The 287,439-nt window shown below is 39.3% G+C and overlaps 9 protein-coding genes across 18 annotated transcripts; 6 read left to right on the forward strand and 3 right to left on the reverse strand.

Annotated features, from left to right (window-relative positions):
• Nucleotides 1-957: 957 nt before the first annotated feature.
• Nucleotides 958-3,610, reverse strand: cga (glycoprotein hormones, alpha polypeptide). Its single transcript, XM_042500588.1, has 4 exons — nucleotides 3,508-3,610; nucleotides 3,303-3,414; nucleotides 2,920-3,104; nucleotides 958-1,901 (listed from the first exon to the last, which is right to left on the reverse strand). Exons 1-4 carry the CDS (start codon nucleotides 3,511-3,513, stop codon nucleotides 1,827-1,829), a joined length of 378 nt encoding a protein of 125 aa, XP_042356522.1. The 5' UTR covers nucleotides 3,514-3,610; the 3' UTR covers nucleotides 958-1,826.
• A 6,987-nt stretch (nucleotides 3,611-10,597) lies between these two features.
• LOC121953428 (heterogeneous nuclear ribonucleoprotein Q) lies at nucleotides 10,598-19,671 on the forward strand. 3 transcript variants are annotated; one of them, XM_042500521.1, is made up of 12 exons: nucleotides 10,598-10,735; nucleotides 12,507-12,666; nucleotides 13,635-13,753; nucleotides 14,049-14,156; nucleotides 14,710-14,823; nucleotides 15,127-15,303; nucleotides 15,425-15,560; nucleotides 16,103-16,308; nucleotides 16,449-16,598; nucleotides 16,713-16,834; nucleotides 16,941-17,266; nucleotides 18,115-19,671. In XM_042500521.1, exons 2-12 carry the CDS (start codon nucleotides 12,519-12,521, stop codon nucleotides 18,138-18,140), a joined length of 1,632 nt encoding a protein of 543 aa, XP_042356455.1. In that variant the 5' UTR covers nucleotides 10,598-10,735; nucleotides 12,507-12,518; the 3' UTR covers nucleotides 18,141-19,671. The 3 variants fall into 3 exon arrangements, with proteins under 3 accessions (XP_042356455.1, XP_042356454.1, XP_042356456.1); XM_042500520.1 differs by having other exon boundaries at nucleotides 10,599-10,735; nucleotides 18,112-19,671; XM_042500522.1 differs by lacking the exon at nucleotides 12,507-12,666 and having other exon boundaries at nucleotides 10,601-10,735; nucleotides 18,112-19,671.
• A 1,283-nt stretch (nucleotides 19,672-20,954) lies between these two features.
• On the forward strand, nucleotides 20,955-39,448 carry LOC121953427 (sorting nexin-14-like). Of its 6 annotated transcripts, none has more exons than XM_042500514.1 (32): nucleotides 20,955-21,049; nucleotides 21,244-21,587; nucleotides 21,738-21,921; nucleotides 22,024-22,144; nucleotides 22,438-22,511; nucleotides 23,009-23,087; nucleotides 23,186-23,229; nucleotides 23,985-24,072; nucleotides 24,161-24,245; nucleotides 24,338-24,494; nucleotides 24,700-24,775; nucleotides 24,929-24,973; nucleotides 25,121-25,201; nucleotides 25,446-25,560; nucleotides 26,753-26,908; nucleotides 27,012-27,136; nucleotides 27,841-27,899; nucleotides 28,771-28,797; nucleotides 29,871-30,017; nucleotides 30,700-30,832; nucleotides 32,101-32,287; nucleotides 33,387-33,470; nucleotides 33,749-33,849; nucleotides 35,664-35,775; nucleotides 35,959-35,999; nucleotides 36,193-36,312; nucleotides 37,204-37,327; nucleotides 37,695-37,859; nucleotides 37,969-38,064; nucleotides 38,205-38,296; nucleotides 38,722-38,778; nucleotides 39,117-39,448. In XM_042500514.1, the coding sequence occupies exons 3-32, from the start codon at nucleotides 21,785-21,787 to the stop codon at nucleotides 39,153-39,155; spliced, it is 2,967 nt and encodes a 988-aa protein (XP_042356448.1). In that variant the 5' UTR covers nucleotides 20,955-21,049; nucleotides 21,244-21,587; nucleotides 21,738-21,784; the 3' UTR covers nucleotides 39,156-39,448. The 6 variants fall into 6 exon arrangements, with proteins under 6 accessions (XP_042356448.1, XP_042356451.1, XP_042356447.1 ...); XM_042500513.1 differs by having other exon boundaries at nucleotides 20,956-21,049; nucleotides 39,114-39,448; XM_042500516.1 differs by lacking the exon at nucleotides 29,871-30,017 and having other exon boundaries at nucleotides 20,956-21,049; nucleotides 39,114-39,448.
• Nucleotides 39,449-40,277: 829 nt separating this feature from the next.
• LOC121954123 (snake venom 5'-nucleotidase-like) lies at nucleotides 40,278-48,918 on the reverse strand. 2 transcript variants are annotated; one of them, XM_042501460.1, is made up of 9 exons: nucleotides 48,471-48,918; nucleotides 47,663-47,885; nucleotides 46,953-47,141; nucleotides 46,520-46,717; nucleotides 44,248-44,402; nucleotides 44,040-44,148; nucleotides 43,790-43,939; nucleotides 42,579-42,779; nucleotides 40,278-41,265 (listed from the first exon to the last, which is right to left on the reverse strand). In XM_042501460.1, the coding sequence occupies exons 1-9, from the start codon at nucleotides 48,816-48,818 to the stop codon at nucleotides 41,108-41,110; spliced, it is 1,731 nt and encodes a 576-aa protein (XP_042357394.1). In that variant the 5' UTR covers nucleotides 48,819-48,918; the 3' UTR covers nucleotides 40,278-41,107. The 2 variants fall into 2 exon arrangements, with proteins under 2 accessions (XP_042357394.1, XP_042357393.1); XM_042501459.1 differs by having other exon boundaries at nucleotides 48,540-48,916.
• A 15,529-nt stretch (nucleotides 48,919-64,447) lies between these two features.
• On the forward strand, nucleotides 64,448-65,586 carry htr1b (5-hydroxytryptamine (serotonin) receptor 1B). The gene has a single exon (XM_042501137.1). The coding sequence runs from the start codon at nucleotides 64,453-64,455 to the stop codon at nucleotides 65,584-65,586; it is 1,134 nt and encodes a 377-aa protein (XP_042357071.1). The 5' UTR covers nucleotides 64,448-64,452.
• A 23,301-nt stretch (nucleotides 65,587-88,887) lies between these two features.
• Nucleotides 88,888-116,502, forward strand: impg1b (interphotoreceptor matrix proteoglycan 1b). Its single transcript, XM_042501136.1, has 18 exons — nucleotides 88,888-88,954; nucleotides 94,210-94,425; nucleotides 95,462-95,628; nucleotides 95,719-95,747; nucleotides 96,824-96,858; nucleotides 96,972-97,018; nucleotides 97,149-97,298; nucleotides 98,865-98,923; nucleotides 99,252-99,445; nucleotides 99,543-99,974; nucleotides 102,585-103,258; nucleotides 103,706-103,795; nucleotides 111,476-111,695; nucleotides 112,140-112,350; nucleotides 113,516-113,701; nucleotides 113,837-114,020; nucleotides 114,469-114,552; nucleotides 116,419-116,502. Exons 1-18 carry the CDS (start codon nucleotides 88,888-88,890, stop codon nucleotides 116,500-116,502), a joined length of 3,129 nt encoding a protein of 1,042 aa, XP_042357070.1.
• Nucleotides 116,503-117,878: 1,376 nt separating this feature from the next.
• On the reverse strand, nucleotides 117,879-171,760 carry myo6b (myosin VIb). Its single transcript, XM_042500686.1, has 33 exons — nucleotides 171,662-171,760; nucleotides 166,932-167,079; nucleotides 163,875-163,944; nucleotides 163,672-163,745; nucleotides 162,411-162,540; nucleotides 161,469-161,574; nucleotides 161,025-161,080; nucleotides 160,817-160,914; nucleotides 160,542-160,706; nucleotides 159,155-159,235; nucleotides 156,933-157,113; nucleotides 156,013-156,157; nucleotides 154,363-154,520; nucleotides 152,997-153,088; nucleotides 152,506-152,578; nucleotides 149,110-149,237; nucleotides 148,058-148,153; nucleotides 146,945-147,115; nucleotides 144,828-144,866; nucleotides 144,648-144,741; nucleotides 143,339-143,469; nucleotides 143,181-143,258; nucleotides 142,932-143,061; nucleotides 140,310-140,400; nucleotides 138,239-138,389; nucleotides 136,035-136,243; nucleotides 135,841-135,919; nucleotides 128,020-128,180; nucleotides 127,807-127,857; nucleotides 124,342-124,445; nucleotides 122,421-122,555; nucleotides 121,066-121,284; nucleotides 117,879-120,464 (listed from the first exon to the last, which is right to left on the reverse strand). The coding sequence occupies exons 2-33, from the start codon at nucleotides 167,046-167,048 to the stop codon at nucleotides 120,265-120,267; spliced, it is 3,813 nt and encodes a 1,270-aa protein (XP_042356620.1). The 5' UTR covers nucleotides 167,049-167,079; nucleotides 171,662-171,760; the 3' UTR covers nucleotides 117,879-120,264.
• Nucleotides 171,761-174,199: 2,439 nt separating this feature from the next.
• colec11 (collectin sub-family member 11) lies at nucleotides 174,200-177,488 on the forward strand. Of its 2 annotated transcripts, none has more exons than XM_042501299.1 (7): nucleotides 174,200-174,300; nucleotides 174,761-174,922; nucleotides 175,016-175,087; nucleotides 175,523-175,594; nucleotides 175,691-175,744; nucleotides 176,366-176,461; nucleotides 176,616-177,488. In XM_042501299.1, the coding sequence occupies exons 2-7, from the start codon at nucleotides 174,790-174,792 to the stop codon at nucleotides 177,023-177,025; spliced, it is 837 nt and encodes a 278-aa protein (XP_042357233.1). In that variant the 5' UTR covers nucleotides 174,200-174,300; nucleotides 174,761-174,789; the 3' UTR covers nucleotides 177,026-177,488. The 2 variants fall into 2 exon arrangements, with proteins under 2 accessions (XP_042357233.1, XP_042357234.1); XM_042501300.1 differs by having other exon boundaries at nucleotides 176,634-177,488.
• A 3,095-nt stretch (nucleotides 177,489-180,583) lies between these two features.
• LOC121954020 (doublecortin domain-containing protein 2) lies at nucleotides 180,584-200,438 on the forward strand. Its single transcript, XM_042501325.1, is given in 13 exon segments — nucleotides 180,584-181,036; nucleotides 181,038-181,078; nucleotides 182,697-182,745; nucleotides 183,090-183,166; nucleotides 183,314-183,445; nucleotides 184,074-184,229; nucleotides 184,347-184,395; nucleotides 187,988-188,117; nucleotides 191,314-191,414; nucleotides 193,000-193,128; nucleotides 196,030-196,099; nucleotides 198,144-198,198; nucleotides 200,316-200,438. Coding segments are annotated over 12 exon segments (1,197 nt in total). The 5' UTR covers nucleotides 180,584-180,790; the 3' UTR covers nucleotides 198,161-198,198; nucleotides 200,316-200,438.
• The last annotated feature ends 87,001 nt before the right edge of the window (nucleotides 200,439-287,439 follow it).

Here is a 287,439-nt window from a genome sequence, read left to right on the forward strand (position 1 = left end):
TTGATTTGAATTCTGTTTTGAAGCTCTTTTGGAGTTTTTCATCATGAGCTTCACAAAATCTTAGAGGTTTAAAAAAAACAGAATTTTCCCTTTTTGGAACATTCTTTATCTGTCAAACTTTCATGACCTGACCTGTAAAAGACAAAAAAATTACCACAATGAGATGCAAAGGAGCTGCAAGTGATACAAAATAACAACAAAAATGGCACAAAGAGACTTAAAAGACACAGCAAAGCAACAACAAAACAACCAAATAAGGAACAAAATTACACCAGAGACAAATTAAACTTTGAAGTGACGCATGATGACCAAAAAGACACACAATTCAACAGAGATGCAAAATTATCCCAATGACACTCAAAACAACTACAGAAAGATACTAAACGACCAAAACGACACAAAATTATCTCAAAAATACAAAAAACAACCACAAAGAGACAAAAAATGACCACAAAATCACATGAAATGACTACAAGGAGAATCAAAACCACCGCAAAGTCTGTGTGCTTTTACTCCCATATGCATTTTGCAATTGTCTCATAGTCTTTCCATGCTTCCGAGTAGTCCGAAAGCAAACCAGGGTCAGCTCCAACAACATCCCTGATTAAATGACTTGGTTTAGGACACTTGAGCAGTACTCGTGTTCACTAACGGGTCAGTCAGCCGAAAGACTCTTGGTCAATTACATGGCATGCTACTTTTTAAGTGTCATAAAGCATTATGATTATGTAAAAAATGTATGATGATCAAATAAAACAAAAGAAAGAGTGATGCTGCAACATTACTGATTATTGTATAATACCATGACTTCTTGAAGTTATATTTTGTGCTCAAAATATTGTCAAATTCAGTTCAACAAATAAACTGATGGGTTTGCCCTACTTTTACTTACATAACGGTTTACATTTTTTGAATTCTTGATTTGAATTCAGTTTTGAAGCTCCTCTGGAGTTTTTCATCATGAGCTTCACAAAATCTTAGAGGTTTAAAAAAACTGAATTTTCCCTTTTTGGAACATTCTCTGTTGTTGGCTTCAATTTCAATTCTGTCGTTTATTGGCTTCTTACTTGACATGTATTTTAGCTGCCAGTTTGGGCTGAAGAGTCAGATATGTCATGGCACAAACCATTTACCTCGAAACATGATATCAACTTCAAAGCCTTTCACTTTCAGACAGTAAATCATGCAACTACTCCTTATATTACATAATATATAAAACACATTAATATAGGAGCCTGAACAGCCGTGGCTCAGGAGATGGAGTGGGTCGTCCCCTAGTCGGAAGATCAGCGGTTCAATCCACAGCTCCTGTAGTCTATGTGTAAGTACCCTTGGGCAGGATACTGATTGCAAAATTGCTCCTGTTGGCCCATTGATGTGTGATTGCGAGTGAATGTTTAGGTGAGCAGGTGGCACCTTGTATGGTAGCTAAAGCCAAGTGTGAATGTGTATATGAATGTGGCTGTGAAGACTAAAAAGGCGCTATGCAATTGCATTTGCCATTTACCATATTTATCCAAAGCAACTAAGCAATTTGAAACACACCCAATAATTGCCCTCAACACACACCATAATCCCATGCATTTCACTGTAAGACACATTCATGAGAATGCAACATCTGGGTTATACATTTTAATTGCTTTTCATTCTACAGTGACTCATATACTTCATCTATCTAGTTGTGGGTTAATTACACAGACACAAAACTGCTACAAAAATATTATCTGGCGACATAAATTTTAAAACAGAAATGAGCTCGTGCAAATTAAAAGATGCAAATTTTTTTGCCAAGCCGAGTGCTGCAGAATGGTCTCCAGTTCCCATCTTCATATCTTATGAAAATAGCAGGTGCTGCAATGGCAGTCTGTGTGGTTTCTCACTCTTATGCCGGCCACCTCTGTCTGAAAGAGGCACAGTTGAGAAGGAAGACATTAAAAAGTCACATCAATTTAGAGCAAATATATGTAATCATATGTTTTTTAGATGTGTTCAAAACACCTTTTGGGGCATTGTGAGAAATGTTTAAAAAACAGTGACCTCGTTGAAGCTCAAACATTCATTTTAATGAAACCAACTGAGACCTTTGAGGCGAAATGTCTCTTAGCTGCAAACAGCAAAAGATTGCTGAAACATGGCAAGAAACCCTAAGAACACAGTTTAGTAGTATTCTAGTGTTAGTAGTAGCAGTATTTTTTTCAGTCATCATATATAATACAATAAACACAAACTGTATAGTCAATATAAACAAAAACAACACTGTGTATGATGCAGTGACTGAATAGGCTTTGGTAGAAGCAAAAATGCTTATATATACCTCCATACTCATCAATTTAAGCTACTCTTCAAAATGAAAGAAAAACAACAATTTTTTTTAAATTCACACTTGTATTCTTTAAAACTTGCTTTATAAACCATTCTTTTGAAAACCAAAAGTGAATTACACATTTACAATGCATTGTAGTGTGTCTGCTATGTTATACAATATAATCCTCAGAATTGCAGTGGTTTAGTGTAAGGTGGAATAAAATTGAATTAACTGAAGGCAAATTTGACAGATTTCAACCAGGTGTGAATCACTTGATGTAAAATCAGCAAAATATCTATTTAAGTACAGGTACTTCAAAATTGTACTTTACTAAATTGATTTAGTTTATTTCCACTACTGCTGATTTAACATGCCCAAATCCCCTGACCCTTAAACTAATCTTAATGTAAAATCAAATGTAAAATATACAAATCTTTTAAACTGAAAACACACCTTTTCAAGTTGGCATATTCAATCTGATTTTACGGAGACACACACATTATTATTATTATTATTATTCGTCCAGTCTACCGGTGCATTATTAATATTAATATTTCTATTTATTATTTTTTTAATGAAAGTTAGCCTAACAGGTCTATTGATTGAACCTGTACCTCATAGCTGTGCTTTGCGACACAGCATGTTGCCTCAGAGGTGATGTTCTTTGGGATCGTCATCGTCTTCATGGCCTTGAGAGGTGTTGGGTACGCTCTGGAGAAGCAGCAGCCCATGCACTGGTAGACCGGACGATCCCTCGAGAAAACAGTGTTCTTTCTCAGCGTGCACTCCTCGCAGCCCACTGCCGAAAGACAACACTATTGATCATGCACAGCTTGTGATATAGTGCCAGAGACATTTGGAATCTGAGATTAAAAGCACAGTGTAAAATCTTTGTGAATGGGGATAAATACAAGCAGATGGTGCCAAATTACTGAAGTAAATCTTTTGTTTGTGTACTAGATTTGAGAGGAGAGTACTTAGTGTGCAAAAATCTTACTGTTTGATATGTCGATGTTGGGGTAAGAATCAGCTATGTAAATAAAAAAAGACAACAGAAGAAAAGACAGTCCAGCTGATTTCACTGAGCCCATCGTGGTTGCAGCTGTTACCTATAGAGACAAAAGAATATGGTCAGTCAAGAATCTGTTGAATCAAAGCATAAATGAGTTAGAGAGTAATACCACATTAAGAGACAGTTGGACCTTCATTGTGCCTCTGTGTAGGACAGCTTTTTACTGAGGACTTCTGTTCCTTCATGTCATTTTATACCTGTGTCCCTCACTCTGTGGCCTCTTTATCAATGATCTCACTGACTCATGGTCCACGTTGCTACCTTTGTCTTAATCCCTTTAAAGGGAAAATGATTGGAATAAATCCTGGAGAGGAAAAACACATTTAGGGTTTAATCCCTGGGTTTTTGTTACTTGGTAACAGGGGGTTGTTATTATTCATCATGTCCATTAAAGGGAGGGTCATTATTAGTTTGGGTTCATCTTGGTCATTTTGATTTACTGCAGAAAGACCATTTGTAGGCTGTAAGTGGCCTTAAAGTGTTATGTTTTGATTATGGGGAGTCTAAAAGTGTGATAATGAAATATCACTTTTAAAGCAACCTCCACTAGATTCAAGAGAATATTTGGGCATAAGGGAAACATATGAGAGGAAAAAGATTGTTAAATTTAGCATTACAGAAATAAATACGAAATATAGTATTGCATTGTGAGAATTAAGGCAAAAAGGTGAGGATAAAATTGATTTGTTGAGAATGAAATCAAATGGTTGAGAATTAAGTCAAACTGTTGAGAATAAAGTTGACATTTTGAGATTAAGTCAAACTTTTGTAAATAGATCAAACCACTAGCATTATGGATATGGTTGCCTCTACAAAATACCCTCCAAGCTGGCCAACGCCATAATTAGATGGTGATTTGGTGAAGTCAGTTTCTGACTTCGGGTAGCCAAAATGTAACTTCAGGACAATGTCTCTTGTTAACATCAATATGATGCTGAATACTGGCGACAGATGGGGTTGATATTTTGTTGGTTTTAAGTGGTGTTTTTAAGTAACCAAAATGCAACATCTTCTAAATGTCTCGAGCCAGTGTCATCTTGATGTTGAATAACAACATTTAGTCGAGAGGTATGGAGATCAAAACCCAACATTTGCAAAACATCATGATGTTAATTCATGTCCATGTTAACACAATGACAGGACTGTCAACTCTGTCTTTACTCCGACCAAAATATAATGTCTGACTGATGTGAGAGTCCAACATCTCTCTGACGTCATATTGATATCTGGTGTCAGCTGTGTTGTAGATGAATTGGTAAAACTGTACAGAATCACTTTTAATAGCAGTGAAATGATTAGTCTTTTGCTGAATACAGATTGTGGTAATAATGTTAAGACTTGAGAGATTGTGCTGAAAATTTAGTCTGTTTAGAGGGAGAAACAACACAAACTTGAAAGACGTGGCCACACTCGTGCAAACTGCAGTAGTTGGTAATGGACGCAAGGTCATGGTTACACCCAGTGGTGTTGTAGTGGCTGATGAAGTAGGTGTACTACTAGGCAGATGGTTAGGTTACTGAGGAGAAAGTGGGTATACTGCCACATATTCCACTGGCTTTTTGGCTGAGGTGGTTTTACTGTTAACGGACAGAAAAAAGGGGGAAGATGTAGCCCCAACACCTGCGTATACCCTCCACTGCACCACTGGTTACACCTGCATAGAATATTTAGAAGATATGTTGAATTACAAGACTCAATTTGATGGACTAGAGAAGTTGAGTTTACTCTCCATAGTTTGAATTCCGTCTTGAAATGATAAATAAAAAATAATTCTCGTCACTCTTTTCTTTATGCCTTCCTGGCCCTCTTAGATAGCCTAATCAATGTGTTGCAGGCTTCTTGAAAATGTTTTTGGATCCTTTTATCTCCCCAGCGTTCCAAAGAATAGCGTCACAAATTTCCTTAACTCTTTATATTTTTTTAACCTTTTACCATGTAGACATAAGATGTTTTCCTTGGCTGTGTATTCCCTCGAAAATCAAAACAAAAACAAGTTTTTTTTTGGCGTTAAATCTAAGTCTAAAATTGGTGTGAAATTTCCACTGACTTCCCCAATTGTGAAGGTTCTAGTCTTCCTAATTATTCTGACTATTGATAAATCATTTTTTAAATCTTTTAAGTAAAAGAAATGTAAAACCCTCTGTGGTCCCAGCTTCTCAAATATAACCTTTCACGGATTATCTATATAATGTAAATTCAATATAATATTTTTATAGGCCAATCAAATAATTGTAAAACATAATATGCACCGTAATAATAATAATAAAGTTATTAGTAATTAGTTAACTATTTTTATGTTACACAAGTAGGAACTTAAGCATATTGATGCCCTGTATGAGACTATATTGTTTTTTTAAGTCTATACTGGAATGCTGCCATACTGTATGTCTTGGCTTTAAAGATAACAATTTTCATTCAAAACTTCCTGTCAATAAACATTGCCGCAAATGTTTTGGATGTATTCTTTTCACTTGGAATTTTAAAGTAGCTATAGCCTTTATTGAGGCAAAACTCATTTTAGTGCCAGGGCATCTTCAGAACCAATTGATGGATGGAAGAAGGTACAAATAAATAAAGCGATATCTGATCGTATCCATGTGTCCACCTCCGACATCTGAAATGTCAAGGATGAATATGAATTTATTTTGTTTTTCATTTGTCCTTTTACTTAAGCACCCATGCCCTGTGTCCTTGGTTGTGATGGCAATAAATCCCTGGCCTTCGGCTCATATTTCAATAAGTGTGGAAGACGAGACAGTAATCCCCAGTAATGTTTAAAGGCTGTTTTTGACTTCTATCACAACATTTGTAACACGTAAACCCTAAAATAAGTGGCATTATATGTCAGTTCTGCTGATAATATTGGCGTTTATATTGTGTGTTGTTGCTTTGACTGTATGACCCATGCAATACTCTGCTGTGTATTTGTGTTCTCTCATTGACCTGCTTCAAGGCCACCTGATTTATGAAACAAAGAGATGTACAGAGTTTCTTATGTTCTGCAGGTAACTCAGAACTACTCAACGCAGAGTGAAGTGTGTCACCTACACAGTCATGCTTGGTGAAACACTAGTCAGATATATTTGGGCTCCAGTGTCGACACCGCCACTGCTGCTATAGAGGAGAGAGCACAGAGAGGTTAGCAGGTCATGTCAGCCAGGCTCGGTTCGAAGCCAAGGTGACAAGTCGGTGACACCACGCAACAAATGAATCAGCTGAGATCATCAGTTTTCTCAGCCATGAAGTGAATGAAAATATTTAGTGTAGCAGTTCAAAGATCGATGATTGAAAGTGAGGATGAAGCCCATCAAGTCTGAGCAGTTTTATGCAGGGTCCAGTGGTGGTCCCAAGACATTTTTCACAGGGGTGGCCAGTGGGACTGACCCTGGGAGCAGTCAAAACAATAAGTCAAGATGCAGAGGCCTCACATAAAGCTAACCCCCAAATGTAGGTATTTATTCACAATTATTTACAGTGCAAGACACAGCATAAAAAGTCAGCAGCAGCCCAAAACAGGGGTGCAGGAGTGACCTATTTTACCTACAATATTCACACACAGTGAAACATAACTGGGGTGCGGATAGCAAACCCATCAATAAAGCCTCTGGAGGTGAAGGCCATGATGTCAGGCCGCTCTGATGGAGCCTGCAGACATCTGGGCTGAGACTTCCTCTTTAATGTGCCAGTCATTTCGGCTAATCTCTATAAACACATATCTACATATTAATTTATATCAAAATACATAATAATTTTTAAAAAACAACTAAAATAAAGCTAGCTTGTTGCCAGACTATAGCCAATGGGTTCTGAGATTGCATTTCGGTTAAAGATTCTGCCTCTTCACACAAACTGTTTTACTATGCAGTACAAATACGATTTTGGTCAATCCTATTCATACTACAAACAGACTACACTGGAAATAAGAACACTTCCGGTATCATAATCTTGTCCTGTTGCCTACAGCTTCTTCATGTTGTTTACAAAGACTAGTATCAAGCCCTTTGTGTCACCACTACCTGGCTCATTCCCAAAACTAAGAACTAAAATATTCATTAAATGAAAGTGTTTAACCACCTGACATCTCACAGCTGGCTGATTTTGGTTTGTTTAACATACATTTGGTATAATAAACTAACTAGATCATTGGTTCCCAACTGGTGGGTTGTGGTCCAAAAGTGGGTTGTGGGTCCATTCTGAATGGACCACAAAGGATTTGTGGACATGTTAAATTTATTTTGAAGTACAGTGAATTTCAAGCACAGAGCTTTTATTTTGAAGTACAGTTTCTGTTTACTCTTGCAGTCTGTTTTTTTTCTTTTCCTTTTTGCACTAAGCTGACGTGTTTGTGAAATAAAACTGAATATGTGGTTATTTATCTAATGTGTGGACATTGAATGAATGACTCCATGGCTGGACCAGTTGGGAACCACTAAACTGGGTGATTCTTTTATCTTTATCATTTATCTTATTTGCTGTACTGATAAAAACATTATTGTGAAATATTTCATATTTCCCCTAAAAGCAAAGCATCACTTTGATGGGATATAACTATAACACTGTGTAAGTAATTTCACACATACAGGCACTTATTATAAATGAATATAAAAAACTGAAAGGGATGAGGTTTGCTTAATTGTTCATGACAGATGCTTTAACCTAAATTAAATCCTGGATCTCTTTTTTACCTAATAATCTTTGTGATACCTCTATGAACATGATGTTGAACTGGAATTTAATTTGACTATTATGGAAAAACAAAAGGTTTATATACAGTTCTGGCAGTTTGGGATCACAAATTCTGCAGACAAAATTTTGGCTAATACCTAAAAACTTACAGATGACCTCTACAGTCTTGGCACTCACTGCCTATTATAAAGCTGAATGCAAAACTTTCTAAACCAACTGTTTTGTAGAAGATCTGTCTGAGTCATATTAAAGGTTTGTTCTCTGAGGAGCCTTCACAGACACGAGCAATAAACTTATTGTAGTCCCATAAATTCAAAACAGACATTATTATGAACTCCACCTGTAGAATTTTCCAGGGCTGCAACAGTCTGGGGATGATTAGACGAGGAAGACAAAGCTTATTAGCAAAGCTTTTACTAAGCTAGAAGTATTTGTTTACAAAATTTTAGTTTTGATAATATTTACCTTCATTTTTTTTGTACTCAGTCCTTGTATTACACTTTCCCATTGTTTGTTTTTGTCTTGTGCCATTCAGTATGTTTGTGTTTGTTACATTTCTTTGTGAAACATTATTAGCAATTGGGAAAATGCACCAGGAAATCATCCTGCTGCTCTATTCCTTAACAGCTGTGTAAGTTATTCCTCAAAATCTTCCATCCATCATCATCCAGCTGTTAATGCTCTATACCTGTGGGGATTGTTGGAGTCAGTTACCTGCTAAAGTTTTATTATTCCTACCATGAGCCAAACATTAAGCCCATCATTCACTCTGGCTGTGATGAAAAAAGCAGAAAGCCCAATACCAAATTCATATCCTGCATTATGTCACTGCAATATCTGTATTTTGGAGTATTGCCAAGGGTTACCACTGACACAAGTAGTTTTCAATTTTGGCTGTTCGAATATGTGAACCTAGAAATTGTCATTAAAAAAACACCAACATGTTTTGGTGTAGTTTTTTGACTTGCAATTTTGCATTTGACTCTCAGTGAGCTGTTAAGAACAAATTCATTTTAATTTGGCTTCATTTAACCAAGAGAAAAAGCAAGGCCGTGGCCATGGCGTTCACACTATACACTCTACTTTACTGTACAAATATGCAGTAAATAAAAGCAACTGACCTGCTGTCTACATAAATTACACATGTAGTGCAACATACTCTGACTTCACAAAAATAACGTGACAGAGACATTAAAGTTTGTTGAATGAACCTGTGAGCACCATTGTTGGTCACTGAGTTAATGTGTGGCATATTAACTGATGGTCATTTAGCTGTGACAGTTAAGATTTATGATTATTGATTGATTAGTTGTCCCCTAAAAACATTTGTCTCCACAACATACAATTACTGACACTTTTTTAGCAAAATAATATATATTTTTTTTCTTTATCAATATATTGGATGGGACATTTTTAGCATACCTGAATACTAGGCATACACATACATAAGAGACAGCTATATATTATTATGTTATTATTGTGAAACATCATATACAGATATAGTTCTACTTTTTTAATTGTCTGCATTTATTTTATTCAGCTGTTTACTGTGAGCACAGATGTAAATAAACTCAAACTCATATATTGTCCCCCCAAGATATTTACTACCTTCAGAAAATACTAATTGAGTTAAAAAAACAAACAAGATAACAACAAATAATCTGATAAAATAAACCGGATTTTGTGGAACAGACATAGACACAGGTAACACGTTTTTAAATCCAGTTTGTAATGAATATATGATGTTGCAGAGAATCTTTTACAAAATCTGTAAAAACTGTTATGCAGTTTTGCATGACATAAAAGAACTTTTCAGTAGTGCAAAACCTTGCACCTCATGTTGCTGTATCGAACAAATAATTCTTTTAATATATTATATTATATTATATTATATTATATTATATTATATTAATTTTCCATACACACACTCTGACCTGTTCTTTTGTTCATGTAACAGTGTTAAATCAATGTGAAGAGTGACACCGTGTGGTGACAAATGGGACCCACAATACTACTTAAAGTCAAGCTGATTCCAGTCAAACACTGCTGATATACTGCGAAGTATACAGAACAAGTGATGTTCTGTTAATAAGGCTCCAGATACAGTATCTAGTTTTAGATTGAAATATATATGAACTGGCATGAATGAAAAAAAATATATAATACTGACCATCTTTAGAGTTAATGTTAGTATTGGTGGTGGTAGATTACGAGTACATTATTAATACTAAGCTAATTTATTTCATTGTTATGCTTCCTTGTTTTGTTTCATTATTTTTTACTTTATATTTGAGTTCAGTTTTGGCTTTTTCGCTCATTGATTAGTTTCTGTGTCTAAACGTTCAACAGTTTTATTAGCCAGCGCTTGTTTCCGACACATAAACTGTGCTTTTGTTGTGAAATTACTCATCGATAGTAATTATGATGGATGCTTTGAATGACCTGCTGCTCCTCTGTAAAATGCATACAAGGCAAGCCCGTGCAGCGCTGTCCAAGAAACCCCATCGACGAGACAAAACTCGAGGCGTGAACGTGGCAGCCATTTTACATCATCAAGAGTGAATGACTGAAGCCGGATCAGTGCCGGGAGTTTTACACTTTTTCTGTCTTTTAAATATCACATTTATCTTCCTAAATAATCAACACCATACACGTTGGTGATCCAGCGGCAGGTAGGGCGAATGCTACTGTTTGGTCACGTGATTGTTGCTTTATTGCTTGCTGAAAAGTCTGAATCGTGCGGTGCTGTTTCAAACAATGTGGAAACTGGTGGTGGTTGGGAACGAGTTCTCCAGACCGGCTTTTTGAAAATGGACTCTTCCTATATGGCGGCACGTTGACAAACCACGCATCTAGCGAGCTAAACGTTTAGCCTCCAAGGCCTCGTTGAATGTGATAGGTTTTAAAAGGCGATTCTTTGTCAAATGGTTAAGTCTTTACCGACAGATGACGTTGTAACAATGGCCTCACTGAAATTCCGTCCGAATTAGCATGCTAGCTCAAGCTAGCCTATTTTGACAGATCATGGAATTGACATGCTCATTGTCATCGTATGCTAACAGCAGCTAGCTGGTAAAAGAAAGCTATTTTAGCGAGAACTCGTGATCCTCCCTTACTATTGTACAAAATACCATGCCCTTTGCTTACTATAAATCCAAGTGCAGACGCTTTCATAGAAAATGCATATTAGCGCGTCTTGTTATTGTCCCAATGAAGGTCCCAAGTTGCTTGCTGTAACATTAGCTGAGCAAACTAGCCCGCTAGCTAGCTAGCCTCAACGTGTGCGAGTCTCCCCGCTTAAATCTAACGTTCACATTAACATCGGCAAAAAATAATTTATTGACCAAGATTTCCAAACGTTACACAATGAAAACTCAAAATTGATTTGCACGATCTCTACACAGTTACTTTCAAAGAAATGTTTTTAACCACAGAAAGCACGTGCTTACCGATATAATGGCATTAATTAACAGACACTCAAAGATATCGGTCGCGTGATATATTTAAGCCACTTGTAGCTTAAAGGCAACGTTAGGTAAGTTAAGGTTAGGCCAGAACAGGAGATTGCTGTCCACGTTTTGCTCAGTCCAGTTGCCGGATACAGTAATGTGATCAGAGAGCAGTTTGCACAAGTTCATGCCTCAGTGTCTGTCTACAAAAACTAATGTGAAGTATTATTTTGGGTGGTCATTAACGTGACGATTTGGAGTATTTTCCTTAGTGTCACAATGTGTTGCTAAAGTGTCAAGAATCAAAATGCAATAGGGTGCACACTTGTTCATTGGTCAGCTACCGGAAACAGAGGCTCACTCTCTGATGGAACACGTGTATCGGCTATCTAGCCTGTGCTGAAGTCAGCAGTGAGAAGGTAAGTTAACATGTAATTTAGAGACCAGAGCGGACAAGGCGTCTACAACAGCAGCCACCAAGAGGGCTGTGATACAGCCGTTAGCAAGTGAACTTGGCACTGATTGCAAAAAACTTTTCAACCCAGAATGGAAAATACTGCCACATGGACACCAACCCTGTAGGTTTTATAAGATTTCACTCAATCTGTTTCTATGGGGAATTAGCTATGTGCATTATCTGTCTTGCGTGCAATGTTCAAACGTCTGTCAACTGCCTATGCACAGGTTTCTGAGCATCTACCTCATGCAAGCTGAAAGCTGCAAGTGTTATGTCAGGATAGTGAAAAGTCTCCAGACTGTGCCGGGGCCACACAACAAAGATAACTTGTTTTGCTCACAGCCACACCCACTGTTTATTGATAATTTGTTCTCATTAATACAAAAGTCACTCTTTATCCAAGATTGTAAATGGTCAAACCATAAAAAAAAAAAAAAAAAAAAAAAATCTGACAAGTCTGAGACTTTGCACTCTTCTGAACACAACCCAAGTCTTGCCCTTGACCCAGGATTAATTTGGCTCATTGCATTTACACAGATTTCTGGAGACATGGCCACAGAACATATTAATGGAAATGGTCCAGAAGAACCAATGGACACCTCTGCTGCAGTTACCCATTCTGAGCACTTCCAGACTTTATTAGAAGCTGGTTTACCACAGAAAGTTGCTGAAAAACTAGATGAAATTTACATAGCAGGTAAGGCACAATGACTATACTTGCATATTCAAATATGCAATTTTTTTATGTTTATCAATATTCTTGCATGTACTGTCATTTTATCACCTTTTTGAATGGGGGAATTGGGATCATGAAGCAACTTTTTGTGGTTTCCTACCAAAATGGGTACTGCAGTGCTACAAAATATAAAATTACACATTACCAATGTGAAAATGTGTAAATGATTGCAGCATTTGCATTCCCAACATGGTTGCATGATCACTGGTGTCAGGGCGAATGAATTATCCTCTCCCTGGGAGTCTCTTGGTGAGCCTGTCCAGTCTTTCCCATTCATTTCCATAAAGTTTATTCTCATAAAATTATTGCAAATAGATGAACTGATCTTAAGTATGATATTAGTCCCCAGTTTAGATATCTGTTGCTTTGGTCAGATCTCTACCCGTTTGTATTGGCTGAGCTGCAGTGACAAAATTTGGGGGTCATTTTAGGACTTGTTTGGTAGGTCAGATCTTAAAAAGTACTGGTCTGGCCTTTCAGCCAGATGGGGCCGAGACAGAAACAATGGCAGCAGCTGTCTGGTGTGTGGCTGCCTGGGACAGGTGACGGCCCCTCCATAGAGGAGAATGCAGACCGGCTCATTAGAAGCTCCCAGCCACAGTATAGAGGGGCACTGGCATATCGAGTTGCACTGTCACATCTGTTGTGATTAGTTCTGCAAAAACTCAGTGGTTGGAGAGTAAAGTGCAGCCTGACCACTCAATACAGCTCCATTAGATTAGGCTGGTCCCGCTCCTCCCTCCTAATTGTAGTACTCATTATATACCCATAACACAACGTAAAATATATTTGTCATGCAAAATGACTGGTATGCAAATGTCTCAGTTGTACCTAAATGTTTGCGCTTGAATGATGAGTTAGAGATGAGAACTATCTCTTTTTTTTGTTAGGAGCTCATTGTTTCTCTGTCTTGTCACCTCCTGCTCCAGGTTTGGTGTCACACAGTGACTTAGATGACCGAGCGATTGAGGCTTTGAAAGAATTCAACGAGGAAGGTGCTCTGCAAGTCCTTTTGCAATTTAAGGACAGCGACCTCTCACATGTTCAGGTATGGTTATGGCACTGTCAGTGTATTATCTAGATAACTTGAGCCTTTCTCATACCTTAATACAAAGTGGACAATTGTCTACTGTGACGTGTGATGTGAAATGGCATGATGTAGTTGTATTGTAGTTGCACAATAGCCCTTAGCTGTCCTTGATTTTATCTGCAAGACAGAGTTTTTTGCTGTCTTGTGTAATAGTTTAGGCATTTAGTGTGTAACCAAGAATTAGAAGTTGCCCTAATGATGATTTACATAATTATTGTCTGATAGTACTAAATTGTTGTCCTTTTTCTTTCAGAACAAAAGTGCCTTTCTTTGTGGCGTGATGAAGACGTACAGACAGAGAGAGAAACAAGGGACCAAAGTGTCAGACACCAATAAAGGACCAGATGAAGCCAAAATCAAAGTGAGAACTAATCTTACATCCAGAAAGTTGTATCGGATTTCATGCTTGGGACAAAATGTGTGAATGCTCATGCAATTCTTTTTGAGTGTGAAAATATTTTATTTCTATATCCAGGATGCTGTTTTAAAGTTAGACCCATTCAAACAAGATTTTTTTGTTCTTTTTTTACACGGTGTTATTGTGCTTTCCTACAAGTTAACTTTTTGAAATGGTATGTATCCCTTTTTAAACAGACATTCTGCAGTACTGCCGTAAAGAAGATATGCCATTATGCCAGCTTTGCCTTTTTTTTTTTTTTTTTTTTTACACTGAACTTTTCACTGTCAGAATCAGAATCAAAAATACTCAATTGATCCCCAGGAAGGAATTGATTTGTTGCTGATATAAAAGATAGAGAGTAGTTGAAATAAGAGTATTAAAATCAGTAATAAATTAAATTATACATTAGAAATCTGAGTATTATGTTTCAAATTCACACCAGTTTGCAAAATATGTATAAAAAAGGGCTTGATACTGTCAATTAAACAGTATATTTTCTGCTATGTTTTCGTAGGCTTTGCTGGAGAGGACTGGCTACACACTTGATGTGACAACAGGCCAGAGGAAGTATGGAGGTCCGCCGCCAGAGTCTGCTCACTCAGGGGCACAGCCCACCATCGGTACAGAGGTACAGAACACGTCACCTTTAAGTTGTACCATTTGTTAAGCATAAAGATGCAAGAATGTTGCACTTTTATTTACTCACTCCAAGTTGTTTGTTCTTGGCCAAGTGCATCAGGTTTCAAACGGTGTCCAAATGATGACATTTTTTTGTCTGCTGTAGTAACCATGGTTACACTGATAGTTTACCGCTAAGAGCTGATTGGATACCTCTTTCCTAAATGCCACCTATCACTTGTTTTCTATCTTAGTTGTCAAGTTAAAGAATTGCTCTCATGCACCATATTTTGCTGTCCTCTCAACCTGCCAGATATTTGTAGGCAAAATCCCCAGAGACCTCTTTGAGGATGAGCTTGTTCCGCTGTTTGAGAAAGCCGGCCCCATCTGGGACCTGCGTCTGATGATGGATCCTCTCAGTGGCCTGAACAGAGGCTACGCCTTTGTCACTTTCTGCACTAAAGAAGCTGCACAGCAGGCTGTCAAATTGGTACGTTTACAGCAAATATGACCAGACAGAGAGAGGGTTTCGCTGCAAGAATTAAGTCAACAAGAAAGCAAAGGGGGTTTCTCTTCATCTTTTACTTACAATCTCCAACATCCTTCTGCAGTGCAACAACAATGAAATTCGACCGGGTAAACACATCGGTGTGTGCATCTCTGTGGCCAATAATAGACTGTTTGTTGGCTCCATCCCCAAGAGTAAAACAAAAGAGCAGATTGTTGAAGAATTTGCAAAAGTCACAGGTGAGTCAGCAACATTCTTTTCTCCTTTCTTTTTTTTAATAATCATCAGTGTAGTATTTATTCAGCAGCTTCATTCTTACATTTTAATATTTGCTTTTTGGACAGTTTTATTGAGATGGGCTCTGCCCGTAAGATGTGTAAAGAAATAATCAGTGTGTGAAGCTTTGACAGTCTGTCTGTGTCCAAATGATGACTACATTACTATGCTGGAGTGACTCACGTTACCATGATGGCTTACCGCTAAGATCTGATTGGGCACTAAATGTAGCTAATATCCTTTTTTGGCATAAGACATTTTCTCCACTCGATAAGAGTAAGAGAAAAAAGTTTGTTATAACAGTATCATCAATAAAAAGACAATTTTCCTAATTTGTTTTGAAATCAAGCTTTTAAATGATAGAAATGTATTTTATTTCTAAAGGCAGATTTGATGTCACGAGTTTGTTGGTATGTCATGGATTTAACAGTGACCTCTTGAATACATCTAGTTAACCCCCTGCTGTCTTCTCTCCCCCTCTCTCTCCCGTGTCCTGTCTCTACAGAGGGTCTAAATGATGTCATATTGTACCACCAGCCAGACGACAAGAAGAAGAACCGGGGCTTTTGCTTCCTGGAGTATGAAGACCACAAGACGGCAGCTCAAGCCCGCCGCCGGCTGATGAGCGGCAAGGTGAAGGTGTGGGGGAACGTCGTCACTGTGGAGTGGGCTGATCCCATTGAGGACCCGGACCCAGAGGTCATGGCCAAGGTAAGGCACAGGGCCAGAGGTCATTGGTAGCATACTGTCAAGTGGATGTGTCACCAAAATTAATTTTCTTTCTGCCTGTCCTCTGCTGTTGTATTTTTTTCTGCAAAAAAAAAAGCTGAATCTCATGTTTCCATCACTAGGTCAAGGTGCTGTTTGTGAGGAACTTGGCGAGCACTGTCACAGAAGAGATACTTGAAAAGGCCTTCAGTCAGTTTGGCAAGCTGGAGCGGGTGAAAAAATTGAAAGACTATGCCTTCATCCACTTCGAGGAAAGAGATGGTGCTGTGAAGGTATGGACAAAAAGCAATCTTTGTCACTGGACTGACAAACAAGACATTTATCAACTTATGGTTTGTTGTCTTTCAAGTAAAAACATAATTTTATTTTCTTGATCAATTTTGCAGGCTTTGGCTGATCTCAACGGCAAAGACCTCGAGGGAGAGCACATTGAAATCGTCTTTGCCAAACCCCCTGACCAGAAGAGGAAAGAGCGCAAAGCACAGAGACAAGCCGCTAAAACACAGATGTAAGAAGTAACAGTGCAGCTCAAACATGTGACCTTTTAATCATGCAGTTAACACATTTTGATATAAATAAGGATGTTTTTGCTGAGTCTGTGTATCATCTTTCAGGTATGATGAATACTATTATTACGGGCCTCCCCACATGCCACCACCGACAAGAGGCAGAGGCCGGGGCGGCCGAGGAGGTTATTCGTACCCTCCTGACTATTACGGCTATGAAGACTATTACGATTACTATGGATACGACTACCACAACTACCGGGGCGGCTACGATGACCCATACTACGGTTATGATGACTTCCAAGGGTCCGGGCGAGTACGAGGAGCGAGGGGAGGAGTCCGCGGCGGTGCTAGTCAGACCAGGGGCCGCGGTGGTGTCACACCAAGGGGCCGAGTGGGCTTCTCCCAGCGAGGGGGCCCTGGAACAAGCAGAGGTAAGTTTTAGGTTAGATTAGCATTCATCGTCTCCTTTTAGGAGAAATTTGTCTTGGGACATTCGAGAAAACACAGGCGACACGGCTGCACACGTGTACAGTCAGACTACATGTAACATTCAGTATCACCCAAAGAGTATTGCACAGTGCTCCAGACCCAAGTGTTGCACAGAAGACTTGCATAAAGTAATTGCAGAAAAGTCCTATACAAAAATAGCAAGTGCACTACATTAAATCATTACACGGATGCCCTACACCAAAATTTACTTTTCTTTGTGATACTGTCAGTTTCATAGTTGTTAAAATCGCAGTGCTTTCATTTGTTCCATGTAATTACTGCAAAAGAACTTGTTGCATGGCTCAATTTATTTTGAGTCGGTGCTTTTTAAAACGTGAATATCACAGGAAATACAGCTAGTGAGCTCAGTCTTTTAGTCATATTTTCTGTCTGTGAATCAGTTATTGAAATACTCATTTCAGAAAAAAGGACTTGGGTGGAAGGGGCATACAGATAAATAAATGAACACAGCTGTAGAGAGGGAAAACTGAGTGAAGGTATTGATGATCTTGAAATGATGTTGATTATGATAAAGCTGCACTTTAACTTAAGTCAGACCTGCTTTTTGGCCTCCTGACTAATCCTTGACAGGTGTCAACTTTCAGAGCCGCAAGTCAGTTTGTTTTGCCAGCAGACAAAGGGCACTTACAACATACTTTATTTATTAGAAGGCAGTCTTTTCGGGAAAAAAACGTCATCTTTCTAAATTTTGTGCCATGTTTTTAATCTGTCAGTGAAGGAGAATGTGTTCGAAATACTAATGTTATCTTTCCTGTCGTTGGTCCAGCAGGGAAACGCGGCCGAGGGCGGTCCTGACCTGTCACAGTGGATACTGACTTGATGTGTGGGGTTACACCGTAAGCTGCAATGGATGTTGAAACAAAAAAAAGAGCACGACAAAAAGGTCCAATGATATTCCAGCCTTACAGAAGAAGCACCCCCCCTCCCCCTACCTACCCATGTTTTTTTATTTTTATTTGTTTCTGAAACTGCCACCTTAAAAAAAAAAAAGAAAGGAAAAAAAAAGACGATTGAGGATGACGATTCTAAATACTCGCAACAGCCTCTTTGCCCCGAGCCCCTTGTTACAGCCCTGAATGACAGGGATCTATGTATTGCCCTTACAATCTCCCCCTTCCCTGTCCCTGAACATGCCATTTTTAAATAATTATTGAAGAAATTGCACTTTTTAAGTTCTTGGGTTTGAAGTGGCTCAAAGGAGCTTGATGCTATTGTATATTTTTGTGCTAATCGCAATTTTTATTGTCGGAATATCCATGTTCTTAATCGTTTGATCTGGATGTTTGACAGAGAACATTTGCAGGTTTTTAGGGTGTACCCACCTGGCATGGATAAGTCAGGCATTCCAGGAAAGTGGTTCTTTTCAGAACTTGTCTTTAAAGGGTTGGTTGACTACCTCAGTACAGAGGACTAAACTACCCGGCCTGTACTGTAAATAGGGAAACTATATTGATGAAAGCAGGGCTTGTTTTCATACAAAATATGCACAAGAGCTGCAGCGCAAAAACAATGTACTTAATGTAATATAGTCTTTTTAGCTGCAGCTCTGACACTGCAAACAGTCAAACTGGGCATGCAAAACAATCTCATATGATGAGTCTGAACAAGCCCTGCTTTTATCCTATTTTGAACTGAATTAGCCGCCTTGCTTCTTCAGAGTATGTAGTTACTGGTTGTATAGTTTTTCGGATAAAATGTTACTTTTGTAAAGGCTTCAACATCAGAGGCATCCAATTGCCTTTGACTAAAAAAAAAAAAAAGAATAAAAACAAAAATAAAGCCCTGCAGTGTCCCTTTTGTGCCACTGAATTATTCCAGTGGGTTTGTTTTTATATTGATACAATACATTTTCAAACATCAGAATCATGTAAAACAACCTAATTCAATCCTTCATCATGTAAGATCATGTTAATCATGAATGATCCCTTCCCAGTTCCCAAGACAGCAACTATGAAAAAGATTTTTTGAGTTAATCTTGACAGATGACTGAATTGCCATATTGCCCAGCCAGTGAGCATGTGTGCCTAATGTTAGCTGCTATGATTTGGTGAGGGATCATAGTCACATAGTGGTAGAAGGGATACTGCAGTGAAGGATTTCTATTTCCGGGTATAGCAAAAAGGAAACTGCTCTTCAATCCCAGTTTTCTATACAGTTAACTCCCTCAATAAAATCATAACAACCACCTTTTGAAAAAAAGATGTTAGCAGTTTTAAACTATTGTTGGTGGCCAACAACGTTTTTTGCATTCCTGCAAATAAATTGTTTTATACTGTAAAATGGAGGTGAGTGTAACTTATTTTTGTAATAAAGTTTTTGATTTCTATCTGTGTCTTAGTCTTTGGATAAAATCTTTATGCGGTGCAAATGCTCTGCTGTTAATTGGCTGGTGTTTGATTTAGTTTGACAACAGATCGGTCTCTGAAACTTGTCTTTGTATTTATCAGTGGTTTGAATTTCCCTTTGTGTGATGATAATATTATAGTCATCAGTTAAAATAATGCACTTTGACTATTATAACAGATGAAGTCAGATGAAATAAAACCATCACTGAGAAATTTAGAGAACAAAATATAAAGGGTAATGATCGGGCATAGGATCAGTATATTGAACAATGTTGAAGACTTCAGAGCTGACATTTCTAGATCAAAGCAGAGAAAACACTAGTGCAACTTTTATATCATTTAATGGTTCAGCTCTATTAGAAGTTTTCCAGGCAAAGGTGTAGCTTTAGTTTCAACATTGTGGGGGACACATAAAATGGTTTTTTTGGGGTCCTCTGCCAGGTAATTTTGTTCATATCAACAATTTATGCAACAATTTGAGCATTTTCTGCATTAATAAATGATTAACTTGTCTACAGTTTTGCTAAAATAAATGCTCTCCGCTATTTTCATATTTTTATTGGGAGAGATATTTGCACGATCAAACTAAGGGGGGTGTGCATATAAAACAGTCTTACCCCAGCCACCTGCTACCCTGACAAATAAACCACATTCATTTAAATAGCCTTAAATTTAGCTGATTTATACCCATGAACACTATTCTTTCTCCAGTTAAATTGTTGTATGTTTTTCAGTGTTGGAATATAACAAAGTAAATTTACTCAAGCACTGCAACTAAGTACACCTTTCAGCTACTTGAATATTTCCTTTTATATTATATATTTTTCTTTTTCCGCTACATTTAAGAGGGGGATATTGTACTTTTAACTTCATGACATTTATCTGACAGCTTTAGTTACATATTAAGATATTTGCATAAAAACATGAGACAAAATTGTCAAATACGTTTTGTTATAAATTACCGCAGTTTATGCAGCTACATCTGAAATGAATTGTTAATTACAAAGTCAACTGAGAAAACGTGTTGCCAACTATTTCGATAGTCTTTCCTTTTATTTTTTTTTTATTTTTTAAAAATATTTTTTGTTTGTTTTTAAATAAATATAATTACTATTATTTATTTTTAAATAATTTACAAATAATTACTTAATTAATTGTCGCTAAAATTGTTTATCTGGACAATTTTAACTGCACGAGCGCACTAGCAACACTGGTAACCATAGCAACAGCGCTGCTGCAGCTGCTACAGCGGAACTAATCAGCTAAGAGTTAGCAAACGCTAGCTAATTGGCGGTTAACCACGACTGTGTACACGTGGAATTCAGCTTTTTGTAGTTTTTTTGAGGGTGAGTTGTCATGGTAAGTTATTAATCATTCCGTTATATTAACGCTGACCCACTTATTTAAGAAAATGTTTCATAAAAATCAACATAATAGAGGTACACCACTCCCACCTCGACCTCGCCTCTAAAATTGGGACACCTCGTTGTATATCTGTGTATTTATTTAGGTAATATGTAGCTTTTATACTTGTTTTTGTCTGAAAACTACAGTGGCCAGTGTACTAGGAGCAGCTGCTGTGAGCGCAGCGGAGGTGACATCACGGCGCTGACAACACAGGCAGCACCAACCCGCTGCTCCTCAATGGCCAGAAATGACAGCCCGAGCACCGCAGCCATTAGCCAAACAGCATCGGAGTTTAAGGACAGCCTATACACAGATCATGCTGTGTAATTACCTCTAATCCTGCTGTGGTTTACAGCTGTGCACGACTGTCTCGCCTTTCCTACGCTGATCCCATAAACAGACAACCTGCGCAATTATTCTGCAAATTCATGATGGTGTCGCAGATGGACTACACTGAAAAATGGCCCTTAACATCCACCGTACACTTGCAGTAAGTGCTTGAGTCATAAATTAAATCACAACAACGTGCTTGATATGTAAAGAAACAGCATAAATTACACAATTTTAAGCGAAGCTGTTATTTGTCGCCGCTGCACGCCCTTGTTTATTCTTTGACTGTCGCTCCTCCTTTATTTTACAGTAATATTCAATAGCCTGCATGTAAACAAGTTCCCTAAAGCGACCAAGATGGGATGCATCAGGGTTTGTCTGCAGAAAATAAGACGCACAGTTAAGTTAGGGCGCTTCAGAGAGCTGGGCCGGCAGTATCCAGTATTCTGCTTTCTGCTGCTGGTCCTGCTGCTGTCCACTGTGCTTTTAAACAGGTAAGTACTACATCAGTGCCACTCCATATATGACATCGATTCTGTTTTTATGCTAGGATATTTTACTCAGTTAATGGCCATATATTTCTTCTATTCTGACAGATACATTCACATTATGATGGTGTTTTGGTCGTTCCTGGCTGGAGTTGTCACGTTTTACTGCTCTTTGGGGCCTGAATCTCTGCTGCCTAATGTCCTAGTCTCCATCAAACCAAAAACCAAGGTACCTCAGACAGACAGATTTACTGAATAGAGATGTCTGATGATGACAGAAGACCATTTCACAGTATTGTGACACTGTGCTTTGGTCATACCAATTATTGTTGTGTCCTTTGATGCTTTTTCCATTAAAAAAAACCAAAGTTTATTAATTTTAAAATGGCTGCATGGATTGATATTTAATTGACTAGACAGAAAATCCCTTATGATAAAGGAATATAATGAAGGCACCTCTGCAGCTGCTGTGAATGATGGGTAGAAGTTGTTTATCCACCATATGTTAACTTTCTCTTGCAGTCATACCAACAGGAGCTGTTTCCACTGGGACACAGCTGTGCAGTTTGTGGAAAAATCAAATGCAAAAGGCACAGGTGAGAAACCTGGTTACGCTGTGGTGTAGTGGTTGCTGAGGACATGAATGTAGTGTATTGTGTCATGACCTTATCATATAATATGTGTTTACAGTAGTTATGCTGATAAGGTAAACTAGACACAAGAGGGCACTCCATAGACGTAGATATTTCCATGACTGTGTATTACCATGCTACTGCATATTCTGGGTTTATTTAGCTAGTCAAAGACAGGTTAAAAATCAAACTAAGTGATGCATTTGGCAGCACACAATAAGTTAAACTGGAGAAAAGAGTCATCTGGATTAACTGAAGAGAAACTATATTTAATACTGCCTTAATCTTAGTGTTCTGGGTTTGTCAGTATGCATTCAATGTGCTCAGTGATTCACTGTTGTGTATCAAGTTATCGAAGATGTTACACTGCCCTCTAGTGGCCAGAAAGGATTCTTATGGTATTTTCTCTGTGATATGATGTGTATATATAATCTTTTTTTTATATTATTATTAAATGATAGACCGACTTTATTACTGGAAAACTATCAACCATGGCTTGATCTGAAAGTTCCCTCTAAGGTGGATGCTTCCCTCTCAGAGGTAAAATGTGCATGGATTAAATATACTGTATTTTAAACGTTATATAGATAGACCAAATGATCTCATAGCCCAGTTCTGTTTTATTTATTTTTGTCTAGATTCTGGAGCTGGTCCTGGAAAATTTTGTGTATCCCTGGTATAGGTAAGCCATTTTCTGTAATTTTTTTTTTGCGTTTTATAATACAGCTCTGATTACAAAAATGTTTGGGACACCGTGTGAAACCTAAATCCAATACAAAGACAAGATATCTAATGTTCAAACTGAAAAACTTTATTTTCTTTTTTGTAAATCTACACTCATTCTAAATTTGATGCCTTTAAAACACACATTAAAAAAAATTAGGGTCAGTGGGAATGCATCACCATTTTTTAAAAATGCTCAATAAGTGTTTGGGAACTGAGGACACTAATAACTGAAGTTTTGAAAGTGAAATTTCTTTCTCAAGATTAACAAGCAACCCCCCCAAATCGTCAAGATTTTAAGAACCTCTGTGTGAAAGAATCTTATTTTAACACTGTGAGTGTTAGCTAAATATTAAATAAATTTAGCACATTCAGTACTTTTTTCCTATGTCATTCCACGTCATTGCACATAATTTTTATGTTTGAAATGTTACGATGTCTTCATCAGTGAAGTTTTGTTGAATTAATCCAATGTCTGGTCTAAACGTCATGTGAAAAACTATATCGGGAATGAGTTTATTTAAAAAATGTTGATGTTTTGAATGCCCATTTTCCCCCATTGTATCTTGAAACGTATTTGCAAATTGCTTCATTCAGTTTGTATGTACATTTTACATGATGTCTCACCTCTTTTGGAATTGAGGTTGTACAAAGTGAGGTCATATAATATGTTATATGTGGTAAGAGATGTGACTGTATGGTGTTTCTTTTCAGAGACATCACGGACGATGAGGCGTTTGTTGATGAGCTGAGAGTGACTTTGCGCTTCTTTGCAGCTGTGTTGGTCCGCCGAACCCAGAAGGTAATAAATAAGTAAATAACTGTATGGAAATGTTGGCATGCTGATTGACTGAACATGAATTAGTTTTAATCAAATTTTTTCCCCTCAGGTGGACGTGGCATCCCTCATCACTCAAAAGCTTCTGAAAGTTTCCATGAAGCACATTGAAATAATAAGCAAAGCAAGACAGAAAGGTATTGCTGATATGCATCACCCACTGTGCATCGTCTTTTCTTTGTGCGCACTATATAAAGCAAACAGCAAACACTTTTTCTCTAATCTGTAGTAAAGAATGCAGAGTTTCTTCAACAAGCTGCCCTGGATGAATACGGTCCTGACCTCCATGTAGCCCTTCGCAGTCGCAGAGATGAGCTCCTTTATCTCAGGAAGCTGACTGAGATGCTCTTCCCCTACATCCTTCCACCCAAGGCTATGGACTGCAGGTAACTCAGCGCTGTGGCAATAACGGCAGTGCCTCTATATATTCGACAAAGTGCAGCATCATATCACAGATCATCACAGAATCACTTTATTGTCCCCCAAGGAGAAAGTCTGACAGCACTGACACCATACAAAAGTAGATAAGGATCTTTCTTCACTCACTCTTATTTCTTATTTCCTGCTGCCTTATCTCGTCACTCCTCTCAGATCTCTTACTCTCCTGATAAGAGAAGTCTTGGCTGGTTCTGTCTTCCTTCCTTCAATGGACTACTTGGCTGATCCTGTGAGTGTAGACACATTAAGGGGCAATTTTCTGAATCCAAAACACTTGTCACAAAAGCTGCTACAGTTTGTCAGATGTGTCTCTTTAAGAACATCTTACAGTGTTCGACATGAGTTTTATGAACTTGTGTGGTTCTGTTTTCTTTTATTTCAGGACACAGTCAATCATTTACTATTAATATTCATCGACAACTCCCCTGTAAGTATATGCTGAACTTTGATCATATGTGCTTGTGCATAGGCAGTTCCATTTGCATTCTGTGTATTTAAGAATAAAGCTGCAGAGTGCATATTATTTATGGGCGATTAAGATAAACATGTTTTCCATCTGCTTTTGCCCTTCCAGCCCGAAGAAGCCACAGAGCCCACTTCAAATTTGGTTCCTTTCCTGCAAAAGTACTCAGATGTTCGCAACAAAAAACCCTCTGTGAGTGTTTCCTTAAATAAAAACGAGTACCACCTTCCCAACAAGCCACCAGATGCTGTATGTAATAATATCTAGTGTATGCTTTTATCACAATATGCAGAGTCAGTGTGTTTTAGCTCAGGGTATTAAGTGTCACCGCGCTTAACAAGAAGTTGGAAGAACCTAATTTTGAACTGTTAAATGCATGCTACCTTTGTTAACTATGATTTCTGTTCGTTCTTTCACTTCTGTTCTCTCTCCGCAGGTGCTGAAGCTGGAGTTGAAGGAAATCAGAGAACAGCAAGACCTTCTCTTCCGTTTCATGAACTTCCTGAAGCAAGAAGGAGCCGTCCATGTTCTCCAGTTCTGCCTTGCGGTCGGTAAGCATGTCCCAAACCTTTCAGGTGGTTTCAAAAGATACTCCTCCTTGCATAGAGTAACCTAGCTAGCCTATCAGACAGTCAAGCCACCACCACTGGTACAGAAATAACTTGAAATTCAGGTTTTAAATTCTAAATTTTAGACTCTAAATAAGGTATATGATTTGGGTACTGTAAATATTCTGTTTCTCCTTTTTGGTTTAATAACTTGCGATTTGTAGTAATTGTAATGTCAACAATCAACTGTATAGCAAAGAACTTTAAAGAGACAGCTGGGACTTTCTGGGGTGGTGTTTTACGAGGTACTTGTGCACAGTCAGTGTATTACCTACAGTAGATGGCGGTCGGTATGCTTAGAGTTTGGAGAAGCAGGCAGGAGTATTGCAATGGAAGCTAATGTACTAATGTAGATGAAGGCAGCAGGAAAATGTATTTTAGATCACTGCATTTTTACTATTTTTACCATTACTTTACTATTTTTTACCATTTACGGACATAATACGGAGCGGCTGGACTACCTCTGCCATGACCACTTAGTTTGTTTGTGTCATTGTGCGACCTTGGAGAATCCAAAATCCCTTTAAGACACCAAAGTTACCCAAAGAACACAAACAAACTAACCAATCCAGGCAGCAGTTGACCAGCAACTCCCCTGTTCCTCGAGGTAAAATCACTGTTTTTGTCAAAGGAGTCTGGTGGCTTTGAAGAGAGAATAGACTGATGTAATGGCTTTAGTTCCCCTTCGGAAATCACCGTCTGACGGCAAGGCAAAGCAGTGAAAATATTCTAAATACAGCTTATGCTTAAACTGATGCTATTTTCTTCACTTGGCTAAAATACGATTTGATGCTGCCCTCCTCCACAGCAGTACATTGTTAAGCCTCCGTGGTGGTACTCCTGTCTGTCTCTCCATACTGGGGCTGTGTTGACTACCATCAAATGTAGGTTATACACTGACTACAGATAAACATCTCATACAACCCCACGTCAAAAATCTCATCTCTCCCTTTAATAGAGGTAACTCTACTCTAGCCCTTCTGCCACCTTATGGCCACACAGAGTCTGTCTGAAAGCATCAGCAAAACTCCCTAAAGACTGTCCCTAATCTTGACGCTCTTGGATGCCACAGTGATGCATTCTTAAACGTCCTTACACAATGAGGCTGAGCTGTCTGACTCTTTTAACTTCTCAGAGGAATTCAACGACAAGATACTGTGCCCAGAGCTGTCTGACACAGAAAAGATGATGCTGCATGAGGAGGTAAAGAAGATCTATGAGACGTACTGTTTGGACGAGAGCGTCGACAAGATCCGCTTCGACCCCTTTATAGTGGAAGAAATACGAAACAGTATGTCAATCACTGGAATTGCAGTTTCTCACAGAAGGGCTTATTGGTCAAGTTTGTACCAGTTTAATTTTAAAATGTGTGTATTTTTTGTTAAATGTCCCAGTTGCAGAGGGTCCGTATGCAGAGGTGGTGAAACTGCAGACCATGAGGTGTTTGTTTGAAGCCTATGAGCACGTCCTGTCCTTGCTGGAGAATGTTTTCACCCCCATGTTCTGTCACAGTGATGAGGTTAGCGTCTACACAACAAAATAAATCACTCAACTCACTGTCACCCAACTTGACAACACATGCCTAAGGCCCAACACAATTAATGAATTCCCTCCTTCATAGCTGTATTGCATCTGTCTGTCACCCTCTGATCTCTAAATATGGTTGTTTAAGCCCAGATTGAATGTTAATATCTTCTACCATTTGAATTCTGTTTGTGTCGGATTAAACAAAACTATATCTGCCAAATGCTAGAATTAGAGTTGATTTGGAATCCACTGACTCTCTTGCACTACCCTCTTCCGATCTCTCGGCCACCAACCACTATCGGCCGTGTCATCAATACCAGACGCGCAACTGGCCAATGAGCCGTCACTGGAATTATGCCAAGCTGCCAAGCCGAATTTCACCCCTCAGAGGCTGTTTCATTGAATACAGCTGGGCGGACCAGAGCTCAGCCATTGTCCACAGCAGGCCACTGCCCTGCATGAATAGTGTGTCTGGAAAAATAAAATTATTATTTGATGTTTTTGGCCACTCCTGTTCCTGCTCCAAAATAAATAGTGTAGTCATGATTTTTATCAAGGCACAAAGAGATCACTCGATACATACAGCAGCACATTTCTTAAATGTTGCCTGTATACTGTCACAGAATTTGCATATACCATGTTTGATTGAGGTGAAATTTACAAACCTTCATTTGCTCTTTTCATGTTGTTTTCCAGTACTTTCGCCAGCTTCTCAGAGGGGCAGAGTCCCCTGCCAGGAACTCCAGGATGAGCAGGTAGGTTGCCCTTAACCTTTTTTTGTGTTTATGTATAAGCTTGACAATAATGATGACAGGTAAATGGATTAATCCGTTAGTATTTGACAAAATGGAAAAGTCGCTTAAAACACAGTGCCGAATTTATTTTTTAGGCAAAAAATTGACCAAAACTCGTTAAATGCATCTGAATTTCAGTGATAATTTATCAAACTTTTTTTAATCTTAACAACTTTCTGTATCCCAGTAGCCACTGCACCATGAAGGCAGGGTATACTATGTGCCAACTGCATCAAATATGAATGTGAATTCATTTTAAGTTTTGTCTTTTGATCAGAAATGCTTTGGTTTATGAACCAGGACGGCCCCTCAGATCCTCTGATTCTTCTCTTTGAGCTGTTCCACAAAGCAGAACAAAAACATTTGGCAATGCTGCTCTCAGCCATTACGCCCCAAGCCACTGTAACAGCCTGCCAGAGGATCTGAGAGGAGCTGAAAATATTGACATTTTTAGTAAAAACCCATCTTTTTAGTCAAGCGTTTATGTGGTGCTTTTTAATTTTTGTGGTTTTATTATTTATTCTATTGCTATCAGTATGATTTATCCTACTTTTTTGCTGTTTCTAACATTCTATATTTTTTCTTCAATTGCTTGAGAAACATCCTGAAGTGCATTTGATTTGGTTAAAAGGTGCTATATAAGTAAAGTTTGATTTATGATGCAGCCTAAAATAAGCTACAAATCAGCAATAAAAATAGTTTTTTACTTTGCAGTATAATAAATCTTTAAGTGACCTGAGCTCAGGGATCCATTTTCATGTTTCTATCATGGGGTGTGGTGTGTATGTGGCCACGGGGCCCTGCCACTAACTCCTTGTGCATATTGTTCCAGAAATAGCCTCAGTTTGGATGACATTCGGTGAGTATAAGGCATTAATGTGCTGATCAAAACAGTGGCTGGCTGAGCAGTGCTGCTGCACGCAAGATACAAATGACACTTCATTTTTGCCTGACTGGTCTACAGTGAAACATGTGCTGCCTTTTTAACAAATTCACTGCGGTCTGGGCCCACTGCAATCAGGGCTTCAGTTCAATGAGCACTAGACGATAATACGATAATGATATATAATTTTATTGGTAATCTAATTTCACCCATAAATAAGTGTTTTATTTGGCGTCTGTGCTGTTAAATGCAAAAGAGAGAAGATTGAGAAAAGTGACCATAATCAGCTAATCATGTTAATCATAGCATGAGTCATCATAATCATATGTTAATCAACCCAATCAAAAATTATGCTGCTGAACACATGCAATATAAAATCTAAGATGCGGAAGTTGTAGGCTTTATTTGTAGGGATTTGCTTGCTAAAGTTTTCAAACATAGGTTTGCTCACTTCCAAAATGATATAATTAATAGCCCAGTTACCAGAATAAAATGTTGGCATTGTGCAATTCTGTAAACCACGGATATGTTACATTTTTAGGTTTCAGATTACATATATATGAGCTAAGTTCCTCAACACGAGAATAAAAGGATGGTGGATGGCGTGGCGTCCATGGTTTGCAGAAACATTCAGTAACAACATTCATTCTGGCTACTGGGTTGAAACTAAATATTAGGGGAACTTCAAAAGGGATGCTGGTTGATTTTATGTTTCAGTCTTGTTATGAAGGCAGTTTATTAAGCAGCATGAATTATGCCACTTAGAGGAGATAGATGAGATAGCAGATAATGGCTCTCAGTGGCACTCCATTTGTCAACGCTGACCAACTACGAGCCTCAACTCCCTCCATGTCTGCAGTTCAGTAACCCCCCTTCCACTCTGCCCGTCTGTCTGCCTGTTACTCCATATTATGTATTGCCACCACCGTGCTGTGTCTGTGACTGTATGTCCACTCTGATTCTGTAACCACAACACTGCCTGCCCCGGTATGATCCACGGCCCTGTCCCTCCTCTTGCCCGCGGGGACGTGACCCTGTTCTGCTTATAGTTCCTGGGACTGGAGCCCCGAGTCCCCATCCTCACTGTTCACCGCCTCTGGCAGCTCTTCACCTGCATCTTTTAACTCCCTCCATGCCCAGTCCACGTTCACAACTTTCCCATACGGCTCTCTATCCCACCGCCACTCATCACCCAAGTAAGTCAGGGTCCATCTGTGTGTCACAGGTCGCTCAGTGTGATGTCATGCTGTCCACTTTCCCCTACGTGACCCCAGTCCCAGCCAGACGCCTGCATGGTGGGACCGATGCATGGGATCCTGTTTTTATTTGTCATGTGTCTTTCCTCTAACTGTGTTGTGTTGTTTAGGCTGAAGACTCGTCTGTTGTTTTTGCAGTGACTTTTCAATGTTCAGTTACTCGTGTATTGGGTATATCACCATGTGTCATATGGTGAGTTTTATTTCACTTAATCTAACAGGTACTCAAACAGAGCACCTGAGATGCGGTTTGCCCTTTCTGGTTGACTTGTAACTGATCAAACTATATTTTTGCGATTATTAAAATCTGTTGACATCTGTTCATGAAATCACTGCTGTGTGTTGTGCTTGCTTTTGGCCCCGCAGCGCTTTAGCAACAAACCAGGCATTTCATTGTGAGATGGCTGTGAAGCGACATTTTGGCTTTGGATTTGGCTACCTTAGCTTTTTTTCTCCCCATTGTACAGTCACGATACCGATGCAGTACGCTGCTCTTTGCTCCCCCCTCCTGTCCTCTGCGGTTCCTTCCCTGTCACTTCTCTCAAGCTGCATGCGCTTTGCTGAAGCCATGCGCATCTCCTCCAGTGTGCATTCTTTAATAACCTCCCTGTTTGGCCTGCAGGAACACGTCAAAGAGGGGCGAGTCCTTTGGGATCAGCCGCATTGGCAGTAAGATCAAAGGTGTGTTCAAGAGCACAACCATGGAGGGAGCCATGCTGCCATCCTACGGGCTGGTGGAGGGAGAGGACGATATGGTGAGGCTGAGCTAAAAATATCACAAATACTAATTTTTAGATGATTTAAAGTGTTTGTTATAATGCAAATAGGATGATAGTGCTCTTTGTTTGACAAGTATTTTATTTCTCAATTTTTTAGCTTTACCAAACGTAAACAAAACCAGCAGGTTCATACAAACAGCAAACATATAAAGGAAAACAAGTAATAAACAAACCAAGGGCAATAGTTTTCCTTAGAGCTATGATACTCAATATATGCGTGCAGTCTTAATCTTGCCCTCGAAAACATGGTTTACCGTTCCAATTTCTAATTCATAATGACAATAAATTGATTCACAATGGGATTTTTTTGTACTTTGAATGTAAATAAGGTGCCACATGGCATTAAAAAAAATCAACAATAGAGCTTCATAGAAACATAAAAATAGTTCATAAAAAAAGTGCCAGAGGAGGACCCTAAACAGAGGTCCAGCCTAAGCCCAGAATGTCCTAAAATCCTTGAAATGCGCTAGTTTTCACTTGACCTGTGTGAGGCTGCTGCAACTGGATTTTCCTCTTGGCAAAGAGTATTGAGAGCAGCCAATGTTGAGGGCAAAAAATATTTTTCAATTGGCCCCTGTCCTGTCATTTTTCAAAAGGGGCCCTACAGTGTCCCTACTGTAGAGTCTAGATTTAAACACAAATCAAACTGTGGTGGGTGTGTTCCTTAGTCTTACTGACGTCTTAGACTCATGTTAATATTAAATTAAAACTTCAAAATAACAGTTACGAAAAGTAAAAAAAAGTCAAATTCAAACTGAAGCACTCTTTTGCATTATCATTGTAGTTGCCACTTGGTGGCACTAGCAAGCAAAGAAAGGAAAACCAAACTGTTCACCAAATGTGCTTCCCATGTGTTAACTCAAGAGTTTTCCGTTTTGATAATATCACAGGATTTGGTCTTACATCAATGCTGTCTGGATTGAAGATGTTTGCATGATTATGGAAAGTGGTTCTGCTGTTCTGAAGAACTGCTCTCTGACTATGTGTAGCCCCCCCCCCCAAAAAAAACAGGTTTTGCTCTATTTTAGGAATGCTCTGGCGTTTCTGTTTAAAATTGATCGGGACTATTTTATAAATATTGTCTCAAGGAAAATCAGCCATATGTTCAGATATAATGACCTCTGTTTCTTTAATTTCTCCTACTTCCTTGTATTCAGTGTAAAGGCATATACTTTGTTTGACAATGACTTTTTTTTGGAAGACGGATGCTTAACCTTAACGTCTCTCACTTCCCTCCATTCAAGGTGGAGGAAGCCATGATGGTGCTGGAGGATGACTCCCCCATGGAGGCAGCCTCCACCCCCAGCACCCCCCGAAACCTCTCAGCCTGGAACATCACCATCCCCTACATTGATTTCTATGACGATGATGTGAAGAGGGAGAGGATTCCTGTGTTTTGTATTGATGTAGAGCGCAACGACCGGAAAGCAGGTGAGGCTTTGCAGCCTGGTCTTTCTGTTTTACTTAGTGTCACCTGAGAGGACTCACTCTGCTCTGCTGCAAGATGTCTTAGGGTGAGCTGTGGCATCCTCTTCTGTAGGACACAGTTTTGCATTCAGAGTAAGAATGTGTGATAATACAGTAAACTGGTTTTTAACATAAATGTCTAAAGCAAATATTCATGTATTACTAAGATACAAAAGTGATTTACTGGGTTTTAAAGGCCAAGTTGGGAGGGGGGGGCAGGGGGGTAGAGAGTTCATCCCATATAGGGTGAGTCCTTTGCAGCGGCCTGGGTTCATTTTAAGCCTGCAGCCCTTTGCTGCATGTCAAACCCTCCACACATGCACACACACAAATGAATAAAAAATCAGTTGAAAAAAACTTTCTTGATGATTTTATATAACTCTGAATATCATATATATGCTACCTTTTATTTTTGTATTATTATTATTATTATTATTTTTATTTTAAGGAGGAGTACAAACAGCAGTAAAAGTTGCTTGTTGTTGCTTATTAGAGAGCTTTAGAGGTTCTGGAAGCTAGGGTTTTTTGTTTTGTTTTGTTTTTTTGGACAGTGCCAGGCTAACTTTTTCCCTCTATTTCCTGTCTGTATGATAACCTACGCCACCACTCTGCCAGCTAGAACTTCATATTTAATGTACAGACATAAGAGTGGTATCAATCCTGTCTTCAGTCACCAAGATATCAAATGGACATGCTTTCCAAAATATCTAACTATTCTCTTAATGGAAAATGTAGGGATATAACAGACAAGAGCAATTCATTGCCAATATATGAATTCAGATTAATTCTTCATTTGCTTTGGCAGTCTGTACACAATGAAACATTTAAAATAAAAAACACTCAGAAATGGGTATCAGCAAAGAACATCACAACAACACAACAACAAGAAGTAGATCTGCCCCACGTGACATTCAGGTGCTAAATACAGTCAATTTTTGCTCAAACAAATCGACAAAAATCAACATATAACTGTGAAATATGAGTAACAACAGCATTTACCTCTCACTGCTTGTCTGACTTATTAATCTTACTGCATGTTTTCCCTGTTTGTGTTTGTGTGCAGTGGGACATGAGACTGAGCACTGGTCTGTGTACAGAAGATATCTGGAGTTCTACGTCCTTGAATCAAAGCTCACTGAGTTTCATGGTAAGGTTTCTATTTGCGTCACATGCCCTGTGCACGGTCCTTTTTTCATTCATTGTCATATGGAAAGAATTTCCCACCAAAATGGTCTCACGGATTCCAGAGGTTTACAGAACGTTACTTTCAAGTGACCCTTAATTTCAGGGACCATGTCATAAGTTTAATGGCCCTGTTGCATAATTTCCGAAGTTGTGTTGGAAACTGTACAACTGTTAGTTTCCTGTTCATCGAAAATAAGTGATGTTCTTATAATTATTTTATTTTTATGTATATTTTTGTAGGCTCATTTCCAGATGCACAGTTGCCTTCAAAGAGAATCATCGGTCCCAAGAACTACGAGTTTCTCACATCGAAGCGGGAGGAGTTCCAGGAATACCTTCAGGTAAATATCTGAGAACATGTGACACTTAAGTGTTTGCCACAGAATTTTTTTAGATGTGCATACTCAAAACAAATTGTTGGATTTGGCGATTAGCCAGAATTTCACAACAAACCTCTGATTATGTGCAGAGAGATGCAGAGAGATACGACTGAAATCTCTGTTTGATGAAGGTATAATTGTCAAGTAAATACATGAGTCATATCTGTACATGTGCCACTTTCCCCCTAAATACTGGTCAATTTATATGTGAAAAAAGGCCCAAGTCTTCTGTATATATAAATAGAAAGTTGCACCATAAGTCAAGTATTTTGATCAGAATGAAATTTTGCTGTTACAGTACTTGGTGTCTGAAATGACACTGAAACAGTAGAGGTTAAATGTGGATTCACCTCTGTAATTTTTCCTATTTTCACTTTTTACACAGTGCACATACACACACACACATACTCACATGCACAGACACACACAGACACAGAGACACACACACACACACACACACACACACACACAGTGCTCCAGACAGATCTTTTCACTCAATGCATCTGGCTGTAACAGGCTGCACTTGAACGATCTTAGTTTGGGAGCTTTTGTTCCATCAGCACACCAGATCAAGTTTCGGACAATAACCTTTTTAAAATGATCATGATTACATTGTGAAGAACAAATGTCAGGACAGATTAAATCACTGTATGGAGAAAAATGATCTGTCTTATTTATTTATTGATTTGGCTGTCATGATAGCTTTTGAAAAAAACAGTGTAGACTTGATTGTAAGGTGTCCTGTGATAAAAAAAAATTGTGCTGCCAAAGTAATTATACATCATCCTGAGGGGACATGAATGTCTGTACAAAATTTTATGTCAATTCATCCAGTAGTTGTTGAAACTGACTGATCCACATTGCTGTCGCCAGAGCCATGCTGCTAGCACGGCTAAAAAGCAGTCAAACAATCAACTCTGATGGATTACCGATCCCAGATGAGACTCTGCATGTTGATTTTTACAACCTGATAATATCAATGGGCAGAAAATGTTACTTTAAAGGAGGGAAATGAATTTAAAAGTCACAATTTTTGCGGAAAATGATCAGCACTGTTGATAAGCTACAAAACAGACAAAACCACATGTATGGTCTACAGTTGGTTTCTTTACAAAATGAGTAAAACATCTGTAATTCAGTGAATCAACATGGCAACCTGAGTAACATACTGTAGCTGCTTTTACTCAGTGTTGCTCCTAATGTCTAATCTATTTACAAGACACAGCACTAATTCAAGGCCACCACTTCTTCCATGGGAAGAACACAAATTACAACAGAGTATATTTACCTTTTTAAAATTTGTTTAATTTTTTAAATTATAATGCCTTACAGTAGTTACTTTGTAGAAAGGAAGAACCCCATAATCCCAACATAAAAAAAAAGAAAAATGAATAAAATAACATAATAAATTTCATTTAGACATTTCTTAAATTGAAAATGATTATTTAAATAAAAAATAAGTGATGTAAAAATAATAATAACCATGATGATGATAATGATAATGATCATCAATTTGCTTAAGACATTTAATCAATTTAAAAAATAAAAAATTGAATAAGAAAACAAACAAAAATTTTATAATAATAATAAAATTCTAATTGAAATAATACAATGATATAACAAAATGAAATCATACGAAAAACAATAAAAGTGAAATTTAAAAAGAAATAACAGTAAAGAGAAAAAAAGTGTTTTTTATTATTGTTTCTTTACAGTTTTTTCTCTAACTTTTATTTTTTATATGCAGAGTATAATTACGTGTGTTTTCTTTACAGAGACTCCTGCAGCATCCAGAGCTGAGCAACAGTCAGCTCCTCGCTGACTTCCTGTCCCCTCATAGTATGGAGTCCCAGTTCCTGGACAAGATGTTACCTGACGTGAACCTGGGTACAGTATGACTGTGACAAGACCAGCGAGATGGATTATGTTTGAAAAGCAGAGCATGCCAAACACAGTGTGAAAATGTTTGAACAGCCTGACCTTGGCTTGCAGTGAAAAGATTTTTGTGTTTCAGAGGCAAAAATGTGACAGACCCATAAATCACTGAGATAAAGTATTTATGTTTCACAGGGAAAATCATTAAGTCTGTTCCCAGCAAACTGATAAAAGAGGTAAGACATGCAGTCTTAGTGATGTCTGTGTGTGTGTGTCTGTGTGTGTGTCACATCACAGCAAATTTAAGTTTGTGTATTTCTTAAGTCCTTACCAGTCCTTCAAACAATTTTATATGACAAATAAATCTTTGAGAGAAATCATACTGTCATTGTGACTTATGCACATTGTGTCCTGTGCTTTTTCTGTCAGAAAGGGCAACATTTGGAGCCTTTCATCCAGTCGTTCTTCAACTCTTGTGAATCTCCCAAACCCAAACCCAGCCGCCCTGAGCTCACTATCCTGAGTCCCACCTCAGAAAATGATAAAAAGGTTGGGGATTTAAATTTTACATCTTCCAAAGTTCATGCCTTCTCTTTCTCTGTTTCAGAAAACCAACAAGTGTTAAGAGTACAGTTAGAGTCCTCCTTGATGCTCAAATTTCTTTTAATAGTTGCTCACGCTGAAGAGTTGCCAGAAGCAGCTTTCTGATCCAAAAACCCAACAACCAACCGAGCTTTACACTTTAATGTTTCAGTGTGGTCTCCAGAGCAAAGTGATGATTTGCATCTGCAGAGAGATGTTGTCATAATAAGATCAGTTTGCACTTGTTGTGAAATGTATTAAAATTGTCCAGCTGTCTCTTGAAATAAAAGACTGGACCTTAAAAAAGTAAAGAGAGACATTTCTACGTCTCAGCCAGTTGTTGCTTGAGACATCTTGCACTTGGTATTCTGTCCTATTTATACATTGTGGGGGAAAATCATGTCAATGCATACAGTTTCTAGGTCAACCAATTTTGACCTATCTATTTAAAATAGTTCACAAAAAGTGTTATCTGCTCTGACATGCAGTGATATTTTTACCTATTCTGGCCCCAAAAAATGATTTGAGCATTTAATGTGAAAATTTGCCAAAGGCTGAATAGGTGAGATCATAAAATGTTTCATAAGTCCTAACCTGTTTGAACACAATTTAGCCCACTTTTGGCTGATTTAATAAAATGTCCACCTAACTAAAGCTTTGGAACAAATGTGTCATTGCCTCCAAATGTAGAAATGAATGCAATTAACCTCCTGTCATACACTTTTAGATTGAAGAAAATTGCATATTTACTCGAGCAGAGTTCTGTCGGTCACTCAGATTAGAAAAGGCTGTTGAAACAGAATAGTGGTGTTATGATTTGAAATAGGCTTCAGTCTGATGTAAGTCCCTCTCTTCTAGCTTTTCAACGACCTCTTCAAAAACAACGCCAACCGATCAGAGATGATGGAGAAGAGACACAATCAGAATTACTTCATGGAGATGATCAATGTTGAAGGGCTGTATGACTACTTAATGTATGTGGGTAAGTCAGTTCTTTTGGAGTTTGTTTATTGTGATTTGTTCATCACAACCTATTATTTTTCATATTCATTATAATTTGTTGGCCATTGAAGTTGTGTATTTGGATTATTAAAGTGAGGAAAAGCTGTTTTTATGGCTGTAGGTCAGGAGATAGTGGTAACAGCTCTGATGGTTTGATTCTCTTATTTTAAATGTCCTTGGGCAAAAAAACAAAAAGCGTCATCCATTCTAAACCATCAGTTAAAATGTATCATTATTATTTGTTGTTATTATGGTGGCTGCATACTTCTGGAGTCGGTAGAGTCGCATTTGAAGTTACAGCAAATTATCATGCGTGCAAAAGATAAAAGGGACTTCATGGTTGTCAGGCCGAGTTGTTTTCCACATCCCCGACTGGCTGCACCACCTGCTGATGGGTGGCAGAATCCTGTTCAAGAACACACTGGAAGCCTACACAGATTACTACCTTCAGTGCAAACTGAATCAGGTGGTCCAGGAGCACCGGCTAGTCTCGCTCATCACCCTGCTCCGAGGTAAATATGGGGGAAAAATTAAGACTGCATTTCTCAGAATGATTAACTATTCCTTTAAACATGCTAATTTAACAAGATTAATTGATTTAAATATTATTTTCCTTTCCAGATACAGTTTTCTGTGAGAGCAGTGCGCCCCGCTCAGCTCAAGACAAGCAGAAGAGGGCGAAGAAGACATTTGAGGAGATGATGACATACATTCCAGGTATTGCATTCAGTTCTTCCAGGCAGTGTTTGTATTTTCTACATCATATCACTGCTGACATTTCCACTTAAGAAGACAAATGCAATGCAGATGTCACAGCAAGTGGATTCACAAGAAAATCATAAGCTGCTCATCTTTAGAATTTCTGGGGAAATGTATCGGAGAAGAGGCGAAGTATGAGGGCGTGCGACTCCTCTTCGATGGACTGCAACAGCCAGTTCTCAACAAACAGGTCCACACACGCACACACACAATGAGCATATTGGTTCTTAACTACTGTTGTACTGTTGCTTGTTAAGACACAAGCAATTGTGTCCCGGGTGATTTAAAGCTTTGTGACACTAACCACAAACCACAATATACTTTGCTCGCAAAGTCAAATTTTCAGCATTTGCGTATTGTTCCCTCTTCCAAGGAGGTTATGTTTTCTGTTTGGTTTGTTTGTCTGCAAGATTATGGAGATTACTGGCACAATTTTCAGAGTTTGGAAATATATCAAAACATAAAGTATGTAGTGGTTGCGCTTGCTGGACTTTTGCCTTTGCTTAAGTCTGCACTCTTCGAGTACCCTCCTAGTTTTAATGTGTTTGCTGTTTGCGTATCAAGATCACTGGTGTTCATCCTTTTCCTCCTCACTCCTCTTTTGCCCTTCCTCAGTTGACATATGTGCTGCTGGACATCGCCATTCAAGAGCTTTTCCCTGAGCTAAACAAGGTAAACAGATTCCTGGTTTCTAAAGAAATATAAAGTCTCAACATATATCAACATATATAAAACAACGTATAAAGTCTCAACATATATTTTTGGGCACTGAGCCATAACATAAAGAATCTGATATATAATATAATAATTATGTATTATATGACAGTATGGTGATGAAGTATTACAGATCACTAAAAGGAGATGCATTACTATCATATAATAGCATGAAGTTTACATTTTGTATGTAACTATGAGAGATACTTTAAGTACTGCACATATATAATTAGACACATCTGTCAACAAAGAATGTCTGTTAAAGTGCTGACACTGTGTTTTTGTTTCCTCAGCAGGCACAGAAGGAGACCTCTGTGATGGCTCCATGGATGTAAAATGAACACTTAAATGAAAGTGAGCTGACATGCTTTCCAGATACGAAACACCTGCAGGGGTGGTTTGATTAAATAAAACCTAAATGAAAATCACATCACATTTCTGATCTAGAAACATGCCACAGCAAGAAAAACCACAAGGCTCCTCCTGCTGTATGTCATGTTCTTTTCAAAACAAGTTATGTAAATGAATGATATAACTGTGATCCTTGTATAGTTTGCTTTAACTATAAAAGCCAACATTGTGCATCTGTTCAAGAGCTGCAGTTGATTCTATTAAAAGTTTTGAATTATTTGCTTCACACAGTGACATTGTTTGCAGGCTGTGGTGTTACTGCTGTAAAAGTATCACCTCGCATTAACACCTCTAGCTTGAATTGTGGTCACTATGGGATCAGTTTTACAGAATCAAAACAGGAAAACTAATTTTTAACTAAAGCAATAGTACAGTCAGAATGTTTGTTTTAATTTTTACTGATTTTAATTTTTGAAAAGAAGCAAGATCATATAAAGCAGGTCATCTATATATTAAGCCTCCGATGGCAAACTGATGGTGTTACATTTCTGGATAAGGTGGGGCACTGATGAGTGATATATATTTGGCAGATTGTGAACGTCTAAATCACACTTCTTTTGCGATTTAGAGCAGTCAGTTTTTATCCTTATTTTAAAATTGGAAGCTGAAAACGTCTCCCTTCCTCCAAGCAGCTGTTTGATGTGTAGCTACACATTTGCAAGACAGAAATTACTCATGTATAAGTAAATAAACTTCCCTTCAGGTTTAGTAACTTGAGAATGTTTTATTAACTAAAAAAGTACTGCAGGACAATTAAACATATAACAGAGGGAGAATTATATAAGTTGTTATGAATTGTTGTTTGAAATAATAAAAAACACAACTTAATACATAATTAAAACAATTATTTAAAAACAACTATTCGTCAACTATGATTTAATGAGTTTTTATTCTTTTAATATATATATATATATATATATATATATATAAAGAATGATACCTGACAAAGTGCCCCCTAATTTCCATTTCATTATATCAAGCCTATAAAACTGCTTTAAAAAGATGATAGGAGAAAACAAATGATACAATCAGATGAGATGACAAAAAACAGAAGAACTGCAGTGTTCATTTATTCTATCAGCTCTGGATAAATATGTCAAATAGTGCATACAGGGGGAGGCTCAAAAAGTAAGTGCCATGGGAACAAAGGTTACAGATCATATTTTTTTTCTGTAGCAATACATTTGTTTTTGTAACTTCAACTCAACTCAAATATCGATAATAATTTATAAAAATTAGATTCAATAAGCAGTCACACTGCTTCTTTTTTTCTGCATAAGTGGCATCAAATGAAATTAACCTGAGTTTCAGATGGAAGGCATCTACACGACTGCAACAGAGCAAAACAACACCTTCAGGTATATTCAGGTGTATAAATACTCTTTTTTTTACATGTCTATTAAATAACAAAAAAACAAAGACATAGCTGCCAGGCAGCTTTCTCTCTGTTCATTATGTCACTGCCTTGCAGTCTTTGGGCTCTTTTATATTATACAGTAAAGCACTGTCTTGGTTTTTAGATATTCATAACATCTCAGTTCCTTTAGATTGACAATAAAAAATAGATTCAATGCACTTTTAAGTCTACCAAAACAATCATATCTAATACATTTTTACCATTTTCATATTTAAATTGTTCATTTTGCACATGTAAAAGATGTTGAAATATTGTTAAAAATTGATACTGTTCTTTAAACTGTTTAAAACACTGACTGACTGACTGACTACCTTGACACTGAACCTGCAATCCTGTTGTCAGCTAGTTATCCCTGAAGGCAGCGGGTTGGAAAGGCAGTTAACTAAGTCCCAGAGGAGTTCACAAGCAGCCAAATGTGCCCCTCAGTCTATCACTGTTTCACAGAGTGTACAAAGCCAATCAGAGGGTCAGGGACACACATAAACCCAGCAGCAATAAGCCAAGGTTGTGCGCTGTTAAGACCGCCAAGTTCCTGAACGTGATCCGTCCTTCCACTGCAGGGTACACACGCTTCATGTCCGAGATGTATTTGGAAAAAACAGAAATGTCCATGTCACCTGCAAGAGGCGGGAAATTGACAGCTTGATTAGCATTTGGTTAGTATTTTGTTTAATTTTCCTCATAAAATGTATGTCCTTGCTGCGCCATGCTTGTAAAACCACCTGTTCTTGATTTTTACAGTGCTGTAAGATCTGCGAGAGTCAGCTGCAAAGCAGTGTTAAAAAATATGCATCTGCTTTGGATAGAATGTAAGTTCACCAAGAGGGAACTTTGAAATGCTTTCCAAAGACATGTCAGCACTGATCGGTAAATGTTACCATGCAGTGTCTTCCTTATAGGACAGCTGCAGTCATTATGTCCATACGTGTCAGCTGAGTTATTGCAGTGGGGCATTTAAATGTGTAGATGGATGAGGAAAAGCCAATGCAAAAACTATTAGAATTAATTATTGCACAGAAAGAAAATATACACAAGATCGAGACTAATGCTGCATCTAGAATCCCATATTAACATGCTATTTAGTGCGCTAAAACAGTATGTGAGAATTCTTAGTAAGTCCGCAACCTTAACCCTGCTACTCCAAGGAAATACTTAAGTATGCAAACTCTGGACAACATTCATAACATGCAGCGACCAAGGCAGCTCTGTAACCTCAATAACACCTCAATACCTGTATAATAAAGTAAGCCAATATATACTGTACATACTGTTCAGATCAGTCATGTTACTTGCTATGCTATGTTGTTCTCTTCATTAATGTCTAACTCCAACATGAGTTACAGCTTCTAGATTTAAGACCTTCTCACATCAGCAGACGTGCTGAATATCATCTGTTAGTGCAGAATAAAACTCATGCACTTCAGCACCAATTTATTAATAAAAATTTGCATTCCTGTAGCATCCTAAAACTGTTGAGACTTTTCCATCAGGACCAAAGTAGTGGGCCAACTGATCGGCCAACAAATTGCAAACCCCCGTCGTAATCCACATAGTCATGCTTGGAGTGGAAATTGCTCGGGTGAAACATAGTTCAAGCTTAGGACTCCTCCCAAAGCAACATCCTGCCTTTCATAAATTTTCTGTACTAAGTGCTTCCTTTCTTTTCTCTCTTTCCTCTGTTTGCTGATGTTAATCTGATTTTGAAACCGACTTTTCAAGTGTTTTTCACAGGTATCTGAATGAAACATGAGATGCCAAGTTTGAAAAATCCAAGCCCGAGAGGCAGCTTATTGCAGTAAAACAGTGAAAGACCAGAGGTGAAACAGGCCTGTCAGGTCTCATTCACACACTGCTAGAATCAGTTTTTCAAACGAAACTAACTCTGATCCACATCAACCAGATTAATTTTAAAATAAATGCTCATCCCCACCTGTGTTATGCTTAAGTATCTCCTCTTTGATCATGGTAAAGCCATCACCTCCGTCCACCATGTACGAAGGCATGACCACAGTGTACTTCTTCTTCAGGTCTAATGGTTCATACTTAGGCACACGGCACTCAGTGCAGAGCATGGATATGGACACTACACGCTGGTTTGCTGGTTTGGAGAGGTCGTATTGAACCCGAATGCCTAAAAGTGTCAGAGAAGAAATGACAAAAACATTATGCTTATGTAAAGAAATACTTCAACCCCCAAATGATCATTTGTCTATCAATTTTTAACCCTGTGTCACATTGAATTTATGAAGCAAACATTGTTTTTCTCGCTTGCCTTTATGGTGAACAAAGACTCCAACAATGCAGAAAATTCTTGCTGAATTGAAGTCATAGGGCTCTGCATTTAATGACAGCAAAGCTAAGTCAAAATATTCATCTACAAACTCTTGTAGCATGCTCAGTGCTTCCCAAACAGACAGTCCTTTCCCGCAGGGAACCGAACTAAACTTATCAATCTCATCTTCAAGGTCAGACTCCATTGAAAAAACAGTAACTTAACCTCACTGTCTATCACTGCCCCAATTGGTAGATTTTGTTATTGTGTGACTTTGGTGTTCTAAAGGGTAAGTTCGGATTCATCATAGTCACATTACAAGACAAAAAGACTACAGATCGAGGCTTGGTCGACTAGCAGCTCCAACGTGGCTCACCTATTCAGCAAGGTAAAATGACTGTTTATGTCGATGGAGTCTGGCTTTGAAGAAAGCAGAGATGAGTTGCACTTTACTTTCAGTTCCTTGCCAGAAGGAGCCGTCTGTTTGTGAGGAAATGACCCTACGATTGTGAACATCTTTATATATTGATCACAACACAGGGTGAGTAATTGACACACAAATAATCATTTGGGGCTTAAGTATACCTTTAAGTAGGTACTGCCCCCCTGTAAACACCAGTAACAAGTAAAACACTTCAAGGAATAGTGTGAAATTTTGAGAAATGTATTTTCTTGTTAGAGACAAAGACACAAGGGTGGTGTTGATCTTCTCATCCATCTTTTGGCCGGAAAACAAATATGCATATTTACCAGATGTCCGTGTACATTTAATATGAAACCTGAGCACAGAGTGTAACAGTTAATATAATTGTAGGAGACTCTGGATGAAACGGATGTTAGTGGAGGTGTACAGTGGCCCGAAAACCGACCTGAGACTTGAAGAAATTCTCCAGACATGTCTCCATATCTGTGTATTGAGTATTCAAATGCCTTTAATACTGTTGATCCCTTAATCTGGACCAAGTCAAAGGTTCCTCCAAATGGTAAGACATTGAGGACCTCCTCCATAGTTATGGAACCTAAAAGTCAGAGCAAATACTTGTACATTAGAAAATGAAACTACAGCTGCAGCCAGCGCAAAGTGGCTTTTGTAATGAAGCATTTCTGTATAGAAACTACCATTTTTGTAGCGCTCGTCTATAGCTGCGCGTATGGCCCCACTGTTCAGCATACATATGCCCACATGATTCCATTTCAGCTCGCTTGAATACTTTATATTGTGATAAATCTGGAAAAGCAAAAAGTTTTCTTTTTTTTTATTAAACAGCTTTAATAAACTAAACAACCGAAAAACTAAGGCTGTTTGAAAAATAATAAGAATGATTACCATGGCATCACAGATCAGGTTTCCAAGGTTACACTCCCGATATCGACATTCTTCAAACGTCCCATTGAGGTAGACTAATGTCTGTCCGATATAATGCGAGGAGTACTGAGCCAAGTTTTTCTGCCACTCCTCAATGTCAGCAAGGACCTCTTGGTCTGTTACAAAACAAGTAAAGCTTGTATAAAGATAGGATTTATGAGAACATGAGACAGGATTATTTTATTAAACTCTTGGGAAAAGAACATAGATTAATTATGCATTCATACATGACCAGACGTAATCTAGATCCATTCAGATGAATAATCTACAAGTAGTAGTCCAAGTTTTTGGTTTAACAGCTGTCTAAACATCACAGCCATTACCTAAATTATTCCAAGATGTTCACTAATTATTGATTTACGTGCACACAGACTGACATGGTGAATCAAGTCAGGTCCTTTTAAATTCTCAAATCTCATTTAGTTCGATTAATTGTTTCAACCTTTTCGTCAAGATACCACGAGATTTCATTGATACCAGTTCCATTATCGATTCTGCTTACCGGTCCAGTTCTTTGTTGATTCGCCAACTGATTTCTGATGAATTTTCTGTGTAAAAAAATAGTTGGCCGACACAGGTTTTCAGCATAAATGCATCTGTTTTATTATCTCTGAGTCTAAATATAACGTTAAAACAGAGATCCTCAAGAATGCAGGTGCTGCTCGGTTGGGAAGCAGTGGCACTCACACGTTGAGTGTCATGGCATTCCTGGAGGTTTAGCTGATGTTGCATAGAGAGATGTTCAGCATACTGCTTGTGTTGCCACCCTTACTTGAAATTATTATTTTCCAAACATTACAAGCAGCACTGTTGTCATCTTTCTTTGTAAAATTAAGCCACAAAACATTTCTTACTCTCAAGTGTCCAGCAGTGTAGACTCATGAGTTTGACGTCATTGTTTTACCATAACTGTCAGAAAAATATGCCGGCTTCATAAAAGATTAGTTTAGAGGCATACAATTCCAAGGGATTAGAAACTGCGAATTGGTTGTCAACTGGAATCGGTTCTCGATTCACATCCCTAGTGATACTCTATCTTGAAATTTCAGCAGATGTGCCGCATGTCTGTCTGCCAAAGTTCTTACTTTGTTTATCATATCTTGTTTTGGTTTCATTTCCTGTTTTATTTTGTTGCTCATCTCTCCTCTCGTTTCAGATCCTCACTTCCTTTCTCTGATTGTCTGCCCCGCCCTGATGTGTTTCACCTGTACCGAATTATCCCCTCCTACCTTGTGTATGTAGTGTGTGTGCTCCCTGTGTCAGTTCGTCTCAGTCCCTCGTGTCTGTTATTCCAGGATTCCCTATTTTGTAAGTTTTCCTGATTATTCAGATCCTGCTTGTTTTTCCTTTACCTTTGTGCCTAGCCCTCGTTGGATTGTTTGCCTGTCTGATTGCGTACTAAAGTATTTTGAAAGAAAAGATTTTTATCTTCAGTAATACTTTTGAGTTCTTTGCTCTGTGAACCAGGCTTGTCACTGCAGCGTGTTTCAGAAGCTAATAAAAACACACACCTTGTCTACTTTTGACAGAGCCGTGGTGCATTGCACAGAGTTTTGACTGCTTACAGTCACTGCATGTAAAATCTAGATACAATATAATTATAAGGATGATTGTTCTTTAATGATTTAACAACCAAAACCTCCCAAAAATGGAAGAAACAATCTTGTCGCAGCTGGGCCCAGTAGAAATGTCCCTCCCAGCTCTTTTGCGGTCAAGACAGATGTGAAGATAACTAAAATATGGACTTATTCATCTCCAATTGGATCAACAGTATGCAAACACATCAGATAGATCAACATATCATATATGGAGTTGATCTGAAGATGATCCAGTTCAAAATGAAACCAAACTTTTCTATTGATGTCAGTTTTCATGCCATGACAAAGGTCAGAATGTGGCCTGTAACAGATGGTAAGACCTGTTGTTTTGGCTGATTTCTGGGTAACTTGTGGCTCCTATCGACCGATTAAGAAGAGTGAGGAGTCAGCAGTTGACGACGGTATAAAACAGTAAATGAAATAGATTTTTCAACTATTGTGAATCAACCATGAGAGGTCCTTGAGAATACAGTCATTCATGTGCACACAAAATATGAGGCTGATTGGTCCAGTAGTTTGTGAGATTAGCTGCAGACAGATGGATACACACATGCACATGCACGCACTCATGCACACAACATCAAAAGTCAAACATGGGCCCTTTGTAATTTCTGATTTGTGTTACTGCAGTCTACCTTGAGGTATGCTGCTGTCCATCAGGATGGGGTTTCCAACAGCTTTCTTCACATTTCCAGCCTCGTCAAAGGTAACTTTCAAGTATCCAAGGTACTTCCCAAAGGCAAAGGCCTGGACCACTGGCACGTCTCTCCCATCGTCAGACCTCACCATGAATGGGTAAGGACCGGCAGGTACTTCAGTGGATGGGGGGTTTCCTGTTCAGAAAGTTTGCAGTACACCGTTTCTCACATCCTGTTAGGTAAACCCACACTTCTTGCTCTTTCACTTTTCACCTGATTTGTTTCATCTATGAAGCACAGTTTAAATATCTGAGCACAGTGGAAATGATAAAAAAAAACAAATGATTTAAAAAAAAGTTTAAAGATACACGATAATTTATCTTTTATGCACTTTAATAGAGCTGAATGTAATAAAATAGGATTAAAATACCAGTGTAGAGGAATGTGTTTGTATGTCCTCCAATAACAACATCAACTCCTCTCACACGCTTGGCAATTTCTTTATCCATGTCAAAGCCAGAGTGACCCAGGGCGATGATCTTATTATAACCGATGGTTTGCAGCTTATTGACCTCAATCTGAAGTGCCTCCACCTCATCCTCAAACGTTAGGTGTGGGCCTACCACAAAGGGGGAAGACAAGAACAGAGACCGAAAGTAAATGAAACATCTGTGGTGCATAGAAAACAGTGGAGACACAGTGTTTATCACACTGTAAAAAGCTCATTGGGTGACTGGTCTGAGTTGCATCCACGTAGTAGACTCACAAAACTTTAACTCACTCTACACATGAACTGCTGCTGCATGCAACATTAATGTTTACTTAAAGGGAGTCTTGTGGGTTTGGTGCTGGTGATTTCAGGGCTGTTTCTGGTTAGACTAAAAGGATCTTACTCTTCAGCAAAAAGGCCTGTCTCTGTAGGGATCCTTTCCGTAATGTTGTCAGACACTTATATTAAGAATCTGAGCCTGTTGCAGCCTGCTTTTCAACGTCAGCCCTCTCTCTCTGTATGGGACCCGTGTAAAAAAATCCAATGACTCCATGAGTCACTTGCCAGAAAAACATTGGAAAATAGGTTCCAGGTTGGAAAATACTTCAGTTACCCTTTAACCACTTTAATCAAACAGGTTATGCTTTTACCTGGCTGGGATAAGAAGGGGGTCTCCACAGTGGTGTAGCCGACCACAGCAACTTTCTCTGAGCCAACGTCTAAGATTTTGTAGGGCGTGTAGCTGACACCGAAAGTTGCAGCCAGAGTCTTGTCAGTCTTTATGTTGGCACTCACCACAGGGCAACTTAAGTTTTGGAGGAAAGGGGACATAAGACCCTCCACTCCATTGTCAAACTCATGGTTTCCAAAAGCCTAAAATACAAAAGAACACAGATTTTTATCAACCATGTGATGCCTGAGCAAATTGGTTTGATTTTTCTCAAAAACATGGTAGGAGGGCGATATGAGTAACAGGTTACAAGAAAATAAGCATTAAAAAAAACAGCAAACAAGAAAATTACCTCAAGAAAGTACTGAAAAAAAAATTAAATTCATAGTTTTTCTTTGACATAATTTTGAAGTGATTCATAAATATAGTTTTCTGGACATTTTTTCCTCATTTTGGATCATACCTTATGATCCCATCCAGCTAATATTCAGATACATTTCTTGTCAAGCTGGTCATTATGTTTTTCCGGTGTTTTTGAAAGAAATCAAACCAATTTTCTCAAGTTTCAGAGGTTTAAATGCTAGTGAAAGGCGTCTGACTGCAGAATGAGAAAGTGATGTTAATCTAAGAGTTAAAGGGTTGACATAAAATCTCAGTTGAGTTTATCTAATCACAAATGAACTCTACACTTCTGCTGTTAAAGCAAACTGTATTTGGGAAATGCAAAATAAGTGTTACGAAAACAAACAAACAAAAAAACAACAACAAACATTTGAAAGAGTATTAACCATAACGTCATAGCCGAGTTTGTTCATAAAGTGTGCAGCTTCTGCTCCTTTGTAGTAATTAAACCAGACCGTTCCCTGAAACTGGTCTCCAGCATCCAGAAGCAGCACGTTGTTCTCCTTTTTGCGGATCTCCGACACTTTAGTGAACCTCCTGGCGACCCCAGCGAAGCAAGGACCCGTGTCTGGACACTTCCCCGAGTCCTCGCTGGTCTCCTCGATCCGTGCATGGTTGTCGTTGGTGTGAAGCAGCGTTACCTCGAAATCCGACGCTGCGCCCGAGCAGTCTGATAAAAGCAGAAAGAGGCAGAGGGAGGTCAGGAGAGCGCGCGGAGATGTCCAGACACTCATCGTGTGGCTGTGCGTAAAAGCGCGACAGTGACACGGAATGTAATGTAGTTTAAGAAAAAGGCGTGGGCATTTCCAGTGAAGTAGAGTGTGTTTCGATAAAGCGGAGGAGATACCCACAAAAAAAGTGGTTACAAAGAGTTACAACTGTTATGACGTAACAAATGAGCTTTTAAATAGTAAATAATATAGGCTTTCTAGATTTACGAATGCTTTATAGAAAATCTATTAATGATTACAAACATTTTATTTTTTTAGAAAGATACCAGCCTCAACTTCATGTTGACCCCCCACCCAGGAGAAAAAAAAAAGTTTTTGCACTGTCCGTCTGTGACTTATATCTTATCTATAAATACAAGGACGTACATTGTCAGATTTGGTGCACTTTGGATACACAACATGTACAATATTAATAAACTTTGATTTAAAAAAGCAGACAGCAGTCTGTGACTCTGTGAAGCAGCGAGATTTCAGCCTTGAGTAGATCAGGAAAGGGGGACAGGAAAAAGTTACACGTACCAAACAAAAACACCTCAAGCATCAGATATGTAACTTTCGGAATAAAAGCTTTGTTCCTGCATGGGAGGGTAGCCTCAGATGTGACGTTTGGATGAGCACTTCTGGAGAAAGCTGGAAACTAATCATTGGCACTCACTTTTGCCTGCAGGTGGTAAGAGAAGAGAGGGATGGACAGGCCCTAACAGACACAAGCTACATGACTCTTTGTTACATACTGAAGAGATACATTTACTGCTACAGACATGTTTAGGATCGGTTTTCAGATGTCAATTCTCTTCTTACACACTAGACCTTTAATGTGTATCTTGCATTTCACTGCTGTAGATGTTTTCAGTTGTGTTAAATTTAACCCCTTTATATACTTTTGGGTATTTTTCTCTACAGCGATGCATCATAATCTGTAAAATCATTAAGTTTGAAGTGATAATGTCCAGTGAAAACAATGCATCTCTAAAAGTCGACTTTTTATTGTGTCAGAAAAGCAGCACTGTCTTCAGCTTTGTGACGATGCATTTTCAAGTACGTCAGACTTGAGGTACTTGAAAATGCATCGTCACAGCATTTGAGCAAGCTCTGTGGGCGGCAGATCCCATCCCAAAGTTAACGATCACTAACGAGAAAAATAAGCTTTTGACTTGTATTGGCTTAGTATCTAATACGTTTTCAGTGATAAAAAGCACTCTCTAAGTAGACTAACCAGCCTTCTCAGTGTCAGTTTAAGATTTTTATACATCTGCATAAGATACCTTGAGATGGGATGGGAATATTGGAAAGAAATATGGTAGTCATTATAAATCACAGTTAGAAGGTTATTTATTTTAGAAAAAAATATACATAGATACTGTAATGATACGCATGATAGTAATAGGTCACACACACAATATATTAACTTTTTAAAACTCCAGAATCTGAATTTCTATGTGTGTTGTCTTTTCCGAGGCAACTCTACCTCTGTTGTAGAGTTTCTTCTTTTCCATGAATACAGAGAAGTCAGCTCTCATTTTTACAAAGCAAATGGAGCTGCACTGATCTGTCTGTTCTTTTGAATACGTGAACCTCACCCTGCAGCACCACTTAGTGGAGAGACTGAAACTTAAACACTAAAAGGTAATCAAAGCTTGTTCAAAGAGGAACACTGTGGCTCCCAAATATTATTTCCTTATTAATTTAACACCTATAAAGATATATAGCTTAATTTAATCAAACCACTTATTCAGTAAGAACTGAAATATCCTCATCAGTACTGGGTGGGACTGCTGGGCACAGACATGAAGCGGGGCCGCCACCTCTCCCATATAGGAGCAAAGGGCCTGAGACTGGCCTTTGCAGACTCTTTTTATTTGTGACAGCCTTAAGAAAATAAACAAAGAAAATAAAAAACAATTTCTCAAGCAAGAACGAGAATATAAATAACAATAATAATTTCTGTCACGTTTACATTTCCCTTAAACTGCTATACAAGTGCAAACCATTTGGGCCGTGAGCATCTATCCACAGAAGTGTCTGGTAAATGAGATGCTGCTGAAAATGTCTTATGTATGAGAGACAGAGTGAAAAACAAAAAGAGAAAGTTCTCAGTGATCAGGGGGAGAAATCAACATCAACCAAACTTGACACAACAATATGAAAGAACCCAGTGAGCCATGAAAATGGAAAACATCTTCAAACTAGAAACACCCAAGCATGATTGAAAGTGGCGTGCATCATTGCACAAAGGTTTGTGCCTTAATCTCATTGGCCTTTGCAGGAATGCTGAGTTTCTCTCATGTTACCATCCTACACTGTTCACTTAGAAGCAGCAGATCAGGAAGAACAGCTACTACCAGGTTTATGCATGAAGTTTTACAGCAGCAGAGATCTTGTAAATGACGTAACCACGTTTAAGTTCATGCATATATGATTTAAGGATGCACATTAAATCGTGTGTTCTTGAGAATGAGAAAACATGCTGAATGTGTTTGCAGCCATCAGTGACTGGAATACACTGATGACAATCACTTGCAACAATCAACAGTCAAAAATGTACATATGAGAAATATGTACATACATATCTCATACATATTTGTTTTGACTGGGATATCAGATACAGAGACAGACAGACAGACAGACAGACAGACAGACAGATAGATAGATAGATAGATAGGGAATTTGTCTTTGGCTTTGCTCCGACACAGCAAAAATACGTACAAACATATAAAAAATATAAAATAAAAAATGCACACATGTACTAAATACAAGATAGAGTAGTGCAAACAAGCAGATGGGGTAATAAATTATATAAGAAGACCACATATTACAAAATAGTAATTATTTTAATTTTTCTAGTTTTCTTTTGTAGTTATTATTTCCTCTGTTATTTTGTTACTCGTCGGTGTCACTCAATTCAGATAACTCACTTCCTGTTCTCATGTGTTTCTCGCCTGTGTGATTATCCCTGATTGGTTTCACCTGCCCCTCACCACCCTGCCTCCCCTGTGTATTTAGTCTGTGTGCTCTCTTTTGTGTGTGACAGTTGGTCTTCACTGATTTCTTGGGAGCGTTTCAACAGTTTTTCTTGTGTATTCCTACTTTTACTCGACCTGTCTCGTGTATTTTGACTTAGTTTTGTGCCCATTTTTGGAAACATTCGCCTCTGTTTTCTGGACTGACTCCTGTGTACCAAACTCTGATTCCTTTAAAGACTTTCACTTTTTATTGTGTTTTTTGAGTCGCGCATTTGAGTTCCTCCTTTATTGTTGCTTACCAGTACTAATAACTTAACAATATTAGTAACTTTCACTTTTAAATATAGTTAAGTTAAATTGCATAAAATGGAAGTATTCAAGCTAAAAGGCCTTTGCAACAGGTTGCTGCATGCTGGCTGGCCTCAATCATGGTAGACATTTTTTTTCACAGTAGGAAAAGCACAGCTGTGAATAATGAAATTAATGATGCCTGAATTCCATTTAGCAGTTTGATTTTAGGTTCCTGGTATCGTGCATGCTTAATCACTGTCACTAGAACACTTCAATAGAGCAGAGCCATCATTCATTTTTATTAAAACGCCTGCGCCTGTCCTGCTACGAAAAGTCAAATGTCTGCAGTGAGAAAAGCCTTTTAAAGTACTTCAAATTTATACTTAAATGAGCTGTATGCGACATTCACAGCATATCTAAGATTCAGAATCTGGAGCAGGATTGTCTGCACACAGTTCTCAAACTTTCGGGCCCTGTGAGAACTCATTTTTTAGCTTTGAAAAATATTTTCAGCGTTCAGCGAAGGAGTATCCAACTGGATTATAAAAAGGACTTGACCAAGAAATACAAGGATGAGTTGAAGGACCATGTGTTGAGGAGATTCAATTTTACGGGAAAATTACGTCTCCTGCTTTGTTAACATCAACAAGGAGTGGAGCAGCACTGACTGTAGGGTGAGTCTAATGTTTTCATGCTTATCTCTCTGCTGTCCATTGCTGTATATTATAGTGGTGTTTCTCTGTGTTGTGTGTATCTGGTTGCCCATGGTCAGCTGGTTGGGCCTGTATGGGGCCTAAGCAAAGCTGCTATTGTGGTGTTTTTTGGTGTGCATTTTATGTGGCTTTATGAAATGGTTTTGGCCGTGCTGCTGTTTAGTTGTGCATCGTTATGCAGTGCTACTGGTCATGCTGTTAAGTTGTTGTTTATTTGGGTGTATTTCTGTCCCTTTACACTACTGGTCCTGCTGTTGTGTTGATTTGTGCATATTTGCAGATGGTATGCATCATCATTCAGTGTTGTTGACTGTTGGCCATGCTCAGCTGTTATTTACTGATATTTGCTACATGCGTTGTGTTTTATGTTGTGCCCCCCCTCTCCATCTAAACCACATGAAAATTTCTCACCATGTTACTCATTTAGTCTTTTGCCTTTGTGTGTTTTAAGAAAAGGCACTAATTTGCTATAGGTTCAAAGGTTAACTTGTGAAAGACGTCTCAAAGCAGCACAACAGCAAAGTGATGTCACTCCAAGTTGCAAAGGGTTAAGTAGCCTATAGTAAATGTTATGTAGTTACTTCACACCACTAAGTGCAGGTCAGTTAGATCAAACAGCACACTGAATCCCCTTTGCAGTCTTTTATGTGCGTACATGCAGGAATCTCCACATTTCTAAGCGCAGTTTTGCTTGTGCCACCAGCAGCTCACTAAGTGTGTAGCTTTGATGTGTAATAGCTCGCACTGTTGGGCGTATATAACAGTCTATGAAACTGCCAAAGGTTACATCTGTGTGCAGTTTGACACAGGACTTGACACAATCAGACAGATGGCATCGTACTTGTGAGCTAAAACTAAAGTGTAAACATACCCTCACACACACACACACACACACACACACACACACACACACACACACACACACACACACACACACACACACACACACCAACACACAGAGTAATATTGGGTTTCGCCAGCCTTGGAGGAACGTTCAATCCCCCTGTCCCCCTCTTTCCCCTTTTTATTGCTCCTCTGGGGGCTAAAAGCACTTTATTGCACAAAAAATAGAATCTTTTCTGTGGAATAAACTTTGAGCAAATGCAGGTGTAATAAATTGGGTAAACCTTCTTATATCCTTGATAGAAGTCTTCATGGGTAGTGAGGTGTGAAGTGTTTACCCAGTAAATCATCTGTTCTTGCACTCTCCTGCCTGCCATCCTTTAAATGAGGCAGCAGCTGCAACCACAACCCTGCGTTTCTAACATTTACATGTACGTTACATACATTACAATATATAATCTTTCTCCAGGGTTATCCACGGCCCTGGCTTTCGCATGTTGCTGACAGGGTGATGAATTTCACTGATACTTGTTCTTGACTTCCGCCTCAAGCCTGTCCTGCTAACCTCTCCTTTTCACGCTCCATAAGCCGTCACCCACACCAGCACTGATGTGTGCTATTAGCACTTGTCTGCTCACTCCGGGTTACGCTGGTCGCCTCCTCGCTATCACCCTCTGTCTCTGTCTGCACACAAACATCACGTAAACAAACACACACACAATCTGACAGTTTATACCTCCAGGAGGCAGCAAATCAATCTCATGCCCACAGAATCAAGTCCTCATATGTCAGACCAGCATGTCAATTACTGTGTTCAGAATCTATACCGCCGGGTAATCTTTCTTTAATTGTTGAAATGAGGCCATCTGTGATACCGTAGCTGCATGCGGTGAATGTTTAGAGAGAGAATGATTTGCATTATGCAACAAAACCTCAGTGACTGACATAATGGTATCACTGCAGCTTCATTGCCAGAGCTTAATAAATCAATTCTACGCTTCCTTTTCTCCTCCTTAAAGTGTGGTTCCAGCTCTTAAAAATGCTGATAAAACTCAGAACTTTTTTTTTCTTCATATTTACAATTTCTATTTTTAAATAGACAATGAAAGAACATGACAACAACATAATCCACAACAGAGTTATAAAAAAATATAACAACAAAGATATCGGTAACATGCACATTAAGACAAAAAAAAAAAAAAAAAAAAAACAGGGCCTCACTCTGCTCTAAAAATAAAAAAAACAAACAGATAAAATAATCTAAACAAAGAATAAGAGGTAAATGAAATAATTACAGCACAAAATAAAATAATAAATAAATAATTAAAAATAATAAAATGATATACCGAGTAGTAAAACAGACTAAAATGTAAAAATAATATAGTCAATAGATAAAGTTCAGTTAAAGCCAAACTCCTCATATAGGATTGCTTGCAAGACCGAGTCAATTGGTAAAAGTGAATTCCTGAATATAAAACTTTTGGGGTCAAGCATGTATTGTGTTTCTAATATTTCAAGTTTAGTCATTTGTATCCTTTTATCTAACGTTTTCTTTCTTTTTTTTTGTTTTTTTTTTTGCAGTGGCGTGATTTATCATCCACCCTCTGCATGTGGCTGTAAAAGCTTCCGATAAGACTGACTGCAGGCTGTTATGATAAAACTCATAACTGCTTGCAGTCAGTTTCCCATCTGACCGCGCACTCTCCAAATGGACTTGGCCACTTACCATCAGGCCAAAATGAAACTGACCGCAGTAAAACAGGCCTGTTATCAATCCGTCAGTCATCACCACCACTTAGCTCATTTCCTGTCACATGTTTTCCCCCAAGGAGTTAAATTCTGTCCTATATAGTGCATTTAAGGCTACACTTTCTCCCCTCTCATTCCTGGTAGCTGTGTGCTGAAATGCTCCATGGGCAAGCAGCCCTTTACTTAAATGAACCACACAATATTCACAGCGAGGGTCTTCCAAAAAAATTTGGGGCACACGCCCTCCAAAAAAGTGGCACAGTGCCCTACATGGTGGCACCAGCTCCTTGTTATGATCATCAGATTTGGAAAGTTAGAACCAAAAAGCCTCCAGTTGTAAATAGAAGCCCACATCTCTCTCGATGCGTTATTAGCAGGGGGCCTTCAAGGGCTGATTGGCGGAGCTGAAGGCGCCATATGCCATCAGACGAGGCTGCGGCACACTGCAACTCAACATGCGTCCTATATTCGATTCTGACATTGTACTCAGCCTTCAGATTATACACAGTGGTGGAGGAAGCTGTCAGATCTTGTACTGAAGTAATAGATGCTCCATAATGGGTAAAAGGCCTGAATTAAAATTTCACTCAAGTAGCACAGAAGCAAAATGTATTCAAGTAAAGAATTTGAACCTTTTTGGCTTAATCTGAGGCAGCTTAAGTTCATTGTTATCTTACAGTGACGCACTATTGTATGAGGAAGTTTAGTCTAAATTACTTGAGAAATGTTGCACTTTTATTAATTAATTGATTGATGAAGCCTTCAGGTGCACGTCAGTTTGTTATGTGACAAACGTGAAACTGATTCTGTATATACAGACTTAATGCTTTTTAAAATGCAGACTTTCTATAGCTACACAGCTGTACATACAAGATACATCCAGGGCCTAAACATGGCTGACACAGCTGCTCAGCTCGGTCGTTTCTCCCATTTCTCATCTTGTAAACACTTGGATAAGAAGGAGTCGTTCCCTACAGCGCTAGTTTGGGTGGGTGGAGAGGGAGGGTTGAATCCCATAACAACAAGGGATCTGCCCTGATTTGGGTTTGTCCTATTTGGTCTCAGTCTCTACAGCTGTCAGTTAACGATAGAAATAGATGACCACAATAACTAAAAGGTCACCCCCAAAGATGTGTTAAAAGTGCTCTAAATTGAACTTCAGTCGAAGAAAGTGTGACAGTGTATAGGTGTAAAAAGTGTCTGAAGTGTTTCTAGAAATACAGTCTGCTTTTAAAGGGATCGTTCAGATTTTTTTAAAGTGGGGTTGTAAGAGGTACTCACCCATTGCCAGTGTATAACACACAGTAGATGTTGATCTGCGTGCCCTGAGTTTGGAGAAACAGGCAGGAGTACTGCCACAGAAGCTAGGCTACGTACTGCAGTGGATGGGGGCAGCAGTAAAATGTATTTAAGCAACCTAAAAAAAATTCATATGCTGTATTTTGAATAATTTCACTGCTTCATGTTGCCATCAGACAGTCTTTTCTGACATGAAACTTAACTGAAAGTGAAACTTATCTAACCTCTCAGAGACATGGGGGAAAAGGCAATGAGCAACTTTGCAAAAATGTCCCCAAAATTGCAAGAAATTAGTAAAAGGTAACAAGAAATGTCCTTTAAAAAAAGAGGAGAATTTAAAGACAGAATAGGGAAAAACGCCTGGGAAAACTGATTTTCTATTATATGTTACAGAAAAAAGGGTGCACATTTTTTCCCTCAATTTTCAGGACTTTTTTCAAGTAATTCTCTTATTTGTTTTTATCTTTCTTTTTCTTTTCTTTTCTTTTCTTTTCTTTTCTTTTCTTTTCTTTTCTCTTTTGCTTATTTTCTGGAAATTTTCTTGTAACTTCTTAAATGTCTTGCAAAACATTGATCCATATCTTTTTAAGCTTCTCATTTTCCTACTATGTTTTGAAAGAAATCAAATCAATTTGCCCAAACTCTAAGGGGTTAAGATAAAAACAATGTAGCGATATTTAAGTTATAATTAAATTCAAATCAACAAAAGGATGATTTATAAAACAAGTAAAAAATATCTATCCATTAGACTGACTTACTACTCCTACCTATCTATTTTTTCATATTTATTTCAAGTTACTATGACTTTACTGCAAGATTTTGTTGCAAAACATACATTTATTTTTTTCAGTACACTATCTGGTGCACCCTTGTTTGTTTTATTATTTGTAACACGTCACATTGTAAAGAAAAAAAACCCACATCATCCTGTGCTTGTATGTGGTATAATGTATCGACTTTAAGGCTCACTGGATGCCTGATTACCCAACTAAAAATAGGACTTTCAGGGCCAGTGTGAGATTGGATGTTTCCAGCTACTGTGCTGTGCTGCAATGTGTTCAGAGATGAGGGGAGATAACAGAAGCAGAGTCACAGAAATTGCCCCGTGCTGCTGCTGCTGTGCTGCCACTGAACTGGGTCACTCACACTGAAGCCTTTTCACACAGAAAACTCAAACTCGGAAAACAAAACAAAGTGTCACATTAGGATGACAGCAGAGAGCATGTGTTTCTGTGTAAACACTGGTAATGGTGACTGTGCGGTGCCCAGTTCTCGTGCATTAGCGGTGCCATACAGTCGTGGTCAGTCGAGGGGTGAAATCATGAACTCGCAGAAGGGTCTGTTTCACTGAGTACTGCCTCCTGACACTGTCTGCTGAGCTCGGATACAGAGGAATGACAGTTGTTTGTCACTGCCTGCAGGGGAATTTAAGTGCACAGCAACAGTCACAGAAAACACTGAGGACACAGAGTGACTTTACCAACGTATATGTTGACTTCAATAAAAAGTAAACAAATTGTTATGCCCAACGGGAGCAGAATGTACAGTATAATCAAGTTTTACAACAAAGTTATGACAGTTTTCTGCGACAGATGCAGCGTCCCCAGAGAGGATTCATTAAAACCAGAAGCAATTATCTGGGATCGGAAAAAAAAGCACATTGCCAATGTGATTTTCAAAGGTGTCAAAGGTATTTATGTGCACCTTATGGATTGTTTTAATCATTAAAAGAGATATATGAGCACACTCAGATAAGTATTACCAACCAGACATCTCTTGCTCATGAAGTTGTGAAAGGCTTTTTAAAGCTTGGAAATGTCTTTCCATTTGCATGGGAGCTAGTATTAACTGCTTATAAAGTACTTATAAAGTTATCTGCAGAGACTGCAAACCACATGAATGCAGTGATACAGACATTAGTTAAAGACATGCATCCGACAACTTTTTATAGATCTTGCAGGTCTGTTCGCCATTCCCGGCCGTAATTATTCGTTAAAACTCTGGTGATGTCAGATGAATGTTTTGTTAATTTGCACCTCAGCGAAAAACCTTCATGCTACATCAAACTCTAAATGACGCTCAGCTGTTTGATACACATGCTCTTGCCAGTTTTTTTAATGGGTTTGTCTGAAGGCAGTGAGTGTGGAAGGCTTTAAAACATGCAGGAGCCCCACTCAATTGCCAGAAAAAAAATGTTCAAATTAAGCACTTCTGCAAATCACAGATACCTTACAATTGTATGTTCTCTTGTAGTGGATATGTTGAAACTCGGGTGTTGATAGGTTTAGGCATAAATAAACACTTTATTATGGATAGGAAAAGATCGTATTTTGGCTCAGAACACTCATGTTAGGTGGCTCAAACAGCAGCGTGTAATACTGCGGTGTGTTGGTTAAAACCACCTAGGTGTGGTGCCACAGGGCCGAGATGTGCTGCTAAAAACATCCATGTTTGGTGCCATTATCACTTGCGGAAAAGCTGCACATGGTTGTCAAAAGACAACCAGTGCTGTTGTTTGTTGGTTTTGAGCAGCTTGACAGGCGTCCACTGTAACCTCCACCTCCTGATATACAGTCAGCTTAAAACCGCGTAATACGTCACTTTAGAAATATGCAAATGTGACATATTCCTGGTTTGCAGAAATTCAGACATTTTTGACAAGGCTGCCTGGCCAATTAACCAAAAATCAAAAACTAAATAATGTATTTGTTTTAGAGCATTTATTTTTGGTGTCCAGCCAAAGTTTCCTCGGGGTGCGGTGGTGACCTACAACTCGTGATCTCATTATTCGGCTCCGGCCCTGCTAGCAAGGACAAGGAAATGACTGGAATTAATTGCTGGGTTCTTTGGGTGGGGGTAAGAGATCACAAGCTCGTCAGTCTCTATAATATCTTTTATAATTTGCCATCATCATAACAACATAGCAGTCAGAAGTTAGTTTTTAAAGTAGAGGCGAATAACAGTCATCTTGTGGTACTGACTTTGAAGACACACACACACACACACACACACACACACACACAAAGGGTTTTTGTATGATTATCAGTGTGCTGCACATGTGGTGCACTTAAGGTCAAGTGGAAGACCTGAAGAGCATGACCTACTGACCCTAAACCTTTTGTATGTTCCACATGACTGCACAAGACCTATACAACTGTGGCATATGACTGGTCACGATAAATAGATAGTATGCAAGTCATTTAAGATCCAGAATTAGCTATTATGATCGACAATGAAGGTTTTTTTTATTGAGCTCCATCAGGCATTACATTCTGAGTAAAGGTGAGGAGGAAAAAGCAGGAGCTGTCTGTTGTCCTTATTTAGCAGTTGCTGTTTGCCTTATGACCCTCTGGGACCTGGATCGACTACAGTTTCTGTCACATGCTATTTAACTCTTTAAAACCTGAAGTTGATTTGATTTCTTTCGAAAACATGAGGAAAAAAAGCCGTGACCAACTTGACAAACAAATTGCACAAAACTGGTGAAAAGTGACGAGAAAATGACTTATTAAAATAGTTTTAAAAAAGAGGGGAGGATTATCAGAAAATTATCCAGAAAATAAAGGGAAATGTCCCAGAAAACTATATTTATAATAATCGTGATTTTAAAATCATGTTACAGAGAAAAATACAATGAAAACTCAACCTTTTTTGTGCATATTTTCAGTAATTTTATTTACCTTTTTTGTGTGCTAACTTTTGAGCCATGTCTAATTAGGCTGCTCATTGCTCATTGCTCATTTTTTTTAAAGAAATTAAACCAGATTACTTGAAGGGTTAAACTTGATGCTGCTGAAAAGTCACTAACTATCAGGAATTTGCATAAAAACTGTGGTAGTTCAAACACTCAATTATCACTATTACTATTATTGTGGGGTAACGTGCTTTCAAAGGACGATTAATATTTGGACTGAGATTGTGAAGATGCAGCAAATGAGTCTACTTTTGTTTCCTTGTATATTGTTTAGATAAATAAATAAACTCATGGTCATATCCTGTTTTTTTCTCAGACCTCCTGTTCTATTTTAACTAAAGAAATCCTAACTGTAGAGTGTACTGGCAGACTACTCGAGATGGACAAGCCATAATATCAGCAGCTCTCACTTGTAACTGGCTAACTAGCTTGTTATCATGGACAAAAAGGGTGCTCTTTTTTGGCACTTATTTTAAATTTAGGACATGGTGTATGCCGCCCTACCTTTGGATTCCTAACATGAGAAATTCCTAAGTTAAGACGGTACTGTGATAGCTAAATTCTTATGCCAAGGTTGGATTTTTTTTCCCTAAATGCTGTTAATGCTGTTTCTGTAATATCAAAAATCCTATACATCATCCTAAACTGAGATAACATAGGATTCAAGGATTTGGAAGTTTCTGAAATGAGGCCCCTGAAGTATATCTTAACCCTTTAAAACCTGAGCAAATTGGCTTGATTTCCTTCAAAACATGGGAAGCAGGCAAAGACAGAAGAAATGGCTGCCAAATTAGCAAGAAATTAGTCAGAAGTACAAGAAAATTAGTTAAAAATAAAAAGGTATCACAATTTTAAATATGTAATATGTATATGTATTTTTTATTTCCTCTTAACATTTTTTCCCAGACAAAAAAAATTTAAATAAATATTTTGTAATTCTACTAATTTTTTGCGACATTTTCTATCAAGTTGCTCATTGTTTTTTTTCTGTGTTTTTGAAAGAAATTACACCAATTTGCCATGGGGTAAATGGTTTAAATACTTGTGGAAGGTGTCTGGAAGCAGCACAAGGAAAGTGGTGTTTAAGAACATGTCGTCTTTTAATGACACTCTCGTTCTATTAAATCATGATCACTCATATCCTCTTTATGCATAAAACTGTGATTGATTTTTTTAAAACTGAAATAGTAAACTTTAAGTTGTGGTTTTACAACTGAAAAGTCAAGGCCCTGCAAAAAGTAAAAAGTAAAAAGTGTGTGACTAATGTTTTTTTTTTCTAAAATGTTGCCTAAAAACTTCTCGAGCTCCATGTTCCAGCTGTTAACAGTGTGATTCTGAGGAGTGTTGGGCGCAGTGTAAGTGACAAGTCAATTTCAATTAAAAGTTTCTGATGAGGAAATGAATAAAAGCAAAATGGGAGACATGATTGCTGCAGCCGCTTTAGATGAAAAAAGAATATATTTCAGCAGATTCATTACTCCGACTCATTTCAGTGCCTCGGTTTAGAAAATGGACATTGTCCTGGTGTGATTGTGTGTATATGTGTGTGTCTGTGTGATTTTTCTTTTTCAAAGCAGAGTCTGATAGCATTTTTTATATATTTCCTGACAAGACTAGAAATTCATTTCACAAAAATCATCAGGCTATGGAATAGATTATTGGCCCACTGCTGCCTCGGTGACGGCGGTGAGTGAGCTTGAACACTGAATGAGAGTGAGAGGTTCACAGCTTCATGTGTAGCTGGCAGTGGCCCAATGGCAATATCCATGACAGCCATTTTCACACATCAGAAGTGCCAAAAATGGCAGGATTCAATATGTGTGAACTCCTCATACTGAAACCTCTATCCATGAAATTCCAAAAAAGGCACCCATTATATAACATTTTAAGAATAATGCTATGATGTTAAATGTAATGCATGAACTGGTGGCGCCACTTTCTAATAATGCACTCATTATAGAGGGTCTGGAAGTTGTAACTAATGGCTTTCTTAATCATTTACAAAAGCTTTATCATGTTCTGTGTCCAGACTTAAATTTATGGAAAACTGAAGCATAGAACCAGCTGTGTGAGCTTCAATAAAAATAGGGCAACACTTTAAGTCGTCCTATTTAGCATTCATAATTTATACACTATAATGTAGCTGAAAGCAGATTTAAATGATGGATTGTGAAGGCTGTTGTATAAATGGGTAACAAGTGATAACAGTAACAGTATCAAATACGTCATCATAGGAGCTATTTTAACTTTTGAAAAATACCACACATTTATATACACTAAAAAAAGTTTTAATTGCTGCCTACAATTACACTATAGTGTGTTATAAATAATTTATTAAATTATTTAGAGCTTATACATGCAAGATTGGGGGACTTTAAGTGTTCTTAAAAAGGAATCCAGCACTGTAAATGCAGAAGTTGTGTTTATTATTCTAAAATAATGCCATATTGTCAATCATAAAGAAGATAGAAATGTTTGATGCTTTATTAATGACTTACCAGCCCAGTCTTCAGGAGGAAATTTTGGATTTTGAATTGTATATGTCTGCAAACCACAGACTCGTAAAATGTCAGTGTGTCGTTGGATGTGGAGGGTACGGTGGATGAAGTGTCACCTTAGTTAAATAGACAACCAGCTTTGTTGTTGTGGCAGGCCTCTTCCACAACAACAAAACTGGTTGTCTATTTAACGAGACATCACTGCATTTCCAGCACCTTTTTAGTCATCAAATGTGGGTGTTTTTTGTTGTCCTTTTGCTGTGTTTTTATCAGGATAGTATCACAAATAGTTTTTTATCAAGCCATTGCAATGTTTTCTGCAGGGATAGTGCCTAAAAAAAACATTTGTTTTATACTGAGCCATCACTTGGTTTCATGCCAATGTAGAGCCACAAAAGGCAATGTGTTTTTACTTGAGCCATTGCTGTGTTTTCTGTCAGTATAGTGCCACAATGAGCTGTTGGTTTCTTTCCGAGCTATTGCTGTGTTTTCTGCTGGCACACTGCCACAAAAAGGGATTATTTTTTACTGAGCCATCACTGCTGTTCCTGCTACAATTGTACCCCGAAAGCTGGCAATTTAAGCCAAAACATGATCTTTTCCTAATCATCACCAATTAGTTTGGTTATTCTGCCTAAACCTTGCTTCACATAAACCACAGTGTTGCTAAAACTCAAAGAAGCATAAAGTTTTATCGTATGAGTTACATAATAACACAAATGTAACTTTGTTTGCAGCATTTATGCCAGCATTTATTCTGGTGACTGGGTTAGATTTGACTGTTGATGACCGAATAGCCAGGGAGATTTTTCACTATCTGGCAACTTCAAGTTGGTTTATAATAGATCTATAAAGCATTGGTACCAGTAATGAAGTTATTAGTAACAATTTATAATCCCCTTTATAAATAGTGAGCTGTTATAATTTGGTTCCAGGTTTGATAATAACCAAATTTTCATTCTATAGTATGAAATAAGGTGTTTTTTCCCAGTTCAAATCCAAATGTTTATAGTGCACAATATGTGACAAATGAGACACACTGGGCACTATGACCCAGCAGATAGCCTACTCTTCATAGAGAGAGAGGAAAAACAAGGCTGTGATCAGTGGTGCTTGTTAGATGTCAGACTCTGTATAAAACTGAGACTTTGGGTTGGCTCACCATTCAACCACAGGGGGCCTGAGGAAACACTGCTCTGGAGAACTTCTGCCCAACATGCGGATAATATGTGACATCCTCCCAGATGTTGGGGCATCAGGACGCACTGCTCATCATTTACAAGCACGCAGAAATCTTTTCTGTCTTATTTGTTGAGTACAGAAGTTGAGAAGTTTTCTTTTATGGCTGCAAAACGAGAAAGTTTGAATAGCGGGGAATGGATATTTGTTTTCCACAATTTGGCATCCGCACGTTAAAACCTGATGTAACAAAAGGAAATGAGGAAGAAAGGAATCCGGTTTTATGTCTCAGACTGATTATTCCATTTATGTGACTGGATGTCACGCATAAGGCGACGCGCCTCAAGAGAAAGGGCACCTTAAAAGTCAGACATCTCATAAAATATGAGGAAAAAGTGACCAAAAGTTATGGAGAGCTCCGGTCAAGTCGAGCCAACTCAGACGGTGAACACCACTAACGACAGTTTTATTACAGACTCATTCACTGTGGATGTGAGCGAGGAGAGTCTCGCCTATCAGATCAGTCTGGCTGCGATTCTCTCCGTCATCACACTGGCCACCACTTCATCCAACGCGTTTGTCATCGCCACAATCTCCCAGTCGAAGAAACTGCAAACTCCTGCGAACTTTCTGATCGCCTCTCTGGCCGTCACAGACCTGCTGGTGTCCATCCTGGTGATGCCCATCTGCGTCCTGTACACTGTCACGCACATCTGGACGCTGGGGCAAATCGTGTGCGATATCTGGCTCTCCTCGGACATAACGTGTTGCACGGCGTCTATCCTCCACCTGTGCGTAATCGCTTTGGATAGATACTGGGCCATCACGGACGCTGTGGAGTACTCCAAAAAGCGCACGCCAGGGCGCGCAGCCGGGATGGTGGCCACAGCTTGGGTCATCGCCATCTCCATCTCCCTGCCGCCTCTGTTCTGGAGGCAGGTGAAGGCGGAGGAGCTGACCAGCTGCAGCGTCAACACGGATCATATTTTCTACACCATCTACTCCACCTTTGGGGCTTTCTACATCCCCACCTTGCTTCTTATTGTTCTCTACGGACGGATATACGTCGAGGCTCGGAAGCGGATCTTGAAGCAGTCCCCCAAGAAGGTGGGGAAAAGACTCACCTCCGCGCACCTGGCCACAAACTCCCCAGGATCCGTGGCGTCCACGAGCTCTCTGCAGTGCGGGAGACACGACACCCCGTCCAGCGACACGGGCTCTTCAACCAGCGAGAACCAGGTGAAGGTGACGGTGTCGGACGCGCTTTTGGAGAAAAAGCGCATCTCAGCAGCCAGAGAGAGAAAGGCAACCAAGACTTTGGGGATAATCCTCGGCGCTTATATCGTTTGCTGGCTGCCGTTTTTCATTTACACACTGGTGGTGGCCACGTGCGAGACATGTTTTAACCCCGAGTTATTTGACTTTTTCACCTGGCTGGGATATCTGAACTCCCTCATCAACCCCATCATATACACAATGTCCAATGAGGACTTCAAGAAAGCTTTCCATAAACTTGTGCGCTTCAGATGCTGCAGTTCGTAAACGAATCCGTGTCCAATAGGATCTATTTATGTATTTATTTTTGGATATGAAGTATGAGAATATAGAATAGTAAGAATGCCATAATTTCTGGGACTCATAGACATTATAAGATGTGCATGCAAAAAAATAAAAACAATGAAAATATTCCATCTTTAGATATTTGGTGCAGTATGGAGATTTAAAAGGAAAGTTTTATTACAGAAATGAAATGAGTTTAATTGTTCCAAATAATCCCAGTGGATTTCGGACTAAAGTCACTTTAAGGCAATTTGATTTGATTTAAAAAACAAGATTAATTATTGAGAAATATTAAAGAAATTCAAGTTTACGCAATGCACAAAGTCAATTAAACGTAGTATGTAAGCGCCTCTTGATGCGCAAATTTGCTTTTTTTATAGGATAAATTCAGTGACGGGTTGTTGTTTGGATCGTACACTAAATTAACAACAACGATTGACCCATAAATAAGCAACATAGATTACGAACATCTGACACAATAGTTTAAAAGAATATATTTGGCTACCCATGATCCTGTTTGCATCATGTGTACAAATATGGTAGTTTAATTCTTACAACTACATCAACAATATGTCTATGTATTCTGAGAAATGACAACAGTGGTATATATTTTTATTATGGACTGCTTGCTGCTACCCTGTATGGATATCTTTTGTCATTTAGACAGACATGCCGTTGAAAAAAAGAGAAAAGATTCATATCAGTGTCAAACAAAGAAACTGCAGCTGATATTTACCCAGCAGAGCTGAAAGCTGATCATAAGTTCAATTTTGCTGAACAAACACCACCTTGTTTTACTGTGTGTGCGTGTGTGTGGGTGTGTTTGCTGCTACATTAAATCTGTATACAGTATGCTATGTTTGTGTGTGATATGGTTTCTCCCGGCTATAGAGTGATTTAAATTGTAGGCCTGCAGAGAAATGGACAAAAATAATGCAGAGGATTTGTGAAATAACGGTATGTTGTTCTCGGAATTTATCTGTTCACATTCAGAGATTCTGTGCAATAAAGGCTTTAAAGTAATGTCTAGCACAAGTGTTCAGTGAGTGGGGGTTTTGATTCAGTTTTAAATCAAGACTGGTTCAAATCAGCAATAAAAACGTATCTTTCATTATTGTTGGCATGTTGAAAGCAGCACAGGTTTTCTTAGAGACAACTTATAGTTTCGTTACCTTGAATAGAAATGAGAGATTACTGGTTCTGGCCCAAGCATCTCACCATGATGTCAAAATGACTTCCAACAACCTCTTGAGGCTCTCCCAGAATATGGCAGTGCATTCAATTGTACAGATCAGTTTAGATGAATGTGCGTCACTTCACATCACTTCTTCTTGACGTTTCTCTCCAATGTCACCAAGACAGAGAGTATGTTGTGGCTGAGAATTTCACTAATGTTTGAACTTGCCACCGTCCTCCTGCCCTTTCCCGTCTCTCTGCTGCTGCTGCTGTCCCCCTGCAGCCGAAGGAGGACACGATCTGTCACAGTTCAATAAGTCATGAGAGTGACAGTGGGCTATGCTCTTCTGGTGTACTTCACACACACAGGGAGGGGGGCGCACAGATTGCCAGCACATGCAAACACACACATGCTTTCCATATATGAATTTTCATATGGCTCATCATGCATGAAAGATGAGTGCACCTGAGCAGACATTCGAGGCATTTCTTGGATTTACTGCTGCAGTTAGCAGTATAGTAAAGGACTGACTGCATGTGCATTTTATGATAAACAATATGTCTTTCCTCATTAGTGTTAAACATAAACAAAGAAACCTCTTTTAAATAACGAACAATAGCAAGCCCTTTGGAGTTTAAGTAACAGGTTCAAACTCTTTGCAGATCACTCATGTGTATATAAGCAGAAACTCTTTGAACATAATTATAAGGTTCATGTTGAATTATCAGCCTAAAGAGAGAATAACAGTCACATGAGACTACAGCTGCGGCTGACCTTATTCATAAGAAGGACACAAAAGAAAACAGTTTAAAGTAGGTGGATAGTGCACATATGCAGGACAAAACAAAAGGCAAACAAAGGGAAACGCTAGGTTGTCTTCACACTGGTTAAGACTGGTTAAGCTCCCAAGACCTACAAGGTCAGCAAACATTAATCTGAGTATAAAACAGGCTCCTGGTATATAATACAACATGATAAACAGCACACATGCCAAACAGGCCATTTGTGATGCACATCCTAACTTTATTTTTTGCAAGAGTATAAAAAAAGGGTTCAATGTAGAGTTAAGAAGTGGCCAGTAATTGGTCATCAGTTAGTCTTCATTGTACACATGTTTATCTTTTAAAAAAAATGAATAGTAACACGTCACCTAGGATTTATTGACAAATACATTGATATGCACTTATACCTACTTACAACAACATTATAATGTTGATATAATGATTATGAATATAAAATTAATGGGTATCACAGAATATGTCTTGTCTGGTCGTTTTTTGAGGCCGTTTTGTGTTTTATCTGTACATGGTAAATTGTTTTAGGGTAAAGGCTGTTGTCTTGTATCATGTGGTGTGTTAATTATAGGTGAAGCTGTCAGTTTCTGTTTCAGGTTTTCATTCACATGGATATTTGTCTAAAAAAGACCTTTTGGGTCAAAATGTCCAAAATGTCAAAAATCAGTACATTAGAGACCAAAGTTATAGTCTTTTTTTATTCTGTGCATTTTCTACTTGTCAAACCTGACATGTACATTACCCACATTGCAACTCTTGTGCATACAGTTGGACATTCGGGTGTCTGATGCGAGTAGTGGCTGATGTAGCCTCTAACTACTTCTAATGCCACACCCCAAGATTTTTTTTTCTTTTTTTTTTTTTCATTTTCAAACTTGCAGTCTTCAAAACCAATTTATACTGACTCAAGTAACATCACTTTGGAAATTTATCAGACTTCATGTATTTCTCCTGGAGTGACAGAAGCCTTTAAGCAACATTTACTGCATATAGAACTCCCCAAGACATGTAAACAGACTTTTAGTGGTGGAGTTGCCTTTTAAAATTTTGGGAGCTTAAATATTTTACTCGCTGCTATCGCACAGAAAAGACAGCGCAGGTAATCATACTGTAGATGTCACACAGTCCCTCTGAGTGCATGCAGAGGATGATACACAACAGAGTTGATCCATTATGGATCACATAAATCTTTCATGCTGAGAGATTGTTGATGTTTAACAAATACGGTTTATGATTTTGTGTATTCAAAGAAGTCTTGCACGGCTCATGTAGGTAACAGTGCTGTTCTTCCAGCTGTAGAACAGTACACATTATCCTTTTGTTGACACGACATGATTGCATTGTGCAAGCAAATACATTAATTATACAGCCACTTTTTTCCCCTTTAGCTGCATGCGCTGCACTACAGCTTTGCCACATGCCTGCTGTGGAGTGAAGGACGTTGCTGATGTAACAGCTAGTGAGGCTGAACACATGGATAATGAACCTATAAAATATTCTTTCGCTAGGTGTAGTTTTATTTAACAGCTTTATTGTTTCACCCTTTCTGGTCAAAAAAGGTCCGCAGCATTCATCACCTGAAAAATAGAGGCACAGGGGCCCATCTGCTATTAATAAATTACCTTACCAAGGTGATAACAATTGACCTTGACAGGAAGGAAAAGGAGTCAGCAAGTCATCTATTAGGCAACACAGAAAGGTAAGGAGTGGGTGAATAACAACTATGTAGCAGGTTTCAGCCACGCTCATTTTGAAGACAGTGGTTACCATTCTGAAAGAAATCCTGCAGCACACAAAACAGCAGAGGTGGCTTGTAACCATTAGCATCTAGTCTTATATAAAATATACCAGGTTTACTTGTAAAAATGTGCCTTTTGTAAATGTTGATGCTGACGATCTCTCAGGAACAGTCCTGTATGGTTAAATCAACATATTCTCATCCTATGTCATAACATATCGCTGCTTTGTGAGTGGACTTTCAATTGCATTGTATTTGCACACACATAACAGCCTTTACAATGTGGGTATTCACCATATTAAAACAATTGTAATCAATACCTATTGGCAGAACCATAAATCTACACTCTACATTCATCAATACCTGGTGATAGCAAGATGATATGGAGCTGAAATTGGACAGTTGAGCCAAAGGTGGAGCAATACGTCGCCTTATTTATACCCACAAAACACACCTCAGCTCATGTGTGAATGAGGGATTCACTGAGAAATTCACACTACACGTTATTGTGAATACGTGTGTTAAATCGTGGTCTTCAGTCATGCGTGTTCTTTTCATGCTAATCCATTGCCACAAGCTGTCTCAACAAAGTGGGTTAGTTTGAATGCTCACTGCTCTCTGCATTAGAGTCTCCTCCAGCTCACCAACAGTATGAATGTCTGATAATAGGTTTCTCTGATTCATACTGTAAAATGGGAATCCCCTCCAGTCTCAAGTAGAAGGTAGACTAACTTTGTCACTATATACGTCATATTTGTTTTTTTTTAGTTACTTAAGTCACCAAATTAATTTATGTGAAACCAGGTTCTCATCCCAAGTCGTCACATATTGCCGCTTTGTCAGTGCACTTCCATGTCTACATATTATGCCCTAGATATTCTTTTGCTGTTGATGTTCCGGTATGCCACTACTGACACTGGGTTGTCAACAAAAGCACATAGGATTAGGGAAAAGAGGCATATGGTTAGGTGTAGAAAAAAATGATCACTTTCAGATGGGAAGCCATCATTGGACTCCAGCATGGAAGTCCAAGGTTTGTTTGATCCACCCAGCACCCCTCCCGTCTGTCCTATAGGGACCTTCACTCTCCTTTTATGACATTGTCACTGGCATTGTTTCAACTAAACGCTGTCCAGTGGTGTATCATGCAGACACAACAGGTTCTATCCAGTCATGTTCTGTCCGTCCACGTTCTCAGCTGACGTCACCCTGCAGCACATCATACAGCCGTGAAAGGTGGCTTTTGCTGTTGGGATCTTACATCAGATTCACTGCAAAAGTGACAGTAATTGATGGCTTTTGAATAAGAATGGGCGAGTGTTACAGACTAATATTTTAGCAGGATAAATTCCACACTGAGAATTAATCTGTATTATTATATACAGTAACTAGTATTTTACTTATATATTTTTAATTTTTACCTTTAGGTTACTATCTTATGTCTCCTTAGCCTCAAGTGAGAGTAACTATAGTTCCTACCAACAGCAGCTGTCAGTGCAACAGTCTCAAGTTAACATGTGCTGTAGTTGAGTAACAGAGAAGCTGGAGCTCTGCTGTCTTGCTGTATTTTTCTGTCTATTAGAGAAAATAGCATCTAGTCTTATATAAAAAAAACAAGAGAAACTGTAGCCTGCTTATTACCCACAAACCAGAAGGATTGAGAACTCTATCAAACAGAAATGTAGGGTTACTGTAGTAACAAGGAAGAAAGTATGACACAGTATTTTTTTGCTTCCTTTTGCAAGAAAATCCCAATAATTGAGTCAAATAATATCACCATACTGGTGATCCTGTATTGACCGTCTGTGTTTACACCTGTGGGATTGTTACTAGTGGAGCTTGGTGAATCTATCACACTTAACATCCACTCGTGGCCTGACAAGCTATATATCAGCAAATTAAGCAGTCATATGTAAGGGTGGTAGAGGAGGTGTGCATGCTGCTGTTGCTGTATGATCCATTAAATTATACTGCATGTGCATCACCGGTAATGGGCCCCTTAATGAATTACCAGTGAGAGAAGGAAGAGTGTCCTCTGTTTACCAACATATTTTTCATGCAACGACTGCATAATTGAGATTACAGTGCCTGTTTTCTGTTTTCTGTTAATCATTACTTGACAGAGAAAATTGGATCATTTTGATTTATCAAACCCCAAACTGATCTGGTCAATGGCATTTCTTACAGTATTTCCCCCCAAAAGTAAACATTTTAGAGATTTAGTGTTTTCATATGGCAGAGATTAGGGGGTTTAATTTTGGATTATAGTATCACACATAAAAGAAACAGAAATCTGGTGTTGGCTGGTTGCAGTATAGGTCATAAAACCCACACCCTCCATGTTAGTGGATGGGACATGTGCCAAAGTATAAAATCAAAGTTCATGTCAAATAAATTTTCCAAGATGGTCTCTGTTTTTTAATATAGCTCCTATCATGCTGATGTTTGTTCAAGTGTTTGTTTTTCTGATAAGGTTTTAAATTAAGATGTTAAATTAAGGTGTTTTTACGTCATGATTTGAACAGCTTTGTGTGTCTTCATTTTTGTTAAGTCGTCATCAGAAAATATAAAATATAAATATTATACCTATATATTATACACTTACCAATTTCTGTTAAATATACCACTGTAATTGACTAAGTAATAAAATGTGTGAGAATGCTTCAGGGGTGCTGGTAGCAGGATTTATTTTTTTTACCTTTTGATTGAGCCAGGCTGGCCGTTTCCCAGGTTTGCCAAGTCTTTATGCTAAGCTAAGCCAGCTGCTAAAGTTGAAATGACCATTTTGGGTTTGGCTAGCTCCTGTGGTTAACCAGCCCAGTCTCACACTCAGGATGTCAAGAAATGCTACCTGGGCAGTGGTCTTTGATGCAGTGCACCTTTTAGCATCTGTAAGACATGCACCAGGCTTTCAACCAGCTCCAATGTAAACCAATCCATGTAATTATTAGACATTTACAGCAGCAGATGTAGAATAAAGAGCAAAAAAGTCTGGGTGGGAGGGGAAATCGATGGGTTGAACCACCACAGGACTTTGACCCAAGAGACCAGTGTTTGTGTTCCATATGAAATTAAAAGTGAATGTTAGTTCATTTGTAATATGAGTCATAGTCATGAGAGTCAACTAACATGATTAATGTCAACCACAATCTTTTCCTAACTTTATCCAAATTGTTTCATAGCCTAAACCTAATTTCCTGCTCCCTGCGTCAAGTTATAACACAAAAGGCTGCTTGCTGAAGCATCAAAATTTGACAAGGTGGGGTGAGATCAGGTTCGGTTAAGTGCATGGGGATCAACTTCTGGGGTAACTCCCTGGCTTTGAGTCAGTGTCAGAAACTGGTTGAACCCAGGTTTTAAAATACTGAAAATATCTTTTAAGAGACAAATAAATTCCTTAAAGCAGCACAGCATTCAAAAGTTAGGTGTGAAGTGCATAATTTCTCTGTGCATTTTTACGGAGCTTGATTTGCTTCTGTTAATACTGCCACTCCTTGTGCTTTCCTTTATTCAGACTTTGAAGGCACACAAAGTTAAAAGTAAGGTGAGAAAACGATGGTATTGTGGGAGAAGGAGCTAGTGGTAGGCTGGTTGTCTTGTTCTGAGATGACAATTGTGCTGAACTTGAGATGGCCCCACTAAGAGGCCAAGCACACTAAACTTTATTCATTCCTCGTTAAAAGGCAGAGAGCAGAGGCTGCTACAGCAGAGAAGATGGCATTTCAGCACATGAGGTCATTTTATTTCTCTGTATTTCTCCCCTTGTCTCTCCGGCACCTTGTCTGAAATATATTTGCATTTGGTGATACATTAGTTTGGCATGAAAGGAGCTTTCTAAGTGATCGTTGCAAAGATTTAATATCCTGGCATGCAGGCAGGCACAAGTCATTTTTGTGTCATAACTATTTGACCATTTTGTCAAACGCATAATTCCCGCGATAATACAGCAGTTTATTAATGAATAAAACCTCAAACATAGATGGATTTCTGTTTTATCAAGAGCCTTGAAGAATATAAATGAGGCTTTTTTCTTCACCTCAGGGATAATTTACATATTGTCTATTAACCTTATGATATTAAGCATGAGAAGGTGCGTTGAGATGGAAACATGACTAGCATGTTTGTAATTTCCCATTTTCTTGAGCAATAACGACACAAAATGTCACTGAAGCTATTAGCATGAAATTTGCCTGACACAACCTAATTCAGCCCTTTTTCCTCATCTGCAAAGCCCCGAGCTTCTTGTCACTCTAATAAGCAACTTTCTCCTCACAGACCCGCTCCCACTACCTCGCCAAAACAAGCCTCCTGCTCACGTCACACAGTTTAACACTGGTTTGGTTTTTAAGTTCAGGAGCAGGAGCCATTTAACTTTAATATGCTAATGTTAACCTCAACAATTACCTCCAAACTTTTAGCTCTCTATCAGTTTTCACATCAGGCAGCCTGAAGAAAATGTTTGCATTCTATGTTTCTGTAAACCACAGCCACATTGCATTTGTATGTTTCATACATAAATATATCAGTATATCAACATTTCCTAAGTGACATAGTTCTGATAACATACCAGCAACGCTACTAGGATTTGATGGGCATTGGGGGGCTTAGCTCAGACCTCTGTAGGATCATCCCACAGGATTTTTTTTTCGATGAACAAGCTCTTTAACTTTGGTGTGCTTTTAGTTCCTTTTAATTTACACCTGAATATATTTAAATGCAAACGAATAAATGATCAACCTCTTAGCCCTTTGAAGACTGAGCATATTGGCTTAATTTCTTTCAAAAACAAGGGAAGAAAGCAATGAACAACAACAGAAGAAATGAAAGAAAGAAAGAAAGAAAGAAAGAAAGAAAGTAAAATAACAAAAATTACCTGAAAATTAGTATAAATAGATAAATAAATAAATAAGGTAAAGAAAGTTAAAAAAAGGCAAAAAAGACTTGGAAGAAGTGTTAAAAGACAAATCATATGTAACATAATTTTAATATGTGATCGTGATAATTTTAATTACAGTTTCCCACTAGCTTTTTAAAACTATTTTTTCTTAATTTACTAAAGTCATGCAATTTGTGGAACATTTCTTATCAAAGTGCTCATTGCCATTTTCTCCAATGTTTTTGAAAGAAATTGCATCAATTTCCTCAGGGTTCAGGGATTTAAATACTTGTGAAAGGTGTCTGAAAGCAACACAAGAAAAGTGATGTCACTTCAGGTTTCAAAGGGTTAAACTCCTTTTTTCAACTTTAGCTGCTCTGTAGCCACTTCTGTCAGCTTTTGTGCGGCAAAATAACAATACAGTTAATAGTTAAATAAAGCTAACAGTAATAGTTGTTTTTAAAACCACAAACTGTACCTTTCATCAGTGACTCCAACAATAATGTATTTAATGGCATAATCTCTGCTTACTTTTCTAATTGTATTGTTAATGAAATAAACTTAAGGCAAACCATGATGTGTTGAAAGAGATCCATGAATAACTGTGACTTATCAAATGACAAAAATTACAACATGTCATCAGATAAATAAATAGATACTGGATGGCATTACTGAAGATGCAGCTGTATAGGAAGATGCAATATTAACACTTGTCTGAATTAAGTCATGCATTTCTTTCAAACTGAATCAAATCATGGGAATTAATTTAACTGTTTTCCTGCAGCTACTGTGTGCTATAAAAATGAATGGGCTCTTGGGGAATCATTCAATGAAGCATGAATTATATCTGTCATTGTGAGATCATATGGAAAATAATGCATCTATGGAGGCAACTGCATGGAATCACAGCCCCATTAAACCCGGAGTTCAAATTTTTGTGACTATGGCTGAACCAGAGACTCCACAAATCTACCAGTCTCTGAGTTTTCTTTATTCTAATAAAAAAATAAAGTGTTCTCAATGTCTTTGGAAGAATAAAATGCAATCTGGTTTATTTACCATCTATCTGCGGAGGCACATCCAGGTCAACTTCCTCTCACTCCCGAGGGCCGAAAGTTCATCCTTACCAGATGCCACACCATCTTAAATTGCGTGTGTCACTTTGGAAGTGCAGGTCACCCCATATTAGAGAGAGGCAAACTAACCCTGCAGAGAAAACTCATTTCAGCCCAATTTACCTGCAGCAATGCTGTCCTGGGGGGTCGGAGGTGTTACCAGTCTCGCTGCAATCTTTGCTGCAAGTCTGATGAAACATATTTTCTGACTATTACTAGTAAGGAGGAAGTTGATTTGTCATTGCCAAAGAAGGAAGGGCCGATGAGAAGTGACCTAGAAGCAGCGTTGCTGTGCCTTAACTGAATTAAAGTTGGCAAAATATATCAGTTGAAAGAGAGAAAAAATTGTGGAAGCTCTCTAAAGACCCTCTCATCCCTTAAGGCCCAAACACACAAAACCAGCATCAAAGAACTAGTGGCGACAAAGTTGACCGTTGTGTCACCTAACGGCATCTGCCAAAAAAAACGCACATGAACACAAAGCAAAGACTACAATTGATGACCAACCATCATGTATGCTCTGGGCCGGTGTGGAAGGAAATAGCCCTCCATACCAGCGAAATCAAAGTATATTTATCGTGTGCCAGTGAGCAATAACACTAACCATCAGGAAACATTTCTACTAAAGAGTTCAATAGATAAAGAAGAAAACGTACTTAATGTTTCGACCTCTCTCCCTTTTGTTGTTTGCCTTTTGTTTACTTTCCTCACTTACATTTCTCCTCTCTTGCGCTGAGCTGAACAGCCAATCAGAGGGATTTCATTCACAGAAGGTCGATGATGGACGCTGATTTAACATGCTGAATCTTTGGCTCTAAACTCAGAGCCAAGTGAGTGACCGCTTATGCTGCTCATATCTTTTCCCAAGAAAGGGAAATCTGAGTTTCAAAGGGAATGAAGGAAGGGAAAAAAAAAAAAAAATCATGAAAAGAGACATGGATGAAGCGAGGAAGGGCAGGGGCCCACAGAGAATGCTTATGCATTGGGCCCAGAATTTGTGCTACGCTCCTGTTAATCTATCACCGGTACTGGTCATAATTCAAACCTCATGACAGCCAGATCAGGGTTGTAGATCTACCAGTAAAACCTTAAAATAACAAAAGCACAGGACCAAGATCAAAAGGTCAACTCGGCCCAAAGGTAATTTTGAAATGGTCTCTTTTTGTCACAAAGCTTGAGGCTCTCTGTGCAAATCAACATCCTGCGATGCAGTGTTAATGTTTAGTGAGAGGTTATGACACAGGGCGCCCTTATTTTAGTTTTCTGACAGGTATGTGTGTTTTCTTACTTATCTGAGAATTTCCATACATGTGGAAGACCACGTTGGCCGTCTCACCATTCAGAATTTAAATGCAGCGAGAAAGCTGAGCATCCTCAGACAAAGCGAAAGATCTCGACTCTCAGTAAAGCTGTGCTGACATGATTAAAAATGTCGGATCCACTTAATCTCAAAGACAAACACACAAACAGAAAAATGCACACATGAACAAGAGAACAGATAACCTTCATGGCATTCTTATTGTCTGCTTTGACTAGGGTTAAAGTACTAGGGCATCACATCAGTAAAGACAGTTATACATGTGTCGGCCTGTGGTTGATGCAGTCCTGAAAGGTTTATATTCTGCGGTGGATTTAGTCATGCCTCTGTCATGCTGTTGTGGGCTGTAAGCAGGTGTGGATTAACCCTCTGAAACCTGGATTGACTTGAGCTGCATTTAGGTTCCTTTCACAAGCTATTCAACCTTTTAAAACATAAGCAAATTGGTTTGATTTCTTTCAAAAACATGGTAACACAGTTTCAAGAAATTAGGTGCAAGAAAATGACCTGAAATAGGTTTTAGAAAATCGTCAATGAAACAAGGGAAAAAAAATACTGATATTGTTTCTCATAGGGGCTGGTCCTTTTTCACACGAGTCAAAACAGACTTTGGATCCACTTTTCCTGATTTTTAACCATTCCCTAAAATCATTTGGTCGTGGAACCACTTTAGATGTCCTTGTTTCAGGATGAAGACAATTTGTTAAAGTGACCTAAATTGTGTCATTAACTGACAAGATGGAAAATATAGAGTAGTGTGATAGTGGTATATGTGAAAATATGCAATTAATAATGACATAGCAATACATTTCCACCACAATATATTTATAATTATCATAATAATATAGGCCTATTTAAAATTATTATATAGGGAAAAAACTGCTTACATATAGATTTTTTTAATTTTCAGCATTTTTTGGGGTCATTTTCTTGTTTCCTTTTGTTTTTTACTTTTTTTTAAAGCTTTTTCTGGTCATTTTGATGTAAAATTTCACTCATTTTTGGACCATGTCTTGTGAAGTTACTCATTGCCTTCTCCCCATGTTTTTAAATGAAATCAAAGCAACTTTGCTCAGGTTTCAAGGGATTAATATGACAAGACACAAATGCATCCCTGATAGTCCATCATTTGACCTTCCCATCGTTTGTTCCCCTGCCATGCAGCACTGTTTCTCCACGTTCATCCCATTACTTCTCCATGTCTCCTCCATCTCTTTTCCCCATCAGCTTCCCGTCCACCCCGCCCTCGAACGTTGTCTTTTCACTCCATTCCACGCTTAGAAAATGAAACCTGCCCATAGGGGACATGATAAACAGGCTGCATTTCACTGAATACCGGGAGTCACTGTTCCATCTTCCTCCTACCAGCATGGGAACGCTGCCTTTTAACTCCCATTCGGCTCGGACAGCTGGAGGAAACCCTCCTGGGCCTCTACACCTCTCCATCTTATTCAGAACAAAGACACAGGCGATTAATCTTTAGACATCTGCCTTTCAAATATAGAGAGCTTTGGATGTAATTTCACATGAGACCATAAGCCTTTTTTTTTAACTTTGATTGCATGTGACATCTTTAATAGGTAATTTAAAATATAATCTTAAAGCTGCCTCAATCTGATATTTCATCATATGTATGATATGCAGATATCATTTCCAGAGAGAGGCCTGTGATGTATGACTTGATTTCATCAGGGTCTTGTCAGAATTGCACCATCTTTCAATATTTAATCTTATCACTGATTGATATTCTCTACCTGCAAGATTAAAGTGTCTCCCTATATGTTTTGTCCTTGTGCAGCGTAACCATACCTTGTGTTTGGAGGTTTGCTCTGCTCTGTTGTTTTGAACTGTATGTTTCTCAATTAAAGTCTGATGTGATTTTGAGGCCTATAAGTGAGTTTAGGGTCAACCTGTCATATGTTATGTGAGATTCACATAGATACGTTTTGATAGAATAATTGTTTAGTGAGACAAACTCAAACTGACATAACATTTGACCAATAAAATCCATTATTTACTTAACCCTTTTAAACCTAGATTGACATTACTTTTCTTGGGCTGCATTCAGATGTAGTATTTAAAACTTTGAACCCTGAGCAAATTGACATTTTTAAATTTAGAAAATTAAGTAAAAAGCTAGAGAAAAATTTCCAGAGAACTATAATTATCATAATTATGTATTTCAAATTTAAAAAACAATAGAGTTAGAATAATTCAAGTTCCAGTTCAATTCCTTGTTTGCTTTTCTTTATACTCTCCCCTTTTGTTTGTTGTTTGTTTGCTTTTGCGTTTGCTTTTGCTTTTGCTTTTGCTTTTGCTTTTGCTTTTGCTTTTGCTTTTGCTTTTGCTTTCGTGCTTTATTTATTTATTTATTTATGCAAATTTTAAGGCATTTTTTTGTACACAACATAATTTTATGGCCAATTTCTAGGTCATTTTGTCCTAGATTTCTCATTGCCTTCTTGCCATGTTTTTAGTTAAAATCAAACCATGTTGCTCAGGTTTCAAATGGTTAACAGTTTTCTCTGTTTTCTCCTCTCTATGTATTTTGCTGCTCCATAAATGAAGACAATCTTTCTCCTCCTGATTTTGTTTATTTGTCGGGAGTTTGAATTCGCAGTGCTGCAGATCTCTCTGAGGACAACTACAAAATCTGAATAACTGATATTGGTATTTATTAAACGTTGCTTTTTGAATGTTAATTGCTTAGATGCTTTAATGGAAAAACACTGTTTATTACAACTTGGGTTTTATTTTTATGGCTTGTTAGTTCTGCTGGTTATTACCAAAAGAATTTGGATACCAAAAGAATTGAAAGTGCAACAAATGTTCCCAAATGCAGTTGAGCTTGGGACATTGCAATCACATTTTATGCGTCCATACAAGAGCATAGGTTTCGTTTTAACACTGGGTCACAAATGAAACAGGGGGTTGGGGTCCTCCACAAGACAATTTTGAGCATGAAACAATTATCTTCATTGCAGTGAATTTTTATGCACCAATTTGTGTGCCTTTTCTGCATCATTTGTGGTATAAATGTTATTAATTTATAATAATATACAATAAAAGTCCACTGCTACTTTCATGCTTTTATTGAGAGGAACAAATGCACATCTTCTAAATATTGAGGGAGACTTGTCTCCTGTGCCCCCTCTGAAATCTAAACCTACGTGTAGTCTTGTTCTGTTATATTCCTCTTTAAATACAACTCTGTGTGTAACTCAAATTGTAAGTAATTGTAGACTGTTGTAAATGGCATGACCCTCCTAGTTGTCACAATTTGAGGTTATTAGCTCCCCAGAATATGTTTGTGCTCAGAATTTACACTCCGACTGCCTCCACGTAGAGTCATTTTTAGCTACTTTCCATTAACGTCTAAACATTTGGAGTACATTTTAGGAGGGCAGTGACTATCTACTGAGTCAGGAAGTCATTTAAAGGGAAGGCTTAGGAGTGTTTACTACTCTTATGTTGCTGATGCTCATTTTCCAAATCAAAGCAAAGTGTTTTGCAGATTCCAGAGAATGATTGGTTTCCACTGAATTTTGGCATGAAAATCAGCTGTTAGACTCCAAAGTTGCATACTTGGCAAACAATACAAACAAATCATATGGTCAGTGGGTTTAAAGGGACAGTTCAAGCTAAATTAAAAACACACCCTTTTTTTCTTACATGGTTTTATGTATTTATTGATGATTATCTTGAGTAACCATGTCATGATTTCTGGAAAGAGACATCGCTGTTGAGTTTTTCAAACATAATTTTTGCACTTTGAGCACCACAAGCTGAGTGCCATCTAATTCTATGTAACACTGTTAGATTGAGTTCAGACCTGGACCATTGTTGCATGTAATTTCACCTGATCTCTCTTCCCTCATGTTCTATGAAAGGCAAAAGGACAGATCTACTTCATCTTGCACCCACACTCTTATATCCATCATTAACCAGATTTTTATAATCAATCTACTGTACAGTGTGAAGGAAATATTGAAATGCACAGACAACTTCATCCCCTTAGCGTGTACTTTAAAGTTTTTCACTTCACATAATCAGTCCACTGAAATTCATTTATTCAACAGAAATAATTGATTTCTACATTTTCCAAAAATATGCCCCTTTATCGAGTGTTTAGAAAAGAGAGTGGGTCATGAGTTTTAGTCAAAAGTAGCTTGGGAAATAAGAGGTTTATTTCTGAATGAGTTATTTGTGTATCTGCAGAGCCTGAGCATACTTTCCTTCCTCACTGACTTCAAACAGTATGGTTTTACCTCCTCTGGGGACAGTTTATCGTGCTGCCCTCTGTTGGTGTTTTTTGGCAAAATAGAGCACACTGGTGTGCAAAATCATGAATGGGAAGCAATTAAACCCATGTGATACACTTTAATACTGGATATCTGTAGAGTACAACTGACTTGGCAGGCTTCTGGTTACAGCAGCAGTCTCATTACATGTGCAGGGCTGTAAAGAGACACTAAGGTCACAAATCCCAGTCACCCCAATTCACTTGGCTGTGACTTATGTGGTAGAGTAGTTCATCTGTTAATCAGAAGATTGGCTCCTAATCCACATGTCAAAGTATTCTTTGGCAACATACTGAACCCTATTTTGCTCACAATGGCTGTGCATCAGAGTGTGAATGCACAAATGTTTAACCCTTTAAAACCTGCAGGGACATCAGTTCAGGTGCTTTTCACAAGCAGTTAAACCTCTGAAAATTGGTTTGCCTTCTTTTAAAAACATGGGCGACTTGGCAAGGGGTATCCTGCAAATTGCAAAATAAGGTGACTAGAAAATTACCTGAAAATTAGCTGTGAGGAATAGAAGATATTAGCAAAAAAAAAAAGAAAAAGAAGTTAAAAAAATGTCCATAAAACTACAATACTTATAATTATATATTTAAATGTATGTTACAGAAAAAAAACAATGTTTTTGTATGTGATTTTGAGGCGTATAAGTGAGTCCCTTTTGGCTTTTATACTGAACCTTAATATTTTTGGAGTACTGGCTTAAATGTGTTCATAGCATGAAAATCTCAAAAAGCTTTTTGTGAAATACTGGTCAGTGAGATGTTTTTATGATTGGGGAGAAAAAGTGTCGAAACCAACATGGTCTCACAGAAATATGCGAAATAACCACAACATCTGGAGTTCTTTGAAATTATTGTGTCAACATTACATGGTGGTGCCACGACTGGGTTTGGGCACCAAACCTGCTTGGTTAGGCTGAGAATAAGATTGAGTTTTCGGTTGAAATAACTCAGTTTGTTATGTACAGGACATAAGAACATCATAAAATGACAGACGTTTCACATGGGAAATGAACAGTAGCCTCTTGGGTAAAAGTCCAGTGTTTCTTTGACCCAAACATCACCACAGACCCCTCTGTTTTGACCTCATTAAATTGCTGCCTGTGGCAATTAGGTGCTGGTCTTTGTGAATTAGATGGTATTTGCAACAAGGCTTATTTACATAGGAAAAGGCAACTTTGCACCAATTTTTTGAATATTCTCTCATTTAAATACATGCAAATAGTACAGGTGCACCCAGGCGCTCAGACGCTGTCTGCTTGACAGTGCAGTTTGTCTGAAGGTTGTGAGCAGTTTGTGTGCATTTCAATATTTGCGGACTCGTGGATCACATGCTATCTTTTCCTCTCATTTGCACTCCCTGCATTTGCTTAAGTGGTGCAAAAGCAGTGCAATCCTTTTGTGGATATGGACCATAATTTTCACTCTTTTCAGCCCTTGGATGCAGAAATAAAGAGTGTCTCACCCACCATAGTTCAAATGTGTTTCTGCCACTGCACACACTGGACATCCTGATGGTTATCCATGACTACATTTTGCCAGAGTTGACCTTTTGCATGTCCAAACAGCACTCACTAAGTGTCTACATGAGCAGGTTTAAAGACGTCACAAATTCAGCTGCATTAATCTCAAGGCTACCACACTTATGAACAGATCTTGATCACAGATTATGGATGACTAAGAACATCCTCACGTATGAACTCCCGTAGCCTACCAGATCACTGAGTTAATGTTGGCACTGGTGACACTTTCACTGCTGCAGGTCCAGTAGAGTGGATCACACTGATAATCAGCCCAGAGTGGATTTGCCCAAAGAGGAGCGCTACGACAAACATGACTAATATTAGACTGTAACCCTGAGGCACTTGTCTTTTTAAACTCTCTGAGGGGGGTTAAATCAGGTTTTTATATGTTATTCTGAAAATGTTTTAGGGGTGTGCATCTTATATAGTCTTCAAGGGTAAAGTCATCTAAAAACAAAATGCAATTTTTCATAAAAAAACAACAATAACAACAACAACTGTTTTTTTGTATTGACAATCATAGTTATAATATAGGCATATAAACTGAATTATCTCTGTAGGCCTACCTGTCTACCAACAATAATTCACAGTATATTGAAATAATTCAGTGAATCTTAATATGTGATTTAAAAGTTATTATTTTATGCTGGCTTTGTAGAGCAGCTCAGATTTTGATATATTTACAGAGCACAATTACAAATGACGACAAAAGTGGTGAATACTCACATTAGAGATTCATGCTTTTTAAATGGGGCTGACCATATGAATAGAAATAGAAAGAGAAATAAACCATGGACAGCAAGGACAATTACTTATAGTGCAAGAGACTTTGCACATGACATTGTTCAACTCATTTAGGGGCTGATTATCTTTAGAGAGTGTCTTTATGTGAGATAAATAGTAGTTGAGTCTATTCTTAAAACTGCTTATAAAGGACTGGCTGTTGGTTAGTTTCCATTTGCATTTATGAATATGGTATTTACCCAGAATAATTATTACATTTACCATTTTTTAGACTTTCTTTGGGAGACTACCCGTAAAACTTGAGTTAATTCAAATGAGGGATTTTCAGTCCCATTATTCATCCAGCTGTAAATATCTTGCCAAAACTGGTGTATAACTTAGCAAGAGACAAATAAATGCTCGGTACATTCTGTCTTTGTCAAACAAAATCCACATGAATCTGCTTCAAAATGGAAAAATGAAACAATGTAATCTGCAGCTGGATAAATATTGTTCATGATTTTAAACTGAATTTCTTTCATCGGTACATAGGTACAATTGGTCATTTTAGATTATTACATTGTTTGTGTTTTAATATTTTCTCATTTTTAGTGAATTTTACTTTTGATGGTGTTTTAAAATCAGAAAATAGGTTAGATTTTAAGGTAATTCACATCAATTTGTTGCATTTTTTTAAATCCCCAATGTATACTTCACCAGTCTTCAAATCAGGCAGTTTACTAAATACATTTGAATTCTTGAGAATATTTTGTATCGTGAGTAATAAGGTAAATGGAATGACTTTACATAGTTGTTTTTTTTATTCCCTGTAGGGCAGCTTGGATGGTCCCATTTCCCAAGTTTGGCAGTCATTCTTCAATTTAAGCTGTGTTCATGAGCTTGATAACAGCAAAACAACATGAGAGTTACAAAGAAAGGTGTTATATATAACACATTGATAGCAGTTTTGCATACTGACTGTAAATAAAGATTTTCTATATTTACAGTACGGTTTCACCCTCAGACTTGATGCACCAGTTGCACATTCCCTAAAACTGGGCTGCTAAATTATTGCTTTAATACTTGACTAATACTGATAATTAAGTTTTTTTTAACTACAACTTACACATACTATGCATTAATTAATCACTACATTAAATGTAAGGAAAAAAATGCAATATGTGAATTAAATAAAAAAAGGTTATTGTCATCAACCAAAAATGTATTTTCCTATACCTTTTTTGCATTCATGACATCGACTCTGCAACTTGTGCACAAAATTTTGGGGAATTTCTGAGAAGTTGTTTTGACATGAGGTTCATTAAAGTTTACCCAGTCGGAAACGTATTTTTCCGATTATCCAAACGACACGTAAATGCAACCACAGTATGTGTTTCATCGGTGAAGGTCGTGTGCCACAATTAGCGATGTGTTTTATCATCTACAACAAAAATGTAATAGTCTGCTTTCAAAGAAAAAAAACGACTTTATACGCGTTATGCCCGACCCCGGCGGTACACGGTTTAAAACCAAATCGCTGGTAAAAACATAAAAAATGCACATGGAGTGGTCCTTCAGTAGGCTAAATGGCTAACTGCTAACGGTTAACATAGCTTGTCAGTAAAGACGCCTTTTTTGGTTTTTGTATGTTTATTTTTATTCGGAAAGGTTAGTACCTGGTCAAAGAAAAACGTCTGGGATCTCAAGCATCTTTCAGCGATGATTACTAAACACGAAAGGAGCAACACATCGCGGTAAAATTGGGCTTTTTTTCAGAGCTAACATAGCTAAACAGGCTAACTGACAAATGGGGAACACAGCAGCACCTCAAGGAGAGCCGGTATGTGCCAAGCTCAGTTATTATAAAGTGTTTATTGTATTATGTGGTAAAATGGTTGGAAATTATTATCAGCCAAATGTAGATACATTGTGCAAGTGGCTGCTAGAGTTGCTTTACTCACTAACCAAAAAACAACAGTAATCTATTGAGTGGTCGTAGGGTTTTGGATCATATGGCAACAGTTGCAGGAGGACAAAAGAGTGAATTTTCAACTCAGGTGGGAAATATGAAATAGTGCATTTTATTATTTTATAATTATTCCAGGCATCTGTCAAAAGTAGTTGTTGCCCCACCTAAACTACCAGTGCACACAAACCCACTGTAACTGCACACAAACCCACTGTAACAGCTACAGATGTGGATGTAACTGCAGAGGTGTGTTTTGCTGTGGCAGACTCTGCCAGCTGGAGACACCTAGGCTTTGTCCCTAATGAAATAACCCCTTCTGACAGATGGCAAGTACCACTTTCCCTCTGTTGCATAATTCAAACTGACCTCTCTAATTGGACAATGATTCAAGTCATCAGTGGGTGGGAGAAGGTCAAACTTGTCTGAGCAAAATCCTGGTTGAGACTGAAGGATTTGTTTATCCCGAGGAAAAAAAAATATCAAAGTAAAAATACATTGAACCTGAGAATACATTATTAATCTACAAGAGTCAGCTACAAGATTAGACTGCCTTGATGCATAAATGATGCTTAAATTCGACAATGATGTTGCATTAGTGTCTGAATGTTTTAGACTTAAACTTGAAAATGAGGTTTAGGACTGAATGTCAAATGTATTCTTAATCCTCACACTGAAGCAAAAATCTTTGACCTAAGCTTGACCTAATCTATGCGACCCTGACCCTAATCCTGAAGGATATGGGTCAGGGTCACAAATCGCAATGGTTAGGTTGATTATACAACATGTGGAAAGTGTGCAAAAGAAGACACTCAAAACTTTGTTGACACACATATAGGTAAAGCTATTTTTTGTTACATTCACCAAGGTAGGTGAAGTCTTGTAAAAAAAAAAAAGTCCTCACAAATGTCAGTGTGGGTGTGCCATGGCGTCTTTCAGTGTAAGTATATATAAGGTGGTTCTATAAGCTTCTCAAACCCACTGAGATGAGAACAGTCTGTACCTGAAGTTATCCTGTTGTCAAGTGAAAAAGAGATCAATAAACATAACTTTTTTTGTTATGCTTTACAGAGAGGAATTAATTTCTGTGCTTCAGCAAATCTTCTGACTTGTAAAATCATAATAATCAGTCTTGCATTAACTCAACAAATTGTTAAAAACAAAATATGATTATATTAATTATATGTTGTGACTTCTCTCATTTCAACTGAGAATAATGTCCAAATTTATGTTTCTTGTTTTTTTTTTCCTGACAGCAATTTTGCATCATAAAATCATGTTTAGAGATACCACGTTTGACCATATTCCACCACCTGCAGAAGAGCTATTATCCTGACCTCTGACAAACCATCGGAGGAAGGTAAGCAAAATGGATCGCTCAGTAATCAACACATCACAAAAAATATACATAAATTATACCTAAATACATATGAGTTTAATTATATAATCTTGGATTAAGTGCATGTGTAGGCTTTCTGATCTAAAAGATATATTTCATGGAATTTAGCTTTTTTTAGACTAATAATAAACTAGGTTCACCAGCAAAAGTGTATAGAAAAAAAGGAGGGAAGCTGCTCAGTGCAAAAATGTGCAAAAGTTAATTTGCTAATATTCTCATTGCCCACACAATAATTATTTCATATAAGAGACGTGAATACACACACACACACACACACACACAAACAAACACTTCAAAGTAGGGCTGGGCGATATGGAAAAAATCAGATGTCACAGTATTTTTGGGTATCTCTATAAATATTTCAAATATATTATTGGAATGACAATTGGTGCTATCACAAAATGTTAAAACAATGAGATTTTTGATAAATAGTTATCAGTAATGTTGTATATATTGACTAAGTGGGTAATGGCAAAAATAAAACTGTCAGAACAGTTTGGTAAATTAGAAGTCACTTTGCTTGAGTGCTGCCCTTAAAAGCAGGAAAAGACAACACTTATGCCACATTTAGATATTCAAAATCTAATCTGACACATAAGCTGACGGTGGGATGTTGGTCAAAGTCAGGCTGTCAGTGAGTGTTTGTTGCCCCAGTTTTTGTGATTTCTCCTGCACCATTGGCCCTTGTCAGCCCTTGCCAGCTTTTTTCCAGCTGATTCAGCATGTTGAATCGGCTCTGGAGCCCAATGGTGAATGAAATCACTCTTAATTGACAGTTCAGTTCAGCGCACAAGAAGAGAAATGAAAGTGAAGAAGAGTACAACAAAGGGCTAAAGTCAAGAGGGTGTGAGTTAAAAACAAACTTGTTTTTTGAGGTAAGATTATTTTTTCAGTCACTGAGCTCGTAAGCAGAAACTGTTTGTAATTGTTTGTGTTGTTGTTCACTCGCGCATGGTAAATATCATTTGCTTTTTCAAAATCAGTCGTGTAATATTCATATGTTGCTGAATAATCCTGCTTCAAAATGTGTCACTCTTAATGGAGCTACAATCATTAGTTAAAGGTTCAGATTACTGTGTCAGAACGCAGCCTGGGTGGATTATGTTGCTCTTGAAGAAGCTTATTTACTGCAGCAAATTGTTAACAACCAACAAGGGTGGCTAATCCTCTTCACAGCAAGACGTGAGGGTGGAGACTTACAAATGGAGACTTCCCACCCTGATACACCGTAACAGGACAGGCCACACAAACCTCCATCGTCACCACCACCACCCAAAAAGACGCAGAGGGAAGAGAGAAGACGAATAGAGACTGTCCTGATCCTGCTTTTTTTCTGTGAAGCAAAGTAAAAAACACTTTTTAATGGGACAAACAAGGGATAATTGAGCACTAAAAAGACACCTCAGGATGTGGAGTTGGGTTATTTGTTCTCCATCTCACAGATAACAGTGCAGAAAATGGAGGAGGAGGATCAATCACGTGCATCTACAACAGCCAGAACACAGGAGAAAGGAAGCGGCAGGGTTAGATGTACAGTCAGAAGAGAGGCCCAAACTTGGCTGTGCAGCTCGAGTAGGAATGAGGCGCTTTGTGTTTGGTAGCTGGGTCAGCACAGAACAACACTACAACCCTGACCACACTTGGCACCCAAAATCGCTGGCCTGAGAGGTACTTATTTGCTGTGGGCACCCGGGAGGGAGGAATCTAAACAGAGGCAGAGAAGAGGGAGAGTTCGAGCAGTCGGACAGTGACGTGCAGAGGCGGATAAGAACACACAAAAAGTCAGGGTGTCATTGAGAAACTTTGGGGAGTAGTTATCAGGTTTAGCCTGGTTGGCAGATCCCCAGGTTTGTTCAGCTGACAGATGAGGGTCCAGAAGGTGGCTAACAGGATGAGGCCGGGCGGCCACGTGGTCCCTTACGGATTACAAGCAGCAAGAAGAAGGTAAAGAGATTAGACTCAAAACGGAGCCTGCTTTTTTAACCTCGTCACTCTTGTCACACTGACAGCGTAGAAGAAAACTCCCGAGCCAAAACTCCATCCGTTCACCGTCTCTCCTTCCTCTACCTTCTCTCCTCCCTCCCTCGCTCCCTCTGCTCATCCACCCATGCAGCCACCTCGCTCTGCTACAGGGATCCAGCAGCATCCAGGAACTAACTAACTGAGCTGGAGCACAGATAAAAGTGGACCTTTACCTGCTAACAAGCTGAAGACCTTGTCAGCCCAGATGAGGAGACTTTCACACACTCCGCTAATGGATTTAAGATAAAGAAATTCTGGATTTTATTGTTGTTTGCAACTTTACAAATGACAACTGCGGGCTTGAAAACCACATAAAGTAGCCCATCATGCTTTTGAAGTCAGGACTTTTCCTCACTTTGTGTCTGTTTACCCTCCAAGCTAGTCGAATCAAAGGTAAGAATCCTGTAGGGAGGCTGGCTTTCCTGTTAACACAGTTTAATTTTTTCTCTCAGTAATTGCCTTTTGTATTATGATTGGAGAGAGAGATGTTTGTTTTCAAGCAGAAGGTTTTAGTAGATGCATGTTTGCAAGTTGCAACAATGAAACTTTACGGCTGCACTTTTAGCAAGTATAGAAGCAATTCTGTCAATAACAAAGTAAACTACACACCTGCATCAAGAAGGACCAAAATTTGGAAAATGAAAAAGACGATTTATTCCTCTGTGCAAAGACCTTCCTGCAGGTTTCATATCAATGAGGTTGTACTGCATGACAGGAGACTTGTAAGAGGTGGTGATCTACCTCAAGGGCAACGGGGTTTTTCAATTTAAACAGCGTGTGACTGCTGTTTAAAGATCTCTGTCTGCAAATTACAAAATGTTAGCTCATCCCCCACCGGATCTTTTTTAAAATTCTTTTTTTTAAAAGAAAAAATGTCAAGCAGTCAGCGAGCCACTTTTTCAGGTCATGAATATTCACTATGAATTAAATGGGCTGAGACGTATAATAGATGTTCACCGAGAAAGATAGCAACATTTCACCAGTGATAACATTTGCGTCCGCACTGGTTGTCTTGTTCAGTGTGATGTGCCCGGGTGAGCTCATTATCCTGAAGGAAACAAAAGCCATTCTGTTCCCAGTGTCGCAGGACGCTAATCTTTTCTGGCTTGTAATTCCGCTGCAAGGCCTTTCTGCGGCTGCACCGGGCATTAAGGCCCCGCTCAAACACTCCCTCCTCTCGCTCAGGCCCTCGTGTCTCTACATGTGCAAGTCAGGCTTCAAGCTTACAGATTTCCAAAAACCCATTTAAATGCTGTCTTGCTGGCATGATTATTAATGGCTTGCACGCATGATTTGGCTAAATTTCAGGCTGCCTTCTGACCTGCTGGAATGGAAGTGGAAAGTTTGTCGGTTGAATGGGTCCGCCTGACAGACACTAAACTGGGGGATATTTGCACACAAAGCTACAGGCTGCAATGTCAGTGCCCACACATTCTTTGCATGTTCTTGGTGTCGGGCCAAATTTGGATTTGCGGAAAACAATATTGTTCTTTGTAGAGGTTATTATATACGTGTAATACAGCGATTAACACAGTTACTTTTTTTCTTCTTGCTCTACCATTTATGTCAAGCAAAATATCAATGAACGCCTGTGTTTTGGGCCTTTCATTCAACTCTTTACGTTTAATTCTAAATCCTGAATGACTGGTAGCACAGCAGGTATGCACAATCCCACTAGAACACACAGGAGGCAGACACAATGTCAACAACCATACCTAAAAATGTAGCACAACAACCACCACAAACTGACCTTTAATATTTCTGAAGGGTCGGTCTAAGCAGAAGACATTTCGAGCTTCAAAGGTAGTTTGTTTGTTAGCATTCCCCGAGCTACTACATAACAACATACAGTATATTCATGCCAAAATGACATAATGACAAGGCAGTGTGAGTTTTAAAAACACCCTCACATTTAGGTGTTTTTGATCGCTTTGATTTACGCCATAAATAACACATTATTTTCGCATGTTAAGAAGGTCAAAGCCACTCAGTGAACTCTCTTCTTACAAAATGTAGGCCATTTCAGCGCTCTTCTACTGTTAACTTCTCAGCTTTGGTCCCTGTTTACATCCTGTAAACTACTGCATTAACACACATAACAGTAAACAAACTCAAACCCATCCATAATGTTTATGTTGTGAAGTTTGAGACGGTCGAAACATCACCAACACCGGCTAGCTAACTAGCGAGGTAACCTAACTATGTTCCACGCACAAGTGTGACCTTATCTTACCTGATGTGTTTAATCCAGCTGCTGGTCTTGTGATCAGCCAGGAAGCAAAAGGACGAGTAAGACCTGTTGCTTGCGTGAGTACATCCCGAACACACAGCCATCGTAGCTTCAGAGAGAGAGAGTTTCATAAAATAATTTAATTTATTTTTTACATCGACAGACATCATATGTGCAACTCATGGCATAATTCAAATAAAATCAAACGAGTATTTGTCTCTTGCCTTAAACTACTGTACATATTTTTTTTCCGAAATAATGTTCCATGGTGGTCCACCAGAAAGGGGGGTAACTTCGCCTGTCTGGGATGCGTCCACGCTTCCACATTTATTATGTCGATAATACAACACAGTACAATTACATGCCACATCACTTTTAACAAAACAAACACAGTGACACAAACAATAATATATCTGTTAAACTATTAAAATGGCATCATGTTCATCACATAATTATTGTTTTTATTTTTAATGTCATTATTATTGTGACCATAATTAATTATTACTTTCATTATTGGTAAATATCTCAATTATCAACTTTGATTAAAACATAGTACAATTCAATCTCCCATAGTCCAAGCTGATCTTTACTCTTTTGTTGGCTTTTTTTTTTTTTTTTGGACCAACAGTTGAAATCCAAATGTATTTCAACATTATTTTATTATTTAGTTAGTTATTAGTTAATGTTGCAGGGTTAATGTGTTGCATTGCATTAGCTCGTACATGTTTTCATGACATTGTGTCCTCTAATGAAGAATGAGAAAAACACTTGTAGGATGTAGGATGCTCTTGCTTGACATTCCCTGGTCTCTTCCTTTATTGTTCTTCTTCTGCTGGTAGTCCAGTGTTCATCATGTTGGACATGATTATGTTTTAGTTCGCACAACTTAATGGCTATTGTGGAGAGGTGTATTAATGCACCAAGATGTCCCCCCTGTCTTGTTTATCTTCACAGAAATGCAGCTTTCAGCTAAAAGCTGCATGTCTGGTGCCAGTGTAACCGTGATTATATTGTTTACACTCAGTTGCTCTTTTTATTTTTCTGCCACCTCCATTCAGTTTTCTAATCCAGAGGTGGCACAGTCTATTATTTAGGTCCGATGACCTCAAGTCTTTGTTTTGGGGCTCATAAATCCTGGCTTATTGTCTTAGAAAGTCCTCTGAGGTTTGCCACCTGGCGTCACAATGAGTCCCTTTCTTTTGAAATAGCTTTATTCAATGGGGTGACTGTGTTGGAGAGTGTTGACTAGCACACTGGCTTGTGATAAGGTGTGGAATTACCTTCCTGAAATGCCTCACCGGGGTGGCTGAGCTTGTTTTCTTTACTAAGGTGATCAGAGAACGAGTCCAGTTTTCCTCATGTTTACAGCATCTCAATGATGGAAATTGTCCTGTTTATGTCTGTTATTGCTTGAATGTTTTCGTGTAGTGGAATTGTTTCTGTAACCACTGAAATCAGCGGGAGATCCACCTGTACCTAATTTTAATCTCTTTAAGGTTTGCTGTGCACGCACGTCCTTTTTCAGCTGTAATCCTCATGTGTGCATTTCTGCACATTCACACCTGGACGCTGCCCAGCACAACTTCATCTGCACTCTGTTGGCCACTGAATAGCTTCAGTGATGCCATGTGGGGTCATGCTGCCCAAGGGCATCTCAGCAACTGTTCCCCAGGGGGGAAGAGTGTTACTCATTTGCTTTCGCCACACATCTGTGCACTTTCTAAGCATTCAAAATGACAACCTTCCAGTTACAAACCAGCTCCTCAAAGCTTCAGGGCCCAGACGTTTTTACACTACAGTGAATTCAGAAGCTCATATAACTCATTGCACCTTAAAGGGATAAAAAATCACACATACAAAGGATTTTTTGACTCTCAGTGTCCCTCTGTGGATAACTTTTTTACTGCAAAGCCAGAAGCTATTTATAGGCAGTGGCTGAGAAAGCAGCAGTTAACTTACAGTAAGAGGGCTGGACAGATGCCATTAGGTAACTTGTTGGATTAAGTTTCTGTCAAATTGAATACTCATCAGAGGTAGTTGGTGTTAACTGCCTGATTACTGAATGCACACTATAAGACTTACAAAAGTGAACATTTAAAGGCAACTCAGTTTTACACTTCTACACATCAGGGAGACTAGCAAGTGACACATGAAAAAATGTGCTAAAAATTATGCAGTAGAGGCTGCAGAAATTTACATTGAAGTGCTAAAACAATGGCTCACTGTCTAAAAGCATTGGATCCTACTCTTCCGCTAAAGCAACTCGGTAGTGTGTTTCATTATTGCCACAAAGATCATGTATCCACAACCAATTTCATAATACAAGCTTTCTATCCGTTAGAAAGTCTCTAGCCAAATAGACCAAACCACCGCGTTGTTGCACCAACAACAAGCAGTTACGGACAGACACCTGGCAATTCATTTCAACTGCAGAGATATGTGAAAACACAAGCTTGTTTATTTTTGTTGTCATTTTTAGCAGTAACTGTAACATTTAAAGATACTGTATAACTAAACACGGTGCTTTGACCTGTCTGATATTTCTGCTGTGCTTATTTTGTGTTGCTTTGCTAACATCTTTGATAAACAAAATCTACCTGCTTAAAAGCTAAGCAATGTACTGCAGTGTGTAAGGGCAGCAGCAACACATTTATTTTAAAAATCAATAGTGTACGCTATTGGAGTATTTTCACTGCTTTACCTTACACGCTGGTTAATTGAGGGAACTGTAGACCAGCAACTCTCGGACTCTGCGAAAAAGAATTACTGTTGTTGTCAATGGAGTCTGGTGGCTTTGAGATAACCTCATCAGAAACGGCTGTCTGACGGCACATGAAAGCGTTGAAAATATTTTAATTAAAGCTTACACTTAAACTGATATAGATTTTTTTGTGGGCCTTTTATAAGTGTCTAAAAACAAGCCAATTAAAGCAGTGTATGCTCAGGGCCGTTTCAATTTAAGTACGTGACACAGGGTTTTCCTACCCGGATTATAGTGAAAACATCACTGTGACGCCATCAGGGTTGTTGCTGTTTCCATGAGTATATCTCCCTGTGACAATTAAATAGATATTATGTGTAAAATTAGCTTAGGTTTGCTTGTGATCACCCAAACTTAGTTTTGTTGCCTGAAAATAACATTTGTGCTTTTGCTTTTATTCATAAGGGCAAAGGCAACATGTTTTAAATGATTATCTGCTTCATCAAAGATTAAATATACCCTTATGACAGATGAGCAACATTTTTGTGTTTGCATCATTTATATATAATTAATTGAATTGTGAGACTGTAAATATTGCAGTTTCCAAAGAACACCTAACTAATGCAATCTATTCACCTTAATTTACTTCATGTGAGTACTGTAAAAACAAGATTACATTTCCCCCTAAACTTACATCTTCACTGACTGCTCTTGCAGACCTTCATGACCACGGTTTTTCTGGACTCAGGGATGTGAAGTACCGACACTTTCTAGAAGCCTCCAGACCGATCAGACACACCACAAATGTCAGAGCAGTGCAGGACAGACATCGGACGAAGAGGTCGGCGCTCCTCACCACAGGGGTCAAAGTGTGTCCCCAAGAGACGATGAAAGCAGTCATCGGCAGCCATCGGGCCTATTACAAGCTCAGAGGTAAACTTTTAGACTTTGATGTGACTTAATTTTGCAAAGAACTTTTTTTAAGTTTCACTTCCTGCATAATTATGACATCTTACAGTGAAATGAATAAGCTCTTCCTAAAATATTGACTTTGTGTCAAATGAGAATAAAGCTCTTAGACAAACAGTTGGCCAAAGAGCTTTCTGCTTTGATGTTTTTTGCTGAACTTTTTGTAAAGATGAAAAAGATATTGTAATCCTCTCAAATGAGTATGATTCTAAATCTTATAAATTAATGTACATACACATACATGGCTTAATATAGATGTTATTTGTATTAATTGTTTAGAGCCTGGTGACATTGACATGATGCACTGAAGCTGTTTTCTTCAATTTAGGGACACACACACCGCAGCACTTGATATAATGAAGTTATATGCAAATATTCTTTGTCCAAGAGAGATGAATTGTGGTTGATTTAAGAGGCAGAGATTGCCACCTTGACTGTTACAATGGCTGAGTATTACAAATTGTTCCACAACAGCTGCTGTGGCGTATGATTCTGAAATGAGGCAGATTAATTTGGTGTATTGGAGGTAATCGCTTCTCTCCAGAAATGAGTTTGTCAGAGAATAAATTTCCCACAGGCATCAAGATATTGGACAATGTGGAGCTTGTTTCCCCCACAGAAGCAGATAAAACATACTGTAGCTTCAGGGGCTCTTTGTGCTCATGATTTTAATATTAAGAAAAATGTCATGGACATACAAAACTTAATGGTTATACGGTTTGACATTTACTGAAACAGGCGTTCCTGCCTTTTTGTGCTGTCCCGTATATATCATGTTTCATATATTGTGTGATTTGTTATAGTATTGTGGCACTGTAGGCTGTAATGTGCTGTATGTGAAACTGCACTGTTTGTCTGAGGGGTAATGCCACGTCTAGTCATTGTTTTTTTTTGTTAACACAAGATTAGATGGTATCAAAAATTTATACTTATCTGTGAGTTTGGAGTTCTGCAAAAAATCTAAAGAAAACATTCACAAAGTTACACCGCATCTCTTCAGTTTGTCAGGAAGCGATCTGGGAAGCGTTTCGGATCTTCCTGGACAGAGTCCCAAACTCGGAGGAGTACAGAGCCTGGCTGTACACCTGCCAGCATGAAAACCTCTGCATGGACGACCTGGCCCAGAACTTCAGCAGCTCTCAGGAGCATCTCGACATGGTGGCCAGAGTGAGTCTGCATCTGAGATATCTTTATTGACAAGTTGACTCTTATGGCTTTTATATATTCATAATCCATGATTATTGTTTTTGTTTCCAGAGAGTAGCTGAGCATGCTGAAATTGATGGGTATGTGCTAATTTCCTTGTTGATTTTGTGCTAAATGTGAGTTTCCTGTTTATAATACACGTTTAAACCAATTCATGTTCATTGGAAAAAAAAGGTCTGTTTTTAAAAGTGCAAAGTGGTAATTGGTTAATAATTATTGTTGTTTTCATTTCTGGAGAAACAAAAAGAGAAACAGAGGAACTATTGACACCTCTGCTCAAAATGTTCTTAGCCACCCCAACCATTACAAAAATGGGAATATTTGGCAAAATTTAATTGGTTTTAAGGCTTCTTGCAGAGTTCCCATGGACATGGAGAAAACTGGAATAGTCATGCAAATCCACAGTCTCGTTCTCCAGGCCTGGGGAAGTCATGGAATTTGTATAAACCTTGATAGTTTTGGAAAAGTCATTGAATTTTGTTGTGTGCAGTCAAATTGTCACATTGTTCCGTGCATAACGTTCCACATAATGTGACATAACAGTGAATTTATTTTCTGTTGTTGCAGACGTGACGCACGGTAGATCTAACATTAATGTGTGATGAATTGCTTACCATCATGCATGTTTTTTGTTTTTTTTTCCCCTGCATTCTGTCTCTTCATCCATGTATGTGGACAGTTGTGACAGTGTGATTTAACATGTTTTTGTAACTATGCCCCCACTGCTACTTTTAAATTGTACAACATTTTTGGGATGTTGCAATCGACATGGACAGTCTGGGGTGTTCAATGCTCAGTTGGAGCACCAATTTGCACTTTGGTTTTATTTTTAATGCTCTAAAATTAGTGAGTGGTAGTTCGAAGGTGTGGAGCCTTCCTTTTTCTTTTTTTTTTTTTAACAAATTACCCTACTATACAGTTTTATTTTTGTTATATGTTGTGGATGCTCATTGAAATGTTACTATAGGTCCTTGAAAAGTTATGGAAAAATTTTGAAATTTTGTCCATCAAAACATATGGAAACCCTGTTCTCACGCAAAAAAAAGTCAAATCCCTGTTCTTGACAAAGTCTCGGAATTAAGTGCAGAAAATTAATTAATTCATTGTCATCTTACCATCTTACCAATTTCTTAAAAAAATCTTGTATTTTTTCCAGAGTCATTGAAGAAACCACAGAGCCAGGAAGGGATTGTGAGTTGAATGCTGACGCACCAATACAGTTCAATGAAAGCATCTGAAATACTTTTTGAAGTAAGCAGCTAACAGCATCTTAAATTAACTAGTGGTTTGCTGTTTTGTCTCAGGCACCTGGACACCCCCACTGATTCTACTACCAACTGGGGCTGACCTGGTGAGTTAACCCACAAAGTTTCAAAATCAAATTATTCAGTTTTGAATGTTTAAAAATCCAAGCACACACACACACACACACAATCAGGCAGCACCATAGTCTAAAAACATAATTTGGCTTTTTTTTCCAGATTGAGGAAAACCCCAACATGATAAAAGAGAACTATGAGGAGTACATTATCGAGTTCAGAGTCACCATCGTGGACCCGGAGTACAGCAAGCTGCTCAGGGACCCCGAGGCAGCACAGTATGATGACATCACACAGGAGCTCACAGACAAGGTGAGAGCCTACCAACTGTTTACCAACTCACAGTAAATGTTAGCAGTCTGCTTCACTTTTCTACAAACACAGATAGCCTGAATGCAGAGCTGTGTGTTTTTTTTTTTAAAGCTTTTACTGAGGAGGATAAAACCCTGAAAGTCTACAGGAAAAGAACCAAGTGGGATCTTTTTGTATTGTGTATCTTGTCACCTGCAACCTCTTTGTTTAAAAAAAAAAAAAGTCCTTAAGTACAGCAGTGTTGTATTGTTATGCAAGATGCCTTACAATGAGATCAATGTGATTTCCAGCTTCTGCAGCATTGTATTGTTCAGCGTAAATCTCCCCCTGATTGATTTAACAGCTTTAAAGTGGCAACCAAAGGACTTTAGGTAAGACTTCTAAATGACCACAAGCCTGAAATAGTAAGATCTAATCATATAGATTATCTCTGACTAAGAAGGCATTGACTGAGGCTCTAAACACAGCACTTTAGAGTGACTTCTGTTGGTATTAAACCATCAGTATATAATTTACCTTTTAAAGAACTGAATGTTAGTTTTTAAAATTAGAAGATACACACTAATGTATTTTATTCATATTTTCACAAAGATTTCACAGAAATTATCGCCCTGTTTGTACATCAGCTCTCGTGGATAGCGTGACTATCAATTCTTAATATCACTTGCATCTTTTGCTTGTCAGTTTGCCAGGCACTAATTGTTCCCGTCATTTCAGAGCCTGCTTCCCCTCCTGCCCTGCAGTGTTTCCACCTTTAGCTATCATCTGATCTCCACACCTGTTCCCAATCCCCTAATAAGCTCCCCAGCACATATACAGGCCACTTCTCTTTACTTTCTGCTTGTTATGGCCATATGTCTGCATTTTGGGGATTTTTGCTTGCTTGCCTGTCTTTCCACATGTTTTCACATATTGAACAACCTTTTTTTTTATTTTAAAGTAAAGTAAACCTTTTAATATTACCTGTCTACCTCGAAGTCATGCCTTAAGGTCAATTGCCTGTAATACTTAGCCTTAACTGTGGCACATGTGCAGCAGCTAATGATTATTTTGATGATCAGTTAATCTGCTGTTTATTTTCTTATTTAACTACTATTACTTAAAACTTAAAATATCAGAAAATACTGAGAAATACCTGGCATATTTTTTCCACAGTCTAAGGTCATGTCTTAAAATGTCTTTTTTGTCTAACCAACTATCCAAGACCCAAAGATATTCACTTTACTATAATGTATTTAAGAAAACAAAAACAAAAATTCTCACTTTTAAGGCACTTGAACCAACAAACATTTACAATTTTGCTCTGCTTTGTTCCAATAAATTTTCTGTCTAATTGATTAATTGACTAGTCTCTGCAGCTGTAGTGTACAGTTCAGCAAATGTACTGTTTTTATTGGTTTATCTGTTAAAGTACAACAAAAACATATCTTCAAAACTTTGTAATCCTTAAGTTATTAAATCACTAAATATAGAGATACTTGTTTTTTTAACTGGATGGCAAAACACAATTATTGGAGAGAAAATGCTCATGTTTCTTTCCCGCTGTTTTGTTTTTCTTCTCTTTAGATGCTTCATGTGTTTGAAAAAGTTCCAGGATTCAAAGAGATTCGTATTATGGGATTTCGGTGGGTTGAATTTTATTATTTCTTTTAGTCTTTTTTTTTTTTTTTTTTTAAAGGTTGGCACTCCAAATGCTCTCTGTAATTATAACTGAGTTTGACAATACAACACTGAAAATAAGATATGAGACTCCAAACATAAATTTCTTATTCTTTCCTCCGAGGTGACTTTTATGACAGCGTTTTATTGCTCAAGTCTCAAGAGAAACTGTAACGTCCTCTAAAATATCCTCTTTTAGGATATGACTCAGAAATGTCTGCCTCAGCAGACAGCCATTACCGGTGCGGTCTGTCTGTTGTGAGGGTTTCTGACGTGATGTGTTGTTTTGATCAGCTCTGAGGACGTGTCTGTTCGTTACGCTGTGGTCTTTAATGGAGAAACAGAGCTCAGTGATGACCCTGAGGGTCTCGAGGAGCCCGAGATAGACGAGGATGTGAATGCTCCTAAACTGAAGCATATCATCGTGAAGGCCTTGAAACAGGAGCCGTCTCTACCGCTGGACATAAAGACACTCAGCTTTGAGGCTGGTAAGCACAATATCACATTTAACTGAATGAAATAGAAAGTTAGTGCTCAGGATCGTATCTTAAAGCTGTTTAAATATTTCAACTCTTCCTTTTTTAGTAACCACAGTTTATCCAGTTGCGGAGCTCGGCATTAACCCTGCTGAGGATGTTGTTTCTGAGGAAGACGCCACAGAGGCACCGACAGCAGACAATACTCTCATCCAAAATTTCTTCCCTACTGTGCCGGTGATAGAAAACTCTTTGGAAGCTTATACACTCCAACCAGAAACACACACCTTTGTGCCTTTCATCCCAAACATCCTCCCAGAAAGCACTTCTGCCGCCGCTGATGAGACTCCTGTAATGTCAGCAGTAGAGGAGGAATCTACAGAAGGTACTGCTGAGGAGCCCGCTGACATTCTCACACCCAAACCAGAACTGGAAACTATCACAGAGCAGGAAGAGGAAGCAGAGCCAGAGGTGGAAGAAATACCCCAGACTGAGCCTGACGACGGAGGTGAGGCTGAACTGGAAGAACAGGTGACGGACGGTAAGGCTACTTCAGGTTAAATCTAGTTTTTAAAGCAGGTTGTAGAAGTTCAATCAGGAGAGACAAGTTCAACAATTCAAAGCTTTATTGAGTTGCTAAACATTAGATTAAGGTTTGGACTTCATCCAGAGGTATTGACAGAAAACAAAGAGCTTAGGATCGAACCACAACTTAACCCACACTCTGCCATCATGCTCTGGTTTCTAAGTCGGGGGTTTATCAAAAAACACATTAAACAGCACAGAAAAGTAACCAAAACCAAAAGCTATAACAGAATTTTAGGAATTTAACTTTGCTGTTGAAATATACTCTATATACTGGTTGAAAACTATGTTAGTATGAAGAGTTAAGTAATTACACAGTGATATTCTTTCTTATCTCATGAACACTTAATATTACTAATTATCTGATGTACTGAGACTGACACTGGTGCAGTTAACATTTTGGTTTGCACAGCAACCCTGTTTTCATGTGTTATGTATCTATAAATGTTAGTCAAATGTTCTTCAAATATGCTGGCTGCATTTTCCATAAAAAGACAAAAATACGGATTCAATTTGAAGGCATGAATTGATTATAGATTAAAAAAACATTTATCGGTAAAAAGCCTTCTTAAGTTCAGGAGAGACTCGTGGGTACCCATAGAGCTCATTTTCATTCAGATATCTTGAGGTGAGAGTTCAAGGGTACCCTTTGAGAATGGCCATGCTTTGGTACCACTCTGTCTTTTTAAAGACAGTATCAGCCATGGATTATTTTCACCAGTCGGGGGGGCTAGGGGAAATTCACAATGTTACAGCAGCTTTGAGGTACGAAGAAGTATAAGCAGTGAAATAACAATGCAATAGTAAAAAAAAATTATTATAGATATAATAGATATATATATAAAAATGTTGAAATATTAAAATTAACTCCAACCCTCAGTTTAACTGGGTAATAAATGTTCGGCTTAATTTTACACTATCGGGGGTGTTGCGTGAAACTCGCCAAACTTCCAAGGGACACATTAAAGTCACTTGGTGGTGAATGTCAGCACTGGACTGTACAAATAAAGAGTGACCTATTTTTTTCTTTTACAAACACATATCTGCACAGAACACTCACCTCTCATGGGAAATGGAAATGGCAGTACAATTAGACTTGGTGGTTTGGTTTTGTGCATGAAGATGCTCCCTGCTGGGGCAACACACCATATTAAAACCCATTAACAAACTGCGGCCTGCGAGTGGTCGAGTCATTACAAACTCATGTTGTGCAGCTGAACTTTGGTCAAACCTGCAAAACTTCATCATAAACCTGAGTAGTTTCCAGATGTATATAGATATAAAATGTATCAGACTTGTCAAGCCAAATTTGTGGTAATGTCACGAGACTTTTACTGTATATAATGCATCCATAAGAAAGTATATTGAGTATTAGGTTTAAATATATAATTTATTGTCAAAAAAAGTCTCAAATGAAGGGTTGAAACAATTATGATTATTATGAGACCTCATAAAGCAGATTAAAGGAATAGTTTGACATTTTCAGGAACACACTCTCTCTCTTTCTGTGAGAGATGAGAAGATCGATACCACTCTTGTGCATTAAGTTTGGAGTTAGAGCCGGGAGGTGATTAGCTTAGCTTACCTTAGCATAATGACTGGAAGTAGGGAGAAACAGCCAACCGTGCACTTCTAATGTCTGCAGTTCACTCTAAAGCTCACCTATTGACTCTTATCCATGTAATTTGTAGACATACAGTAATTTGAAAATTAAAATTTTTAATTTGTTGGGGAGTTAGGTGGTGTAACTGTTTGTGAAACTAGCAGAGACGCCACTCGCCTGGTTGTTTCACTGTGACATCAGGCTAGCTCTCGTTCCACTCTTTATGCTATGCAAGACCACCCTAAGCACCATACTTAACTCACAAACAGGAGAGTGGTTTTAATCTGCTTATCTGACTTTGCTGAAATGTCGAAACTCTCAAATTATTCCCTACAACCTCCAGCCTGTCACAGTCTGTCACCCGGGTGTAGTGTGGTAACACTGATGTGTGAGGAAGGAAAAGACACACACCGGCAGCCTTTTAATTGTGAATAGAGGAGCAATTGTAACCGACGTTTCAATAAAGAAATAAATGTACTTTAATTGATATGTTATGTTGAGCTAATATGCTTTTGCAAAAGGAAGTTTGTGTTGACCTGTAGCAGGAATCAACCTGAAACTGAATTTAGGGGAACTGTCAGGTCCATTACAGATATTGCAGTGAGCATTGTCTGTCAAGTTTTGAAAGGTGTAACCACAATTGCGAGTACTTTCAGTTCACCATTGCTCCAACTCACAGTGTCTTGAAAAAGCCTCAGTGGTGACTGTACACTGTAGTCTGGCACTCTGTGTTTCTCTCCATTCTCCCCTTTCTCACCCAGATGCACCCTCAGGTACCAAAATTTGGTACATATTGACTTAGCATGAGTAATAAAATACATATAGAGTTCGGTACAATTACAGATATTACAGTTCTGGTAGCCCACCTATCAGCTAAATCTGCGTAACATAATGCATGAGTGTCTTGCATAAATTACTGTAATACTGTAATAAATGTTTTCCTGATATGTTATATTTTAGAAGAACCTGAGCCAGCTGATGGGGTCACTGAGGAAAATCCAGAGCAACAAACTGAGGACCTTCCCTTAGCAACTCCGGACTCCCAGCCAGAGGAAGTAATTACTGATGCACCTGCTGGGATTAACCTGGACCTGTCGGAGTCACCAGAGTTGCCAGATTCAACAGATCCAACAATTGCTGAGTTATCCATCATAGAAACAGCAGCCCCAGTCACTACACCATCATCTCATGAGGATGTCGTCCAAGGCATTGAACCAGAAACAGATGTGGAGCCTTTGCCCTCCCCTGCAGAGAGCGGCGAAGCCCCTGAGGATGGTGATGAGTCTAGTGGAGGGCAAAGTGGAGCGACCCCGGTCGCAATAACCCTGCTTCCTGAGGAGTCAAACATTCAAGAGGATGCTGGGTCAAGTCTGAACGGGACCAGTGTGGAAATGATTGAACCTCTGGAAGAAGAGAGCGGTAGTGGATTCCCCTCAGAGTCTGACGAACGTCCGTACGAATCCACGGCAGCACCGGCCATGAGACAAGCCAGCACCCCTCTGATGACGGCAGTGGATAAGGGCAAAGAGTTAGTGGTTTTCTTTAGCTTGAGGGTCACTAACATGATGTTTTCTGATGACCTGTTCAACAAGAGCTCCCCAGAGTATAAATCACTGGAGAATACCTTTCTTGAGCTGGTAGGTACACAAGCTTTTGTGCTGGATATCATGCTTTTGCATGCTTTTTTCTCATATTTGCTTTTGTAGCACAAGCTGAAATGTAAGTTAGAAATGCATTAGTGCAATATATAGTTAAACTTTGGTTTTAGATGATATTTTAGGCAGTGTAAAAACATATTACAGTAGGCCCAAGTTGGTGCTTAATCTAAATCTTGTTGTCCTGCACAAGTGAGGGTGCACTTTAAGCCTTATCCTCACATTTTTTAATCATAAAATCAACAGTAAATTAAAAGAAATGTATATTTTTCTTGATCAAATTTTTTCTTTTTTTATAAAAGTGTTGTGAAGTGTGATAAGGCTTTAAACAATCGCCAAATTATTGATTAAATTTGCAGTATGCTAATGCTTTAATTTCAGAGGAGACATTGTTTCAACAGTATAAAGAGATGATTTTGTTTCACTTAGACACAGCACTCTGGGTCCAGAAACTCGCCAAACCCTGGAGCTTCCAGTAAATCTGGGCCTGGGAGACAGAAGACTTTAGCCTCCATACCGGTATTTTTTTCCATATTGGAACTACATCTCCAATGCCTCAGAGAGAGCATGACCTTTCTGTTTCTTTACTAACCTTTTCCAAATGCAGTATCTAACAATCTGAAAGCACCTAACATTTCTGAAGTATTTAGCTTTAGTTTTTAGTTTTGCTTTGTCCTTAAATTAGACATTAGACCTTCCTGCTGCAGCTGCTCATGTCTATTGTTTTTTTCCGTGAGTCTGGCTCGAAAGTTGGTGGGCTTGTTTTTGTGTGTTTTGCCTTAATTCTTTTGAATTGTGCTAATGTCTGACTTTTCAGGGATTGTTTAAATTCTGTTCGACTAATATTTCAGAATGTCATTTTGTACAATTTGTGTCTGCAAGGGATTCATCCAAAGCTCTTGGCTATAAAATGCAAAGAGGCTCCTGCTATTAAGAGGAAATTTAAAGAGGAAAACATGCTAAATGAAATGAATAGTACAACAGATAAGAATATTGACACCACTCTCACAGCTGTCCTTTGAATATGTAGCTGGAGCCAGCAGCTGGTTAGCTTAGCTTAGCATAGAGACCAGAAACAAAAGGAAACAGCTAGCATGGCTCCAAAGGTAACAAAATCTGCAATATCTGCAAAATCTGCAACCCGCAATAAGTGCACCTGGCTTTTAAGCCAATTTTTCATAGTGGCTGAACAATGGATTTACAACTTCCGGGTCTGTAACGTGACGCCATTAGGCCTAAAAAGACTTTTTCCCATAGACTGTAATTGTGAAAAAGATTTCTGTAAATCAGTCAATAAATTAACAAAATTTCACTATTTGATCCATTCAGTCTAATAACATTTTCAAGAAGTCAAGAAGAGACACAGGAGCAGATAATTTTATTCCCATTCAAGTTAGCAGAGCCCTAAACTATAAGTGAACTGCTTGCTCTGTGGTCCCAGTGATGTGGAGACCCAAATAACTTCATACCCAGGAAGTCAAACTTCTTTTGTCTTCATGCACCACTGAGCAACTTTTATACAAAAGAATGGGGCCCTGCCTGGAAAAACTGTATCCAATGTTCAATATATATCCACCACCAGCAGCTCTAAAGCTTGTTCTATCATAATGTCGCTGCTGGTTGCCAAGCAACCTAAAAATGACAACAAGATTCCACAAAGTTCCAGGCCAAGAAACAGCTCTCGGTAAAATCACAAATTGTCATTTTTCACTTATATTTTTGTCGGCATATTTTGTTGCCTTTGGGCAGAGCGAGGTTAGCTGGTTCCCACTGTTTTCAGTCTTACGCTAAGGTAAGCTAACTGGCTGCTCGCTGTGGTCTTACACAGGGTTTCACAGCCATGGAAAACCTGGAAAAGTTATGGAATTTCACAAAAATGTTTTCTAGTTTTGTAAATGTAACTGAGTAAGGAAAAATCATTGAACATTTTGAAACAGTCATGGAATTTTTGTTTGTTAAGAAATTGTTACAGTAATCTTCAGTGGATATCCTTCAACACATACTAGAAAATGTATTTCCTGAAGCTGTCGTACAAACACATCTCTAATATGCGTTGGTGGGTGACTTTTTTTTTTTAGCCATCACCACCATCCTTTTCTCCCTGCGTGCCGTCTCTCCCTCCATTTATGTGCCAGCCAGCTGAAGTTATGTTTAAGTATAGTCTGAATCTTATATGTTTCAAAAATGCCATGCGAGTAGGGGGAAAAAAATTATTATGGAAAAGTTTTTAAATTTTGTGCATGGAAATGTGTGAGAACCCTGTTTAAATTAAACAGACACGCATGAGAGTGGTGTCAGTCCTCTCATCTTACTCTTACTACATATATCCAAAAAGAATATTTTTACCAAAATATCAAACTATTCATTTAAATAACAACATTGTAAGATAAACATCAACTGCTGTCAGTACTTTTTACAGACAAGCTCGATGGTATGATATACTATGGATATACTATGGAGGTGCTGCTTGTCAGAGTTGCATTGTATCATAACATAGCATACACTCATTATTATCTATCTTTCGTGGGACAGACAGTTGTGTTTATGTGTACAGTTTAAATCTAGTTAGTTTCTTGCCAGCAAAATGCAGAATATATTTTTGTACATTTGTCGCTCATATGTGTGTTAGAGCACTGACGACTTGTGTGTTTCAGCATGTTTTGAAGCCTTAAAAGACGAACTTGCAGAGTGAATGAATAAATGAATTACCGTGGAGTACAATCATTTGATAATAGGCTTAGTAATGCAGCTTTATGCATTTTGTGTTGCTTAAACTGTATTGCTTTGTACATGGTAGAAAGCAAACTAGTGCAGGGTAGTCTGAATCATGAGACCCGAGTCTGCCTTAGTCATTGTAGGACTCAGAGGTTTGTGACTTGTGGTAAGAAGCTTTAAGTAATTCAGTTCCAGCACCACACACACTGTGCTATTAATGGGTCCAATCTTCTTAGTGCGACATCAGTCAGGTTACATCTGTATGTTGTGGTAGTGTTACTGTATTGGTTATCTGGTATTGAAGACTTACGATTTGTATGTACTGCTGTAGGCATCAAGACAATGAAATAAAATAGATCACAGATTGGCCGAGGTCATTTTGTTGTGGAACATTTGTGTGTAAATGCACATATTTTCAATAGATGCTGAAATTTTCCTTTTTGTCACATTTGTTATAGGCTACATTTTTCTTTAAGTAAGAGTTTTAAATTAGCATTTAATCTCCTGAAACCTGTGCGTTATTAGTGCACATCGAAGCAAGAAGCATCACTTGACATCCCTGTTTAGTTTCAAGGCTTACCCCGAGGTTGACGGCAGGGACGTATTTTTAGGCTTGTGCCCTGTGCTCTGTGTTACGTAAAGGCCTCAGCCTCAAACTGAGGAGGTGCATCGATACAAATTGGATTGTGTGTTTGCGGCAATGCCGAGGAGCAGAGGGAATGTGAGCTTATAGAGCTACTCTAGGGTGGCTCAGTTTTTTTATGATAGAGCCTCTTGGGTTTAGATAAACAGTCAATAATGTGTTTCTTTATCATTTCCACTCATTTATTATATTTTTTATATACTTTAAATTGAGGTTTTGATGATTCATGTTCTAAATCTGATCTGTTTTGATTCTGTGTTCTGAAACAATGTACAGTTTCCAAATCATTTGCACAGCATATACATAAATATTCAATATCTGCACAAGGTCAGATAATACAATATGAAGTAGTTGGGATTAGAGGTGTTGACTCGAGTCACATGATTAGGAGTTGGACAAAACTTGAGAAAAACAACAAAAACTGCAACTCGACATGAACTTTAAGAGCAGTTACTTGTGACTTCACTTGGATTTAAGCCTATTGACTAAAAAGTACTTGATACCTTCTCCCAAGCCAAAATATAAAAAAGTAAGTTACTAAAAATGTGTGCCAAAATTCAATTTATTTCCAGAATCAACTAACGTTAATGCTGTTTATTTCCAGCAAGTCGATACTTAATTCCCCAGATCCATTTTTTTATTTTACCAATTAGACGACATCCAGTGAAGTTGCAGGATAGAGCCATTAAAAAAACTAACGTTACATTTCTGAGCACCAGTTGGGGAAAAAAAAGATATCGTAGATAATTTTGTTGATATATGTTAACTATTGGGTAACAAAAAATGAATTGCAATATGCAAAACAGGCACGTCTAAAATTAAAGTCTGAGATGCAACAAACCCCAACTTCATGTGACATTTGAAGTTACGTAAAGAACAGAGGAATAACATAGCGAGTTAATGTGGGTGCCATTAACTAATTGCAGTACTAGTTAATAGTGGAATATGCTATGAAACTGCAATGTCAGCACTACTTTTTTATGATTAAGTTCAGTTGCACTTGCAAATTTTAAAAAGCCCTCCTGACTTTTGTCAATTTACAATGGCATTTAAGTGAAGAGCACATTACGACAAACTTGGGACTCGTCAGCTTTGATTTAGGACTTCACTTAGGATTTTGTTGGTCCTGGCCTGGTACTTGACTTGGTACTTGAGTGCAAAGACTTGAAAATTACTTGATTGATTTGTAAAACAATGACTTGGTCCCACCTCTGGTAGGGATACGTTGCAAATAATTCCATATACAGATGCAACAATCCAAATAAATAATTTAAATAACACTCCATCTCCAATCTTTAATGGTTGCCAAACTGTGGTTACAGCAGCTTTCCTCATTAATCGATGTATTTAGCTTCCTGGCAAAACTAATGTGGTCAGACGTTTGAACTGGTAAGTATTTACCGTCTACTGTCTGTTCTCATTATCCCATTAGGAATAGTCTTCATACTGTATCTTCCTTTTAAATGGGCTATTTAGGAAGAGAAAATAAACTTTGGAGCAAATATTTCAAAATGGTCTGAGGTTTATTGATCCCTGAAAAAACAGCAGTTAGATTAATGAAAATATGTACATGTTCTGCAGCCCATTTAAATGGACATAATATAATGTTTTTCTGGATATTGGACCCCATTTGTGATACTGTTCATTCACTGTCTCATATATATGTAGTCATATATATGAACCATTAGCCTGCAGTGGCTTGCAATTCCCCGTGTTTGCCTCCATTACTCCTGTACCTACTGGTTTGTGAAGCAACCAATAAAAATCGGACATGGAGGTTGGAATGTATTTATTTGCTACAGTAAATCATAAAAAAACACATTTTCATGTCAGCATAATATTCTTTGTGACCTTAGTTTTTTTTAAACGACATCAGAGAAGGGATGTTTCATCAGGTCTTCCAAAACAAGAACCAGTAGATACATGTGTAACCTCAGAGAAGCCTGTGATCGTGTCAAAGACTGAAATTATGGATGTTTTTCTTTCATTTTGTCTACATTTCTTAGGCAAAACAGGAATCTACACTGTTGTCCTTAGTCCACAGTACAGACTGCACTGAGGTTTGTTGTGAAAGGACTCGGCTTTGACCTTGTGCGAAAGGCAACAGAGACACAGATTGCTATCTAATCTACAGTGTAGATGTAGCACTTGACATTTTGCATTGAGACAAATGGATGCCCAAACAGCAAGCTGTGTGTCCAGTTGCACTGCAGGCTGTTGCCCATTTGTTCAGGATGTTGGACGCGGTCGTACTTTCTCCGAGACTATTAGCTATAGGGACCTAGCCCCACGTCAACTGCCGGCCAGTGATAAGTGAGGTAACCCGATCAGAGCGGAGCTCCTTAAGGCCTCTTATCTCCCGCTCGACAGCCAGGCCAGCTAAAGCATCGTAATCTCTCCCCCTCACACTGCGGCTGTTTGACGTTTGCTCCGTCTGTAGTGAACGTGAAGTGGCTGGAAGCAGAGCGGCTCAGATCGATGAACATTGATGCAGGTCCATTACTTGAGCTGGTTGACTTCCTCCTCGCCTGAATATCACCACCGTCATCAGTCTGGGTCCACAGTCTTAAAAGATTGGGTTCTCAGCTATCTGAGCTGCAAGTCTGAGTCGGTGGGAATATTTTTCAGTGCAACAATGTGGAAAATTGTGTGATATTCGTTAAAATGTGGCTGTATATATTTGATTTTACTCCACTGATGTTTTTTTTAAACTATTAGTTGGTGATGCTGTGTACTGTAAGGCTTAGAGTACCTACAAAACCATAGCTAAACTGTAAAGATGTGTAAGTTGTATAGCCTTAATTATATGCCTTTTCACCAATACTTTATAATTTAACACATATAATATCTGATTTTAAGACAGAGTTTGCTAGTTGTCTGACAGCGATAAAGCCTCTGGGAGTGAGGGACAATTTTTTTGGCTGATCCCATGTAGCTAGTAGATATCCGAGTTAAGACCTTTTCTTCTGTGAGCCAGTCATTTTGGCTAATCTCTATAAACAGAAATCTGCACATGAACATAAATGTAAAAAGAGAAGCTAATATAAAGGTAACTGTCAGATAAAGCTGATGGATTCCAAAATTGCATTTTGACTATTGCTTCCACCTCTCCACGTTTACCCTCTCAAGCGTAAATGGTCAATACTACCTGGACTACAAATGGAAACCAGAACACTTCTGAAACCAAAATCTTGTCCCATCACCCACAGATTCTCCATCCACTTGCAGAATCTACTTACAGGGGTTGGAGTTTGCTTAAACTACAGCAGATTGCCTTAATTCTGCTGAGGTCAGAGGCTGCAGAGATGGCAGTTATTGCTACCTTGCTAAGATAGCCTTTAGCAGGATTAGTTAATCAGTTTAATTTATTTTTACTCCACAATTATTCAAATTAGGCATCTGTTTTATTAATTCGGACACAAACTCAAGAATTTGGTTTAAATACATTACAATACTATCTGGAGTGTGACTGCAGCTGGCAGAATAACTGATATATGATTGAACAGATGTCATAAAGTCAAAGATTCTAGTTATGCCAATTGGGTAGTTACAGCGTTTTGGCTTTGTAGTGCAGTGTAGGTGGGATAATGGAAAAATGCCCGACAATATAGAAGGCTGCAGACATTAATCTAAAAACGTGGAAATGAGTCAGCACTTGCACTTTTGGTTCCCTCGTGTTGAAGTCAATGAGTTTTTTAAACTGGTGCTTGGTTAGGTTCCTGAAATAAGGTGTGTGGTTAACTTAAGCTGACGAGACTTTCACTTTATGTTCTACGACATAAGATATGTCTGTAAATACCTTTTAAGCTTTTATGTGTCTGGCTTGACTTTAGAACTTACTATACACAGCTTTACAGCCTTTTTGTGGTGGCAACGTTAAGTCAATGGTGTTGCAGTCCATTTGTAGCATAACTTTAGCATTTAACTTTTGGCGATTGCATTTAGGCTTCAAAAATTTGTGAAGATGTACTTGCTGAACAAATTTTTCTGTGTTATAAACTTTTGCTTGCTACATAGCTCATTAAGATACCACTGGCTTTTTGACAAGAGAGGCACGGCGACGCAAACTTCTGCATCAGCATACAAAAAACATCCCTGCAGCACTCTATAGCATGCATATGTTACTGTTAGGGACTTGAGATAAAAGCTTTCACTAAACAGCATATATTATAGATTTACTTTGGACTTGTGATAGCAATGATGTCATGCGGGTCTTAAGTGTCTGATCCTCATGTGTTCTCGGGCTCTTCCTTGACTAGAAATAGCTCTTTCTGTGTGTTCTTATACTAAAGCTTATAGAGCTAACCCTAATTTTGTTCTGCATCTAATTACACAGTCAGCGCAGTAATGGCAGGATTTCATGCTTGCATCAAAATTTAATTATGAACTATTCGTAGTATTCACACTGTAAAATGTGACCTGATTAATTCAAAATCAGCCGTGCTACGACAACCTCAGTCCTGTCGTTTTGGAAGTAAAACCACAGGTAAATGTGGTCTCTGCTGCCCCGGTCTTCTTCTCAGGAGGACACAGATTTCTACTGACACTTGACACCGACACGAATCTGATATCATTTCATTAACCTAAATATCCAAGTGGGATCTTTGTCCTCCTAGAATTGAGAAGGATTCCCTTTTTTATCCTGAAAGATGAAATCTTGATTCAGTGTGGTTTTCCAGGAACATTATATTCACTCACTGATCAGTAACTGCACAGAAAACTAACATAAAATAAGAAAACTGAGTCCATTCTCTGGAACATTTCAAGATAACAGTTAAATAAACTGATGAAACATAAAGTAAATATATATATTAATTTGCTTTCCTCCCCCCTCCCCACAGCTTCTGCCATATCTCCAATCCAATTTGACCGGATTCAAGCAGCTTGAAATTCTCAACTTCAGGAACGGCAGCGTTGTGGTCAACAGCAGGATGAAACTGGACAAACCGGTACCCTATAATGTCACAGAAGCTGTTCACTGTGTCCTCGAAGACTTCTGCAACGCGGCATCGAAACGGCTCGACATCGAGATTGACAGTCGCTCCTTGGAAGTGGAACCAGGTGAAATGTCCTTCCTCGTGTGTACTGTTGTGTCTTATGCGATTACAGGATGCAGACACATCATGCAGAAAAAAAAAATAAAATCTGTTCTTGCAGAGATGTTCAGTCATGCTACAAGGTCAGAGCGCCTGTCTACAACACGCATCGTCACTCTGCTGTCTTTCGCGCTCTGTAGGTGATGCGCAGTATTAATGTGATGCATAGTTTTGCTTGAAAGAGTTCATGACTGTGACCTCATTAAATGCAGCTTATTGAAAGCAGACACCGTCATTCACATCAATCAAAATGCCCTGTTATTTCTCCTCAGTGAGAGACAGGTGGACGCTGCATTAATGCTAATAAGCTATCACCTCTCTGGTCTCTATTTCCTCTACACCTCTCTTCCTGTCCATCCTCCACCTCTCTCTTCTCTCCTCCTCCTCCTCCTCTCTCTGTTGGGTGCAGCTGACCAAGCAGACCCCTGTAAGTTCCTGGCTTGCAACGAGTTTTCACGCTGCGTGGTAAACAGTTGGACCGACGAGGCAGAGTGTTTGTGTGATCCGGGCTACAGCACCGTGGACGGCCTGCCGTGTCAGAGCACCTGCGCTCTGCAGCCGGACTACTGCATGAATGGAGGCCTGTGTGAGATAATCCCAGGGCACGGAGCCACCTGCAGGTACACACAATGACGAGTCAAAGAAAATACAAACGGCATGATCTCAACTCTTTTAAAGGTTTATGCATTTCTAACAAGAGAATGTACTCGACTATACATTACAGCTACAGCTACTTCAAAAGCATACCTTTACTCTTTACAAATGTATTTTGTTGAAAGCAGAAAAAGGAACTGTAGTTAAAACCTGTCCTTGGTGAAACATTCAAGGACTTACAAAATTTTAGAGCTGAGTGCTGAAAAACATTGTGATCTTCAACTATTTTATCACATCCAAAAGATAAACCTTCAGCAAATATTGATGCTGTTGAGAAGCTCATGTGTATTTATAAGTTTCTCTCAGTTGTTGTTGCTGTTTAGCAGCCAGCTCATAAATGTTTCTTGTAAATGTTTTCTGTTTGGATGTTTCTTGAATTCACCAGTGAGAATTAAACAGTTTGATCAAAAATGCCTCTTTAAGGTTGCCCAGTGGCTCAGTTGTTAGAGCAGGCACCCAATGTATAACGGCTGTGTCTTCACCACAGTGGCTGCAGGTTCGTGTCCAGCTTTGGCCATTCGCTGCATGTCATCCCCTCTCTCTCCCCCTTTCATGCTATATCTGTCGTATCAAATAAAGGCACTGAAAAGCACAAAAATGTATCCTGAAAAGGAAAAAATTGCCTCTTTAAAGGTATATTATAGGACTGACAGTTAGTGTTTGCAAACAGGCTCATCAGCAAGCAAAGCGATTAAAGATGATAGTCAGATGAGTGATGATTAAAAAGGATTACTCCTCTATTGGTCTATACATTGATATTTGGGAAAATACTGCATAGTTTATCTTTAAAGTCACAGTGAAAAAAACATCAAAAGATCATCTTGGTTCTCTTGTTCTCTCCATCAACACTGAAACAAGATGTTGCTGCAAGACTTAAACCAGGGATTATTCGGTCAATAAAGAAAGTGGTTTCATTTGAACTGAAGAGTTTAGGATTGTGAAGGAAAAATCTGTGAGGATTTAATTGTTCTCCAATGTTTTTTTTTTATGTAAACTATTTTCCTCGAAGTAGGAGTAATAATTATGTGCATTTCTTGGTATTTCTTGTTTTCAGCAATCAAAGTGAAAAAGTTGAGTTTACAGGGTGTTTTTCTCTAAACTTCTGTATATATGTTTTCTTATCTCTGTCAGATGTCCTTTAGGTAAATACTGGCACTACCACGGAGAACGCTGCAACGAGCTGGTGTCGATTCCAGTAGATCCTCCGTTAATTATAACCTGCCTCGTGGGAAGCCTCTGCTTTGTTTGCGCCATCATCGGCATTTTGATATTCATTAACAAGAAATGTATTAAGACCAAAAAGGCTGTAACTTTGGTGTAAGTGTGATTTCTTTCTATTCTTCATATTTTAAACTGTTTTTGTTTGTTTGTTTGTTTTAGGATGTGGCTTTTGCAGTGATTTGTGATGTTTGCATTGTTTTTATTCAACACCTTATCTCCTTTACATCATAGGCACACCCTTGCTCCCTATGCCTTTGAGAATACTTTGAGGGTGAACCCCGTATTTGAAAATGATGATGGTGTCTTAACTCAAGTGTCCACATTGCCATACCCTTCAAGTTCGGCTTCTTCCCAATCCCAACAGTCTGAACAAGAGCATTTCGCCTCAATTGAAAACATACATCTGAGTATTGAGGTACACTGTGCTGTATGTGCAGAAAAGACTAAACTACTAACCTCAAAACTCCAACTATAGTGAACTAATATGCTCTAACAAACTCTCGCCGGATAATTGACGTGTTTTCCTGTTTTCCTTGCTAACAGTTGACAAACTGATGAATCCTTTAGTTTTACTGAAACACCATTCGGTGCTGCTTTGATGGCCTTTACCCCAGGGAATCAAACACATGTTTGTAGCTTTTAAGGTTCACGCAATCCACAAATTTGTGCCAAATACAACAAAGGTGTTTAGTTCTAACACTGAACTCCGCAGTAGCAGCTATAGGCATAATCATCTGTGGTAGATCTTTTTCCTGTCAGATGCTCATATTGGTTACACTGCTTGCTTTTGTTCCCGTTGCCTCTGGTTCTCTAATATATTAATGAAGCACACTGTAAACACTGTGTGCTTTCTGTCTCCACAGATCCCCAGACAACTCTACACAACAAGATCAGAAAAGTTAGTCTCAGAAATGGTGGACTTCCATCACTGTATACCACACAACGAGGTAAGGACCGCACAGTGAAATCTGATTTTGTTGGCGCAAATATACAAAGAGAGACTCATCCCCCAAGCCCGAAATTATCCCACGAGAAATGTTTAAGGAACAATAAAATACCTTTCATGTGGACGTCCAATCAATGTTGATGGTAAATGTAGTCAACTAAAGCGATAAATTAATCGAAACAGCCGTGTTGGCCTGCACAGGGTGTCCAAAGCTTTTTGAATGGAGGCCAGATTGGATAATCTGAAAATCCTTTGGGGGGGCAGCTACTTCTCTCATCAAAAGGGTTATTCAAAATAAAAATAAAAATCACATACAAGCCGATGCAATTGTTTTATCTTTCAGTGAAAATGTTCTGAATAAACAAAACAACTTTAGCCCTCACTGTTGACTTTTTTTGCTGCGTCCATGTCTGCTACCCAGCCAGAAATGTCTGCTGTTACGCAACTGTTCGTTTATTTAACGTCTGTTTATGAAAACACATAAATTCCACCCGGCATGTCTGTGTGATAGTGCGTCCATCATGAGGTGAAAGGAAAAAATGCAAAGAGAACTCACTTGATTAACCAATAGTGTGTGGAGGGCCACGTATGATATATTTTGAAAGTCAAGCTGAGGGCTGTTTAAAACTGGTTGGTCACCTTTGGCCATTGGGCCGGGCGTCGGACATGCCTGAAAAAGGCTGTAGCTATTATATTGTTGTCTAAAACAAAGTTTAAACAAAGTTTTTAAGATAACAAAATCAAATCTTGGAGGCTTGGTGTTCTGAATCAGCTGAACCAAGATGGCAACACTCCTTTATTATTTTCCACATTTTCCACAGCAACACATGGACACTTAACAAAATAGCTTACAGTAGAGTGGTGAAGTAATGAGTCTTAAAATGTGGAAGTCCGTTTGCCTTTTAGCACTTCCGGTTCCCTCGGCTTAAAGTCTCTGGGTTTTTTGAATGGGTTTTAGATAAAATGCCCTAAATAAGGTCTGTGGTTAACACAGGCTAAAGATATTTAGACATTTTGTTCTGCAACATAAAATACTTCCGCTTAAATGCAATTTTTTTACTTTCAAGGTTTTACTCGTCTTAAAAAAGGCGGTTGCTAACAAGTGGCTGTATTTCTTTTGTTGGATACACAGATAGTTTGCAACACAAGCAAGGAGAATGGGAAAGTTATTTTTCTGAGTGGCATGTAGAGCCCGTCACCTGGCTACCCAGAGACAAAACAACCTGTAGTTCATCCTTTCATCCAATGACGTCACTGTCACGTCAATATACCACAGACTGAGGAACTAAGTACTTCATTTGACTCCATTCACCATCACTGACTGAACATCCATATCTCAGGTGGTGCATTTTTCCTTTAAAGAAATAAAATGTGGGGCCTCTTTGGTTGCTATGATGAAACATTTTCAGAAAATGTACACAAACAGGACAAAGTGTCTTCAGAGACCTCGTACTTTGGACATTCATTTTGAAGTGTTCCTGACATTCAATGACCGTAACCTTTACATCAAATGTTTTACAGCTCTATGATGTGTGCAAAGGTAAAAACGCCTGTGCATGATGTTACCCTTGCTGATTTTTTCACATACAAATCAAATCAATGTTGACTTTTAGAGCATTTAAACAACAGCTTTATCATGATCAAGAGCTAATGATGGAAAAATGATCAAATATTAACCGTGAGACGATTTTTAATGTAATAAAATCTCTGAGCTGTTCAACACTTCTGCATTGACAAATTCTTGAGTTTTTGCAAATTGTTTCATACAATGCAAATGTCTTGTAGATGTAGTTACAAGGGTATTCTGTCATTTATTGTATAATTTTGCCCTGAAGCTATTTTTCATCCCCTTTCTTGTCTCCTTCAGACGTGGCGACCACCAAATGAATACAGAACATGCTGTCTTTTAAGGGCATCAGATAACGAATGCTTTGAAGTAACGGTTGTTTGATGGCACCTTGTCATCTGAGGAGCAGCTGACACAGGGAGACGGCGTAAAACACGAGGTAGCAAAGACTGACGTTATTGTTTAACTGTTTATGGGACACTACGGTACGGTAGACCAGTGAAATGGTGTTAAAAGTGTTGAGATTAATTTTTCATAGTGATCAAAGTGTCTTGTTAGACAGAGAGCTATGAATATTAAGGTGGACTTAGGTTGTCTTCAAGTGGAACCTGATATTTATTCTATATATTGAATGGTAGGAACATTTCCTGTATACCCTTGGCAAAGGATGTTCTTTCCTCACAATGAGGTATTTATTATTTACAAACTGATACACATTGTGGTATCTTAAGTTTAGACTGTAAAATGTATATTTCAATGCTGTATTTGTATATAACATATATACCACTGTTGTGTCCCAAAAAAGAGAATGAATGTATAAGCTGTTAACTTGGGTCATGACATTTGTTTATTGTTGTTTGAGCTGTATTTATCACTCTGTCCTATTCAGAACTATTCTTCCCACTAATCATTTGTGTTTTGAGGTGTGGATTTTTTACACATTTTGCATTTGCAAAGAATAAACTGTTTTTTGCATTAAAAAACAAAAATGTTATGTTTTATTTAATGTCGCCACCACAGGATTGCTTTCCGTTTTATTCAAAGCCTAAAAAATATGAAGAACACAGGACACCCTGCATTTTGTTTTCCACAGTTACTGAAGTTTTCCCCCGTTATGATTTTAGCCTCTAGTGACAGTGACTGCAACAAATTTACACTGATATTCTTTAGTAATATATGTAGCTATAGGCCTATCTGTAGATATTGCGGGGACCCTAAAATGGTTCACTGAATGGGCCTTATTTAAATCTGCTTTTCTCATCAACCTACCTCTTTGCTGATAATGTTAGCCTCCTTGCTTCAGTCTGGCTGGGAGCAGCCTGACCTGAAAAATAAATTGTCATTAAATCATGATTTGGTTTTAAAGCCATTTCCAGCTTCATATTTTCTTCTCCTTTCTTTGTTTCTGAAATCCTGATTTCTGTGCAGGTCCTGGTGTGGCAAGGAAATTCATTAGCTTACAGTTAAATTGAATCGCTAAATTTCTCAGGCCAAGTTTTTTTTCCGCAACGGCTGCGTAGTAAAAGCAACAATAAATACAATGTTTATTTTTGATGTTTTAATAAGTAATGTTGCTAATTTTGGTTTAAAATACAACTGGGTTATGATTTCTTATAGTCATGATGAAGGTGTTTATTGCTGGACCCCAGAAAGTGTTCCCCCTCTGTATGGGCGGCTCTGGCTATGGATAGCTACTGGGGAAAACAAAAGCGCTATCCTCCTCTTGTGTTAGTTGTGCAATGATTGACACTCTTACTTTGTGCTGCAAATCGAGCCTTTATTTTCTTAGGAGGTCGTACCAAGTGGCAGACAAAACACAAAAACAAATGCTGTTATTATTCTATTGCTATTACATTCATTGTGCAATCAACATTTACTTCATAATTAAAAGTTTAAGTAAAAACAATCCTGTTTTCTACTTTGAGGGCATGGGCCATCTTTGTGGGATGATGAAGTGTTCTCAACACATCTACTCACTTATTGTTTCTTAATATTAAGTGAAAAATCTAAAATACCTAATATTAAGAAAGCATGCTCTGAAGAGGCCCTCAAGTACAAAAACATTTGTATTCAAATCAAGGTCTACCAATGACTCATTAATGTTTTTATTATTTTGTACTCTTGATACTGTTGCTGTAAATTTACCACAAAAGCAGAAAAAGCTCAAATATAAAGTATCAACGAAAGGGAACCTGAAGTCTGTTTTAATCGACTCAGTGGGAGTGACAACATCAGCTGCACATTAGCTTTTGCTGTTTAATTAATCTGTGCGCAAATCTGGTCAGCTGCTGTTACTGTCAGGTTGTCAGATCCATTTACAGAGCACTGACCACTGAATTAACTCGCTCTCACTTGTCAGTTATCTACAGTAAGTTAGCAAGAAAAAGCAATCACAAGCATGGGGGCATATATTTATTTTCTACTGTATTCCAGTGCAAAGGCCAACACACAACCAGATCCAGATATTTTGGAAGTGAAAAGTTTGTCGTAACCTTCAGTTAGTAAGTGTAAGCCCAAATAAAGGTACTGCATGATAATCAAATGAGATGTTACTGATCTAACCAACACACAAGAGTCAAGTAATCAGCCTGATGAAATATTACATGAACAAACACACACAACACACACACACACACACACATATTACATTATTGTCTGTAAAACAACCCCAAACCCACAAACTGCAATCATGAAAACTAGCTTCCCTCTTACATAACAAATGTCAATACAAAAAAAAAAACGTCCCTTTTCAAGGATTTCAACATTTGAGTTGTATATGCAGAAAGAAAATGATGAATTGATAAAAAGAGGAAACTTCTAAATTGGTAATAATCCCAGCACTTCTTTATGAGTTAATCTTTCATAAAAAAAAGAGACTGTGTGACTAAATGGAGTGAAAAAGTTATGAAAACGTAGCCATAACATGATTTTATTCAACTTTTTTTTCATGTCTAAAATTAAAGTTGCTGGGGGTCTGAAATACATATTTTATACTTAAAGGAATAACTGGCATTTTTTCCCAAATGATTTGTGTCTAAAAGATTGATGTGAACAAACTTTTTTGAAATTGGTATTGGTAGTATTGAACTGTGGTTACCACACTCCAAATCTCACACATTTCCAGTGTTTCCTTCCTGCAACAAGTGAGATATTGTGAGATTTCAGAACATGACTTTGGCTTAACGAGACAATAACAAACAGACTAGATCAAGTCAAAGGTAATGAGACACTTCAGCTATTTATAACAGCAATCTGAGTCTATTTGTGACAAATATAACCACTTTTAATGGCGATCCAGTGACTGTGTTCAGTTGCCCCATATGCTTACATTGCGGCTCATTGCACAGCGGCTGCCCACTCATTCAATACTCGACCAATTTCAAAAATTCAAAAAGTTGCTTACATCAGCCTCTTAGACACACATATATGGGAAAATAGGGTCCATGTTAAAAATGTTGAAGTTATCCTTTAACGTCAGCGGTATAACATTAGTATAGAAATCTGTATATAAATATAATTTGTTCACTTTCCCTTAGTTGTATGATATTCTGCTCATGATATGTCATTTTTCAGCACTTTAAGCAAAACCGAGATAGAGAAGTTTTTTCTTATCTCTCCTTTCAAGCTGCATATTTGTGAAAATTCACATTCTTACTAACCAAATCAAGTGTAAATGTGATAATTAAAGCCTTGATATCCAGGAGACTGTAAAGCATGACTTAAAAGACAAAGATTGTTCCACACTATTAGAAGCATCTCTAACAGCTCTATTGCAGACCGTTAAGGTTTCAGGTTAACAGCTAGATAAGCTACGCACCAATTAAGACTTCCTGGGTGTAGTGCAGTGATGTCACAATTTAAGGCCTCATGGTGGGATATTGCAATCAAGCAAAAACTTAGGAGGACAAATGCTAACGCTACACCCATAAGGTGTTACACTGCAAAATAAAGTTATAAAAAGTGAACATTAACAACATAGAGGTGTTTAAAAATGAGATGAAACATTGAGTGCCCGCAGTGAGATTGTATAGGAAGCATCTTTCTCTTTTGTTACTCCACAAACTGCAGGCTGCCCCTGAATGTGCACGTTTATGTTTGTGAGTCTGTGTGTTTCATGTTTGAGGACGCTTATCTCGCTGCTGTGGCTCACTTGAGGAGACTCTGAAGCATGGCGGTGGCGTATGTGGGGCGGGCCTGCTTGTTCTCGATGGCTTTCTTGAGGTACTGGATTCCGTCACAGCGTTCCCAGATTTCTTCAAACTGCCTGGGTAGGATCTCCGCCCCCCTCTTCCTGGTCAGGCCGGTCTCCTCCAGACTCAGCTCGCACATCTCCATGTCGTCTTTTCCTGAGTGTTGGAAGAAAAAGGTGAGTAGATTTCTGGAAGGATTTGTACTAGTGCACAATTATCTTAAGTCACAGTCGTATATTTACTGTATTTATTTACTCACAGAACCCCCTGTATATAAAGACCATGTAGTTCATTGATATCTTTGGATTTTAAACTGTTTGTCAGATGAAAAGTGATTGGAGGACATTTCTTTAACCTTCTTTTGACACTTTATTGTCTAAACCAGTAGTCCATGAGGATTGTGAACCCTCTAAATATAATTAAAGAGAAATATTTCTGTCACACAAAAGAATGTTAAATTATTTTCTTTAACTTCTCTCAGATTTTTGAAGTTTCTTTGTGAAATGCAAGATACTTTTACGATTCAGGCCTTCAAACATCCTTCAAATTCGACAGTCTTAAAAAAGAAATCAGTATTGGTTGAGAAATTGAAAAGTAAATTCTTACTCATTTTAGGGGTCAGAAGCCAAAAATCATCTGAAACCTCTAGACTAATGATTGACTGAATAATTGAAGAAATATTGACAAATTACAATGCAAAAAAAGGGTTTTGCTGTTTCTGTTATAATATGACAAAAAGCAAAAGCTGACGACTCACCTGCAACCAACACAATAGGTCGTTTGTCCGGGTGGAGCTCCATCTGTCTAGCTATCCAGGGCCCGTCGAAATGGGCGTACCACCAGCCCTTCTTTTTATTCTGTGGATCTTTGTACTGGTCTGCAGGTCGGATGAAAGGAATGCGGAAATATCGCTGCTGGCGGTTCATGGCCACTTCCTGATGCTGGGCCGTCATTGGAGGAGCTGGGTTCTGTTCAGCTGCATTAATGTGAGCATTAAAAGATTAGATTTTCATATTATAAGTGTAGATTGTTGTTTATCTCCACAGTAGTACTCAGAACAAAGCACCTGTTGTTAGGTCTTTAACAACCTTACAATATTTCTGTATGTTTTGTTAACGGCAAGGAAACAGGACAGATCACCACAAAATCAAAAATACATATTTTCCTTTTACCTGTCATGCTATTTATCAGTCTAGATTGTTTTGGTGTGAGTTGTTGAGTGTTGGAGATAGAGGTAAAGGTGAAAGGAAAATATGTATTTTTTATGGGGGTGAACGGTCCCTTTAAATGTGGAGAAAAACAAAGTAAAAAGCTTTCAAAACAAGCCCCGGAAATGCCCAAAAAAGACCCAAGAAATGTTCCAGTAAATATCACATGGAAAAGCCAGGTAAAGCAGCTTTTAGCCTCTTATGAAATGACCTTGATAAAACCCAAGCTGCATCAGCAGAGGCCAAAAACAGGATCCCAATATGTGGCAAACAAAGCACAGCCAGTACGGCTTTCAGGAGCTATCATATCAAAAGAGACAGGCGAGTAGATATAGTGAAAGCAGAGGCAACAGTGAGTCTAATGTTCCCATTCCCCCATCAAACTTAATGTTCGTTTTTAAGATGAAAAAGAGGGGAATGCAAAGCACCGGTAAGCTTTAAAGCAGCTAAATAACATTTGTGTGTATTTGTGGTGCAGAGCATGCTTGATTGAGTTGAGAGTGAAATGAGCAAAGCAGCGAGTTGTCACAGCAGCGGCTACTGAACCTGACAAAGCATGGCTGACAGTTACTTGCTAATTATAACAAATATTTCTGACAGAGGCGGACAGAAGGCAGCTGCATTTTCAGGCCTTGGCGTCTTGTCGGTTAATTGAATGTTGGGAAACAAAGGCAGGTTTATTTGTGTGCAGGTAATTATTTTCTGCCAATGACAGCGAGAGGCGAGAGTGGAGAAACTAAACACTTGTCACCTGTAACTTAATGCACCTGGGGTGAGGTGTGCATGTGTTAAATGTACCGTATGTTTATGTGCTATGTTTTTGAATATAAAGATTTGTGTTCACATCCTCAGGTGAAGCATTAAATGAAAGTGATTGAAACAAGAGGATGAGCTCTCTACTAACCGTAGTCAGTGACAGATTTAGGAGCTCTCTGATCACTTCCGTCATCATTACGTTTTTTGTTCTTGGACTTCCAGGCGTGATAGACCTTCAGACGGCGGTGGAACTCCTCTCTGCAGGCTGCCAGCAGCTCAATGTCTGTCCACACAACACAACAAACAGTGAGTACTCAAACACATGCAATAAGCAAAGATTTATAAGCAAAGGAAAACACATGCACTTCTATCCTATGTGAAGTGATCCTATGAGACTTTCTCCACATATGTAACTTGGTTTTTAAGTCCAGTTCTGGACATTTAAAATCCAAATGCATCCAAAGAAACTGTATAATTTGAAGGGAAACACTACAGATTAATAGAGTAAAAATTTTAATTAAAATGAAAACAAACCTTCCCCAGTTATAGTTATTTACATTAGGACACTTATATCTCTTTTTAAAAACTAATTTTAAGACAATTATTTTTTGTGTTACAACTTTTCTGAAATGGTATGTTCAAGCAGTCAAATGAGGGCATTAACTTATTAAATATTCAAAAAAATTCATATATTTCCAAAACCAAAATCGAAACATTGGAAGCCAGGTTCAAAACTTTTGTTTCTAAGAAAAGATAATTTTGAGAAAATGGCCTTTAAAGATATGTATTGCAAAAATCTATACATTTTAATGTATGGATTTAATAGGAACTAATAGGTATATCACTTCCCCAGTTAATTATTTACATTAAGACAATTTAAATATGGCTTTGCAATAATATATATTTAAATATGCAAATGAGACATTATCCAATGAAATATGTTCAGACTTCCATACTGATTTCTAGAACATAAATCTGAACATGGGATACAGCCAGACACAGAGTTCCTGTTTCATGTATTACAGTGCTGTTGGTGAGTGACAGAAAGGAAACGAGAAAGGAAAACAGCAAAGGTTCATGGTTTGGAAATCGACACGAGCCACTGCAAAAGACTCAAGCTATACGGGACATGAGCGCTACCAGGTGAGCTCCTCTGGACTTTTTCTTTCTATTTACCTCAAAAAACACATGTTATGGAAGCAAAATAGCTCAAAATTTAAAAAATTGGCTGCTGTATGACAAATATTTTCTGCAGGAGTGTCAATATGAAGCTGGACTTTCTGATGGTTGAAAAAGCCTGGCACACAACCTACACGTTTTTAAGCTCAAATATAAGTGTCATGAGCAGTTTAGCATATTGCACTGTTTTCTTCCTAAAAATGAAATACAAAGAAAAAGCATTCACAACATAACAGTGCTTCTAGTGAACATAAGGCTATAATCAGTTGGACTTCAAACACAGCTTTTTGGTATCACCAGCAGCACCACCAAAACAAATGGGTTCCACAAATTAGCCAGATGTCTTTGGAATCCCACAGGGAATATCAGAGTCCCTAACACTGATCAGAGTACTGTATACAGTGGCAATTAAAAAGGCATCTGCTTTTCATGCTGACTGAGGAGAGGGTTGGCTGGGAATGACTAGGAAGGGCAGTAATGGTGATAATTTCCTCTTCCCACCAATAAAAACGCATGCTGATGAGCCGTAGCAGCTGTGGGAACATTCTCATATTGGCCTTTTTTCATCTTGTGTGCACACTCTGTACAGCTGCAGTAGCAGTCACTTTCGTCATTGAAAAAAATTATAGAGAAAAATGACAGTGTGGAGATGAAAAACGTTTTTTGGGTACCAAAAGTGCCGAAACATGTGCTGCTGCTGAATTATTTAACATGGGGAACTGTAAATACATTTGAAGGAGGAAAAACTAGTCGTGTCATGCGTTTTCATTAAGAGGTCTGCCGCCTTGATCTGCTTGTAACAGCTACTTCAGTGCACACACACAAACACACACACACTCTGTTTATTTGATAAAGGCAGCATCACGCTGAACTCGTTCGGGATTTCTCACCACAGGAAGTGTTGATGACATCTCGCAGCTCAGCATACTTCCACTTGCTGAGGTCATACTTTTTCACACCGGCGGCAGCTTTGGTTGCTTGAACTTGAGGACCCCTGTAGGAAGGAACAGATGAACGTGGGTGTGTGTGAGAGGGAGTGAAAAAAAAGAAAAAGAAGGTGAGTGTGAAGACAGGTGAGGGTGTGACGAGGTGGGAGTAACAAAGATTAAGGGTTTCAAGTTTCTCGTTTTTTAACGCTGAATATAATTCACAATCAGGGAGGCGTCGATTTCTAAAAGAACAGCACAAACAGATCCTCAGAAACATTTCATGCGTAATTTTACTGGATTTAATCATTCTCAAGCGTAGTCTGATGTGGGATTTGGTGCCAGACAAAATGCATGAATATTAAAAGGAAAACAGGATTGATTAAGTTCATCGCCCTCGGTGAGAAATGAAAACAGATGCCTCCCTTCTTTCAAGCCCTCCTCATTGTCTCAGCCGATTAAATTCACATTAGAGGCCGGTCAGCAGGGGAGCCTGAGAGCAGAGTTTGTCCGTATCCTTGCAGCGTACTGTTTCAACTTAAAATGATGCAAAGCTCTTTTTGTGTTTCAACCATGCAGGCTTACATCTGCTGGCATTTCGAGTGTTTAGGAACAAGTGAAGAGCGAGAAAAACAAGTGAAATGATGCAGAAATGTAATATATGATGATTCAAACTTAGCTACTTAAATGAATAGTTCTGATTTTTAAAATGGGGTTGTATGGGGTACTTGGCCATAGTCGATGTATTATATATTGCAGTAGTCAGTTTGCACGCTCCCAGTTTGGAGAAGCAGGCAGGAGTAAGACACTGAAGCTATGCGCTGTACTGCTGTGGATGGATCAGCAACAGAACGTATTTTAACTGAAAAAGTCCCACCTAAAAACATCAAAATCAGTTTAATTATTGGCAGTATTTTCACTGCTTCACTTTTCCATGAGATGGCCTGTTCTGATTGTAAAGCTGTTAACAGCTCAGTTCCTCATCTTTATGCTCTCATCACCAGACTCCACTGACAAAACCAGTAATTTTAGCTTGCTGAACACAGCAACTGCTGGTCTATTGCTGCATCAAATCAGTCAGTCAGGATAAAATACGTTATGTTGCTGACCTCAAACACGTACATTGCTGAGTAACCATGTCGGAGGCCTGTCTGCTTCTCCTAAAAGGGGGCGCTCTAACTGACATCTACTGTATGTAACAATACTGTCATGGATAAATTATTAATAGTAACTTAAATTGGCTTAACATCCTTGTCAACTTTTGGGCTTTCTCTGATGTTTTCTGTTTTTTTCTTTTGTATGTTTATATGTTATATGTTGTCATTGTTAGTTTTTATGCTCATTTATGCAAAAGCACGTTCCCCTTAGGGCAATTAAAGTTTTTCATCATTACCCCACACAACCCCACTTAAAAAAATCTGAACTATCCCTTTAAATGACTCCTGCAGAAAGTCTGAGCTCGTGTCAGCCGCGTCTCCAGCTTCCCTGCTGAGTTGAGGCTGCTAATTCAATAATGCGGAGGATTTACCTCCTCTATTTACAGTCAGTATAGCTGCTAATGTCTCAGAGTAGAGGATTAGTGATCTACGAATCATCAGCCAGATTACCATTACCGTTTATAATTCATACTGACTGGAAAGATGATTCAGGATCATCGTCAGTCTGGCTGAGTGTGTGATAGCATTGAACTCAGGCTGAGGCTTTGCTTTTGCTGCAGCCAGGAGAGAAGAAGAAGTGGAAGTGAGGCCATGGCCAGGGATTTGCTTTTTGGCAGTAGTTGAACAGGAAATGGATGGTTGTAGAGGGAGGGAGGCGGTTCTCTATGCCAGCCAGTCTGTTTACATCTACTGCACGCATGCTTTCATGTGCTTAACCTCTGTGGTGTGCACATGCAAAACAAGAGACCTTTGGGGTTTCTTTCTTGTAACAGATCTCCCTTTGGTTTTCAGGGGTCAGCTGACTCACAGGGATAGTAGGAGACATGCAACATAGCCCCTGGATGTGCAGGCCAACACTGACAAGATTACAGGGCTACTGGATCAAATGTAATTTTGTGCTCGCTGGGCCTGCAGATAAGAGTCGGTGCAGGCTCCTACATGACTTCTCCTGGCTCTGAACACACAGTGGGGTAATGGAAATTCACTCCCACTAACAAGGTGGAGCTCAAATGAAGATGAACATCTGGGTGTTTAAGCCTTTGAAACCTGGTTCCGTATCAGTTTTCTTGTGCTGCATTCAGATGCCCTTTACAAGCATTTAAAAGTTTGAAAGACTGAGCAAACTGGTTTCATTTCTTTCAAAAATATGAGAAAAAAAAGCAATCACCAAATTCACATGACATGTCCCACAAATTGGGGAAAAAAGGGAAAAATGTGAAAAGATAATGATCAGGAAAAAATAGATAAAAAGGAGAGAGAGAATCAATCAATCAAATTTCAAATAACTAAGAAAAAATACGAAGAAAACTTAAATTTATAATCATTCTAATTATCAGAGATAAGTGTGATTATTAATATTTATTATCTTTATTTTATTTCAGCACTTTTTCAGGACATTTTCATTTCTTGTGTTGCCAATTCAGTTTTTTTTATTGTAACTTTTATTAATTTCTTACTAATTTTTGTGTCATTTCGTTCATTGCCTGCTTTCCATGTTTTTGAAAGAAATCAAGCTAATTTGTGCAGGGTTGAAATGATTAAAGTGGGCAACTATGATATATTGTCTGTATATTGTCTGTGAGAACTAACAGCTGTGTTTGAAATCACTTCTTATTCACTACATAGTGCACTATAGAGTAAACTACTGAGTTTCTACAAAGAGGATAGAGGATTAGTAAAAAAAAGGGAGTGATTTTAAACAGTGTGCAAAGTGTGTTAAACTGTAGGTAACCCTGGTAACTATGGTAAGAAGCACTGTGTACCTGGACATAATCTGAGGTACCTGTGCACACAGTAGAGCACGTCAACACTAATGCTGAACTCATGCAAACCTTCTTACGTTACGTCCTTTACAGTTACAAAATGTATCCAGAGAACATTTATAACTCAAAGTTTGAGTCAGGGGACATACATAGACAGCTTGTGCTGTGCACCAGCACTGCAAAGGATGCAGACAAGCTTTATCCACCACAGACTCATGCAGAGCCAATTCACATCAGAGCAACAAAGATCACATCATGCACATTCTGATCCACCTCTCATTTATGATTTAGTGTCATACCAGGCTTCTTAATTTGACTGGTGATTTCTTCAAATCAAAGGATTTTAAAATGGCTTTGCAATGCTGGTAAAATTGTGCATCTATTTAGGGAGCTGAGACATTTCTGAGAATGTAAGAGGATGAGACAGACAGCAAGGAAGGGACTGATTATGGTTGGTGTTAGGTGCACTTGGACAAGGGCAGTTATAGAAACCTGTGCTGACATCTTACATGGCTCTGGCTGAGGATGAGGAGATAGGAAGATCTGAAAAAGGCTCATCACTGAGAGAAAACACAGCAACAGGGAAAATGCAGTTACACACGCATGCTGAGGCCAAAATGGTATTTTGTTTCACCTGTAGGTAAAATTTCACACTGCTTGTTTACTGTGCACTCCACACTGCACAAAAGCACCATATTGCACTGTGCTAACATAACGGATACCTGCGCAGGCTTGGGTCCATCTGCCCCTCCTCAGTGATGAGCTCAGCCTCACTCTGAGCGATTCTCATGGCTAACTCTCTGTCTCTTCTCTCCTGCTCCAGTATGGTGGTGCGCTGGGCCTGCTCCTCACGCTCCAGCGCCAGCTGAATCTCCAGCTCGGCCTGTACACACGCACAAACACACAGCAGCTTTTAATGTGACTTTATAAAATCCACATAAACCTAGATCCTGTCTAAATACTGAGTGCCAGACCATTCATAACAATGAGAGCTCTGCTGTGAGCCCAAGCCTGATTAGACATATTTATCCAGGTTGTAGAGCTGCTAATGAAGCTTTACTGGGCATTTGTCTAGACACAACAGGGCATACAGCAGACAAACATTCAACAACAAACAATTACAATATTTTTTTTAAAAGTTTGACCCATATTCAACTTTTTTTTCTTTTGCATGCAATCTACTATAACTAGCCAATACGCATCTAAATGGAATATATATATTTATGTGTGTGTGTGTGTGTGTGTATAGGAAGGATATATAGAAGATATATATATATATACCTCTACCCCACTCCAACTTGGAGGCAAACATTTTACTTTTTACTGCACTACAGCTTTTGTCACTATTACTTTACAGGTTGTGATTATTCATACAAAATATAATCAATTGATAAATTATGGTGTATTAATATAGATTAAGTAACCAACCAGTATATAAAGTAATTGAAATGATTTCCACCTTGACCAGGTGCAACATTAAAGTTTTGAACAGTTTGATGTATCAATAATTATAATCCATTTCTATAATAGATATTATTTTGAAACGGGCCATTCTGCATAAGGAGGGCTTTTACTTTCAGCACTAAAAGTATACTTATACTTTTATATTTTTACTTAAGCACAAATTCGAATGCAGGACTTTTACTTGCACTTTTACTCGTATTTGTACTATATTGTACTTTTACTGAAGTAAAAGATCTAAAACTTCTTCAACTGTCTTGAAATAGAATATTTCTATATTTTTAGTTCTATTAAAGAAATATAATATATAGCCTATATGAAGACATTAGACTGGTTTATATATGCAATGACACTACTCCATTATAGCATATGTTTTATTTACATAGTAATGACCCCTTGACCTTTGCTGCTAGCTGTGTGATTTGATTGGTTGTTTCGTGGTTCACGTGGGTTCACGGTGGGTGCGCACCATTTCTCCGTCGTCAGTGCGCAGAGGAGGTGGAGGTGGCGTACTATTTGACATATGTAGTTGCCGGGAGACAGGGTGGTATGTACAGGGCGTATATGTCACCACTACCACGTGTCCACTAACAAAACTAAAAAAAACACACAAACAAATACAGCGTGATTGATAAAAAAGCGAACTGCTGAAAGTCGTTCAGGCTTAAATAAAATCATATTGAGAACATTTCTGTCCATATGGGGATTGTTTTGTCAGCTAGTAAAGCTACCATGTTTTTTTCTGTAGGCCGACATTCTTGTTTGTTTTGTCAGCTGACAGTTAAAAGGCTGCAGCTGACAGATTGCACTTCATCAACAGCTGACCTGTTGAGCGGCGCACAGAAATGAAGCGCACCCAGTGTGCGTGACCGCTACGCACGTGTGCGTAAAAACGTCAATATCAACAGTGAGTGGGGTTAGCAGTTCGTAGTCGGCGGGTGTTGTTTCGTTTTGTTGAAATACCCTGCTGTAAGTTAGTGAGTGCTGGCGTGTTAAAGCTTTACTTGTGTTATCGAAAAAAAAACGAAGGGAGAGGGATGCCGAGCCACAGACTCCGTCTAATACCTGCAGCGCGAGCGCTAACACAGCGAGGACATAGCGACGCCAAACATGGGAAATAATGAGAACGAGGATGAAGAGGTACACGAAGAAGAGGAGGAAGAGGAGTTAACGTTTGTACCCGTGGAGGTTTCGTTTTCAGTAGTTTCGGAGAGGATAACTTCACTGTAAAGGAAAGTAGAAGCAGGAGAAGAGTTAGCTTCACCTGCCATTACCGGCGGCATTACAGGCGGAAAGGAAGTGGTCCTGAGGATTTAAGACTAAATGAGGGAAGGCTTTTACCAAACTCCAAAATTTGGATCTCAATCAAGGCACGATCAAAAATTGGGTCGACTTGAAAGAACTTGATGCTGCAAATCACAACAACAGGCTGCTCCTTCTCCTGTGACTGGTGAGTACAGCAGTCTTTGTTGGGCAGGTTTAAATGACTTTTAATGTTTGTGTAGGTTGATCTAAGCATTTTGAGCAAGCAAGCAAAGCTTTATTTATATGGCACATTTCATGCCAGGTGGAAGCACAATGTGCTACACAAAGTGCACAAAGCCTCAACTGGTCATAATAGCAAATAAAGTCAGTTGAAATGAAGATAAAAACCCATAACATAGTAATTAAGATAAAGAATAAACTAATGAAATGTATACGAAGACATGTGAGTCAGAAATGATGTCAGAAATTAAATGAAACAGTGTTCCTAAAATTAGACCCTTAAGAGAAGATAATACAATTTAATTAAAATGAATAAAAAAACTTTTGCTCTGGAGTAGAAACTTAAAAAACAGGTGAATAATTGTGCTTCAATCTACTCTTGATGGTCAAAACATGACCAACACGTGCAGAGAGAAAATGTGGGTAAACCCACTAAAAAAGTCTACAGACTTCTTTTCCATTGCCAGTAGAGCAGAGCTGTGCAGACAGCGCTGCAGCAGACGAGCACGCTTCTGTGTGTGTGTGGGGGGTGTTGTCTTGCTGTGTCCCTTTAATGTCATGTATAGACCAAAGACCAGATAAAGGGTAGACAGCAGCATGGACAGAAGTCTGAGAACTTTTTCAGCGGTTATGTCTCTCTCTATGTATGACTTATACAGTCTCTCATTCAAATTCAGAGCAGACTAATTTGGATCTTAGCGCTGTGGTAATTGGTGGTGGCACTTCATTGCATGTTGCTGGTTAAGGAGCTGAAATTAGCGTGTTCACCTGGGTTTTGTGTGTCCATCAATGCTGATCAGAACCAGAGGTGATAAATACCCGTGTCTACTGCAGTCATTTGACCCAGATGTGAATGCCGATTTTACATTTTGCCATTGCATTAAAAAGCCAGATGTTTGTGGATGTTTTGTTGTGCAGTTGGAATAAGGCTTTTGTCAGTTTCCTTTTTCTGTTGCTACAAGTTACAGATGTACCCACGTCTCATATGCAGTCTACTACTGCTAGAAGTGGTAGATGACTGTAATGTTCAGCGACTTTTCATTGCAACCTGTAGCGATATCACAGGACACCTGTTTTTAAACCAGAGAATAAATTATTCGTGCAAATTATTTTGTGAATCTATGAACGACTATTTGTCAAAATCAACAGAGGAGCATAGAAACAGCTGCTGTGACATGTCATGTGTTACACACGACAAACAGCGCTGTGCATTTTGAAACAACAGCTTGTCACTGTCTAATTCTGTCTTGTGCTGTATGCCTCGGGCTCGGCTATCTGTAAATCCACAGATACTTGCTGTGGTAACTATGATTTGGTTTGTGGTTTGGGATCTCTCTCTTGATCTGGTTCTATACTCATTGTGTTCGTGGTGTTGGGATTATGAAAATGCGAATGTACCAATTTAAGTTTGAGAAACAATCATAGAGCCAGAGAAAAATCTGCGGGATGATGCGTAATGCGTCATCCAGTGGATTTCTGTTGGGACATGGAGGGACGTTTACAACAGTTCATTTACACATTATATCCACATTGTTTTGATACAAAGCTTGTTGAAATTCACAAGTATCCCTTTAATTGATTAATTGTTTGGTCATTAATATGTTAAAAAATGGTGAAAAACGTCAGATAGCATTTCCTAAAGCCAAAAATGACGTCCTCATTTGTCGTGGTTTGTCCACAACCCAAAGATATTCATTTTACTGTCGTAGAGGAGTACAAAAAGCCAGGAAATATTCACATTTAAGAAGCTGTAATCAGAAATGTTTTTACTTTTATTCCTCAAACTAATTGATTGATTATCAAATTAGTTGGCTATTTATAATATAGTTGATAACTAATTGATTATTCGTTGCAGCTCTCCTCTAAACTGCATATTCATCACCTCTCTCCAAAGCCACTAATCAGTCCACAATGGATACTTTTCTCTGAGGAGCTTTAAATATGAATGCTTCTCCAGTTAATAATACATTATTTAAACTGTAGGACGGTCCAATCAGCAGCTGTGGTACATGGTTAGGGTGAAGCATGAGAACCAAAACTTAAAATGGTGATGACCTCAGTGTGAAGTTGAGATGCTTCGTGGCATGTGCAAAGGTTTTATTTACCCCCTTGACTTCTGCTCAGAAATACTTTATTGTACAGATTTTATGCTAAACCCCCAAATCATGATTGGAACTCAATGAATTTGACCATCTTTTATATTAAAAAAAAGTCACTTAGGGCTGGGCGATTCATCAACGTCATTGATTTTGGAAATTCGTTGATTTGCAAAACGTGCGTCAGCCTGATGATGGCAGCAGAAAACTCCATCCTGTTCACTCTTTGTCTCCACTCAAGCATCATATATAAGGGTTTGCAACACGCTGAATGTGATTATGTTAGCAATAGTCACATAAATTTTCTGCACCATCACTAACTTTATTGTCGTTAATAAATAAATCCATGTTATAACCATTTTAAATTACAAGTCAAGTGTACTTATGCTGTAATGTAATGGATGCTTCGATATGAAAGTTATTAAATTAATGTATCACTGCAGTGTGTCACAGCAATACTTTTGAGTTTGAGATCCACTGTTTTTCTGATCAGACATCTGAAAACAAGGGTGTCTTCTCATAGTTAAAATGATTATTAATAATATCATAACACAGAGGTGACATGGAAATTGGACTAATTTAAACAATACCTCTGTTAACATTGTTTTTCAGAGAAGATGATAGAATAAAATGATTGCAATATTAATGAGACAAGTTTTTATTATTTATTTTTTGCTAAATTATTTGTTATATTAATCAAGAGATAAAGAGTAATCTTTAGAATAATTGATGGATAGGCCATTGCATTAGTTGCCTAATAGAAAAACAAATTGTTTGATTAATCAATAGGTTCAGCCCTAAAGTCACATTAAATCAATTTTTTGCAGGATAAAAGATGAGCTGCACTGACTCTGGAAAAAAGAAAGAAACAGCCTCAGAAGTTGTTCATGTTCAAATATTCAACCCATTAGCTTGATTGATAGGAGTAACACATTGGAAATCTTCAGTTCAGTGAGGTTTCCCCCAAAAAAGACTGTGTGCAAAGAATAAGGTTAGGTTGAAAGACACCGGGACACAAAGTTTGAAGGGAGCAAGATACAGTGCCAGACTAACCTTTGACACGGCAGAAAATAGCAGAGAACACAGAGTAAAATGCCATCTAAGTCACAGCAGACACCCTTAGAAAGTTTACAGCTGCAGCTTTGAGCCTCTGAGCTGTGGATAAACAAACTTTGCAGAGTCTCCTGAGACATGTGGCTTATGACAGCCTGTTGTCAACTGTCTCACCACTAGAAAGAAAAAAAAATGACAGCATGCAAATGTCCAACTGGCCTTGGGTGAATAAAAAGGGCTTCAGATGTACAACTGGAGGGATGTACGTGTAACAGATGGATGAATGAATGGTTAGGAAAGGTGAGACATAATGGAAAAAAAGGGGAACAGGTGTGTGTGGTGATAAGAGTGGTTAAGAAAAATTAAGTGGAGAAATAGCAACAAAAAAGTGACAAATTAAATGTGAGTGAGTAAAACAGGCAGAGATGGATAGGGGTGACAAAAAGTAGTAAAGTGCATGATTATAAAACAGGATAAAGTAGCTTAGTTAGGAGAAACTCGGCAGGAAGTGGAACCATCAATCAAGACCGTGTGAGCGGCCCACTGGGAATCTGACCAATGTCACGACCCAGCTGTTGCTGTGGGAGACCAAATGAATGTTACACTTAGAGAGGGGAGCCGGCAGTCTGCCACCGAGAGGAAACATTAGAACCATAATGGTGGTTTTGTGCAATTTTCCCCCTGCTTATTAACTACAAATACACATGCTTTATACTAAATTCCTAGTAACCTTGTGATTCATTCGTATGGAAGTCCATATCTGCCAATGTGATGAAAAAAAGATCCTGTAAGTCCTGTAATTACAAGGAAAGACTCTCAAAATAATGACTTGGTATTTAAAATTAATACCAAGTAATTATTTTGAGGTACAGATCTATGTCATAATTATGAGATATTTTTTTATTATTTCAAGATAAGTCTTAATTCTGAGAATGCCTCTCATTATCTTGAGATACTAAGTCATTCTTTTGAGACACGTGAATATTTTGAAGAATTCTCATTTCATGATAAATAAGTCAAAATTTCCAATACTAAGCCAGTATTTTGGGGTACTAAGTCTTTTTTTTTTTTAAAAAAGTTTCTCATTATTTTGAGAAACAAAATTAGGATTTTGAGATAAAAAGCCATTATTTTGAGATAACAGGTCATTATTTTGAGATTATGTCATTATCTTGAGCTACTAAGTAATTATTTTTAGATACCAAGTCAATATTTTGAGATACCAAGTTGTTATTTTCAGACACTTAGTCATTCTTTTGAGATAAATAATTATTTTGAGAAAGTTTCTCCTTATTTCATTATAAATCCTTATATTGAGATACTAAGTCAATGTTTTGAGATACCAAGTAATTATTTTGAGATAATAAGTCATTAATTGAGATAACAAGTCATTATTTCTCTAAAGTTTCTCATTATGATGACTTTAAGGATTTTTTTTTCCATCACATTCACAGAAATGAGCTTCCTTACGTTTGTGAGGTCGGGATGGTGTTTGAACATGAATCTCATGAGAAATGAAAGTTGCTTTAAGTGAAGTTATTAGTCATTAGTTATTAGTATGCCGTTCTATGCAGAGACTGTTTAGGTAAGAATCATTAATAAGTTTACATGCTTATGGAAAACTTACAGTCCATGTTTGACATCTGACATTGATTTTCCTACAGTTTGCTATACTGCAGCTTTCTTTAATGCCCCACTCCAGTGTCTTTGATTGTTGAGATTTTGGCTGCAACTAATAATTAATTTTATTTATCAGGAAAGATTTTTTTTTATTAATCAAACTTTTGATCTATAAATGGTCACAAGACGGTGAATATGCTCATCAGAAGTTGCATCAGTTTAAGGTGCAGTTTTTAAAATAGCTTGTCTAAGAAGACTGAGAGAAAAACAGCTGAAACCAGGAAATTTAAATTTTCTATTTTATTTTTTTTTTCTAGATATCCAGTTAATTTAGCTCTATTGATGTCAGCATATAACATATATATATTTTGTTTTAAACCTGGAAATAATAATTCAGTGATGGGATTCTTTTTTGTTTCTTCACAAAAACACAGCATTTTTTTCTAAAGAAACTGACCCAATGGAGGTCCAACTCTGTCTAGGATTAGGATTAATTCTAGGAAACCATTTCACTTAAATAGCAGGGTATGAGCACTCAGCTGATGCAGGCGTGTAGCAGTCAGTTATCTCATGGAGGTAAACATGAAGCTGAGAGGACAGTGCAAAGAGTCAAGGGTTAATCATGATGTGCACCTTAATTTTAATTCATTTTACCTACATGATAAATTTTTTTTTAAAAAAGTGTTTTCAGTTTGCACACCTTGATATTTAACCCTTATAGTTTTCATTTTCCAGGTCATATTCTCACATTTCTGCCTCAGGGGTCACAACCTTTTGGCAGGAGAGTACAACTGTAGACCATTGATAACATTTAAGGGTGGTCCAAACCTGTATGACTTTCTCCTCCTCCTCTCTCTTTTTTCTATCCTCCTCCTCTTGTTTTCTCTTCAGCTCCATCTCTGTTTTCCTGAAATGTTTGAGGAAAAGAAATCCTTACTAAGACTGACAGACAGCTTGTGCTTTCAAACCTTTACATGTGCTTAAATTTCAACCGACAATCCCTCCACTTTTTCATCACTTACATTCTTCTTTCCTCTTCCTCCTGTTTGCGTCGGTCCTCCTCCTTCTCTCTCCTCTTCCTCTCTTTCTCCATTTCCTCCTCGATGCGTTTCAGCCTCTCGATCTCTTCCTCCTCCTGCTTCTTCTTTTGCATTGAGGAGAGCAGCTGCTCGGAGCGTTTCACCAACACCTGGTACTCCGTGTCAATCTCTTTGCGGGTCATCACTGTGGCCTACAGGTCAAGAGAAAGATCAGCATGGGAGGCCATGGTCATAAAATTAAGAAATAATTTAATTTCTTTATCCAAAAACTCAATCGATTCTCAAAGCCATGAGTTGCTTTTAACACCATTATAATAGACTTGGGTAGATTTCCAGTTTTGCTTGTCTGGTGCAGTATACGAGCTTAAAATGGTTTGATCTCATGGAAACAGGCTGAAGTGACATTTGTCATTATGACACCTTTTCGTAAATTCAAAAGTAGCCTACGTCAGCCACCTGTGCTGACAGCATCACAGTGCTACATCCAACTTGTACTGCGTATGTAATCAATGGACTAATGAAGCCAAGAGGGTCTGACAGGCCATGAACCCAGCACAGCAACACACACGCTGTGTGTGATGAGCTGAACTTGTGTTGGACGGCCTGTTTCTATTTATAGGTGACCTGTTGTTCCCTTTGAGTGCTGCGATGGATAAGGATCAGCTGATTCATAAAAGAAAATTGAGGAATTATCTATATGATGCCTCCTTATTTCACGACAAAAAAACAACTTAGGTGTAAACTGTGACATCGTAATTTTACAAACATAGGGAGATCGCAAGTAGGCTCCTCACCCATCCTTTAAGTGGTTGCATCTCCAGTCTGATGTCAAACACACAGCTAATATTTATGTAGTTTGTTGTCAAGATGTGACAGAGGTGCATATTTAATGTATTCAGTGCAAACAAAGAGCTCCAATGTTACTTGACGTAATGTGATGATAGTTGGACGCTCGTATGCTCATCATGTTCCACCTGGGAACGACTGCTGAGTGCATTAAGTTCAGTACACTGGTCTAAGGCTCTTAATATCAAATCATTTTGAAATTTTTTTTAAACCAGTCCAAACCTAATATTAAGTGTTTATTGTCAGAATAACATTTTGTGCACTTTCAATGAGATGAGGGAACATTTTGGAGGTGTGACAGCAAGTGCACTTATAGCCTGGCTCACCACACACTCCAGCATTGACACAGACTTCCCATGTGGCAACGAGGGAAGACACTGACAGACACCGTGACTGTCACTTGCACACTGCAGCCACAATGCTCAATTCCCCGCTATACTTGTCAGACAATCAGCGGGGGGAGAGGAGGTCACCGTATTGTGAAGATTCATTAGAGTGAGTCTCTAACAGTGACATGGGGAGGGAAGATGACAGGGTCTTGTCCCCAACGCATAGAGGTCTGAATGACAGCCATCAGCATCTCATGCATTATTCATTTAGAGATGCCGCGCCAGGAGCAATTTCTAAGCACTCAGGACGCCATGAGTGCCGACAGTGGGGCTGCTAATATGCTAACAGAGGACGATGGGGGAGTGGGAAAGGCTGATTGGGGGTCACTGTCAATCAAGATAGCCCGAGAGGACCCTAATCACACCTGTTGAATGCATACAGGTAACTACAGAGTACAAATTTAACACTATTTGGGAGACAGAGCCCAGATATCATGTGGATGTGCTTCTGATGATTTGCCCTACCTATAAGGTCCAATAAGGCGGCTGCTTATTGCACAGGGAGAGCTGGGATTTCACTAACCAAGTTTGATCATTTAGCAAAACAGCCCCTCTAAATTATATTATTGGAGAGGAGAGGACTTCTTCTTCACCTAGCTCTTCTTTTTTATCCGGAGGTGATTGAAATTATTGATTCTGAGAGAAGGAAAGAGAAAAGGGCATAGCGCACTTTGGAAAGGGCATAGTGTGCAACAGACTGGTTGTGTCATGGAGCTACAGGTGTGAATGCAGAGAGCAGTATAAATCTGAGGCAGTCATGCTCAAAGCAAAGTATGTGCTCTGAAATATCTTCCCCAGATAAACACGTTCAAAGACAAACAGCAAAATGTTTCATTGCTCACACTGTACCACCGTGCTCAAAGCACCTGAAAAAAAACTTGACATGAGCAGCTTTAGAATCACCAGAGCAATAATAGCCGGGTAACATGAAAGAGGTGAACACAGACTCGCCTTTATCTTTGCAAACAGTGCATCGATGGAGGCCGCCAGCTCCTGAACCTGTTTGGCCATCTCCTGCTTGCCCTCTGTCAGCCCGCTCACCACCTTGTTGAACCGCTCCATGTGTTTCTTCAGATTTCGAACTTTCACCATGCCATCGATACTATGAAAGAAGTGAAAAATGCAAACTTACATGAATGCGCTATAAACAAATGAGCAAGTCACATGTTTCACTGAAAAATGCTTAACAGAGGTGACAATAGAAGTGAATAAAGGTATACTGTGAAACTAAAAAACAACATAATTATACAGAAGTCATCCCGCTCAGTCATCACTTATGACCCCCTACAAGTGGCAGTGTATTTATCTGCAGACTCTAACCTCTACTTGTATTTTCTTATTTTGTCTTTTGTTTTGCTGTGTTCAGTATGTTCCTGGGGACTTAAGGTAACAACTGAGGGCAAGCAAAATTGCAGATATGGTAAAAACCCCCCCCCCTCCCCAAAATATAGTGACATGAAACACCAAACGCACAAAGCTCATTCTAAAACGAAAGTGAATGTATAGTCAGAGTAAATCTGGACTCTTTACTTCCACTGGCAATATTGATCATAAAAAGTGAAGTAAATAGTTAAGTTACAGAGAAATAAAAAATACATTTTGTAATTCAAATTTTGTATATTGTGGTAATTGTTCACAGGATTCCCACAGATCCTTAAAAAGTCATACAAAGCATTAAATTAATTCATCTAAAATAAGGCCTTAATTGGCGTTAAAATGTGTTAAATCAATCTTTCAAAAGTTTTAAAATGCTAAGACGGGAAGTAGGGTATAATGAACCATTTTTTCAGATGTCGCATTGTAAAATCTCCAAAAATTGATAATATCTATTTTTTTAAAGATTCTTTTTTGGACTTTTGGCCTTTAATGGATAGAACAGACTTAAAGTTAAAGGCGGAGAGAGAGAGGGGGTGACAGGCAGCAAAGGGCTGAGGTTACAGTCGGACCCACGGCTGCTGCGGCGAGGACACAGTGAGCTACTGAGTGCCCCAATAATATCTATTTTTTAAAATGATTTCCTAAATACCTCTTGCATTAACGCCACACAGATCAGAATATAAGAAGATTTTTTGATTATCCTTTTTAAATTTTTATTCCTGTTAACTAAAATGTGTCACACCTAGTTTCAGTTTTTAGTGTCATTTAGTTAACTGTAACAACTTTGGTATAAAAACACATTCGACTGTCCGCTAGTGAGTCATAGAAGCTAGCAGAGCAATTTAGTGGGTCAGGGTGGTGTGTTTGGATCACAGTTGACAAAAACTTTGTTTATGTATCCAAGGCAGCGTGGTTGTGTTCTAACTGACCAATTTTTCCCCCGAGCTCCACTTCCTGACAATAATGCAGATGAGGGAGTCGTAGGTGGAAGCCAACAGTCTTTTACAGCTCTGAACTCGTGATTCCTTGAGCCATGCCCACTGTCTGTTTTAAATCCCCCTCATAACTGCATCCTAACCACATATTCTGGTTCACTCTGAAATACATCGCAAATTATGACCTTTAACATCTTACAAAGTAGATAAATTGTAGTTTGGATTTACACTCCTCATTTTGACCTAAATGCTGTTATAAGATTTATATTCTCATGCATACATACATAGACTGGCAATCACAATCAAAATCAGATTCTAAAAAAAAAAAAAAGTTCTAAAAACTCATCATCTGGATGGCTGCCTCCACAAAGGCCATTTTTCCAAAAGCAACCCAATACAGAAAGACATGCGGCATTTCCCAAAGCGGTACAGTGAGACATCAGTTCTCCGCAGATGACTTTCAAAGATTGATTTGAACTCCTAAATGCACAGTGTGGGTGAAGCCATCAAAACCCACCAAGCGTGAATCAGTTTAAATAAAAAGCACAAAAGACTTCTGGGTGAGAGGAAAAATAAGAGAGCAAAGGGCACAGACAAACAGAAAGACAGTAAAAATGATGAATGTTTGTGAGGCTGTGCGAGTGTGTGTGTGTGTGTGTGTGTGTGTGTGTGTGTGTGTGTGTTTGGCACAGAGCCAGGAGGAGACTCACCGTGGCTTATGCTTCCTCTTACACAACCACATGCGGACAGTCTTCTGAATCTTAATGCAGGCCAGAGCTCTGTAACTCATCTTGTTCCGAACTGTTGAAGAGTAGAGAAAAAGGGAGAGGATTCAAATAAAGATGTAGAAAAATGCTGCATTTATGAACTGTAACAAGTAGGGATGTCCTGATCAGAAGGATCGGTATGAGGCTTGAGGCATTTTTTAATTGATCAGGATCCGTTATTTTGAGCATGAGCCCCGCACAATCCTTTGTTTATATCAGGTGTCATAAACGGAGAGCATAATTTATGGCAGATATTCCGGTTTTATTGTAATGCTGCCATTCTAGTAAGTAGAAGCTGATTTTTTTTCATGTTCAACTTAAGCTGCTACACCATCTAAAGTGGAATTGAATTGAAACAAAAAAAAATGTTGTTATTTTTATTGAACTAGTTTTACTATAAGGCTGTAATGAGCAGCTTTGTGACCAATTATTATTTTTTGTGACTGTGAATGTTAAAGTCCAGCTATAAAACTACTGTTTTAGTGGAATTGTAATCACATTATTTTGTGTTCTATACTTTTATCACAATTCTGCACTAAGTGGATTTGTGAACAATTTCTGAAGACATGCCACTTTGTTAATTTGTTGATTTGTTACAAAAACAAAAACTACGCTCATTGGCATTGTGATAAGAGCCATTTAAAAATATTTTGAGTCTGTTTACTTTTTTATTTTTGTAAAGCTATTAATGTGGCAATCATATACACTGCATTGATTTTAATAACTTTATAACACCTGAAGTGTGCACTCTGCAGTTGTGTTATCCAGGTAAATAAAAGTATTGGATCAGGACTTAGTATTGGCAGATATTCAATATCAATGACTCAGAGTGGGATTGGGGGCAAAAAAACTTGATCACGACATCCCTAGTTACAAGACCTTTATTGCCTGTCAGCCCCCATCACTCTCTCCCCTCTCATTATCTGACTTCTCTTCACCTTGTCTCTTTAATTAAGACAAAAAAAAAACCCTAGAAGAAACTTACATGTATAATATATGATACAAAACATTATAACAACAACTTAACTTTTAAAGATAAAATTTAAAATGCTACAGAACCATGCTACAGCCAATGTTTCAGCTATGTATGAACTGCTATAAAGGGTAAAATTGATCAGGCACAAAATCAAGTAGTGCAGAATGTCTTACATACACTTTATCTCCCTCACACTCTCACACACACACATAAACGAAAGCGCGATAATAAGGTGAGGTGTTGAAGGAAATAAATGACCAGGGACCAGGGACATACATTTCCTCAGGTCATTTATGCAAAAAAATGTGTGGTCAAGCATAGGCAGCATTCTCTTATAACTAATGTAATTTCATTTGATGCATCCCACACAAATAAGCAGAAGCCAGCGTGCACTTTGTTAAATGGTGGGAATCAATAACTTGGCATAGAGCGTAATGGTTCAAGGAACTGCTTTTAGAGTACTATTCCATATTGCTAGAGGCTGCAGCTCTAAATATTCAGAATGAATGGAAATGCGTGAAATGTGATTTAGTATAGCCATCAGAGCTAAATAATAAAACTGTGAGGAAATGACAAAGCATCTTATACATCATGCACTGGAAAGTGAAATGACCGACCAAGAAAAATAACTTGTGCTACTGGCCTTTCTTCAATTATTCTTTTTTTTTTTTTCAAACTTCATCTGCAGTTTTTGTGTGAAGGTCTCGTGCGATGTAGATATGGACAGTATTGGAGACTGGCATCACCTCTCTGAAAGGACTGACTCTGACTGAGTGGCATATGGCAGCATGATGACAGACACACAAATATTGCATCTGGCTATAGACAGAATCTCAGTGTTTATTTACAGTAACTTCCGGGTATTTAAAAAAATAAAATAAAATAATTAAACGTGCCTGGACGTCCTCCAGTGCGCCCATGGAGAGACTAATTCATAGGAGGAACAAGTATTCTCAAAAATGATTTGAGAATCTGCTTTTCGAACAAGTATTCTTATATTTTATTTAGAATCTGAATTTCAGTATGATTGTTGTTTACAAACCAAACTGAACCAAACTGAGAGATCATTTTTGTTTAGTTTTTACTATATATGAATATTGAATGGGGACCGCATTTATGTTGACATATACAACTAAAACACTGTTTGCTGCAATTGCATGTTCTTGAAATTAATGATAAAATGTTCTCAGAATTTTTGTCATACTGTCAGGAAAATTGAAGACCAACAACTTTTATGTATTGATAATGTTTAATTTTGAGGCAGTTAAAGCCTACTGCAGTGCAGCTTTAACTCTTTTGATGTACTGATATGTGGGCATATGTAATGGTCTTTTTTTCAAGATTATTTTTGGGGGCTTTTATTGCCTTTAATGGACAGGACAGTTTAAAGTGTGAAAGGGAGAGAGGGAGAGGGGGCGACATGCAGCAAAGGGTCAAGGCCGGAATCGAACCCACAGCCACTGCGGTGAGGATACAACCTCTGTATATGGGGCGCCGCTCTATCCACTGAGCCAACCAGGCGGTAAATAGTTAGTATTTAGGCTGCTTGAGTTACACATCACAAGTTCTGTTCAGTCGATTCAACCCACGTTTGATGACGGACAGGCTGCACCACTGGACCTTCTTCCAGCGGCTGCAAACCAGCCACGTGTTGACTTTCTTTAGCAGCTCTGCAAGGTGGTCTGGATCAGACTTCATGATCTGGTCAAACTCTGCAAACTGATGCACACACACATACACAAAAACACATATTAAGCTGTAATTCATGGCATATTTGTAAAGTTATGCACGATGATCTGCAACATTAATGTTTCATGATTCTGCTGACGTCTCTGTACCTTCCCTGGGCGGAAGAACACTCTTGTCAATCCAAACTTGAAGTCATTGTCATTTAGTCCCAGGGCTTTGAACAGAGCCTATAGAGGAATAAATTCACATTCAGTGACACAAAAATATTCTATATTTTTTTAAAAAAGAAGAATTTCTGTAATCCCACCTTGCAGAAGAGTCGTGGATTCAGGCGTGTGAGCTTGTCAGGCATGTACTGTTTATACATGTTGTAGAGCTCATGAAAGGGGGCTCTGGAGGGGAAACCCCCCTGCATCAGATCCAACACTGACACCATGCCTGATCAAGAAAAACACATAAAGAAAGGAAAAGAGGTCTTGACATATAAAGGGCTATTGAAGAGAAACAGGATTACCTGAGGAATAACATTACACACAGTCAAAGGTGAACTACTGTCAGTTTATCAGAGGAACATTAAGCACTTGAAAAACAACCTGAAATCTGTTAGGTTACACTCAATATACACTGTTCTGTTTCATTCCTGACACCTAATTAATGTCTGATGTGTGTTTGTGTGTGCATGCAAGTGAGAATGCAATGCATGGATTAACTATGTAACTTTAATGTAATCACAAAGGCTGTTGCAGGGCCATATTAATTTCAGCATCAATCACAGTGGCACTATGCATTGACGTCAAAATACATAATTTAGCGTTGTGAAGGAACATGAAGAATAAACAGATGTCCACTTCCATCATAGTCCATGCCCCAAGTGAAGGTGTAACACATTTATAAAAACATCAAAGTTTTGTAATGTGACAAGAAAACTGTCTAAACATTTATGATGTTGTACAGTGCCAAACAAGGACAAACTGCAGTGAACTATAGTATAATATATAAAGCCAAGGGCCTCCAAAGGTTTTTTCAGTCACTACAGTTTAACATAATTCAACCTTTGTGGGAGGTAGTGGAAAGAAATGTTACATCCTGCATTTCTTCAAAACCCAAGGCTTTCCTTTTTGAAGAAAGGTCCAATACAATTCACATACTGAGGTTCTTGTCATATTAATATATAGAAATATGTCATGTTTTAGTATTGTCATCCATCTCCTGTATTTAATGCATGGGCAGATTTTGAGACAATGGGCCCCTGAGCACAGACATGCACTACCTCTCTGAATAAGGAGCAAGGCACACAGACGTTATAGCTTTTCAGCCTCTTTTTGTTTTTGTCATGCATCTCTTTGCTGTTGTAATCTAACTCTCAGTGCCTTAGTCTCTGTGATTATTTTGTTTTTCTTTGTAGTCATTTTGCAGTCTCTTTGTGGTTGTTTTGCCCCTTTTTGTAGTTGTTGTGAGTCTATTTTTGTCTCTTTGTCGCTGGTTTGCCTCTCTTTGTAGTCATTTTTGTCTCTTTGTGGTAAGTACATGTTAATTTGAATGACATTTTGCAGTCGAAGTTCAGGGCACCCCCTGACAATATGGGCCGCTAGGTTTGTGCCTGTTTCTGGTCCTACCTGAGCACTGCAGCTGTGAGAGAATCAGAGCTCCTTCAAACTTGTGGCTGACCATCTTCAGGTTGGGTTTTACACAGCGGATGAAACTGGAGCCCTATGCATGCAAAGAGTTATAAGTAGTGATTGATCTGGGCAGGAAAGTACCAGATAGAACTGACTTTTTACTGATATTTTGCTTACAGTACTGCGAAGCTTTTCCAGCAGCAGGTTCAGCTGGGTCTGTGTGTGCAAGTAGATGACAGTTAATGCTTATTGGTTTATTTATAACATTTACAATGAAGGTAGGCTGAATGGACATTTTATATGAGGAAGGGAAGGGAGCAACCAGAGCTAACAGTCATGCCAGGACAAAGGCAAGGCACTGCATTTGTATAGCATTCTGCAATAACAAGGAAATTAAAAGTGCATGAAGGGCATTAAGACAAGATCTAAAACAAACATGAGGCAAAATAAAAAATAAGTAAAATAAAATAAAAAAATATTATCATGCTTAGGATTTAAAAGGAATAAAACAAAGTAAAGCAGACCTGTCCCAGACAATCTGAAACACCTACAGCCGTCTGGTCAGCGTTATAGTAGTTGAGCCTTCTGAAGATAAATGCATGGACAATTTTTTCCTTTATTTCTTGATATACTCTTCGGGTGATAGAAAGCTGATTTTGGAATTGTCTTAATGTGAATGTTAAAATAAAGTTCTCGGTCCCCGACTACACCGAGATTTTTGTGGCCTTTAATGCTAGAAACTAAAGCTGATCGTTGAAAAGAAAAGATATGAAAAGATATTTGGTGTGGTTGTTTAACGTGATCTGTGCTCTTGAGAACATGTAGATGCTAAATAGAAGAGGCCTCAGAATGGAGCTGTTTGGGACTTCATGTCATGTTTCTACGCTGCTAATAGTGTTATATAAATAAGTATATCATCTGTATAATTATGATGGAGTATTTTGTTGTGTTGTTGTTTTTCATCTTCAATAAAAGATGCCCCAGGATGGAACCCTGGTGGACTCCACGTAATTTTTGTATGCACAGATGTGCAAGCACAGATAAACAAAACATAGTTTATGTCCTTCAAATAGGCCTCCCACCAGTTTGATTCTGTGCAAGAAAGTCAAAATCAGTTTTCCAGTCTGTCTAGGAACATGTTGTGGTCGGTTGTATCGAATTCAGCACTGAGATCTAATAATACAAAGACGCAAACACTGTCTGTGTTTAAGTGGATGAAATTACAGACCTTGACAAGAATCTTAAATTTCACATCACATCTCTCAGGCTGCTCATTTTGACAGTATATATTTATCTTAACATATTTCCTGCTATTGAAAATAAGACCACATTTCCTCTGTCTATAACAAATTCTAGTTATTAGAGGCTTTCTGAAACACTCACACATCATCTTTGTGCTTCAGGCCATGTCTGATGCATTAGTGATGAAAGCAAAGAAGCTACATTAGTTGTAAAGAAACCGTCGGAGTCCGAGGCTGGGGTTTTATTTTTTGGTTGATGCTGAAACATAAGACACACAGCTTAAAGTTGTGTATTTTCTGGCTTGCTCAGCAAACTTTTGTGAGAAAGCCGGAGTGTTTTATTCTTTCTTTCTCTATTTTTTCACTCCTCCTGTTTTCTCACTCCTCTCTATTATACCTCAAGCTGACTTTATCCAGCTTTATCCACCAAGGAAGGTTTTCTCAGAGGAAAAACGTGGGAGGCTGAGGGAAATCTAAGAGGGAAACCCTGAATACGGAGGAGAACAAGGGATGGAATGAAGAGTGGAAAGGTGGAAGAGGTCAAGAGATTATAGTTAGAAAAGTCTGGAAAGAAGCTTAAAAGATAAAGAGTGCTGAGAAATATCTAACGAAATTCTTCACTTTTAAATTGTTAAACAAGACTGTTGAGCAGCAAATTAATGTATTCCCAGTAGTAAGTCTACATTATTGCAGCTACATAATTTTCCCTGGACAACCAAGTATCAAATTTAACATGTTCTGTCTTTAATTTGGACTACATATTTTACAGTTAGACAAAGCCTATAAAAAGTGTATAGAATAAGATAAAGCTATTCAATTTACATGTCACTGACAATAAAAGATGTTAGAAACTACAATAACATAAAATACTGTAGCATCTAAGTTTCTTAAATTCAGTATATTAATTATTAATACAAAAGAATAAAAGTATATTTGCTTATTTTTATTTGTGACAGTGAAATTTCAAAGTATAAAAATAGCAAATTGTATTCATTTCTATTTATGTTCAGGGACTAACAATCAAAAATGACAAATTTTAACGTTAACTCTGACCTTGAACTTGTTACCAACGCTGATGAAGCTGAGTTTCCCCGCCTTCTGTTTGGAGTCTTTGTTGGTGATTGAGTTCTCAAACAGCTCTCGAACAAATCTGTCTTTCGATTCAGACACTAAGCTCTCCAGGGACATGTGGAGGGCATCGTTATTCTTCTCCACAAACCGTGTCTGTGGACGAACACATGCAAATGCATACATTTATGTTAAAGCAACTTATTATTGTTTTTGTTATTTTCTCTTTCTTGGTAAAAAAATATGTGACAAAAAGAATGACACACACATACAAACACACATAGAACATTAATAAGAAAGATGTAACGAGCAGACATGCGAACTATAACATAAAGGTGATGATGTATGTGATGATTTGATGAGAGACCGGGTGCAGAGTTTAGATGAGATGAGGTAGGTAGTGTTGATGTTTGGATTAGAGGCAGATATGTATATGTGTATAGTACAGGTGGGACAAAACATCGATATTGTGATATATCACGAGACTTCCTCTTGCAAGATGTTATCGATATACTGGCGCCAAATATTGATATTTTCATTAAAATATCTAAACATCCCCCACATTTGGCCTGTTACCATTTTGATTTACCAGACTTACTACTTCATGGTTCTGCTTGGTGGAGCTTATCAAATGAATGAGGGTAAAAGTGAACGAAAGAGTAACCAAAAAAGAGCAGAAAATGGTGGAAAGCAGCGGAAATAAATCTGGAGACTTCGGCTCACACTGCCTGCATGAGCTGAGCATGTGCATTGCAGAGCCTTTTGTTTTTCATTTCGGCATTAACATATAAGAGCAGCCATATCACCAGTGCAAGCAGCACTGCTCAGGCATTGCTCAGCTGTGGCATATTTACAGAAAGGGAGCCTCGCTAATTTATAGCGCACTCCATGCATTGTGACAGTCATACGAGGGCATCATATTTTAGCTGTAATAATAAGACGATTAACTGATTGACTTAGATTTTCTGTATTGACTAGTGAGCTTTAGTTGGCATTAACTGTAAGTTACTTCACTGTCTTATGTAACTGGTAGTGTGTGAATGTGAGTACCACCCAGCCTCAACATCCCTATATCATAAGCTCTGTGTTAAGAATAACCGTTTCATAGCAGACTGCTCCGGCAAAGTGCCTGATGATAAAGCCTTCGTCATCCCGCAGATTCCTGTGAATGGTCAGCTTCGACTTCCTGGGAACCTAAGTGGGAGAGGGAGAAAGCAAATCGAATGTAATGACAGTGCTAAAACACATATATATTGATTTCCCTCTAATCCTATCCATCACCGTCTCTACAGCAGAATCATGTTTATCCACACCACTATTGAATCAGGAGGGCTGGTTTGAAGAGTGAAACATTTCAATCCATAAATGCAGTGAAATCCAGCAGAAAAGCCAGAATCTTGCAATAAATATGGGTGTATTCTCAAAAACTCTGTACAAGGTAATTTGTAGTTATTTCACATGTTTACTTGCAAGGAAATAATAAGGACATTTTCAATGCTACATTCATTTTATCTGGCTCAAGTATTACAAAGGAACCCAAAAATCCATTACCAAAAACACTTAAAGAAAGAAAAAAGCAGGGGCACCAAGTATTTTTAAGCTCCATTAGCTTCATCAGTGAGGGGAACCATAATAAATTACTCTTAAAGTGTGAAAGCTGTATAGCAGAAATGTTAGCTTACAGCATATTTAAGCACTTTAGATTAAGATTAATGTCTTTCAGCCTATTAAATGTATAGAGTAGTCCTTATTTGAGCAATAACTCTCCCTGCAGTGGAGTGTGGCTGCAGCCAGCCAACTCTAATCTTAAGCTTGAATTGGTGTCAAGGCTTCATTTCTAAACGGATTTCATGCTTGCAGAGATACAGGCAGAGTGACAAACAATAGCAACAATGACAGAGACAGAAGGGGGGATTGAGACTGTGCGTCATTCACCAAACTGCTGTTACGAACAGAGAGAGTAAAAATGATCACAATGACAAAACCAGTGTGCGGTTACATCACCACATCACGTCTCACAAAAGAACTTCGTGCACAAAGAAAGAGAATAATAGGAGAATACAGGAGGGAAGGCAAAAAGCAGACGGAGAGAGAGAATAAGAACGAGAGAGGGAGGGAGAGGCACAGAGAGCACAGCTAAGAGGTCTGACCGTCAGTCTGAAGTGGTCTTTATGTTTGCTGTGAACAGCCAGTGCAAAGTGTTGGTCGCTGGGCTGAGGGAGACGATTCTCTTCATCCAAAATGTCCAGAATTCCCACCAGCTTTGCTTCCACTAGGTCTGGAAACAACAATTAAATATGTATCAGCAACATTATTATGATTCAGATTTAAAGATATACCTAGCAGGATTTTCCTAAAAAAACAATTATAGATCTATATAGAAGCAATCCCTCTCATTCATCACTTATGTCACACTAGAGGTGTGTGGTGGTGATTTTTCTGCAGAGATTCTGCTTCTATTTTTTATCTTCGTATGTTTTGTGTTGGGGGGTTGATGACTTTTGCTTGTGAGCGTATTTACAAACAGTATTGGGATATTCTGGACAGTATGCCTTTAAGGATGTATTACAGTGCTGGAAAGATTTTTTTTTTCATAAAACTTGTATATGCAGTACACATGCAAGTACTTATGACAATGGTGCTATATAACAGAGAAAACAGAGAAAAACGTACAACTACCAAAATGCACCACCCTGGTCAAATAAATGAGCCCACTGGTGGATGACGTAGTGCCAGCTAGTTCTTATTAAGATAGGAAGCAATTTGGTGGCAGGGGTTGTAACAAACAATCTAATAATAATTCATAATTGATAAGGAAATACTATATGCAGTACAGGCAACAGCTGTAGAGCCAGAGAAAATCTGGCAGATTTGAGCTGGGAGATCTAGACACTGGTAAGATTGAAGGAAGTTCACCATAGTTTATTTACACATACTACCCATATTGTTATGATACAAATCTGGTTGAAAATCCTCAGTATTATTTTGAGTACTGCTTTATAATGTGCAGCGAGGCTCCAGCATGAAAAGTAATGCCTAGGATGCCACAACATAACCTTAAGTACTTCATCAAGTTCAGCATCACATGCTTTTAGACAACAACAAACAGAAAAAATCCCTGCTGAGGTATTTAGGAATGGGTGAGATGGGAACCACAGTGGTCATTATTATACAAAAGTTATAAAAGCACTAAACAATTCAGTTTATGACATTTATTGGAAATTTTCACTGTTTACTGTTTCTGGATGTGAATATTCAAGGCACAAAACATGCTCATCAGGATGCTCATTTAACCATATTTCTGAATTATTCATGCAGCATGCTGTTTGGAATATAATCTAATAGCCAAGGACCTCAAAAAAAAAAAAAATCTGCATGAACAAGCACCTGTGCATAAATCCTGAAGATTGATGAGTGAATTAATGGCCAACCCAAACGGTCATTTGCAAGTCATAAATGTTATTCACGGCTGTCAGTTAACCTCGCACCTGAATAATCACAGCCTTTGAAATACAAATCAAACTGCTTCACCTTGATACACTGACTATTTCATCCCATTAATTCGAGGATTCACTCGAGGACAGACACAACAAAAACAAGGGAGTGTTATTTCGCCAGGCTTCCCGATGCACAAAAGAGACCATAAAACCCACAAATACTCATTACGCCTGCTCCCTTCAGACACATGGATATGCCATCTCCTTGGATAATGAGAAGTTGGTATTTTTGTCCCCCTGACAGGTGTATTTTCGCTGTTCTGACGTGTAGCCCAGAGCACAAGAAATGGCCCAAATGAATGCCATGCTGGTAAGCTGACGTTACACTTGAACCAACGTCAGTGCACTTGCAGTGTGTGGGCTAAAGAGACAGCCACATTTGCGCTTGCAGAAGCCCTCAAAGGCCACACTTCACCTTAATGATGTCCCTGAGTGTCACTCGATGCTCCAGTTTTCCCCTCCAAAGAACACCCATAGTGCATATACATGCAGATATCAATACACATACTCAGACACAGCTATAACACTGATTTCGGTAATCTGAAACCGGCCTCTTATCGGTGAAATGTTATTTATTTAGCTGCAAGATTTAGCTGCAGAGTGAGCGCTCCTCACTTTCACACTGCTCTTAAGTACAGGTTGCTGTGGACATGGAGGCTGCCCGCAGGAAGAGAGGCCCCATCAGGCTTCAAGCTAACATTTCCTTTTGCCGTCTACGTAGAGGTGATAAATTTACAGCTTACAGCAACTTAACACGATGCGGTCTCTGGCTTTTGTTTGATAGTGTCTGCAGAAATTGTTGTTGCACATTTCTGATTTATTGTTAGTGTTGTTAGCTTGTTTACTGTATTACATGAACGTCACTGTCACCCTAAACATCATATAGAACCCTGTTCAAACTCATAAACTCTTCATGTTAAAAAAGGAACGAACAGTTGAATATTTGTATTGAGCAGCCAAATCTGATTGGATGGACATAATTTTGAGTCTGGCACAGCATTACTATGTAGATATAAATGGCTCATTCTAAGGTAACAAAAACATAGCAATTCTTGTTTTTAGGTGATTAAACACTAAAGAAAATACTTAATATATTGGATTCGATTTCTGTAGCTATATATCCCCCAAAATCCTACTTACTGAACCTTTAAGTTAAAAATATATATACCCATAATAAAAACATACGAACAACATTTAAAGATGAATATAAATATTAACAGTTATAGAGAAGGTGTGTGCTCAGGCCTGTGATTTAGAATAAAATTCTATAGCAAACGTTGAAAAGAAACAGTACTACAACCTCATAGCTGCTCAAGCAGATATGTAATGACAGCCTGCCATACACTGCTAAAATTAGGGACACATGATAATATTGGCACGTCATTGTCATCCTGAAATATGGGAATCGGCAAATATGCTGATTTTTTGTGATATCACAAACCAATAGAGTAGGATGACGTTTTTTTGTTTTTAGACTAAATGATCACAAAATGAGGCAGGGAAAAAATGTATATATCTGTCTGCACTGCTTATGGGCCAAATGAGTTGTTGTATCAGCATATCAAATATTGGCAAAAAATCCAACATCTTGCAACCTTGATCAAATTGGCTGTCTCGGGACCTCATAGAGCAAGTCCTATCTTTTCTAGCTTAAAAAATGGTATTGTATCTCTGATCCAGTGTTTAAAGCAGGAGGTGGGGGTGTGAGGGAGGTAGCCTGCTTCCAATTAAGTAATATGAGTCTTCTGGCTAAGAGTGATGTAAGCAATGCAATTTGACTGTACCTTGGGGAGATGATTGTCCTCACACTGAATACTAAAAATGGCTGTAAGAGGATTTGGATCTATTTTTCTTTCAAGTATTTTGCATAGGGCTTCAAAAAAAGGAGGACCAGTAACCTGAGAGCCTTAGGCAAAACCAAAATGAATGAGCTAGTGCTGCAAGTAAATTTGAGTTATTTTTTATTTTTCAGGGAAATAGTAAATTTTAAAGCTGTGGAGTTTTAGTATCAACAGGGTGCAAGGAGGGAGGAAGTTGATATAAGCCTACCTATGCAGTCCTGGTTGTCAACATAATGCACCTCATTCACTCCCAGGCCTTCCTTTTGATACAGCTCTTGCTCCTGCATAGAAGAGGCCACAAATGAAAAATTAGTTTACACTTCTCTAAGTGGCTTCATAACATCATCCACCTTAAAAAGCAAACAAAAAACACCAAACCGACAATACACAATTAATGAGAATGAGGCTTGAACCAGAATTGTGGCGCATTAATTGGAGACCTTGGAAGAGAATAACGTTAAGAGATCACAGGAGAGAAACACGTCTCATCGTGTCCCTTGAGAAATTAGCATTCTAATGAGAGAGCGCAGGAGAGGGGAAAATATAAGTGAGAAAACAGACACGAGAGTGAAAGAGTGTGCCAAACGCTTCCTCGTTGTGAAGGAGTGTGTAAGTTTTAAGTGACGTGACACGGTAGGTTTCCTGGTATAAAGACGTAAACCACACCAAATCACGTTGATCTGCTCACTGCTCACCTACCTCTTTGAGAATACGCTCGTTGAAGAACTGCTGCAGTTTCTCGTTGCAGTAATTGATACAAAACTGCTCAAAGCTGTTGTGCTCAAAATACTCTAAGAGGAGGGAAAAAAACAGAAGAAGCAGAAAAGTCATATATTTCAATTAATTTTCCAAAATGAACATTTTTGCAAAGCCTATGTTAATTATGCAGTCGGGGGAAATTAATTCTGAAGCAGGAGCCCTGGTAATGAAGTGTGTGTGTGTGTATGCATTAGGGTACTTATATTAAGAAACATGCTGCACAGACAAGTGTCTCTTTAGCAGCCTGAATTTTAAATAAAATGAAAAAAGTGCAAATTGCAGTCAATCTAGAAAGCTGCAGAAACACATTTTTTCAGTTCTGCTACGCAATGTTGGGCTAAGTCTTCACTTAGGATTCAGGGGGATTTAAGGCTCATTTCCACTTACTTATGAAAAGAGATACATCTGTCTTAAGAGTTGTAAACGTCACTACCCTCATACTTTCACGCATTCTTTATAATGGCATAGATATATCCACTAGATGGCAAAAGACCAGAGTGACTAGTTTACTTTTGACTAGAGTCAAAAGTTTAAGACAACATTTAATAAATCGACGGTGGAAGAGTTTGTAATAATGTACCTTTTAACAAACGCAGCATTGTAGACGGCATTGGTCTGAAGCCATTAAACACATTATAATGTGGATGGAGAATTCCTGTCACTCTATTATGTCTTCATATGGTGGTATTGCTCTGTTTTGTCTGGATCCATAAGCTTTAAGGAAACGATGGATTTAATATAGAGCATAAATTATCCCTTTACGGTATCTAGTGGTGAGGATTGCAGATTACAACCAGCTGAAACTTCTGGTTAAAATTTCTTCAGTGTTCATTGTTCAGGATGTTTTAAGAGAGAGCCGCATTATCTTAACAGATGTCTCCCTCTCTAAAATATGTTCCATATAAGTGTTACTCCAACACTGTTTGGCATGTCAGAGACAGGTCGCTAGCCCAGCACCTGCTACATGTGCTCACCTAGCACAAAAATACGAAAAATAAAAAAAGGCAAAAATGTGAAATCACAAATGGCCCTATTTAGAGCCAGTGTTCGGTTTGTCTGATCTGGGCTACCATACAATCATGGCAATCCAACATAGTGATCTCTGTAGACAAGGACCCACTGCCTATGTAGAAGTGACCGGCGAACGAAAACACAATGTTTCTTATTTTCAGGTGATGATACACTAATGAAAACATACTTTTTATACTATATTCCATTTCTGCCAGTATATCCCCCTAAATCCTACACGCTGGAACTTTAAGTTGAAACTTCCACAACACACTGAACACTAACTGCATTATATTACCAAACCCAGCGATGTCCAACACCCCGATGAAGTTGGAGGAAGTCTCGAAGGGGAAACATTGGTTTACTCGTTTGACCACATGATCGAAGAGGCTGCTGTACACCGCCTTGGCCAGGGCATCGCGGGCATTGTTTGCTTGTTCCACCTTTAGAGGCACCCTGGAGGGACACAGAAAGTAGGGCAGTGAGAGACGGTCCGAAACTGGGACATGCTAGCCTCTTATTAAACCTCTCTCTTTTATTTTTTCCCCTAATCAACCCAATTTTCACGTGGCAGCAAAACTTTCGCTGTGTTGATGTGACACTTTTTTGCCGCATAGTTCCCCTTTTGATCCCTCGTCAAGCTAGGCGATTGTTTTAAAATGAGGGTTTCGGAAGCAAAGATGAGGTATTAAAGCTAAAATGTGAACCTTGAACTCTTCTAGACTCTCTCATGACGCTTTAACACAATTTATTTTTAAATTATTTAACGGAGTTGACTGTAAGGACAAAGTGCGGCTCCATAGTGACCCAGAGTTCAACTCACCTGTCCCAACTGGGAGGAAGGTGAATTTAAACGAAAAGGTCTGTCCTTTGCTGTGATAGATCATTACCCGTTTTTCTTTTGATATTCCACCCGCCCAGCCCTCGTGAGAAAAAAGAAAAAAACCCATACCCATTAAAAACAGGAATATCCATCTATGCTAAGGCTAAAGTAGCTGTCTTTTCTCCATTTTACTATGGGTTTTATACTTAAAAAGCTCATACAATCCTTTGATTTCATCTTAGTGACAGGCATTTTTATTCAATGCAATGTCTCATATGCACACTAGTTTGAGCCTCAGTCATCTCCACCACCCCCTCCTCTGTAACCCTGAACCTCCCTGGGGTATAGGGTGGATCTGTCTGGGACTTAATGACAAAGCCAGGCCCCCTTCGCTCCACCTGCTCCCCAGACACCAGGCCTTTACTGTACTGCAGCCATGCTCGCCTGCTTCCTCAGATACAGGCTGCATTATTTATGTGGAGAAAACACTTCCAGGCCAGGCCAGCATCTGGCCCTCCTGAAATATTAATCTATCAAACCTGGCGCCATCACTCAAACGCCACATCATCACCAAAGTACACAGGGGCAGTGCCAATAACACTGCAACACATTCTCTTTTCAGTCTGCAAGAAATAACCACACAATCATGTACAAGTACCTTATTCACAAGCAAAAAACCCTAACCCCCCCCTTGCATTTGTGTTCCTTTTTTATTGGAGTTTGCTTTGATTGATTTAGACAGGAATAAGATCAGTCATATACTCTTTATGATAAGACCATATAATAAAGGGCATTTAACTTCAGATCATCTTAAACTTTGCAGGATAGCACCAATAAATACAGCAACTACTGCCCTGCTACTGCCCATGTCGGGTAAATTCTAGTTGGTTAATCTCTCTCTCTTTCTGGGATTATTGGCTATTTTCAGACCTATTGAGGATTTTCTGTCTTCACACACACACACACACACACACACACACACACACACACAGAGTTCAATTGCCATTAACTCTGACAGTGACTTCTGAAGGCGCTAAGAGGATCATTTTTTGTCAACAGTAACAAAAGAAGTTGCAAGGAGTCACAGATCTTTAAAGTGCTTTTAAAGAGTGCTGTTGTTCTTACTTGATAACTGTTCCTTTGGCTCCCCCTGCTGTAGTGAGCATGACCCTGGTTGTGAGGCTGACACGCAAGTCATCCTGGTCCAGACCCAGCAGATTAGCACAGTACTCCAGAGACTGGCCAGACTGGTTCTTGAGGATGCAACCACCTGAAACACACAAAAATAACCTTACCAGAATCTGTGGTTCTGAAGATTTGTGAAATAATTTCTCTCCCTTTGTATAAGACATGTTTTCTAAATTCCTAGACAATGGGAACACAGCTGCAAAGCCACAAAAAAATCAGAAAAAAAGTCTCTGATGGGAAGATAAAGAGTGAAAGCTTTTAGCTGTGATATTAACAGCCTGATTCAGAGCTGGTCTTCAGGTTCAGTGGGTGTAAGTTACAGCATATGAGTGAGGGAGAAACTTCGAAAAACTGGCGTTAAGAAAAGTTTCAAAGTATACTTATTTTATCCTCAGAGACTTTTATTGTAGAGACACAAAGAACGAGCCAGAGAAATAATGAGAGACGGATCATGGTTACCAGGGAAACAGAGGTTTTCTTTGTCATCATTTTGGGACTAAATAGTAGTGACACCCAAGGACAGCAGATCTATTTTTCTGTATTTTATATTGATCTATTCAGTAACAATTATCTATGGATTTCTATGAGTTCACATTTATTGAGAAAAACAAGATGATGCCAGCTTCTCAAAAATTGTGTGAAAAAAGATTTTACTATGCATCTTTGAACCCCTGTTGTCGAGTGGGCCTCTTCAGGGAAAAAAATGTATGACAAAGTCTATCTTATCTCTGGTAGGAGAAAAACAAATATAAGAGTCCAACAAACACCAAGAATACAATTTGGTTTTTTTTACCAGACCAAAGTATTGAAAATCTTAAATGTGGTTAATATCTGCAATAAAACAGTAGCCGTCTAACCTGAAGAACTCCCCGTCTCTTCAAAGTCAATGTTGCCCAGATGCAGCACGCCGGCAACCACCCTGAACAGGTCCAGTTTCTCAGTGTCATCCAGACCAATCTTCTTCATGGCCACGCACATCCTGTTAAAGTCACCCAGATCGTCAAGTAGAGGGTCCTTGAACGCGCCGACCTTTAGATGCTATAAAACATACGAGGGAGTCAGAAAAGGTACAGTTCAGAAGACAAACAGACCATAGAGTGAGCGTGTGAGGATTCAATTTAAATCTGATTTACTCTGATTCAATTCAAGATTAGTAGTTTATGTTCTGTATTTGATCCATTTTTTAAAATTATATTGTCTATAGATGCTGAGTAAATCTGATTTTAAATTGAATTGGAGGCGAGCCAACAGCCTTATTTATAAAAACTATATGGTAAAGGACGATCTCACTCAAAAAAGGACCATTTTTATATCAATTACTCACCCCATGGTAGTTTGAATTTGTGAAGAAAACTCAGTTTTTCTTACATTCCCCCACAGTGAACTAAGAATCCAAAAAAAGGTGAAAATTCTTGATGCATTGGAGTAAATGTGGGCCACGTTTAACAACTGCAAAACTTTACCAAAACACCAGTTTACAGACTTTCACACAACTGTGAGAGTTTGTAAATTGATCTTTTGATATAGTTTCGCAGTTGTGAAACATGGCCCTGTTTTACATCAATTCATCAAAAAATTTGTTTTGGGAGTCTTCATTCACCATGGAGGCATGCAAGAAAAACAAAACTTTCTTCACAAATTGCGGTATTTGCAACACAGCCTTTGCTCTCTTAGGAGACCAATTTTTCACATTAATGTGTTCAAAGAGCCTCCACCAACAGCACACAGCAAACACTACAAACTAGAAAGTGCAACAAAAGAGCAAATGAAATATCTAGCAATGTCTCAGGGATCAAGACAGCAGTAGAAAAATTAAGCATGCATTGTGAAAAGTCAGTGGAACAGAACACTTTAAAATGAATTAGGAATAAAGATTAATTAACAGTGACAATCAAGAAGGGCCGCACATTTATTACTCCTGATTGTGCAGTACGTTAACAAACCATTCAGTTTTTGCACTGAGCGAAGTGCTTTAATTGCACCTTCATTCATGTGCTGACTATTAAAAACAAAACGCCAATCTTAAACAATCTGTGATCTATGGAAAATATACAATAATTGTGCAGCCCTGTATTTTTTAACTGAAAGAAGAGCTGAATAAGCAAACAACATCCTTTTGTACTGTATTGTATCTAAGCACCATACAGCCCCAACCCCACCTAAACCTGACAGACACACGCAGACAAAAGAGGAAGCATGCACACTCATTTCCTGTTTACACTACAAACAGCAGCATGTAAATCCTGAGTCTCAGTGTTTACTTTAGGAAAATACAGGATAAAGAGCACAGAGCAAAAAGCCCTGATAAGAGGGGAAACATCACCTTATTGTCCTATATAACACAGACACATGGAAGGACAGACAATGACTTGGTTAGCAACATATTAACAAGACACTGTGCTTACAAACACAGCTTGCAGAGCTACAGTCATTATGCAATTCCACAGTTTTTGGTTTATTAAGGTAAAAAAAAAGTTTCAGTCATTGCATTTTTCTTAATGTACTCAACTAAATAAACCCATGAGTAAATCCACTAAAACACAACTGAAAGCCTTTGTTTTCCTGATTTTCCTGAAACTTTGATTAGCATAAGACAAGATATTCTATCTAAGAAAACAAGGAGTGAAATGTACATGTCTAATTAGTCCCTAAGAGAGAAACATGTCACACTTATTCCCCTAATTGTTTCATGATATTAATTACACATCTCCTGCAGGCTTTGCAGCCACTGCTTTTTCGTGTCATACATAATTCATCAAAAACACAGACCTGAACTAATTTCAGGGCATGGAATATTCTTATTGACCAGTTCCTGTGTAGCTTCGTGTGTGCAGCAGATTTCCTTTAACGTATGTCTGGGATTTGCTTTCAGTCCGGTGCTTACTCGTCGTTATTGGGAAAAGAATAACGCACATCTGTATAAATGATTAATTGTGCAAAGAATCCAAATGTGTTGCATTACAATAAGTTTTTTTGCCTTTGCCTTATTGACATACGGAAGCCAAATGTAACACAAGTTTCCAAAATAATCAGGTATTGTGGGCTAGAGTGATAAAGCCAGAAGAGAACGTGACATTACCTCGGGGCTCTTTCGGTTCTGCATGATTTGTTTATCAGCGTCCTTACTGGCAAAGTATCTGGTGCATCCTCGGTTCAGGTACTGCAACAGAGAAAATAAATCAGCTTAAAAAACACTTAAATGCAATCAGTGTTTTGATAAATTAAATTCAGAAGCACTATAAACGCATTTTACTCGTGGTGACGAACCTCGTGGGGATATTTGTATTGATTCCCATCATCTAAAAGATTTACTTTGTTGTCTTCCAAATATTGCTCCACAGCTGACTAGTAGTGAATCGCGTGAAGTAATTGCTTCTGTTGATATGGGTGTCACCTCAGGGACCTGATATGATGACACAATGATAAACAACTAAAGGAGCAGCTTGAGCTGCTTGTTGTTCCATTAAGTGTTGTTTTGTCGAGCATGTAGAGGAAAATAAAGGCTGCAGTAAACACCTTTATGCTCTCTGACTTTGCACCCGCTGAGCTTATAATTGCAATCAAAGGGGAAAGAATTCAATTGAGAAATATTTTGTCACTGAGGTGGATTTTGATTTCACTTGGGAGGAACTCAACATCACTAAAAATAAGCTTCTGTGACATCTAGTGGACTTCTGTAGAACTGCCAGCCAATGTGTGCTCCGAAAGACTGAGAAAACAAAACAGTTAAGTCCTTTTAATTACATTAAAAGCTTAAAGCTTAAAAATATATTTTTGTCTCTTGAAAAACAAGACTGCAGCTCCTCAGTTTCATTTCACTTTTTGGCACATGTCACAGTTGAAATGATCTTTGTTCACAATAAGGTGTAGCTTTTTCTGAGAAACATAAATTCTGCAGAGCGTTTTGTCTGTCGAAAGCTTGGTTCATGCTTGCCCTTGTGCCACCGGTGTAAGGTTTGTGCGCCAAAAAATGACATCATGATGTCTTTAAAGTCAAGTGTTAAGGCTTGGAAAGTCGTAGCAGTGCTTGGTCATGCATCTCTTTTTGTAACAAGGCACCCTTTGGTATGCGATTTTCATCTCAACATGGACCTTTGAGGGAAGACTTGCGGACCAGGTTCACCTGTACAGACATCATTACGTCTCTTCACTGAGAGACCACAAAGAGAGTCATATGATCTTAGATTCATGGGAAGAAACAGTCACCATGCTCAGGGAGAATGGAGGCTATTTTTGTTGCAGGGTGTGGGAGAACAAGAGAGATCACTTTGTAAAGTCCAAAAAGTCTCATGGAAAGCGTGAAAATCCAGGGGAAAACAAAATGGTCACACACTCGTATGCTTGTGGGGAAGCGACAGTAATAATTACTTAACATAAATGCAATGTTTGATGGTATGTCTGTATATACTGTAGCTTACTCTACTTTTGCTCTTTCTAGTGTAACTGCCCAACTTAAGCCCACTGACCCTGAAGCTGTCCGGAGAGTCCAGGTGCAGTTTCTTTTTTATGTCCTCAGATGCTCCGGCACACAGCCTGTAGAAGATGTGGTAGTTCCTCTCGTCGTTACTTTGCATGCAGATCCTCGACTTCTCCAACAGGTAATGTGAGACAAATCCTCCCACGACTGCATTCTGGTAACACGAGAGGAGAACCAGGTTTTAAAATTTAGATTTTAAAATTCATGATCCACAAACAACAAATTATTGACTATCCAAGAACTTTATCAGCGATGACCTATTACCTTCTCATTGAAGTGGATTTCCACAAACTTCCCAAAGCGACTGCTGTTATTATTCCTGACTGTCTTTGCATTTCCAAAGGCCTCAAGAAGGGGATTTGCTGAGATTTAAATTTGGAAAAACAGAATCAGTATCACATTGCCCCCTTATGAAACATACAGTATTGATAGTTACTAACAGTTGATCATTTTTGGTTTGTTATCGTATTACCTTCTACAATCCTCTCGTCAATATCTTGACCACTTCCATATGTTGTTGTGAGATATCTACAGGATGGGGATGAAATCAGGGTGACATCAGCAATGATGAATTGAAGAAAATGGTTTAAAACAAAACAAAGAGATACCAACACAGAAACCCAATCCAAGGTTTATAAAATTTAAAGATCAATACAGTAGTTTCATCTTGCAAGAAAAGCGACTTTTTTTGTTGTTCAGTTGGAAATGGCTTCCAGTTTAATGCTGTTTTTATCACCTCTACTGTTCATAAATGTTTTATGAGATATTTGCAGGGTATCAGCAGTTACTCTAGTTAATTTGGTGCAGTTGGAGTACAGTGGTGGATTATCTTGGTTTGAAAGTAGAGGGAAAATTAATATTATTACAGAGGTGAGTGTGAAGGGAAGATGAAAATGGGATGCAGGATGCCTCATACCTAAGAACAAACTTGGTGTTTTCAGTCTTTCCAGCACCAGATTCACCGGAAACTATGATGGACTGGCTCATCTTCAGAACCTTCATGTCTCTGTAGGCTTTGTCAGCTGAAAAAAAAGAAGTGGGATCACTGGCAATGAAATAATACGTAATTTAATGATATGTTTCCCATAATAAACTAAATCCAAAGCCTCTTTAAAAAGAACAATTACAACCATCACAACTTTGTTACTCTTTTTCAAGTAAAAGCGCTGCATTTTGTAGTTATGTATGCTACCCCCCTTACTTAAACATGCACTTTTTTCCTTTTTTGTTCTTTGAATCAAAATCGAAACAACAAAAAATGTTCAAATATACAATTGGACAAGTACTCAAAACCATGCTACAGAAACAATGATATGAATTTCAATAAATAAACAAATAGAAATAAATTATATTACCGACCAAACACTTGGTCAATTTTATTACTTTTTTGTGTTTATAATTTCTTAACATATTCTTTAAATCCACCTACAAATCCAGTGAAAATGGGGGTAATTTTCATTATGCTACATTTAAGTATGTACAAGTTATCCTATATAATCAGTAAGTTTCCAGTAAATTCAGTGTTATATTTGTCTTGTTCAAAATGTAGAATTACATTTTAACACTCAATTTTGATATTATGATTTGTTTAACACACTAGTTACTCTTTCATTCAATCCAAAAAGCAACCAAATCTATCCAAGGTCAAATTAATGTGTTAAAGATTCTGGTTTATTATTGCAAAAATTTGTTTTCATTATCCAGGTTTGGAGGATATAGATTTGTTAGATATATATTGTGTACTAATTTAGTGTGTACCTCTTTAATGTTATTGGTAATACAGAACTGATGTGGTAAAAGTCATGCTGTCTGCCTAACAGTACATATAAAATGTTGTTGATAAGGTGTGAGCTCTCACCTATAGCGTAGACGTGAGGCGGCAGAGTTCCCAGTGACTTTCCCCGGTACGACTTGATGGCGTCAAGGCCATAAAGTTTGGGGATGTCATAGTAAGGATTCACAGCTATCAAAATATTGGCCACATAAGTCTGTGAGAGATATAAACACAGGTATGATTAGACTCACTGCTTTTAGAGAAAGTTGAGCAAAAATACATATGAATTATTTAACAATGAGAGACAACAGAGACGAAAATGAGCCCAATGAAGGTTGCTGAGACACACCTTAACCTGTTTCCCTGGCCTGCTTTTCCCGTCTACCAGATGTCCCTCATTTCCTAAGTGAGTGACTCGGATCAGGATTGGGTTTGCCCGTCTGACTTAAAGACCCTTCTCTATCTTCCCTTCCCTCTTTACCACCTGGTACTTTCTCCCCAGGGAAACAAGGATAGAGATCCTTTCTCCTGCTGTCCTCCAACTTGTTACTGTATCTCCTTATGATGCAGCCAAATAGTAGTGACTTTAAAGGGACAGTTCACCCAAAAATCAAAAACACCTATTTTTCCTCTTACCCTTGGTGGTATTTTTCAATTTAAATTGTTTTGTTGTGAGTTGCTGAGTGCTGTAGATGTGCCTTTTCCTCGAATATAATGGAACTAGATGACACTCAGCTTGTGGTGCTAAAAGCGCCAAATATAGTACATTTTGAAAACTCAACAACAATAACTCATTTCAGAAATCACACCTAGTTGTGAGCAGTTTCATGTAGGAACATGCATCGCTGAGTCAGCTAACGTTACAGCTCAGCCGAGTAAAACGATGGAGATGTTTACATCTCATGATGTCACCATGAGTAGATGCACACTTTCTTCTGTGGTTTGGCAGATGTAGTTTGGTAAAAGAAAATAGTTGCTAAATTAAATTGCTCACAACAAGGTCTGTGGATTATCACAAATAACCAGGTCATGACTTCTGAAAGAGACATCGCTTTTATTTCTTTTATTTTAGTATTTTATGCTTTGAGCACCAAAAGCCAAGTGCAGTCTAGTTCCATTATATACAAGAGAAAGAAGACATATCTACGGTCAATATCTCCAACACTCAACAACTCACACCAAAACAATCTAGATTGATAAATAGCACTATAGTTAAGAAGAAAAATAGGTATTTTTTATTTTTGTGGTGAACTGTCCCTTTAAGCTATTGCTAGAGCACATACGTATATGAAGGATTAAAACTGTGCTAATATAGAGACTAGTATAGACAGAGAAGAAAACATACATAGATGTGGTCTTTAATGTACCGCACTCTGACGTTGTTGAGAAGAGTGGCTTCATTCAAGTACATAAGGGAACCTGAAAATCAGAGGAAAAAAACAGATAATAGAAAATAAAACAAAATGAATACTTGTAAATACACCATGTTAAGAAAGCCAGCATTAAAAAGTGTAGAAATAGAATCAACAGCCTACTGGGCGGACTTACAGTTGTCATCGACATGTTTGTTGACATCATCTTCTGCTGGGAAGACTTGGCTCATTGAAGCAAGAAAAGTCTGCAACACAAACGGTTTTCATTGTTATAACATTCGCATTATCTCACTTCCAGGACAGACTGACATGCTACAAGTGGCACCTATTTATGCCTGCCAACTTTATGAGCAAGACTTCTCCATGTTCTTTGATATTACACAAAACAAGTGTTTATTAGCATCCATAAAGGAGAGGTGGGACATATTAGGTATAATAAAAAAGCTAAGCGAGAATGAAAAAACATGAATCATTTATCACGGTTAAAGATCACAGTAATGATGTTTGGTGCGACATGTTCCCAGGCTAAATTAGTTACTGATATTCTCACTGTATTGTTTAAGAGTCTGAGTTAATGGAAATAAATTCAATGGAACAAGCCGGCTGTGAGAGAAACAAGGGGAGACATGGCAGGATAATGAATAATTTGGTGGGAGAGCAACTGGATCTGAACACCTGAGTGAGTAAGTGAGTGTGTGTGTGTGTGTGTGTGTGTGTGTGTGTGTGTGTGTGTGTGTGTGCGTGCATGCGTGTTCGTGTGTGTGTGTGTGTGTGTGTGTGTGTGTGTAAACGGCGAAAAAGAGCGGTTAAAAATAGGGATTGCTGTAGACTAGACGACGGTGGTGCTCTCTGCTGTAGGAACCAATCAAGTTACAAACTCCTCCCTTTTCACAGGCTTAGTGAATATTGCACCTATAAAAAGGTAATCAGACAAAGTGACATGATTAAAGCAGAACAATGACTGTGTCTGATTATTCCCTACAGTTTATATTAATAACAATCCCTCTTTTTCGCCGTTTACAAGTTCATTACACTCTCTATATCAATACCACAGCTTCTCTGTCTGTGTGCCTCAGTCTGTGCTGTGATGCATGGTTTATTACTGCAAACAGGCTGTAAGCATAAACAAAATCTGCTTTGTGTGCCTGCTACAGTACCTTGGCTCAATCTGGGCGTCCACAATGATAACCATGTGAGAAATGTCTAACCAATAAAATTGACAAAGAGAAGAGGCAGCCGGGCAGAAGGTCGTGCACTGAGCTGAGGCACTAATGAGCTCCACACAACAGTAAAAAACAGGCACTCACTGGGCCTTTCATTCCCTCACTGAATGGGACAGAGTTTTTATGCCTTGCAAAAAACTGATCACGATCATTCAAGTTCACATGTATGCCAAATGAGATTCACCACAAACTCTTTCACATTCTCCAGCTGAGTGTAGTACAACTTTAAATATTTGTGCATAGCCTTTACACACAGCCCAAGGTGACTTCCTTTTTTTATTTTTAGTTTAGTTTTATTTTTTCCACAACCAAAATATAATCAATTTACTGTCATGGAGAAGTATGAAGAAAAAAAAGGAAATATTTACATTTAAGAAGCTGAAATCATTTTTTTTCCTGCAAATTATTTAGTTTATTTATTATTTAAATTTATTAGTTGACAACTCATCAATTATTCATTACATTTCTAGTAACTGGTGATATTTGAATGAAGTACAGTTTTAAAAACTTAAAATAGTATACCCTCAGAAAAGTTTCCAAACAATTCTCAAAAGAGGCGAGACTGTATTGCAATGTAAACACAAGGTTTTCTGATGACATTGGTAGATTCTAACATACTTTAACAGGCGGTTATCTGCACTATAGTACATAAATCTACAAAAAAAATAATCAATATGTGCGTAAGCCACATAATTGGTGAGGCTGTGATCACTGTGCTGACTGGTGTAAAGACACAGGACTTTTCCCCGGGAGACTGGTGTTCAAAACTATGTAAATGTAACTCTGTGTTATTTGAAGTTACCTTGTCACCATGTCTCTTTTTATATATCTAACCTACTTAAATTTAAGCTAACTACATAACTTTACATAAAGCACATCGTCGTATGTTTTTTATTCAGTGCAAGGAATTCATACTTACAAACATGACTTTACCAGAGAAGCATTTATCAGATTAAAAGATCAAGAGAAACATAAAGCTATCTACTTTAGTTTGGCAAACAAGCCTTTATGTATGCAGCTCCATATAAATGAAGAAGCTTTTACAGAAGGAGTTAAAGTTGCGCTCAGTGGTTCCTCTAGGCCGTTTCAAAGCACTGTTGCAGGAGTTTAGTTTGCTATCATCAATGTGCCATTGTCAGGGTGTGTTTTAAATGGTCTCTTTAATTGTTTATAGTTGTCCCTGTTTTCTTGTTTTTCTTATAGCTAGTTTACAGCACTCACTCTTGAAAAAGAGATTATTAATCTCAAGGGTTTCTTTTTGGCTCAGTAAAGGTTAAATAACTTTTTAAAAAAAGTAAAGGACTGTCCTTCTAGTGGACATTTAATGTTAATAATGACTGTATTCCATGTAGCTGTTCCCGTACCAGGGCCCTGGTATTGTGCATGCTGGTTCACGGTCATCGCTTACTTTAACAAGTCAAAATGTCTTAGGTTAGAATGGTCCCTAGCTGTGGTGAAAACACCTCAAATGAAACAAACGAAGAGGTGACTGCCTGGGTACATGTCTGTTGTAAACATCAGAGGCCTGCTTGCAGGGGACTCGTGACGGCTCAGGTGTAACAGGTGGCCTTTACCTCCTAATGAGCAGCTCTCCCTCTAGGCAACACTATCAGCGCACCTGCTGCTGCGCTCTTTATTTATTCATGCCTCTGTACATGTGGTCTCTCGTGTTTCTCACATTTTACACATTGTTGTGCTAACGCCTTCGAATCGCACTTTAGACAGATGGTGACAAAATTACAGAAAACAAGTTTTATTTCTTACACGATGCTTTGTAATTCTCCATGAAAGTATTGAGTTTATGAATGTATGCGTTTGCGTATGTTGTGAGCATGCTCCTGGGATTATGGCAAAAAACACTTGATTTATGTGCGCCACTAAACGAATAAGCCCATCAGCTGAGCCACATCAAAGGAAAACAAACCCCCCTCACCTATTTCCACAGTTGGACTTTACCTGTAAATGGAAAGCAGGGGTGTGTGTGCCCGTGCATTTGTGTGATGACCCACCTTGCCCCTCTGGTTCAGTGGTTCTATGGTGAGCGTGTCGGCTCCTATGTCAACTATCATCCCCAGCTGGAACCCGTCGGCAGGGTGGGGCGCCCACACTGGCTTCCCATCCTCCATGGCTTACCTCCAGTCCAGCACGACCACACAACTGGGGAGAGGAGGAGAGAGGCAGCATGAATAAAGGGAAGCATGTGTGGCTTAAAATGAATATGCAAAGTACAGTACCAAGTTTTGCATATTTACATAAGTGCTTCAAACAAATTGAATTTGCTTCTACGCTCAGCTCGGGGCTTGCATAGCTACACAATATGTGTCTCATCTTTTTTCAACAGCTGACAAACATAAGTTTCCAGGGCTGCTAATTTAACAACTGAGAGAACATTAGTCCCCCATGAGGTTAATTTCCTCTGCGTCATTTTTCTGCTTTATTGTCGCTCACCTGATCCTGATTTGCATGGCAGAATTTTCCTATATCCATTCATATCCCTTCATACCCACCAGAGTCATAACCCTTTGAAACGTGGATCGACATCAGTTTTTGTGTTACATCCGGACACCTTTTACGAGGTTTCATACCTTTAAAATGTGAGCCAGTTGGTTTGATTTTTTTTTGAAAACTTGGCAAGTGATGTCTGGAAAAAGACAACAAAATGAAATGAAAATATTTTTTTAAAAAGGCATAAAAAAGAAAAAAACTATAATTATATATTTAAAGTTTTTAGCACTTTTTCAAGCTATTTCATTGTTGATATTTTTTTTAATCTTTTTCTTTTTATGTGTCTTGTAACTTTTTACTAATTCCTTGCTAATTTGGTTGCTTATTGTATCCTTCCGTGTTTTTTGAAAGAAATTACGATATTATTAATTTGCTCGGGGTTCAAGAGGGTCAACTAGTAACAAAATGAAATTTTAATGAAAATGAAATTTAATGAAAATCCTTTTAACACGATATTTTGTCTGTCAACATTATCTTTACTAAACATGGACACTAATTTCAAAGAACTGATCACACAAAAACACAGATGAGAATGGTTTCATTGTCGCACTGATCTACAGTTTTATTCCCTCAGTCATTTGGATAATGTGCCCTGACTAACTAATGCTGTGTGCTTCACTTTCTTTTAACCTATAATTTCTCCCATTGATCTTGTAACAGAGGATCTTCCACTGGGACAAGACTGAAGGGAGTTCAGTTTCTAGTGAGGACAAAGCTGCCCCAAATGACCTGACCTAAACTGCCAGGCCAAACAATCCAGTTTAGAGCAGGTAATCCTCAGACAGTTCTATTACAGTATGACATTTTGGAGTGCACTACATTTTGTATAGTACTTTATGTATACTGATTTTTTATGCAACTATCTCCCAAATAGCCCATTTTTTTTTTTTTTTTTAATTGAAGATGATGTTTATGGCATTCCCAGACCCAAGTGATTTATGTTTTTGAGTTATTTTCTTTGTTGTCCTTTTCTGTTAGCGTCTGAGAAGTTTAGTGACTTAAGTTCTCGTGTAATGTTTGATATTGTTAAGGCTCATCACTACCAGACATTTGCTAATCAAATTTTGGCACCATATTGTGGAGAGTATCAAAAGATAAGACTGTCAATAAGTATCGTGGCAATAAGCAGCATTAGTTTTGATATGTTTTTTTTGCCTTTTTTTTCGACAGGACAGTGAAAGCATAAAAGGGGGAGAGAGAAGAGATGACGTGCAGCTGAAATTTAACCCACAGCCGCTGCGGTGAGGACACAGCCCCTGCACATGAGGCGCCTGCTCCACCAGGTGAGCCACTGGGCGCCCCCAGTTTTGATATTTGTATCAATAAAATCCTTACAGTACCCAACCCATCTGTGTAAAATTTGGATATCCAACTATGGCAATGATATATTGCTGGCTGGCTCTTTGAAGGACTGTTTTTGCAAAAAAACACACAGCTTTATACATTCAGCTGTATAAGAAAACTGTACAACTTTATTCTGTAATTGACAGCAGCAGTTGTACAACTAAGTGGATAATTACTGTCCTAATCGTGTGCTGCCATCATCAGAGCATCTTCAGTCAAATGTGATAGCTGAAATTTTCACATGCGTGCCATTAATGGTTCTTGAGCCTACAACCACTTCTACACAGCAAAAGTGCTGACGTTATGCTCGAGTATCCCATTAGCTTCAGGGATTGAGGTTGAATGTCAGAAAGGATAGGTGCTGCAAAGTGCTGATGCAGCCTTCAGCAAGGACTCAGAGTTCAACAGGTAAAGCAGTGGAGCATGGTGGAGCCAACTGAGGGAGAGATAGAGATGGAAAACTATTGTGACCACCTGCATTGCTTCTGCCTTTTTTTTTTTTGGACCTAGTTGAGGCTGGACCGCAAATGATCTTGCATTATTTAACATTTTCTGAAACACAATATTTGAGATTTTTTTTTAAATAATATTCCTTTTAAAGCTCAGTTGACAAAAAATCAAAAGACTATTTGAACATTTTATTTTGTGTTGCACCATAACTTCTTGAAAAGTTGCAAGTTGCTGCAAAACCAGCATGCATTTTTTTTCTTATTAAACACAAGATAGACAATTGCTTGTTAGTGCCTACAATAATAACCACAATCAGACTTATACTGCTTCATTGTCAAGTGCACGACATGTCTGGTCAGCGTGCTTACATCTGGCTTTTCTTAGTACGCTTCAGCAACTTCCAGCCAGTGACTCACTCTGAGGACTTTGTAAACCCAGTACATAGAGATATAAGATATTGTTGTTGAAAAACACGAGAACACAAGACTCTTTGTTCTTAGTCACATTTCATCAATTGCTTTACCTCTAGCAAGGAGAAAACAGATGTGTTACACTTTTTAGCAAACAGAATATTTGGACAACTCTTATGTAGCTATGCTAATATAAATGAATTAAATATAAAAACATATTAGTTATTCAACAGCTTATTTATGTTTATTTATGTAAATTCATGTAGGTAGAAATGAATGAAAACCTGGTCTAAACCTGGTTCTAAATTAAATGATTAAATGCGCAAAGCAGAGCTTAATGTTATCACTGCTTCCCATGAAAGTGAATGTACGATGCATGGTATGCTGTTATCTTTATTATTAGAGCAATAATTTTTGTTTACAATAAATGACTTTGCCCAGGGTGGGACAACAGCTCAGTAAGTGGCTGACCCACCATAAAGGCCAAAACTAGAACAAAAAACTCAATTTAGCAAGACACAAACTTATAAATGCAATCTGTTGGATCCATCATAGCAAAATTTTAATCAATAATAAACCAAAAGCTTCTTTGTCGCAGAAAGCAAAACCAACTTGTCTTTACACTGACTGACAGGATACTTAAGTTCAATACACAAATCTAATTGTGCAACATTTACAAGCGCTGGCTGCAACAAGTGAAAAGGCTCCATCGGTAACTTTCAGATATGTTTGTACACTAAATGGATGACATACACTCATTTGCAGTGGTGATCATTTGATTATCAAACCACAAAACCATGTTCAAACTTAAAGTGAGATAAAAACACAGCAGAAGGAGGGAGGATAAAGATTACTTTCCCAGTCTGTTATCTTGAGGTGTGAGATCAAGGCAATGGGGATCATTCGGACTGATGGCTGATAACCACAAAGCTTTCCCACAGTTCCCTTCTTTGGTCCAAGTTACATTATAGCAATGTCTACACGGGAAATATGCTCTGTTTCAAACTGCATAACCACCAAAAGCCTAAATGACACCACTTCTTGGTGTGATTGAAATATTCTATATACTGCTAAATAAAGACACAAGTCATGCATACAATCTGTGTCATACACCAAGAGCAGTCTAGTGTAGTGTTCATAACATACAGCACTGCTCAATGTACTAAAAGCTTTGGGATTCCCCCTTTAAACCTCCAAACAATCTGCTCTATCACTTAGCTATAGGTAGATGGCCTTCAGCTTAAAAGTCTACATCACTGTTAGCAAAACAGAGACCAGTCGCTCAGTCATGAGTAACTTTGACTCTGCAGCTCTAAATCCTCTTAGTATCTGACCCTAATCCAGACCGTAAGGTGAAACACATCGAGTTCTAAGCCTTACAAATAAAAGTCTGTGATCAGTTTGTGTGGGAGACAATGCAAATCAGAAGGGTGTCCCATGAAGCACAGGGAGAAGGAAAACGCACACACAAATGAATGGACGCTGGCTCAGAGCAAAGGCAGGACACACAGACACGCCTCTGGTTTCCTGCCTCTTGTTTCCTGTTCTCTACCAGGCAAAAGGGACAAGGAAAATGCACTGGACATCAACAGGATGAAGACATGTACAGACAGCCATGCTTGAAAAGGTGGATAAGATAGGCTAGATTGTTGGTTTAATGGGGATTTGAATTAGCTAAAGGGGAAAGAAATGGAAGAATTAAGAAGGAGAATTGGCAGTTAAATAAGTTTAAGAAAACATCATGATTAAATGGATTTTAACATATCAATACCTTTTGTATAAAATAGCATACGAGGCCCCTTATAAATAAAGCATTATACAACAATAGGAGTTTGTGTGCAAACTAACACTAATGCAGGGCAAGACTTGTTAATGATTAAGCAAAATTATAGGCAGTTATCACACACAGCAGACTACAGCAACTGAACTGACTCTGTCCACCTACCTGTAAAGATAATACAAAGTACCTCAGGTTGTTTCTGACGCTGGCTATTGGACAAAAAAAGTATCAAAGTTAGACAAACACTTACATTCACGAGGTCAAATTAACGATCGGGACGGCAGTAATGAGTTTTAAGTCCCTCATACGGAGTTGGAGCAATAGTCCAGCTTTCTCTGTCCTTCTTCCTGGGACAGGACAGCGCAGGACAGGACGGACGGAGCTGCAGGCTGTCTGGATGACAGGCGGTGCTCGGTGCTCCGGTGAGCCCAGGTGACGTCACTCTGACCGTACAGTGCTGACGGTGCGTTAAAGTGCCGCTCGTAAGATCCTGTGTCAGGTTGTTTTTACTAGCTTTGTGTTTTAGGCTAAAAAAATAAAATAGAATTGAAATCCGTTGTGAAGCAGAGGAGAAAATCAGCACGGGGCAGGAAGACTTGCATGGCTATCATTTATTATCCAAAAATCTAAGTTTGGCTTCCTCTTTTTTAGGGACTGTTTTTATTTATGAGGGCGGAGGGATGGTGAAAAAAGGCAGAGGCATGTTGAAAAATCTTTTAAGCACTGGTAAGGGACTTTTGTTTTTATTTTGGGGCATACAACTTCAAATGGTTGTGGTTATTTTACTGTCGATTAAAAACAAGAAAAAAAAACCAAAATAAAACATGCCTTCCAACCCCATACATACAGGTCTTTGAAAGGCATGTTTTCTTAAAAAAAAAAAAAAAAAAAAGATTTAAAAAAAATCACAGTTTTTAAGAACACAAATAACTTTTGGATGATCTCCTCATCCTTGGACACATCATTTGTGATGAATAAAATCTGAGCTAGAAATAGTGCTATTTCATCAAAATAATTTTATTTTACATGTCTCATTTTAACTTTGGCCAAAAATAAACTGTTTACACAAACCAGAATTCACAGGTGGAAGAAACGAGGCTTTTTTCATCTCGTCCTCAACTTTGAACCTTTAGCTTTCACGCATTAAAGAGTAAATTTAATTCAATTATAGGGTGGAGGGGTGGACATGTGTTACAATCCAGTCCCTTAACCCACAAAACAGAAAACATTGTAACATTTAAAGCCCATTTACAAGTATGCACGTTTGCTGTATTTTGAGATAGAGTAACAGCTAGATTATATCAAAACATCTCTAGTAACTGTATACTTAGATCTAAATACTACAACATGCACTTAATGCTCTGTAAATACATTTTCAGCATGAATGTGGGGAATATTAAAGTATTATAGTATATATAGTATTATTTCTAGGTAATTGGTAACCTAACAAAGTTAAAATTGGCTGACAAATGAATTTTGTATAAGAAAAAAATAATGGAAGCTCTGGGAGGCCCCTCTCACCCCTTGAAAATGGAGTAGTCTGATCCTGCACTAGGATTTGTCTCTAAATGCAGCGAGAGCCGAGTGAGTGCTTTTGCTGCTGGAGTACCAACAAACACGTCTGTCCCTGAGAGAGAAAATTGGGGTTCCAAAAAAGAAAAGAAAGGTAAAAAAAAGATAGCAACTGACTTTGTAGTTTGTGGGGGCCCCACAAAGCCTACTAATGCAGTAAGGCCCAGAATTTGGTGCTACGCCCCTGTCAGATATGTCACTGGCTGCAATGAAAAGGCAGCAAATGTTGCCTTGAGAGTCATGAATATTTCAGAGGCAGGTAATGTAAAACTTTTGGGGGGGATTTTTGAAGGAGACATCCAATCCACCACTGAAAGCCACCACTGGGTTTGTAAATCTAATTAGGATATCTGATACTCCTGAACTGGACCGTATCTGATTACTGACACTAGATGACAGCATGTAAACACGAACATGACTTTTTTTGTTGTCTTTGTAAGTTAAAAGTTAATATTTGCATGAAATGCTAAATATTGCATGACAAAGACAAGAATCACTTGATCATATCAAATGGTGAAACATTTTATTTTGGGATGCTATATACTAGTATAGTACAATTATGACTGGAAATTTGCCATCTACTGTTTAGTTTGTTTGTCATTCTTTTATACTCTGTCTAAGGCTAATAAACACAGAAAAATACTGTTTTTTTTTTCATTCTGACTGAAAACAAAAAATAAAAGCACAAGTAAATGTACATTAAAGATGTAGGTCAGTGGAGCTCCACTTCACTCTACTATCATGGACAGTGGCTCCATCTGGTGGCAGCAAAGGGGACTAGCAAATCTGTGCATCTGAGGAGATGGCATGCACTAGTGAGTCGATCATCACCAGCGCACTCTCTGGACATGATAGTTGCAGAAATGCTATACAAGGAAAAAATATCATATTCATGCAAAATACCAAAAACTTAACTCGTATTGACTCTATACATAAAATCACTTAAAATTTACAGTCAAGCCTTTGATGGTTTACATTATAAAAACTTGATTATTAATTTCTGAATGAAGATGAAATACATTAACTGGTAGACATCACTGGCACTTTACAAAATACACTTCTCTAAATATCTGATAGAGTATTTATCGGGCCCCTTTACTGTCAATCACTCGACTGCTTTCCCAGCCAATTATCTGTGAGGCCCCAGCTGCTTCGGACTTTATCTGTGAACTGTTTACGAATGTCCAATCACACACATTCTGCCGTGCCTGTGGAGGAACATGAAATGTTTCTGTAGGACCACCAGTGTTCAAAGCTCCTGCAAGTCTTTGCAAGCTGGCTTTACTTCTCAGCTTCTGTCTGGAAACACCTCTGCAGGTAAGACATGCATATTTTGAAATGCAGTATACTGTTAAACCATTGATAGGTGTTTTTTCTCTGAGGTTATATTGATTTCTGATAAAGTTGTTGCAAGTTTAGGATAAAAAAGCTTTATGTCTTTTTGGTTGAGGCAGGTTCTAGATGTTGCTTCCATCCTTAGCTATTTCTTCCAAACATTACTTTATCTAGAAGACATTGTAGTAGATTACAAATGTACTTTCTTAAACTTGCACCAATGGATGTAAATTTATTTGTTTTTTACAACTACCAAATATTATAAATATAATAGGATAAAGAAATCATACTTTTTGAGGAGCTCTTTTTCAGGTATATATTTGAGTTGTTAAAATGACTAAAATAGGATGTTTATTCCTCACAGTAGGGCGTGTTCTCTTAGGAATTCCGTAGACCGCAATGTGGATGATTTATCTTTTCTTAATCTCTCCTGTTTCTTCAGTAAAGCTCACCAACCAGCCCATGTAAAGGATGATAGGAGAGAAGCTGTTATTGCCGATAATTATAATGTCTGTGCTGAGTTTAATGACACCACAGACATCGTATGGACAGCAGTTGGCAGAGGAGTCCTGCACGGTTCAGATCCTTGTCCCTGGACTCAAAGGCATGCCATTCATTATACACTATTCACAGAAAAGCAAAATATAGAATCTATTTTAATATTTTATTATTTTTTTGTCTGCTTTTTCTGCTAAAGGAGAACCAGGAGAGAAAGGACAAAAAGGAGCACCAGGAAGACCAGGAAGAGTTGGCCCTCGTGGAGAGATTGGTAAAGAATATTTTTGTTTCTAACCCACCCAAACCTACGCAGCTCTAATTTTTTCATCTCTGCCACTAAACTGAAACAAAAAAAGAGCTGGAGTAAAGTTCACATTTCTTGTGCTGATAGCGTGCTGTTACATCACTACCAGGCCATCCAGAGATGGCCAAGTGTTTACATTTGGGCGAGAGGTTTGGGGAGAGATGATGTGTGGAATCCACTGCTGTGGACGAGTGTTTACTGAAGACCTTAATGAGGAGTGGAGGGTGGAGATTACACAGACACAGCAGCTTATTACTATACTTATTGGGAGAAAATATTAGTTTAAAAAATCACAGTTAATATTTTTATTTTAAGGTGCAGTATTTCTTGTCTAACACCAGAGACATATGGCTAAATAAATAGCTTGAATAGTAATAAATAATTCAACGTCACTCTTTTCAGGTCAAACAGGACTTAAAGGTCAGAAAGGCATTATGGGACGTTACGGAAAAGTGGGACCAAGTGGAATGAAAGGTAATCAGAAAGTGCAGAAGTATACTTGCATCTACCTGTTTAGGAATAAATTAGGTGTTGTTCATGTGATATGAATAATTCCACTTCATATTTCAGGGGTAAAGGGAGAGATGGGGGACCCAGGTCCAAGGGGCCCTAATGGAGATCCAGGTGAGATATTACTGCCCTACAAAGACTGAGAAACATGGCTTCAAAGGTTTTTGACTATTTGCTAAATGTGTTAAAAATAAAGATTGGTAATACTCTCACTTAATAGGTTATCATGAAGTAATATATATGCCTAAAACCATGATTAACTTGACCTATGATCCCATGAATACAGTAATATTGTAATTTCTTTACTCTGTCTTTGTATTACCTTAAATAGCTTTATGCAAAAATAAAGTGCAGTAACTACAATTTTAGTATTTTAGTATTTTGTTTTGTATTTTTTCAGTATCAGGTAAACAGTTTTCATTTCTTGATTTATTCAATTTGCATTTGTTTCATATATAGATGTCTGTTTTAAAATTACTAACAGAAAATTTTAGGTAAACCTCAGCTATTATTTTGTTGTAATATTCACTTCATCAGTTTTGACTACGATTACTTGACATTATCATCTTCATCACTGATCCTGCTTTGACTGTTGTTACATTAACCTTTGTAGGGCAGATTACACCATGTTATTCAGTTTGTCAAACAGATTATTGCGAGGTTAGATATATTTTTTTAATTTGAGAAGTAATTAAGATGACTGTGTGGTAATACCCCACATTTTTGCCATAATAGGTGTTCCATGTGAGTGCACGCCAATGAGAAAGATGATTGGAGAAATGGACATTCTGGTGGCACAGCTCTCGTCTGAACTGAAGTTCATTAAAAATGGTATGATCTAAGCATTCTTGTTTGCGTGTTTTGAACGTTTTGAAAGCATTTTGATCACAGCTCTTGTTATTGCTTCACTTGTTATCCTCATAGATCTCTAAATGCTGGGCATGTCAATGTGAAATTTATAGAAATACAAGTGCTCATTTTTCAGCACTGCCCTCCCCCGCAGCTGTTGCTGGCATAAAAGAGACAGACAGTAAGGTCTATCTGTTGGTGAAGGAGGAGAAACGCTACTCGGACGCTGAGGTCTACTGTCAGACGAGGGGGGGGCACCTGGCCATGCCCAAGGATGAAGGAGCCAACACGGCCATCGCAGGGTACATCACCGAAGCGGGCCTGAACAGAGTCTACATTGGCATTCATGACCTGAACCAGGAGGGTGTTTTCACCTACGTTGATCTCTCTCCCATGACCACTTTCAGTAAATGGCGAAAGGGAGAGCCCAACAATGCCTATGATGATGAGGACTGTGCTGAGATGGTAGCGTCTGGGGAGTGGACTGACGTGGCGTGCAACCCTACCATGTATTTTGTGTGTGAATTTGACAAGGACAGTCTCTGAGATCAGTCTGAATATAATGGAACCGAAGTGATATGTATTCGCTGTGTTTGTACGTCTGTCTGTAAATAGGGTGACAAAATGACATGCAAGTTGTGCACACTTCTTTCTTTTTACTTTTCATTATAAGCTATTTATTTTCTTAACTCACAAAAGAGAGCTTTTGTTATTTTGTGATACTTATTTTAAGTACACCCTTAATCTCATACTCTGTGATTCATTAGTGTTTTAAAACAGGCAATGTATTTCGTTTTTATGTTATGTTATTTGCAACAGGGCCATCAACAAACAGGACAAATAAGAAAATGTGGAAGGCTGTAGTTTGTGCATAAAATATGAAATCAAAGAAAGATTTTGTTTTCAGCTGCATGCTTTAAATCAGAGAAATGGGACACTATATGTATTCTATATTCATCTTCATATAATAAGTTATGTTGTAAAATAAAAATTCACTAATGGTTTAAAAAAATAAAGGGTGCCTGCATTATTTTCTGTCCCGGAGCTGATTACATTCATCCAGTGCAGCAGCTCTACTAAGTCCAGCAGTGTGCAACAGTCTCCACCCAGTGGATGAAAATTGTACAGCATCGTGATAATAATCACACTGGGATGGAAAGTTAGTCACATTAACATTCTGGGTGTCATCTCAGCAACTTTGTGTCTGTTTTAGGTAATTTTGTGCCTTTTTTTGGTAGTTTTGCGTCTTTTATTCTTTGTCTCCTTATGGTCATTTTTCTTTTCTTTTAATTGTTTTGTGTCTCTGGTCGTTTTTCTCATTTTTGTAGGTATTTTGTCTCTTTGCAGTTCCTTTGCATCTCTCTGTGGTCTTTTTGGGCGTCCTTGTGGCTGACTTTTGTCTCTTCGATAACTTGGTCCTCTTTTTGCCCTTTTGCATCTCCATGTAGTCATTTCTTCTTTTTTGTTTTTTTTTATTTTTTAACCTTTTTTTTTAATCAATTGGGTCTCTGTCAGGTAATTTTGTGTCTTATTGTGGCAGTTTTCTGTCTCTTTTAGATAATTTTGTGTCTTTTTGGGTCATTTTGTGTCCTGTAGTTATTTTTTTTATTTTTATAGATGTTAATTTTGTGTCTGTGGTTGTTTTGCCCTTTTTTGTTGTTATTTTGTGTCTTTGCAGCTCCTTTGCATCTCTTTGTAGTCATTTTAGTGTCTCCTCGTGGTTGATTTGTGTCTTATTGAAGCAATTTTGCATCTCTGTGTTAATTTTGTGTATTTTTTGGTCGTTTTTGTCTTAGTCGTTTTGTGTCACCTTCTGGTTTTTTTTTTTTTTTGGCCCTATGTGGTTGTTTTGCCCATTTTTGTAGTTATTTTGTGTATCTTTGCAGTTCCTTTGCATCTCTTTGTGGTCATTTTGAGTCTCTTCCTCATCACTACAGGTTAATCTGAATGACATTTTGTAAGTGAAGGCCAAGGGGCCCCCTGACATTTCTGGCCCCTGGGCCTGTGCCCGGTAGGCCCTTCATGTATCCATCCATGCTCAGTTTTTTTCAAGTATCCCAGTAAGCCACGACAGTGCAACGGTGAGCCCGCATTCACAATAACAGGACCCTAAAACTGAAAATAAGCCATCATTATTTTTAATTATGTTTGTTTGTTTTTTCTAATTTATTTTATGAATTATTGGAAAATTTTCTATATCAATAATTCTTTGAGAAAAACATCATCTGAAGCAATGAATTAAATGATGATGTGGACTAAATAAATAACACTGAGTTAAATTAACACTGACAGTTTTGCTGCGATGTGTGTATTATTTAAAATAATGTATTCTCAAGACACAAGAGAGTTAAAAATAATAATAAATTAATTAAACTCAGAAACAATATGACAGCACAATCTATGGCAGAAACAAGACATTACATACCTCAGGTTAATATGGCATTTTCATCTTTGAAAATCCTCTATGGTTTAGTTGTGTGATTAATAGAAGTTGTCTTACAGCTCTGGCTGCTATTGTTTTTTAGGATGGGCATCCCAGCTGAGATGATATCCTATTGAGTACCTCTAAAAAGGGGAATTTGAATATGCATGATGCAGTTCTCCTAATAAAGCACAGCACCAGTCCCTTAAGAAATGAATAATTAATGCTGAGATGAATTATGCATTTAATTGACCAGGAGTCGTCTGGTATAAACCAATTAGGTGCCATTGTTGGTGCAATCTCTGGTTACCTTTGTGGTAAACAATCTGGACAGCTCTGTCTAGCAGTGGACTGGCTCTGGTGAAAAAATGGCCTGCAAATGAGAGATATGGCTGTAGTGCGTGAAAATGAGAAAAAACACACCCTGTATCTGATGTTATAGTCCCGTCTATAGCCACCATGGAAATCTAATTTTCATACTGCAGGCGTGATGTTTTAGCTTGTGCCCATAATACATGGACTTAGGTTTAAATTGTCATCCGGTAAATATTTGGAAAGGCAAACTACAGGAGGAATGTCAAAAAGTTACCTGTTATTTTTTTGGTAAATATGCAAACAAAAGTGGAGTGGTAAAGTGTGAAAGGTACGCTAACTGGATAAGCTTTGTCAGTCGGTATAGAAGTATAGGAGAGGAGTTTTAAATCAAATCTAAAGAAACTTTTCTTTTTTTTTAATTTGAAGTGCCTGGGGTTTTCACTGTCAACCTTGCTTGACAGTTTCAATCTGCCATTTTGTTTTGCAAGAGAGAACCACGATGGAAATAAGGCTTTCTTGTGTATTTCAAACCTAAACTATTTCAAATAACTTTCATGGAGTCTGTCACTGTTATCAGTCTGTCATGTTTGTTTTAAATCTTGTCAAATCTTCAAATAAAATCCACATATTAGTGGACGAAGTAGTGAAGTTTCGGTTCTAAAAAAAATAAAAATTGAAGTTGATGGACCAAACCCAGTTGTAAAAACGAGCCTATATTGGCCTCTAACAGGATATTTCCCGATTTGTTCATGTCAGACGTAGTAGCCAGTAGGCAGTTGTTTGCTTAATAATGTGATAACTTTACAGAGTATGATAAATCAAAGCTTGTTGCTGCAAATTTATACATATTGTCTTTTCTGTCCCCAAATTCTCAAAATGATCTGTAGTTCATTGAAATGATAAGCTTATCTTGTTCCAGCGCATGATGCAAAAGTCAGTCCTCAAAATGCAGAATGTCAAGGAACGATGCTGTATCAGGTTAATGTAAGGTCAGTGGTCCAGAATTTAGGGACTGTACTTTACACAGACACACACACATACATACATACATACATACATACACACAGATATATATTATTTTTTTCAGTACTGGATGTCCAGTGGTCCAGAGGTTAGAAATGTGGGCTCAATATTACCACACAATTGTGAAATAAAAAATAAACAATATAATAATAATAATAATAATAATAATAATAATAATAATAATAATAATAATTAATAATAATAATAAACAAATAAAATAATAAACAATAAAATAAAATAAAATAAGTTACATGTGATATGACCACTAATAGATGTATTTCCTCTGCTGGTTGCCAGGGAAACACTTGAGTTTTGGAACTAAACCATAAGTAGCCGTTAGTTAACGTTACACACCAACGGAAGAAACTAGCAAACAACAGCAGAGGCGGAGGATAGGTTTTCGTGAATGCTTCACCTCTCATGTGGAAGAATTGGTTTCCATATCAGATGCTTGCTCCAGTTACGTCTCCGGAGGATCAACACACCTGCCACTGACACATTTTGACACCAAGCGCCATTGCTGTTTGTTTGTTTGTTAGCTAACGTTAAGTATGCCGGCCGCAGTAGCAGGGAGAATTGATTTGCCACCGACCAGAACAATAACTGTCTACAGGAACGGAGACGCCTTTTTTCCTGGGAGAAAAATAGTTGTAAATCAGCGGCATTTGTCGACTTTTGACAACTTTTTGACCCTCCTGACCAAAGTGATGGAGGCTCCGTTTGGTGCCGTCAGGAGGCTGTACACTCCCAGCGAGGGCCGCAAAGTTCGGCGTTTGGACGACCTGAAGCATGGAAAGTGTGTATGTTGCAGCCGGAAACGAGCACTTCAAAAAGCTGGAGTAAGTGTAATACTGTGATGTGTGGCTCTCTCTGTGTGTTTGTGTGTTAAAGCAGGGAGGTCAGGTCACCGTAACCGAGGACGAGCCCTATCCTGGGCCCCGAAAATGTGCGTTTATCTCGGTCAGTAAGCTAACGTTCGCTGGGCTACTATGTGGGTTTTCTGTAATGTTTGCTTCTCTTGTTTGGTGGACATGTGACAGGGATGGTACTGGATAGCCGTTAACATATGTCAAAAAAAAAAAAAATCCTTAAAAATCAAACGTAAGGGTGTTAATAGCCTACATTTACAGATTCGTGTCTTTAGATTAAGTCTATATTTAGATTTGCAGTCTATTGCTGAGGCTTATTGTGGTAGTATTCTTATAAACCAGCTAGCATTTCACTTTTTATTTCACCTACAGCTGTAAAACCAGTATTTTATATGAAGTAGTATTATGAGGTCAAGAGGTGTCTTCCATCTGTTTTCATGTGTGAATAAAGACAATATGGCCCTCTGGGCACAGGCATGCAAAGGGCCCCACCACCTCACCTACAATTTTGTGTGTTGCTTTCTAGCTATTTTGTGTCTCCTTGTGATTGTTTTCTGCCTTTTTGGAGTTGTTGTTGTCTTATTTGGGAAATTTTGTGTCTCTTAGGTAATTTTGTGGGATTTTTGTGTTGTTTTGCGGTCATTAGGTGACTCCTTGTGGGTGTTGTGCATCTTGTTGTAGTCAGTTGTGTTTCTTTTAGGTATTTTTTTCATGTTTTTTTTGTTTTCTTGTTTTATGAGTCTTAGGCAATTTTGGGCTTTTTTTGTTGTTATCTTTGGCTTTATCATCATTTTGTGTTTTCTCATAGTTGCTTTGTGTCTTCTTGTTGTAGTCTGAGGTATTTTGTGTAGTCAGAGGTATTTTGTGTATTTTTTTAAATAAATGTTTTGTGCCTCAATGTACTCATTTTGTGTCTCCTTGTGGTTATTTTGTGTCTTTTTGTAGTTGATGGTGTGTCTTTGGGACAATTTTGTGTCTTATTTAGGTACTTTTGCATCTCCTTGGCCATTATGTGTGTTTTTTTTCAGTAATTTTGTATCTCCTTGTGGTTGTTATGCCTGTGTTTGTAATTCTTTCCTTGAAATATTTTTTGTACTTTTAATTGTTCTGTGTTGCTTTGTAGTGCTTTTGTGTCTCCTTGGGACTGTTTTATGACTTTTTGCTTTCATTTGGATCTTTATGAGATAATTCTGTATGTCTTTTAGGTGGTTTTGTGTACTATTGGGGTGTTATGTGTCACTTCGTTGGCATTTCATGAGTCATTGTGATTGTTAAGTGACTTTCAGTAGTCGTTTGCCTATTTTTGTAGTTATTTTGTGTGTCTTTGAAGTTGCTTGCATCTCAATTTTTGTGTTTCTTTCTGTACATTTTTAGTCTCTTCCTAGTCATCATGCCTACTTGTTAATTTAAGTGACATTTTGCAAGTGATGGTCAGGGGGCCCCCTGATACTTTGGGCCCCTGGGCCTGTGCCCATTCAGTATTATTATGCCCATCTTTATAGACCATGTAACTGTGTAGGTTTCACATGTACAGAACCTGAAGCCTGGGTTTGAGTCATTTACGTGATTTTTTTTAAATGTCTTCCAGCTATTGTTCAATAACAACCAAGAAGCCACCGAATAAGAAGAAAGAACAGGTAACTCCACTTTGTGTGTCTCTTCAGTTACATTTAAATAACTGAACTAAGTCTAACCTTTATTTTGGGTACGTTAATGCATCACTGTATTAAGGGTATGGAACCTTCTTTAGTGGGAGGTTGCAAGTGGCTGAAGCCTGAACCCTGACCCCTTACAGTGGTCTAAATGTCATTTACTGGTACAGTCACTGCACCAAGCAGTGATAATAATCAAAAGGAAGAGCTCTGTTATCACATAACATCAGATCTGGAATCAGCCACTAAAAAGATCTCATTCCTTCTTTACAATTCCTTACTCTACAGGGATATGTTTACTTTATAACCTCTACTTTTGAAATTTTCAGATCCAACCTGTTGTTCACAGCAGAATAGTAGTTTCTGCTCGCTGGAAGAAAACTGCCGACGAGTCTTGCACCATAAAGTGAGTATTGATTTTAAGCTGTATAAAAAGTTATCCTGAATGTACAAAGGTTCTTTGCTGTGTCATGTAGTTAAGAAATATTTCCCCCGTTTCCTTTTTAGAAATGAAATAACTGTTTGTGTCTTCCTTTTTTGTTGTGTTTCACAGTGTCTTGACCAATGGAGAAATCTTGGTTCCTCCAGCTCGAATACGAATCCCAAAGCATACTCTGAGAAGCTGGGAAAATGTTCTAGCCATGGTGACAGAGAAAGTGCGTCTGCGCACTGGCGCTGTGCACAGGTGATGTCTTATATCAGCACATTATGAACTCTTATAGTTTTAAATTAGTTATTTTTCAGCGAGTGCAAGCAAAGATACAACTTGTAGTATTTATATTATAAAAAACTACACTCTAAAGGATACATATTTTTGTTTTTTGTGTTTTAATTGTGAGACTCAAAACACAAATAATGTCTTTCATTGTGTTTTGCAATTTTTTTTTCTCAAAAACGTTGTACACTGCACAAATTTTAAGTTGTTGACAGTTAGCCAGTCACAGTACTGACAGTACTATCTTGATTCTCTGTAGAGTAACAGCTTCTGTAATATAGATTGGGGTAAATATGATTAGCGGAGGCTTTCCAGTCAGTTTTAAATGCAGCAACGTTTAGCAGAGCGGAAGGCTTTTTCTAATTAATTAGTGATTGGGAGCATGTCTGGTTGTGATGTGCTCACAGGAGATAATCTAAAACTGCTTGTTAGGCAAAAACTGCTTTGATGAATATTTAAAAACATGTGTTACCACTCAAATCATATTTGAGACATCTGTATATCTTTTATTATCCAAAACAGTGATATTTACAAGAATTGTTGAAACAAACATGAAACATTTCTCCAATTTGTGGCATTTCTTTATTTGTGTCCCCAGGCTTTGCACATTAGATGGACATCCTCTCTGTGGTCCCACTGAACTGGAGAACAACCAGTACTATGTCGCAGTTGGTGCAGAGAAGTTTAAAGATCTCCCATATGATCGTCACAAGACCTGCAAGGATTTAATCAAAGAAAACAACATGATCGAACGGTATGACACCTATGATTTGAAATAAGTCATATTTTAAATAAACACTGGATTCCTATTTTGATGTGAAAATGAAGGAGAAAATATGTAAATGTTGTTGTCCCCTTTTCTCCCCTGCAGCCAAGACATCCTGCCTACTATTAGAAAGACAAGACATCCGAAGGATGTGGTGAGTACTATTGCCTCAGAGTTTGGTGCAGTTTGCCATCTGGTTGTTCACTTTCTTGCAACATGCTCAATTGTTGTATTTTTTATATTTTTTTCCTTATGAATTCCCTCTGGTTTATTTCTGTAACACGTTGGTACTATCACAGTTGAAAAGCGTATCTTTGCACACACAGCATTTCAATTAACATTTCCCACATGTGAGACTTGTTGTGGGGGTGCAATTCGTTATGAAACAGCGCTATCATCAATCACTGTCTGCAGGAGGCATTGAGTTACCTTTGCTTTCCACTTTGATGGGTAATCCCCACAGAGAAAGGCTGGCCCACTTGATCAAGTGCAGTGAGCCTCATAGACAGATCATATGCACCAGGGGGACTTCACCGACTGAAAACAAAAAAAAATCTCTTATTCAAACCAGAACCGGGACAATTTGTATTGTGATTAAGTAGACAGTGAAGTGCTTTGAATCCATATGAGGTTTGCGCTGCTGTAGGCCCCAAGATGAACACCAAATCACACGGTGGAGATGAGAACATGCCCACTCAGCAAGTTGAGATGGAGATGCCCCCCCTTCTCCCGTGCGAGATGTGTCTGACATCTGATATTTCTAACCATGAAAGATGACAATGTGGTGGCAGATGCCAATTTTTTTCAGATGGAGAAAAATGCCCGATGCCTTATCTGTGGTGGACTCCCATTATATTCAGAAATACAATGAATATTTATTATTAATATATTAGAATATGTTAAGATTTCTTCATCTTATTCAAATCCATCCAATCATAAAACAATATATAGAGACCACACTGTTATAAAACTTTGCCTCACTGGGGTTCAGAAAACCTGAATCAACACAGCTCAGACCACACAGCCTGTGCTGTTCCACAGAGCACCATGGGGTGGAGACAAAGACAGAGCCATGGCTGTGTTTTGCATCCGCCAGCTCATTGTAGTATTAGTCATTCAGTGGACATAACGCTGCCGCATTTTACTCCCTTTGCCTCCACGTCTGAACCCTCATGAATTTGTAAACATGATTTGACCAGTTAATAAGGACCTTTCAGAGAGGGAAAAGACACATGTGACAAAAATTGCCCACTCTGTCTTGATCTGTCGCCTGTTTAGCTTACTGATTACACATACATTTATAGGGTCATGTCCGTCATTAATTTCAGTTTGACCTCACAAAACAACAGCAGTCTGGTTTGAAATGCCTGTAAAAAGATCCTTTAAACATGTCCACTGAGGCTGTGTAAAATGTAACCTTGCTCTTGCGACCTCGCTGCATGGGATCAGTGTTTGTCCTGTCCTGTCTGCACCAGCGGCAGAGCGTTTCTGCACTGGTGAATGGGACATCTGGTCCGGAGCAACCACTGAAGTCTAAACTGACGGCTCTGCAGAGTGTAATATTGAATCTCTCCAGCACACCATGTTCCCATCGGGAGCAAGCATATATGCTGAGTTAGGTGTTCACAGACATGATGAGGTAGAAACTTTTGAGGTAGACGTCGCATAGAGAGAAGATTAATAGGGGGAGAGGAATGCAAAAAGAAAAAGAATAATGATGTGCATCAAAGCAGAGTACTTTCATATTATAGTGATAATAATGAGCAGTGCAATTGTGCCTCACATGTACTTCACACCGAGCATCCTGTGAAAACAGCCCAGAAAGGCTGACTAAACCTTTAATAGCTGCACTCCCTGACATCAGCGATTACTTGCCGCTGCTCTCCATTTCTCTGCTGTTTCTGGATGATGTCATTGGTGAGGGGAAGTAGCAATGCCCCGTGGAAAACTATACCTCCTCACTGCTGCCAGCATGTCTGCTCACTGAGGACCTGGCCCTGGGAGTGGCTCCGGCTGATACCACAGCCAGTGTGGCTGGAGGCCGGTCGGCCCAATTGGTTGGGACCCTCGTTTTCCCCTGGCTATCATATCACAGTGTCCTCTTGTTGACTCCTGTTCTCTGCCACTTGAGAGGGCCACAGATTATTTGCGGCTCGGTCCCCCTGAGCCCCCTTCACACTAACTCCAGCACTCTCTCTCTCTTGGTCTCTCTCTCTCTGGGGCCTCCTGATACACACAGTTGTCTGCTCCCACAGGACATGGTACTGTAGATATGTAATGCAGAACGAGAGGCGAGATGACCTCAGCTTTTCCACAGCCGTGTTTCCAGTTGTGCTGCTACTTGTACTGTATTCTCCTGGCTCCGCAGAGCCCCTCGTCCTTTGCTTTCCGCTCCCTGAGTGAGACAGTCTTGATTTAACTTTGTTGATTTAAATAAGATCTATTTACATCTTCACCAGCAGGCTGTAAACACGCAAAACAAGCTGTTCAATTTTTGATTGCCCAGATGTATTTTGATTTTGAACTTTGTGGCGACGCTGTTTCACATCACTCACAGATGAATCGAGGTTACGGAAATTGGCGGCTCACCATCGCGACAGTGCCACTGCTCCTCCGTCTTTGATCTCGCACGGTTGTGTGGACACTGCAGCGATAAGAGTGTGAACTCTGTTTCAACTCTCCTTTCACTGAATATACCAGGCAAACTTCACTCTTCTTTTGTTGTTTTATTTTTCTCCCTCGGCCCACCAACGGCTGTAGAAATTCAAAAGAATATCAACAGACTTTGCCTCTGCATTAAAGAAAGCAAACAAGTGAAGAAACAACGCTGCCGGTCCCCAGAGGCCATGTTAGTGAGCTTGCAAACACCATTGCCAGAAGTGTATTCTGGTGGAAGCCTGAGATCACTACACTATCCCCGGAGCCAGCCCAGGGATCCAGCCAGGCAGCTGCAGTAAAGAGCACTGTAGCTGAAAAGAAACATTAAGTCTGCTCCATCCCGCTCTCTGTGTCTGTGTCTCTCATTCTCTGTAAGGGAGACATACCTCACCTTGCTACCTACAGAGGGGATGAGGAGCCTGTGAGGAGAAAATTGCCTTTTGTGGAAGCATTAATTCAGATGTGTACCCTGCTGTCTGAACATCACTCTGAACTCTCCCCACTGCTCTCACTCTCTTTTTCTCCCTCTTCCTCTCTCGCTCCTTCACTCTCCCACCATGCAACTAAGTCCCAAGCCTCCTTTTTTTTCCTCCCCTCTCCATCAATAACCTTCTGCCGTCTACTGCTGAAGAATAAGTTATTCCCTATGACTCCCTCCCTTTCCCTTTAAGCTTGTTTGGATTTTCATTGTTTGATCTGGCTTGATAAATAAGACAAATGCAGTTAGAAATTCATGGCTGCCCCATTTCATCAATAAATGATTAGTTTGCCACGCTCCCCAGTGATTGATAGGTTGTGCACGGGATGTATTGGAACCAGATGAATTCAATACAGTAGGAGTCACAGGGGAGCTACAAAGCATATCAGCTCATGAAAAATTGAGGCCAATGGAAAATGTAAAAAAGCATTGAGAAGAGAGGAGAAACAAGTTTTGCCCCGATGCGTTTTGTCTTTTTTTCTTCTTCTTCTTCTTCTTCCCCTCTTTACAAAACAACAGCAAAAAGTCGATGATGAATCACAGAGAAATCTGAGGAAATACGCCTTAATCTGTGCCCCTGTTTTCTCCTCTCTTTTGTCTCTTCATGTAGTTTGCTCACACAGGCTTTAGAGAGGACCTTGAGCACACAGCCAGGGGCCAGATGAAGAAACAAGCCAAACCGGAGAGAACCAAACAACAGAAGCAGGTGTCCAGAAGCCCAGTTCTCTTCTCAACAGGGGGTGAGCAGAGCAATTCTGTAGAAATATCTCTCTCCATCTCTCTCTCTCCAGCCCCCCGTCCTGAAAGTGTTTTTTTTCCCTCCACAACAGCTCCTTTCTCACCAAGATGATATGAAAAGTCTTGTTGGATTTTAAAGACAAATGTATATGTATCTGAATGTGTTTGGGTACAGTCTGTGCACAAGGCTACATGTGCAGGGCTGTATCTGAGCACACATGCAGACATATGCACTGTTAAACATTCTTCTGTGTGTATGTGAGGAGAATTGTGTGTGTTGGGAACATTTTTCTAACATTTGGCCAGTGAAGGAGCTTTCTTTGGATTTTCAACCTGCTCTTTTAAGTCAAAACAGAAGCCAGCTCCCTGCTCTTTTGAAAGAAACACCAGCATTTTCTGTGAATATTAAATAAAACAAGACCTCAAACACCGTCAAGGGGGCTTAAATCATAGATGAATTCAATCAGGCCATTTTGTTGCATATGTATCCAGAAAGCCTTGTTAACTATGTGGGGGGAAAACAAAATGCTCTAATTTTCTCCTGATGCGGGGGATCAAAATGGTAATAAGTTATTAATCACAAATAGCGCTGATGAAAGATCATAAAAGTGACAAAATACTTCTTCAAACTGATGGGTTTGAATGATGTAGCAATTGTGCTGTTTGAAAGTGATGCTGTGTTTTTATCATTAATACGCAGGGATTGTGTGTTTGTTTCCTCTATCCAATTATTCAGTAGTTGTTGTTTTCATGGTTGTTTGTTTTACCATCTGTGCACAGTAATACAGTGACTCATTCTGTGCTGTGGCACATATAACATGACATGAAATGCTAGCATTGATGAGTTAAATTTCACAGTTTGAAACTTGCCATCGTTTCATATCCATCCATCCATTTTTATCCACTTCTCCGGCCTGGTCGCAGGGGCAATAAGCTGAGCAAGGTGCTCCAGATGTTCCTCTCCCCAGCAAACTTTTCCAGATCCCTCTTGGTTATCTTTTAAGCTCAGCTGCATGTTCCATCAATAGAGACTGACCTCTGGTGGCTCTTCATGTGTAATAAATACAATACGTCCACAATACAACATACAGCTCCATATTAGTTTAATAGAAAGAGGAATGTTTTTATTTTTGACCTATGCGCTAAAACACCAATAATATTGGCAGATCCGATCCATCCGATCCAATCCGGTTTTTATTCACTTATCCGGGGCCTCACTGTGAGGCAGCAGACTGAGACTCCAGACATCCCCCCCAGCAGTGTTTTCCAGCTCCTCCTGGGGGATCCTGAGACATTCCCGAACCTGACGAGATAAATAATCCCCTTCAGTCCCCTCTTGGTCTATTGCTGAGTCTCTGACCAGTTGGGTGTGTGTAGAAAACCTCTAACAGGAGGCGCCAGGGAGGCACCATAATCAGAAGCCTAAACAAGGGGTCGACCGATATTGGTTTTTCAGGGCCAATATCGATACAGATTATTAGTACTTAATGAGACCGAAACCTGATATTTGGAACTGATTTGCATTTACATCAAAAATGAAATATTTCTGTCAAAATTTCGAATTTGGAATATAACAAACTCCAACACAACTTTGTTTAAATGCCTTTAGTTAGTGTTTAATCAGAACTTAAACTTTCAGTATCATGTACAACACTTTCCCTGCAACATTTTTTCAATAACATCATGTGAAACTGTAAGTAAAAAATGAATAAATAAAAATAACTGAGGTTTTGCAAAGTAAAAATTCCTCCCATGCTGACACTTTCTTTGCATGTATTGCAGACTGCCTTTGCTGGTGTTAGTTGAGTGTAATACGCCCACTTTTTCATTAATTAATTTTATAAGGGCTCATTAAAATAATATGCCAATGCAGATAATCAACAAAATGCCAAATATCGGCCCTGATAATCGGCCAGACTGATAATCTGTCGACTCCAAGCTTAAACCACCTAAACTAGCCCCTTAGGGAGCAGCGGTTCTACTCCAAGCTCCCTCTGCAAGTCTGAGCTCCTGATCCTATTTCTAAGGCTGAGCCCAGCCATCCTACTGAGGAAGCTAACTTCAGTCGCTTACATGCAATTTTTTTGCTTTCAGTCACTCATGATCACAGGTTAGGGTTGGAAGTAGATAGACTAGTATGTCGAGAGCTTTGCCCTCTGGCTCAGTTTTGTCTTTACCATGACAGTCTAGTGCATCCTCCATCACTGCTGAAACCACACCAACTTGGGGCAGTAACTCCCCCTCAACCCAGAGGAGGCAATCCACCCGTTTTTGCAAGTAAGATAGCTGACCTTCTTTAATAGAAGTGACTATTTGACTTTCTCTTGGTGTGCTCATAATGCTGCTGTTGTTTTCAGCCCAGAATGCTACATTTTGGACACTTAGTCATGTCTATAGTAATGCTTTCCTCCCACAAAATACTTAAAAATTTAGTTAAAAATCCTCAAAAAACTTTTTCTTTAAATCACCTCTTTGAACCCTTCATACAAGCCTTTGCTCTGAGTAGTGTTCACAAGCATCATCTGGTGCAGGATAAGAGTTTCTGGCGCGAGATTTCTTCCATCAGTTTGCCTTTTTCCCAACTAGAGTGAGATCCAAAAGTCTAATGCCTGAATGAAAAACATAATGAAGCTTACATGTTTTGTAGCTGTATAATTGCCTCTTTGAACTATTAACCATACATGTTTCTATACATTGTTCCTTTGTTTTTATCACTGATTAATCTACCATGCTTTGTTATTTATTATTTAAATGAAATTACTTTAGGCTATTGAAGTAGATTCAAGCTCAATAGTGTGTTTAATTATTCACATCCCACCCTGTCCAGCAGCCATAGACAAAAAGGAGTTTGTTTACAAGGAAAAACAGTGTGACGTTGTTGTATAAGCTATTCCCCACATGCATCAAGAGCAACCTGTCACTGTCAGGAACTAACCTTGGACTGGAAGTTCACGCTGGCTGGCCATATTCGTGGCAGGGTAGCTGTGGCTTTCTGTGGCCCTTTCGTCTGTGGGACCACTCTAAATAAATAAATGGCTTGACAGCGACATTGATCTCTAGTGAAGTTGAACAGGAGAGGCAAAGAGAGAGGGGCAGTGAGGGATGGAGGGGTGTGGAGAGGGGAGAGAATGAGTGTGCAGAAGAATGAGACGGTGGCTGCCAGCCGATGAGGTAATTGTGATTAATCACTTTTCTCAGAGGGCAGCGTGTTCAATGCAAAAAACAAAAGGAGTGAGATGGCAGGAGCGGCAGAGGTGCAGGAAGACGGCCAGTTGAAGGTGGACTTGCCTATTGATCAGGTAAAGCACAATCCCATACAGCTCTGCAACCTGGTGAGGTCTTTAGCATACAATCTTTGAACAGCTTGGTGCTACAGTATTTATCTGACAGGAAGTAAGAATTCATTCCGGTCTAAAAACACTATAATCAACATTACCATAAAAAAAATGAGTCAATTTAATGTTTCCATATTGTAAAAAGTCAGATTTCCATTTCTTTTAAAAGAATAAATAAATATAAAGCAGGTAAAAACTGAAATTATCAAAAAAGCTCAATCCACAGAGAAATACACACAGTCTGCATTCAGAAACTGTGCCTTTGAACAACCTGTTAGGATTTTTGTGAATTTGCGATGTCACAAATACTACAGATCGAATCACACTTTTTATTGACCATAACTTCCGGGTAGAAAACCTGTGTCACGTACGTACAATCAGAACAAAAATGGTGCTGAGCAAACTGCCTTAACTGATAAGTTTTAAGGCACCTAAAAAAAAGGCCTGCTAAAAACCATCAACATGCCATCGGTATCAGCTTAAGTATACACTATATTTAGGATATTTTCACTGCTTCCGAACGGCAGAGTTGCTGTTCTGCTGCTGCCTTGATCAGCTATTCTGTAAGGTAAAGTGGAGCAAATATTCAAATTGTGTACTCCACAACTGATATTGACTTTTTTTGTTAGCAAGCAACACAGTTTATAAAATGACAGAAACGTCAGGTCGGACCACAGTGTTTAACTCTTTATATGTTTATATCTTTATACATTACAGTTACAACAGAAAATGACAACATCAGCTCTCTCTTTTTAGTGTTGAGTGTCAGATTGGATGTACGAACACACCCTTAGTATTTCCAGTTGGAATGGTTTACAGTGTATCTGAATGACATCAGCTGACAGGAAGTAAACATGGACTCAAGTTGCATTATAATTCCAGTGACGAGAGAACTTTCTTGAAAGACAGAATTTACCATTACAGTGCCATATTCGTCATTTCCCTGCCTGCAATAGCGGTGCAGAGACACGAGGAGTGCAGATGTGGAAGACCAAGAGACAATGACCAATCAGAGCAGACTGGGCATTTTTTTGGAGAGGGGCTTAAAGAGATGGGTGCTGAAATGAAGGGTTTCAGACAGAAGGGGGAAACTGGTATATTCAGGCAGACAATGTGAGAAAACTTAAATGTTTTTTGAATGTTAAAGCATGGAAACATATTCTAGTGAAAACTTAAAATAAAAGTATGTACCTGAAAATGAGCATAATAAGGGACCTTTAAGTTCAGTATATGCTACTAATTGTACTCATGATAATTTTAGAGATTGTTGTCACAGTAAAAAAGTATAAAAGTTGATAAAAAAGTGTTTGCCACCAAAGCATCCTCTTTCCATTTTCCTCCCATCAAGCCTTAACCTTTATCTGTGTTTTTCAGCTTCAGAAAGAATCGAGAATATACTTCTAGTACCAGATAACATTTTTTGCCCAGAATAAAACTCATGAATGCTCAGTAGAACAAGTTGCATAAATATATAAATATTTAACAAAATCAATACACCAGTACAGAACAGTGTAAGCCAAGGGGGATGTTGTTTTTTCCCTCCTTGCAGGTTGAGGCCAAGATAGTTGACGAGGAGTATGAGGATGGGAGTTGTTCTGTGAGTCCCTGCAAGGCCTTCCTCCATGATTCAGACAGCTTGTGTCTGCAGAGGTCTTTGTCTGCAGGTCCCAGGAAGGATGTAAGTACCCTTATTATGAGTTCCATGTAGTTACTATTTCACGTTTAGTTCGTCTTTACTTTATTATTATGTCCAATTTTTTCATTTGCTCTCAGATTAGGTCATAAAAATGGTCTAACCAGCAATTATGGTGATCACTGTTTCCATAATTGCAAGAGCGCCACGTAGATGTGCTTGCAACAACTATACTTTTGTCTAATTTGTGTGGAAGCTGTTTTTCTGTCTCCATGGTTTTCTCTGTTTATTATGTACTGTGCGTTGACCAGTGCAGCCTTTCTTTAGGGCAAGGAGGCACAGGCATACTACTGTACAGATTTAAAAACACCTGAGCCCCAGGTGCAACTTTATGTAGTATTATAGAGTTTATAGAGCTTAGCTGTAGCCACAGATACTGAAGCATCAAGCTTAGAAAATACACAGAAGTGTGCATTTGTGATTAGAGTAGAGCCCCCTAACAGTATGTGGCTGCGTTTGATGTCTGCCCTTTACTCTGGTTTATGTTTGCAGTGATGAAGTAGGCCTGAGCTGTGTATACAGATGTTTTGCATGGATCCGTGGTTCCTAGAAATTACACTCATTTAAATACACTTATTTTTGCTCTAATAATCCTCGAGGGACAGCAATATGAAGCAGTGTAACTGTGATGAATGCGCACAATAGTTGGGTGATATTACTATTCCAAGCAATTTCATTCGGCTTTGAAATGAGAAGATATTGAGTCTTATTTAAGCAATCAATAACCTTGAACATTTTGTTTTAATGAAAACTATAATTTCAAGCAGTGGCAATTACACCATGGGGGAATGTTTTGGTGTGGTGATGGTTTTGCTGCCGTCTGCACTTTTGCAATAAAGATATTCTTATCGAGGTAATTATTGACTTCTTGGGGCCAGTTATGACCCCAGCTAAAGACCTCATCAATAGCTTAATTCATTACTTATCACTTTTAGTCATACAGGAAATGTTGCTGATTCAGATTGGCTATAGATTGCAGGGAGAGACCATTAGATAATGGAAAATAATAATAATAATCTGTGGTATGGACTCAGCTCCTTTTTGCAATTATCATATTGCCAAGCAGATTTTTGATTTATCAGAAGACTGACATAAGGAGGTGGTAGGATTTTTTGATGCAAGCTCTTTTAAAAATGTCATGCCAGGCCACAACTTAAAACAGATTGGGCTGCTGGTTTTAGGATGTCATCTAACCCTAAACTACGGAAAGTTCCAGTAGACATTCTACTTTACCAAACTTTTACTTTGCAGCAATTTTGTTAAATGTTCATTCATGTTTTATTGATGATTCCAGTATATTCAGAAAAGTTGTCATAAGACAAGAACGAATGATGCTGCAGGTGAGACTTTCCAAAATTAAAGTCTAACCCCACTGATGCATGCTCTCTTATTTTCCCTTTGAGGCCAAACAGACTGTCGCTGTCTCGATGCCGGCAACCCCATCATTTAAAGGGCTGTGAATAGTAATAAGGGATAACTGCTATGACTCATACTTTGAGCTGAGTTCGGACAGATTTCCTCCCACTCCAGCGCTCATATGTGCTTGCGAAAAGCCCCCGTGCACTCCGTATATGTGCATGTATATAGTAGATATTGATGACCAAATTCAATTACATGATTACATTTTCAGCCGAAGCTTTAAATGATTTATTGCATTGAATTTAAATAGTGAATACATTTACAGACAGTGCACCGGTGAGGCAGTTGTGTGCACGCGATATTGACCTGTGTGGTCCAGGCCAAATAAAGAATAACGAGATTCAGCATCTCTGCCAAGTGGAGATGTCCGCTGGGAGTGAAGGCAGGCTATCTCAGTGGAAGAGAGCGAAGGATGGCGGGCTGGAGCCTGATGCACATTTATCAAAGCTTTTCTTATAATCACTTGACTGACTTTTGTTGGGCTTTCTGAAGGTTGGGTTTTCCTTTAGACTGCACTCTGTTAAGGAGTTGATTGATTTCATGAGGGGCGACTCTGTCTATGTTGTAGATGTCATACACTTTGAGGAAATGTGGACAAGGGTAGATTTGTACTCACTGGTGCGGCATTGTGTTTACAACTATCATTTGTTTTGATTTAACAATATTGGCTGATTTATCAACCAGTGAGCTAAGCATTTTTTCTTAATTAATATTGTTAGAAATGCCAATACGACTAGGGATGTTTGATCAATTGTCTTCCTCTTCTTAAGAATTTTGTGATAAAAAATCGAATCTTTATTGAGCGCTGCATTGATCCATTCCTTTCCTTTTCCAATGCGAGTCCATTTCATTTGTCTTTCAGCTGTTTTTCTGCGCTCCTATTCCATGGAGCTTAGGTTAGCCATTTCAAAGGCCTTATTCTCCCCATGCAAGGTCAACTATAATCAACTGGAGACAATGTCACCGCCTTGCATTTTCAGAGAGCTAGGCAGAGGAAGACGACTCCTCTGGGCTTTTAAGGACCTACTGCATTATACCATTCAATTACTGTTCATTAGACAGTGTACAGCCATTAATCAGACTGAGATGTTCTGCTAGTCCTCAGCGGGGACAATGAACTGGGGAAATTTATTCTGGTTTCCTGTCTGAGCTGCTGTTTAGTGGCAAGGAGAGAGATGACACTTTGGAATGCGCTGAAGCTTTCAGTAAAGAGACATCCTAAACTGAGCTGCTACTCTACTTTCTGTATCTTTTTTTTCCCAGTGAAGTTCTCTGCTTCATGCAGCCTTGTCTTTGAATTTTTTGAGATACATGGGCTTTGTCAGAGATTTATTGCATATGTGGGAGAGTATTACGAATCTGATATATCACTAAAAGGGGAGAAAGCTGACAGATTTACCGATTAGAGCTGCATATGCATTGAATATGACTAGATGATGATATGAGAAACTGATTTATGTTTTCCAGGAGGCTAAAGGCTGGGATGTGTGTTCCAGGTTCCACAGAATACAGTCACGGGTGTCCCGCTTTTTCAAGGGTAGGTTCATCAAAGCATAAAGCCTGATAGTAGCTCACTGGCGGCAGCGGTGGCGGCCCCCGCGTTCCCCTCCACGGCACCTAATGCACCCATAAAGAGACCACTAATACACTCTGCATTACCAGTTCCCCCCTCACATTGCATGTCACCGGATCTGCAACCACCTCTCAACATCTGGGAGAGCTTTACGCCATGCTTTATGGAGACCATCTGGTTGAGTGGGTTTTTTTGCCTCCCCAATCTCAGATGACTTATTCTAGTATTAAAGACACCTGCGCATCAAGGTGTGCCATGCTGAGAGCCTGGGATTATTCACCCCTCTTTATATTTCCCATGTCGTTTGTAATTTGGAACCACTCAGACAGAATGAGAGGGATATGTACCTTGTTACTATGAAAATCCATTTCTTTCCCCCTCCCTGACTTCTTATTCTAACTAGAATTGCATGGTCTGACTTTTATTTGATTGATCTAGAGAAGAACACATCTGACAAAATACAAAATAAGTGCTATACACATTTGATTATGGGGGTAAAAAAAAGAAGATAACATAGTGTTAAAACAAACCAAAGCAATGATGCAAGCTTGACATTCTCCTTTGTTGAGGGAATATGCCTTTCAGCTGGTTCGGGCAATTTCATTGTAATTGCCCACAAAACATAGGCTTTGGTAGTGAGGCATTCTCAATTGTTCCTTGTGAAAATTCCAAAGCTGGCTAAATGGAGCGGGATGTGAATCCCTGCACGTGGTTATCACTGTCTGCCCTTCAATCTGAGGTTCGCCCTGTCAGTGTGACACCAGAAAAATCACTGCATCCTGCGTTAACAGCAGGCTCCCCACCACACTCACGTGTTGTCCATGCTATCATAAAAGTACACAAATACATGTGCAGGCACATATGCGCAGAGTTACCTAACAGAAAGCACTTCACAGCAAGTGTTTCTCTCATACACGTGCATGATTTTCGTGTATGTACGTGCATTCTCTTTCAATTATCCTCATATTGATAGCACCAGAGGTTGAGATGCAGCTTCATACAATCTTGTCCTGGCTCTGATTTCCCTGCAGAATATCAATGGACACTGTAGGGGGCATTTGAAATAAATCACAGCACATTATTGCTTGCAGACTCCAGGCCCACATACTCATTTTTCTGTCCTATCACATTATATTGTTGTTGCTGTTTATGAATGGTTCTGCATCATTCATGCCTCACATTCCCTGGCTGTCACAGTGGATCTGCAGATGACACAGATGCAAAGCTTAACAGGAGACTCAGAGCCTTAGTGGAAGGGAAGTGGGATGTGAAAGGAAATGCAAGCTATCTCTAGCCGAATCAAACCTGCCTGCCACCTGCTTTGCATCAAAATGTCAATATCTGTGCCGGTTTTTATCACTGAAAGGAGTTTGTCAGCTGAGTGAAAAAGGAAGCCCTTTTCTGGAAGCAAATCTACCATTAAAGTACTTCCTTTGCCTCCTTCATATGCTTTACTGGGGGTGTTCCGCCTATACTTCCATGCATAAAAACAAGACATACCACTGGGTTCAGTTTGGCTGAGATTCTCCTTCAAAAGTTATTGGCACCATGTAAAATGGCCTTGTAATTTACGAGAACTGTTAGGGCCTCTGACAGAAGTTGTAAAGCATCTTGACTGATTGGGGAGATATGAGATGTGTGCAGTCATGGCACATTGTCGCCTATATGTGCGCAAGACACGCAGAGTTGCATGGCTTGCTCTGTCACAGATAAATTACTCCACACAGTCAAATTAAGTTGTTGTAAATCACCCCGTGGACCCGAGACTAGTCCTGAGTGACGACCTTTACGCCTATTTGACTTTAAGTCTTATTTATGTTAATCACATCTGTATTATACCGACAGTAAAATTGTGTCATATCCTAAAAGGTCATTGTTTTGCAGTGCAGCATATGACAGGGACAGAAAAACACACTGGTTTTGTTTGTTACTGATCGTAAGAAGACTTGAGATGATGGTTTTACTCTTAATGTTTACAAATTTTCTTTTTATCTTTTCTTTTTTGCAGGAAAAGTGAAACCTTAACCCTCATAACTTTGATCGGCATGGCATTCATTCACAAGGTATGTACCATACAAATGATGAAATCAAATATCTCTTGGATTTCAAAGTATAGAGGATTTACTAAGAACAACTATGTATAGATTCATACGAAAGTAATCCTTTTTAATCACCACTTATGACCCACTAGAAGGGTGTGACAGTGTATTTATCTGCTGAGACCCCACCGTCTGCCTGACTTTCCTTTGGTCAAACTTAGGTTGTGACATCAGATGACCAAAATTCAGTGTCTTGCTAATTTGACGTGGAATACTAACCTTAGATTATATTTTATTGTTTTTAAGTTATGTCATTATATAACCGAAAGCCAATGTCTGGAAAATGTCAGAATTGTTAATGTTCACTTGTGAAATATGAGGTTGGTAGAAATTCAAAATATCATCAACCCTATTTTCATTTTGACCAGAATTTAGCATCTGTCAAATGTCTTTCTGACATCATATCGACATCCTCTGCCAGCTGAGTTATTATGCCTCCATGCTGGCAATATTTGTGGCTGGAGGAATTCAGTTTTCCGGTTTTCTGTCTATTCCATTCGCATGAATATGATATCTTTTCTTAATTTTTTATGAATTTAGCGCAAACGTCTAGTTGGACTTAAGAATTAACTGAATTGGTGACACTAATTTCGGTGTCCAATTTGAAACTGTGCTGATTTTATAGATCCTCTGCATTGCTGAGGAGAAAATGTTTGTGAAGCATCCATGTTTTCACACACACGGATGTAAACTGTAAGTGCAACTTGACTGGTCACAGAGGCAAGGTGGTAGTTTAGGATTTCTTTTCTTTTTTGTTGTTAACTGTGGGGCGTTCCTGAGTGCAGCATGCAGGTGAGGTCAGGACTTTATAAAAAGGTTGCGACCAGGTGGTTAACCACTGCAAGCTTTCAAGAGGAAGCTATAAAAATCATGTAAACAACACTTTAAAAAATGCAAAAATATAATGTGGTGAAACACCAAGCTGAGTGATTTTGGAGTTGGCTTTCACTTTTACTTTTGCTAGCGATACTGTTTACTAACAGTAACCAATAATTCCTGTGTAGTACACCTGCCTTTAACTTGTATTCTCATATGCATCAAGCACAATGCAGTGTGTAGTAGAGCTCCATATAAAGCACTGCAGTGTTCAGCAACCATATGGGGATACAGCATGTGCCATGTTATTATTGTAACAACTTGCGAGCTGTACAGATGCTTGGTGTGGATATTAAGTGCTTATGAAATCCCTCCACAAAGAGCTTCATGATATTTACAGCACTTAAGTAATCTCGTGTTCTAAGGATGTTAGTCTACTACAGTACGTGTTATGATACAGAATACATATTTATCCTCCAGTTCATTTACCCATCCTTGTAAAGCAAATGGTATCCTTGGGGTAGTCTTCACTAAGGGAGAATGAAACCCTTTGTTAACCACAGTAAAGTTGAAGGAAAATGTATGCTTTTCTTCCCATTCATCATATACATGTGATGAAAGCCCTTCAAACGACAGCAGCTCCCAATAGCAATAAGTTTCTTCTTCTTTCCCTCATTCTTTTTTTTTTACATTTACATGGTGAGAAATAATAAGTTCTCAAGACTGTGTGTTGAAAATCAGCCATTGTGATGTGAGAGAGGCGTCTGCGTGTGATCTCTGCTGCACTCGACACGACAGGCTCTGTGAAGTGCACCACTGCCCAGTTACACATTAGCTTTGATTGCCAGTTTGTTCTGCGTGGAGCTCGTATAGCTTTGAACTGCATCTCAAGATGAAAGCCAACCTTGTCCACACAGTGTGTCCACTGTGGACCGCTGCTGTTGCTTATTTGCTTCAGGCACCATCAAGGGTTTCGGGGCTATTCTTTTTTCTATAGTTCTTTACCATGCTGGGGATGAGCATTATGTATAATTTATCATACAATACATCCCGAGACAGCACCACGTCTCTTCTCCATTTTAATTTAATGGCCCTTCTTTCTTCGAGCATCTTGTGTTGACTGTGGTCAATGTATGATACCACTAAGGTATGTCTTTGTTGTGTCCAGCAGAAACACTTTGATATTAGGGGTTCCCATGGTGAAAGATCACCACTCAGTGCTTATCTCTCCCTCTCTCTCTCTCTCCTTCTCGACTGAGCAACAGAATAGTGTCAGACTGCTGAGGACCAGACGTCCTTGTTCTCTTCCGTCTCCAGAAGCCAGCTGCTCATGTATAAGATGAAACAGTGTTATAAACCAAATAAAAATGTCTTGCCTCTTGACAGCCCCACCGTGAATATATGGCCTCTTATTTCAGTGAATATATTGCATAATTATGTATGGTTATGAATATTACATGGAGCCTCACACTGAGTGCATGGTAAGATGCCTAATTGCGGAGTTTAATTATTAAGAAGCAAAGGTCCTGAGCGGGTTTTGTGAGAAGCACTTTTGATAAATTATTTTTTGCAGTTTTCTGATGAATTATTTTGGGGGCTTGTGTCTAATCAGCAGGCGTAGTGGACGGCGTAACTGCTCTTGAGAGAGACTTATCTTCCCATGGAGAGGAATTACTATGCTGATTAAATCCACTGAAATCAACTAATAACTTAATGATATTGGAGTGGATCAAAAGAATGAATCATCGCCTCTCATAGTGGTGGCTATGAAGAACACAAGGGCACAGTGATGGGTGGAATGAGGGCTGTTGCTGTTGACCTCGGGGCACAGCTTTAATATTTCTGTGTAACATGAGGGAGGGAAAGAGAGCGTGTGTGATGGTATGTACTAAAGCAAACCAAAGCACCTCATACTAAACACAGTGTAGTCGTGCTTTACTTTATACTTCACATGAAGCACTTCAAGGAAAAAGTCCAGAGAGGCTGACTAAACAAGGAATAATAAACTAGATCTCCCTCAAGTACTGCCAAAGCCACTAGACACAGCTGCTTGTATAACTACAGTGCTATTGCTCCTGCCGCTTCTTCCTCTCCAGCATGTACCATAACTGAGGCACCCACACATAAAAATATTCCTCCCTAGTTATGTATTCAGTTCAAGTGCACTTAGTATGCAGAAAAGTTTAAGGCTTGACCTCGGTTTTGCGTCGAAAGAAATTTGAAAATGAATAAAACAGGCCTCTCTGCATGTTACTTCAAATATAGAACTTGCGCACATGATGTAGTCTTCCATAAAAGCTAATGGCTGCAATGCAGACAATAAGAATCATTGACCCACTTAATCGCAGTTCTGTGTCACGCTGTGACAGTGCGAAAGTTAGTTCACCACAACTGTAGGATCAAACGCAGGGTAATAGCAGGGCTCCTTCCTACAAAATGCATGTCGGTCTAGCACTTGTGAAATGCTAGTTGAGCTGCTTTTTTCACCAGCCGGCACAAATATGTGAATTATTGAGTGATATTGATGTGAGGATCACCTTGGTGGATCTAGCAGTTGTTTGCTTTAGAAGTCTCCTGTGGAGGGCAGGAGTCTGGCCATCTGTCAATAACATGTCAGTTGTCCCACACGGCGGCAGCCACTCTGACCAGCTCAAACGCTTCAGCAAGCAGCCGAACAATTGTTCTCAACATGATGTCAAATCAGCCTTTCTGCTCTGAAAGGAGTCTTAAAGCTGAAGTGGTTCAGGTCTGTTTCAGTCCGGGGTCCTTAAAGTTGGAAATCATGGGCACAGCCTAATTCTGTAGTCTTGCTGTGATATGATTACAGTGATAAAAAAATGACGTCTACTCCATAGCACTCAAAATAATGGTTGATGCATGAGAGAACATTTCTTTTTTTTTAACTTTTTCGAGGTGAACTAACCTCAAACACCTCTTTTACAGCAAATATTTCTACAAGCCATTGGGCAGCTTTTGTGCAGTTAAGCAAGTTCAGGTTCAGTGCCTTGCTCAAGGGCACAAAGTGGCTGTTATGTAAGTTTTATAGGGCATTACAGTCACAGCCTGAATTGGACAAAAGTGCCTATGAACTTTTGTGTGTTGTGTAAGTGAAATGAAAATTGTCATGAAGGTCATTTTATACAGAGGTCTCTACATGCCTTGAGACCTGTATTGAGCCTCCTCGCAGGCGAGATGGACAGGTGGTGTTATAAAAAGACTTTTTTGCCACTGACATCATCCAGAGCCACCAGGAGACCACTTTTCTCTCTCTCTCTCTCTCTCTCTCTCTCACTCTCACTCTCACTCTCACTCTCTCTCTCTCTCTCTCTCTCTCTCTCTCTCTCTCTCTCTCTCTCTCTCTCTCTCTCTCTCTCTCTCTCTCTCACTCTCACTCTCTCTCTCTCTCTCTCTCTCTCTCTCTCTCTCTCACTCTCACTCTCACTCTCTCTCTCTCTCTGTTCCAGCCTGGTAGCTGCCCACTGTCTGAAGCTAATGGCTGGAAGCACAGCTAAAAGCTCTCAGTGTGATAAGGTAATGTGGAGTCAGACAGAGGAGAGAGAGAGAGTGGTGGGGGAGAAGAGTGCTATATCCGTGAGACCATATATACTGATTATACAGTGATGAGGAAACGGTCTAAAAATAAAAAACAAATGGAGAATGCTCGATGATATCACTGCACCCAGATTGCTGACTGCAGTGTTTGCAGTCATATCCAGATGGTTATGAAGCGGGGATGACGGTGGGAGCCGAGACTTACTGCTGTCCTCTCTACTGACCTTGCTGATGTCATGCTTGAAAAAATAAAAGAGTACCAATCTGTTTATGCATATACGTAACATTATGAGCAAAAGTGAGATTATAAAATTGAAAACATTCTCTTTAGTTTCCTTCTGTTTCTACTTTTATCTGTCGCAGTTTGTAAAATTAAGCCTGAATAGTAGGGTTTGGGGAAAGCTGAAACAGCATAGTATTGCAGGGAAATTTGTTTTTGAGAAACAAACGCCAAGTATTGACTATTTAATGATATATAGTTATTAGTAATGCAAATAGAAATCAAACTTTTGGTATCTTGCAGGAATAATAGAATCAAATGTTTTTTCAGCCCACTAGACACATTTTGCAGCAATAAAAGTTATTGAAGATAGATGAACATGAAACTTTATTCTATTTATGTTGTATTAGATAAAACAGATGTTGACAAAAGTTTACTTTAGGGACATAATTAACAGTTAAAAAATGGTGTGAATCAAAGTATTTAGCAATATATGTTATGGCAATACTCAGCATATTAAAAGGTGTCTAAAATCGCAAATAATATTGGATCATGACTTAAGTATCGTGATAATCTGTCATCGTGGGGTCTCTAATGATTCCCACCCTGACTGAAAAGTAAATTTAGCTTATTCATTTAGTAATGTTTAAGCTTCCCACTGACAGCCTGCTGTTTTTTTGCACTGTGGGTGTTAAAGGTAACCTTTCATGCTTTTCTTTATTTGGGTCATATATTTAATGTTACAATGTTGGATGTTCATAGTAAATGTGGCCAGAGTTTCAAAGAATGACATAAATGTATGCAAAAACCTCAGTTTTGCATGTTTCTTCTACTTTAGCTACAAGACGACATCATATTGTGACAGAGTTGTTTATGTCATCATCTGCTCCAGGCACGCTACTGTTTTCACTGTGTTTAGGTTTATGCAGCCTACATTGCTACAAGAAGCTACATGCATTTAAAGAGTGAAAAAGCTGCTACAGTCATTCCCTGGCTGCAAGTACACTGCTACATGTCGCTAATGTCAGGGAAAAATGCAGTCTTTTTCGCAGGTGTTGTAAACTCCCCGGTTTTGGATCATATTCCCATTGGAATATGACTGGTTGTGTTTAGAAGAATGCCAAACCCCTTTATCCCCCATAAACCAAGCTCCGCACCATGGGAGATTGGGCCTTTTCCTCAGCTGCCCCTCGTCTGTGGAACTTTCTTCCAGACCACCTGAGGGCCCCACAGACAGTTGATTTTTGTTGTTGTTGTTTTTTTTGTTTTTTTTTTTTTTAAAAAAAGGCTTAAAACTTTTTCTTTTTCTACTACAGTGTTTATTTGCTCTCATGCTTGTTTTGTGTTATGCTCTGTTTTTACTCTTTACTCTACATTTATCACTTTGAGATTTGCTTCAAATGAAAACTCAATATTATTATTATCATTATTATTAGTAGTAGTAGTATTTATAAGAAACTTTCATTGGTGATTTTAACAGAGGAAATTCACAGTAATTCCCTGGCTGCAAGCACACTGCCGCACGTAGCTACATGCTACTGTCAGGGACACATGTAATCTGGGTTACCAGTGTTGAAGATTTCCCCTTGATTTTGGATCATATTCCTGCTGGAACATGTCAGTTTGTGTTTAGAGGCTGTTAGTAGTGATTTTTAATGCTAGAAAGTGCCTCTTTTCTCTATTAGTGTAATTTCCCGATTGCAGTGATGTTGCAGAGATGGGTACGAGCTGCTGACCAATTTGAGCACACGGAGGTTTATCCAGAGGCAGGGTTAAAGGGACAGGCGCTGAAACGGAGTGTCTCAGACAGGGTAAACACAGGTGTTTCAGCAAAGACAGCATGAGGAAAATAAAGTGTCTTGACCATTAAAGCGTGTAAACATGTTCTCGTAGAAACCCAAAATACAAGTTTGAACCTGATAATGAGCATAACTGGTCCCTTTAATGTCCACTCCAGGCTTTGTACATCTGCTCATAATCACTGCATCACAAGAGGTAACACTTTCATGTTGTGCTTGTGTAATTTTTTCAGCCTTCACTGTCTGCAGATGGTGCCACCAGTCTAGATTAATGTTAAAGCAACTGCCTCCTTCTTTCTACTCTCACCTTGTCTTCACTCATTTACTCCTTTGCAGCTCCTGTCCAACACCAACACTGTGCACACACACATACAAGTACAAATTTGTTTTTTTGCCTCAGTTTTTTTCCCTACTGTTTCCTTTGCTCTACCCTTCTTACAACCTCTCTCCGTCTCTTTCTCTCTCCACCCCCTTGTTTTCCTTTATCTGTTCCCAGTCTGGCTTGTCCTTAGTAAGATGGATGTGTGCATTCCCAGGGCAGATGGCCCTGTTGTTACTCTGTGTACTCGGCTCACACTCTAACACCCGGCCTGCTTGTCTGGCCTGACGGGCCATTGCCTGGGGAAAGGAATCTACTTCTACACCGTGCAGCAAACATGCGTGTTGTGTGGCTAACCGCATGGGTGCTCGCACCTTTTTTTGAAAGGGAGTAGACTCCAGCAGACTGTGTGCCAGATACACAGATGGGTTCTTTCTTTAAGGATCACACGTTTTGTTGTAGGAACACTTCAATATATATACATTAATTTGCATAAGGAGTCCTTTATTTTGCTGACATTTACTTGTTATGTGGATACAACATGATATATCCAATGTATTTAGATCCAAAGAAGCAGATTTTAAAGAAATAAAATCAGCCCAGACAACCATGTCTTCATGTCAATATCAATTTCAGGATCTTGATCTTCTGGAGACTTTTAAACCACATTTAATTAACTCAAACCAACAGTGTTTGGCCAGTTTTAAAGATTCCTCCAATTATTGATCAGAAATGCAACTTTGAGGACTCAATATTTTCTGTCAGCTGTTTAATGTAACCAATTCCAATGCAGGAAAGGCCATAGGCATTTACTTTCCTATGGTTTCCATGCAGTGTTATATATATTAATTTACTAATATTTACTAATACTAAACAATCATCATGAATTTAAGAAAACAGGGATTGCATTGAACAACACCAAACCAAAACATGACATTACAAACTCTCACACAACTCATACTGTATATGATGCTCACAAACATGCATATTTACTAAAACCATACTATTTAAATATCTAAGTACAAATAGTCTCATGCATGGCAATGTAGTGTGCCAGGGCACAAGCATGCTCAAGATGCACACTTGTGTTATAGTACATAAGTATTGTGATTATTTTTTTTTAACAAAGACCATTGTTGTTGCTGCATGCATGTGCTGAGTTTATTCAATCTTTTTCTTTTACCTCCTACCAAATAACTACCTGTGATTGGGCATCATTTTGCATGACGGCAACCTGTGCCTTTTTGATGGATTCGTTCCATTTCATTGCCATGATAAACTTTTACAACAGCTATCATTTACCAGCAGCATGCATAGACCTCTTTAGGAGATCTGTGCTTGATTTCTACACAGTGATCTAAGGATGATAAATCACCGGCTGCGCATAAATTATATCAGTGAAATCACATGCGGCACAGGCCTTTTGTGTGGACATATGTAAATCCTACCAGGGATGTTCGTCTGTGCGAAATTGCAGTCTTTGTCTACCCTCTAACCATACAATTTCTTTCATTTCAATCTCAGCACGCAATTGGAATATTGTCCCTTAGCTGCTTCTATCATATGTAATGAATGTGCTGCCCCAAAGGTGAGAGCCATAATTGATTAAAAACCATAATGTTTTTCCATGCCTCCGTGTAGTCAGTGATAAGGATATCTGTGATGTGCGAGTATAGGCGGATGTGTGTGTGTTTATGGGTCTGTGTGGGCAGGATGAGACATCAAAGTCATGTGCGCTGTGGCTCTGTTTCATCCTGGCTAATGAAGACGCTGTGAGTGTGCTTCTGGGTCACAGTGGGAACATGCACAGCGAGGTCACTTCAAAGGCGGGATAATGACGGATTAAGTCTAAATCATGGCCGCGCTTTAGTCGCTGTCTCACATCTAGCCTGTCGCTTTGCATTTTATTAACAAATCATCGCAATATGATCTGGTAAAAATGTGCCTGCCTTAATTTCCCTTGTCCATCTTACTCTGGGCAAATCCTCTACATCCAGATTAGCGGATCGTGGTGGGCAGAGTGGTGGGCCTTTTTATAAACCCTTGATGGCGATGAAATATGCTTTCATTAGTGTCCATATATCTCCTCATGTATTCATGTTTTAATGCACTGCTCTCTCCGCAGTTCCTTATTGCTTTGTGTTGTGTCCGTGACAGTGATACAGCTTTTCATTTATGATCGCCCTAAAGCTCGCAAGTGAGATATTCTATCCTTGGCTGGTTCTTCTGAATTTAAAATTAACCCACACACCCACAGGCCTCTCAGTTGATGATCAGGTAAAGGAGAACTTTCTGTATCATAAAGCAAGGAGTCATAACGCTCCAACCCTTCGAACTGTATGTGAAGTAGAAATGGTTTAGAATGGGGCGACACTCTAAGATTATAGATTATAGAGCTCTTAACACTCTTATGTGTAAGAGGATGGCACATGAATATACTGTTTCACTACCATTCATCTTGTTCAGTACATAACCCTCACAATCTCTGACCTCAGACCTGCTGTGCCTGTGAAGTTACAGGTATGTAGGAAGCACTCAGGGAAGTCTAATTGCCGCTGTAGTGATTTATCCTCCCGTAGACCCTCTAAGAGCTCTCGAACGCTCAGATACTCTCGTCAACAACACATTCCAGCAGCTTTAATCACAGGGACCGAGTGCAGACTCGCCATGGAAATGCTTGTTTGTGATGGAGAGGTGCAGTGTGGGGAAATATTTGATGAATCTCTGCAGAAGTTCAGGTGAAATAGGTCTGATGTTGTTCAAGGTTCGAGTGACAGACTGCGTGACAGTACTCCCAACAAGCTGTTCTCATTTGCTGTTTATACTTGTGCATCTGAAATAAATGCATTGTGATTCATTTCTAACCTATTTTATCATGAGCCAGTAGGCTGTTGTGTCTTGTGTGATCTATTAGCTGCAGGCTGTTGTCCGTTATATGAGGAAGTCATGTCTCACAGTATAAAAAGCAAGAACGACCGCCTAGGGAGGAAGGTTGGGGTGGTGGACAGGTCAAACAAACAGGACTTTGACACATGAAAGAGGGGTTTGTGTCCAATCTGATACTAAAAAGTCAATGCTGAATTATTTTAAGTCATGTTAGAACAAATTGTCAGGTCACCTCACATTATGCTAAGAAACTAAACTTAACCAAACTGGTAGCATCTTTTTTCCAAGGATGGCGAAGGCATGACCTGCCCTACTCTGCTGATTGTCTATCCCCGACATTCTAACCCTAACCAGTCTTAGTCCTCTTGCCTAAACCTAACCAACCCAACCAACAATGGCAACCACTACTAGGGAGAGTGGGGTGGGTCACGCCTTTGCAATAAAAGAAATAAGATAACTAGCAAGGGTGCAGAATTGTAATATATTATGGAGCTAATTTATATTATACAAACAATGTGGGGATTTATGTATGAACTGTTATGAGGATACATTGTACCTGAATGCTGTTTGCTGAAATGGTGATGTGTGCAATTTGACAAAGGCCCTACAAACTTGAAATTTTAAATCAAGCTGTCCTTGATAACATTAAATACTCTTGACTAAAGTTTTTTCTTTATCATTCATCAAGAGTTCAACTCTCAAAAACCCAACAAAAGGTTGGGACTTTATAAAAGGGTAGCTACCAGGTGCCAGACCATAAGCAAAACGCAAATATAGCAAGACAAAGTGCCAGGCAGACAAAGCTTGTTTCAAAACCACAGTGGATCTGGGGTTAGCTTTTGCTTTTACTTTCAATGGTGATAGAGTAGCCAACAATTCATACACAGTATACCTTAAAATTTGAGGATTTACTACTTTTCTCTGTTTTCTATAATTGTGACACAATTCACAGACATTAATCTGGACGTTAGATTGCAGTGGGATTTTTTCCATATATTCTGACATTGATGAAGTAAGCATTTGCTCAATTAAAAAATAATCTACACATTAATAGATAAGGAAAATAATCATTAGTCACAGCTGTCCTGGCAACACTGACTGTTAATGTACACATTCCTGCTAAGTTAATTCACCAAATACAGACACATAATCCAGTATACTGTACATACATTAATAAGATACACTGTATAAGTGTTGAAGTGAATACTTAGTAGAGGATTATCAGAGTTGAAACTGGGTTGTCCAGCCTCCGTCCAGAGAGGGAATCAGCAGGGCCTCGTTTGTTGGAGACGCTGTGGCAGCTCCCATTTCACCTGGGTTCTCCATGTTTAATTGGCCTCATTATGTGATTAACTTTGCAAATTTACCCCTTACCCTAAAGGCACAGCTTTGAACACTGGCTGACCACAAACCCTCCCAAAGTCACTCCATCACCGAAAAACCACATTGTCAGCGTTTAGGCTGGCCATCACATTCCACTGGGAAGTTTTCATTTTCCAGCAGAGATGCCTGTTTGCCTGCATTAACCTCAGCACCTTTGACTCAAAACACCGCTTTAAAAAGTGCAGTAATTCATTCCAGGATGATTAGCAATATATCATTGTTTCCTTAGAAATGCTCAGTATGCATATTATGTTGCTTATCACACTTTATATGCTTAGCATGATTTCTGCAAGCTCTGTAAATTGTTGTATTATGCATGAACTGTGTCGGTGTTTGTATTCTGAACCTTAGCCCCCTGCTTTCAAAAAGTGAGAGGTTTTATATATGAAACATAAATCTGTTTTATTTCAGGTTGCAAAATGTGCGCATTGTAATGCAGCAGTCTGTTCATCAGAATTGATGGATATAGGTGTTGCTTTTGGAGTGAGTGGAAAGAAACAGTAGATTGTCCAATCCAACAAACAAAATCTAATATTTTGAAAGCTCTGGTTGTTTGTTTGAGCGTTTGTAGATATTGGTTTCGTTTTGTTGATGTCCTTGGAGAGTAGCATGGAAAATGAAAGGAAGATGAAAAACAAAGTCCACGAAGTTAATCTATTCTGTCATCACTGAAATCTCACAGGTCCTCTGTGGGCTTCCTGACAGTTGGACGAAATGGCCAGTAAAGTGCCAATTTTACTAGACCACTTGTTATTTGTCAGCAAAAGTCATGGGTTGGCTTCCTTGTTTAATAACCAGTGGAGGAGGAGGTGATAAAGGGGGGGGGGCATGGGTCCATGTGCTGGGGGTAGAAGAGGAGAGGAGGGGGCAGCAGGGGTGGAGGAGAAGTTTACAAATGGGATCCATCATTTTTCATGCACAGGGGTGACATCCCTCCGTCAGCCAATTTCGCTCCGATAGCCCAGTCCCTTGGTTCATTGATATCTGCATTAGGGACCTTTGTTAAAGGTCTCATCTAAATGCATTGAAAAACGCCTTGCTCCCTCTGTGTAGCACCTTCCTTTAAAACTGTGTGCGTGCATGCATGTTGCTTGTGCAAAGATTTGCCGACTTGGCTTTGTCTACATTAAGGTTAGTCTTTGTGGCAGAGCGATGGTCTGAACCTGGAGAGGGAAAAAAACAGCCGGTGAGAAAAGCATCAACAAAGCCAGCTGCTCAGAGAGCTCTCAGAGCCACAGTTCAGAGTGTTTTCTCTCTCTGTTGTCTGTAATGTAATGAATTTAATAAATCTGCACAAATTAACAGCAATAAATGACCTTTGAACTTGTTTCAAGAATAGGCCAGGAGGCATTGTGAAGGAGCTCGTTTTAAATTGATATAAATATGACAGTGCCTTCTGTATGAAGTTGGTTGGAGTAGACCCATTAACCAAAACACTTCAGAGCCACTTCATTTGATTCCACTAAAAACACCACCCTTCATGTCCTGCACTTATACAGTCCTGCAGGTTCAAACCAACCTGACTGTACATCCCTTGCTACTATTAAGAAGATTTAATTTGCTATTCCAGTCCGTCTACTTTACAGAGCCATAGTGTGATATGGCAGAGGTGCCGAGGGGCTAATGTCGCTGTCAATCCACAGTCTCCTCAGCTACAATCTCATGGCTTAATTTCCACACGGATCCGAGTACCCTCGAGCTTCGAGAGGTCTCATTCACATACTCGAATCGAAATTGCCCCCAAACTCTCTTGTCCGGTAATTTCACAACACTTTGGCTATGTTGTGATTTGAATTTTAGCAGGTGTGCCTTCGTTTTAAACTTTTCAAGTTAAAGGCAAGCCACACACACACCCACCTCATTAATATATTTGATGTAAATGTATGTGGAGCATTTCATTTGCAGCTTTTAGGGAGTTAGGCTATATCTCCTCGCACTCTTGTAAGATATATTAAGAAAAGTAATTAATAAACTTGATAATCTGAAATTGACTAATAATTTGGTGCTTGAGGACATTTCCACAGTGTGGTTCCAGAGGGATCCCATTAAACGTCCCACTGTCTAGAATCTATAGTTGTGCTATATGATTCAGATATGTTGCCCTTGCAACAATATTGAAATCCACTTTCAAATGACTTTGGAATTAATAGTTTACGTTAAGTTTGTAGACCTTGTGGTACATCACAATAAGTGTTATGACGTGAATGCTGGTGTGTCAGAGAATGTTCACAAAGACAATTGCACTGGGAGCGTCTGTCACCGCCTGTCACTTGTTTGAAGAAAAAATGTGAGTGTTTGACACATGCTATTATGTTGTTGTCCTATTTTCAGATACGCTCCATGAGAAGACAGGCCCATTTTTTGTGTTCTTTAGCTGTTTGGTTTTCTTAAGATGAATTTAAGTGTGATTAACAGCACAGAGGCCTTGACCCTCGCTTGAATAATACTCTGAATCAAAGGCAGTGGTGCACCATTCTTAACGCTCATGGCCATGTGCTGTCTGTTAAATAAACTTATTGCCGCCACACTCTTTTATCATGTGAGGCGGAAATGTCAGCGCCAACTCAAACAGGCCCAGCCAAAGCTGCCGAACATGGCGAGATTGGATGTGATATCAGTGCAGGGGTCACTGACAAAAGAAATTGGGTTTTATGCAGAGCGTGCCTCAATACACAACACTCCCAAACCAAAGGTAAAAGCGAAGCCCTTACCCGCTATTTTCGACCCATCATTATTTCTCATAAATCCCAAACTAGCCAAGACCAGTGCCTTTGACAGCATGACTGATGAGTTTGCCGTCGTGAATGTCAAGAGAAATGGTCTCCTGCACCTTATCTCCCCTTTTTCTCATTGTGAGTGAGACTTGGGGTTTTTATGGAGAAAAGCCACGGCTGTTGTGATGAGCATTACCCAGTGATAATGAAGGGCACGCCGCTGTACTGTCAGCCTCCACAGACAGACAGACAGGCAGGAGAGAAGCAGGCAGGCAGGGACCTGCTGGCTGCTGAGAGACGTTGTCCATTCATGCGTTTATGTGCCCTTATGTCTTTATCTTGAGACCAGGATAAATGAGCATATTTATTTATTTACACTATGTCAGCACACAGATTGCCTTATCGGCCGCTGCCTTCGTTCACAGAGGGAAATGTCAAGAGATAATCAAGTCGAATGTGCCTTTTGTCAATGCTATTCATGGATCTCAAATTGTGTATTGAAATATTGGGGTGATCTGGTCTGTAAAATGCTCCGTTCTGACATATTTCTGGAGATGTTTCCATACTGTTTGATTATTCATATGATCCACCTTTAAACCACATACAGTTCCATACAGTAATGGAAAAAATAGAAACCATACATACTTAATGTTTGGGTTTTAACTCTGAAAGTCTTACCGCTCATTGAACAATTATGGTGTGTTTGAGTGCATTTGAAATTTAACCAAGTCAAGTGGATCTTTTTTTCAACGCTGCTTATGTTTTTGAAAAAAAAAAGAAAAAAAAAAAAGATTTGATGAGCCTGCTTTCTAGTCCCAGAAACCACCCACTGAGGCTAAGGGGCTTTTAGTGATCCTGCCTGTAACTGGCATGCACACCTGCCAGTACAGACGAAGGATAATGAGCTCGGACCCAGGTCTGAGCTGTGACTGTTAGGCAGGAAGCTGCATATTTATGACGGCTTTAAGACGCATTTATTGCCTAGTTTCCATCAGAACATTGTCTGCAGAGACCTGACAGCTTTCTTTAGAGATTAGACTCAGATGCCCCCTGTTTGGTAGCAGTCTGGCCAGATCTCTCTCCCTGCTGGTCTGTTCTCTCCTTCTTTTTCTCTGTTTTCTTTCCTCCTATCTTTATCCTCTTCTCACTCCTTTCCCTTCCCTCCCCTTTTCTGCCTCTCTCAGAAGTTTTCCACACTTTGTGTCACCACATGTCCTCTGGTTACACTGATACAAATCGGGGTTAAAACATTTGTTTACTGTGAGGGAAGGCAGAGAGAGAGAGAAACGGTGCTGTGCTAAATGTCAAGGATGATGAGGTGGGTCAGGCTGGCAGTGCTGTTGCGATTACGGCTGTCTTTGCACGGCATCATCACAAACCCTGACAACCACGCATCGACTGCACAATTTATGCTCGGGAGGGCTAAGTCCTTCCAGTTCCGCTGTTTCACCAAGAAATTAAATTCACATGTTATCTTTGAGAACATCCTTCCTCCTTTTCGTCTCCAATACCAGTGTCAGGAGGAAAAGAAATGTGCGGTGTCAAACTGCGCTGTTCAAACCAAAGAATAATGGATGCTGGCATATAAGGAATCATTTCTGTCTTTCTTGGGCAAAGGCACACTCATCTGCTTGCTGTTGATGCCTGCTTCCTTCAATAAATAACCAGATATATAGGTACTAATAGGCTTTCAAAAATACGGAAGAAAAGTTTGATATCATTTTTTAATAACTTTTGACCACAGAAAACCAAGCAGGTTGTCAACGATGCGGCGTACAGTATGACAAGCTTGAATGTGCTCACGCCTACACCCCACGCCTGTGTGTTTGCCGAGCGTCTTGTGTATGAGCTATATGATTCTTTCATGAGCTGTGTGGTGGCTGGCCTTTCATAGGCGTGCTCTCATTGAGCACTTAATCAATACCTGTCATCTTGAACTCATCCTCTAAAGTAGGCCCCTGTTCTTTGTCTCCCCCCCATAATCCATCTCCATACAGCTATTTGAATTTGTATTACGCACTAAGAGGACCTTCTTCACTATCAGAAGACTTAACAGATTGTTTAAGGGCCCTCAGTACGTATTTTCATAAGCACAAGACCCGGTTTATAAAATCTATACAAGGGCCTGAGGAGCTGGGGCACTGTGGCAAGCGGGGTAAGCCAGGAACGTGTGGAGAATTTCAGATTTGGAGGAAGGCAATTTCGGTGTCTTGGTTTTTCTGATTGTTTTGTTAAAGCTGGTTTTATTGCTGTTGCTCTGCTCTTCTGTCAGTCTATTTGCTTTGGGTTTAAGGAATCGCCAAAGGTAATTTATAGTATTTCCCCTGTAGGAGAGTATTTGATAAGGCACTTCTAAAGCTGGCCGGCTACAGCCACGAAAAAAGGGGAGACACGCTTTGGATTCGGCGTTGTTTCTAAATCACTGACAGCTTCTTGTGATTGTACTTTTGTGAGTCTATCTGTAGCAAAGACTGATAGTACTGTGGGTGCAACGCTAGAGTGATTGTAGTTTGTATCTGAAGTAAACATTGATAGTATTGGAAGACGCCGCGCATTTAAGTGCTTTTTCCCCTCCCCTTTACTCTATGTTCCAGTCCTGCAGCTCAGCCTTTTCAGAAACAAATGTGCAGTGATCCATGCTCTTAACACAGTTAAGAAAATAGTTTTTCGAAAATTGGACCTTGAAGAATTCAGAGCGGGTGAGTAATTGGAGGTCAATAGAAAGCAATGCTCCACGACAGAGCTGAACCCGCAGAGAGAGAGCGAGAGAGAGAGGAACGGAGAGGGAGAGAGAGAGAGAGGAGCCAGCAGAGTGTCAATCAGTCTGCGTTTTGCCCGCATTGCCCCTTAATTTAATCACTGTTTAATTACTGCTGTCCCCTGAGGGGCGCTCTGTTAGGTTCAGTTACTGAGCTTTTTTCCCTTTCCTCTGCCTCTGTCTCTGGGTGCGTATTTAGCCCTTGGACACTCTCTCTAAAGCAGGCCACTCTCTCAGAAGCCTCAGCAGTATTTCAACCTTACCTCGGGGCCCCCAGCGCAAATCTGCTGATGATAATGTCAAGGGCAAGCACATATGCATATGTGTGATGAAAGCTGCCTGCAGGAGGAAAGACACCACAAACACACAACTTTATCTGGCAGGGCAAGGGCAGGGGAAGATGGGAAAACGTCTTGAACTTACCACCCACTGCCCACCCCTTCAGGACTTCCCTCTCATGTTTGGATTTAACGTGAAATCCAACCCATCATTTAAAAAAAAATCACAGCTGGAAGAGGTGGTCAGTAGGACTTGGCAATATGTTAATATTACATCGATATCGTGACATGAGACAAGATATTGTCTTAGATTACTGATATCGTAATATCGTGTTATCTTTTCCAGGTTTTTAAGGCTGCATTAAGTAAATTATGTAATTTTCTGAACTTAACAGAATGTTTTAGCTGTTCTGTTATTTACCTTTACCAAGTTATATCCACATCCCTTATGATTATTTATTTTACAATCTCACCGTGTAATTATTTTGTGAAAACACCAATAGTCAACCCTACAATATCGTAGCACTACTGACATATTTGATCAGAAATAACTTATTTGATTTAATCCATATCGCCCAGCCCTAAAACTCACAGTTCAGATTTATGTTTTTTCTATTTATTAAGTTAGCAATGTCAGCTAAAACACTGTCAAAATGTTTTAAACTGCACTCTGCACAAAGAGTTTGACATGCTGCTGACCAGAATCGTGGTTTCTTTGTCTATTCATTCTTTTATTTATTGACATTATTTTGATTATAATTGTTTTAAATCCACCTCTGATTTGTGAAATGTTTGGCCGTTTGGCAAATTATTGGAATATTATGACAACAAATAATAGTGAAAACCAAAATTAACTCTCTAGTTTCTTCAACTTTCACTCAGAAGCAAAAATGACCCTTTAAATTTGAAAAAAAAATAATGATTTGACCATTTTAGCACATCAATTATGGATATCAACTGATATGCTAATTTTTTATCGTGATAACATTTTCAGCCATATCGCCCTGTGTAATGTGTGCTGCGATGTCTTTGGCCAAACACAGTGCACATGTTGTGGTTTCTCTGGATTACCACCACCACAGATCTTACACAGGGACCGCGTCGAGGGAATAGCTCACATTTAGCTCTTAAGCTACAGCAATCAATATAAATTTAGCATGGTAATGATCAGGTGCAGTGGGTGTAAGTCTCCCGTGCCTCTCTCTCTCCCTCTTTTCCTGGTATGTGCCACGGTGCTCCAGCTCCCAGAGGCCTGTGGGTAACACGGCTAAGGCTGCGCGCGGCACGTCAAACCTCACCTGAGGATTACAGCAGGGGAAACAAACAAACAAGGCTGTCTCAAAGTCTTAGCTACAGGCACAGGCAATAGCCGGCGCTGGTAATGAACCACTAACGGCACACACTTATGCACAAACACACATACACACACCTCAACACAGCTCTCAACCCTCCACAGTTCTCTTCCTGGAGCAGCAGAGGTATTTTAGAGTGTGTTAAGGATATAATGGGACAAATAGAGATGATGTGATGAGGGGGCTGTGTGTGTGTGTGTGTGTGTGTGTGTGTGTGTGTGTGTGTGTGTGTGTGTGTGTGTGTGTGTGTGTGTGTGTGTGTGTTTGTTTGTGTGTGTGTGTGTGTGACTGATAGATGAGATGCTGTCTCTCAAGAGAGTGTCCACGATGATGACTATCGCCAGGGGAGGAGAGTTGAGACAGTTGTGGCTCCTGGGTATTCAGATTGGAGTGTTGACAGGTTTATTATTGAAGTTTTTTCCCACTCTTTCTATCACTGCATGGGTGGTGTCAGGGTGTGATAGTCACTGTCTTCTTCTGTACTTTCTTTCTTGACAGACAACAAGTGCTGTTTTTCCACTGGCTTGCCACTCTGGCAACCGTCTCTAGACATCAAGAGGAGACAACAGTAATGTAGATTCATTAAAACGGCGTAACACTTAATGTTTCGCTGTCTATTTTTACAGTCAGAGTTGTAAAGAATTTTTACACCATGACATTCAGCATTATCGCCAAACAGAAGCTGGCTGGAGGTTTGTGCCAAATGCAATCGTTGGCTCGCTGGCCTCGTTTGTGTCAAGCAGGATGCCTAGCCAGAGAATCAAAGCCTGTAATGCAATTGACGACCTGCTGCCTCTGACATTAATAAAGATGGAACATGTACAGGAAATTAAACTCTCACTTTCCTGTTGTAATGAGATCGTATCCATCATGATACTGTTTACCTCACAATCAGATAAAATGATCAAATTGAAGCTCAATCAGGGCCTCATGCAATGCCATCGCTTGTAACCTGCTGGCATTACTCTTCTAAATGGATGGAGAAGTGAATGAGATTTAAATAAAGACTCTATATGTTAATGGGCAGGGTTTAGCTCCCCTGGTGATCCACTTTCTGCACAGACAGGGGGGAAAGTGTTGGGGGGAAGGAGCATGAAGCCGGCATTGAAGATGAATGTCGGTAGTTGTTGTGTTATACACATTTCTAATCTCCTTCTGGCTTTAACCCTTTGAAACCTGGATTGACGTTGCTTTTCTTGTGCTGTGTTCAGATTTCTTTCACAAGTATTTAAACCTTTGATATCTGAGTAGGTTAGTTTGATTTCATAGGGAAACATGGAGGGGGAAGACAATGAGGAAATTAGCAAGACGTCCCACAATTTGCAAGAAATTACTCAGTTAAGAACATTATGTTTAAAAAGCTAGAGGAACATTTCTAAAACTTAACAATGTTTATGATTCTCATAATTATAATGTTTTTAATTATTTTAGAGAATTATAATGATTATTATGGGCTTTTTTTTTTAGTAATTTTCAGGGGTTTTTTTTGGGTGCCTATGCTGCACATTTTCAGATAATTTCCTTGGGTTTTTTGTGTTGTTGTTTTTGTGGCGGTTTGATTCTTTTGTTTCTAATTTTCAGGGTTTTGTTTGTACTTTTCCAAAACTAAAAGAATTACAATTAAAAATTCAAATGATCATAATTACTTTTAAAATTATTTCAGATCATTATTATTATTTAAAGCACTTTTTCTGGTCATTTCTCTCTTTTTTTGGTGCTAATTTTCAGGTAATTTTTTTGTACTTTTTACTAATTTCTGGCTCATTTTTGGGTCAGTACCCCTCAAGTTGTTCTTAACCTTCTTCTCATGATTTCCCAGAAATCAAGCCTATTTGAATATATTTCAAGGGGTTAAAACATACAAGAAAGAGGAAGGTGGACATGTTGACCTCAGTGAGCATCTCTGTGTCCCGGTTGGCCACAAGAGGGAAGTAGCTAGCTACAGAGACAGAGCACAGGCCACAGGTTCATAATGGTGAGATGTGAGATATACTAACTAAAGGGTATTATCATTTGCTTTACTTTTACAGATCACTGGATTTTTTTTTTCATTACATGAGCTTATGATCTCTGAGAAGAGGTGGGAGTACGATGGACAAGGAGATGAGGCAATGCAGACTTTAATGGTATTGGCTTTTATACGTAATAAGGGGGCACTGATCAAAGGTTCACAATACTCAAAAGCAGCTAGGTTGCACTCAGGAGGGGGACCAAGTGCTCTCTAGCCAGGCTGAGCAAATTGCCAGATCAGCTAATCAGAATTCAACTGGAAGATGTAAGTTAGTGGAGACTAATTGAAGACAGATTTAAGGGGCATCCATCTGGATATGGCAGCCCTCTCCCACTCTCCTTAGTAATTTCTGGTGAATATTAATAATGTTTTTTATATAATAGTGTATGTGTGGAGTGGGGAAGGGGGAGGGGTGAAGGGTCCTCCAAATGAAGCAACTAAAAAGCCTCAAACGTACAGGGTGAAATTACTCAGAGGATATCTCAAGCAGACTATCCATTTACTTGCCTTCTTCACTCCTCCTGGGCAGGGGGAGGGCAATTGGTGGAGGAGCCATGCACTTATGAAAAACAGCACATGTGGGATGTTATCAGCACCTGCTCAACATGGGTATATGAGCCAATTAAACAAGTACGGTTGTATGTTGTCCTCCACTACATGATTAGAATCAGAATCTGCGCCTGTGTGGTCCTTCTTGACCTGACTTGCGTTACGATTGAATATTCCCTGGAAAAAGATTTAGTTAATGAAGAGTATTGAGCCACAGCCTGATCAAGAAGTAGGCCAGGATGGATGCAACTGCAGATTAATGAAGTCGTAGAGATAAGAGCGGATTGAATTTGCATAAGACACTCAACAAGAATTAATAGTATTACATATGTAATGTGGGCAGTGTAAATGCTGTAGAATAAATGGAGTTCTAACCTGTAGACTGAGATTTTCTTCTGCAGCCAGGGGTGAAAAAGTACTTAGATCCTTCACTTAAAGGGACAGTTTACCTCCAAATCTAAAATACAGATTTTTCCTCTTACCCTCAGTGCTGTTTATCAATGTCAGTTGTTTTGGTGTGAGTCACCGAGTGTCCAAGATATCAGCCGTAGAGATATCTGCCTTCTCAAAAATAAATGGAACTAGATGGCACTCGGCTTGTGGTGTTCAAAGCACCAAAAAATACATTTGACAACACTAACATGTCTCTTTTTTAGAGATCATGACCCAGCTACTCAAGAAAATCCACAGACCTTGTTGCAAGCAGTTTCATAAAGGAACTACTTTCTTTCTACCAAACTAAACCCACTAACCTTACCAACATGCAGTAGGAAACGTGCATCCATCCCTAGCTCACCTAGCTCCACTGAGTTGGCTAAGGTTGCATCTCAGGTGAGGAGTATGACATTAATGTTTACCAAACTATACCCACCAACTGTATCACCACCCAGAAGGAAGTGTGCATCAACTCATGGACAAGAGGTTTATGCCTGTTACAGTGTAGAACTGTAGTGAAGTTGACGTATATTGTAGCATAAAATAGAAATACTCAAGTAAAGTACGACAAAATCATACTTAAGTGCAGTACTTGAGCAAATGTACTTACTCTCCACCACTGACTGCAACCCTCAGTTTTAATGGTATTTTTATACTTAGTTGATAGTTGTGACATCAAAGTCACAGTGAAACAACAGTTACAGTACCTCTATCTTCATGGACCTCATACAGGGGCAGGATTTAAAAATGAGAAAGATTTAAATCTTTGAAACTTGATTAGATAATGAAAAAGTAAGCAAATATAGCATAGTATAGAGTTTTGAAGACATATGGAGCTGTAGGACTGTTCACCTCCAGCTTTACCCCCCAACACCAGAGTTAGATCAGGAAAAAGAGGATAAGGGTTATATGAATAAATTAGACCTCAACTACGTTCTTTGGAAATGTTAAACAACAATGATGCTGCTTTGCCAACAACAAATGAGCAGTCAAGATGAGTCATCAAAAACATTTTCCATTTTACAGGAAGAGAAAAGGGAGGGGTTTTGATATAAAAAGCTCATAAAAAAATATTTAGTATGTAAAAAGAAACAAATGAATACTTGAACACAGGGACACGGGATTGGAACTCATAAAATGTATTTTATTTCACTGTGACTTGTGTTTTGGAGCATTCATGTTGTTAAAGCCACAAAAACAGATTTTTCTTCACATGGTCTTTGCATGATCCATGTGTGCAGTTTCCATGGATTCAATTCTGTGACCCTACGACATCATTTTTTTTCATTGTGCTTTACAGTGGATCCAGATCTCACAGTGGAAACACCAGGGTGAAAAGAACATCGTCAATATGGCATTCACAACTGCTGTTATTTCCCCCGGGACTTAGAATCACACATTTGAAACAATCCTCCAGGGAGATATTTAGACAACAGACCTATCCAAACTGCTGGTAACTCAGACCTTGCTGTCACACCGCTGCCTTTAACAGACTTTAAAAAGGGAAAAAGAGGAAGAAATAGGTCAATAGATGTATCAGCTGCCACAGTCTGTGATTTTATTTGTGTCTTTTGCACAAAAACATGTAAAAATAGACACAAGAACAATAAAATTGAAAAAAATACAATAATGTGTATGTACTGTATGGTCAGGACCTTATAGGGTCATCAGAAAGGTCTGTTTTTATTATTTTTGAGAGATGCATATTCTGTTTTCACTGTTCCACATCTTTACCTGAAAGAAAACTGACAGAGAGGTATTTAGAGAAAATGATCAATTCTAAAAAGCTGTCATCTTGGTTTGGTGATTCCTTTTCCTTTTAGGGTATGATTACTGTTCCAGATGTCAGTGATGATGGAGGCAACAAGGAGGAGTGTTATATTAGTCCCCAATGCCTGATAACCATAGTACCTTTCTGTTTTACAACCTAACTTTTTCTTCCTCCATGAGAAGACATTTTCACTATGTTGCTTTGACATGCCTGACTGCTTGGTAGCTGTTGTAGAAAAAAAAAAAAAAAAAAAAAACTCCCACCACACCGACAGGTGTCTGATTTCTATTCCCACGGCAAACGCAAACCACAGCTAGATGCAGATTGCCTGTGGAGATCACCATTTGTGCAAAATAATAGTGTATCTGGAAATACTTGCCCAGGGACAGTCTGCAGGCCTTCAGATGAGATATGTGTTTGAGGAGAAATGATACAACAGTGAGGGAGTGATTGCCGTAATGATAGATCCATAACCAGACATTTTTCATAAATGGAAACTCGGGTTCGGGCCTGAAAAGAATCAAGAATGGGTATGTCAGAGTGTGAGACAATTTAAAGAAAATGTTTTTGTACTAAATTGCTGCATCATGGATGCTCGGGATGCTTTACGGTAATGGAGTTCACGCCTGGGTAGAATCAGTCAATCCGTGAAAGTTGAGAAAGACTCTTGTTGACAGAGTAGAAGGCGTTTGAGCAAGTTTCTCTTCTGGCTTGTCTTAAATGTTTTCTTTTGATTGATGGATTTACATTAGACATAATGCACAGCTGACGCGTGAATAAATGGAATACTTTCTACTTAACACTTAAGGTATATCAAGGCGCTCTCTCAATGCCATTTTCTTCTGGTTCTGCAAAATGGAAGGTCTAACCTGAGGGTACGACAATGTGATTAGAGTGGGAAGTCATTCCCCTCCATCCTCAAGGCCACTGTGATAAAAATATAAGTAAGTGATTAAGGAGTAGAAAAAGCTTTGGTTCATTTATATTTTATACCATTTGAAAAAGTAATCTGACCTATAGACGCTGTGGCTCAAACTAGATATGGAAGAAAAGAAACGGACATCTGTCTAAGACTGCTTAATTTCAGTGGAATTACTGCATTATTTACATCATTAAAAACCCAGACTACTGTATAACCCATATTCAGGGGACAAATGCACTACTACAAGGTTGGAGATGAAAATAAGGTGACAGCATGGGCACTTTGCAAAGAGATATCTTAAATCAGCCTGATCAGTCGAGCATAATGTGATGGTTATTACATTTAGGCTGTATATATGGATATCTGTCAGGGGATATGGCATGCTGTTAGTGTGAGATCACATCACATAAAGCTGGAGAGTTTGACATCAGGGAGACACTGGTTGAACTCCATGCATTATTTGTGCTGGGATGTGTCAGTCTAATTTTTCACTGCATTGCCCTCGTGGTTAATAATTAGGTGTTTTGCAAACACTTATTTTCTTTCAGTTATGAGAGAGTCAGTATCTTCACCTGATGATTATCATGCCAGGGATTCAGCAATTAGGTGCTTAATTCATAACCCTTCATTAACTGACTATTGGCCACTTAGGGGCAGCAGAAATAAGCTATAAACACTTATACTCATAGTATCACCTTTTTGCTCTGATATGGTCTCAACCTAAGCGAAATAAATGGCTCTTTAGCAACCAGCTAGTTGCTTTGTCTGTCTGCTGTTTGGTGCTGTTGTGCACATTGGGGTATTTGAGTAGTTTTGCTGAAAACAAAAACAGCTACCTGCTGTGACTGAAACTGAGTGAGTGAACCAAAACAGTAAATATACAGTAAATTTGTGGGATGGAAAACCAAAATAATGACCTGAAAAAGGCACGTATATGAAATAGACAACAAAGCGAGCACCGTCAATATGAATATGATATGTCAAGATGACACTGGACAGATGTTAAGTTTGGGAATGACAATCAGGTTGACAATATTTAAATGTCTGAGAACGTTAAAATTTCACGTTGTGTTGACGTTAACATTATGACGTTTTGCAGATGTTGGGCTTTTGTTTCCATACTGTATGACTAAATATCGTTATTCTGAGTCAAGATGATGTTGGCATGAAATCTTTGGAAGGTGTTGGATTTTGGTTACTTAACAAGACAACTTAAAACCAACAAAATATCAGCATAATTTGTTGTCAATAATCTACATCAAATTGATGTTTGCATTAGATGTTTTTGGTTACCCAGCTTCACGGCTTAAATTCAACTAAATAGCAAAATTTACTGATGCCAGAGGCCAGTTTGGAATATTTTTGCTTTAACTTATCATTAAGAAGTAATTGTGTGATTATTTGATGACATTTTTCGTGTGCAACCCACAGCTGGGAGATTTAAAAAGCATCTAGCAGCATCTAGCACCTAATTCAAACAGAGAACGGCATTTGAAAATGTCCACGAATTTGGAAACAATGAGGTCGAGAAGCTCCTTACAATCCGAGCACATGTCACGCCCATCACCCCTCTTTTGCTTCTGAAACACCAACATGCTATCTAAAATCACACAATGGATCGGCATTATGCCAGCGTTGTTTGGTTCTGTATAAAAAAGTGAAGGTGGCATAAAAACGGTCTTTGCTGCAGTAGTATTGCGGGATCTCTGCATAAAACAGGCTGTTGTAAGAATCTCCAGCAGCACCAATGGCAGATGGCAGAACTCAAGTAACCATGCAAAACAACATGTAGTGTATCCTTGTTGTTATTGGTTGCTTGGCTCAGAGAGATACGAAAAATGATTCGATTGTCTTTTTTCGACAGTGGCACCAACTATACAACTTCGAAACGCAAGAAGACAAGTTGTTTTTTTCCACTTGAAATACCCCACATTGATAAACTGCAGAGTCTCTGTATACTTCCCTGTGGGTTTGTCAGTCTGAATGGCTCTTTCTATTGTTAATTTAAACATATTGATTATTGTTGCTTTATTTTGATACCTTTACATTCATATGTGTAATACTTTGCAAATGTGTTGGCTAAGTTGTTACTGCACACCCATTTAGCGGCAACACACAGTGTGGTGCTGTTTTTGTGCAATATGCTGTTACAGTGTTCAGTATTCTGTTTTAGTGTTACTACCCCCATACACATTCTGCTCTGCATCAGGAAACCAAGGTGAATCAGGAGTCTGACATGCATTAACTTTGACCCTGCCCAAACATTTACATACACAAAACACAAACCACGTCTGTTGATGCCCCCATAAACATGACACATATGTGATGTGCCTGTCACACACGGGCCATGTCACTGTGACCGTGTGACATTGTGACAGAGCACGCATACCTACTTTGTGTGCACATGTAAGGTAGATGGATGGGGGGGTTGCATTTTCGGGTTTTTGATGAGTATGATTGCGTGGGCGCATTTATGCTGCCTCACTTTGACAGCGCTGGTCCGGCTCCATCCTGCAGGTCAGCTGGGGTTTAATTGTCAACTTTAAATATTCATGGGAACATTGAGTAGATAAATGAAGGTATAAGCGCACTGTAAAATTTTCAATAGGTCAGGTGTCACTGACTTCACCGGATACAATTTACTGTATGATCCGACATTCGCTGCAATGCCAATTAATATGTTAAGAGCATGAAAAGAAACCCTAATGGCATTTTCCATTTATGCATTATGAAGTAATCCACAATGAGATGGATCCCGTTAAGACTAAAGGTGCTCTGCAATAAAAAGGAGCTCTTTATGAGGGTGTTTTATATAGGTATGAATCTATATAATTCTAACATAGACTCAAACCTTTGATTCTTGCAGTCATTACTTTTTACCTGAGCATGTGTTCCCTCTTGATAACCCGAGCACAGTGGTCAAATTATTTTACAGTTTATCATTGTAATCTTATGCAAAACATTAGCTTATAATAGTTATATGTTAACCCATTTAGATTGAAGAATGACATGTTATATAAACTATGGTTAAAATACTGGGGACTGCCTAAAAATACACACTCCCTGCAGTTACACACCCAATTGCCAGAAAATAGTAATAGTAATAGCAATGTCCATTTCTGTAAACCACAGATATGTTGTACATTGTCAACAATGCTGTTCTCATTAGAAAAAAGATCATATTTTGGCTTAAATCAACCATATTTCATGGCACAAAAGATCATTTGAAAATCAGGGGCAGGTCAGTTAAAAAAACAATGAAAAACGTTTTTGATGGCTCTAACGCCAATGAGAAACACTGCGAAGGGTTGGTAAAAACCATGGGATTGGAGGCTCAAACGCTGCTGGGAAACTGAAACTAACTGCAGGGAGTGTGTATTGTTGTAAAAACAGAACTTTGAAGCAATGGATGTTTGTGTTTTGGATAATCGGCTATTTGAGAAATGGACTTTTATTCAATGGGACATTTTAATGGGGTTCTGAAATTTTGGGCTGACTGACAATTTAATGATGAATAACAATGGCTTGCGCTGAAATACTGGACTGACACTTGCTATAAAATGCTATTTAATAATGATAAACTAAACTGTAAATGTAAACTGGGAGTGTTTATATTACATCTCAAGAAATATACCTCATATTACAAAACATTATGCTAATCACAACTTAGCTTTAGTTCTGTTTGCATAATCAGATATAACCTACTCACTTTAAACTGCATGAATACTACTTACCCTGAAACACACATATTTCTCTGTATAATTTCAACAAAGTCTTACCTACATTTAAAGCACAAATTTTTGGCAGTTATGTTACTGCTTGTGATTCTGCAGTGACTTCCTTTTTACATAGTTGATTGATTCTGATTGAAATGCACAATAAATGTTCCCTTACAACAACACTAATGCATTGCTAACTTCATTATTAACTAAGATGTTTTTCAGTGTTTTAATGGTGCAACCTTTTCAAAGGTCCAGTCCAGTCAGTCCCAGGTATTATTGGTATCAAGTGGTGAATTTGCAGATTGCAACAATTTGAAACACAAATGGCCCTATTTAGAGCTGGTGTTTGGTTTGTCCGTTCTGGATAGAAACAACATGGCAGACTCTACAGGACCCGTTCTGTATGTAGATATAAATGACTCATTCTAAGTTTATGAAAATACAACAATTCTAAAATGTATTCACTAATGAAAACATCTATTTCTGCCAATATATTCTATGAAATCCTACATACTGGACCTTAAAGTAAATGACTAGCTTGAAACTAGCTTGTAGTTACTTATTTTTAAGAACAACCACAAACACTGTTGGGTATACAACCCTTGACTTCATGTGAATTTAATGTTATTCATCTGTTTTGTAAAAGTGGTACAATATTTTTTTTGCCAATTATTTTTTTCTCTCCACACATCAGGTGTTTACACATGACCAAGTTAGAATCAGTACCCTAGCAACACAATCAAAGCCAACTTAACCTAACTCATCCACCCAGCTGTCCCCCTCTTGCCAAGGTTAGCATCCCCTCATCCTCTGTGCATCCATCCTTCTCCTTAATGGCTTATTTGATGATAATTAACCCTGAATCCTACAGAGACGGGCCGGTGAGAGATTGATGGCCTCGTCGGCCTGCTACACCTGTTCTGCCACAAGGCTCACAGTTACCAAACCACGGCCAAATATGACTGCCCCGGAGCCACGTGTGTTGATGTCAAAGACAAACACGGGTCCTCCCCAGTGGCCTGGGTGTTCTGTACAGGGCAACATTGTGACCACAACCTCTGATTACACTCATTATTCCACTCAAGGCTGGCTGCTCTGAGGGGCCATCCTGCGGTCCCTTTTGTCCCAATTATCTACACTGTCCCTTAAAATGTCTATTCATCTGCAGCGACACATCTTCTTGCATACAGATGTGCCGACTTACCGGAAAGCATATTTCATCAGGCCAGTCCTTTCGTCAGTGAATCCATTTAGGGAGAGGAAACAAGTACACATTTGGGAATCTGGCAGCACATGGGAACTGTATAATTGACAGTTGAAGTGAAATATTGGCGGAAGTTCTTTCATTTGAGTTTCTGCTGTTTTGCAGACACCCCTGGTTCACTCTGTATTGAGTTAATATGAACATTCATTTGCTCTTTTGCCATCTTGAAACCACAGCTTGGAGAAATATACCAACACATGTAGCACACTTGATTTTGTTGTCAGTGTTTCTCAAACTGTTTTTTGCTGTTGTAGATTACTGCTGTGAAAGCAGATCATCATGCCAGTGCTGAATGGCATTTCCAGGCTTCACACATGTGCTTACTATTACCATGAACAGATGTTAATTACCTCTTTTTTTCCCCTTCACTTTACTTGAGATGTTCCTCACTCCCGTAGGTGGAGGCTCTGGTCTTTTTCTCAGCATGTTTGGGGTGAAGCATAGGCCTCTGTCATGTTTGCTGCAGAGGGGCTTTCGGGACTGGGGGAATAATCGAATGCAGAAAAGTGTTTAATTTTTCATAAACAGAGGAACCACCGAATGCACACAACTAACAATGTACCCCAAAGCAGATGTAGAGCGTTTTTAATTTATGGAGAACTGAGCAAAATGGGCAGATGGAGCAAGAGGAGGTGGAGGCATGCTGAGGGACTCCACTTTTCTCTCTTCTCACCTCACAAACAAGAGAAGCCTGTAAGCGTGTGCCACAACACACACAAACACACTCCCACACAGCACTCAAAGACACGAGCGCATGCACAAACGCAGACGTGTACCACCCCCACCATTTACATGCACACTTCCCACCGCCTCCATCACTTCCACCACACACAGCAAACACACTTTTTCCCTCCACCGTTTCCAACACAATCCCACTCTCCTCTGTAACCCGCATCTAAACACATAAATACATCACCCTCCCTCCCTCCCTCCCACACACACACACACACACACACACACACACACACAGATGCATATGCAACCAAAAATGAACAGCCCCTCACAGACACACACAATCAAATCCTCAGGGTTTGACTGGACCCGATTGAGAACACTCAGTAATGAACTGCCTCTTGCGCTCTACAGAGTCTGCAGGAAGTAGACAGGCTTCATTCTGGCGGGCCATATGTAGGTATGAATATGCATGGGAATCTGTCATACAGGCAACAAGCACTACATATATATGATGCCAAAGGTCGCCAGTGTGAGGAGTGAAATTAGCTCTCTGCTGGGCATTTGGAGACAAGTAAGACTGCGTATGTAAGCCGTGGGTGGACTGTGAATCATGCTAATGTGTGAATTTAGTCCTTGGCTCACTTTTAGAGGACAATATTGATTGAGAAGTTTGGCCACTTAGTGTTATTATTATTTTTATTAGAGGTAGAGGGAAAAAATGTTGAAGTCACTTGGCGCATGATGGAAATGCACCAAGGCCACAGTCAAGGCATCGTGGTCCACATTTATGTCATCCTGGCACAATTGTTGGTGCAGCCTCATTTGCATTTTTATCTGTAGAATATTTATGTTGGATTTAAACAGGAGCTTAAACTGGGAACGTATTTGTTGTATGGAAACTACAATAGCTGACAGACTATTTGAAATATTAGGGTGAATATCATCGGAATTCCCAAAGTCGGAGGTAGATTTGTAATGGCAGCCATCTATTTATATGTAATATAGTATCTATATTATCAGAAATGTTTCTGTTACTTAAAAAAAACAACAAATTTTTCATGACATTTTTCTATAGAGCTAGTGGTAAACGACAGTGATGAGAAGATTGTAGCCAAACGCTGCTTTGTTTCATGTATTTATCATTAAAAAATCCCTTCTTTAATGACAAATACAAATTATTGCCACCTGCTGGGAAAAAGATTTACTTTGTCTTATACAGAAAAAGAAATTATGTGCTGAATGGCCATTGGAGTGTAACGTTTTGGTCCAGACAAGTGGCTTGATGCAGCGCAACCGTTGTTTCAACTTCTTCAGTGTTGGTTTGGTGTGTCTGTGCCTTTAGTAATTGAAGGTACATGGTCGCTGATCTCATTAATTTCTTTAAGATACTTAATGAATATAAAACTGTAAAACTTTCACAGCTTTTCTTTTAATACGAATGTGCCTGAGGTAAAATCTCTGCACTGTATCGACATGATGCCAGTCACACTGAAGGAGCCTGAGCAGTTTTGCTTTATCTCAGCATCTTTTTTGCTTTCTTTTATTGCTGTTTGATTGAACAACCTCCCTCGCAGGCTCTGCTACTTGACATGATTTTGTTAGAGTACGATTTGGCCCTATTGTAGATGTGTTTCATCTCTCCCAACTGACTTGTCACTTCATTTCCTAACCCAAATTCTTCTAGTAAAAAAATAAAGAAAGAAGATATGTTTTTGTGAGCAAGCCTGCAGTTCCAACAAGCACAACTATCTCCAGCTTGTTAACTATTTATTTGAGGTGACATTAGACCAGCATTATGCTTCACCAAAACACATGTGTCCCCAGGCATGGCCCAGACGGCCTCACTGTCCCGCAGTCTCTGCTGTAAATTCCCCACTTAAAATTTCATGATCTCCGCTCTGCAGGATACCACTTCCATCATGAAAGAGTTCTCAAACCTAATAACCGTTACTACTCTGGCGGAGCCATCAAAAACCTATTTGTTTCAACAAAAGCCCTCTCCCCCATGCAATGCTGCTGGGTAATAATGCCAGATAGGTTTTAAGGGCAATGAATTGTGGAATTACCATTTTCTCCTCTCTCTGTCTCTGTCTCCCTCTTTCCTTTCTCTCTCTCCTTTCTCTCTCTCAGATCATTATATTAAACACTTAATTATTCATTGGTAATGCCTGTCATGGTGAAATATTGTCCTCTGCCAATCTGAATGCATCATACTGCCGAGGCCTGCCTCTCTTCCCGAGGTTAATGGCACAGCCCTCACTTGCATTAGCTTGGCTAAATGCAGTGCACCTCATAAGTCAAAGTTCCCTAAGTGAGTGGAGAAGTCATCACCTCGAGCGCTCTCTTTTTCTTTCTCCTTCAGCATGTGGGTCAGTGAGATCATCCTGCCCAGGAAGTAACTCTGAACACACACACATACATACATGCATGTCCACATAGGATCTTTATTGTTTCATCTGAAGGATGGTTTGGGCTTGACAGAGTGGTTGCAGCGTGCCATCAGGGCTTTTAAAGGTGAGGGGTGAATGGATCACTATTCATGCAGTGCACTCATGGACTGAGCATCCATAGATGGCTCCTATAGGGTGTAGAGTATTATGACTAAATTATGAGACTGACATTAGTCATTCCATACCACATGTTCAATTTGGACGGACATAAACAGTATTAAACAGATTACAGGAGATAGTGGTGACAAGATCTCTCAGGTCTGATGCGAAGATGCATGGCATCCTCTTTGTGTTAATACACTCTGGCATGCAATATTTCTTCAGCAAATATGCAGTGCTAACAAAAATGATAGTTTTGTGCACTTAAGCAAATTGCATGTTGATTACATCTTCCTGATATTGCTAAAATGAAATTTATTTTATCATCGGTTAACAGGGTATTACACGTAATAAGAAATCCTTCCGGGATTAAAAAAAAAAAAATGCAAACATTTAGTATGTGCCAATAACAGGAAATGCTGACATATGGGTAAACATTTCACCAGCATTGCAGCTTTTTCTCTATGGCAAATAAAATGAATACCAAAAAACAATTAATTTTATTTGAAGGGAGGTCAATCTGTTTTAACCCCCGCTGAATGAAGTGGCGGAGAAAAGGGGCAAAAGGATGCCAGAGATTAATACCTTGTCTTGAAAGCCTATATGGATCATTATTTTACAGCCTCCTATTAGCTGGTTAAACATGTATGACTTTATGTCAGCATATTATTAAAGGTGCCAGTGATGCTTACCTCACCACTGGACCATCCAGGAAAGATCACAAAAAAAAAGTTATTGGAAAAGCTTGCAGCGGTACTCTCTCAAAGAGCCATAATGAATACAACATGCTTCCATCTGTGATTGAGAAAATATTTGAAGTGGGTGAGAACAGGGTTGGTTGGGACATTTTTAAATCGACATGAAACAGCCATCCATTACTTGGTTGCAACTGCATCTGTTGACATTCTGGGGCGGCCTGTCAATTTATGCCCGTTAAAGGCATTGTGTTTTTACAAAATACACTTAAGTGTTCACAGGAGCATAGCGTTTTTCTCTGTTACATGCTTTTTCAAAATAAAGTTACATTTAGATTTATGTTTATTTCCTTTTTGAGAAAAAATATTATAGTTTGGCTCAACATTTATATGAGAAGTCCAGGTTTGTTGGACCCATCCCCCTCCCCTCCCACTCGCACTACAGGGACTTTCCAGCTCCTCCTTGGTTGTAACCGTACAACCGCAACAGATGCCGCCTGATGGCATATCATACTGCAGCAAAAGGTGCCATCTAGCTATGTTATAAACCGGTGGTATTTGATGAGTGGGGAATGTGAACTGAGAAGAAAAATAACAAAAGCTAAAATTGTAAGTAAAAACTTTAGATTTCCAAACTCTGACTAAAATGTAAAGCAATAGTGAAAAAGTCTCTTGAGGTTGAAAGTGATGATGGTGTAAGTGAGTATGAGCATGGTGAATGCCATAGACATAATTTTACCTTTCTGAAAAGGTGCTGTCTCAACCCTCCTCCTGTCCCAACTGACCCTGCTCTCCCCTACTTGTGCATAGTTAATTTTAACTTTATTTAGCAATTTTTGCTGAATCTGCTGTGTGTTTTCCTATTGCAAGGCATTTGACATGTAAAACTAGACAGGACAAAATCAATTCATGCAGGGGAGCAACTCAGTGTTTTTACTTACATACTTTCAGATGCTCATTAAAACAGAGAGAGGAGAGAGAAAGTCTCAAGGGCCCAACAAAAATACCATAGCCGGTTCCTTTAAATCATTTGTTTGTTATTAGTTAATGACTCCTGAAGTCCAACAGCACATTTGGATGATGAAATTTCTGACCTTCACTTCACAGTTGACTCTCCTCACTGTAGAGCTCATTAGTGAACCATCTAATCTCATTAGACGATGCTGGGCTAAGGTGGCACCGCAACAAAGTAAGTATCCAGCCTCCCTCTGTCTCTCTCCCTCTCTTTGGTTTGGACCGGGAGCAGAAACAGGTGTGGGAGCGGGCGTGCGAGTCTGGGACAGGCGGAGTCCTCGCTAACCCCTTCTCCTCTAATTGCTGCAGATGCCAGTATGCTCTCTCTATCCGCTGCCTTTCATAACAGTTGGTGTTTGGCAAAGAGGCTTTTATGTTTGTTTTAGCTGATGCTTTGCTACTTATTGTGTCTCTGTCAAAGGAATACTTTTGCATCCTTAGCTGAATTGAAAAGGCACGCGTCCCTCGTGGTACGTTGATGCCAACTGCTCCAAGACACATTACAGTAACACAGCCACTTTTGAAACTTCTAGCAACAATCTGATGTTGATTTAGTATCTTTCTGTAACTATTTACAAGAAACTTCTGCACATAGAGAAAGAGACGGAGGCGCTGCAGCACAGCTGTGGGGATTAAACAATGTATGAGCTCCTTAGGCCTTAAGCATATAGGGCTAGTTACTTCCATGTTGACAACAGCGATAATGATTTTTTTGCTTGCTTTAACATGTTAGTCTTGCAGGTTTAACATGTAAGGATGCTTAAATCATTCATATCGTTTCCTCCTACATTACACTTATGGAGTCTCATCTCAGTGTAACATTAAGCTGCTTTTCTGATGAATCTCGCTGATATTTCTCCACTTCTGATAGCCTTGGCTCCAAATTTAGGGTTTACTCCTCTGTCTGCACATTTTCTCCGCCAGGCTCATATTCCACATCATGTGGAGCAATATTTATTGTCGCAGCTTATTTAAATAATCACCGGCATGTCAGTGCACATTATGGCCCTCTGTCAAGGTAATAACACATTGTCATTGCTGTTGGGAAGCAAATATTAAACCATAGATCAACGTTTAACAATGCATAATGGACTGGATCTGCATGTTTCCGTTTCCATTTCAGTTGGCCCTCGGCTATATTAGAATAATTTAATGCTCCAAATAATATGAAAAAAGCTGTTGTTATTGCTTTTTTGATAAATAGTTAAGGGAATCAGTGTTACATGTATTATAGAATATGAGGTTGTTTGCATGTGACAGTTGACTGTGATGTTATTGAGCCTGTGCCTTTGTAGCAACAGCAGAGTAACAAAAGCTTTGTAAAGCAAAGGGACATATATAAGAAACTATATATGAATCATTCTCTTTGATTCTTTACAGTGCCGCATATTTAAAATGAAACAATAAAGTGTTAGTGGTTGTTATTGTTGGTCTTATGGAGTCCATAATGTTGTGTTTTTGGGGATGTCATATTGTAGGCATTCTGGCAAATGCATCACTGAATTCCTAGCATTTGTAATGTTATTATTCTATGTGAAACATTTTCACACTTAGTATGAAAAATTTAAAGCTCCAATGTCTTTGAGCTGCTAAATGCTAACTACATTTGCCAGCCACTTCCTAACGCCAAAAGCTCAGCAAGCAGAGACAAAGTGCAATTAACCACAATAATTACATTTTTGTGCAGCCAGAGGGCATGTTGATGTGTTTCAGGTAGGAGGAAATCATTTGTAACATCGGTCAACATATCTCAGGGGTCACAGGACTCTGTTTACTCATTGGTTGTGGGTATTCTTTGGCTGCAATTTGCCACTAAAAGTTAAACCGTTCCCAACTTTTAGTTTGGCTGCACTTACCCACAGAATCAGCTGAAGCTCAAAGCGGCTGCCTTAGCTTTCTATAGCCATTAACAAGTGGAATTGTGAAAAAAGTCATAAAGATATTTTTCATTTGTTTACTTTGTTATTTTTGTAACAATAAAACATAACAAAAAAAAACACCTTAGGAACTGTTTGAATGCAGACGCTGTTTCTTGTATTGAATTGCAGTGCTATTTATACGTATGTCAAGCATATACACTGGATTGTATGGGCAGATATGCAATGTCACATGAATCGGATCGGGATTGGGGGCAAAAAAAACTTGATCAGGACATCCCTACTTACTTACTTAAAATGCCATGTTTTATTCAGGAAGTTAGCTTGATGCTCCTCTGTGTGTTCATACTAGTGACCTTCCATACACAAGTCATGTGATCCATTAAAAAATATTGAATAAAGCTCCTTTGAATTAGCCAGTTACTTGGAAAAGGACAAGGAAATGTGTGTGTGTGTGTGGGGTCATCAGGTATATCAGGGGTCATCGGCACCATGTTAGAGGGAAAATATTTAAAATTGTGTACATGAATATTCATGACCTGACACTGTGTAGATGTATACATTCATATATGTTACCAAAAGAGGTCTAAATGCTATATTTCTGCTGTTTGACATACAGTGGGGTCTTAAAATCCCATGTGGGTTCAACCAAACTAACCAAGTAACTTTATTCATTCCAGGCACATATGCACGTGTGCAGATACACACACACACACACACACACACACACACACTTCCTTATCAGTGATTCTGCTCGAGGTTCAATGAACCATCAGCTGGAAAATCTCCTTGGCTGATCCTGAGTCAGTGTGTGTTGGGTGCCAGGCCTGCAGTGTTTGCCCTGAGGGATTCCTCCTTGGATCAGCTGTTGCTAGCTGAGCCAGCGGCTAACAGAGCCCCGGGGAGCTCCAGGTGGGCCTGATTAGCTCTCCGCGGAAGAGAAGGGTCAAAGGAAGGCAGCTCGGGTTACCTACGCAGAGGTGGAGAGGAACAGAGGAAGGGGAGGGAAGAAAAGAATGCCGTGTGTGGTGGACAGGCAAATGAGTGGTTGCGGGCAGTGAGTGGGGAATTAGACACATGTCGGGCCAAGGTCTCAATTTTCCCGCAATCAGCACGACACCTGGCCTCGTCTTAATTGGTCAGGCTTCCTCACCTAATCCATCGCCCGTCCTCCTCAGTGTCTGGAGCCCTCTAAGCTCCATTTGGCGCTGAGGCGAATGGACAAAAGCCAGGGATGAAAAAGGGGCCTCTCTTTGAGACCTAATCCAATTAGATAACTGTTAGAAAACCGTGAGTGGAGTTTCACGTCCCTTAAAAGTGGACACGAACTCTGGCAACCTCTGTGACCTCGGAGAATGCCATCTTGTTAAGAGTCGCAGCAGGGACCCCTATCCCCCTCTCTTGATCTCTCTGACCAGAGGGTGTGTGTTTGGTGTGTGTGCGTTTGAGAAAGAAACGGATAAACGGTCCTGACTCATGAAACAGCCAGTCGACATCTCATCCAAGTCTAAAATAAATCAGTGACTGAAGGGGCTCTCCTGACAGTTGTGTAATGGCGCTTCTGTTTGTTTTTTAGTTTAAACTTAATTAACTCTTTAATACTCTTATGTAAACAAAACAAAATAAAACAAAACAACGCAAGAGCCACTCTAGCATATAAAAGTACAGAAACTGCACTACAGGGACCGATCTGATTTATTCATATTTACAGAATCATGATAGCCTTAGGTGATATCTTTGCCAGTAAATACATGAATATGTATTTCTGCTTTTTGAGACATGCTATGACTTACATATTTCCCTCGCACCGCCCATTTGTATTCATGTAAAACGTTTCAGGCACTGCATTAAAAGGCGTAATTTTCCACTTTTGAAACACATCTAAGTATCGTAAACTTGTGATGTGCCCTGCTAGAGTGGCGTGGCCTCGGAAGCTGCCCCTAAATGTTTGCTGAAGGGGGGCACCGGCTGGCCCTCGTAATACCCCATAATGTCCCTGCATAGTGATCAAACAATGAAATTTAATCAGTGGCCTCCAGCCTACTTCCCATAAAAATGTGTTCTCTAATATAAAGTTCATTTCTATGAATATTAAAGCAGCATATCATCTGTTGAATATTTCATTTGATCTTCACCTTTAATAATGCAAAATGAGGAATAGAACATTCTCCCCTTTTTCCTATAGATGATGACTTTGTCCACTTTTGTATATATCACATATTACATTACAAGCTGTGGTGTCTTTAATATATAGGTGTATTTAAAAATGGCAATGGATATTAAGCCAAGGCTTAAGGCATTTTGACTGTCGTTGAAATACAATGAATCAGAATGATGAGGGTTTAAAGTAAATGTCCAAAGTGAAGAATTGCTGGACACCTGCTCACTTTGAATGAACTTTGAATTCGCTACAGTAGGTGGTTGGGCAGTGCTGGAACTAACACATTTAGTGCCCTGGGCAAGCTTCCCCTTCTGCGACCCAAAAACCCCATTTTTTCCAATTCTAGTTATTGTTTTTATTGCCTGGGAATATAACACACACACAGTGACAGGGCTAACCTCAAGCATCACACGGCTAACATTATCAAACAGTAACATGTTAAACGATAGAGTTGAGTCTTTTTGGTGTTGTTATGAGATTAATGGTTCAGTGTTCGATGTTAACTGCTGCTGTGGGGCCTCAACACAGTGGCAGAATATGACAATTAGTGATGATATAACATTGTGCTGTGTGAGAGAGCAGGAGGAGAACAGCTCTCGAGGACCGTCCTCATGCACTGCATCTAACGGCATCAACAGCAGATTGTCAGAAAACAATCTGCAACATACATTGCAATGGTTTAGAAAAGTTGCTTTGAAATTAGACATTTCAGGCCACAACAATCTCGAAAACAACAGCTGAAATCCTGGAGGAATTAGAGTTAATTTTCTTAAATATTAGACTTTGAATTTTAAATTTTGATAATGTGAAAATAACCTTGGGCCAGCTGCTTCTCTCATCATAGGAGTTTAAAAAAAGTAAAAAAAAATCACGCAAACAAATGAGTAAAACACAACTGTTTCATCTCATAATAAAAAAGTATTTAACCTCCCACCGCTCCTGAAAGCAGCAGCCCTCGCTGTCGACTTTTCACTTCTTTGCTGTGGCCTCATCTGGTATATAACAAGAAACGTCCTCTGCTAGGTTTATTAATTTGCTTGTTTTTCGTGTGTTTATAAAAACACATTAGTTTGGCCTGTGTAGTAATGTTTACAAACTGTATGATAGTCTTGTCATGGTGAGGTGCCCGGAAAAAACGCAAACTGGTTGATCGCTTGATTAGATAATATTGTGTGGTGGGCCAAGTATAGTGTGTTTTTAAAGAGACAAGATGGGGGCTGTTTCTGCCACGGACTTTGGACAAGCCTGACTTGGGGGGTCACCTATGTTGCCTATAGGAGGATCCGCCTCAGTGGCTGAAGACTGGAGGACAAAGTCAGCAGCAAGCAGCAGATTTTTTGCAGACACTGAAAGTAATTTGTGATATAAAGATACTAAAGTAGTTATGTAAGGGCCGCACAAGCTCCCTGCAAAGCTTTGGATGCTTATCTAGTATAATTGTGTGACATTATAAGGATGCAAATGAAGTGTGTAGACATAGCAACCCTGTTGGAAAAAGCCTTGAGGCTGTCTCCCCTTTGTTTCCTTCCCCTCTCAGCCATGTTCTAATTGTATTATCCCCGTCATTTTAGTTATTTGCTTCTCTCTCGTTTGCTGTCTCCTTCCTCTGAATGTCTTTGTATAGCACAATCATCAAGGTGATAATTGCATTGCCAGTCCCCAGTAAGAGACATTCTTAATTATTTCAGCATTAGGCGGTAGTTATACAGGCAATTAATGCTTGACTTCACAATTATATACTTTGTTTGATTGCCTTTTATCAGCAGGATACAATGGGCTTATTTGCAGCTGACAAGAGGAGCACCACAGTTTTATACAAAAGATAAGTGATGTGACATTCCCTGTATGGCTCCCATTCACATGCAAACATCGCATGTTGCGTTGAAGTGCTTTTAATCTCACAAACACCCCGCGCATGAAAACAGTTGCATGGAATTGTGTGGACGCTGAATGAGCTGTCAAGCCATGAAAAGCAGTTTGGGTCAGTCTGTACTTTTCAAGACTTCATGCCTTCTCCGCCAATCTCACTTGAGATCGGTCTGAATTGTTGACACCTTCTTTGGAACACGTTTTTCTCGCTCATGTGGATCCTTCAAGTGCCATGCTTTTTATGTGCGGAGGAGTTGTTTGAACCTCTGTGCTTTATTGTTAGCCGGCGAGGTCTCTCTCTGTATCATTCCCAGAGTATCTGCAATCTTAGTAACAGTAACACACTTAAATATGTTGCTAATAAGTGACATTGTATTTTATATGCTGCTTTACAATTCGATGCAGGCCTAATTACACTGTGGTATACACCTGGCACTGGCCCTCACTACCACATTCCTCTGTCTTTAAAGTCTTGGCCCGGGCATCAAAGCTGCCTGGTTTTGATGATATTTTGGCACTGCTCAATGTTGGCTGCAACTTAAATGGGATTAGAGTGTTGCATGTAAAAAAATAAAAAAATAAAAAAAAAGGCCGCTGGTCTTCATCTCAGAGCAGAACAGGATATTATAAGTACTTTTCAATGTCAAAACTTATAGGAAGAACTGTACATATTAAAGGAAACTGCAAAACAGAAAAAGGTCCACAGAGTTTCGACTAACCCAGTCGGCTGAATTAATGTTTGCACTATACATGCAAATTTCAGTAATTCTGTGTTTAACATGTGGCTAGTTTCAGCCACAAAGTCTACTTGGTGATGGTTAGGAAAGGATCATGCTTTGGCTTAAAACAATAGATCTTCGTGCCACAATCCAACTTGTAAATGCTGGAGTGTCTTGGTAAAAAATAATGGCTTTTGGTGATACAGTCTGCAGTCACTCACAAATGAGAAAAAAATGTGAAAAATGAGAAGGAATTATATTAAAATCCCTTTATTGTAGTGGCTAAGTGATAAAAAAAAAAGCCAATATGTTTTTATAACTCTTATAAACTGCAACTTGGCAGTCTCCTCACCAAGGTGTCATGCCATCTACCATCCCCTCTGCTTCCTGATGACGAAGTCAGCTCATTAGCAATCAGAACCACATAACTTGAGAAATGTTATGATACGTATGAAATGTAAAAAATGTATCATATCTGTGGTTTTCAGAAATGTACAATGCCAACAAATCTTCTGGTGACTGGGCTGTCTACAGTGTATTATCATTAGTTCATTCATCCTCAGCTACTGCATCAATATTATAGACATATGTACCAGACTAGATTTAGCACACCTCCTTTAACAGACCAGTAAGTGCCCAGTCAAGTGCACACTCTTTAGACAGAACCGTAAAAGAACATGCCAACATTATCACAAGCTAAATTGGGTTCAGATATTGCAAGTCAGCACACCAGATGTCAAGTTTAATAAAAAAAAAAATTGTGACACCTGATGGTATGAGCCGAACTTGCAGACAAGAAAAGGGTGGAAGCCAGTATTCAAATGAAAGGAAGTGTTCACAGATGTGCATTTACTTTGTTTGCTAACTGCCAATTCGTGACTTACTCTGTTCTTAATTATTGTCTGTAACTGCCAAGCTGGGATACTTTTTGGCTGTAATATTGATCCATGTTGAAGCTGGAACAGAGGCAGCATGAACTCCTCTATCAACTTTAATGACTAAAAAAAGATTTTTTAAAGCTGCATTTGGTCATTTCTGACCTTTAGATCACTAGACTCCAAAGCAAACTCTCAGGAACGCAGCTCGCTGTAACATTGGCTCATCAACTTGTTATAGCTGCGTATTGATCCGCAATAAGGCCGGAGAAGCACCACTGATGCAACATGAGCACATATGCAAGAGCCAGAGAGCAACATTGAGCCTCAAACATTTCTGGTCTCCAAACAAGTCTAAATTCACTCTCTTTTGGGGATTTTTCATAAAAGGTCTGATTTATTTGTACCGTTCCTGAGACCCCAAAACAATTCCCCCCTCTCTCCACTCCCCTGCTGCTCAGCTTTCATATTACTAATGCTGTTCTTTGCCCAAGTAAACTTGCTTTATCATCTACGCGACATATTTTTGCTGTGCTACAGTGGCTGCAGATAGACCCGGAGTCCCAGATCTGGGACTGTCAACGGTGGGCTGCACAGCCATCTGATATAGACGCATCAGTATTAAATTGAGACTCTGTCATTACCAGTTAAAAACTCCTTGTAGTCGAAATAACCCTTTGAAATAACCCTTTGAAAGCTGAGCAAACTAGCTTGATTTCTTTTCAAACATGGGAAGAAGGCAGTAAGTAACAAAAAAAGAAATTACCCAAAAATTAACACGTACACACACACACACGACAGCGACAGATAGCTTTTTGAAAACAATTTCCTAAATCTACTATTTTTTTGCAATTTGTGGAACATCTCTTACCAAGTTGCTCTTTGCCTTTTTTCATGTTTTTGAAAGAAATCAAACCAATTTGCTCAGTGTTCAATGGGTTAAATACTTGTGAAAAGCATATGAAGGCAGCACAAACACAATGATGTCACTCCAGGTTTCAATGGGTTAAATATCAGTCCACTTCTCTGTTTTGGTGCAGTTGATGTCTACACCTGATGCGTACTGTACCAGTGTACACATTAACCATACTCAAATTTCCGACCCAAAAATTGAACAGTGTTTACACTCATCAAACGACCCGCACTTTGGGGTCAAGTGTAGTGAGATCCAGCCTCAGGTCCCTGAGTGAAAGCCCATTTAGTTCTTATCATCCAACATGTCCTGAGAGAAAGATCTGTGTCTATAGCTGCCATATCATCTATGACATAACCATTATTCACTTATTTGTAATTGTATTGGTAATTTATTATTGTTGCTTTTTTCTTTTTGCTTGACTATGTGTCTTGATGAATAAATTGTTTAAATGAATAAATAAAAGAAATAGAGAACAGTTAACAGTAATGCCTCAGTGAGCCTGCACAAGCTGACAGATCACATAACTGCACAAATAAAAAAGCTTCAAGAAAAGAATGTCTCTTGTATTATTTATTGAAACTTCAGTGTGTTTGTTTTTTTTTAATATAAGATGCTCCTGTTTGCATGTTTTTTAAATTTACAAGCATCATTGAGTCCTCCTGTGAGCTGCGGTGATGGAGTAACAGTGCAAATAGACCAATCAGTGTTGAAACAATTTCTTCGCAATTTATATGCATCCCGTAGTTTATGTATGCAACAATTAATGTGCTTCATAATTGACAACTAAGATCAGCTAGCCTCCTGCTGTGTTTGAGAAGTTCTGTTTTGAAGCCAGAGTGGATAAATGGTTTTGATACAAACATTTCTGATCTTTCTGATATAATTATCACAGAAAGCAAAGTGTTTACCAGTTTGTTAACATGTCACTCTGAGCACATTAATACTTGATATTTTATTACAAATGCAGTACTTTTTTTCTATGTCAGGCTTCTCAAGAGTCATGAGTTATTTTTTTCCAGGGAGTTCACAGTGTGTGAGCTAATCTGATCATTTGAACTGATCAGTTGAACTGAGCGTGTCTTGAAATGACTAAAATGACAAGTAAGGTCATGTTATTATGGAGCTTTTTACTGGAGACATGATGACAACAATAAAAAAAAAATTGCACCAGTGCAATGTGCAAAAAAATCAAGGTGCAGTATGGATTAAGGTGAGCATTATTGTAGACTATCTCGACAGATAAAAAAAAAGAAAAGAGCGAAAGCAGTTCTATCTGCCTTACATGTTCAGTGTGTGCCATCTAGAATGGAAACGTATTTAATAGTAATTATAATAATATCCATATCAATATCATCATCATCATTATTCTTATTATTTAGAACCAAGTAATGTAGGAGGGTGAATACATGGATGGACCTATCTAGAGCCACTTTCTTGTTTGTGTGTTCTGGGCTACTCTAGAAACATTGTCACTTCCCTATAATACATCCATGATATAACACTACACAACAAATGAATACAATAAATACGTGGATGTAAACTGGATGACTTTTAATGAGCCTTAAATCCATAGCTCACAGTAAAATGTACTAAAATTTACATCACAGAAAATATCAAGTGCAAACATTGTGAGAGTGTCAGTAAGTGACTGAGTGTGTTGAGGGGCCTTCATTGCCAGGGACACCTTCAACAGAAACAACAGGGAAAATACAATGACGCAGGACTGTAGTCTGCAGTCTACAGTCCACTTGGACGCAAGTAAGACAAGACAGGACAGCTAGCTGAGCGAATAGACGGTATATAAAGACATAATCCTTATTTACAGTCTATAGCTGAGCCTCGTGACTGCACTGGCGCCGCCTCGAACGTGAGCTTGAACGTGCGCAGTGACGAATGACGCACTGCACGTCAGGCGGGGTCGTTTGGGGTTGCCAGGTACCACGACACACATCCTACAGTCACAGCGTGGACATTTCACAGAAACTGTGATAAACGCTTTTACGTTATGTCACTGTGAAATCGGGAGACTAACGGGAGAAATGACCAACTGGGAGCAGGGCAGGAGAAAGGGTTAAAAAAGGGAGACTCCCGCGAAAATCGGGAGTGTTGGTAGGTATTATGATTCCTGCTAACAGATGCCCATAAATCTTACACACTGGACCTTAGTTGCGCCACCCGGCCAGCAAGCTGAGCCACAACAAATAACACCTGCGTTGTGGCCTGATGAACGTATCCAGCGTAGCCTGAATGCTAAATGCTAAAACATTTTCCGGGTCCTTCAGGTGACTCTTGTGTTCACTCGGGAACTTTTACCTTGAGTTTGTGACGGTGGGCCAGCCTCTCTATAGACTGACATTTTTATTTTGGCCGGCGAGGTGAGCAAACCTAGCAGCCTCTTGCATATTTTACCATGATGTGGCTCGTGGCTGGTGCTAATTTCCAACCCTGGTGGACTGGCCATACAACGAGGATGGAGGAGCAGAGGAGTTCAACCTGCAACAGATGGAGGACTTAACAGGGATTAGGCTGCAGACTACCTTCAGACAGGTAGGTCAAACTTTTCTTCAAAAAGCGTCCACGAACTTTGGCTATGTAGCTATGTGCTCCAAAACTGCGCAGTTTGCTTTAATGTGTGTGTTTGTGGTTGCGGCTGCTGTGGAGTATAATGTTTGAACATGTCCGCACGTTGTCTGCTTCGCTTTGCCGGTTTTATTCAGCTGTGTTTGGTCTCTGCACTCTGATAATGTTTTGCTTTCGTACTCTGCCGGCCATGTTTGTTTGGTTGTCTGAGGCCTGCTGTGAGGCCGCACTGGGACATGTTGCTGTTTTGATACTCAGGCTGTAAAGGGCTGTCTGTTGAAACGGACTCTGTCATTGGTTTGGACCGTAGACTGTTTCTGTAGTGTGATAACTCAACGTTTATTATTTACTCTTTAGAAGCCTATTGTCCCCCTTCACCTTTTAAAAATATAACTGTATCTTTTACTCAGAGTACTTTTTAAGTGAGCTACTTTTGACTTTTAACTACATACAATGTAATTCTTTCATGGTGCTTGAGTAAAATTTCTTTGAAGTAACATTATTTATTCATGTGAATAACTACTCATCATCCTTAGGGCTGCACAACATGCATAAATAAATACATTTAAAAAATGAAAGAATAATAAATAACAATTTAAAAAAAATAATTGCATATAATATGACAGATATTGTGATTTTAATAGGAGTGGCAATTTTAGTAGGGGTGGCAATTTTTGCGTTTTAATTTTCAAAACGATGATGCTGTAATTTTTGCCAGGGTCTCTACCAAACAAGCTTGTTCCCATTCTTCTGGACTATGATTTTCTTGGATGTGGCTTCTCTCTTGCAACGCAGTGCATTGTTTATAATGGTATGTTGTGACTATCTTAACTTTGTTAAACATTTGTTTTCTTTTTTTAAATAGCATGCCCCACAATTTGGATATTGCACTTGGCAGTACTGCATTTTCAATTATATTTTGCTTAATTGTTCCAAGTGCTAAATTGTAGGTGACTGGATTTGCTTGAGTTTTTTGAAGACATTTCGCCTCTCATTCGAGCGGCTTCTTCAGTTCAAACACAGTTCAAGTTGCTCAGATGAGGGCTGAAACGTCTCCCAGAATCTCAGGAAAGTCATTTTGCCTACGATATAGCATTTACAATTACCATGACCTGGATGACTGAGATTCTTTACCAGCAGCTCGCTTAAATGTGCAGCTCTGGTTAAGTTAGCCATCTTTGTGAAAGCAATTATTTCATAATACCAGCTCCATGTCATACATAATTACAGGAGGAACAGTAATCGCAATTTTACATTATACGTTACTCTCTACTTGATGTGAATTTGAAAATTACAGGTAGTTAGTGCAGCGGAGAGGAAATGATTGCAGAGTTCTTCCTCAGCTCAGCCAGTAAAAGATTTTTTTGAGCTCAGCGAAAGAAAGAAATGCTGACACAAAGAGGACGTCATCACTTGTGGCTCCCTCACAGTCAGACGCTCTGTAACTTTATTTTTTGCTTGCTGAGCTCTGCTTCAAAACAATAACAATAAGAAATGCAGTTACTATTTACTCATTCTGGACTAGAGGGGCGCTTTAGTTAAAGAGGGCAGCTTGAGTCACAACAGCAACTATTGTCTGCACCTCCCTGCCTGACATCTACCCGTACACACTGGCATCCACCCACCCACACACACACACACACACACACACACACACACACACACACACACACACGCTGCTTTACAAACACATGCACAGCAGTCATTGCCCATGCAGCAGGACATACATCAAGACCACCGTGTGGACATCAAAGATCAAATTACACCTCCCAGTATGAGACACATTGATAACCCCGATGTCAGTAGGAATCCAATCAAAATCTAAATTGTGCCCCACTAAAACGGCCCCCTTGATTAGTTCTCCAATAAAATCCATTTCCTGCCCTCGTGCCTATTTTAGGCAGTTTATTTCCCCTGTGGTATCAAGCAATAGGCCCTACCCAGGACTCCCATCTCTGAAGGCCGGGTGTGATGTGTGTCTGTCTGGAGTGCTTTACAGGAGCTTGATGCTTCTGTCCGCCCCCCGACCATTCCCGATGATTATACAAGCCCTACCGTTCGCTCTTCCAATATTCACCGCTGGCTCAACCTTTTGTGTCCACCCTGGGCAGAACGAAATGGGCAGTGCTTTCAGAAAATTGTGCCACTTTTTTGTACCCCTTTTTTATATTACTGTCCTGAATTGTAGAGCTATCTTGCAGAGAGAAATGGCACAAATATCCATCGCGTCTCTCTATCACAGCGCCACGATTCATTCAGCTACAAAAAAAGTCTTATCTCCCGATAAGAAGTTTTATATTTCAAACAAGAGCGCAGAAGTCATGTCTGGATCTGTATTACCATTATTACACGCTGCAAGTTTTATATAAATTCAACTGTGGCACTTAAAGTGATATTTCTCTTTTTGCGCGCTTTCATATTTATTACACTTAGCTCTTTGTTATTCCTCTGGTGCCCACATTATGTGTTCCCCAGAGTCTGTATTTGTCATTGATGCTTCTCTTTATTTCTGACTCTATAAACTGCTGTTAAGTACAAATTATGTCTTGAAATTGACCTCAGAGCGCACGATTGATCGTTGAATCAACCTTTCTCTCAAAGTAAAAAGGGAGACTTTTGCAGTGCCTTAAAAGAAATAATTAATTGCTGTTTGCAGTGACATGCAGTGTTGATACTTGATGGTATAAGGCAGTTTTCGTTGGCTACAGCATGGAATAAACAGTATACTGAAAGTTGTCAGTGCTACCAGTTACACAGCATCAACTATACTTTTAATTAAAGAAACTCTTTCACTAAAAATGTGTTTTTCTCATGTTTATGCCCCCTGAAATTTCTGACCTGGACTGTACTGACTTGACTGTAAAGTTTATTAGAGATGTGTTTTCACATTCATCTGTGTCTGTGCACTTCCCTGTATCAGAAATCCAAACATACCCTGGCAAGTCAAATTAGGTCCATTACTTATATGAAAGCCAATCGCTGTCTAATACAGGAAAATGCATATTGACGGGGGAACAGACTTTGATGCGACACTCGCAAAAACACCTGAGTCCTCTAGCACAAAGGTGTTAACAGTAGAAGTAACAAATAGTTCTTAAATTTCCTGATTAGATTAGTTTTCTGCACCTTTTGATATTTTTTTTCTTGCAGGAAAATCATGTTTAATAAAATATTTGTGTAATTGTAAGTGTTTTGACTTTAAAACTTGCCCAGAGGGGGACTTTAAAGTAGATTTGTGTGATGTGGAGTACAGTTTTAAGAACTATTTACCAAAGTTCCTGGTTATGGCTGCACACCTTTGCTGCATCACATACCTCTCTGCTCCCCGTCTTTTTTCCAGTTAAAAAAATGCAAATTGCAATAAAAGGGAAAAAGAAATCAAATCTTTAATTAGAGCTTGTGCCTTTTTTTAATAGCTCTGGAAATAGAATTAACGTCATGGTTTAATCGGTTTAATGACTTTTTATGATTTTATGACAATTGCTTATAAACATGATTTTGAACTCATAACATGCAGAAAATGACACATTCATTCTGTTTAAAAGTCTCAGAGTCCAAAGCTGTAAAACATGGTTAGATATGCTGTATTTTCATATGCTGTGTATCTGTATTTAGTGTATTTTTTTATGCCGTGCAACCCTCAAACCAGCTATCTGGGTTTTAAGTAGTGTCAGCAGTTTGAAGGATAACATACATACAAGATACTTTTCTTCATCCAAGTTTTTTTTTTTTTTTTTGGATGAAGGATTTTTTTTTGCAAAGAGAAAGAATACACACTGTGTTTGTTCATGCATAGACCTTATAACATATAACACATAAACACCTGTAAAGTTACAAACAATGGGAAAGTGAAATCAATATTTTTTTAAAAAAAATCACAGGGGTTATAAAATATGTGATGAAATCAAATTTTAATACCTACATATTATTTAAATCCTGTAAATCCAGTTAACTTTCCCTTGACTGCATAAATTTTACCAAAGAGAAGACATTCACAGTTTCTGCTGAGCGACACCAGATATAGTGTCCTATTGACCCTTACCTCTTTCGAGGAAAGGCAGCAAAGGGTTAAACGCCACTAATCCTCCATCTTCTATAGAAGAGTGATTTATCATTGGACTTGACAAAAGGTGATTTGTTTACTCATAGATCCGCCCCTTTAGATATACATCCTGCTGCCTGCTCCAGATTCAATCTCTCTCCGTCTGCTGAAAGTATGTGACAACTTGACATGTTGACGTGTGGATGTAATTGTGTGTCACGCATATAAAGTTTACTAAAATGGAAATTGACCATCCAGGGATGTTTTACAGCAGAATTACCTAATTTACTGTATTGACATTATTGACCCCTTTACAGGCCGGAGAAGGGATTCTGGTGACCTCAGCCAGTAAACACATTGGAGGAGATCAATACGACAAAGTCAGAGTTCACTCGGCTCCCCCGGCCAGGTTGATTGCAGAATGAACTCCATTAAAAGTTTCCAAGGCCCGAAAGTCAAACATCATTTGGCTCAGACGTCAGAAAGCGTCTGCAGGAAAACCAAAAGACACGCCGGTGCTAATGGAGTTTGTTTTGGGGGCTTTAATTGCAGGTGCAGCGTGCCAATAACTCAAAGAGCTGTGCACAGGGAGAATTTGTTAAAGGGAGCAACTGTGTCTGAGATTAAAGTCAAAGCACTGAACTTCACTAAGCCCTGTCCAAACCGCAGATTTCTGGCCCGGTGACATCTGCGTCACCATTGACAGCTGTCCTCTTAGATCTGTGGCCGTGTCACTGCGGCAGAGCACAAAGCTCCCAGCAAGTCAGCTCCCCACAACTCAGTGTTTAAGTTGTCATCGCCGTCGTGCTCACAGAGAAGTTTTTCGGTGACACCTCTTTATGCGAGGACACCTGCCACAGTCATTACTCTAATTGTCCGTTTTGTCTCGTGAATGAAGGGCACACAGAATGAAATTAGGCACTCGAGTTGCCACCACAGTGTTGATTCGATTCAGTAGTCAGACTTGGGAGGTCTACAGTAATTGCATTCACAAATTGCGCCCCCTCCTCACACCCTGCCATCGCCTCCTGATGAAGGCGGCATTTTCTGGAGCTGTTCCCCCCTCTGCTCTGCTGCCACTCTGTGTATTCTTCCCCCCTTTTTTCCCCACCAGCCACAGCTCCACACACTCCTCATCAGTCACCACTTCCTCCCCTTCTCTGCGACTCCTCCGTCATCCCTTCATCCCTCTGTCTGCAGCCAAGACTCACTTTCCCTGCTATTTACGAAGATAAAGCCATAATGGCTCCCTTTGTGCTACTGACGGCCACTCAGCCGTGGCAGCCCCAGTCAACAGATAAATATTTCTTTTCTCCCTTTTCCTTTATCACGAGCTAGCTTCAATTAGCACGAGTTACAGTTGTTAAATGAAATTCCTCTGTGACCTTTGCCTCCTTTTGACTAATTGAACTTTGTGTGAACGGTTTGTTCTGCGCTGCCAGAGGATGTGTGTGGTGTGAGCTGGTGGGATTCAGGATGGAGGACGTGACATGTTTTGTTTGCGGACTGATAAATGGATGTATAATGCAAGTAGATAAAGGTTTGCAAAGGGGATGGGGCTGGGGCTGGGATGGGTAGGAGTACATTTGAACCCCCTCCCCTGCTTCCCCCAAGCTGTCCAAAGCTTTGACATGTGGGCCGACACTCTGTCCCTCTCTTCGTTTCCCTCCCTCTGTCTCCTTTCTCCCTCCTTCCCTCCCCCTCGTCGGGTAGATAGATATTTTTATTCCTTGGCACCTCCGTGTAGATAGGCCATTGGGCTCCTGTCTGCTGGGGCAGCTGGCTGGGGGTTGGAAAGGGATGAAGGATAAGTAGATTCAATCGGGCGTTGCAAATCAACTTTTCCACCAGCATCCTGGGAAGACCTGATAATACAGGTTTCTAATATCTGACCTGTCTGGCAGAAAAGAGAGAGTGAGAGGCAGGCGGAGGGAGGGAGAGAGAAAAGAGGAGAGCAATGGAAGCAAGAGAGAGCAATGAACACATTGATTTGATGCGGCTAATAGTTCTGCAGTTGATAAGCACACTGGCGCCAGTCACAAAAATGAAAGGCTAGCAACAGAGTGAAATAAATTGGGTCTAGCTTTTTTTCTTTTTTTTTTTGTCTCACTCCCGTCAGAGTTTTGGACATGTATCACAGGGGTTTGGCAGACAGGGCATCAGCAAGGTTTCCTGTTTGTGTCTCTCCACCTGTCAGCCTTCATCCACTCCCCCAATCTGAATACTGTTATCAGCGCTGTTTCAAAAACTCAAACACATTCGGGGCTGCTTATGCGAGTCAAACTCAGACCTGTGAAGGAGAGAAAACAAGACAGTGGGAGCACAGCAGTGTGAAACATGCAGTATGAGCTGCTGTTGACAATAAGGCAACACAGCGCTGAATGTACTAATGTGTGAGGGACACTCCTTCAAAGTGCGGCTTAATTTACATTAATGCCACATTTTACATCCCTGATTTTAAGGATGTACTACTATACAGCTATTGTATGGTTTTGTGAAATAAGGTTCAGTAAGATACTGAGCTTGTGAAATGATGTTCAAATATCATTTCAAAGGTTGTATGATTTGATATTTGAGATATGAAGCAATTTATTTGAGAATTCATGTTGAGAATATGAAATACATTAATTTTTAAGAAAGACTCTCATTATTTCCAGAGGGCTTCTAATATTTCAGAAACTGAGTCATTATTTTGCAAAATTGTTCTTATTTTCAGAGCCATTATTTTTGAAAAGGTTTCTCATTATTTTGAGTTTCTCATTATTTTACGAAAAGTCATTTTTGAGAAAGTTTCTCAATATTCTGAGATTTTTTTATTTTAAGATAATTCATTAATTTGATTTAGTTTATAATTATTTTGAGAAAATTTCTCATGTTATCAAGTCATTATTATTATTACTTTGAGAACTGATTTCTTTATTTCAGGGTATTAAGTCAATATCTGAAGTTTCTCATTTTTAAAAAAAAATGTTTGTCATTATTTGAGATACATAAATTATTTTATTGTGATAAGTAATAAGTAGTAATAAGTTATTCTTTTGAGATAAGCAAGTCAGTATTTTGAGAATTCCTCTTTGTTCCCAGAAATTTTCTTATTATTTTTCATAAAGTTACAAAGTTACTAAGTTACAAAGATACAAAGTTTTATTTTGAAATTATTCACTTTTTTTTGAGAATGCTTCTGATGAATTTGAAATACTAGGTTATTATTTTGAGATAAATGCCTCATAATTAACTAACTCAATACCTTGAGAAATTCACTCATTATTTAAGAAAGTTTAAAATGACTTGCAGGATTTATTTTTTTATTTTTTATTTTATTTTTTTATTATTTTATTTATTTATTTATTTATTTTGTGTACATCCCTGCTGTAAACCTAGTCAAAAAAATTCAAGTTATGTAAATGGTCAAAATTTTATTGACACAAATTTTGGCTTATACTTTTAACATGTTAAAAGGAATATTTTGTAACTTTATGTTCACAGCTGACAAGTTGTGACCAAACAGACCCGCTTCTCTCTGAGGTGTTTGAGTAAAAACCTGCACGGATCAACCCTGCTGAGACAGACAGGGCCGAGCCTGCTGTGTCTGTCCAGCCTGCGCTCTTTGTGACAGTGCACACACTGCCACTCTGACCTTTCCTGATGCTACCAGGTACGATGGAGCCAATACTGGCGCTAACGAGACAGTGACATAGCTTGACAGCCAAGTGTGCCGCGCAATTATTCCACCGAAGAAAACCGCTTGTCGGCTCGCGTGCGTGTAGGTGAGGCGTGCGTGTGTTTTTTTACAGCCAGGGAGAAAGACTCAGAGTGCATGCTTGTGTCACCAGCTCCTGCAGGTCCCTGTGTAGTCAGTCAACAAAGCTGCATTGTTCTTATTAATGATTGATGTGTCCAAATCTCGGTAGAACTGCCCTGTCAGATCCCACACAGGTGAGTTTCATCAGCATGAACTCGGTCACCTAGAATGCCTCCTGTTCGGGAAGGGGGTTCGCGCCGATCTCAGAATAGCCTGGCCTTGCCTCCTCCCAGGATCGCCTGACGTGACCCATTTATTGACATTGTTGTCAGCTATGCTGGTTGAGTCTTTAGGCCATAAGCAATTTACTTTTTCCCCTCCACTTTATTGAAAAAAAAATCCCCAACCTTGAGCAGAGTGATATGTGGGCTCACTGTATCCACACCTACGCTCAGATTTAGTAGGATGTGAATGGTTATGTCACATGTCAGTATCACTACACACAGAACGATGCAGGTCATCAGAATTCATGTTTTGTTGTGCCTTGCTTGCCATTTACAATTTTTTGTCGGAGGATTATCTCCTAAATAGACGATTAGATTCATCTTCATCTGATTAACAGCAGTTAATTAGCTGGATAAGCTACTGAAGCGCGGCACCGGTGTTGTTCTTCTGGAACATTTCAGATGAGGTGACTTTGAGAATAGTGTCAGTAAATCAATTAAGTCCTCAGTCAATAAATTAAACTGGCAGAAGATAATAAGAAGTACTGTATATATACAGTAGTAGCACCACCTACTCTTGAATTTGACTTTGACAAATTGATTGAATGATTAAATCCATACCTTTTAAACAGATGACAGAATACATACGAGGCCGTATTGTTTATTTGTATTGTTTGTTTCTAAGTTGCCTTTCACTCGATACATTCAAGGTTATTAACGACAGCAATGGATAATTTGTGGTATACATTACTCAACTCAATGTGATTACTGTGAAAGTTACTTGACATGCTGTAAGCAGGATGTCCTTTGTACTGTATCTTGTATCCATAAATTTGATAAGAGAAGAAAACAAAGTATTTTTCAGAAATCCCTACAAAGAACGGATGTTCGGATGACAAATCCAAAACACAGATACATTTGACACAAGGCGCGCTTTCTGATCCGTCATGTCATTGCTCCATCAAATTTCACACTGGCTACAAGTTGCGCATAGTTATTACATCAAAGCAAGTGCATAGAGTATTAAAATAATCCAAGTGGGGGAGAGGCGGGCATCAAACATGGAGGAAACTGCAACAGGGAAGTGGGGTCAGGACCTCGTGCTGCTGCCTGGATAATAAAAGAAGGATTTGTGCTCAGAACAAAGGGAGAGAGGTGGAGGACTTGGAAGTGACTGCGACTGAACAACATCCAGCAGTCAGTCAAGCTGCAATGACTAAAATACAATATGTGGCAACACATGATTTTAGGAAAACAACAGTGTTAAATTCTTTATTTTTAACAATACATCTCACAGCACAATTTTGGGGCCCTCGCGAGCGCGGTCGCCACCCATCACCGCCTGCTAAGTGTTGAAAATTATTGTTATCAGTTTGAAGGAATTAAAATCAAATGCAAAATGATCTATTCACTGAAGCCCGTCTCGTCTACTTTGATCTGTATCTCTTTGTGAATTAAGGATAACAATTTTGCTTCACATCAAGCACTTCAATCAGATAGTTAGACACTCTTTGGTGGGAATATGTGCCAACTTCCAAGGGCATAAATCAAAGGAATAAGAGGGAGTTGCTATTCCTTTGTTGCAAAGGCCACTTGGCTCAGATACATCAGTGGCTGAGCTTACTGCAATGCCTCGGAGGACTCGGTGCTCGGCGTTGTTATTGATCTGTCTGTGTAAAGTTTCTGCAGAGTGATTCCGCGTCTAAAGCAGCTATGCATTTTTAAAGGCACGCCGGGTTGCAGACTGGACACGTAACATTTATCTATACCTTAAACCCTAATTATAGCAATTCCACTATTGACAAATTGTCGTTCTGTGAGCTCACCTTGCTCAGTGGCGCGCTCAGACGTCCATTTCTTGATGCTCTTAATTTGTAGTCATGTGTTTGTGATTGATGGAAATTTCAGCCTGTGGATTGGGAGAGTGTTGCAGGACTGATGGGAAGCAGCGGTCACTCTGCGAATTGTTATTTCAAATAGAGCACGCCATGCTCTTAACGTTCCTCCCTCTCCTCTCTCTATAAGGGCGGTATATTCTTAACAGTGATCCATTGTGGTGCCTATGACAAGAAAATAATGTATTTCTACCAGAGTCTATCAGAGAAATGACTTTGGAGGTAGAGGGAAGAGGAGTTAGATCAATATGTTTCAGGCAGCTGTGAGTGTTTTTGAAACTGAATTTCCACCTTCCTTTGAGTTGTTTTGACCTTGATCTCCAAGAAGATATGTCTCTGCTGCTCCCCAGCTTTCACCACTCCGTGATTATCCTGTACACCATGAAAGATAACCTGCGCAGTGAGCTCCACTTTTCCCCGGCCCCCCTCGCGGATGCCCTCGCCATTATCTTGCCAATCCGAAAACAGAACAAAAGATGTCACAGCGCGGCCATAGCACACCTTCATCCCTCGCACACCCCTCATTATTATTATTCCCTTGCTGTCTAACTGTTCTCGGTGATAATTGAATTTAAATGAAGAAAAGGCAAAGGAGAATGTTCTTTTTGTGCTACGTTAACATGCTGTCATTAAAAGTGCCGGTTGTTTTAATGGGCCAGGTCTTAAACGATCAAGACTGTAGAGAAACTGGGGAGAGAGGTGGAAAATAGCAAAGACAACGAGAGAGAGATTAGAAAATTGGATTATAATTAGTTTACTGCAAATTGCTCAGGTTCTGAAGCACTTTATGGCTCGTGGGGATCTTCAAATCTTCCTGTTTGTGCACGGCTCAGGCCCCCATATGTGCATATTCTGTTTTCAGATTAGTTTACAATGACACGCGGGGCCACTACTCGGACCAAAGGAAATGGGCATGAATGCATGATGGGATTTCTGCCAAAATAAACATCCAGCCTTGTCCCCCCAGATGATTGCTCAAAGAGAGGTGCTCGTTGAGGCGTCAGCCCGACAGAAACACATGTTGTGACAGCTCACACGGAGCGATTCGATGCATGCAAAAATCAAATGATATGCCACAGCCAGGGAGCCCTCCCAATGAAAACAAAATCAGGGCATTAGCATGTTTCAGCTGTGCCTCAATCAAGGTTGTCTGTGGTCTCTGGTTTTCATGTCCCTCAGTGGGATTGGAGACAGACAGAGCAACAAAGCAACACCCGTGTGGATATTAAATGGCTTTTTTGAAAGAATTCTCTCCCCGTGCTACAGTATGCGCTCCTTTCAACCTGACTGGTTAGCCAAGCAAAAGGAAACATCTACAGTTCCATATGGTCATGCTGTGCTAAGATACAGGAAAGAGCATTAGTCTGACATGGACTTTGATCGATGCATGTCTCATATTGGCCTCAAGGCTGATGGGCATTGGAATTTAGAGGGTACATCTAGTTTTTCAATTTCAGGAAAATCCGAACAACCAAGATGTACATGCAATAAAAATGTGCACTCGTGATGTAGCTAAGATTGAGCCAAGAAGCGCACAAAAAGGTTGAATTGATTTTTTTAAGACACCTGGAGAGTAAGTTCATACATACCGAATGTTGACATTTTCAGTTTTGTGTGGGCATCATTTCTGGGGACAAATTGGGCAAGTTATACGAGTAATATCAACAGTATCAGCTGTGTCTAGTGGGGTAGTGATGGCAGCTGGAACCCAAAATACATTACATTTTCATTATGACCAGAGCAATGCGGCACATAGTAAGGTGCACTCTTGGTGCACCCCATTTATTCTGAATGAAGAGGTGGCTGCTGCAGTTCAATGACCTCTTATCTGATGGTGTGCCGCTGTCATTGAAGCCATCAGAGTGAAAGGATTAAGCCTGGCTTATATCGATATAAGTCCTGAATGGAGCTAAACACACACACATACACATGCACTTCAGACAAACACACACACACACACACACACACACACACACACATGCAATATAGCATGTCCTTCTGAAAAACATTAGAAAGGCATATTAGGTCAGAGCTTCTGGGTAGGAAGATATGTTTTCATCTTGCAAGCAGATGAGGAAAAAAGGCAAGTCAATAGAATTCTCTCAAGTAGATATTAAACAAATCAGCCTCGGCCGCCGGTCCATCCCTGGATGTCAATAGTACAATGACATCACATTAAATGTGCACCACAGAGCATTTACATCATATGTTGGGAAAGAATTGAGGCGGCGGCTGCCTCGCCGCACTGATGGAGAGGTTAGAGGACTGCTAGTACGCATTGATCACTATTTGCAAGGATGCAAATAACTATTATCCTTCTACAAGTGTGGACACGCATACACATACGGTAGATGTGATGTGTATCGAAGCATCTTCACAGTTGTTTAAGAGACAAAGCGACTGCTCTGTCAATAAACATGTTGCCATGTTTGGACTCTATCGGTTTTTCTTTAGAATACTTGACCTAAATGTCCTTCTTTTGCTTTATTTCCTGTAAACATGAAAATTTGCTTACATCGGGCCTCCTATGAACCTTGTGGGGATTTGTTGCAGCAATCAAGACTTGGTCCATCTGACAATTAGATCTGATGACCTTCAGACTGCGTGCTTCTCAAGCACAATGTAGCCCCTATGCATCACTCCAGCAGCATATCAAACATTTATGTGCCCTGAAATCCTGAAGCTGTTTGAAAGCGGTTACTCAACTGATGATCGGTTTTAATATTCAGTTCAAAACCTGCTTTAATGTTTCACCATTGTCACCTTGTGGCCTGATAACACAAACAGTCCAATGATTAAAACCATATACTGTAATGCCATCTGAAGTAACAGCGATGCCTCTGTGTTGATCTGTTCTGTTTCAGCATGCGTGGTCATAGTTGCGTGAAGACCTGCCTTTGAACCTACCTGCTTTAATGTTCGCTAATGCAGAGTTTCATCAGATAGGACCAAATTACTTCTCTGACATGCATAATGTATTGTTATGTCTTGACACATCTAGCTCAAGATCAAGCAAAATGTAAGAAAAAGGGTCAGCCCTTCCTGCTGATTTCCCACTAACTGTAACCTATTGTGTTCCTATTCGTAAGGCTTCAGTATTTGCGATAGTTAAGTAATTTAAGGGCTTAAAATATTACAATAGGGGAAATCATGCAGCGTTTTGATTTTTAACTTTTACCACCTCCTCTTCACTGCTACTTTATCCTGATTTGCATACATAGGGTAAAAAGTGTGTTCCAGTTAGGGCTGAGTGATATGGAGAAAATCAAATATCACAATATTTTTGTCGAGATACCTCAGTATCGATCCTGCAGTGATAATGTGGGGTTGACTGTTGGTGCTTTCATAAAATCTTAACACAATGAGATTTTTGATAAGCAATCATTTGTGATGTTGTTAAGAATGACTAAGGGAAGGTAATTTTTCAAAAAAGTTTCAGGATGTGAGAAAGCCTGAAGTCCACCTGTGTGTCTGTGGATAAACTGATGTGGCCTTCCTCAGGGCAAACGGAATCGCAGTGGTCTTTATTAACTATAAATCCTATCACAAGGAATTTTTCTCTTCTGCTTTGTTGTGAAGTCAGTTTGTTATATCAATTCAGGCTGACATGGCTTGCTCAAACTTTCAAGTGCTCATAAATTTGCAATTCTTCTGTTGGCTAAATCACAGATAGTGAGGTTAGCTCGAAATGCAAAAGTCTGTCAGTGAGCAAGTGATGAAGTTACACCATTGGTCAGTGTTGATCCAACATGGTGTTTCCCTGTTGGCTGTTGCTCTTTTGAATAGGCACGAACAGTCCTGAATTACGCCTTCGGGAGGCTTTTGTTTACAGCTGTTTGACTACTGTTTATTCATTCCAAATCTTTCACACACTACAATTATGGCCAATGGCTGTTCAGCCTCCAAAAGTCATGTGGGGACTGACATGGACCTCTCCAGAAATGTAACCGTGTCGCGATAATGCAGAGTATTAGGCCTACTTGATCATTTTCGGGGCATTTTCCCTTTATTGACAGGACAGTTTTAAATAGACAGGAAAGATGGGAGAGAGAAGGGGGGATGACATGCAGCAAAGGGCCACGGGCCAGACTCAAACCCCGGCTGCTGCAGAGGCCTCAGCCATATGGGACGCACACTCTACCTGAGCTAGAGGTCACCCCAGGTCTACTTTTTAATGTCTATTTTTGTAAACTGAACACCATTTCCTTGTGTGGAAACAAAACTTTTGTTTATTTTTATGTCAGACATAAGAAACAAATTGCGATGACAGTAAAGCCCCCACAAAATAGTATTTTAATGTTTTTTTAAAATATGTATTTTCATAATTTTTGGGGGGCTGGACTGCAGCAAAGTCCGTGACTTCCTGTTTCAAATGGTTTCATATGCGATTCAGCCATACACTACGTTTCGACCTATTTTTGTTGCAGTGCATTGTGGATCATGTTGCCTGTAGATTTGTGTGAAGTTGTGTAACTCAAATCAGGGTTGCTCATCAGCTCGCCAGTTCAACATTCCTCATTTAACTAATACCAGTCTCAACAAGAGACATATTGACTAAGACAGAACCTCATGGTGTCATAACTAATAACTCAGTGTCTTGATTTACCATCCATAATTCACTCCAGCAAGGCACTTACTGTCTTGGAATAAGTTGGAATATTTAAGCAAACAGATATACGCCTTGTGGCATTTAAATAAGTAATACATCTCCCTCCCAAGTGTTCTCAATTCTGAAAAAACGACTGCAATCCAGTATACAAGTTTGATGCACCGCTCACCAGAATGAGCGTTTTATTTTTCATGCTTTTGCCATCCATTAGCCGTGTTTTTAAACCAGGTTGACACACTTTGAAATACAGTTATTCAGAATGTTGGGAGTCAAATTGAACATTCATTTGCCATGCCGAGATACAGTACGCAACGATGCATATGGATGCAGTGCATCACTGGGTTTGAGTTTCTCTCTCTGCAGAGCAAGTCGGTTCATGGTTAGATGCTGGAAGCATGCAGTTGTGACAGCTACTTAGAAAAAGCATATGATAGCATCACTCATGTATGAAAAGCCTCGCTGCATATCGTGCTTTCTCTGAGAATGCTGTTTCTGAACTATTTTTGGTATAAATTGTTCCATCAGTGTTTAATTCTTACATTTTTAGTCCTCTGACTTTAGCGTAATCATCCATAATCTTAAAGGGATGTTTGCCGATTTTCACCCAGCCTTGTATCGAAACAATGTGAGTAGTATGTGTATGTGTACTTTGGCGAAACTCCTTCAGGTGACATCATTTACATCATTTGAAGGACTTTTGGTGGCTCTCGGGCTGTTGCTCGAACTACTAGCTGTAGTTTCACATTTTTGTGTTGCCCACCACCCGTGCTGCTAAAAGTGCGGACAAAGAGTATGCATCTGAGAGTTACCTAAAATACTAGATCGCTGTCTACCATTGTTTCACTCGGACTGGTCCATGTGCAACAACCAGTGGGAGCATCCGATAGGGTGCATGCATTCTGGTAGCTGTAGGTTTCCTACCTCTAGAGCAAAAATATCCTTTTTCCTCTATTTTCTGTGGTCACGTAGCACCAATTTGAAAAGTATGTGCGTTTTTCTGCTGCATAGACGGCCTAGTTTTATGTGAAAGCCTCCTTTATATCAGTGAAATACTTCTTTAAGCAGCGATGTTATAGATATGACTCCACAACATGTTCCATTTCACAGACTTCGGCCTAAAAAGGTGCTTAAAGGCAAGGGGCTGGCTGGGTGGGGGCCTCCACCTCCTCGAAGCTCTTAAGTCACACTCCTGCTCCGACCCGTGAGTTACTCACTGAGCTAGCTCCTGCCTCACTTTTTCAAATGCTAATGACGAGCTGCGCTGAAAGCCCCAAATTGGGCCATGCAATTCAGCCTGTGGTGTTTGGTGAGGCCCTGCTCATGTTGGAGACCGTGGTCTTTTCCCCTGCCCCCCCTCCTGGTCTTTTGTGTGCTGCGGTAATAGGCACAGATGTTCCTCTTGCCTCACACAGGGCCACTTTCCCCTAATCGCCACCTTGTATGCGGACGGCTTTCACCTGCCCCAGCAGCTCTCTCCTTTTTTCTCGCTCTCTCTCTCCAATTCTCTTCCACTCAGCCCCTCCCTTTCTACCCTCAGTCTGTGTTTTATTTTCTTTCCCTCACTCCCCAGACCACTGTAGGAAGGCCTTCCTCGATGCCCCCCAAAATTTCAGACGCTACTTCTTGGGGCGTCTGATTGTTTAAACATCAAATTGTGGTGATGGAGAGGCAAGAACGGGGATGGATGGAGGGTGTAAAAAGAGGTTATTTTTTTGTGATTTGGGAACGGGTTAAAAAAGGAGATGGGCGAGCCTCTCCTCGCTCCAGCTGGAGAGAATTTGGAACATAATACCCTTGTAGCAGCTCAGCCAAACCTCAGTGCTGATGGTGCATTTAGGCTGCCTCCCTCTATTGGGCCAGTGGATTGAGGGGAATGGGGGGGGGTTTGGGGGGGGGGGGGTGTAGCCAGGCTTAAAAATTGGACCGAAGTGCAGTTTGCTTCATGGCCCCCGTGGTGGAGTGTGATTTACCGTCCTGCTTTCAAACTGAGTGTGGAAATGTGTCAAAATTTGGTCTCTGTGGGGACCTTGCAGAAAAAAATCATATTCCTTTTACTGATGTTTTTCCAGCAAAATAAATGTGATAAGTATCTTAATCACCTTGAAATGAGACCGTGGCAGGTGCCAGTGAAGTGTAATGGCACATTTGCTATGAGTTATGTTCCGATTCAAAGGAGGGAAAAGACACCTTTTTCAGACGGTCGTATTACATCACATTTTCTTTCCACTTTCCGTCTGTCTCATTCTCACTCTTTGTGACAACTGTTGGAGGCCTCACAAATATCTAGGCTTCACTCTTCAAAGGTGTGGGCTTATTTTCACAGCTTAATAGTACTGCCTGTATTTATAGTACAGTATAATATGTGCCATATCATAGTGTCCATGATAATAGGGGTATAATTTTTAATACAGTATAAAAAATCATATCGTTATAATGGAATTATTTCGACAAGGGATGGACAGATTATCAGCCTTATCAAATTTGACTTTGTAAAACCTTAGAGAGCTATTTTTATTTATTTGTTTTTTATTTAAGTTTTCTTTGACTTTATTATTTATTATTATTACTAGGAACATGCTAAAGGCATTTAAACAAAGTTTTGTGTTGGAGTTTTTTGTTTGGCAACTGGCAACTGTAGATGTATTATTTTTGATTAGTTTTATTTTGTTGAAATAAATATATTTAATGTAGAATCTGAATCTTACTCTCACTGTTAACAAAGTGACAAACTGGGAGATGATTTTTGTTCAGTTTTTAGTGAATATTTGAAGGTGAACTACATTTATGTTGACATGTACAACTATAACACTTATTTTGTTGCAGGCGTATGCTCTTGAAATTAATAAAACATCTTTTTATTATTGTCATATTGTTGAGAATATTGTTATTGCAAAAATACACTGAAATATAGTGATATTATTTTATGGCCATATTGCCCACCTCTAGTACAGTATGTGCGCTACATTAAAAAACGGTTGTTATCCTCAGTCTTGAGAGAGAAGCCCGGTTTGGTAGATGATTGGAGCATTAATGCAGCTGAACAGCCGAGGATTAGATCAATGGATTCTCTTTGGTGGCTCAGTGAGTATCGTCTTCATACTGTATTGCTGTTAGGGAGAAAGGCTTCTAAGAAACGCCAGTCGGAGGCCAAATAATTGATCATTACTGTGCATGGCAATATAGCAGCAGAAGCAAGATATTTTAAGATCAGTTTCTGTCTTCCAACAGATATTCATTCAGTGCAATATTCAGCCTGTGTCAAGTTGAAGAAGTGATGATTGCTTAGAGAGGAGAGTGAGAGTCTTATTATTTTTGTTGTGATGTTGCGCGCGGTGCATCTGACACGTTTGTGATGTATCCTGACAGCTTTATGGTTCGGCAGAGACCTCTTTATTGCGTGTCTTCGCTGAGCGCATCATACAGTAATCATAACTTAACCACGACCTTGCCCCAGCTTGGGTGGGAAAAGGAAGCTGTAGCATCGCTTATGATGCAACACAAGAAGAGATAAGAGCTCGTGGAGGTCATTGATTCGCACAGACTCAGAGCCTCTTTGCTTTTCTCTCAACCAAAGCCCAAAACAAACATCAACTGAGGACTTTCAACTTGCTCGATTTAATCTGAGATCAGTGTTTATCACCAGACGTATTGAAACCAAGTTGCGCTGTTTAACCCAGTGCTACCGCACTCCCACCTAAAGGGCATCTGACAAACAATGTGAGCTTTACCTAAGTTGATGCACTTACAATATTCAGCAGCTCCCACACACACAAACACACACACATACACACATGTGCTATGCCCAGCACATTCAGCGCAGTGTGATTATTCAGCCTTTCGTCAGCTGTTTGATTGCCTCTCTCAAAGGGCAAAGCCCTGCAGTAGCTTGCATGCAGGATAATTAGTGTTGTGATTGTACTCAATAACCACGGGTGCCTGTCTGCAAGAACCCATAGGCCACTTTGGTCAGTTTTGACTTGATGCACACCAAAGGAACTTGCGCTCACTGAGCCAATCAAGCGAATTATTGCAGGTTACAAGGGTTTTGATGATATATTTATGCAGCATATGTAGGACAAGACTGCTGATTCTGTTACAGCAACAACAGCCGCACCTTCCATCTGCTGAATGGTCTGATTCATATTCTGCGGAGGCCTGAAAACTTCCAAAGGTTGTAATACAAAACGTTGTCATCTGATCACTTTTCACGCGTTCAGTTAATTAGATTTACCTCGCTCTCGTACAGCGTTTCCGTTTAATTGCAGCTCATTATTTCGGATTGGATTTCATAAACGGGATTGTTGATGTAATTTGTGAGTTTTTCAGAAAACGCTGCCTCCTGTGTGCATTTAAGCATCTCGTCTCTGCCTGTAGCTACTTTGACCAAACAGCTTCGCTGCACACAAGATGTGTGTCAATATTTGACCATGTTTCCCCAGAAGGGAAAAAAAATCTTTTCTTCTTCGTCTTCTTTTTTCTGCTCTTCTTTCATCTTTCCTTTGCCTTCTCTTCTTCTCCTTCCTTTTTTCTTTCTTCTAACTTCCCTTTGCTGCTCTCCTTTTTTGTTCCTTATTTTCTTCCTCCTCTTCTTCTCCTTCATCTTCTTTCTTTTACTTCACTGTCTTCATCCTCTATGTCTTTGTCTTCTTCTTTTTGTCCTTTGTCTTCTCCACTGTCCTCTGTCTTCTGTCTTTTTCTCTTTTGTCATCTTCGTCTTTTGTCTTTTTCTTCTTTTTCTTTTCCTTTGTCGTTGTCTTCTTTTCTTCTTCTTTGTCTTCTTTCTTCCATCTTTTTTCTTCCTTCTTTCTTTTTCTTCTGGCTTCTTCGCATTGTTCATCTTTTCTTTTGTCTTCATCTTCTACTCCTTTGTCCTCCCCTTTTTCTCCTCTGTCTTCTTCTTCTCCTTCTTTTTCACCTTCTTCTTTCGTCTATCTTTTTTCTTTATAATCCTCCTTTTCTTCTTTGTTGTATTTTTCTTCTTCATCTTATTCTTCTCATTTGTCATTGTCTTTATTCCTTTTTTCTTCCTTTAGTCTTTCTTTTTCTTCCTCTTTGCACTTTTCTTTCTTTTTCCTTCTTCTGCCTTTTTTCTATTTCAAAAAGATTGTTAAATAGTGATATATTTTTACTATGTTGAATCATGAATCATTTTAGTGATAGTTTTTAGTGATAGTTATTCATAAAAGTATTATCAATATTCAGGACATTTTAAAATGCTTATCAGCAGAAAAGGCAGAGAGCACTGGACTGAATCACTTATCTAAAACATAATACAATGCATCATCTTCTTGAAGTTTGTATGTTTTTTTGTCTCTCAGAAAGGAATGTGAAAACTGTGTGATGTGTCCACTCTGCTTCACAGGGACAAATTTGCATTGTGTGATTAGGTGATCGACATATTTCTCTGACATCCTTGTGTCAGACAGCACATTTGCAAAGTCTTTGCAGGCCGTAATGAATATTGAGTGTTCTATCTCTTTTGCCTTCCAATTAATGAATAGATGTTGGTAATTATTTGACCAATGCCTCTCTCTCATGACATGTCCCATATCCATCACTAAGTTAAAAATAAATTAAAATCAATACAGCCGGCAGACTCTTAGGACAGTGTCAGTGCTTCCTATGGAGGGACCCATGCAGGTCTGAATAACAACTATTGATCCTCCTTGAGGAATATTCTCTTTTATCACCTCCCCTCCTCTACATGCGCACACATGCACACGAGCACCCACACAAGATAAGTGTTTCTTTTCCCTTTTTTCTCATAGTTACGCACATTGGCAGCCACCGACAAAACCTCATCTTGTTTGTTCTTATCGCCCCGTCCTGCGATAAAGAAAGCAAAAAGATCGCAAAGTCGAAAACAAAAAAAAAAGGCAGAGCAGTTGCCGATAAAACACCGGCAACGGTTGTGATTTATATTTCAAACGACTCCCTATCCCGTCCCTCTGCCTCCGTCCCCTGTGTGGTAGGTGGCCATTGTGTAAACAGCTTCTTGAAAAACAAATGGCTTCCTAAATCGTTGTAAAGAGCTGTGGCAGCTCGATGCGACGGGAGGCCCGGGGAGAGAGGGGACGGGAGATAACGTGTGTCAGCAAACATTGACTGGGCTTTATCACAATGAGGTTTCTGTGTTGGAGGAGCTAAGAGGCTGGCCAACTAATCGTCCTCAGCAGAGAGCGCACATTCCTACAGGTCAGGGCTCAGGGTTGGATGTGTTTGTGTGTATATGTGTGCTGAAGGACTTTTGGTATGTTTATGCTCGAGACGATTTGGCGACTCAGAGGAAAAAGCTGCAATTTTGTCAGTTTTTTTTCTCCTCCACTCCCCCCTCCTGTCTCTACAACGTCGGCTAACTTTGTACACTGTGACCTACGATAAGCCCGATGGAAAAGCGGTGTTTGCAGTTATGACTGTGATGACTATTTGTTTACCCTTATCTAAACTGTGTGATAAATCACACACGAGAAGTAACATCTGGTGCGTAAGGAGTTGAAGAGGAGAGGAGGGCTGTGTGTGTGTTTTTTTTCTCTTTTAGCGGAGGGGTCACTCTCAGCTGCCGGGTTGAGGGAGAGAGTTTACTGCTCAAGGACAGACCAGGGAATTAAGTTTCACACAAGCATGAAGGGGTTTACTCTCTTAACAAATGACATCCGAGGAGAAAGGCACACTAAAAGCACTCAGGGTGATTCCGCTTCAGCTGTGAGGTTAGCCTCGAGGCATCTTTTCATCTCGGTTCATGACTCGGGGAGTTTTGCCCCCTCGTGTCTCTTTAAGTGTTTTCTGCTCTGTTCTTCCAGGGCACCAGTTCTCAACTGTTTCATACCTCAGTGCAATAACACCGCCTCAGTCTCCCTGCTGGTCCACCAAGATCCACTCAGCTGCAGTTACCAATCCTCGCCAACAGATGTCAGCCTTTCCAGTTAATTTCCTCTAAAATGTTGCTTTGGGGAGAGAAAAAATTCAAATCAGCAGCCCTCAAACACTGCACTGAGATTTGGAATCAGGCGGATCCTTAAAAAGTCTTAAAAGGCTTTGAATCCAGTAATCCAAAAATAAGGCCTTAATTGGCATTGAAATGTCTGAAATCAATCTTTCAAAAGTCTTTAAAAAGCACAGACGTGGCTTGATGACTCTTTTCTTTCAGACATTGCATTTCAAAAGCTCAAAATAATGGGTAACTTAATTTTTTTTTTAGAAATGTACTAATATTAATTATTTGCATAAACATCACCAAAGAGTCATCTTTTATGTTACAATAAATATTTTAATATTATTTTACTTTTCAAATATTAATTGTAACAAAAAACATGACTCGTAAGTAACCTGTAGTAATTGATTTTGGTACATGGTTGTTTACTTTTTTGTTTTTCTTGTTAACTTTTTTTGTTTGTTCTTCCATCAGTATTGGCAATTGTAAAACTCAAGTGACACCAAAAGTCTTAAATCCCACTTGCCTTCAGTTGTAGGAACCCTGAATTAGCAATGCAGAAGACATGCTGGTCCAAGATTTACTTTGATATACATCATGTATGTTAATATAATTCTTTATTGATCCCCACAAGGGAAAGTCTCCTTTTGCCTCGCCCCTCTGGGGAGGTCAGAGTGCGGGGTCGGTTGCAGCGACCCCCCCACCCCCCACCCCCAGCCCTTCATGTCACCCGGAGCTGGTGGGGACCCAGTGTCTTGTTCAATGACACTTCATCAGGGTGAATTCATCCTGACATGGGGGTCTGAACTCTGGTCATGTGACTGAAAATAGCCCAGAGATTATGCCACCTTTCCATCCCAGATATTAGGAATTAAAAAAAGGGGGTCAACACCGTCCTATCCTTAAAAAAAATGTGCTATTGACTCTCTGTGTTGCATAAAGACAACCGTTTAATCCTGTTTAGCCGTCGGGCCTGTGATAACTTCTGGGGAATCGCTGCTACCCTTATCGTATTTATCCAGTGATGACAGATTAGTGGGCGTTAAATGCACTTCACATACAGTAGACATCGCCTCGGATTGGTACAGCTGAGTTTCAGGCGAGGGAGGGAGGGCCCCAGACGCAGAGTATCTTTTTTTTTTTTGTCAAAAAAAAAGATGAATGAAAATCCACTCTCCGAGCCGAGCTGCATACTGGAACAAGATAATTCCTGGCAATAAGTCTCAAAGTGAGCGCTGTAATAATTTACCAGCAATGCACACACAGATAGATGTGGTGTACTCTGTGAGTGCTGCATACAGTTTGTAATATTACCCTTTTTGATGGAGAAATACATCCTTTACCATGCGCATATTTCAGGGGGGTTTTGCATGGCAGCTGTTGGTTTTGCATGCTGCGGGGGTTTAAAAGGTTCCAGCACTGAGCTCTGTGCTTGCTGTTCAATTACTATGAAAAAAAGCTGTTAGGATAATGCTCATACACGCACACACACACACACACACACACACTAAGTAGCTGTGTGAGTGGGGTGAGTCTGTTCCTTCCAGGCAAGGGCTTGTCTGAGAATCTTGGAGGCAGGCAGGAAGGCACAAGGTGGAGACCTCTTCAGATCTGGCTGCTATTAACAGTCTTGTGATCTGCTCATGTTTACCTACTCTCACAACGCTGGTACTCGGGGCTGTGTGGAGCATGGGACGCGGGGCCCGGCCTCTTTGATGTGAAGTTGATCCCTCAGACTATGCTCTTGGTAATTGCACCTCTCTCTCTCTCTCCCCCTCTCTCTCTCTGTCTCTCTCTCTTTCTCTGACCCCCCCCTACCTTCTCTCTTTGCTTTTTTCCCCATTTTCTCTCTCACCGAGATGAGACTTGGAGGATGCAGATGGAGAGCTTTTAATGTGATTGTGCGCCTCTTTACATGTGTGCTCTGATCTGAACCAAAAGTAAAATTAATACAGCATTTCTAAGGTATTTTTTTGCAGTTTATTTAGAAAAAACTTCTAAGATGTAAATGCAGTCTGAGGGATTTTGACGCGAGAGGGCTTATTGCTACTCAGTCTCCCTCTCTTTTTACTCTCTGCCGTAGAGCTTTAAAAAAATCATGTCTTTCCTCCATAATTCACTCTACCAGATTTAGATTATCATAATTGAAAAGTGGAAGCAAAGCAACGTGAACAGACGGAGCATAAAATGTCCATGTTAAGCACCAGATGACAAAAAATGCCATTTGTTTGTGCACTCACTGTCTGTCGATAAAGTAGCCGTAATGACACTTGATTTGAATTAGTTTTTTTTTTTTTTTCCCAGGCGTGTTTACTCCATCCACTGTCACTGGCGTGTGCTGTGTTCAGTGGCGTGCGGTGTGGAACACCTGTGTGTTGTTGTAATTACTTTGATTATACCTACTATGGGGTATTACAGCAGTCTGGAGAGAGGGTCCAATTTAACCTGCAGTGAATTTCAATTCTAACTGGAAACGAGAGGAAAAAATTGCTTTCTGGAATACTTGATCAGTGGAGAGATATTCATATGGTAACATGCTGCGTTTGTGTGTGTGTGTGTGTGTGTGTTAATATAATAAGCAACAGGGATACATATTGGACTGTGAAGTTCAAGGTTTGTACTTTCCCTTTGCTTTTGATCAGTTCGCCGTGATGGGTATTGGTCTGCATCCAGACATATGACAGTCCGGGGGGCCTCATCGGTGAAGCCTGCTCTCCCAAAAGATGCCAGGTGCCTGATTCGGAACAAATGCTCACAAACAGAAACACAAACACACCAGAGGGACCCCTTGTGTGTGCGTGTGCGCGTACACATATGTGTGTATTCCTCCCTTTGACGAGGAGAAGGGCGAGGATGGCAGGTATCGAACTGCGTTGAAGTAGAACGAGCAGCCATGGGCATCTCCCGGTTCATGACGCTAGTCAGAAAACTGACAAACCAAAGCTGCTTTTTATTCTGCAGCTACAATGTAAATGGAGCTCCCTCCTGTCCCTCATGCAATCACCCCAGACCCACTAACTGTACAGACAGTGCTTTGGATCCCCTCTCTCTTTTCTGTCTGTCTACAGCAGTTTTTGTATACATGTCTTTCTCCCTGTCTCTCTCTCTGTCTCTGCTCTGCTCCCCCTTGTCTAGTTAGAGGGCAGATATACCTTTCTTGCCAGACAGGAGCAACCTATACTTTATCACTGCCACATATGGGGAAAGGTATTTTCTCCCAAAGGGAAAACTGGCATGCAATTATAATGTTCTAGCTGCCCCAAACATCCTTCAGAAAATATATAGCATCCTGTTTTTGACTTACATGAGTTTATGATCTCCTACATGGCACCGCAGTGTTGCACGTCTACTCTGGGTGTTTCCCTTTACGTCTCTTTATGGTTGATTTACTCAAGCGGGTGAAGCACTAAGGCTATTTGAATTGACCTGCATGTTTTTTTTTCCACCAGCTGTGAAAAGTTTTAGACAAAATCTGCTTCACAGTGACAGTCAGAATAAATTCCCATTTCACCCTAGCAGCCTGTTCAGTTCAGCTCAGAAAAGTTGTAGATGGTAACAATAGAAGCGCTCCTTAGCATACCCATTTTTCGTCACGCCTCTGTTGGGGTACCTAGCACACTGACCCGGTATGAAAAGGTGGAGCTAGAAACACAGTCCGTTGTGGCTGGTATTAGAGCTCATGTAACAGCTGTTCATATGATGACAAGTGTTTTAAACATTAGTAAACTGTAATTATAAAGTGAAAGTGTTTTGCAGCCTCTAGCAGCAGCTGTAGAGTAAAAAAAAAAAGGAAGTAATTTTCTGTGCCAACTGCAAGCAACTTAAAAGGTGGAACATTTGCTTGTAGTTACTCAAGTCATGAGATGATGACATGAATCCATCAACACAGCTTAAATTTCAGTATGACAACTTTGACCATTGAATTTGTTTTTATTGTCTCTTGGATGAAATACACTTTAGTGTTGAGTGGATCTTAAAAAATATATTTAATTTCAACCAAATTATGGGAACTGCATTTATTCTTTTTCCTCACTTGGAGAAAAACGTGTCAGAGCGTCGTTCCTGTGCGCTCCAGCAGCGATAAACCCCTGCAGTTTCCTGAGAAGGACTCAAAGCACGAACCCGTTTTTTTTTTTTTTTTTAAAGTCCATTAAGACAGACTCACTTGCGCCAGTTCTTTTTTGTTTTGAAAATGTCTGCATGCAATCCTGTTCTGTGGACAATAAATGAGGTACAGTGGTTTCTCTGTGTCACCAGTGAAGAGGAAGTACAGCGAGAGCTGGAAGGAGCAGTGGATAAAATAACCCCGTCTGCTGTTTAAGAGAACGGTGCGGTGGAAATGCTAATTTAAGGCCATTTCTAGAATTTCAAGACATTAGTAGCTTAGCTAGGACCTTTGTTGGGGAATCCTCTACTGACATTTTTTTGATAAATGAGCTTTATTTTGATGCTGTTTTATGCACTCTGACACCTTATATGTACTACAAGTACAAAAACAATTCCCAGTGTGAATCACTTATTTTTACCGTGAATTAGAAAATGATTAGGGGGGCCACCCGGCACCTCATCGGGGGCCAGATTTGGCCCACAGGCCGTAAGTTGAGTATCACTGCTGTAGGGATTACTTTTGGTTTGGTGAAAGTTTTTGGTGGAAACACAGCGTAAGTGCTTTTTTTTTAGGATAAGATGGATTGAAAACAGCTCTTGCACTACTTCTAAACAACATTGCCTTTACGTTTATGTGTGTTTTATCCATAAATATTCTTACAGAGATAGTGCAAACACACCTGTGATTAGTTTTAGTAAAGTGTGGACAAATAAATTGAACAAGTAAATGCACAAAATTGCAGATGACAGCACTTCGAGATGTCTGGAAGCAGTTTCTAAACACCGCACAGTGCTGCAGTGTTGCCCGTCATACTAGCCGTCTCTCCACCGTCAGAGTGGTAAAGTGGGACAGATGTTGAGGGTTAGAGAGGCCCCAGTGGGATATTGAGAATGATGGTTTGGCAGGGAGTGCGGGACAATAAAAAGTGGAGACGGGGAGGCCAGGGGTTCTCCTTTCACTACACCTGACCCGATCCTGCCCCAGGACCTGTTCAGCTTCATCTGGAATGAAAGAAAGGTGCCCATTGTCAACTAATTTGCATTTACATTCGGAACAAGGATTCCCCCAAATATGCCTCGTGAGAATGAAGAGAGACTGGTGTAGCCGAGGAGGAGAGTGGGTTTCAAACATTAAAGAGGTGCTCGCGTGGAATAACATCCCCTAGAAGGATGGGAGTGGAGAGCTTCAAAGTGCGAAGACATAAAAGTGCATTCTGAAGTGTCCACTTATCAATTCCCGATTCATTGAGGGATTGGATCAATAACTGTCCTCCTGAATTTCAGGACAAGCCTTTGAAGTGAGCAGTGGGGTTACAGTGGGCTGCTCAGACTTTATGAAGCGAGTATCAAACTTCACAGGTTTTTATATTCCCAGCAGTCCTCCTAACATATCTAATAAATGCAACATCAGTTACCTCGCTGTGGATGTCTCAGTTCGAGTTTCAAATTTCAATATATACATAGTAATAGAAATGTGCACTCTAGGTTTTACTGATGTATAACTTTTTCTTTTTGTGAATAAAAAAGTGTTTCTTTGGAGGAAAGGCACTGTTTTGTCAGATTGGTATTCAAGTTGTCGCCGGATGCTGCATAATTGTAGGCTGCAGCTGCCAGCGCACAGCAGACCTTCCATTGGTTTTACATTTTATGAGAGTTTACATACGCTATGTTTCTTCAAGTGGAAAATTGTTTTCTGCATGATGCCAACAGGTGGACTCATTAGAGAGTCAACATAATCATGGCAATCATTCCTCTCTGCAATTAGAAATATTGATCATTTACATATTATCCCAAGCCACAGTTGGGTTTATTGTTTCACTCAGTCAAGTTTCTAAAACCAAACATCCGTAGTACACAGCAATCAGGACTGGTGCTGTAGACATGGACTGTTGTTAGTCTTAGAATTAAGATTTGAACATAAAAAAGGATTTTATGTCTTTGAAAATATGTTTTAGGATTGTTTTCTCCCAAAGAAATAATCCAAATAAAAACTGTGTATCTTGTCTATGGATAGAGACAATGCAGCTGATTTTTTTTCATGATATTTTTCAATGGTTTGAGCATTATACAGTAGAGCCAGGTTGATTTCTGGTTTTGCCAGTCCAAACCAGTGTATGGCTTCATGCAAACCAGTTAAACCTGTTTTATTGGGGTAAGAGGTGGAAATCTCACTTTCACTACAGCTTAAAACCAAATCTATCTGAATGGCAAGAAACTCTACCATTAAATGTAAAAAAATCTTACACAATACAAGTGGGAACATTCTAATGTCATAATTAAGTCAAGTTATTAATTAAGTTATTTCTGTTCTTGAGTTGATCAATTGGCTTTAAAAATCTTGATTTGAAAATGTTTTACATCCGTTCACCATGTTTCTAAGCAACAAAGAACCACATCACTGCAATATTTTATATAATATACTTTTAACTTCCCGTCTGCATCGCAAGTAGTAATATTTGTAACTATGTCGGGGACACTTTGCATTTTAGTAAAAATTTGACTTTCTTTTACAATAACAAACAAACAATTTTAAGCAATACTGGTCATAGCCAGGCTGATTACATCAGTGTGCCCAGATCGGCTATGTTTAAAGTACACAGTCAGTGCGAACGTAGCTATTGTCAGGAAAAGATCATATTTTGGCTTGAAAAACACAGTTTGGTGCCACAATTGCTGCTATGAATTTTGTTGTTTGTTGGTTTCGAGCAGTGGTCTGCTGCTTGGCAGCTGTCTTGCCTTGGTGTCACACCATCCAACACCCCCTCCACTTCTCAATGACAAAGTCAGCTCATAAACATGTCATCAGAACTCTAAATCATAAAATGTATTTAACGTGCAAATATCACGTATCTGTGGCTGAAACAAACAATGCCAACAGTTTCCTTGGCCACTGAGCTGACATCCAATAAGAAGGATAACCGCCTGTGAAATTCTTTTATCCTGTGCACACTTTTCAGTTGGTTGATTATAGTCTACATCGAGTACGAATACATTTTTCAGAAATTAGTCATTTACTAAAGAAAAAAAAGCTTTTAATGTGCATTCTTGATACTAGTGCATGTTCAGTAAAATGGTAGTTTGTATCTACAACATGGCTCAGTGTAAGATAACCAGGTCTAACGTGAACTGTTCTGTTAAGCGCAATTGTTGTGGTCTGGACAGCCAAGGGTCGATTTTCCATGTCTACTTCCACCGTTTCTGTATCCCAAACCCAAACAGCTTGCAGATGTTGACCAAGGCTAAAGGTTGGCTTGGGGCATTTTAGTTCACCGCACTTTGTTGTCTACCTCTCACTTTGTGAGCCAAACCTCTCCGGCCCGGCCTCCCAGGTCAACCACAACATCGACTTGCTCCCAGCTTGTCAACGTGTCAGGGTGCATGCAGGCGTGCTGGAAGAGGATGGAAGAGCCAAGGCGGGGGGAGAGAAAGACACATGAAAGGTTTGCATGTTGTGAAGATGGTGGTTGGAGATGGCCCTCTAAAACATTGTTCACATTATGCTCTGCCTAAAGAAAAAAAGGCAGTCCAGTGGAAATGAAATGACCCCTCTGGACCTGCTGTCATGTGACATCTCTGTTTTCCAAGCCTGCGATCCAAACAATATGTAGCTCAAACCTCTTCCTGCAGCATGAGTCACATTTCCCCCTTTAATTTATTTTTGTTTATTGCCCTGTATTCAAAACGAATTAATTACTGTGCTATACATACTTGACAGCTATGGATCATCTTGTAAATGCTCCCACAGCAGCTATGCGAAGCCTGCGTTTTACTGCAGCCCTTGTTTAATCTCTACATGTTTTAGCAGACACGTTAAAACTGTTCTCACAACAAGTGCTGTCATTCTGCCTCAACTGAAAAACATTTTCAGCGTCACATCACATTAGATCAGCCAGCCAAAAGAGACACCGCACATTAAAAACATTCCTTTTTTAACTCTTCTCTTCTTGTGGGCTGAAGCAGGGATTTGAATCATGTAGCATGTAAAGAGGATTTTCACCACAGGGAAACAAATCAGCCTGTCTTAAACAGGTATGTTTAAACTTGTGCTATAATGAGTCCCGGCCTCTCATTTACACTACAGTCACACGCAGCACTGACAGATGTTGCCCTGGCCAGTAGGGACAGATGCACTGGTGGACGTAACCAACGTGTCCCCTGTTTCCACACAGTTTAAGTCACTGTCCAAACAGGATTAGTGCCAGCTTCCAAGTGTCAAAGCAATTACAACAATGACATCAGCACGGTTTGGGGGTTATGGCTGATAGAGTGTAAATGTCTGCAGAGATGAACGCCTACCAGCGCTCAGTTGTCACCGCCTACTCTCCAGTTCCATCTGCTCCTATTTCTGATGCGTCACATTTTTTTCCCCCCTGACAAAAGATGCACTGGTCCATCAGAGTCATGGAGTTGGGGCTGCTGGGGTTGATTATAGATGACCGTTGGTCATCCACAACCCCTATTCAGTGCTTTATTTCCAGAATTGCAAATGTTTTTATATGCTATGAACAGTGGTCTTATCTGATACAGGAGACAAATAGACACTTCAACAAATTATGTGCGATGCAATCAAACCTTTGCAGTATTTAGAGTATAGCTTAACCGTGATAAAATGGTCAAGAAATAATGAAAAAATAGCCTTGTTGCTTTTAATTTTTAATTCCGAGGAGGAATAAAATAACAATTATAAACTTAAACATGGTTTGGGCCTGTTTGATATGGAGAAAATCAGGTATCACAATATTTTTGACCAAATACCTTAATAACGATATTGTGACAATATTGTAGGGTTGACTATTGGTGCTTTCACAAAATATTTACACAGTTAGATATTTGATAAATAATAATCAGTTATGTGGATAAAATGACTAAGTAGGTAAGAAAAAACGGCCAAATATGGTCACCTCTGGCTCCAAAAAAACAGTATGATGATGGATGATATGCCAAACTTGAGGCCTCAAAATGAGAGTCCACAAACCAACAGATCAGGTTAAGGCAAATAAAAGAACAGCTAGAACAATAAGTTAAAAGGAAATTCATTACTTTACTGTAATGCAGCCTTAAGAACCATAGATGGTATAAATAATGGTTGAAGCTAGTGTGATATCAATCCACTGGTGTGTGGACTGCTGTTTTGAAGACTTGATTTCAGCATTTCAGCCTTCACCATCTTGGTTGTTTGGAGCCATATTTGGACTTTTGGAGCTGTGGAGGGTGGATCTGATTTATAGACTGTATCACAGACAGCCTGACACTTAACTTTAAATATACTTAATTTTAAGCCTTGGTGAAATGTAAACAGGTGACCAACACCCTTTTTTGCACCAGGCTGTAAACATGTTTATTTCTGCTGTAAAGTTGGGCATTTCAACATGGAGGTCAGTGAGGATGTACTCGCTTCTTGAGCCTGCCTCAAGTGGCCATTGAAGGAACTGCATTTTTTGGCACTTCTGCATTGGCTTCATTTTTCAGCCTTGGAGGTTGCTGCTTGTTTAAAAGCAGGAAAAGACAGCACTTGCTCTATAACAGTGTCCAAAATCTAAGATGATATCTAGTCTCATATCATGATATAATATCAATATATTCCCCAGTGCTGACATGGTGCATATCCAGCAATGATTTACACTCACACACTGCTATAGATCTACAGTATGTAATGCTACCAGGAACTGCAGAATATGCCTTTTTTCCCCCTATGTTAATCTAACATACTTGAACGTTCCTTGATATATTCTGTGGGGGAAGTAAGTTCATCACTCGATGAAAAATGAATAGATGAAAAAATTTACCTTGAGTGTCCTGGACAAATACATCCATAAGCCACTTACGTAGATAAGCTAAGTGGCAAACCGTACTCACTCCTTTTAATATGCCTCACTGGTGCTCAGAGAAAGAGGGAAAGCAGTACAGATATGACGTACCCTCTTGCTCCCCCTCATTAATCTTAATAAAACAATTGACCCCTGAATAGCTTATTCCTGCCCTGGACCATTAGGCTGCATGACCGAGGCTTTAAATATTAAGCAGGCTTTGAAAAATTTGATAAAATGTTTAGTAAATGGCATAAGGCACGGTGCACTCATGGGCTTTTTTTCTCTTACCCTTGTGTTGTAAATGATAGATATGTTTTTATTAGACAGAATGCTGTTTTAAGCAGCATTGTGGCATTGATATTTGCCTTCAGCTTGCATGATTTAAGACGACAGATACGTGCAAGCTCGTCCGGCTTTTACCTCCTCTGCCTTTCACTACTAACCACTCTGACATAATTTAGCAGTGGATTTTCATGATTTAAAAAGGCAGTGACCATGCGAGCTTCACTCAGTGGATACTATACGCCATTTCTCATGTGTGTAACACTGCACTATTTTTGCCCCTTTGCCCCCTCAGACTGCGGCGATGGAGCACAGTACACCACACAATATACAGTAATTTGTCTCTGATTAAAATTTCTGCTGAGCTTTGAAGCCCATACTGGTGTTCTGTGCTGAAGTGGTCTTCCTCGTCTGGTAAAAATTGAAAGCCTTTTCATCTCAGAGGGCTTAAGGGGTCAAAGGAACACCAAATAACCCTCCCTGGTGTGTTTCTTTCTTTTTTTTCCCCCTCGAAGCTCGTAACAAACTGCACCTTTGTCGGACGCGGCCTCTGTCAGGCCGGGGCTGGGGGGGACTGCCCTCGGGTTCAGGCTTTGGAGACCCTGTCAGCTTCAAAATGGGGCCTGCTTTATTTCACCCTCTGACCCTAGGTCCAAAAAGAGCCACGCAGGAAAAACAGAGAGATATATGATACATCAAGGCCTAGTGAAACTCCACGGCTGGGAAATGAGGAAGCTGCAAACTGCAGAGTGAGCAGAAAATGAAGGAGCTTATTGTAGGGGGGGCTTTAACACCACAATTCCTATTGCGGGTGAATCAAGGTTGCTACATTGTGAGATTGAAGCCCAGAAGTTTTGCCTTTTGATAAGTATTTTACTGCAGTGTTTTGATGCAACATATCTACTCTGTAAATAACCTGATGTGAGAGTGAGGTCTGTCACAGGCTTTGCATTTAATTCGCACCTTTCCTACTTTCAATCATTTACAAATAAATAAATAGATAACACTGAAACAGAAATGAGGTAAAGTCATTAAACACACTGTGGAACTGAGTGGGGTCCAATTTTCTTTAAGTGTAAATTTAAAGATAATGAAGTGCAACATTTGATCAGAGCTACAAAAAAAGAGAATACTTGTTTGCAGCTGAATTGAGATTGACAAAACCATTACATGTAAGATTTTCTATTGTGTGGGAGAAATAAAAATCCATAGATAAATTCTCAAGTTTGATGCATCTGCATTAAATGAATGAAATTGATTGACTTGGAGATGTTGCTGCATAGCCAATCAATCTAAAGAGGGACAACGCAGGGGGCGTCCATGGGGGTGCATAGAGGAAGGGCCTCCTATTGTTTTGGGGCCCGATGTCAGCCCAGTCCTTGACCTTGAGTTGGGGGGTCGGGGGGGTGTTCAGGCCTCTGCACTCAGGCCTGGGTGAGAATACTGGGACGAGGGCTCAGATGCTCAATATGGGAGAGCCGGGCTTTCAAGCCTCAGGGTCACGGGGTCAGCATCAATGCTCAGGAGTATTAATGAGTGACCTTCGGAAAATGGTGGAGGAGGATGGAGGGATGGAGGGAGTAGGTGAAAAAAAATGAAGGAAGGGGTGGGCGGGGTGAGTGGCAGAGAGAAAACTGTAAAGCCCTGAGAGAATGGAGGCTGAGACCTGTTTCTCCAAGATAACAGAGATTGGCCTATGAAAATGCATCCATCACAAGGCCACTAAGCCGGAGCCTTCTTTTGTGTGTCCATGTCGCCTGAGAGCGAGGGCGAGGGGGTGGGGTGGGGTGGGGTGGGGGGGCAGGAGGATGGATTGGGGAGTGGGAGGGAGGGGGGTCAATCTGTGGAGATGGAAACAGGGGTAAGGGGAGGGGATGATGGGGGGAGAGAAAGGGTAAGGGAGGGAAGGGTCGCGCAGGCCAGCTTGGCGTGGACAAGTGAAGTGGGAACGCTCCATTGCTTATTCAACAGGGAGCAGATCTCTAAGACGATAGAGGCCCACCTATCTTTTATCTTTTGCGGGGGGTTCGTTGAGCAGCAGCCAACGCACAGGAGATTTCTAATTTTGGCAGCGTGCTCTTTGCGCATTCGGACCGCTCTGTCACAAACCGCTCAGCTGAGGCCGGAGCAAGGTAGTGAGGAAGAGCTATTGCTGTGATGCTCTTAAAGGTTAAAGGCGCGGGTACTTCTCTTTCAATAAGAGTGTGTTCTGAAGAAAATATTGACATCAAGTGCATGTAGCAATTAACCTGCTTTTATCCTTGCCTTTTAGTTAATTCTTTTTTATTTGAGGTAGGGATGTCGGGGGTTAACTGTTAATCGGTTAGCCACCAAGAATATTGGCTATGCATGACGATCTATAGGTTAATTTATCTAGGTTTCAGTTTACTGCACTGTGCACCACCCAGGTCTGGTGGGAGCTTGTTAACATTAGCTGCACCGCTTATTCTGTGATTTCTGATAGTAATGCCATCTGGACCCATCAGCATCGCCATGGAAACAGTGTACCCACCCTCTGGTCTCCCCCCTGGTTACCCTGGTGAGTAAGCGGCTCAGTTTTGAGTTGCAATCCCCGTTTAGTATTGTTAACTATGTTTTCACTGTTAGCTCCGTTAGCACTATTAGCACTGTCTGCGCAGATAGTGGTGCTAACATAGTTTACATTGCTAATGGAGGTTTGGCAACTCAAAAGGAAGCTGCTTACAGTTGCAGTACCAGCAGTAATCACAAACAGCAGCGCCTCGAGCTAGCTTCCACCAAACCAGGGTGGCACGCACTTTTTGTTCAATCAATAAATTTCAAATTGCACCTGTTTGCCAGTGTTGTACAATTTATATTCCTACTCCTACTCTAACCTGAGATTTATTTTTTGGGAGAGTATATGAGTACTCTATAAAAATCTAATATCAGTACTCAAATATGAATATTACTGAAAATGCCAATCCGTAATGTTAATGTGGCTAGCTGTATGTCAGTCAGCAAAGCAAAAAAAAAAAAAAAAGAATAAAATCTCACCACATCAAGGCCTAAATGAATAGAGTTTTTAAATGCAGCACTAAAATTCACAGAGTTAGTGGAGCACGGGACTAAAAGATAAGGCCCCTTGTCTTTCATGTCATTTTGAGTTTTAAAACCCCCCAAAATTAAACAGTTAGTTACAGGTCTGCGATCTATCAAAAGCAGAATTTACCAAAACTGGCATCCTTATTAAAAGGCAACTCCTAAAGCAGTGGTTCTGACTTTATTTCAAATGATTTATTTTTCTGCCTCTATTATAGTAAACCTTGAACTACACACCTTCCTCTCCTCTTTTATGTTTTGTCTTTAAGGTGCACTGATTGCGTCTTTCACTTTACAGCGGTGAGCTCTCCATTCAGAGTACAGTGCATCTCCATCTCCTTTTTACATCACAGATCAATGCTATCTGCAGGAGTGCCGGAACAGGATTGCCTGCTTTATACCGACTCGTGTTTTCCTCCCGTCACCTGCTGCGCTCTCCCGAATTTCCAAGAAGACATTCTCCCTCCCCTCCATGTCACTGCGTATTCACTTCCTGATGTGAAGTGCAGGTTGACACAGATGAGCAACAGACGAGAGATAGATTGTGCAGAGGAGGGAGGGTGGGGCGGTGAGCTCTGTGCTGGCGCTGATGACTTCTATTTTGCATTAGAAGTGGCACATTGACGCATTCAAATTAATGTGACTGCCTACAACTTTTCGCTTTTTTCTATCTCTGTCTCTTCTTTACCCTGAGGCCTTTTAATTTTCACCGGTCCCTCCGTCCATCCTGGAGACAGATGCACCATAGGCATTTTAAAGCTCTGTAATGTATACATTATTCATATCACTCCACAAAAGGTGCTCATTAAACCATACATGGCCAATGGAGTAGGCAGCTATAGATTGAAAGTGTTGCCCGTATCACAAATGTCACAGTGGATTGACAGAGAAAGAGGAGAGCGTTGCTGGGGGTTTGATTTGAAGATGGCTTTGATTTAACTCCAAGGTTATTTGCATCCGTCTGTCTACATCCCCCATCTTTTCAGTTCACTTTCTAGTGTTTTATAGCACTATGGATACTAGGATGTACATTTTATTTGCAGAAATACATTTACTGAGGATTGTTAGATATAAATGTGTGTTTTTACAGAGCAATAAGATATTGCATGGAGGAGCAGATCCACACAGAGCAGGAGGTTGATGTATGTATGTATGCATGAACCCTATATGCAGTAATTCAACATCAAATGCATCTTTAAATCTGTGCAAACCCCAGCAGTGTTAGTCACAACACAAACAAGCTGCCACGGAGGGCCCTTTGGGTAAGACCTGCACGCTTTCCTTTTTCTAAGGCCGGGGTCTCAGCAGATCATTCATCCCTTAATAATACAACACTTAACCCTCCTGTATTGTCCATAAAAAGCCGGGCGGGCAGGTACAGTAAGCTGGTGGGACTAACAAAAGCTTGGCGGCGAGCTGAGAAAAACATCCACACAGGGAAATGAGCTGTCATTACAGTAGCAAGGCAACACTCAGGCACTTCTCTGTATGCGCTCATCTCTTCTGCTCGCTACCCCCAAGGTCCTCTTCCACTCATAAATACATAATTACGCCCACCGCCCGCCATGATGATTTCTGTTTTCATCAGCTGTCAGAAATGACCTGAATTACCCATCACTGTTTGACCCAAATGCAGCCGTCAGATATGTTAATCACAGCTTACATAACCACTCAGCCCTCTTTCCACCGACTTAAACTCTGTGTACGCGTGTGCCTGAAACCCCTTTAAATAGCACCTGTCACCAACAGAACAAAATACAGAAAATAAAAGAGATTTCAAAACTCTGAGATGAGGTGTTTTGCATCCATAAATTAACCTTGACTTTGACGTGTCTCGGCAGGAGGCGTGCTGAGCTGTACCTTTTTAATGTTTAACATGACAGAGAAGACAGGAAAACAGTAAAGGCTGATGTCCCTGAAAGCTATGACCTGAACTTATCCAATATGCAGAGTGAGGAGGAGGAAAACAAGATAAATGTTATGTTGACGACTTTTTTTTATACTTATCTGCCTTTCAAGAAATATTTTGACAGAGGTAATTAAATATGTATTTATGTAGAGATTGTCAAAGTGGTATTAAAAGGATGTAAACAATTCTGATTCAGTGAATTTCAACTTATTCTACCGAAGCTTTCCTAACACAAAGAGTTTGACAAAAACAATTCTGCCTTTGAAGACTCCTTTGGACGGCTGCAGCCTTACGTGAAAGACCCACTGAAGGATTTGTTCGCTTCCGTTGCTTCCATTTGTCTCCTGATGTTTCTTGTCGTGTCTCACACCCCACCATAACCTTACCCTGAGTGTTTTAAAGTCAAGTGTGTTTGACATTTTACTGTTTGAACTCATGTAGCCGGGCACAGGAAGGCTGCTGTCTTAAGACAAAACATGGCCGAGGTCACAGTGGGATTTGTAGGTACAACCCTACACACTGATGGCATTAATATTTCCTTGTAGCGCATTTATAGAACTAATCTTAACTCTAGCCATGAGAATTTACATCAATATATTATGACAAAATTATGTGCCTTTTTAAAGTCCACATGAATTCATAGCCGGCGGATATTTGCATTATGTGTAAGATGTTTGCATAGAGTAACTAACTAATCATTTTGTAAAAAAATATAGCACATAACATTATCTCACTCTTCTATCTGATGTATGCAGTTGTAATTAGACACAGAATTATATCAGCTAATTGCGAGTAATATACAAGTAAGAATATTTGCTGTCAGCGCAAAAGCGTCACAGCAACAAGTTGCAGAAAAGACCTCTTTTTTTTGCAATGTTATCTCATTAGCGGTAATTATAACAGATATCATCTTGTATTATTGTGTGAACCAAAATACCCCGAAGCTAAAGTCCTTCCCCCAGCCCAACGCCTGTTTCCACATAACGCTGGATAGGTTTCTCTCTGCCATCTTTTCTTTGCATAAACAGTGCCTGCAGTCAGAGTCTGCTCTGATCAAAGGGACAAATCTATCCAGGAGCAATCAGGTTGCTGCGCTAGCCGGGGCTGCTGACAACTCCAGGCTCTTTGATCAGAAATACATCATCTTCAGCAGGCTGCCTGCCTGGATGCCTTTGTCTGGGGCCAGGAAATAGGGGAAGTGATAGCTCCCTCTTGGTGCTCTTCTTCGCTGCTACGCCTTTTGGCAGGCAAGATGAAAGCTACCCCAATTATAAGTGAAAATACCCCCAATGAACTGAGCTGAGCTTCTGGGGTGCTGCTAGAGCCACCGCCCCCCACTATATCATCACTAAATCTCTATACAATGTCTATGCATGATGGTACAAAAAGATATTGTCAATTTCTCTTTTCTCTTCCCGTGCCTTTCTCTGTGAAATGAGACTTTGGTTGAGATAGTGTGCCAGTGCAATTGAGGTCACATCCAAAAGCATCGGTCTCCCTCCTCCCAATTTAGTAACTGCAGTTCTAATAACATGGTCTTGTCTGCAAGGAAAAAGAAAAGTGAATGTCTGGGCCTCTAAGCGCACCTCCTTCGCTCCCCTCCCCTGCTTTCAACCCCTTGACTGTGAGCTAAAACGATTTTTTTTTTCTTCCACCCGCCTTCAAGAGGTGGAACAGGAGATGTTGAATGATGGACAGGTGTGCAGGCATTGTGCCGTTCTGCTCTGCACTGAAGGAGATCATTGATTTGCATTACAGTCCCACACATAAAACACAACCTCTCGACACACACACACACACACACACACACACACACACACACACACACACACACACACATAAGCGCACCCCCATCCACGTCTTACTGTTCCACCCCTATGACTGCACCGCCTCCCACATGGCAGCCCACACCCAGGCTCCTAATCAAGAAGCGCATGTTTATCTCACTTCCTGTCTTTTATAGGGGTGGAGTGTTATCTCCGGCTTCTGCTACCACCTCACCTGGGCTGACCTGAGAGGGAAAGCTATCACACCTCAACACAGGCTTTACAAGCCCGCTCAGATGATGTCAAAACCATACGTTACCTTGCGGAGAACACACATCTGGATGTATTAAATGAGGGGTAATGCAGGAGACTTAACCTTTCTTGCTGTCACGCTTGGCTCATATCTTGGCTCAAACAAATCAAACCAATTTTACTTAGAATAGATTAACAGTTTTTTGTCCTGTTCTTGAAGTACACAGAAAAAAAAGCAACAACACCCAGGGAAGCCGGTGCTGCTTAAAAATGTAATCCCCTGCGTCAGCGGCCTCAGGAGCATATCAGGTGTCTTTAAGCTCATCCACCTGTCAGTGAGCTCTTCCAGCAATTACACATCTGTCAAGTGTCACCTATCTCAGCTCTTACTGACAAGGGTTATGTCAAGCAGTCAGCCATTACGGCGGCCCAAATGGAGTCTGCATTGTTTAGAGCCAGCAGGAAGTGACTGTGGCATGGAAGAGTGAGCAGGGTCTCCATAGTGTGACTGGGAAGCCAAGCTAACAGTTAGTTTTGGAGATGGAGAGAAAGAGGGGGGGCTGGTGTCCAGATCTCTTTTCTTGCGTCTGCTCATATTTCTCTGAGCTGGAATGGCAGCAAGAGTGTTTTTTGTTCGCTACAGCGAGCCTTGAGACTCATCCGGGCTGGTTAAATCTTTGCCCAGGGCAACGGCTTTTATATGCATGAGCTTGATTTGACCTGTCTCCAGGCTGTGATAAGGTTATGCAAAAGAGAAAATCAGGCAGAATATTAAATATGATATCAGGTTTACCCTTACCCTGTGCTTTAATAGTGTCTAACAGTTTTATTATTGGTTTGAAATTTTTACTGTGTGTTTTTTATAGTGTTAATTTTCATTTGTAGAGTTTATTTTGCCCTGTGGTGGAGGAAAGACACCTTTTAGTAAGAGGAAGATAGTTCATCATAGTTAGTTGTTAATGACAAACTTAAAACAGTAGTTAAAGGGCACCTGTTATGCTTATCCTTATATTCTGTGAGATACATAATGCTACAATTCAAATAAGTTTCAAAGTTTCAAATAAATCAGTAAATGTTTGTAAAAGTAAGCCCTGTGAGCAAAAATCTCAGGCCTCAGACTGTTCTCAACACTCTGTTTTCTGATGTCAGATTGTGATGGATTTTTTTATATGATCATCTGTTTCAAGCACACTGCTGCAGTGTTTACATGATGTAGCCTACTCTGCTACATGTAGCTACATGCTAACGTCAGGGTAACCTTTAATCTTGGTTGGCAATGTTGTTATTTTCTTCTCTATTTCAGAATAGATTTTTGCTGAAACATGTCCAGCTGTGAAGACTTTGGTTTAGAAGATATTATTGGTGATTGTTTTAGGTACAAATTGCTGCTATTCTCCGACAGTCATTCCCACAGCTACAGTGATGGTGCAGAGACACGGCAGACCCAGAAACGCAGACCAATCAGAGGCTTTTTCGAATAGGGAATACAGTTATATCAGCAAAACCCATATGAGAAAAAGAAGTGCAAGTTTGCAATGGGTGCAATCATGTATACACTTGCATCCAAATGTATCCCATTTTTGCCAGTTGGTATCAATAATTAATAAGCTTTCTTTTGGCTCATGATGAATCTTCCTGCCAAAATCTTCATTGCAACCTAAAAAATGTTTTTTGAACATTAAACCATGTTCACATGTTATTGGAAACCCAAGATACAAGTATGAGCTTGAAAATGAGCTTCATATAGGTCCCCTTTAAAGCAATAGTTTGACATTTTGGGAGATATGGTTTATTATTTACCCCCCAGAGGTAAATAATAAAATAAGCATCCAATATATTGCATTGGCTTGGGCTGAAGTCTGACCTGCCGCCCTTTGCTGCATGTCACTCCCCCTCTCTCCCACCTTTTCTGTCTTTCTTGAGCTGTGCTATAATTAAAGGCAAAAAATAAAAAATAATGATAATAAAAAATAATATCTTTCTTCCAGTACAAAAAAGCTCCCTTATCAATACATACTTTTCCTCTGATGTATGTTCAATCTGTACCAAAAAATACCACCATCAAAGTGTAAAAACAACAAGTTGCTTCTTCAGGGTGTTGCTCTATTTCTTGGCTGAGAACAGTAAGCTCCTTCTGCAGCAAGTAAGTGAATAAGCATCAAAAGCTGAACTATTCACTTGAGACTAGAATCACGCGTTCCTCTCCAAAATTACTTAAAATGAAGAACATCACTGATTGTAGTTTCAAAGCCCTAAAACACTGTTAAATGTTGGCAACATTGCATACTGTTGTGCATAAGATTGCCACACAGTTTTTTTTAAGGTCTTCAAAAACAACCTCTGGACACCTCTCAGCCCTGTTGAATATTTCAGTGCATATTACAGGCTGAGAGGATCATCAGATCGTGTCTCGCCGCTGTGGCCTGTTGTAATGGCTGTTAACACCCCCCGTTTTTCTTGCTTTCTCAACTGAATTTTGTATCACAGGTGCTATACTCAGTGTGAAAAGCTTGCAAAGTAAAAGAAAGAACGATTGAATCTGGGTCACTTTAATGCTCTCGTCCGTCACACCGCTACATCTCCTCAGGCCTGAGACGCAAGGCACATTGTCAAGTATTAATGAAGGAAACGTCCCTCTAGGGCTGGTGTTTGTCAAACCAAATTACATACATTCAGTTGGAAAGGTGAGGATTAATCTTTCAAATCCCTTCTGGATGTGTAGGATGCACACTGGAAATAACCCCCGTGACGCTGACGCGAATTGGCTGAGCAGAAGCATTGTGCTGTTATGGTATACACACTGCACACGGCGCGATGCCAGTAAACTAGTGAATATGCTGACAGCAATACAGTAACTTCCATAGCAGCTGGTAAACATGCACACACTTAAGCAAAAACTGGGACAGAATATATTCCAGCGGTATGCCAGCAACTGTTTGGTGTTTTCATGATTGTATTTTCTATCACCAGTCAGAATTATTCATTCGATGAAAAGCCAAAAATGGAAAACACAGAGAGACGAACATAACGGAGTAGCAATACTAAGTTTGAGGGAGGGTTTAAAAAAATGTCTAGGCTGTCTTGCCTAGGTGGTCATACAGCTGTGATCCGTTGTCAAAGCCTAAAAGACATGCAAATCTTTCTTTCATATTTATTATAATCATATGACAAAAAAATGCATGGAAAAATACTCATGTAAAACTACCAGACAAACAAATAAGCAAAAAAAAAAAAAAAACTCCTGCACAGCCAAGCGTATGTCAATAGCTGTATTTTTTTCTGGCACAAATGTCCTTTTTCTCAAACCGCTTTGCAGTGATGGTTGAAGCTTTTGTCCCACGTGGCAGTTTTATTTGGATGCGCAGAGAGAAAAAAATAATTCTCAGTCAATTAAATGCCATTGATAATACAGAGAAGGGCTGCTGTGAGAAACGAAAGCAATCCACATCCTCGCTCATTTATAGCGAGGATTTGGTCTACCATGGGAAAGAAGCACTGGAGGTGGATCTGCAGAATTCCCCCCTCCATCTCTCCTGCTAGTGTCTTGCTGAGATTTAAATAAGCCTAAAGATTACTTGAGGGCCTTTAAATGCAAATTTTGGTGAGTGTGCAAAGCCCCTCCTGTAAACCGCAGCCTTATCATTTGCCTCTCAGATTAGGGCCTGTCTGAGATGGGAAGCTGGCTCCAGGCCCCCCAATAAGCTGCAGGCCAGGGGCCACTCCAGAGAGAGATGGATGGAGAACGAAGGGGCTTGCTACGGATATGTGTGCCAAGGTCACTGGTGGCTGCACTCACAATAATCAGCAAGTATCAAGAGACTTGCATCTGGGGGGTTGCTTATCTCGCTGTGTGTCTCTGCATGCATGTGTTTGTGTGTTTGTACTTCAAACACAACTGCAGCTCAGTCACAAGGGCTCTGAGCCAGGATCTTTGACAGATTAGGCAATAATCAATTAACAAATTAAGAAAAAGTAAGCATAACTGCCTTGTATCCCATGCATTATAAAACACTTTGGTGCACAGCTAGAGCGATTGGCCCAGTGTCCCGTACTTTTTGTCGGGGAGGGGGATAACAGATGTTGGAAATGTCTTTGATAGGTATATTGGCTCTGAGGAAAATCCAAGAGTATTTATGGTTGGAAACATGAAAGGGTCCTGGCTTGTGGATGCATTTATATTTGAATGGCACCAACTTCATTACTTAATGATTTGAAAAGGCTGTTAGGGAGTTGAGCCGGAGCCAACGAACCCATGACCCTGCTGAGTCAATGTGCTAAACAGACACAGGCTCTGCTTCAGGCAGCTACACTTCTCACACCATAGAAATATGACATGCGAGTATGGAAAAAGGAGGATACATTAGACTAGACTAAAATACACCAGCTTGTGCAAGAATTAAATATAACCAGAGTTTGTTAAAGTGGCTATATTCAACATTTTTATTATAATGATTGATCAAAAGACAATTTGTAATGTGAGAGGGGTTGCTGGTAGTGACAAACTCACAGGGCATTATTACCAGCTCCACAGCTCCCCTCAGTTTTCCAGCACTTTTGGAATCTACCAGCTCTCTGTTTTTGTAACCCTACCGGCCCAGCATGAAACGGCACACACACAAAGTTAGGCACTGACTGAATGTGTTTGGCAGCCTGAGACAGCTTTTTGAAATTGTTTTTGGTGCGAGTGAAGCGTTTTGCTGGCTGTTTTTGTGTTGCTGAGTGCCTCTCATTTTTCCACTATATGCAACTTGTGTTTTTGCAGGAGTGCCCTGAATGTGAGCACTCAACGTCACTGCCGTTTTTCTTACTGTCCTATTGGACAAATTAAGAGGCGGGCCTTCTGTGGTAGTGATAACAACAAGTGGCAGTGAACATATCATGGTTTGTGTTAGGCTACCCTTAGCTCACTTTAAACTTTGTCCTGAGCAATCTGCAACACATATCTGTACTAATTGTAACCTGAAATACTTTGTACTGTTTTACCAACCATTAATAGACCTGACGATTGACAGCAGATTGTCAAACTGTCACAGACTCATCCCAAAATAAGCCTTGAATCAGTCATCATCCAAGAGAAGCTACTTGACCAGCTGGTGGTACTCTTCATGACTTCTCCTCTTCCTCAAGGTCTGGGTGCCAACAGGGATTTCTGTTTCCCCGTGTGCCTTAGAAACTAGCTCATGAACATTTGGCAAGAAAAGTGTCAGCAATTTCTCTCAGCAGTTAGTGGAGACAAAAAAACAGTGTTACAAGCAGACCAAATATTGTACTTTTTAGAGTTGGCAACAACCACAACTGTCTTGAGCCCCTTTCCCACTGCACAAAAAACCCACCAACACCCGCTAACATCCGGCCTTTGTATGTAACGGGAAGGGTTATAATCGGCCTTCACACCAGGGTTAAATGACGTGGTTATGGAAATGCAACACCTGGACGAATGCGCTTATTTTAGCCCCTGTACTGGCATGATGCACTAGCATGCTGATGCAAAGTTCTGTTAGTCGCTGTTCATGCAGGGCTTTAACATTGTTTTAGATAAGTCTAAAAGAGAGACTGAACAAGTAAGAGGTAACCTCCGTAAGAGTTTCACTGGCCTCCATGCTGCTTTACACTGTCCACTAAAACCTGTTCCGGCCCCCCGCCTGTGACTTTTGCATGTGACAGACCACGTGGACCCCCCCCCCCCCAAAAAAAAAAACCCAAACAAGCATGCTTTGGGGCGTCCTCTAGCTCACCTGCTAGAGCAGGCATGTCAAACCGGTCCACAGGGGGGCCGGTGTGGCTGCAGGTTTTGTCTCCAACCAAGTAGCAGCACACCAGACTTGACTCATTTAATCAACTGATCTCCGTCTTCAGACAGTTGATTGGTCAAACTGTGTGCTCTTGGTTGGTTGG

Source organism: Plectropomus leopardus, chromosome 14 (genome assembly GCF_008729295.1).
Source record: "Plectropomus leopardus isolate mb chromosome 14, YSFRI_Pleo_2.0, whole genome shotgun sequence".
NCBI lineage: Eukaryota > Metazoa > Chordata > Actinopteri > Perciformes > Serranidae > Plectropomus > Plectropomus leopardus.

Excerpts from the sequence above, each read along its gene's own strand:
- cga (XM_042500588.1), bottom strand. Across the intron at positions 3,105-3,302 it reads CAACATCGACATATCAAACA|TGGGCTGCGAGGAGTGCACG; the intron begins GTAAGATTTTTG and ends GTCTTTCGGCAG. Across the intron at positions 1,902-2,919 it reads TCGCAAAGCACAGCTATGAG|ACAGAGGTGGCCGGCATAAG; the intron begins GTACAGGTTCAA and ends TGCCTCTTTCAG.
- LOC121953428 (XM_042500520.1), top strand. The coding sequence starts at position 12,519 with ATGGCCACAGAACATATTAATGGAAATGGTCCAGAAGAACCAATGGAC. Across the intron at positions 14,824-15,126 it reads AGCCCACCATCGGTACAGAG|ATATTTGTAGGCAAAATCCC; the intron begins GTACAGAACACG and ends TCAACCTGCCAG. Across the intron at positions 16,309-16,448 it reads ACCCAGAGGTCATGGCCAAG|GTCAAGGTGCTGTTTGTGAG; the intron begins GTAAGGCACAGG and ends TTCCATCACTAG.
- LOC121953427 (XM_042500513.1), top strand. The coding sequence starts at position 21,785 with ATGGGATGCATCAGGGTTTGTCTGCAGAAAATAAGACGCACAGTTAAG. Across the intron at positions 23,230-23,984 it reads TTTGTGTATCCCTGGTATAG|AGACATCACGGACGATGAGG; the intron begins GTAAGCCATTTT and ends GTTTCTTTTCAG. Across the intron at positions 37,328-37,694 it reads TGACTACTTAATGTATGTGG|GCCGAGTTGTTTTCCACATC; the intron begins GTAAGTCAGTTC and ends CATGGTTGTCAG.
- LOC121954123 (XM_042501460.1), bottom strand. The coding sequence starts at position 48,818 with ATGAGTGTCTGGACATCTCCGCGCGCTCTCCTGACCTCCCTCTGCCTC. Across the intron at positions 43,940-44,039 it reads AGACGAGCGCTACAAAAATG|GTTCCATAACTATGGAGGAG; the intron begins GTAGTTTCTATA and ends TCTGACTTTTAG. Across the intron at positions 42,780-43,789 it reads AGAATTTCTTCAAGTCTCAG|GCATTCGGGTTCAATACGAC; the intron begins GTCGGTTTTCGG and ends TGACACTTTTAG.
- htr1b (XM_042501137.1), top strand. The coding sequence starts at position 64,453 with ATGGAGAGCTCCGGTCAAGTCGAGCCAACTCAGACGGTGAACACCACT.
- impg1b (XM_042501136.1), top strand. The coding sequence starts at position 88,888 with ATGCTTTTGAAGTCAGGACTTTTCCTCACTTTGTGTCTGTTTACCCTC. Across the intron at positions 113,702-113,836 it reads AAAAAGGCTGTAACTTTGGT|GCACACCCTTGCTCCCTATG; the intron begins GTAAGTGTGATT and ends TTTACATCATAG. Across the intron at positions 114,021-114,468 it reads ACATACATCTGAGTATTGAG|ATCCCCAGACAACTCTACAC; the intron begins GTACACTGTGCT and ends CTGTCTCCACAG.
- myo6b (XM_042500686.1), bottom strand. The coding sequence starts at position 167,048 with ATGGAGGATGGGAAGCCAGTGTGGGCGCCCCACCCTGCCGACGGGTTC. Across the intron at positions 128,181-135,840 it reads AGGAGGAGAAAGTCATACAG|GCCGAGCTGGAGATTCAGCT; the intron begins GTTTGGACCACC and ends GCGTGTGTACAG. Across the intron at positions 124,446-127,806 it reads TCATCCTCAGCCAGAGCCAT|GGGTCCTCAAGTTCAAGCAA; the intron begins GTAAGATGTCAG and ends TCCTTCCTACAG.
- colec11 (XM_042501299.1), top strand. The coding sequence starts at position 174,790 with ATGATAGGAGAGAAGCTGTTATTGCCGATAATTATAATGTCTGTGCTG. Across the intron at positions 175,745-176,365 it reads GGGCCCTAATGGAGATCCAG|GTGTTCCATGTGAGTGCACG; the intron begins GTGAGATATTAC and ends TTGCCATAATAG. Across the intron at positions 176,462-176,615 it reads ACTGAAGTTCATTAAAAATG|CACTGCCCTCCCCCGCAGCT; the intron begins GTATGATCTAAG and ends CTCATTTTTCAG.